Genomic DNA, 288,358 nt, shown 5'->3' with positions numbered 1-288,358 from the left:
ATTTTTTTTAAATACTCCACTTGACTGGCAAGAAACATTTCGACTAACATAAAATTGCTGTAAGATACATGCACAAAAGAAAAATGTTAGCCTACATAATGATTTTTATTAATAATAAAATACAATTCATTTTCCTTTGTTATTTATTTAAAATAGGAACAAGCTTGTTTTACATGTCAATCCCAGTTCCCTCTCCCTCCTCTCCTCCTCTCCTCCTCTGCACCTCAACAGCCCCCTATCCCATCTGTTTTCTGCTCCCCAGGGAGGGTGAGGCCTTCCCTGGGGGATCTCAAAAGTCTGTCATATCACTTGGAGCAGAGCCTAGGACCTCGCCCATGTGCCTAGGCTGAGAGAGTATCCCTCTATGTGCAATGGGCTCCCAGAGTCAATTCATATACTAGGATTAAATACTGATTCAATACTAGAGGCCCCACAGATTATCAAGGCCTCCTAAATTACACCCACCTTCAGGGGGTCTGGGTTGGTCCTATGTTGACATCCCAGCTATCAGTATGGGGTCTGTGAGCTCCCCCTTGTTCAGGTCAGCTGTTTCTGTGCATTTCTCCAGCCTGGTCTTGACCCCTTTGTTCACCACTCCTCCATCTCTGCAACTGGACTCCAGGAGTTTGGCTAAGTGTTTAGCTGTGGGTGTCTCCTTCTGGTTCCATTAGCTACTGGTTGAAGGATCTGGGATACAAGGTAGTCATCAGTCTCATTATAGGAGAATGACAATAGGGGAGTGGCATTTAAAGTAGACTCTCCACTGTTGCATAGATTCTTAATTGGGGTCATCCTTGTGGGTCCCTGGGCATTTCTCTGGTTCCAGTTTTTTAAACCTATAATGTCTCCCTCCATTAAGGTATCTCTTTTCTTGATCTCCTGTATTCTTCCCCAGAGTCAGTCTTCATGATCTCTCATGTTCTCTGTCCCCCTCCACTTCTCCCTTTCTCTTTTGCCTACCTCCCTTCACCCTCTCCCATGCCCCCAATTTGCTCAGCAGCTCTTGTTCCATTCGCCTCCTCCGGGGAACCATGTACGTCTATCTTAGGGTCCTCCTTGTTTCCTAGTTTCTCTAGAGAGGTGGATAGTAGGTTGGTAATCCTTTGCTCTGTCTAAACTCCATATATGAGTGACCATATACCATGTTTGTCTTTTTATGACTGGGTTACCTCACTTAGGATGGTTTCTTCTAGTTCCATCAATTTGCCTGTGAATTTCAAGATTCCATTTTTTTTCTGCTGAGTAGTACTCCAATGAGTATATGTACCACATTTTCTTTATCCATTTTTCAGTTGAGGGACATCGAGGTTGCTTCCAGTTTCTGGATATGACAAATAATGCTACTATGAACATAGCCAAACAGATGTCCTTGTTGTATGAATATGCATCTTTTGGGTATAAACCTAAGAGTGGAATTGCTTTATTTTGTTGTAGACTGATTCACAATTTCCTGAGGAAATATCCTAGTGATTTTCAAAGTGGCTGTACAAGTTTGCACTCCCACAAGCAGTGGAGGAGTGTTCCCTTTCTCCATATCCTCTCCAGCATAAACTGTCCCTGGTCATTTTGAGTTTAGCCATTTTGACAAAAGCAGGATGGTATCTCAGAATTCTTTGATTTGCATTTTCCTGATGGCTAAAGATGTTAAGCACTTTCTTAAGTGTCTTCTGCCATTTACATTCTCCTATTGAGAATTCTTTATTTAGTTCTGTACCCCACCTTCTAATTGGATTATTTGGTGTTTCAGTGACAAGCTTTTTAAATTCTTTGTATATTTTGGAAATCAGCCCTCTGTCAATGTGAGGTTGGTGAATATCTTTTCCCAACATGTGGGCTATCGTTTAGTCTTGTTGACTGTGTGCTTTGCCTTACAGAAGCTTCTCAATTTCAGGATGTCCCATTTATTACTTGTTCTCAGTGACTATGCTTGGTGTTATGTTCAGGAAGCAGTCTCCTGTACCAATTCATTCAAGGGTACCTCCCAATTTCTCTTCTAAGAGGTTCAGTGTGGCTCAATTTATGTTGAAGTCTGAAAATTTTGGACCTAAGTTTTATACATGGTGATAATTATTTTTCATTTTTCTAACTGTCTATTTTTGTGCCAATACCAAGGTGTTTTCAGGAAGATAGCTCTATAATAGAACTTGCAGTCAAGGATGATGATGCCCTCAGAAGTTCCTTTATTGTCCAGGGTTCTTTTGGCTATCCTGTGTCTTTTGTTTATCCATATAAAGTTGAGTAATTTTCATTTAAGATCTTCAAATAATCGTCCTCAGATTTTTATTGGGATAACAGTGAATTTTTAGACTACTTTTGGCAAGATTGTCATTTTTACTACGTTGGGTCCCACTTATCTAAGAGTATGGGAGAGTTTTCCATTTTCTGGTATCTTCTTTTATTTCTTTCTTTAAAGACACAAAGTTCTTGTTATATAGGCCTTTCACTTGTTTGGTTTGTGTACCTCAAGATATTCTATGTTGGTTTTTTGTAGCTATTGTAAAGAGTGGTGTTTCTCTGATTTCTTTCTCAGCCCATTTATCATCTGTATATAGTATGGCTACTGATTTTGAGTTAATCTTGTATCCTTTCACTTTGCTGAAGGTGTTTATCAGCTGTAGGAGTTCCCCTGGAGAGTTTTTCAGGTGACTTATGTAAAGTATAATATCATCTGCAAACAGTGAAAGTTTGTATCCTCTTGATCTCTTTTGTTGTCTTATTGCTCAACCTAGAAATTCAAGTACAATGTTGAAGAGGGATGGAGAGAGTAGGTTGAGTTTCTCTCCATTTAGTTTGATGATGGTTGTTGAATGGCTGTATACTGCTTTTATTATGTTTAGGTGTGTTTCTGTTATCCATAATATCCCTGAGACCTTTATCATGAAAGGATGTTGGATTTTGTCAAAGGCTTTTTCAGCATGAAAATATGTTTGTTTTTCAGTTTGTTTATATGGTGGTTTACATTGATGGATTTTTGTTTATTAAATCATCCCTGTATCACTGGAATGACACCTACTTGATCATGGTGTATGATTTTTCTGATGTGTTCTTGGATTAGATTTGCCAGTATTTTGTTGATTATTTTTGCAGCAATATTCATGAGAGATATTGTTCTGGAATTCTTTTCATTAGTTGTGTCTTTGTGTACCTTGGGTACCGAAGTACTTGTAGCCACTTAAAAGGAGTTTGGCCATGACCCTTCTGCTTCTAATGAGTGGAACAATTTGAAGAATATTGGTGTTGATCTTTTTGAATTTCTGGTAGAATTTTATACTGAAACTCTCTGGCCTGAGCTCCTTTGAATGGGTGACTTTTGATGACTGCTTTTATTTCCTTAGGGGATATAGTTCTATTTAATTAAATAAAACCATAAATAAAATCATTTTGTCCTTCCTAAGAAAAAGAGATGAAATAAACAGCATGTTAACTATGAAAAAATGTTTATATTTTACTTATTTAATTTTATTACACGATATCTATCCAGAAAATTACCATTTCCTTTAATTTTTTTAATTTAGTGATGAGATTTTTTGCATTTTTTAATTTTAATTTCAAATAGCTTGTTTTACATGTCATTCCCAGTTCCCTCTCCTTCACCTCCTCCCGCACCTCCCCACCATCCCCCCATCCTCTCACCCTATTGCCTATTCCTTCCACATAGGGGATATCTAGAATCTGTCATTTCACTCAGGGTAGGGTCCAGGCACTCCCCTAAGCGTCCAGACTGAGAGAACATCCCTCTTTTTGTTATGGACACACGATGTCTGTTTGTATGCCAGGGATAAACACTGATCCACTGCTCAGGATCCCATAGATTTCCCAGGCCTCCTCACTGACTCTCACATTCAGGGGGTCTGGATCAGTCCCATGCTGCCCTCCCAGCTGTTGGTCTGGGGTCCAAGAGCTCTCCCCTCTTCAGATCAGCTGTCTCTGATGTTTTTGTCAGCCCATTCTTTGCCAATTTGCTCATTGTTCCTCTCACTCTGTTGCTGGGTTCCTTGGGTTCAGTTCAGTGTTTAACTGTGGGTATTTGCCTCTGCTTCCATCAGTCACTGAATGAAGGCTCCAGGATGGTTATAGACATCAAGTTCATTATCAGGAATGGACATTCGAGGTGGTCTCTCCACTATTGCTTAGCTTGCCAGTTGTTGTCATTCCTTTAGATCACTAGAGGTCACAATGGTGCCTGATCTGTCTTCTAACCTATGATTCCCTCTTCCCCCTATTCTCCCCCTCCCAGTCAACCTTCCTGTTCCCCCATGACCTACTCTCTCTTCCTCATCTCTCCCTCTTTATTTCCCAGCGTCCCCTCCCCCCAACCCCTCGCCATGTTCCCCATCCAATCAGAGGATCTTGCCTCATTTCTCTTCTCTTGGGTACCATGCATATCTTTTATGTTCTTTCCTGTTTCCAAGACTCTCTGTCATTGGAAGTCCAGACTGGCAGTATCCTGATCCATGTGTAAAATCCATATATGAGTGAGTACATACCATGTTTGTCTTTTTGTGACTGGGTTACCTCACTCAGGATGGTTTCTTCCAGTGCTATCCATTTACCTGCAGATTTCAACATTCCATTGTTTTTTTATGCTGAGTAATACGCCATTGTGTAAATGTACCACATTTTCTCTATCCACTGTTCAGGTGAGGGGCATCTAGGTTGCTTCCAGGTTCTGGCTATTACAAATAATCCTGCTATGAACATAGTGGAGCAGATGCCCTTGTTGTATGAATTTGCCTCATTTGGTTATATGCCTAAGAGTGGAATTGCTGGGTCTTGTGGTAGGTTGATTCCCATTTTCCTGAAGAATCTCCATACTGATTTCCAAAGTGGATGTACAAGTTGGCACTCCCACCAGCAATGAAGGAGTGTTCCCCTCTCTCCACATCCTCTCCAGCATAAATTGTCTTTGGTATTTATGATTTTAGCCATTCTGACAGGCGTAAGATGGTATCTCAAAGTTGTTTTGATTTGCATTTCCCTGATGGCTAAGGATGTTGAACACTTTCTTAAGTATCTCTTGGCCATTTTAGCTTCCTCTATTGAGAATTCTCTGTTTAGTTCTGTACCCCACCTTTTGATTGGATCCTTTGGTGTTTTGGAGACTTGCTTCTTGAGTTCTTTGTATATTTTGGAGATTAGCTCTCTGTCAGATGTGGGGTTAGTGGACTGCCTTTTTGTCTTGTTGACTGTGTCCTTTGCCTTACAGAAGCTTTTTAGTTTCATGAGGTCCCATTTGATTTTTTCTTTTTTTTAATATTTATTTTTAATTTTAAATAGCTTGTTTTACATGTCAATCCCAGTTCCCTGTCCCTCCCTTCCTCCAGCACTCCCCCACCATCATTCCCCATCCTCCCACACTATTGTCAATTCCTTCCACATAGGGGATATCTAGAGTCTATCATTTCATTCAGCATAGGTTCCAGGCACATCCCTAAGAGTCCAGGCAGAGAGAGCAACCCCCTTTGTATTATGGACACACAATGCCTGTTAGTATTCGAGGGATAAACACTGATCCACTGCTCAGGACCCCATAGATAGCCAAGGTCTCCTCATTGACTCTCACATTCAGGGGTTCTGGATCAGTCCCATGCTGGCCTCCCAGCTGTCTGTCTGGGGTCCAAGAGCTCTCCCCTGTTCGGATCAGCTGTCTCTGCTGATTTTGCCAGCCCATTCTTTGCCAATTTGCTCTTCGCTCCTCTATCTCTGTCGCTGGGTTCCTTGGGTTCTGTTCAGTATTTAATTGTGGGTGTTTGCCTCTGCTTCCATCAGTCACTGTGTGAAGGCTCCAGGATGGTTATAGACATCAAGGTCACTATCAGGAATAGGCATTCGAGGTGGCCTCTACACTATTGCTTAGCTTGCCAGTTGTTGTCATACTTTTAGATCACTAGAGGTCACAATGTTGCCTGATCTGTCTTCTAATCTATGATTCCCTCTTCCCCCTATCCTACCCCTCCAGTCGACCTTCCTGCTCTTCCACATCCTACTCTCTCTTCCACTTCTCCCCCTCTCTATTTCCCAGGTTCCCCCTTCCCCCCACCCCTCGCCGTGTTCCCCATCTGTTCAAAGGATCTTTCCTCATCTCTCTTCTCTTGGGTACCATGTATATCTTTTAGGTTCTTTCCTGTTTCCCAGACTCTCTGTAAGTGGAAGTGCGGACTGGCACTCTCTGATCCATGTGTATAATCCATATATGTGTGAGTACAGACCATGTTTGTCTTTTTGTGACTGGGTTACCTCACTCAGGATGGTTTCTTCTAGTGCCATCCATTTAACAGCGAATTTCAAGATTCCATTGTTTTTTTCTGCTGAGTAATACTCCATTGTTTACATGTACCACATTTTCTCTATCCAATGTTCAGTTGAGGGGCATCTAGGTTGCTTCCAGGTTCTGGCTATTGCAAATAATGCTGCTATGAACATAGGGGAGCAGATGCCCTTGTTGTATGAATTTGCCTCGTTTGGATATATGCCTAAGAGTGGAATCCTGGGTCTTGTGGTAGGTTGATTCCCATTTTCCTGAGGAATCTTCATACTGCTTTCCAAAGTGGCTGTACGAGTTGGCACTCCCGCCAGCAGTGGAGGAGTATTCCTCTCTCTCCACATCCTCTCCAGCATAAATTGTCTTTGGTATTTATGATTTTAGCCATTCTGACAGGAGTAAAATGGTATCTCAGAGTTCTTTTGATTTGCATTTCCCTGATGGCTAAGGATGTTGAGCACTTTCTTAAGTGTCTCTTGGCCATTTTAGCCTCCTCTATTGAGAATTCCCTGTTTAGTTCTGTATCCTACCTTTTGATTGGATCCTTTGGTGTTTTGGAGACTTAATTCTTGAGTTGTTTATAAATTTTGGAGATTAGCCGTCTGTCAGATGTGGGGTCAGTGAATATCTTTTCCCATTCTGTGGACTGCCTCAGTGTTTTCCAATTGGTAAACCTGCCTATTTTTGTTCCAATACCAAGCTGTTTTCAGGACTATAGCTCTATAATAGAGCTTGAAGTCAGCTATTGTGATGCCTCCTGAAGTTCCTTTATTGTATAGGGTTGTTTTGGCTATCCTGTGCCTTTTGTTTTTCCATATAAATTTGATTAATGTTTTTTCCAGGTCTGTGAAGAATTGTTCCAGAATTTTGATAGGGATTGCATTGAATCTGTAAACTTCTTTTGGCAAGATTGCCATTTTTATTATGTTGATCCTACCAATCCAAGAGCATTGGAAATCTTTCCATTTTCTGGTATCCTCTTTGATTTCTTTCTTTAAAGACTCAAAGTTCTTGATATACAGGTCTTTCACTTCCCTGGTTAACATTATCCCCAGATATTTGATGCTGTTTATGGCTATTGTAAAGGGCAAGTTTTCTCGGATTTCTTTATCAGTCACTTCATCGTCTGTATAGAACAGGGCCACTGATTTTTTTGAGTTTACCTTGTATCGTTCCATTTTGCTAAAGGTGTTTATCAGCTCTAGGAGTTCCCTTGCAGAGTTTTTTGGGTCACTTATGTAAACTATCATATCATCTGTAAATAGTGAAATCTTGACTTCTTTTCCTGTTTGTATCCCCTTGATGTCCTTTTGTTGTCTTATTGCTGTAGCTAGAAATTCAAGTGCAATATTGAAAAGATATGGACAGAGTGGACAGCCTTGTCTTGTTCCTGATTTTAGAGGAATTGTTTTGAGTTTCTCTCCATTTAGTTTGATGTTAGCTGTTGGTTTACTGCATATTGATTTTGTTATATTCAAGCATGTTCCTGTTATCCCTGTGACATTTATCATGAAGGGGTGCTGGATTTTGTCAAAGGCTTTTTCAGCATCTAGTGAGATGATCATGTGGTTTTTCTTTCACGGTTTGTTTATATGGTGGACTACATTGATTGATTTTCTAATGTTGAACCATCCCTGCTTTACTGGGATGAAGCCTACTTGATCATGGTGGATGGTTTTTCTGATGTGTTCTTGAATCCGGTTTGCGAGTACTTTATTGAGTATTTTTCATCGATGTTCATGAGGGAAATTGGTCTATAGTTCTCTTTCTTAGTTGTGTCTTTGTGTGGCTTGGGTATCAAGGTAATTGTAGCCTCGTAAAAAGAATTTGGCATTCAGCCTCCTGCTTCTATTTTGTGGAATACTTTGAGGAGTATTGGAATTATCTCTTCTTTGAATTTCTGGTAGAATTCTGCACTGAAGCCATCTGGGCCTGGGATTTTTTTATTTGGGAGATTTTGATGACTGCTTCTATTTCATTAAGGGTTATAGGTCTGTTTAGGTTGTTTATCTGCTCTTGATTTAGTTTTGGCAAGTGATATCTATCCAGGAAATTGTCCATTTCCTTTAAATTTTCAAATTTTGTGGAGTACAGATTTTCAAAGTACGCCCTGATGATTCTCTGGATTTCCTCAGAGTCCATTGTTATGTCCCCTTTTTCATTTCTGATTTTGTTAATTAGCATGCCCTCTCTCTGTCTTTTGGTTAGTTTGAAGAGAGTTTTGTCTATTTTGTTGATTTTCTCAAAGAATCAACTCTTTGTTTCATTGATTCTTCTCAATGTTTCCTGGTTTGTACTTGATTGATTTCAGCCCTCAATTTGATTTTTTCCTGGCATCTGCTCCTCCTGGGTGAGTTTGCTTCTTTTTGTTCTAGAACGTTCAGCTGTGCTATTAATTCTCTAGTATGACTGTTCTCCAGTTTCTTCATGTGGGCACTTAGTGGTATGAACTCTCTTCTCAGCACTGCTTTCAATGTGTCCCATAAATTTGCGTATGTTGTGTCTTCATTCTCATTGAATTCTAGGAAGTCTTTAATTTCTTTTTTTTATTTCTTCCTTTACCCAGGGATGGTGCAATTGTGCATTGTCCAATTTCCATGATTTTGTAGGGATTCTGCGATTTGTGTTATTGTTGAATTCTAATTTTAATGCATGGTGGTCTGATAAGATACAGGGAGTTATTCCAATTTTTTTTGTATCTGTGGAGATTTGCTATGTTTCCTATTATGTGGTCAATTTTAGAGAAGGTTCCATGTGGTACCAAGAAGAACATATATCCCTTTGTGTTTGGGTGAAATGTTCTATAGATATCTGTTAAACACAGTTGGGTCATAACTTCTATTAGTTTTGAAATATGACCTGATGATTCTCTAGATTTCCTCAGTGACTGTTGATAGGTTTGCCATTATATGTTACTTGGCCATTTTCCCTTTGCTTCTCTTAATATTCTTTCTTTATTCTGTATGTTTGGTGTTTTGAGTATTATGTAGTGAGGGAACTTTTTGTGGTTCATTCTATTTGGTGTTCTGTAAGCTACTTGTACTTTCATTGGCATGTCTTTCTTTAGGTGAAAAAGTTTTCTTCTAAGATTTTGTTGAATATGTTTTCTGTACCTTTCAGGTGGGCTTCTTCACCTTCTTCTACACCTAATATTCTTATATTTGGCCATTTCATGATGCCCTATATTTTCTGGATATTTTGTGTTAGGTATTTGTTGGACTTAGATTTTCTTTGCTTCATGAATCTATTTCTCCTAGTTGATCTTCAAAGCATGAGATTCTCTGTTCCATCTATTGTATTCTGTTGGGTATGCTTACATCTGTAGTTTCTGATCATTTAACAAGCATTTCTATTTCTACCATTCCCTCAGAGTGTGTTTTTTTATTGTCTCTATTTCTTCTTTCAAGCATTACACTGTTTGAATTGTTTCCTTAACCTGTTTGTTTTTTTTTTTACTTTTCTTGTTTCCTTTAAGAAATTTGTCTATTTCTTACAATTTTTGGTTTGCCTTTTCCTCCATTTCATGAATTTTTGTTTGATTGTTCTTCCCTTTCTTTGAGGGATTTTCTCATTACCTGTTTGAGGGTCTCTGTTTTCTTCACAATGGTGTTTACAGGGTCATTCTCATCTGCTTCATTTGTGTTTTGATGTTCAGGTCTTGCTCGTGTGGAGTCCCTAAACTCTGGTAACATCATACTGAACTTTCTGTTGCTGCATGTGTTCTTACACTGTCATTTTCCCATTCCTTGTTCGAATGGGTGCAGGTGGTGTCTCTCACTTTCTTGGTAGATATGGGTTCAAGGTTCTCTTCTGGTGGGTGCTAACGGGTCCAATACTCTGATGACTCTCCTCTTCCAGTGGGTGGAGGTGGGACTAACAACACAACTTTGACAGACTCTGGATGGGCTGTTCTGCTGGGACAAGTTCCCCTGTGTGCAGCACCCAGGCCTCAGGAGGCTCTAAATAGGGCACTGCAAGATGGACTGGAAGCATGCCCATGTTAACCTTCTCCTGTGAGTAGAGGTGGGACTAGGACACTGGCAGACTTTGGATAGCCTGGTTCACCAGGACGAGATCCCCCATGTGGTATTCCCAAGCCTCAGGAGGATCCAGTAAAATACTATTCTATTTCTCTCATTATTTTTATTACATTTTTAAGAAAAGAGATTGCTTTACATGTCAATCTTAGCTCCCTCTCCCTCCCCTCCTCCTGCAATCCCCTACCATCCCCCCAGCCCCACCCTATCCCCACTCCCTTCCACATAGGGGATATCCAGTGTCTTTTCCTTTTGTTCTCAGCAAGGTCCAGGCTCTCCCCCAAGAGTTCAGGCTGAGAGTGCATCCCTCTTTGTGTTATGAACACAGGAAGTCCATTTGTATGCAAGGGATAAATACTGATCTCCAAAATTTACAGAGAACTCAAGAAGCAAGTCTCCAAAACACCAAAGTATCCAATTAAAAATTTGGGTACAGAACTAAATAGAGAATTCTCAAAAGTGGAGTTTAAAATGGCTGAGAGACACTTGAGAAAGTGTTCATCATTCTTAGCCATCAGGGAAATGCAAATCAAAACAACACTGAGATACCAACCCACCCCTGTCAGAATGGCTAAAATCATTGCAATGTGGATATGGTTATGGTAACTGTTGTGTCTCCTTCTTTCCAGTTACAGACACTGCATCTGAATTTGACTGTTTCTAATTCCTATGTCAATTCATTCTTTCTATTCTGTGTGAAACAATCTAGGTCTTGCATTGTTGAAATACCCACAGTTTTTTTCTGAATTTCTAATTTTTGTGCATGTTTTAGAATTCTATAAATAAAAGTGTGAGTTTTCCATTTGTTTAAAATCAATACAGTATCTTTGTGTGTATGCTTGCAACTTCCATGTTATTGGATACTATTTAAGAATGGAGAATATTACCCCATCACTAGAATTAGCATGTTAATTTTCTTTTTGCCTTATTTAAATTGGAAACAATCTTATTTTATATATCAACCCTAGTTCCCTCTACCTCCCATTCTCCCATGCCCATCACCAGCCCTTTTACATCCCCCTTCTGCTCCATAGAAAGGGTGAGACCTTCTATGGAAGATTATCAAAGTCTGTCACATAATTTGGCACAGGGCATAGGCCCTCCTCCATGTGACTAGGCTGAGAGAATATCCCTCTATGGGGAATGGGCTCCCAATGTCCATTTGTAAACTAGGTATAAATTCTGTTCCATTCACTACCAGGGGCCCCATAGACTGCCCAGGCCTCCTAACTGTGACACCCACATGCAGGGGAACTGGTTCCTTCCTTTGCTGGTTTCCAAGCTGTCAGTCTGTGGTCCATGAGCTCCCCCTTGTTCTGGTCAGTTTTTTCTGTGGGTTTCACCAGTCCAGTCTTGACCACTTTGCTCATCACTCCTCCCTCTCTGCAACTGGATTCCAGGAGTTCAGTTCAGTGTTTACCTGTGTCTGCTTCTGCTTCCATCAGCTACTGATAAAGGCTCTAAGGTGGCATTTGATGTCGTCATCAATCTCATTATCAGAGAAGTTCACTTAAGGGATCTTCTCTCCTATTGCTTAGATTCTTAGTTGGGGTCATCCTTGTATATCTCTGGATATTACCCTAGTGCCATATTTCTCTTTAAACCTATAACAGCTCCCTCTATAAAGGTATCTCCTTTCTTGCTTTCCTCTCTTCTTCCCCCAACTCAATCTTCCTGGTCTCTCATGTCTTCCTCCATGCTCCTCTTTCTCCTAAAATCATAAACCCCAATGACAGTTTATGATGGAGAGGATGTAAAGAAATGTCAACACTCCTCCACTGCTGCTGGGAATGTGAACTTTTACAGCGACTTTGGAAATCAGTATGGTGGTTCCTCAGGAAATTGGGAATCAGTCTGCAATTCTACTCTTAGGCATATACACATAGTATGAACATTCATAGAACAAGGACATCTGTTCAAGTATGTTCATAGCAGCATTATTTGCAATAGCCAGAACCTGGAAGCAACCTAGATGCCCCTCAACTGAAGAATGGATAAAGAAAGTGTGGTACATTTACAATATGGAGTATTACTCAGTGGAAAAAAATAAATGGAATCTTGAAATTCACAGGTAAATGGATAGAACTAGAAACCGTTCTAAGTTAGGGGACCCAGTCACAAAAAGACAAACATGGTATGTTCTTACTCATATATGGATATTAGACATAGCACAAAGGATTACCAGTCTATAATCCAAACCTCCACAAAACCTAGAAAACAAAGAGTACCCTAAATGTGCATTTTGATTTTTTAAGTCCAGGGTTGGCTATATATTGGGACAGTATATTTAGAAAGCAAATGATAAATGATTTCAGAAATATGGAGTCTTAAAAGGACTGTTGTTCTTATAAAAATAAAACAGTTACTATGAGTGAGAATGCACAGGAGAAAGGCTATGTCAACACACTGAGGAAATGCATCCCTAAAATGTCTAGGCAGGGCTCTTATAAGATACAAACAGAAAACACCCTAATTTTCTAATTTTATTTCAACAACTTTGAAAAATAGAGATGCATTTCTGATAACAGTCATTTTCTATTAATTTCTGTGACAACTTTAAATGTCACCTGGCATCCCTTATGATGTTGATCAAAACAGGTCCTTGAAGGTATAGGCAGCATTACCTCATCATTACTTAGTGGCCTACCCAGAACTGGCCTCCTACTGAAGGGAGCCAGGATGCTAATTTTAGGAAAAATCAAACATTAACCATAGTTGGTGATGTTAGATCAACAGTGGTACTAAAGAGAACAAGACATGAATGCTTCCTAAGTGTTCCTTCCTCCAGGGGACTATGATTCTACATCATTAATTATGTGGCTTTCTGTAGAAAACATTCATTCAGAAAGTTGGTTGTACTTCTTTGTAGTTGTCCTTTTCAAATGCAGTTTCCATAATAAAATCATGAAGTGCAGCTGGCTTATATTTTCTGATCATCATCAGAGAATTTTTTATATACAAAACAACAAAAAGAAAAATAGAACACAGAGCCCCAGCCATAAAGTATGCAATAAAAAAGGAAAGGCATGAAGGAGATAGAAGGAGTTTTATGGCTCTTGAGTTTGATTCATTTGGATGGAGTAATGCTTTATCCATGGGGAAAAATAATCCCTGACTCTTCTCCAGGCAGAGATGAGATTTATGCATCAAGCCAACTCAATGGATGTCATTGGTCGTATTTTGACTTGCAGCTTGTGGTCATAGTAATTTGGCTTTTCTTGTAAGTAATTCCAGTTGAATTGGAAGAATGGTGTGGAGATAATTTACCAAAGTGAAGAACATTTGTCAGAGTGAATAAATATGAACCCCTTAATGCCTGCTGCCTTTTCCTGCTCATTCAGATTAATCTCAGAAAACTATTGATTTAATTTAGCCTCATTTGAAACCTCTCATTATCCTTGTCCTCAAAAATAAATAAGTATTTGTATAGTCTTGTTTGTATTTAAGAAAAATAGGACATATTATATTAATTATATGGAAAACGTGTGAGATGAAGGCCTGAAGACTGGACATACTTATCATAAAGAAATGAGATGGAAAGAAAATGACTGCCTCCAGATATTTTCTATACCCTCTTTAAACAGAGGTACCAGCTAGTTATTCTGTGTAGTTTCCATAGAAATACCCAGAAAGAAAAAAACAAGAAGCAGAGGATCTAGTAGAGTTGTACAGTGGGTAAGATGACTTGCTCTACAAGCATGTGGATAGAGTTCTGAACCCTAATACCATATAAAAGTGAGGCATTGCTATGTGGGTTGTAACCCCAGTGCTTGAGATATGTGTGGCAAGGTGGAGACAGGAGAATTTCTAGGGCTTGTTAGCCAGCCAACCTAGAATAGGGCGAGCTTCATTTCAGTGAGAAACCCTGTCTCAAGAGAATGTGGGCTGATAGCCATTTTCCCTGACATTGTTCTCTTTCCTTTTGACAGACTCGTTAATAGGGGGCCCACCTTCAAACACATGATCATGTATAAATGCACATATATGTGTATACCACACATATACAACAAATAAACAATGAAATAATAGTCTGCATTAGTGAGATATATTTCCAATTTAATTAATAATTCTCTTTCTAATAAACCGAAGTGTCAGTATTGATGAAAACTTGGTTGATTTATTTAAAAGATTAAGCCTTTAAACACTATAAAATCTTATAAAACACAAGAAGTTTCAGGAGCTGTTTTGAAGTTGGAGTATATTAAAAGCACATTAGATTCCAAATATTATTAAATTTCTTTCCCTGCCTTCATTATCATCCTCTATCTCTCAAGTTTTCATATTTAAAAGCAAATTTATTGATTTATTTGTGTTGTGATTCTGGAAAGGTAGCATTGAATTACACCTTTGGCCCCCAAGTTTCTTTCATACTTGGACTGACTCCCCCATATCCATGAAAACAGTAAAGTCATCCTTTTCAACCAAGACAATGGTTAGTAAGCTACAGTCTTTGGTCAAAGCCAACATACTTTTTCCTTTTTGTGATATGCTATCATGATTTTATACTTTTAAGTGGCTGTAATAGGATAAGAATATTTTGTGACATGCACAATGGTAGGAAAGTCAAATAATGATGTTCTTAAAACAAAAGATGACAGAAATACAAGGAAATTCATTTCTATGTTTTCAATGTATTTCTTTGTGTGTTTATTACTTTTTAGATATGGTCTTGTTTTTGAGACATGATCTTACTGTGTATCCTTGCCTTAATTAGAAATTGAAATGCAGAACAGGCTGGCCTCAGACTCATGGAGATTTCTTTGGCTCTGCCTCCCAGTGATGGGATCCAGTGATGGGATCAAAGGCATGTACCACCCTGAATGGCATCATTTGCATGGTTTCCATGGATGCTTTTCTGCTTGATTAAATTAACTACAGTTATAGTCAGAAAGATTTTCAGTAGTGACACAGGACTAACTGAGACCCGACCTACACTTAAGGAGAACAGGAAGGATAAAACAACAAATATTTTCTCTCATGACTGGAGTTTGCTACATCTGTAGCTGAATTGTGGAAATTCATATTTGGAATGTGTCCAATCTCCTCACAGCTCCTCACTTCAGATACTTTTATTTTAATATGATCCTGAGAACTAAATGAGGTAGTATATAGGCAATGCCTTAGTTTTCTAAAAAATAACTGGGAGTCAACAATAATGCAAATTAATATATAACCTCAGAAGAGGCATCCACAAAGATAAATATCTTGACAACCACAATAGGCATTTGGACATTAGATATTATTTGGATGCTTATTGCTTAAAAGAAAAGTTAAAGAAATGCTTGGTCATTACGTGATGAAAAAGGATAATGTTTTTTTATAAAAGAATTTCATGGAGAGCATTTATTGAAGCTACTATGAAGAGATTAAAAATTGGAGGACAGTAAGAAAGAACAGCAGAATAATGATGTGGAAGAGAAGGAGCATGCCTGTGGTGGAAGGAGGGGAGACCAGTGGAAATGTCAAGGAGGAAAGGCTCTGAGAAGACTGTGTCGGGTCTCAGATTTCAGGAAGATTTTAAGGATATCAAAAGCACAGTGAAGAGCAGATGTGAAAAAACATGTTTGGTAATGAGAAAGAGTTTGGAAATAGTTGTTCAGTGTAAAAGGATTATGCAGATATGCTTGCTTAATTGCTTAATGTCATTTTAGGGAAACTGTAGTTTCATAGTAGAGCCATCTGATTTCTATTTTTACAGGGGTACCTTTTAGGAAGAGAAGTATTGTTGAAAAGCTAGTTGAACATTTTTTGAAAACGTTTTAACGTGAGTAGTTTGAAGAACGGTGATTGTTTAAGGATGGTTTTTGGTTTCTTGTTTGTTCATTTTGTTTTTGTGTTTAGGTTTTTGTTTTAAATCTCTACTAACCTAGTAACTTTGTATCTAAATGTTTTTAAATTTTAAGTCGTTTTTTCCAACTGTTAGTTTTATTGCTGACGAAGTTATGAGGATCTGTATTATTGAAGGTCACATGCTTACATGTCATTGAGAGCAGGCTCACACCAAAAGCACATTCTATCTTCAAGAAGGCTCACTAAAAGCAACACCCTGATTCCTGGGAATGGCACAGCTGTCCTTCCTTTCACTCAGTATCAGATGTTTGGCCATCTTTGAGTATTTTCTCCTGTCTTCTATAATGACAGATTACCTTGTTCATGTAGTTAACAAATAGTTTTGAATAAAAAATTTAGATTACAATCATGTCCCCTTTTGTTATTTGATGTTAGAAACTGGGTGAATATTTTAACCTCTAAGAACCTCTACTTAAGTTATCTCTAACATGTAGACAGCTTTGTTATCTGTGATTACAGTTCAGTGATGATTAAGTAATACAATCTAGGAAAAGTGTTTAGCCTGAGACTGAATATATAATAAGGGCTCACTAAATGCTAGTTACTCTGTCAATATTAATGTCAACATAATATTATGATTATGAAGATGTTTGGATTCTTATTCTCCTTGGTACTTGATAATACCTTCAAAGGCTTTCATATTAACCTGATAGCATTAAGTCATTCCCTTTTGCCTTACCTTCCAATTGATATAATTTATACGTATGTTATAGACCAGGTAGCATAGTTTTACAGCTAATGTCAAACAACTTAAATATCTTTAATTCCTTTCAGATTATATGGAAAATTTTGAGGGTCATGTACTACTCTCTAAGCTTTTGATTTTTAATAGCTTTCTTTTTCATTCTTTATTTTTCCATTGGTACGAGAGATAGAAAAAGACTAATTGTTCCTTCCAAACTTGACAAGTCCATGCAATTGTTCAGTGAGGTTTCATCACTTGACAACCATGACTCATGCCCAGTATCATTTCCTGCAAGCATTGATTCTTCTCTCCCCAAGTCTCCCTGACTCTCTGTTGAAAGCAAAACTTCCTCTTAGGGAACACGTCTCATTTTCCCTGAAAGTCAACTGGCTTTTTCTGTTTTATGTTTGTGCAAGTCCCTTCCATACTAAATAAAATCTCTTCAGGGCACACCTGAATGCTCTCAGAACACCAAATATATCTACTGGATAGAAGCTTAATTTATAGAACCCTTTTAAAGTATTATTTATAAAATAGGCCTCTGCTAGCATGAAAACAATGGAATAAAATGATGCTAACTAGAAAATTGAGAATTGTGTAAGCAAAATATGCACCAAAGCTTTTACTTTTTAAAAAGATATATCTATGTAATATATTTTTATTTTTGAGGTGATAATATAGTTACTTTTTCCCCATTCCTTTTCTTCCTCTAGTCCTTGCACCCAAAAATATGTTTCCTTGCTCTCTTCATGCCTTAGTTTTTCATTAATTGTTTGTACATGTGTATATATGGTTAAATAAAACCTGGTCAGTCTGTTTAGTATTAATCATATAATGAGTTTTCAAAGTTAATAATTTAATAAGTAGATAACTAATTTTTGCGCTCTTTCCTGGAAAGGACTGCCTATTTTTATGTGAATGACATTTTACCTAGACATAGGTTACTTGAATGTGTTTGGCAAAGCCAGAAGGCGACTAGAAGCACCTAGAACTGGAGTTGCAAAGGTTTGGGAGACACCATGTGAGTGCTGTCACAAAATTCAAGCTGTAAATGCTCTTAAACTATGAGGCATCTCTCTCCAATTATCATTTTTAACAAATCATTTCAACATAAAATTTTCTTGCAGCTAAACTCAACAGAGATTTTAATTTATGTGTTGTAGGCAAGAACATATGGTATTTGTAAGATGGAGTTTTTTGTCCAACCCCTCACCTGGTTCTGCAGTCGTTTAGTCCCAAATAAACACATAGAGATTATATTAATTAGAACCTATTGGGCTGATGCCTCAGGGTTCTTCTTGGCTATTTCTATCTTAATTATTAACCTATTGCATTAATTTAATTATTTCCATGTGGTCTTGTCTTACAGGAGAATGCAAAGACCTGTTATTCCTTTGGTGGCTACATGGCATCTCTCCAGAAGCTCCTGTCTGCATGGTCTCCTCAGAAATTCTCCTTTATCTCAGTCCCATCAATACTTCCTGCCTGTCTACTGGTCAAGCAGTGTTTTATTTATCAACCAATAAGACAGACATTATATACAGAAGGATATTCCCCATCAGATATTGGTATTATGATTATGTTCTTTAGTACAATGTGTTTCTGAGGTATGTTTTGTAGCAAATGCTTTAAATAGACAGCAACTCCAACCAGGTCTTTCACCTTTCTGATATTTGCATGCTATTCTGTGTGAGCTGACCCAATAGAACTCTGTAAATAAGGGCATTGTATTCACCAATTCTTTCAAATTTTTTGGAGTTGATTGTTTTTGCTATTTGTTATGGGGACAGTCTTACCTTGACATGGTTCCTGAGCTATACTTCCTGAAAAGTTTATGGGCAGAAAGTTACAAAGGAGAAGAGAATAGGTTGCTAAGGGAATGTCAGTATTTATAAATCACACCAGCATAACTTGCAACTAAAGAGCATGCATGTGTGTAAAAAAAAACGTAAATTAGCATAAGGAACAACCTAAACATATACATTCCTACTCTACTGCTATTTACTTTTTCATTGCAAGAAAATATTAAAACAATGAAATAAAGTGTAATTTGTCATGGGACCAGATCTTTTTTCATGACCACTGGCACCGAATCTAGTCAGGGTGGGAGAAAAATAATGTGTGTAATAAGAAGTCCCTACCACACAGAACATATCTCTACCACTTTTATAATCCTCATTTTCTATGTTCCACTGTTATTAAGTGATATTTTTGTAAGTTGTCATTAACACTACAATGGTGCATTTAGTCTGAATCTGCATTCATCTTGCTCACTGCATGAACTTTCTCACAATACACTGAAGCAATGTAGCCATGTTATATGAAAAGGACAATGCTATATATTTTTATTTTTTCCCTACCAAAGTTACTTTCAAAAACAATTCTTGTCCTTTTCAGTAAACTGTATTAGGAAATTTTTGGAAAAAAACAATCATTTCAAGATAATTCATATTTTAATGGATCTACAATTTACCACAAAAGAGCTCATTTGAATTGATTTGCACATAACAAAACATACTTTTGGACTGATAACTATTTGATTGCCTGATGACATTGAGGAGTGTAAAACACACTCCTCAAGAGTTAATGATTCTTTCTCCTTGTAAATATTTATTTTCTTCTGAATAACACTAAATTTTTTTCCATATTGGATATGTTCTGTATAATAAATCTTAGATCACAAACAGATGAAATCGTGGTTTTAGGGGATCTGATGTTCTCTTCTGGTTCCCATAGGCACCGAGAAGAGAGGTGGCATGTGCATGTACACACACACACACACACACACACACACACACACACATACACACACACACAAACACGTACATATATGCAAGTAAAACATTCATATTCATAAAATGTAAATAATTTTAAAAAGAATATTAATCCAATGTTTTTTTTGCTATATGCATTTCTAAATCTGTATGTATATTTATGTTTCAGATATCTTATTACATTTGACTCAATTAATCAACCACTAAAACTTCAATAGGAAATATTATTCCTATGAACAATATGACACTGATGGCTTCTTTTAAAATACAGAAATATTTCAAATTTGTTTTTTGAAGTTTAAACTTGTAAAGCTTTTCAGTAAAAACAGTTTATTCTTGTGCCTTGATGAAAAGAAAGAAACTTTCTCTGGTGTGTCATTGATGCTTGCAATTTCTATCTAATCAGGAAAACAATTTTAATTAATTCAGACAGTCGCTTCTATGGTGTCTGTGCCCTTTAGGGACTCTTTCATTATGGATGCAAATGTGCTCCTAAAATAATGAGAATGTCATTATCCTGCTTTATTCATCAAGGTGGTCAGGAAGAGAACAAAAGAAATCATTTAGTGGTGAGGTAATTTTTTAATATACAGTAATGACATTAACTTTAGTATTTCTGAGCCTCATTTTTGTGGTCATGATTAGACAATGTTCTCATATGATCAGTTGTGAAGATGATGAGGGCAGATGTCAAGAAAAGATAAGCTCAGCTATCTTCCTTTTCACTGTCAGAACATAGATCAGGTCTTCATTTTTACATTTGATAAAGAATATATCCTATTAATCTAGAAATTTGAGCTAGATAATTTATAAAAGAAGAATACAAAAATCAGAAGGTATTTAATACAGCATTTTAATTTTAAATTTCATGTTGGTTTGTGAAGAAATTATGATGTTTCATTGTCCTCTGGCCATTATACTTGACAAAGAATATCTACAGTATATGTGAGTGGAGTCTATATCACTAACTTGGAAAAAGACTGAATCAAATGTTTACCACAAGTTAGTCATTATTATGGAAAATTCCTCCACTATACTGTTTTCTGTTTATTCACTTGCCTATTCACAAAAAATAGTATAGGTGTGTATTATGTACCAGAAAGGAAAAACATGGATAGAATTTACATTATCTCACTGATTTCAACAATAATTTTGGAGGAAGAAATTCATATATGTAGACATTACAAGAGAGTCTTCAGTGGCACAGAGACCAAGAAAATCATCTATTTTTGGGAATTGCCACTAGATTACTCAAGACTGACTGCCAAATGACAATGTTGCTGCTGAGTTAGAGAAACATCATAAAAGGTAGATGATAGGGATGATAAAAGTCAAGGGTATAGTATGGTCATGGAGATGGAGGTCATGGAAGATAGAGATCACGGGGGAAAGAAATCTTGGAGGATAAAGTCTTGGAGAAGAGTAATCATAGTCAATAGAGGTAATTGGGTTTAGAATTCATGGAGGATAAAGGTCTAGTAGGAGAGAAGTCATGAGGGATAGAGGTCATGTGAGATACATGTCATAGAGTATGTAGATTGTGGAGGCTCTATGTCATCGGGGGTCAAGTTCTTGTAGGATGGATAAAAATTCTATCGAAGTCATAAGGATACAGGTCATGGAGGACAGAGATCATGAGAATAGAGATGCTTTTTTTTTCTTTGGTTTTTACGAGACAGGGTGTCTCTGTATTGTTTTGGGGGCTATCGGTCCAGCCCGGCCTCAAACTCACAGAGATCAGCCTGCGTCTGCCTCCCGAGTGCTGGGATTAAAGGTGTGTGCCACCACCGCCCAGCAAGAATAGAGATGCTTGTTAGAAGTCATGGAGAATAGTGGTCTTGGGGGATACAGGTCATAATAGATGTAATGGGAGATAGATGTCATGGAGGCTAGAGTTCATGGATGATAGAGGTCTTGGTAGACAGAGGTCATGAGGAGTATAGGTCATGAAGGATAGAGTTCTTGGAGAATAGAGTTCTCACAGGATAGAGCTCATGGAATGTGTAAGCAATGGAGGATAGAGGTTATGAAGCATAGAGATCACAAAGGATAGAGGTCATAGAAGAAGAAAATGATGGACAGTAGGATTTAGTGGCCCTTGAAGGTGGAGCTTAATATTGTTTTTCAGCAGGAAAGATAATATGTACTTAATTAAAGTTTTTAAAATTAAGCTTGAAATGTTTACTGTGAAATTAGTTTAAACATAATAAGACATATTTCTCTAGTATACCCAATAAAGTAACTGAATTTTAACCAAGGTTCCAATTGAAATGAACTGAATAGTTCTAAGCAATGCTTTGGTCTCCAGCCCTATTTTGTATCTTCAATACCATATATGAATTTCTACATTAGGTCTTTTCATGGTCTCAAAGACCAATATTGAGAAAATCAAACTAAACTTCATGACACATAGAAGAACTGGGCTGTGATTTTAAGAATTTCTTTTACTGAATATGGTATCACAATAACCTAAACAAAGTTGAAGTGTTGTGTTTAATGTCCATTTACAACCAGTTGCTAGTAAATGTTTTTATGCCTTATCAGCCAGAATTCTGTTGATACTACTCTGTTCTTTACACCTTTGAAGTTTTTCTCTAACACTGTTTCATGAATATTCTTTGTTACCTTTCCCTTCATAACTCGACAATTCCATATATATCTATTCCAGTTTGAATTATTTCCACCTATCCAAAGTTTACACTCGTTTAAATAAAAAAGTCACTTGATTCAGATATTCTTTAAATTTGGAATAAAGATAAGGTCTCTACATAGAGGTCTCACTGTATTGGGATGTTTTTCAATGGTGTTAAAATATTACATTTCTCAATGAGATACAGGCTTCAGTCCTTACACTCTTTTCAGCTATTGGCTTACCTACATTTTGAATGAATATGAATCAAATGTAGCACTCATTAATTCAACAACAGCAATGACAAAATAACAGGAAATAACAATCATTAGTCATTAATATCTCTCAATATCAATGGACTCAATTACCCATTAAAATACATAGGTTAATAGAATGGATTAGAAAACAAAATCCATCCTTTTGCTGCATACGAAAAAAAAACCAAAAGAAAAAAAAAAAACACCTCAACACCAGAAACAGAACTTCCTCCTAAGTAAAGGTTTGGAAAAAGCATTTTCAATCAAAAGGAACTAGAAGCAAGCTGGTGTAAATATACTAATATCTAACAAAATAGACTTCAAAGTTAAATTAATCAAAAGAGATATAAAAGGAAATTTATCTAAATACAATCTGATCATCTATGCCTGAATACAAGGGCACCAACATTTGGAAAAGCAACAGGAATGAGAGGGTACCTTTGGGTAGCTGGTCTTCTGTCCTAAGTGGTCAAGGGTTGTGTTAACTGGTGAGTACTCAGGTAGAGCAGTGTGTCTCTCCTGGGGTTTATGGGTCTTGAGTTCCTAACATGAGTATGGTCTCTGGTGAAGTTGAAGTCTTATTGAGACCTTTGATCTGGCCTGGCTGCCAGCAAAGTCCAAGTCTTTTTCTGGGGTACCTTGGTCCAATCTGTAGAACTGCCCAAATTCACAAATATTGTCTATAAATTTTTATTTCAGTTAAATGGGGCTGCTTATAAATTGTAATGATCACAGTCAATCTCTTTCTAAAGGAAAAAAGGGAATATGACATAGAAATTAATACTTTGTTTTGGTATAGATTTTCATTTATTGATATAAATTTAAGGTCAGTTTTGTGATATGTATGTTTCTTATCTTGCTTAAGTGTTGTGTTTGTATAACTCATTTAAAAATTTAATGTATGATTAAATACAAAATATAGATAATTACCTATAATAGTCAGAATATATAGTTAGGTTCGTTAGGTTTTCTAGATATACAGAGATGTATTTGAGATGCATACATAGATACTCTTCAGACCTTTCAAAGACCTACAGAATATATGGCATTTAAATGGCTTTGGGTTTTTCAAGATATTGAGACACAACTACTCCTAGAAAACCAATTACATCTGAGAGGAAGACGGGCATCGAAGACACTCGTTATGGAGTTTGCTTTCAACATGACAAGATTAGCCATTTGGGCAAGAAAATACTCTTGTCTGGACTGTTTGACTGTTGATGCATAAACTGAACATGCAGAACCCATAGAAAATTGACTGCTAAACTTACAAAATAAGATGGACTGTCCTAAAGGGTTTGTCCTTCTTGGAAGCATCTGCAAGACATTCTATGGATACACAGAAATGCCTGACAAACTGCCAATGCAGATGAACAGTTTAAAATGTCCTGCTTTGCTGAGAATTCTGCCAGTCATACTGTGGCCTATGGGCTGAATATGGATGCTTCAACATTACAGAGGAACTTTGGGTGACTGTCCAGGTAGTGATATGTTTCTGTTAATTTTAGATTGTATATACTATCATTCTGAGGTTTTTGATGGAGCTGAAGACAGATATAGTTTTCCTCAGTTATGATAATAGATAAGTTACATATAAGACTTTAGACTCACAAAGATAGGATAGAAGATATTTTATTTAAATCTTGCTAAATGTTAATGGACTAAATATTGTATTTATAGTGCTTGCTTAATAACAGTTTTGTTATATATTTTACTATGTTAAAGTTAAAACCTTTCTTTTTATTCAGACAGAAAAGAGGAGATGATGGGAAAGTCCTTCTGTGTATATGTTGTCCTATTTGTTGATAAATAAAGCTCTGTTTTATAGGGAAGTGAGATAGATGGGATTAGGATTTGAGGAGGATTCTGGGAAATAGAAGAGTGTTGCCATGTGACACCAGGAGAAGAGGACACAAGTCTGGCACTCTTGGTAAGATAAGACCTTATAAAATATATATTAGTAATTATGGGTTAATAATTAAGTCACAGATACCTGTTAAGAAATCATAGCAAATGGTCAACAGTGTTATAATTAATATAGCATCCTGCATGTTCATTTGGGACTGATGTGGCTCTGGGACCAGGCTGGTGAAGAGAATATATGGTACAGAATGTGATTAACCAAAAACACTCACTTGAAATTGTTATCACCCGAAAGGCCTCTGCCAAAACCATCAAAATATTTCAACTAAGTAAAAGTAGAAAAGACAGAGAAACATAATTCAAACCTAGAACTACTTCAGTTTTATCTGCTGTAACCCATCTTTTCTGTGATTCTTAAAGCCTATTCTTAAGACATTTATCTGCATAATAATGGAGTCTTTCTGGCATGTGACTTTTTATAGTGGAGAAAGTTCTCAAACCCCTCACTCATATTCCTGTAAGTGACCACAATAAAACTCATTGGTTCACCACATTGCACTTTGATCTCTGGGAATTCAATGTCATCCTCAACTACAAAGTGAGTTCCAGTATAGTCAGGGCTATTATACAGAGAAACTATATCTTGAAAACCTAATAATAATAATAATGAAATAATAATAGCAAAATAAATAATAAAAATAGTTGTTTCATTATTCTGGTATATTTTGAATGAATCCAACACTAATCAATTGATAACCATATTGTGAAATAGATTTGGGTCATACATTCAACTATGTTCATAACAGCATTGTGTGAAGTAGCCAGGACATGGAAGCAACCTAGATAACTCTCAACTGAAGAATGGATATAGAAAATGTGGTACATTTACACAATGGAATATTACTCAGCAGAATAAAAACAAACAAAGAAATCTAGAATTCACAGGCAATTGGATAGAACTGTAAGAAACCATCCTGAGTGAGGTAACACAGTCACAGAAAGACAAGCATGATATGTACTCACCTATATATGGATAGTAGACATAGAACAAAGGACTACCAACCTCACCACCAGAGTAACTAGGAAACAAGGAGGACACTAAGAGAGACATACACGATACCCTGAAAAAGTGGAAAGGGACAAGAACTCCTGAGCAAACTGGGAGCATGGAGGGAAAGAAGGATGTAGGAAAAAGAGAAGGGAAGAAGAGTAGGGGGAGTAGAACAAGAGGGATCAGGAAGACTGAGACGGGGGGGTGATAGAGGAGAGCAAGAAAAGATATATCTTTTTTTCCTCTATTTTATTTTTAAATTTAAATTAGAAACAATATTGCTTCACATGTCAATTCCAGGTCCCTCTACCATTCCCTCCCTTCCTCCCACATCCTCCCACTAACCCCAGCAATATCCACTCATTTCTCGGGGAGAGGCTCTCCATGGGGATGTCCATAGTCTGTCATTTCATCCAGGACAGGGCCTAGACCATTCCATGAGAGTCCAGGGTGAGATTGTATCTCTCATTGTTGGATGAGCACCAAAAGTCCATTTGTATACTCAAGGCTCAATAGATTACCTAGGCCTCCTCACTGACACCCATATTCAGGGGCTCTTAGTCAGTCCCATGCTGGATTTCCAGGCATCAGTCTGGGATTCAAGAGCTAACCCTTGTCAGGTCAGCTGTTTCTGGGGGATAAAGCTGCCCAGTCTTAACCCCTTTGATCATTTGTCCTCCCTCTCTGTTACTGGATTCCTTGAGTTCAGCTCAGTGTTTAGCTGTGGGAGTCTGCCTCTGCTTCCATCAGCCATTGAATGAAGGTTCTTTTTCCCAGACTCTCTGGCCATGAGATTGTAGGCTGGCACTACCCAGATCTATGACTAAAATCCATATATTAGAGAGTACATGCCATGTTTCTCTTTTTGTGACTGGGTTACCTTGCTCAGGATAGTTTCTTCTAGTGCCATCCATTTGCCTGAAAATTTCAGGATTCCATTGTTTTTTTCTGCTGAATAGTACTCCATTAGGTAAATGTACCACATTTTCTCTATCCACTCTTTGGTTGAGGGACATCTAGGATGCTTCCAAGTTCTGGCTATTACAAATAATGCAGCTATGAACATAGTGGAACAGATATCCTTGTTGTATGAATGGACATCTTTTGGATATATGCCTAAGAGTGGAGTTGCTGGGTCTCATGGTAGGTTTATTCCCATTTTTCTGAGGAATCTCCATACTAATTTCCAAAGTGGCTATACAAGTTGGCACTCCCACCAGCAGTGGAAGAGTGTTCCCCTTTCACCACATCCTCTCCAGCATAAATTATCATTGGTGTTTTTGATTTTAGTCATTCTGACAGGAGTAAGTTGGCATCTCAGAGTTGTTTTGATTTGCATTTCCCAGATGGCTAAGGATTTTGAGCACTTTCTCAAGTGCCTCTCATCCATTTTAGACTCCTCTATTGAGAATTCTCTATTTAGTTCTGTAGCCCACTTTTTAATTGGATCCTTTGGTGTTTTGGAGACTTGCTTCTTGAGTTCTTTGTAAATTTTGGAGATTAGCCCTCTGTCAGATGTGCGGTTAGTGAATAAAGAGATATCGTAATAGAGGGAGTCAATATGTTTAAAGAGAAATCTGGCATTAGGGAAATGTTCAGAGAGCCACAAAGTTGACTCAACTAAGAATCTAGGCAGTAGTGGAGAAGATGTCTTCCATTTTCTTCCCCTATAATGAGATTGATGACTCCATTAATTACCATCCTAGCACCTTTATCCCATAGCTGATAGAAGCAGAAGCAGACACCCACAGCTAAATACTGTGTCATAACTCTGGAATCCAATTGTAGAGAGTGAAGAGGGATGAACAAAATAGTCAAGACTGTGCTGGAGAAACCTACAAAAACAGCTTACCTGAACTAGTGAGTGCACCAGGCCCCAGTTGTAAAGCTGAGGAAACAGCATTGGACTGAGCCAAGCCCTCTGAATGTGGGTGCCAGTTAGGAGATCTGGGCATTTTATAGGACCTGTAATAGTGGAAGCAATATTTATCCCTAGTGCACAAATGGACTTTGGGTGCCCATTCTCTATGGAGAAATACTATTTCAGCCCAGATGTGTGTATCCATGTGCATGCATGCGTATGCAGGGTTACAACCAAGTAAGCAAAAAAAAAAAGGCTATGGAAAAATCAAACTAAAATTGAAACAGATGTCCGTTCAAGAGTGGAAAGCATAAGAGAGTATTTTAGATTTTAATTTGTATGCATTAAGTACAAAAAGAGGAAAAAGTGAGAGGATTAATGCATTATTATCCAATTTTGTCTGTTTATCATGTTGTAGAAATATTTGTTACATTAAGAAGGATTAGTTTCTGAAGAAATAACATTGTTAAGGAGGGGCTGTAGACACTATATTATCTGTGTAAAATACTGCTGAAAAATAAAATAAAGCTGAGCTACAGGGGAAATACGTCTGTCCCCAAATACTTTGAGAGCTTACAGGTAAACAATAATTTACACTCACTTTTATGATACTTCAAAGGATGGAAGTGATCTTTTTGAGAGATATAAGAATTCAAGAAGAGTAAAGTAAATCTCAGCTGAGCTGCCACTCCATGTTAGCCTGAAGAAGATGTCAGCTGCTCATCTTTCAGGGATGTCACAAACAAGTGAAAATTTCTTTGGCAGATCTAATTAGATTCTGAAATGACAACTACATTATTATTTTATACAGAATAAAAATATCTATGCTCATTCATATAAAAAGTAAGAAAGTAAAACAAAGAGGAAACAATATTTCAGGTAATTCATTATGTGACATTAAATGAAGACTGAGCAGAGAATTAAAATGTATAAAGCCCTTCTAGGACCTTGTGGTCAAATTAAAAGGACAGTTACAAATAGGTAAATTTTATAGTATAATCATTATAAAGTTAGAATTATATAAAAATGCTATTCAAAAACAAACTGAAGGTTATGTAGGGATTTTATACTATGTAGTATTAATATTGGTTTTGAACAATACCATTTTTAAGAGAAAAATTAATACATGAAAATAAAACCTATAACAATTAGACTTTACCTTTGAGCATAACCTGTATATTAATATCCTCCCAAACTACCAAATATAAAAATAGACTTCTGTAGCATACCAATGCATTCAGATGAGAACATTACTAGTTAAGACATGCTTAAGAATCTGGAAAAATTAAGTCTTTGAATAAAGTGAAAAGCTTGAGTACAGGGTAATGACACAGGAGGCAATGATGCAACTACAACTTTTAGGGAGATAAATTATGCAAGTGATTTGAACAGCAGGGGGGTTATTTGTCCTGATGGGATGCTATTGTAAAACTCATGAATTTCAAATCACTAAATTAAGAACAAAGGATTTGCAGCTTAGCTAGAAACAAGTGAATGACAAATTTTGTAGATAGAGGTCAACATCATGGCTCACTCTTATAATAGGGACTGTTCAATGCTATATTCTTCTCACACTCTACTCTAAAGGAAAATACATTGATAGGACACATCTACAGATGTGGCTTGTATGTCCACATCAAAGTGACTGAATAAAATTTAAAGCCAGTTTTTTAGTATACCAAGAATATATGTCCCAGGTTTCCAAAGTCTCAGTTTGTTAGCTATTGCATAGACAATACACTTTAGAAAATATTCAGGATTAAATTATTCTAAGTATTTCTGGCAATCATGCAAATGCATATAATCACAGAACATTTAGTAAAATCCATATGCTGTTATGAAGACATATTTTCCTTTGGACTGAAGTAAAAGCCAAATACCTAGAACTGGGATTGCAGCAAATTCAGCAAACTTCCTGTAAGTATAGACTTCCTAGTGCAAAGTACAGAGGAACAATTGGTTTAATTGTGATCTAACAATTATTCTTCTACTTATAGTAAGTTTCTTATGACCCGATAAATATGTTCAAACTAAGTTGTTTCTCCTATGCAATTTAATTTCTTATTCTTCTCCCAAATCCTATCCCCTGGAAAAACATTCCGTTATTGCTTCCTATTACAAACTCTCAGAGGTCAAAGGAAACCTGGTGGTAGACTACCACAAACACAAATATGCCAGAACACAAAATTACAAAAGGGCTTTTTAAGTGATAATGAAACTCCATAAGTCACTTTATGTCTTAGTATGTTCTCACCAGAAACACCTTTGCTGTGTTTATTACAAGATCAGAATGTGTTGAATTTCCTGCGTTAAATGTGATTATCGGTTGTGAAACTAGAAAGGAGATAATGATGGGTGGGGGAGAGGTGCTTAGAAGCATGGGGAAAGGTGACAGACACCATGAAATGAAAGGACGCTGTGTGATACAGGAAAAAATGTACAAGGGGTTCCAGTGGGTGGGACAGAAGACACGCTAAGAGAATTAACCAAGAAAAATGTTTGAAAATGCCACGATTACGCCTAATACTATATAACATAATAAAATTTTACAAAATACATCATAATGAACACAAATACTTAGTGGCAGCAACAGCAGAATTCTCCCAGAAGTCACTCTTTCTTGTGCATACAGTAGTGTTCATGGTCAGAGGAGTTTCACGTCCCACCAACAGCTGCATAATTGCACTCATTGGATTAACGTGGATTTGCTGTAGAGTTTATTTGTATGTTTCCCTTCTGTGACCAGTAATGAAGTGAAACTCATTTTTATGGTCACATGAAATTTTAAAAGGTAGAAGATTTGAAGTGACACAAGACATAAGCTCATCTTAGACTATACCTCAAATGTGAGGGCACACTGCTAATGCAAGGAAAGGCATTCTGGAGTCAAGGTAGATAGATAGTTGTTCAGCTTCATACAAGTAAAAAAAAGAGGGACCGAGACCAATCTTCTCAACCTCCAAGGAACAATCCATAACCACTCATGGACTAGCAGTCACTCAGGCCAAGAATCCTTTCAAATGGTTGCAGCCAAGATCAGAATTGTTTTACATCCAAACAACTCAATTTTAAAAAGATGGATTAGTGTGCTCCATAAAATAGAAAAAGTGAATGGGAATGCAAAAACAGATGTCTAGGTTATTTCAAGATGAAAGATTCAGAGAAAGAAAATTAATAAATGAAACTAGATTCAGAGAAAGAAAATTAATAAATGAAAATATCTGGAAATTTAAACAAAATCAAAATTCTCTTTTGGTTCCTCTTAATTTTGGAAACTTTTTATGGGCTGAGATGTTTCAATTATCACAACCAGATGTCTGTTTTAAACAAAGCAAATTTTTGTATAGAAAGTTTCTGAATTTTACTAAAAAGCAGGATTTAATCCTTTTCCTAATAATAGAGTTTATGGCCATGGGCAAGCCATGTCACGCCCTTGACCTTAGCTCACACAGGGGCCCAGTGTAAGTTACTGTAACGTTAGACTGCCTGCACGGCATTTTTAAGGACATGGATCCATCAGGCTACTGAATGACAGCCACATTTTCTTTAAAAATAGAGACATTTTTTTTATTTTTACTAGCATTGTCATTTTTATATACCAACTATGGCTTAATATGTTTCTTTAAACACTTCAGACAGAGTAATTATTTGTTTACATTAACATATGTTATGTTAATGAAGAATATGACCATTTCGATCATCAAAAATCAAGGAACTAAATTATTTTAATCTACCTGATGTGAATTCCGCAAGGTGAACCAAGCTCGTTCATTTTGGTTGAATCTCATCAGACTTTTAAATACTTTCATCAGAAAGAATTAAAATTCAGTTGAAATATAATACCAACATAAATAAGAAAAATTAAAAACAAGGCATAATTAATATTCTTATTGAACATTTTATTTTCTATTCACATTTCTATGGTTATAATACCCATGTTTTTCTCATTATTGTTTACCTTCTGAAAGATAGGCATTTTACAATGCACTACATGCCTTATGATGTCTTTGATATTTATAAGACAGGGTAGGCTAAAATCCTTTTGTAATCTAAACTTCACCTAGTTTCCCATTGGAGAACAATATTGATATCCCAACTATGCAATCCCAACACTAAGGAGTCTGAATGAAATTTCTGACCCTCCATTTTTGAAGTTATGGTACCAATGCAATCATTTTGAAAATTGAGGAATGTTTACATTCATTTAATGAGTTTTAGCCCACTCTCTTCTGATCTTAGCATATTATAACAATTTTTCACATTGTCCATGTGCTGAACTAGACTTTTTCTCAAATCTTATTTCCAAAGCAAATTAGGAAACAGCCAAGGAAACAGGCATAGAACCCTTCCTTCTGCTGCATACAAGAAACACATCTCAACATCAAAGACAGACGTTATCTCAGAGTAAAGGGTTGGGAAAAGATCTTCCAATCAAATGGTCCCAAGAAACAAGCGGGTGTAGCAATCCTAATATCTAACAAATTAGACTTCAAATTAAAATCAATCAAAAGAGATGAAGAAGGACACTTCATATTCATCAAAGGAAAAATAAATCAAGACCAAATCTCAATTTTAAACATCTATGCCCCAAATACAAAGGCACATACATTCGTGAAAGAAACATTACTAAAGCTCAAAATGCACATAAAATCTCACACACTAATAGTAGGAGACTTCAACACTCCGCTCTCACCACTAGCAGGACCTCCAGACAGAAACTTAACAAAGAAACAAAAGAACTAATAGAAGTTATGACCCAACTGGGTTTAACAGACATCTATAGAACATTCCACCCAAATACATAGGGATATACCTTCTTCTCGGCACCACATGGAACCTTCTCTAAAATTGACCACATAATAGGAAACATAACAAATCTCCACAGATACAAAAAAATTGGAATAACCCCCTGCATCTTATCAGACCACCATGCATTAACATTAGAATTCAACAATAACACAAATCACAGAAACCCTACAAACTCATGGAGATTGAACAATGCACAATTGCACAATCCCTGGGTAAAGGAACAAATAAAAAAAGAAATTAAAGACTTCCTCGATTTCAATGAGAATGAAGACACAACATATACAAACTTATGGGACACTTTGAAAGCAGTGATGAGAGGAAAGTTTATAGCACTAAGTGCCCACATGAAAAAACTGGAGAACAGTCATACTAGAGAATTAATAGCACAGCTGAATGTTCTAGAACAAAAAGAAGCAATCTCCCCCAGGAGGAGCAGATGCCAGGAAATAATCAAATTGAGGGCTGAAATCAATCAAGTAGAAACCAGGAAAACACTGAGAAGAATCAATGAAACAAAGAGTTGGTTCTTTGAGAAAATCAACAAAATAGAAAAACCTCTGTCCAAACTAACCAAAAGACAGAGAGAGAGCATGCTAATTAACAAAATCAGGGATGAAAAAGGAGACATAACAACAGACTCTGAGGAAATCCAGAGAATCATCAGGGCATGCTTTGAAAATCTGTACTCCACAAAATTTGAAAATTTAAAGGAAATGGACAATTTCCTGGATAGATATCACTTGCCAAAACTAAATCAAGAGCAGATAAACAACCTAAACAGACCTATAACACCTAATGAAATAGAAGCAGTCATCAAAAGTCTCCCAAACAAAAAAAGGCCAGGCCCAGATGGCTTCAGTGCAGAATTCTACCAGAAATTCAAAGAAGAGCTAATTCCAATACTCCTCAAAGTATTCCACACAATAGAAGCAGGAGGCTCACTGCCAAACTCTTTCTATGAGGCTACAATTACCTTGATACCCAAGCCACACAAAGACACAACTAAGAAAGAGAACTATAGACCAATTTCCGTCATGAACATCGATGCAAAAATACTCAATAAAGTACTCGCAAACCGGATTCAAGAACACATCAGAAAAATCATACACCATGATCAAGTAGGCTTCATCCCAGGAATGCAGGGATGGTTCAACATTAGAAAAATCTGTCAATGTAATTCACCATATGAACAAACTGCGAAAGAAAAACCACATGATCATCTCACTAGATGCTGAAAAAGCCTTTGACAAAATCCAGCACCCCTTCATGATAAAGGTCCTAGAGAGATCAGGGATAACAGGAACGTACCTGAATATAATAAAAGCTATATACAGTAAACCAACAGCTAACATCAAACTAAATGGAGAGAAACTCAAAGCAATTCCGATAAAATCAGGAACAAGGCAAGGCTGTCCATTCTCTCCTTATCTCTTCAATATTATACTTGAAGTTCTAGCTACAGCAATAAGACAACAAAAGGAGATAAAGGGGATACAAATAGGAAAAGAAGAAGTCAAACTTTCACTATTTGCCGATGATATGATAGTTTACATAAGTGACACAAAAAACTCCGCAAGGCTACTCCTAGAGCTGATAAACACCTTCAGCAATGTGGCAGGATACAAGGTAAACTCAAAAAAATCCATGGCCCTATTATATACAGATGATGAAGTGACTGAGAAAGAAATCAGAGAAACATCACCCTTTACAATAGCCAAAAACAGCATCAAATATCTGGGGATAATGTTAACCAAGGAAGTGAAAGACCTGTATATCAAGAACTTGTGTCTTTAAAGAAAGAAATCAAAGAAGATACCAGAAAATGGAAAGATCTCCCATGCTCTTGGATTGGTAGGATCAGCATAATAAAAATGGCAATCTTGCCAAAAGCAGTCTACAGATTCAATGCAATCCCTATCAAAATACCATCACAATTCTTCAAGGACCTGGAAAGAACATTAATCAACTTTATATGGAAAAACAAAAGGCCCAGGATAGCCAAAACAACCCTATACTATAAAGGAACTTCAGGAGTCATCACCATACTTGACTTCAAGCTCTATTATAGAGCTATAGTCCTGAAAACAGCTTGGTATTGGCACAAAAATAGGCAGGTAGACCAATGGAACCGAATCGAAAGCCCTAATTTTAACCCACACACGTATGAACACTTGATTTTTGACAAAGAAGCTAAAACCGTACAATGGAAAAAAGAAAGCATCTTCAACAAATGGTGCTGGCATAACTGGGTACTGGTATGCAGAAGACTGCAGATAGATCCATGTTTATCACCTTGTACAAAACTTAAGTCCAAATGGATCAAAGATCTCAACATAAATCCAGCCACACTGAAACTTTTAGAAGAGAAAGTGGTAGATACTCTTCAACGAGTTGGTACAGGAGACCACTTCCTAAACATAACACCAGTGGCACAGGCACTGAGATCGACAATTAACAAATCGGACCTTCTGAAACTAAAAAGCTTCTGTAAGGCAAAGGACACAGTCAAAAAGACAAAAAGGCAGGCCACAGAATGGGAAAAGATATTCACTAACCCTACATCTGACAGAGGGCTCATCTCCAAAATTTACAAAGAAATCAAGAAGCAAGTCTCCAAAACACCAAAGGATCCAATTAAAAGGTGGGGTACAGAACTAAATAGAGAATTCTCAATAGAGGAGGCTAAAATGGCCAAAGGACACTTAAGAAAGTGCTCAACATCCTTAGACATCAGGGAAATGCAAATCAAAACAACTCTGAGATCCCATCTTACTCCTGTCAGAATGGCTAAAATCAAAAACACTGAAGACAATTTATGCTGGAGAGGATGTGGAGAGAGGGGAACACTCCTCCACTGCTGGTGGGAGTGCTGACTCATACAGCCTCTTTGGAAATCAGTATGGAGATTCCTCAGGAAAATGGGAATTAATCTACCACAAGACCCAGCAATTCCACTCTTAGGCATGTATCCAAATGAGGCAAATTCATACAACAAGGGCATCTGCTCCACTATGTTCATAGCAGCATTATTTGTAATAGCCAGAACCTGGAAGCAAACTAGATGCGCCTCAACTGAAGAGGGGATAGAGAAAGTGTGGTACATTTACACAATGGAGTATTACTCAGCAGAAAAAAAAAACAATGGAATCTTGAAATTCGCAGTTAAATGGATAGCACTGGAAGAAACCATCCTGAGTGAGGTAACCCAGTCGCAAAAAGACAAACATGGTATGTACTCACTCATATATTGATGTTAGACATGGATCAGGATAGTGCTAGTCTGCACTTCCACTGATAGAGAGTCTGGGAAACAGAAAAGAACCTAAAAGATATGCATATATGCATAGTACCCAAGAGAAGAGGATTGAGACAAGATCCTCTGAATGGATGGGGAACACGGAGAGGGGTGGAGGGAGTGGGAGCTGGGAAGAAGAGAGGGGGTGAAGAGGAAGAGTGTTGGTCATGGGGGAACAGGAAGTTGAATGGGTGGGGGTACAATAGGGGGAAGAGGGTATCATAGGATAGAAGACAGATCAGGCACCAGAATGACCTCGAGTGATCTAAAGGGATACCACCAATTGGCAAGCTAAGCAATAGTGGAGAGACCACCTCGAATGCCCATTCCTGATAATGAACTTGATGTCTATAACCATCTGTGAGCCTTCATTCTGTGACTGATGGAAGTAGAGGAAAACTCACAATTAATCATTGAACTGAACCCAAGGAACCCAGTGACAGACAGAGATGAGTGATGAGCAAATTGGCAAAGAATGGGCTGGCAAAACCAGCAGAGACAGCTGATCTGAACAGGGGAGAGCTCTTGGACCCCAGAGCGACAGTTGGGAGGCCAGCATGGGACTGATCTGGACCCCCCAAATGTGAGTTTCAGCGAGAAGGCCTGGGCAACCTATGGGGCCCTGAGCAGTGGATCAGTGTCTATCCCTGGAATACAAACAGTCATCGTCTGCCTATAGCACAAAGAGGGATGCTCTCTCATCCTGGACTCTTAGGGGAGCGCCTCACCCTACCCAGATTGAAATGACAGACTCTAGATATCCCCTATGTGGAAGGATTTGGCAATAGGGTGGGAGGGTGGGGGGAAGGGAAGTACGGGAGGAGGGGAGGGAGAGGGAACTGGGATTGACATGTAAAACAAGCTATTTAAAATTAAAATAAAAATGATAATAAAAAAATTTAGGGCACTAAGCTTTTTGCTCCTGCTCAATAAAACATACACCTTTCAAACATCAAAAAAAAAATGAAGCTTCAACAGAGATTATGAAGAAAGTATGATTTTTATGAATAGGGATGTTGACTGGTGTTTCTATTCAAAATCAACACAGGTAAATTGTATGTTAAGATTAAAATATCTAGTGGAATAAATAAAATTGAATGGTAACTGCATACAATGATTACCATGCTACAATGGATGATAGCCTTTTGAAAAGTTCATGGTTAGTACTGAGGACCATCAAAGGAATTGGAAGTTTATTTTATCGAACACAGTGTTTTAGGAACTTGTGTTCTAGAAAATTACCTAGTTACCAATTATGTAAATAGTAAAGAAACAAATCCAACAGTGAATTTCAAAAGGACAAATAAATACTAGAAAAATAAAATTGACTTCACAGGAAATGTTTCAGAGAGTATTTGGTAAAAGCTAAACTGTCCATATGTTCTAGCTTTAATAAAGAACACATAAATTTTAAAATATTTTATATGCATTTAAAATTTTAAATGTTTTTAAGTGAAATAGAATTACATCTCCTCCTCTTACCTTAGCTCTTCTCAGGTACCCTCCCTCAAAACACCTCAATATTCCATATTAACCTGACAGTCCCTTTCTCTTTGGTTATTGCTATACACACATGTGCATGTATATATCTCTATGTACAACTATATATAAACAAAACCATTTTGTTGCTGGTGTGTATGATTTCAAATTACCCACTCTGAATTGAGCAAGAAATAAATGGGTTCATCTCAGAAAGAGGTTAGTCCATTTTCTCCTGCCTACAGTTCTTTGTCTAGGCATTGACTCCATGAAATTTCCCCTTTCCACGTTAACATGTCCATGTTCATTGGCATTGTTTAAGCAGACATTTCCAATAAAGATATTTTACAGTAGTTTTCTTGCTACTCTGTATCTCGCAATTTTTCAGCTACCTTCTCTTACCCATAGTTTCATAAGATAGGATGTAGCATTAGGGTGTTGGATCCCCCACAATCTGTTGATCTTTGTATTGTGTCTAGTGCTGGTTTTCTGTTATGGTTTCCATTTGCTGTAAAGAGAGGCTTCTATGATGAGGGATGGTAGTTTTGTGTGGGAATAACGATATAATTTAAAATGTAGTAATGAATTATGCTGGTCTAGCAAAGTGGTGGTAGTAGACTGTCATAAGACCCATAACTCACCAGCCTTAGGAAGATGACTAGATTTTCAGTATCCAGCATGGTATTACCTCATGTTGAGCAGGTCTTCAGTCTAATTAGACATCTATTAGTCTGTTTGTCTGTCTGTCTTTCTCTCTCACTCTGTCTCTCTCAGTTTTCTCTCTCTCTCTCTCTCCCTCGTTTCCCCCCCTCTCTCTCTGTCTCGTGTGTGTGTGGGGGGGGGGGGTTTGTGCATGTGTCCTCTGATACCAGGGATGTTCAGCTCTCTAGAGCTGAAGTTTCAGGTGGAGTTACCCAACCTGTTTGGGTTCTGGAAACTGAACTGGGATCCATAGTCAGAACTGTGCGTGCTTTTCCATATTTGGCCTGCTCCTGCTATGAAAACAGATATTTTAATTTGTATGTATGCAACTGCAGACCATTTCTCCACAGGGAAAACACGAAAGCAATTCAACTGTTTTCAAATGTATTAGATATTTGTGAAAACAGATTAAATGAGTGGAAATCATTCTTCCTTCCTTCCCTAGACTCATTTATAGATTGCTGTCTTGGTCTCAGAATTAGATGCATCGATACAGAATCAAATTACTCAAAAAATACTATGCATCTTGTTAGGCAATATGGAAAGTTTTGGGTCACAAGTTAGAATTTTTCTTACCAAGAAAGGTCAGAGGGACATTAGAGTCATCAAGACTATTTTATTCTGTGTTGAACACTATTCTGTATTGTTCTGTATGCTAGTTTCATGTTAGGCCCTCATCTGCTACTTGACCAGCATGTAACAAACCCTCCGTCATGTGTTTTTGCCTTGAGGAGGGAAATACAGGCCAAAAGAGCCCCTTCCTTCACAAATAGCTCAATTGTCAATTATGACATCCTTGTGTCTTTGAACATGCCAGAAATCCTGAAACCCTAACTACTGCTTCAAGAGGTCTGACTTCAGTTGCAACCACTTCAGACAGACTGTGTCAGCTCTCACTGACTTCTCTTAGTTCTCAACAAACGTCCATAAGTTCGGGGTGAATCCATCTGTCCAGTATCTATTATTTCAGGAGAAGGAGATGCCCATCTTTTCACGGACTCAGCAATAAGTGAGGCCTGTGAGCAGCACACACAGTATCTGAGCAGAACATCTCATGAGCCACATTACCTTCCACCTGAGGAATTGGCTACTCTTCACTCTGAGACTAGATTTGGAGGCTTCTCTCCCTTGCGTCACATCAGTGGCCTCCCCTGCACACACAGATTCCACTTCTGGACAGGCTTTTACTTATGGGCTTTTTCACAGATAGAGGGCTGACTTGGTAACCCTGATATCAGATGAGACAACTGCAGGCTTATTTAAGAACTGGTAAAAGGTCAAGAAGAAGTAAGCTAAAACTACAGACGACAAGATAAGAGCTGAGGGAAAGAAATTTTCCCCTTGGTTATTAAGACAAAGAGTGCTAATGAAGATCAAGACTAGAGTGGCCAGACAATCAAGCTTGGTATTACAACTCCAGGTGCTGGATGCTGGGCCATTTGCACTGGGTGATGGGCACTGGGTGATGGGTTCTGGGCACTGGCACTCAAAATGTAATCAGCTTCTACTTCAGTGTCTGGGCCAGCACCAGGTATGAAAGCCTGAGGGCAAAGTTCTCAAGGATAAAGTCCCAGGTCTCTGATTTTGAAAGCTTAGAGCAATATGCTGCTAACTCTGAGGATCTGAAAGCATAGGCCTTCACTTCTCAGGTCAAGGTGAAGCCCCTGGGGATGTGTCCCACCAGGAAGTGAACTACAGATCAAAGCTCATGATTATAATATGAGAAGACTAAGCCTTTTCATAGTTTGTTCTTAATTTTTAAATTTCATTTTATTTATTATTGTCTGTACTACAACACTACCATATAGACAGTATTCACAATACTGTATCTTCTGTATCTTACTAAAATCTGATACTTCAAAAGGAAAAACAAAGCAGCTTACAAAGATATGTAATAGTGTAAGTTGCTCAACATCTTTAGTTGTCAAAGAAAGGGAAAGCAAAAGCACAATGAAATGTAAGCATGACTATGACCAAAATTAGAAAGACAACAACAAATGGTGACAAAAAACACAGAACATCTAAAATGCTCACAAACAAATGACAAGAAACTGCAAGTAGTACACACAGGTTATAAAGTATTTGAAGCTAATTATACAGTGAGACACATACAAGCCATCAATCTTGGTCCTAGATGTTAAACTAAGTGAACTAAGATTCATGAGCACAAAAAGTTTCCTCTGAAAATTCATAGCAACTGTATGCATAATTTGAAAACTGGAAAATAGTGAAGAAGGTTTCTTTCTTCTTTGTTGCTGGGAATACGGCAGAATACTTCTTCCCACTCTTTGAGTTCTACATTAACGTGTGAAGACAGTCCTTTTCCCAGTCCTTCCATCTTTCACAGGGGTCATCCATGCATTCAGATCTGACAGCAGTCCCTGTCTCCTCCCTGTCTGTCCTTCACAGCCATTCACTGGCGTCAGTTCTACATTAAGGTCTGAGGAAGTCCCCTTCCCTTCCATCTTTCACAGGCACTGCCTCGTCCCAGTTAACCTTGAGCTTGTAATTTCATTTTATAATCTGTAAATTTTCATTTCAATAAATTCTTTTGAGACCATTTTATATTATTCTGCTTAATTATGTACAAGCATTTATTATTTGGAAGCCTTGTGCTCTCTGCCTTCTCCACTAAGTTCTAGGCACTCAGAACTTGCTACTAAATATAAACTTTAAACCTGTATGTGGTAATGGAGTAATTGACCCATTGAAAATGCTCATTTGGACCAGACAAAATCTGGAAATAAGTGAGTCTTTCTCTTGGTTTTATGGCAGGTTTCACTTTGGTAACTGAAGAGAAAAAATGACTGTGCCAAAACTCTACTGCATCAATGCTTATATAATCAGTGAAAGCTCAGTTGAGGCTTACTAAGCAAAAACACAAACACAAAATTGAGACATAGATGTTTTGAGCATTTTCTCCAGTGCCTTCATCCTAATGATAACCTCAGAAAGTCTATGTGTTTTAGTAAAAAGATGCAGAAAGGTACATATACATGCATCTGTTCCTAACTACAGAAAGCACAGACATCTATGTTTGAACAATGTCTCTTGTGTGTATGTTTTCAAGGCTAGCCATTTGACATTGTAGAACCAATTGGTGTGGCCTTCCTTACACTCACCTCTTTCTCCAGCTCCATGCACTGTTAGGTTCCTGTATCCATTGGTGTAATGTTAAGGCCTCCTGAACTTTGTCTCATCCACATTGACATGTTCGTTTTATTTATCCTTGGTTAGCTCATTGACAGTTGTGTCGGTGAGACTTTATGGATGTATCTTCAGAAATTCCTAGGAAACACAATTCAGCAAGCTAGACATTTTTACATTCTCAACTAAGACCAGAAGCGCTAGGAAGGAGGGACCATGCACCTCTCGTAAGATGGAGCTACAACGTTAAATATGGATCTGGTGCTAGAAATCTTTATGTGATCTTTGAAGAAAACCTTAACTTTGCCAATTTTTTCCCTCTTGACATTGTGTATAATAGTGTGTATAGCACAGTCTTTCGCTTTATTTGGATTTTTCTTGTTTAGTTTCCACCTATGTTTTCTATCCTACTTTAAGATGTTATTTAATTAAACATTAATAAGTTAAAGAGAAGAATGATGAGCCACACATAATCAAACTAAAATCTCTTGGGTTTCTAGGCAGACTTCATTGCTTTGTTTGGTAGGTGTGACCACTATCCTCTAAATATTTATAGGGCTGTAGACAACACAGTGTTTGTCTGGGTAATTTATGAGAAGGAAACCTGTATGGAGAATTCTCCATTGAAGAGTATAAAATGGCTGAAAGACACTTAAGAAAGTGCTCAACATCCTTAGCCATCTGGGAAATGCAAACCAAAACAACTCTGAGATACCAATCTACTCCTGTAAGAATGGCTGCAATCAAAATCACCAATGACAGTTTATACTGGAGAGGATGTGGAGAAGGGGAACATTCCTCCACTGCTGGTGGTAGTGCTAACTTGTACATCCACTTTGGAAATCAGAATGGAGATTCCTCAGGAAAATGGGAATCAGTCTACCACAAGGACAGTATGGCTTGAGTGAATTGGGAGCATGGGGGGAGAGGGGAGGGAGCTGGGAAAAAGTGAGGGAGAGAAGAAAAGGAGAGAGGAGGATATGGAGGAGCAGGAAATCTGGGTAAGGGGAAGAATAGAGGAGAGCAGGACAAGAGATACCACAATGGAGGGAGGTATTATAGGTTTGAGGAGAGATCTGACATTAGTGAGATTCCCAGTGATGTACAAGGATGACACCAACTGGCAAATTAAGTAATAGTGGAGAGGCCCTTCCCTAATAATGAGATTGATAACTACCTTATATGCCATCTTAGAGCCTTCATCCAATGCCTGAGGGAAGCAGAGGCAGACATCCACAGCTAAACACTGAACTGAACTCCTGGAACCCAGGCGCAGAGAGGGATGAGTGATGAGCAAAGGGGTGAAACCCACAGAAACTGCTGACCTGAACAAGAATAGTTCATGGACCCCACACTGATGACTGGGAGGCCAGCATGGGCCTAATCCAGGCCCCCTAAATTTGGGTGTCAGTGAGGAGGCCTCGGCAATCTATGGGGACTTGGATAGTAGGTCAGTATTTATCCCTGGCATATGAATGGACTCTGGGAGACCATTCCACATAGATGGATGCTTTCTCATCCTGGACATATAGGAAATGGCATAGACCCTGCCCAGGTTGAAATGACAGACTCTGGAGATCCTCATGGATGGTCTCACTCTCCCTGGGATGTGGAGTGGGGATTGGGTGGGGGGCTGGGGTGTCTGTTGGTGTGGGGGGAGGAGAGGAGTGAGAAAGAGCTGGGTTTGCCTTATGAAGTAAGCTTGTTTATAATTTAAATTTAAAAAAAGATTAAAAATTTAAAATTAAAAAAGATGGAAACCTGTGTCTGAAAAATGGAGAATGTATTGTTATTAATGGGTGGTAATGAGGTGTTTTTTGGTGTGCCGATAATTAAGAATTACTGACTGTTTAGTATTTTCTCAAGTTTATATGGTACAGCTTACATGGCAATATTATATTAGGAATGACTATTGACAAATTGCTTCAAGAATTCAGAGCCAATGAATGGTGATAGTTTTACTTCATCAATTTAGTTTTGCTAGACAATAATGTACTTGGAATGCATAAGTTAAGGAGGAAGCACACACACAAATATATAGTTACTGCATTTTTCATAGTTTTGATGAAATGAAATGTTCTATGAACATAAATATGGAAAATAAATTTCTGAGGAAATAAATATCTACCTCCAGCTACTACTTTTCTTTTGCATGGCTTAGTTTAATGTGGTGTATTAGCAGATACACAATTTCGGTTTTCCAGAATTAATATGACTTTTGTACAATTTATATTTGATTCTAACAGTATCAATTTAAGAGATTTAATTGGCCTAATACTGAACCAAAATAAGTACTTTTTTATTAAAAAGACTACAAATTCCCTCTTTAAATTTTAACTTAATGAGCAGAAGACAAAGAAATACTGCTGATTTTTGAGCAAGTTATACACAATTGCTGTGTAAGCAATAGCTGAACAGTTGCTTAAATTTAGATGCAGGATAAAAGTCACCACGGTGGCAGTGTATAGTCAATTTAGTATGCAACTGTTTTACTTTCGGTGTAGATAGGAATTTTATGAAAATTTCATCACTTTAACATCTGATTTGTTTCATATAAACTAATACAAAATCTGATTTTATTCTGAAATTATATTTCCACAGGCTCCACCCACTCATGTTTACTCCAGAAAGCAAGACACGGTTGGGTATACATCATTTTTTCTTTTGTTGGAATACTAATTTAAGTCACTCTGCATGCTTGCGGAAGGGTCATAAATTTACATATTTTTTCTTTAAGAATCTAGCAGTCTGCTTAAGAAAACAGCAGCAGAGCTGTTGTGTACACACAATATTTACTATCAGCAAAAGATTCCACTGCCATGAAGGATTATTATTGGAATGACTGAAGTCATGTGTGTCATCAAGTCTTTATATCTCTGATATCTAGAAGTCTTGTGCTTGTGACACCCTGCTGGTCTGTATTCTCATTACATTCATAAGTCAGTCAACAAAATCTTTTCTTTTGGTTGCATAATAGTTTCTTTCTGTCCATTAAATTTTAAACTCAAACATCAACTTTTTATTGGTCTTTCCATTTTAAAAGAGACTCAAGTCAGTTTCTGACTGAAAGCATTTTACTTCCTCACAAATGAAGACTAGTCCAGTATGGAGGCAGGAGTTTGGTGAGCATACACTGAGAAGAGATACTCTTCCAAGTGCTGCTGATTGCTGGCCAATCCTAGACAATTTGATTAGGTATTGTGTGAAGGCTGACCTGCTGACCTCAGTTCTGCTGCATCTTGTATTGATTCTCATAGAATTGTATCTTTCCTTTACATTCAGTGCACCTACAAGGAATCCAATTCAGCATTATTGTAGTCATTTTTCAAATAGTCTACAGTGAAATCTATGCAGCTGTCTGTGAGCTAGATGCTTTGTCAGGTCATAATGATCCTTAAAATCAAACATAAGCACCCTTTCTGATACTGCATCTTACACACGCAGAACACACATAGCACTACACACACACACACACACACACACACACACACACACTCCATTCATGGTGTATCTAATACAGTATGCATTCTTACACTACTTCCCTGACCCGATTCACCATATATCTAGCACAGTATGCATTTGATTTATGTTGTTATTGTTCCTTTCTTCATGTAGATTATAAACTGTATGATGAACTCACATTTTTATTGTTGCTAAAATCTACAGCACTTCTTACAAGTTCTGGCTAATAATAGTCAGCACATATGCAATATATCACTGCATGTCATCCCTTCCCTTTCTGTTGCATTGTATTGACATAGAGGGCAGCACAAATTATGAACACAAAATAAAAGAAACATTTTTAAAAAGCTTTTAGTATTTTAAACAGAAGCATATTAGTTTCTGCACATTGTGTAACAACAGACCAAAATGGGATACTGTTTATGGCTTCTGGTCAGCTCATAGAAATGTTCTCTAGAAGGATGACATATCTTGATTTAGAAAACATAGTTTGTTAATATCTTACATTACATGACAATCAAACAGAAAATTAAGGTTTCAGATGGGATAAAGTGGCTGAAGGAATGGTTGTAAGCCACACATCCAAGAGTACATGGACATCACAAACTGGACATGAAAGGTTGAAAACAAAAGGACATAACATTGGGTGGGAAAGGGCCTGATGTGGGTAGATCTGGAAGTTGTGGTGAAAGGATGAATATTATGAAAATACAGTGCCCATGAGTCATAACAGATAAGAAAAATGAAAAATAAATAAATCTAGCAATATAGGAGTTTATGTTCTCATGGAGTGAGTGCCAAAATGTTGTGGTTAACACTACAGACTTTTAATAAGTTACCAGTTCCTGCTAAAAACGGAAAAGGAGATCATATGGGATAAAATCACTAAAATTATTAGAATTTGAGAGAGGAAGAAGAGGAGGAGGCAAGAGAGAGATGAGGCAAGAAGAGCTCAGCCTACTATTGCTGGCTTTGAAAATGGTGGTAGATGTGAGACATAAAAGAATTTAGGTAGATTACAAAGCCAGAAGACACAAGGAAACACTTGTCTTCCCAAGAAATTCAGCCATACCTTCATATTAGCCCAGAAGATGTCTGTTAGACTTCTCACTTTTATTTTTAATTTGTCTACTGTTAGTAACACTGTCTGTTGCACTCACTTAATCTTTAAAACTTGTTGAAGTATTTTGTTACTACCATTCAGTATTTTATCTTTCTAATTATTGAATGTTTACTTACATAAAATCTATTATCAAATAGCTCTGCAGGAGGACATCATCATAATTATTCTGTCTGTGGATTCTTAAGACCTAAAAATGCCTGGAAATGGTTTGGCCAACTCTTCTTCTACTGCGGGCATCTCTGAGCACTGTTGGTTTACTCCAGGAAAAAGACTGTTGTGTTTTGCCTTTAACAAATATTTCATAGCTGTTCTTTAAAACATGTTTCTCTTAATGATTCTAGGGACAGAATTCATCACCTTGCTCATGATAAACAAGTACTTCCTTTCAGAGGCATATATCCAGCCCATTTAAGCCCATGTGTGGGCCCTGGCAAGAAATGTAAAATCAGACATAGACTATTCTCTCTGGTGCAAAGGCAAGCTTTTCTGCAGGTTGTCTATTAACACTTTAATTCTTAGTGGTAATCCTTATCTGTGTTTTTCAACATTTTTATTTTTAAAGATTCATTTATTTTATATTATTATTATTATTATTATTATTATTATTATTATTATTATTATTGTGTGTGTGTGTGTGGTCCTGTGGAGGTCAGAAGAAGGTACAAATGTTCCCAATCTGGAGTGATTTGTGGTGGTGAGGCACCTGACACAGGTAGTTAGCCAACACTCATTGCTCAGCCATTTTCTACCACAGTTTGTTATGTCTAATTTACTAGTGTCAAATTCTAAATTCATAGGGGAATGTCATTTTGTAAATTATTAACTTTAATTAAAACCCAATAAAAATCCCTCTCCTTTTCCTCCTTTCCACCCTACTGATGCCTCCCACTCTCTCAAATTGATGGCCACATATATTATTATTATTGTTATTACATAAATATGTACATACAATATACATGCAAATTGTGTATATGGATATATACATAGATTTATCTATACATAAGGTTAAGTACATGTGGTATGAATCGTATGTTTTGAGGCTAGTCATTTTGTATCGTAGAGCAGATTAGGAAACTGAATAACTGGGACTAATTCTCCCTCTTTTAGATGTCATTACTTGTATAGGGGTGGGGTCACATGATATTTCCCCTTGTATGTTAGTATGTCTATTGATATTGTTTTTGCTCAGGTCTTATTTAGGCAGGAGCATTGTTCAAGCATCAGAATATAGCTTCCATGTCATTTCTAGGAGACACATCTCACAGCAGCCTGTTTCTGTACCTCTTAGAATCTTTTGGTCCTCTCTTTTTTATTATTTAAGTTAGAAACAAGCTTGTTTTACATGTCAATCCCAGTTTCCTCTCTCTCCCCTCCCTCCATACTCCCACCATACCCCTATCCCATTCCCTTTCTGCTCCCCAGGTAGGGTAAGGTTTTCCATGGAGGATCTTCAAAGTCTGTCATATCATTTGGAGTAGGACCTAGGCCCTCCCCCATGTGTCTAGGCTGAGAGAGTATCCCTCTATGTGGAATGGGCTACCAAACTCCATTTGGGTTTTTTTAAATTTTTATTTTTAAATTTAAATTTAAATTAGAAACAAGGTTACTTCACAGGTTCATCTCCATCCCCTCCCCTCCTGCAATGCCCCGCCACCAAGCCACCCACAATACCCACTCATTTCCCCAGGAAGGGTGAGCCTCTCCATGGGAAAGTCCATAGTCTGTCATTTCATCCAGGGCAGGGCCTAGATGTTCCCCCAAGACTCCATGGTGAGAGTGCATCTCTCATTGTTGGATGGACACCCAAAGTCCATTTATATGCAGGAATAAATACTGATCCACTACACAAGGCCCAATAGATTGCCTAGGCCTCCTCACTGACACCCACATTTAAGGGTTCTTGATCAGTTCCAAGCTGGATTCCCAGCCATCAGTCTGGAATTCAAGAACTAACCCTTGACAGATCAGCTGTTTCAGGGGTTAAACCAGCCCAATCTTAACCCCTTTGCTCATTAGACCTACCTATCTGTCACTTGGTTATTTTAGTTCAGCTCAGTGTTTACATGTGGCAGTCTGCCTCTGCTTCCATCAGTCACTGGATGAAGGTTCTGTTCCCTAGATTCTCTGGCCTTGGGATTGTAGTCTGGCACTCCCCAGATCTATTTATAAAATCCATATATATGAGATAGTACATACCATGTTTGTATTTTTGTGACTGGGTTACATCACTCAGGATGGTTTCTTCTAGTGCCATCCATTTGCCTGCAAATTTCAGGATTCCATTGTTTTTTTTCTGCTGAATAGTATGCTATTGGGTAAATGTGTCACATTTTCTCTATCCCCTCTTCAGTTGAGGGACATCTAGTCTGCTTCCAAGTTCTGGCTATTACAAACAATGCTGCTATGAACATAGTAGAACAGACATTCTTGTTGTATGAATGTGGAGTTGCTGGGTCTTATGGTAGGCTTAGTCCCATTTTTCTGAGGAATCTTCATACTGATTTCCAAAGTGGCTGAACAAGTTGACACTCCCACCAGCAGTGGAGGAGTGTTCCCCATCCCCACATCCTATCCAGCATAAATTGTCATTGGTGTTTTTGAATTTAGCCATTCTGACAGTAGTGAGAGGGTATCTCAGAGTTGTTTTGATTTTCATTTTCCTGATGGCTAGAGATATTGAACACCTTCTTAAGTGCCTCTCAGACATTTTAGGCTCCTCTATTGAGAATTCTCTATTTAGCCCTGTAGCCCAATTTTTAAATGGATCTTTTGGTGTTTTGGAGACTTGCTTCTTGAGTTCTTTGTAAATTTTGGAGATCAGCCCTCTGTCAGATGTGGGGTTAGTGAATATTTTTTCTCATTCTATGAGCTGCCTTTTTGTCTTGATGACTGTGTCCTTTGCCTTACAGAAGCTTCTCAATTTCAGGAGGTCCCATTTATTCAAAGTTGATCTCACTGTCTGTGGTACTGGTGTTATGTTCAGGAAGCTGTCTCCTGTACCACTTTGTTCAAGAGTACCACCTACTTTCACTTCTAAGAGGTTCAGTGTGGCTGGATTTTTGTTGAGGTCTTCGATCCATTTGGACTTAAGTTTTCTGCATGGCGATAGACACTGATCGATCCACATTCTTCTACGAGCCAGCATCCAGTTATGACAGCACCATTTGTTAAAGATGCTTTCTTTTTTCCATTGTATATTTTTAGCTTCTTTGTCAAAGATCAGATGTTCATACGTGTGTGGGTTAATATCAGGGTTTTCAATTCAATTCCATTGGTCTACCTGTATATTTTTGTGCCAATACTAAGCTGTTTTCAGGACTATAGCTCTATAATAGACCTTGAAGTCAGGGATGGTGATGCCTCCAGACATTGACTTTTTGAAGAGGGTTGTTTTGCATATCCTGGGTCTTTTGTTTTTCCATACACAATTGATTATTGTTCTTTCAAGGCCTGTGAAGAATTGTACTGGGATTTTCATGGGGATTGCATTGAATCTGTAGATTGCTTTTGGCAGGATTGCCATTTTTACTACATTGATCCTACCTTTCCAAGAGCATGGGAGATCTTTCCATTTTCTGAGGGCTTCTTGAGTTTCTTTCTTTAAAGATTCAAAGTTCTGGTGATACAGGTCTTTCACTTGTTTGGTTAACATTACTCCAAGGTCTTTTATGTTGTTTGTGGCTATTGTAAAGGGTGATGTTTCTCTGATTTCATTCTCAGCCCTTTTATCATCTGTATATATTAGGGCTACTGATTTTCTTGACTTGATCTTGCAGCCTGCCACATTTCTGAAGGTGTCACTCAGCTGTAAGTGTTCCCTGGTAGAGTTCTTTGGTTCATTTATGTAAACTATCATATCTTCTGCAAATAGTGAAAGTTTGACCTCCTCCGTGCCAATTTGTATCCCCTTGGTCTCCTTTTGTTGTCGTATGGCTCTGGCAAGTACCTCAAGTATAATATAGAAAAGGTATGGAGAATAGTGGATAGCCTTGTCTTGTTCCTGATTTTAGTGGAATTGTGTTTAGTTTCTGTCCGTTTAGTTTGATGTTGGCTGTTGGTTTGCTGTATATAGCTTTTATTATGTTTAGGTATGTTCCTGTTATCTCAGTCCTCTCCAAGTCCTTTATCATGAAGGGGTGTTGGATTTTGTCAAAGGCTTTTTCAGCATCTAGTGAGATGATCATGTGATTTTTGTTTTTCAGCTTGTTTATATGGTGAATTACATTGATGGATTTTTGTATGTTGAACCATCCCTGCATCCCTGTCATGAATCCTACTTGTTCATGGCAAATGATTGTTTTGATGTGTTCTTGGATCTGATTTGCCAGTATTTAATTGAGTATTTTTGCATCAATGTTCATGAGAGAAACTGGTCTGAAGTTCTCTTTCTTATTTATTCCTATGTGTGACTTTTGAATCAAGGTTATTGAAGCCTCATAAAAAGAGTTTGGCAAGAACCCTTCTGCTTCTATTGCATGGAATTCTTTGAGAAGAATTGGTGTAAGCTCTTCTTTGAATTTCTAGTGGAATTCTTCACTGAGGCTATCTGTACATGGGCATTTTTGGTCGGGAGGCTTTTGAAGACTGCTTCTATTTCCATAGGGGTTATAGGTCTGTTTAAAATGCTTATCTGTTCTTGATTTAATTTTGGCATGTGATAGCTATCCAGGAATTCATCCATTTCCTTTAAATTTTTGAATTTTGTGGAGTACAGGTTTTCAAAGTATGACTTGATGATTCTCTGAATTTCCTCAGAGTCTGTTGTTATGTCCCCCTTTTCATTTCTGATTTTGTTTATTTTCATGTTCACTCTCTGCTGTTTGGTAAGTTTGGACAAAGGTTTGTCTATCTTGTTGATTTTCTCAAAGAACCAACTGTTTGTTGCATTTATTCTTTGTATTGTTTTCCTGGTTTCTACTTTATTGATTTCAGTCCTCAATTTGATTATTTCCTAGCATCTACTCCTCCTGGGGAGTTTGCTTCTTTGTGTTCTAGAGCTTTCAGCTGTGCTGTTAATTCTCTAGTACAACTATTCTCCAGTTTCTTCATGCGGGTACTTAGTGCTATGAAGTTCTCCCGTAGCACTGCTTTCAAAGTGTCCCATAGGTTTGGGTATGTTGTGTCTTCATTCTCATTGAATTCTAGGAAGTCTTTAATTTCTCTTTTTATTTCTTTTTTGACCCAGGTGTGGTGCATTTGTGCATCATTCAATTTTCATGAGTTTGTAGGTTTTCTGCAATTTGTGTCGTTGTTGAATTCTTCTTTTATTGCATGGTGGTCTGATAAGACACATGGAGTTATTCCAATTTTTTTTGTAGCTGCTGAGGTTTGATATGTTGCCAAGTATGTGGTCTATTTTTGAGAAGGTTCCATGAGGTAGTGAGAAGAAGGTGTATTCTTTTTTATGTGGGTGAAATGTTCTATAGTTGTCTGTTAATCCCAGTTGGGTCAGTACTTCTATTAGATCCTTTGATTCCTTGTTGAGTTTCTGTCTGGTATTGCTGTCTAGTGGTGAGAGTGGTGTGTTGAAATCTTCCACTCTAAGTGTGTGGGGCTTTATATGTGATTTAAGTTTTAGTAATGTTTCTTTTACGTATGTGGATGCCTTTGTATTTGGGGCATAGATGTTCAGGATAGACACTTCATCTTGGTGGGTTTCACCTGTGATGAGTATGTAATGACCTCCTTCATCTCTTTTGATTGATTTTATTTTAAAGTCTAATTTGTTAGATATTAGGATTGCTACCCCTGCTTATTTCTTGGATCCATTTGATTGGAAAATCTTTCCCCAACCTTTAACTCTCAGGTAATGTCTGTCTTTGAGGGTGAGGAGTGTTTCTTGTATGCAGCAGAAGGATGGGTTCTGTCTTTGATTCCATTCTGTTTGCCTGTGTCTTCTTATGGGTGAGTTAAGGCCATTAATATTGAGGGATATTAATGACCATTGATTACACATTCTTCTTCAATTTGAAATTGTTTTTGTTGGTGGCATTATGTGTGGAATTCCACCCCTTTGTTCTTTTGGCTGTTGGTATAGTGGGATTATCTATTGCCTATGTTTTCCTGGTTGTAGTTAACTTTCTTGGTTGTAGTTTTCCTTACAGAACTTTCTATAGAGCTGGGTCAGTGAATTCGTATTGCTTGAATCTAGTTTTGTCATGGAATATCTTGTTTTCTCCATCTATATTGATTGAGAGCTTTGCCTGGCATAGTAGTTTGGGCTGGCATCCATGGTGTGTTCGCATTGGTAGAATATCTATCCAGGACCTTCTGGCTTTCAGAGTTTCCATGGAGAAATCAGGTGTAATTCTGATAGGTCTGCCTTTATATGTTACTTGGTCTTTTTCCTTAGCTGCTCTTAATATTCTTTCTTTATTCTGTATATTTGGGGTCTTGAGTATTATGTGGCAAAGGGACTGTTTTTGTGGTCTACTCTGTTTGGTGTTCTGTAAGCTTCTTGTACCTTCATTGGCATGTCTTTCTTTAGGTTGGGAACGTTTTCTTCTTTGTTGAATATGTTTTTTGCACCTTTGAGGTGGTTTTCTTCTCCTTCTTCTATATCTATTATTCTTAGGTTTGGTCTTTTCATGGTGTCTCATATTTCCTGGATATTTTGTGTTAAGGATTTTTTGGACTTAAGATTTTCTTTGGTTGATGAATCCATTTCTCCTAGTGTAGCTTCAACACCTGAGATTCTCTCTTCCATCTCTTGTATTCTGTTGATAATGCTCATATTGGTAATGCCTGACTATTTGTCCAGCATTGCTATTTCCAGCCTTTCTTCAGATTGTGTTTTTTTTATTGTCTCTACTTCAGTTTTCAACCCTTGCACTGTTCGAAATGAGTCTTGCAATTTTCGGTCTATATTTTCGACCATTTTTTGCATTTTATAAATTGTTTTGTTTTGTTCTTTCTTACATTTCTTGCATTTTTTGGTTTGTTGTTTTTCTTCCATTTCTTGCATTTTTTGGTTTGCTTTTTCTTCTAGTTCTTGTATTTTTTGTTTGTTTTTTCTTCCCATTTCTTGTATTCTTTGTTTGTTTTTTCTTCCATTTCCTGCCTTTTTCTTATTTGTTTTTTCTTCCATTTTGTACATTATTTGCTCTGTTTTTGCTTCCATTTCTTGCATTTTTTTCATTTGTTTTTCCATCCATTACTTTGAGGGATTTTCCTATATCCTCTTTTAGGGCCTCTATCTTTTTTATGATGTCATTTTTAAGGTCATTCTCTTCTGCTTCATTTGCATTGGAATGTGTGAGGCTTGATGATGTGGAGTCTCTAGAAGCTGGCAGTGTCATATTTGTTTTTCTTTTGCTAAGTGTGCTTTTGTATTGTCTCTTTCCCATCTCTTCTTCTAGTGGGTGCAGAAAGAGTCCCTTACTGGTCTGGTGTTTAGGGGACCAGAGTTCAAGTTGTTTGACAGAGGAATTCATTAGGCTCCCTTAAAAATATGCTGTTACTCTTACCTTTGCTTGCTTCTTAGTGATTGAAGACATCAATAATTTTCAACACAGGACTCTAAAACTGGACATAGATCTAACTTCAAATCCATTCTTCTGTGGTCTACCTTTGATTATACCAGAAGTTATTTATTGCCTAAGCTTCAAGAAAGGGAAACAAGCTGTGACACTTATGAACCATAACAGTGTCCAAGATATTGCTCAAGGTACTGTAGAGTCACTTAATTCTGATTATGACCAAAAGGCATCTAATTCGACTTGGGGCCTGCTTAATAGGACAAAAAATATGACTGGTACTATAAACATAACCAAATACCCAGGAATGATGATGTCATAGATCTTAGAAGAGAACCTATTACTGTTACTTTACTAAACCAGTAACTCCATTCTAAATGCTTGTCTTTATACAGAGAGATAAATGTAGCTAACATCTTATATCAAAGAAGCTTGTCTTGGCAGTAAAGGAAGACCATTATAGAGAATCACAACTGGCCATGATAAAGAGATCAGCTATTGGTGAGGAGCTCAGTGTCAAGGGTTCAAGCCTGATTTGTGTGGTTTCTAAGATCAATTTGTCTAGTTCTATGGCCTTTTTATGTTAAAATGTTGCCATGGCACCTGCTCAAATGACTCTTGGTGGACATGCAAGTGACTGAGTGAATTATACTTATCTTGGAATTTTTCATGTTGGGTAAGGCTGCCTAAATGCAATTCCTAGGCTCAGGAGATAGAGGCAGAGGATTTCTCGAGATAGCTGGATATCTAGACTAGCTATATCCAAAGCATTGAGTTCAACTGAGAGAGTCTGTCTCAATGAATAATGTGACAAGTAATCTAAGAAGACTCCTAACACCATAAGTCTTTCACAGGTGTAGTCTCATATGCACTTATACACATGTGAATCTACAATTGTGCAAAGAGCATGCATATACATATACATGTATATCATATACATATATAAATGCAAAACAGAAATCGGCTTAGTCCTCTATGTCTGGTAACTAAAGAAGTCAGAGTTTGCTTTAGCATGACACTTTCAAAGTAAAAATCTTAATAATAATTCAACAGAAGGATTTTCAGTACATATCTTTGCATCTTGTAGATTAAAATATTCTGAAACCTGCTTACATTTGCTTTGAATTCAACTTTCTTGGTAATCGATGAGTCTTGGAATTATTTATATGCTTGGTAGCAGTAGCCATTTTGATACCGTATTTTGTGAATTTATTTGTATAGTGTTTCAGTTATGGTAATAATTTTTACCTTCTTTATGGGCTTTTATAATCATATAAAGGAAATTCTGTGTGTTGTAGCCTATTGTCAGATATCAATACTATCTGCAGTTTATATGCTCTCAAAGACAACTTTTAAGTACTACTATACTCATATTATAATCTGACTGCTACATTTTTTACTTTGGTAAGTTATTTTAAGAGATATTTTCTTCTTTCCAGGGTATTAACATTTCATGATATTCATCTAAGTTGTAATTTGCTGCCACATTCAGACCAGCAGTGACATTGGAAACACTATTTGCTGTGTGAGTTAGGAGTTATGATTTGTTATTATTTTACTTGGGAGTTTATTTGATCCAGTATTACTTATTGAACTATTATATATTTTTCAGTACCTTACACTAGAATTTTTCATGATTCAGGTAATCTGAAATTTTGAGGTTTGTTGCTGGACTGGACATTCCTTTGGCCTCTATGGCAATCTTGCCAAAAGCAGTCTACAGATTCAATGCAATCCCTATCAAAATTCCATCACAATTCTTAAAGGACCTGGAAAGAACATTAATCAACTTAATATGGAGAAACAAAAGGCCCAGGATAGCCAAAACAACCCTATACAATAAAGGAACTTCAGGAGGCATCACCATACCTGACTTCAAGCTCTATTATAGAGCTATAGTCCTGAAAACAGCTTGGTATTGGCACAAATATAGGCAGGTAGACCAATGGAACCGAATCGAAAGCCCTAATTTTAACCCACACACGTATGAGCACTTGATTTTTGACAAAGAAGCTAAAACGGTACAATGGAAAAAAGAAAGCATCTTCAACAAATGGTGCTGGCATAACTGGGTACTGGTATGCAGAAGACTGCAGATAGATCCATGTTTATCACCTTGTACAAAACTTAAGTCCAAATGGATCAAAGATCTCAACATAAACCCAGCCACACTGAATCTTTTAGGAGAGAAAGTGGGAGATACTCTTCAACGAGTTGGTACCGGAGACCACTTCCTAAACATAACACCAGTGGCACAGGCACTGAGATCGACAATTAACAAATGGGACCTTCTGAAACTAAAAAGCTTCTGTAAGGCAAAGTACACAGTCAAAAAGACAAAAAGGCAGGCCACAGAATGGGAAAAGATATTCACAAACCCTACATCTGACAGAGGGCTAATCTCCAAAATTTACAAAGAACTAAAGATACAAGTCTCCAAAACACCAAAGGATCCAATTAAAAGGTGGGGTACAGAACTAAATAGAGAATTCTCAATAGAGGAGGCTATAATGGCCAAGAGACACTTAAGAAAGTGCTCAACATCCTTAGCCATCAGGGAAATGCAAATCAAAACAACTCTGAGACACCATCTTACTCCTGTCAGAATGGCTAAAATCAAAAACACCTAAGACAATTTATGCTGGAGAGGATGTGGAGAGAGGGGAACACTCCTCCACTGCTGGTGGGAGTGCCGACTCATACAGCCTCTTTGGAAATCAGTATGGAGATTCCTCAGGAAAATGGGAATTAATCTACCACTAGACCCAGCAATTCCACTCTTAGGCATGTATCCAAATGAGGCAAATTCATACAACAAGGGCATCTGCTCCACTATGTTCATAGCAGCATTATTTGTAATAGCCAGAACCTGGAAGCAAACTAGATGCCCCTCAACTGTAGAGTGGATAGAGAAAATGTAGTACATTTACACAATGGAGTATTACTCAGCAGAAAAAAACAATGGAATCTTGAAATTCGCAGGTAAATGAATAGCACTGGAAGAAACCATCCTGAGTGAGGTAACCCAGTCGCAAAAAGGCAAACATCGTATATACTCACTCATATATGGATTTTAGACATGGATCAGGATAGTGCCAGTCTGCACTTCCACTGATAGAGAGTCTGGAAAACAGGAAAGAACCTAAAAAATATGCATATATGCATAGTAGCCAAGAGAAGAAGATCCTCTGAATGGATGGGGAACATGGCGAGGGGTGGGGAGGAGTGGGAGCTGGTAAGAAGAGAGGGGGTGAAGAGGAAGAGAGTTGGTCATGGGGGATCAGGAAGTTGAGTGGGTGGGGATAAAATAGGGGGAAGAGGGAATCATAGGATAGAAGACAGATCAGGCACCAGAGTGACCTCGAGTGATCTAAAGGGATACCACCAATTGGCAAGCTAAGCAATAGTGGAGAGACCACCTCGAATGCCCATTCCTGATAATGAACTTGATGTCTATAACCATCCGTGAGCCTTCATCCTGTGACTGATGGAAGCAGAGGCAAGCACACAATTAATCACTGAACTGAACCCAAAGAACCCAGTGACAGAGAGAGAGGAGTGATGAGCAAATTGGCAAAGATTGGGCTGGCAAAACCAGCAGAGATAGCTGATCTGAACAGGAGAGAGCTCTTGGAACCCAGACCGACAGTGGGGAGGCCAGCATGGGACTGATCTGGACCCCCCAAATGTGAGTGTCAGCGAGAAGGCCTTGGCAACCTATGGGGCCCTGAGCAGTGGATCAGTGTCTATCCCTGGAATACAAACAGTCATCGTGTGCCTATAGCACAAAGAGGGATGCTTTCTCAGCCTGGACTCTTAGGGGAGTGCCTGGACCCTACCCAGAGTGAAGTGACAGACTCTAAATATCCCCTATGTGGAAGGATTTGGCAATAGGGTGGTAGGGTGGGGGGGGAAGGGGAGTGCAGGAAGAGGGGAGGGAGAGGGAACTGGGATTGACATGTAAAACAAGCTATTTAAAATTAAAATAAAAATGATAATAAAAAAACTACTTTAAGGGAAAAAAAAGAATCTGGGAACAGGGCACATGCTCCTTTAGCTTTCTTCCGAGGCTTACTCTCCTATGGTAAATGTACAACTTTGTCTTTTTTCTTCAAGACTGGTGTGGTGTTTCCATTTTCATATCTATTATCAAACTGACTTGCTTGCCTATTTCATTAATTTTCTGGAAATTGGATGGTACTTTTCTTTATCTATGCATCAATGCTGAAAACTGATTTCTAATAATATTCTTTCAATCAGAGAACACAATACAGACCTCTACATTCCTATCTTAGGTACTGTTTTAAAGTTTTTGAAGTTTGTTTTGAAATGTGTTTATATGAAATTTATTTGTATTGCTCTTATACCAAATGACTTATACCTATATGACATTAATTCTAATAATTCTAGTACTGTTCCTCATTATTTTCTTCATAGTCATTTCTCTAAACATTATCTGAATATAATGAGTTATATAACTTATTTGTTATAATCATTATCTTGTCCTCTTAACTTGCTATCTCACTAATATCTCTGTTTTCATGTTGAATTGAAGAGATAATAATGTCTTTATTCATTTATTTTAAGTATTACATTTTTATTTACTTGAGAATTTCACAGAAGTATATAATCTATTATTTTTTAAATTTTAGGGTGATGTCTTCAGTATTTGACCTTCCAGTGTGATTGTATTATTATCATTTCATTATATTGTTTTTGCTTTTGCCTTTTGGTAGAAACAGACTAAGAGGCAGCCCTTGGTAACAGAGGTGGGGGAAGCACTACTACCATAGTATGTTGAAGTGCAAATAATGATGCCAGGACACAGAATGCTGGAGAATTTTGTGTGTGTCCTGTTGTTTTATGATCTACCTTTCGGCCAGTGTTTCCTTACTAGGTATCTGTTCCCCACTTTTGTAATGGAAATGCTTACTATATGTCACTGCATGTTGAATGTATGCAATTTATTTTTCTTGACTTTTCAGTGACTCACAACTGAGAAGTAGCTTTTGGTCTTAGTAGATACTTTTGAAATTTGAATGATTCTGGTACTGTTAGTATAATGGAGGTTTTTCTGAAGTTTGAGTGAATGAACTCTGTGTCATAAGAGTGCAACTCTTGGTTTTCAATTTTACTACATCTGGAATTAATAAAACCTAAGTGGCAGAAACACCGGTGAGGGACTTTTTTCTTAATTAAATCATTTGAAGTGGGAAGACACACTTATAATTTGGATATTTGAGGTGGGAAGATACACCATTAATCTACTGTCTTTTGAGGTGGGAAGGTTCATACTTAATATGGGCTGTGCCTTTTCCTGGCAGCCTATAAAAAAGACATGCAACAAGGAAGCTTGCTGTCTTTGCCTGCTTAGTGTGACTGGCAAGACCATTCCTTCACTGGCACTAGAGCATCTTTTATGGGATTTCTGAATATATTCAAGATAAGCTGAGACATCCAGCTACATGGACTGAACAACTACTAGATTCATGCACCTTCCATTCTTAGGCAGTCATTGTTGGGTTAGCTCAACCACACCCTGTATGCCATGCTGACAAAAGGGTGTGGGGGTGAGAGAGAGCAATTTTATAAATTCTGTTGACTAATATAGAAAGGTTCATGTGTTTGAGCACTGGTTTCCAGTTATTATTATTTGCGAACATTTTCAAATTTTTTGGAGGAGGACACTAACTGGAAAAGTGTACCTCTGAAATATGGTCCCTGAGATTAGTAACATATCTCTACTTTCAGTCCTTCCTCTGTTTCTTTGTCTGTAATATTTGAACAAGCATCATCATAGTCCTACTGTCACAAACAAAGATTGTTTTTGCTGCAATGTCCTTCTACAACAAAATAAAATTAATTTTCCCCATTAAATTCTCCTAGACTGCCTTTATCAGATTAGGGAAGGTTGTTCATGTTCCAGTTGAATGCTTGTTGGATTTCTCTGTCTACTTGAGACAATTATTATATTTTTATTGAAAGGTAAAATGGTGAATTGTCTTGAATTTCAAATGCCAAATCCCTCTGTATATCATTAAATGTCACTAATTATGAGTTATCATCATCTTCAAATATTTACAGGTATCACTTGCTTGTATTCAGTTTATTCATGTTGTAGTGATACAAGAAAATTGTCATAAATTGATATTTACCTAAAATATTTACTAGGGTTGCTACTAGGTTTGATACTAGTCTTATAAGATTAATTGTAGTGTGTACATTAGCTTTTTTCCTTTTTTTCTAGAAAAATGCATTTTTATGTATTCTCTTTGCCTCCTGGCCCATGTCTATCTTCCACAAAGGGGTTGGGTATTATTTCTAATAATTAAGGATTTAATATCTTTGATAGACATAAGTCATATTTTCTACTTCTGTGTCAGATTTGATAAACTGTGGTTTGATGGATTTTATTTACTTTTATCTAACTTTAATTGCTTAATTTATTATTGTCCATTAGTTTTGCTGTGTTGGCTTATGCTATTACCCTGATAATTTTCCTTCTAAAACTTTATGCTTAATATAGGGCTAGATTTGAAGCCCCTTTATTGTTGCATTTTTCCTTTTCCAGTGCATGCAGTATTAAAAGCATGCTTTCTCATGAGCATCATTATTACAATGTGCTCTGTAGGAGAATTGTTCTGTATAGATAGTCCACACATTTAAACAAATCCACTGTTTTCTAATTTCATCGTGTAGTATTTCTTCCCCTTGTTCACAAGAAATATGTTGGAGTCCTCCAGTGTATGCTTGTGAAAATAGAAGTACCATACCCTATAATTCAGAGATCTTCCCTCCTTCATTATACACATTGTACATTGTGAGGAGCAATAGCAAACCACAGCATATAATTGTTTTTTCCTGACCTTACACCTTTTTACTTACAGGAAATCCCTCATGGCTTCTGTTTTAGACATGTCACAGTCACCTGACCAGCACTTTTTTTGGGGATGGGCAGGATCATCCCAAGGAATAAATGTTGTTTGTACATCTCCGTAAGACACAACAGTTGCTGTGATGACAGTTATAGGACTGATACAAAGTGGGTGGAGAACACTGTGTGAGAAAAAGGAATGTCCACATTAGACTATGAAGTGGCTCACAGCTTGACAAACTGGATTACAGCAGAGCTGGATATCACATTACTGACTGGACTTGTTAAGGATGATGTGGAAATGAAAATGAGGATTGTTTACTTTTGGAATTTTCCTCTCATATTTTATTCTTTAATTTTATTTGTTTAATTTAGAAACAATTTTATTTTACATATCAATCCCAGTTCCCTCTCCCTCCCATCCTCCCATGACTCCTACCAATCCTCCCATTCCACATCCCATTTACTTCCCAGGGAGGGTTGAGTCTTCCATGGGGGAATCATCATAGTCTGTCACATTATTTGGGGGAGGGCCTTGGCTCTCCTCCATGTTTCTGGGCTGAGAGAGTATCCCTTTATGGGGAATGGGCTCCCAAAATCTATTTGTGCACTAGGCATAAACACAGGTTCCCCTGTCAGCGGTCCCATAGACTGCCCAGGCCTCCTAACTGGCACCCACATTCAGCGGATTTGGTTTGCTCCAATGCTGGCTCCCCAGCTGTATGACTGGGTTCCATGTACTTTCACTTTGCTGACCTGACCAGAATGCTCTTGACCCCTTTGCTTTGCTCTCCTCCCTCTCTATAACTGGATACCAGGAGTCTGGCTCAGGGCTTAGATATGGGTCTCTGCTTCTGCTGTCATCCGCTACTGGATGAAGGCTCTAGGATGGCATATAAGGTAGTCATCAATGTCATTATAGGGGAAGAACATTTAAGGTAGCCTTTTCACTATTGCTTAGATTCTTAGTTGGTGTCGTCCTTGTGGATCTCTAGACATTTCTCTAGTGCCATATTTCTCTTTAAGCCTATAATGGCTCCCTCTATCAAAGTATCTCTTTTCTGCTTTCCTCTATTCTTCTCCTGACACAGTCTTCCTGATTCCTCATGTTCTACTCCCACCCTGTTCTTCTCCCCTCTCTTTTTCCTACCCTCTAATTTTCTCAGGAGCTTTTGTCTTTGAAAATCAGTATAGTGTTTTCTCAGGAATCAGTCTACTTCAAGATCCAGAATTTCCACTCTCAGGCATATACCCAAAGGATGCACTTTCATACAACAAGCAAATCTGTTCAACTATGTTCATATCAGCATTGATTGTAATAACCATAACCTGGAAGCAACCTAGATGCCTGTCAACTATAAAATGGACGGAACAAATGTGGTACATTTACACAGTAGAGTATTGCAATGGAATCTTGTAACTCACAGATAAATAGATCGAACTGGAAGAAACCATCTTGAGTGAGGTAACCCAACACAGAAAGACAACCATTGTATGTATACACTCTTACATCGATATTAGACATAGAACAAAGGACTACCAGCCTACAATCCATGCCTCTAGAGAAGCTAGGAAACAAGGAGTTATACAGGTTCCCCCAGAGAAGGGAAAAGAGACAAGAGCTCCTGACCATTCATACTTGTCAGTTTTGTGACTAAAACTTTTGGAAATCAAAGAACACATAAATATCTTACTACGTAAAGACAGTATTTACCAGTTATCCAAAATTTATTGCAGAGTTACAGATGCATGTGTGAGAATATTTTATAATATATTGTTTTACATGTTACAATGTATTATGTCATGTGTTGTAGTATCCTTATTTAATTAAATGTGTTAAAGTCTTATCTTTATTGGTTCATATTATGTACATTGGTATACTTAGTACAATTATTCATCCAAAGTTTCCATATTCATAGAAATTTAATGTGTAACTTTTTATTTTTCCAATTTCCCTCCACTTAGCATATTTTTGATCTTTGTCAAAATCATGAGCTATCTTCACAATACCTGTTCTTTTGTCTCTCCCTATTTCTGTCACACAGAAACACAAACACACACATGCATATACACTTAAAATAAATTCAATCTTTTTTAAAAAAGCAGTTCCCCATGCTTTTTGTTTGCTTGTTCATTTTAGTTTTTTAAGAGTTCATATGAGAACATAATTCATGGATATGTATTAATACACTTTTAGAGTTTTCAAATGTGGTGCTGGATTCCTAACATGCCTGTATTCCTTTTGAAAACTACACATTGAACTCGAAATATCTGCAGAGGGCAAGTCATTTAGTAAAACAGAAAAAAAATGTATGAATCCTGAGGGATCTCCTGACCCACTAACAGTGGGATGAAGACCTACATTGAATAGTAATTGAGAGCTATTACTAGGATAATTAGAAAATGGATCTGCAGCAGAGGGCTTAGACCTTAGCTTCTGAATTTATTAAGAGGCAGATTCTGATCTGTGAATAGGAAGAATTCAAAGTTCATTAATATCACAACCCCAACATCTGCCTGTCACAACAAAGATAATGATTTAGTGAAAATTAATCTCACGTCTTCAAGGTGGTAGGCTTTCTCAGACAATTACATCATTGGCATATATTTCCATACTGCATTACATACAATTTAAAAATAAATGTTCCTTGACATTTCTCGAAAAGTACTTAGAAAAAGACTATTTGGGGAAAGCTGTTTTCCTCTCATTTTTAAATTACAAAAGCATTTCTTGTGTGATCTCTTTTCCAATTTTTTAAAATTTATTCTCCTTCTAAAAGGGAAGAGTGATATTCTAAAAAAGCCAGTGTCCAACACCAAGGAATAAACAAGGAATAAAGAAATCCACTTTCAAATTAATATTCTCTATTCCAGGTTATCTCTTATTCTCCATTACATTGATAGGTCTCTTGAGGCCATCTTTTCTTTGTATTTCCAGTTATTTTCTCCCCAAACCTAACTTTGCTTCTTTAGGCGAGTTTTGCAAGAAGCATATAATTGCTTGGCATTGGCTAGCCTTGAAGAAAAGGGGGGACTAGTGAGAATAGGGTTTGGCTTCTCCCTTATGCCTATGTAAGCGTTTCTCTTTTATCCTCCCATTCAGAGTTGCACACATAGCAAACGTTGCTCTTCTGTTATCCTGCTGGCTACAAGTGACAACTGTAGGATGATGCTGAAGGACACGCCTGCTTCTTCTTCTGGAGCTTAATGTTGTCAGACCTGATGTATCAGTAATATTCCTAACTTACTTTAAAATATTGTGTGCATGCTGTTGATGTTCTTTTCACCTGCTTTTTAATTTTTTTCTGTTAATTTAGAGTTTAATGACTTTTAACATATACCATAAAATTAGGTCATGAAACAATAAGATAATAGTAATTCCTTGACAGCCTTTACAGCTCTTCCCTCAAATTCTGTGCTAAACATATAATGACAGAGTAGCTTTCTGTCACATTCTATCCTCCATTGTTACATATTTACGTATGTAGTTTCCAGGTTATTCTTTTCTTAACTAAATAATTTCATTGAACTAAATAATTTTTACATTCCTTCACACCATTGTATTTATCATTAGCTCTCCTTTTTTGTTACAGAGTAATAGTCTGTTGTGTTGGCTTTGCGTCCAATATTGCTGTACTCATTCGCAATAGATGAACTTTTGACTTGTTATGAACTCTTAGCCTTTTAAAACTAATTATACTGATTTTTATAAAAGTATATATTATCATTTTTTATTAATTAAATTGTGATGGCTTCATGTGGCTTCCATCGTTCATCAGGCTAAGAGGCAAAGGAAACCCTTATATTTGTGCCACATGAAAGGAATACTTGCTGTCTTCATGACTTTTAGAATTTTATTTTATTTTATTTTCCAGTTTAAATTTAGATAAGAAACAAGGTTGCTTCACAAGTCAGGTCCAGGTCCCTCTCCCTTTCCCTCCCCTCCTCCCGTGCCCTCCCCCATCCCCCCCCCCGTTATCCCCTCATTCCCCCAAGGAGGGTGAGGCCCTCCATGGGGGTGTCCATAGTCTGTCATTTCATATAGGGCAAGGCCTAGACCCTTCCCCGAGAGTTCAGGGTGAGAGTGCACCTCACATTGTTTTATGGGAGTCCAAAGTCCGTGTGTATACTTGGGATGGGTACTGATCTGCTGCCCAAGGCTCAATAGATTACCTAGGCCTCCTCACTGACACCCAGATTCAGGGGGTCTTGATCAGTCCCATGCTGGATTCCCAGGCTGATGCCTGGGATTCAAGAGTTAAACTTTGTCTGGTCAGCTGTTTCTGGGGGTTTAACCAGCCCAGTCTTAATCTCTTTGATCATCAGTCCCCCCTCTCTGTTACTGGCTTTCTTGAGTTCAGCTCAGTACTTAACCAAGGGAGTCTGCCTCTTCTTCGATCATGACACTAGAAGAAACCATCGTGAGTGAGGTAACCCAGTCACAAAAAGAGAAACATGGCGTGTACTCTCTCATATATGGATTTTAGACATAGATCTGGGGAGTGCCAGCCTACAATCCTATGGGAGACTTTTAGAATTTTAAATAATTTTAAACAGCTACATACTTTGGCAACAGCATTGCATAGGGATCTTAACTTCTATTTCCTTAATGACTACTGAAATATAATATACTTTCTTGTGCTTGATGAAATAATTATTCAAAATACTCATTCATTTGCCCTCATTTTTTTGTTTAAGACAGGGTGTAGCCCAGGTTGACCTGAAATTCACAGATTTGCCTGCTTTTACCTCCTGATTGCTGGTGTAAAGTTATGTGCCAACATGCCAGGTTTTTTGTTTATTTAAAGTATCTCGAGAGACATTTGCGTTATTAAAAAATATGTCCTACCAAATACGTGCTGGAAAGTGTTTCTTCACAGTCAATGGTTTCTTACAATATTCAAGATCAGAATCTTAATGTTGGTAAATTACAATTTGCACCACATTTCTAGGACTACAATTTTGATTTAGTTTCATAAAATACTTAAAACATTCCAAACCGTATCATTTTCTTCTTGAAGTTTGTAATTTTATGTTTTACATGTATTCCAACTTTTATTAGTTTGTGGACATTATAGAAATCTATTCTAGTTGATCAAGATGCAGTTTTTCAGCATCCATTGTAAAATGCCATCTTTGTTGTTGTATCATTTGGAGATTTCTATTAAAAACCAATGTACTTTAAGTACATGTGTATGAGCCAGTTTCTGGCCTCAGTTATTATTTCAGTTAAAATAATTTCTTTGTTTTGATGCCCTTGTATATTGCTCTGACTGTAGAGGTGTTAACTTTGTAAATTTAGTCTTCAATTTTTGTTATTTTTTAAGCATATGTTTTATAGCTGAGTGTTGGTGACGCAAGCACTAGGAAGGCAGGGGCAGGTGGGTCTCTATGAGTTTGAGGCCTGCCTGGTCTACAGATATGAGCATGAGACTGTTCTTAGATAGTTTTGATTCCAAGTGAATCAACTACTAGGTACTAAAAAGTTGTCACTTAATATGTATTTTCTTCATATAGGTTACAATTTATGTATATATTATGACATATGAATTATAATTTTCATTTGTAAAATTAATAACACTAACTATGCTCTATTGGAGTTATTTCCCCTATTAAAAGAAACTAAATGTGTAGTAAAGTGCAGCTTGCTATAGCAATCAACAGATAGGAGGGATGCTATGAAACATCTGAGATTCATTGTTTTTCCTTCTGTGTTCTGAGGCTATTCCTACTACTAAATCTTGTTAAGGTGTATTTTATATATTGATTTAGTTATAGTGGAGACAGGATTGGCTAGCCAGTAGATTACTCTCTAACAGCACTTTTACACATTTACTTTCAGAATTATATATATGTGATGCACACAGATATATGCACGTGTGAGGTGGGGAGGGACATTCAATGACTCATTATTGCTGTCTCCTTTATTCCTGTGGAGAAAAGTTACTGATCAGACTTGGGGATGCCAAGTTTCAGCTAGACTGGCCTTCTGGTAAGCCTAAAGGAGGCTATTGTTGCTACTCTTACCAAAGTAATGTCAGGTGAAGACACTCCTAGATATTTGCAGTTATGCTGAAGATCTGAATACAGGTCCTCAAGATTTTACAATAATTTCATCTGGTAAATGACTTATTATTCCAGTCCTTTCTCTTGGTACTTTTCTTATAAAAGCAACATGGTAGTGTTAAAAATGTGACTACTATTTATTTCTGACATTTTTCTTTGTATTATTTAAAGGTTTTTCAGTTAGTATTCATTTTTATTGAAAATGGATTCTATTCTCATACAATACTTCCCAAATACAGTTTTCCTTCCCTCCACTCCTAGGTCCCCACCACCTCTCTTTTCTCCCAAATCTACTCACCCTCTGTTTTCTTTTCAGAAAAGACAATGCTTCCCAAATGACAACAGTCAAACTGGACAAAACAAGAAAAAGAAGACAAGGAAAAAGCCCTCCTATTGAGGCTAGACTCAGTAGGGGGAAAAGTGTCCTTGGAGCAGGCAAATGAGTCAGAGATGCTCACACTCCCACTATTAGAAATCCCACAAGAACACCAAGCTATCATCCATAACATATACACATAGGACTTAGTGCAGACCCATGAAGGCCTCCTGTTTGCCACTTCAATCTCTGTGAGCTCTGCTTAGTTGATTTGGAGGATATTTCCTCCTAGTGTCTTCCATCCCCTCTTAATCCTACAATCTTTTCTCACCCTATTCAATGGGGTTTCCAAAGTTCCAAGAGGAAGGATCCAATGGAGACCTCCAATTCAGACTCTCTGTGTATAATGTCTGGCAGTGGGTCTACATACCTGCTTCCATTTGCTTCTGGAGGAAGCCTCTCAAATGATGAATGGATACTGGAACATGAATAAAGAATATAATTAGGAATCATTTTACTGATTTTTTGCAAGTTTTGTTTTGGTTTTCCCCTAAGACTTTGGACTATTCAATCTCTAGTTTCTGACCATCCAAGTAGAATAGGCCATGAATCCCTCTAGTTGCATGAGTCTCATGTTAAGTCAAAGATTGGATTGTCACTCCCCAAGTTCTGTACTACCATTGCTCCAATCTCCAGTACATTTTGCAGGCATGGCAGGTCATAGATGGAGGCTTTGAGGGCTCAGATGATGTCCAGGTTTCTATTTCAGTAGGCTGCAGAACACCTTCTCAAACCAAAGTGATCAGAACAGATGCGGACACCAGCTTGACCTTTCTACATTCAGTAACCTATGTGGAAGTTGCCCTTGGGAATGGGCCTCACTGCCAGTTTCTGTGACCTTCTGTCCTGGCATCAGCCTGGTTTGTGTAAGGGTCTCCATGATACCACATCAGGCTACACCTCCACAGAATGTAACCCTGTCCTAATACTGGAAGCCTTCCCAAGCCAAAATAAATGGCCAGTTGAGACTCTGTATTCTCCATTACAATGAGTCCTCTTTAGGTCACCTTCATAGATTCCAGGAAGTTTCCACTGAAATAAGTATTCATACCACCCACCAAATGCCTCCTCCCAATTCTGATTGTCTTTCCCAGGCCCTCTCCCTAAATCCCTCACCTCTGACCTCTTTCTCTCTAACCTACCCCTACCAGTCAACCTACAAAATCTATTCTACTTCCCCCTTTCAAGAAGATCCATGGTTATCCCTTAGAGTGCTACTCTTTACCTAACCTCTCAGGGTGTGTGTTTTATTGCTTGATTAACACCTAACAGTTTATATTTCCTTATAAGTGAACACATATCATATCTTTCTGGGTCTGGGTTGCCTCACTCATGATGTTTCTTTGTAGTTCCATTTTTATTTTACAAATTTCATTATGCCATTTTTCTTTTACAGATTAGAAGCACTCCATTTTCTTTATTCATTCTTCACTTGAGGAACATATAGGTCGTTTCCACTTTCTGGCTATTATGAATAAAACCACAATGAACACAGTTGAGTAAGCATCCTCATTGTTGGATGAAGCATCCATATACCCAGGAATAGTATAGCTTGGTTTGAGATAGATCAATTTACAATTTTCTGAGGAACCATGGTATTGATTTACATAGTGGCATCATATACCCAGGAATAGGATAGCTTGGTTTGAGATAGATCAATTGACAATTTTCTGAGGAAACAAGGTATTAATTTACATAGTGGCTGTACAAGTTTGCACATCAACTAGAAATGAAGGGGTGTTCCCCTTGCTCCACACCCTTGCCCATGTGAGCTGTCACTTGTGTCAATGACCTTAACCATTCAAATAGGATATATCTTAAAGTAGTTGTGATTTACATTTCCCCATTGTCTCAGGATGTTGAACATTTCTTCAAGCGTTTCTCAGCCATTTCAGATTCCTATACTGAGAATTCTGTTTAGAGCTGTACTCCATTTTTTTAAAATTAAATTATTTGGCTTATGTCTAGTTTCTTGGGTTCTTTATATAGACTGAATATTAGCCCTCTATAGGCCATGGAGTTGATGAAGACTTTTTTTGCATTCTATACACTGCCATTTTGTCCTCTTGATATTTTCTTTAATTTTCAGAAGCTTTTAAGTTTCATGATCTTTATGCCTGCATTATTGGTGTTCTGTTTAGGAAGTTGTCTCCTATGTCAATGCATAGGAGGCTGTAAGCAAATTTCTTCTCTATCATGTTCATTTGGTCTGGTTCTAAGTAGATACCTTTGCTTCACTTGAATTTTCTTCAGGGTGGTAAACATGGATCTATTTAAATTGTTCTATATGGAGATACAGAGTTTGGTCAGCCCAACTTGTTGAAGTTGTTTTCTTTCTTTCTTTCTTTTTTATCATTTTGTATTTCTGGCTTCTTTATAAAAAGACAGGTGTCCCTAGGAATGTGAATTTATGTCTGGGTCTTCAATTCAATTCAATTCAATTTATGAATGTGTTTCTTTTTATGCTAATACCTTGTTTTAAAAAAGTATATCTCTCTAGTACAGCTTGAAATCAGGGATGTTGATACCTATGGAAGTTATTTCATTGTTCTAGATAATTTTAGCTCTCCTGGACATTTTGCTTTTCTGTATAAAGTTGAGAATTCTCCTTTCAAGTATATGTAAAGAATTGTGTTGTAATTTTGATGGCTATTTCATTGAATTTGTAGTTTGCTTTGGGTAGGATGGCCATTTTTACTATGTTAATACTACTGATCAATGAGCTTAGGAAATCTTTCAATCTTCTCATATCTCCTTGTATTTCTTTCTTCAAAGACTTTAAATTTTTATCATATGCTTCTTTCACTTAGTTAAGCTAGAATTATCCAAGTTATTTTATATTATTTGAGGCTCTTGTGAAGAATGATCTTCAAAACAGAAGTGTGTTCTGTTTTCTTTCTCTATCCATTTATCATTAGTATACAGGAGGGCTACTGCTTTTTGTGAATTAATTTTACATCCAACTATTTAATGAATGTGTTTATTAGCTCTAGGATTTCCGAGGTAGAATTTTTAGGAACAGTTTTGAATACTATCATATTATCTGCAAATAATGACACTTTGGCTCTTATTTCATATTTGTAACCTCTTTGATCTCCCTCAAGTTGTCTTATTGTACAAGACAAGACTTCAAGTACTGTGTTGACTATATATGGAAAGTATAGCCATCCTTGTCTTGTGCCTAGTTTAGAGGATTGCTTTCAGTTTCTCCCAATATAACTTGATGTTAGAAATAGGCTTTTTGTAAATTGCCTTCATTATATTTAGGTGTGTCCCTAATCTCCTCAGTACTTTTATCATGAAGGAGTATTGGATTTTTATCAAATGCTTTTTTTGACTTGTAATGAGATTATCATGTGATTTTTTCCCTTTAAGCTTATTTACATAATGCATCTCATTTACTCTTTATAGTACATTGAACCACCTCTGTATATATGATGTTTGCATTAGAAATAATATCTTTCGATATTTATACTTTCTTCAGTATTGTACCCTATTATAAGATAAATGGACACTATGACATTTGTAGGGTATACCAGTATGCTTCTTTCAGTCTTGGAAATGGATCCTGGAACAGGGAGTTTTTTAGGTGATAAAGGGACCATAATGGTATAATAGGTGTTTGTTTCTATTTTACTACAAAGCTGAGTCACTCTGCATGTTCACCTGATACAGAAATAATTTGACTTCTGCTGATATTGCAATCCCCACTTACCAAAGAAGAAAACTGAATAAGTATTCTTATGTGCTTAGTGCTGACATCATTCAGGTGTTATATCAGAGACACAAGTGATATGTGATAATATGAAGGTTACTAGATGTACTGGCTGGTTCTTTGCCAACTTGACACCAGCTAGTCATCATAAATGAGGATACCTCTGTTAAAAAGATGCTGCCAAAATATGTGGCTAAGGGGCATTTTTTTAGTTATTGATCAATGGAGAATTTCTGATCTCCAAAATTTACAAAGAACTCAAGAAGCAAGTCTCCAAATCACCAAAGGATCCAATTAAAAAGTGGGCTGCAGAACTAAGTAGAAAATTTTCAATAGAGGAGTCTAAAATGGATGAGAGGCACTTGAGAAAGTGCTCAACATCCTTAGTCATCCAGGAAATGCAAATCAAGACAACTCTTAGATACCATCTCACTCCTGTCAGAATGGCTAAAATCAAAAACACCAATGACAATTTATGCGGGAGAGGATATGGTAATAGGGGAACACTCCTCCATTGCTGTTGGGAGTGCCAACTTGTTTAACCACTTTGGCAATCAGTGTGGAGATTCCTCAGAAAAATGGGAATAAACCTACCACAAGATCCAGCAACTCCACTCTTAGGCATCTATCCAAAAGATGCCCATTCATACAACAAGGAGGTCTGTTCCACTATGTTCATAGCAGCACTATTTGTAATAGCCAGAATTTTGAAGCAACCTAGATGCCCCTCAACTGAAGAGTGGATAGAGAAAATGTGGTATATTTACACAATGGAGTACTACTCAGCAGAAAAAAATAAGGGCATCCTGAGATTTGCAGGCAAATGTATGACACTAAAAGAAACCATCCTGAGTCCGAGGTAACCGAGTCACAAAAAGAGAAACATGGCCTGTATTCTCTCATATATGGATTTTAGACATAGATCTGGGGAGTGCCAGCCTACAGTCCCATCGCCAGAAAGTCAAGGAAACAGAACCTTCATTCAGTGGCTGATGGAGGCAGAGGCAGACTCCCACGGCTAAGCACTGAGCTGAGCTCAAGAAAGCCAGTAACAGAGAGGGAGGACTGATGACCAAAGGGATTAAGACTGGGCTGGTTTAACCCCCAGAAACAGCTGACCTGACAAGGGTTAACTCTTGAATCCCAGGCTGATGCCTGGGAATCCAGCATGGGGCTGATGAAGACCCCCTGAATGGGGGTGTCAGTGAGGAGGCCTAGGCAATCTATGGGGCTTTTGGTAGTTGACCAGTACTTATTCCTGGCATAAAAATGGACATTGGTTGTCCATCCCACAATGAGAGATGCACTCTCACCCTGGACTCTTGGGGGAGGTTCTAGGCCCTGTCCTGGATGAAATGACAGATTATGGTCACCCCCATGGAAGAACTCACCCTCCCTGAGGAAAGGAGGGAGTATTGGGTGGGTGGTGGTAGGGGGTGGGAGGAGGGGAGGGAAAGGGAGAGGAACATGAGATTGACATGTGAAGAAACCTTGTTTCTATTTTGAATTTAAATTTAAAAATAAAATTTTTAATATAAAAAAGATACTTCCAAAAGATGTGGCTATGGGGCATTTTTTTAGTTATTGATCAATGGAGGATGGACCAGCCCATTGTGGGTAGTGTCATACCTGAGCTAATGGTCCTGCGTTCTATAAGAAAGCAGGCAGAGCAAGACATGAAGAGCAAGACAGTAAGCAGCAACCCTCCATCATGTCTGTTTCAGCTCCTTCCTCCAGGATTTTATCCTCTTTGCGTCAGGTCTTAACTTCCTTTAGTGATGGACTATGAATGTGGAAAACTAAGTCAAATAAACCCTTTACTCTCCAAGTTGCTTTTTTTTATGGTGTTTCATTGTGTAAATAGTAACAATCTATGATGTTAGACATTTTCATAAGATAAATTATAATAGCTTAGTATTGAAGCCCTGAAATATTAATATTTTTGCTGACAATTCTCTAGCCTATATGAATTTTTAGAAGTTTAGTTTTAGTTTTCAGCACAACACTCTAGCAGAGTTGTATCCCCTATTATAAGTTGAAAAATGAGCTAGATATTTAAATAACTGGCCTGTGTCAATTACAGCCAGTGAAAATCTGCTTCAAGCCAAAGAAATCCATGTATTCTAAACCATCTCCATGAACAATAGGATAATGTTGATATTCTCAACCCATTTTACCCAGAGTCTGTTAATAGCTGTCATTTGAAAAAAATGAAAAGTTTTGGAGATGTGGAGAAGTGAATGATATGTGTCTTATTTTGTGTTCTTTGTTACCTTGGACTTTAATTACATATAAGGTATCATAAAAGACCATAATAAGAAAAAATAAGTATTAAATGTAAGACATTCAGAGTAGGTGTCATGAAATCCATAGTCTTTTAAGTGTGCTTTGCTGGCTTACTTCAGTTATTTTCTTCTGTGATGTTTGTAGTTGACATACCATAGGCCCCTGTATGTCCTGAGGGTCAGGACCAGACCTTGTGTGTATTGGTGACAACAAGTAAAGTCCCATAATCATGTCTCACAACAACATTCTTATGGCTGTGGGGCTGTTGAAGTGGCTCAGTGGGTTAAGGGACTTGCTTCTTTAGGGCTATGAAGAAACCAGCCCTGGGGGAGGGCTGCCCTAGACACTCAGTGCACATGTCTCCTAGGAGGGGATGCCATGCTCACAAAAAATGCTTAGCTTGTGTAAGATCAAAAGTTCTAGATTCTAGGTCTTGCTGCCAACACCTAAGAAGACAGAAACCACAGATATCATGCAGACCATTTGTCAAATGCCTGATTACCTTCTGTTGTCTCCTGAAATACCAAGTGAGATCTCTTAAGGAAACCAATGCTGTCTCCTCTCTCTTGCTGTTGATAGAAACTTTATTAATTTTGATAAACATGATATGGTTCTGGTCCATTCTCAACATACAAATATACATACCACAGCACAGAAGAAATAAAACATAATGGGAATGAAATATATGCTGCTACTGAAAAATCATTTTTGTCCATTTAAAGTCTATTTTATTCATTCAATCAAATGCTGTCAACATAATTGATACTCAGAATTAAGCACCTAAGATCAAGTATAAGGAATGATACAAGTATGGTTAGCATGTGACAGCAAGTGAAATACATTGTTTTCCAAAAGCTAGAGAGAGTTGTGGTTGCTGTAACACTGAGAGAATTCACATATGACAGTATGCAAAACCATATGGAGTCCTAGTAATCAAATTCAACCTGAGAAATGTAAATGGAGGACTGTGAGAACCAATTAGAAATGAGAGAGAAGGGGATGCTGAGTTTTAAATGATTTAGTAAGATTGTGGGTAGGGGAAAGGAAGAGAATGCAGGATAGTGTGTTTCTTAACCAAAATTAAGCATCTACAAAAAAAAGTCTCATGAAAATACATTAGTTTCTAAGCTAGTTTCAAAATTCAACTTGAAAACAGAGTTGAAATGAAATTATCCTGAATGGGAGACCAAGACGGTTCCCTGATGACATGGATTATTAAGTGAAAATAACAATAAAAGTTTATTGGTCATGGAGATTTCCAAATAATTACAAACTATTGCCATTGACTTTAGTTACCCACCATAGCTACATGATAAGACTTTATTGCTGAAAGCACTACAACTTTAGCTTCAGGACATAGATACATCAATCTCAAACAGACTGGGAAGCTTCTTTGTTTTTGTTTCATAGTGCTGGAAGTTGCCATGTAGAATTCTAGGAGAGAAAACCTATCAGTTTTCCCAGAGCAGGAACCTGCATATAGCAACAGTGAGTTGTCAAAAAGATGTTCCTACTATTGCAATAGTGCATAGATTTACAGTAACTAAGCACTTTCTGATTTAATTTGAGGCTGACTCTACAGCAGATTCCCATGCCTATATTGTTTTCCTAGTGAAAATCTTATGTCTGGGGAGCTCATTGACCTTTGAGTTAAAACTGTTATTGTTATTTTCCTAAATGGTCATCCTGTGAAATTGTAGTTTAAATACTTAAGTTTATATGCATAGACCTGGGTTGTTCTCAGCCTTGGTCAGACAAGCTTCTGTTTTCAGTGGACTGCAGTCAGTGGAGAGATGCAAGATTGGTCAGAGTGCTGAGACTATGAGACAAGAGCTCAGCTCTGAGCACAATATGTACATTAATTCCACCACGCTAAGCCTCAGGGAAAATCATGGAAAAGAAGACAAAGAAGGTAAGATCTATAGGATGAGAAAGAGTGCTGTGAATGCTGCTGCCTTCTGGCTATGGCACAGCAATTGCAGTCATGACCTTACCGCACCTGTGGCTACCTGGACAAAATTCCATGTCATAAAGAATCCCTGCCTACATGGGAGAGATAGTTTCCAGGCCTCATTCACCATTGATGAGTCTTGGCAGTACAGAGTTTCCAGGAGAGAAAGGATCATTATCCTTTTGATGACATGGCCACTGGTAGAATAGCTATGCTCACTGTACACACATGGGGTAACAATACTGGGATTTAGAGACATAAAAAATGACATGGGTTGGGAAGGAGATATATTGAGGAGAACAGAGGACTTAGATGAACTGAAGGGGTAAATATTTCATTGTATATGTGTGGTCATTTTCAAATGAAAAAGGAAAACTATGCCAATAACTTCATATTTCTGATTCTGCTCCTTACTTGGCTTTATATAAGTCACCATATTAAAATTTACATGATATCCTAAGACATTGTTAGGGATTTTTTCTAATCTAAGATGGAAGTAAAATGAGAAGATGTTTTTCAGTTCTGAAACAAATTAGTCAAAAACAAACATGAAAAGCACAGCTAGTCCAGTTGCATTATCATGCAGGAAGAAAGCATTCTAAGCCCCCTACCAGAGCTGATATGTTATGATTAACACACTATGAAAATTTCAACATTGAGAATTTAATTTCAGGTCATTGTCTGTGTATGTTGGTGACTGATTCCTTTTATAAAATATGATTGCACACTATTACAAATTCTTTTATTTTGTTACTATGTTTGGAGCAAATTTATTAATAACTGCATAATGCCATGCTATTGAAAAGATGAGGACTTTTTATTTGTATGAATTTAGTAGCAATAAACATTTGGCATAAAAACTGGACAAGTTGTTAATTATTTATAATTACTTTGTCAGTATAATTGTATTTTTCTCATATTTCAGTCAATTTCGCTTTTTATTTCTTAAGCGGTTTTTAAATTTAGAAGATAGAAAAAATTTTGATTGGCGTTTGAAAACACACCAACATTATTGAAGGTTTATTCTTGCTTATTGACTCTATACCCATGATATAGATATTTCTGTATATTCACTTAATATAAAGTATGAAATCTGCATTTGTTTGTTCCTATATTTCCAAATATTTGCATAAAACATCTGTACATTTTCATTTGAACTTGTGTATAATTTTCTGAGCCACATCCTATGAAAGTTGGCTTCTTGAAGGCTATAGGTGGAACCTCGTCATTTGAATGTCCTTCTAATGAGAGCAGTAGGGGAATTTGACCATCTCCCTTATTTGCAACAACTCATAAGCAAGAAACGAATTAGGTGAAACCTGCATACTGCAACCTAAGAGACTTCAGGATGCACATGAATGACCTGTAACAGAATTTTTCAGTTTAACTCTTGTGCTACTAGAATACAAGCATGACCATAAGATGAAGAGAAGAATGAATTTAAAAAAGTGAACTATGGGTTCTAACAAGTTAGGATGATTAAACTACCCATTTTCCAACATTAATATGGGGTGAAATCAGAGCACCTAATACAAACTATATTTTAACTCTGTATTTTGTTTGTTTGTCATCTGAAATCTATGGAGGATGATATTCTTTTGTAAGACACTCAACAATAGATGTCAATCAGTAAGAAACCACCTGAATGTCAGTGACTGGTCATCATACACTATGTTGGTATTGGCTTTCAATTTAGGTTATTGGTTTATTAGGAGGCAAAATTGGATGAGTCATAGTACACCTGTGAGAGTATAGATCAACACATAATACTTAATTAATTAATTAATATTGTATTTAAAAATGAGAACATGAAAGAAATATGTACATATTACACATGAACATGATTTAATAAGAAGTAAACATAGTTAAAGTGCAAATATCCCTATGTGCATTGAAGTGTACATATACATACACAGGGAGGTACAAATAAAGTATAAGTCAGTAGATATTGAAGGAAGATTTACTATTCATGCCGTTATTGCCATGTTTTCCCCCTTTTTTTTCATCTAATGTGTGACCTGACAAAATTTCAATGATTGACAATAGTGACCAGGCATGGTAAATAGTGGTAAAAGTTATGTCTTTGTTTCTAACCAATTTCAATTTCATATTTGCTGAAATATTAATTTCCTCTCTTCTGCCTCAAACTCAAAAATGGGAAAATGCAGTCAGATTCACAGACTACATAAGAGAGAAAAAACTGAATTTCTGTCAGCCATCTCCACCCAATATTTCCAAAATCACACACCCTGTAGTATCATTTATTATTTCTTGAAAATGAGGAAAACCTTTTGTAAGTCTGAAAAATTTATATAAAAGCAACCATGCTTGACTTAGACATTTGTGAAAGGCACCTCCAAACAAAAGTAACCAGCTAGACAAGTGAAAAATACTGAGGTATACAAAATAACATAGACAATGCACACATTCCCCTGCGTGCATGCACACACACACACACACACACACACACACACACCACAAATGACTTGTCAAACTTACATTTGCATGTATAAAAACTGTGAGCGTATTTCCCACCTTTCAGGTGTTTGGAGCCACATTGTGCCACCAATACTGATCTATCCACGAGCACTGATTGTACCATTTACTACCCTTCACTGGTGCAATAAAGACAGGACACTATCAGAAAAGTCTTTATCACTCTGAAACTTAACTTTGATTCAGCAATAAGAGGAGACTGTCCACTGTCATTTGATTTGTGCAATTTACAAGATTGAGTTTGGAAAGAATAGTGCTTTAAATGCCTGAAGAATTTTGTCCATCTATTGATGAACAGGATTGTAAAAGTTCACCTGCTGATATATGCCTGATGTTTCAATAATTGAATTCCAATACACATTTCCATAACTATAAGAAAAAATAATGGTTTTATTATTAAAAATTAATTCCAGTCAATGTAAAATTTGGTGATACATTCATATTGTTCTTCAAATAATCATGACAAAATAATAATATCCTACTAAGTCATTAACAAATTACTTGTAGCAATACTTAGCCAGTTTCTAATGTAGTTCCATCACCAGAAACTTAAATGCATTGGTCAATATTCTATCATATACATATGACATTTCAGTAGAATTTAAAAATTTAGCTACACTATATATGTAATATTTTGAATGTATTAAAATTTTATTAGACATAAATATGTGTAATATATATGTAAATGATAAAATTTGAAGAAACAAGCTTAAATTTTATCATATTAATAAAAACTACAAAAGGAGATTATTTTGTTCGTTTATAATATAACAGAAGTCTAGTTGCCGAGGTAATTTTATGTACTTTTCCACAGATGAAGACGTCTCACATTAATCTATGTTCTAAAACATGGTAGATGTCTCCAGACAAATATTCCATTTAACTGCAAAGCTGAAATTTCAGAGGTACCAGAGGATTTTGTAATTTAAATGTGAAAATGAATTCATAAATCATTTTGCATTTATAGCTGCAATGCCAGAGCTAATCAAAAATAGTCTTTCTTATGAAACTATCAGTGGGATCAAAAATATGATCTAATATTCTTAACACCAGAGGCAGATGTGAAATTTGAGATACATGCTTCGTCTTCTGATCACTGGGGATGTGGATTTTTTAAAGTAACTTTTTAAAAAGGATTTTCTCTTTTTATCACATGACTTCTCTAAAAAAGACATTTGTGCCATAAATTTTAGTACATTCCATTATTCATGAGAAAACATCAAGTTCAACGAGCAGAAAAGAAACTACCTAGCATAGTTTCATATTGCTTGTATCTCTCTATGACACTCATGGTAAAACTTAATATTTTGTTTGTGAACTTCACCAAAGGCATTGTTATTATACACAGCAATCTATATCTATATCATCTAATCTATATCTATATACATCTACATCTAAATCTATATCTATACATAGTGTGTATGTGCTTATGCGTGTGTGTGTGTGTGTGTGTGCACGTGTGCACATTGTTAACTGTCTTGATGTAAGATAGTTGTGCTGGAACAAATACAAATTTTATTTATTTATTTATTTATTTAAAAACAATTCCTTTATAGGAGAGAAAAAGACAGCCAATGAGTGAGCAGCCCAGTACTGGAAGAGAGAGAGGGGTGAGAGACAAAGAATCAGCATACCAGTGAGCATCCTACAAGCAAGGAGACAGAAAACATTTGTGGATAAGCATCAACAGCAGCAGCTTCCAGAATATATCTTAATAAGTGTGTCTGGGAGTTCCTTTCAGCATTTATCTGTGCGTGTCTGCCTCTGCTTCCTTCACCCACTGGATGAAGGTTCTAGGATGGCATACAAGGAAGTCATCAATCACATTATCTGGGAAGAGCATTTAAGGTAGCCTCTCCATTATTGGTTATATTGCCAGGTGGTGTTATCCATGTAGGTCTCTGGACATCTCACTAGTGCCAGAACTCTCTTCAAACCTATAATGACTCCTTCTATTATGGTATCTCTCATCCTGCTCTCCCCTATTCTTCCCCCTACTCAAACTTTCTGCTCCCCCATGTCCTCCTCTCCCCTTCTCTTCTCCCCCTCTCTTTCTCCCAGCTCCTTCTCCCATTCCCCCATGCTTCTAATCCACTCAGGAGATTCTGTCCCATTCCCCTTCTCTGGGGTACCATAGCTGCAGAGAAGGAGGAGTGATGAGCAAAGGAGTCAAGACTGGGCAGGTGAAACCCACAGAAACTGCTGACCTGAAGAAAGGCGAGCTCACAGACTCCATCCAGACTGATAGCTGAGAGGCCAACATGGGACTGATCCAGACTCCCTGAAGGTGAATGTCAGTAAGGAGGCTTCTGCAATCTTTGGCGGCTTGGGTAATAGATCAGCATTTATCCCTGGCATCCAGATGGACTTTGGGGGTCCATTCCACATGGTGGGATTCTGTCTCAGACTGGACACATCAGGGAGGGACTAAGCCCTGCCCTGGATCACATGACAGACTTTGGAGATCCCCTATGAATGGCCTCAGCCTCCCTGGAGAGTGGAGTGGGGCTTGGGTGGTGGATTGGGAGATTGAAGAGGTTGGGGAGGAGAGGAGGGAGAGGGAGCTAGGATTCACATGTAAAGCAAGCTTGCTTCTAATTTAGATAAATTTAAAAAATGAAAAAAAGAAGTGCTTCTGGGAAAGAGCACCCATGTTCAGGCCTCATCCTGTGGCATTCTCTGTATGAGAGACACAGCTGCATCAGTAACGACCTGAGACCAAGACCCACATGCACATGGAGGACTGACTGATCAGCAGACCTGTGACTCTGTGTACACCTGGAGGAGCAACCTATAGAACTGTGGCCTGCCTTAAACCTGGACCACCAAAGACTTTTCTCTGACTGTACCTGGAGAATAAATCAATGGGGCCACAATCCACAAATGCACCAATTGGAGGAAGAGAGATATCCTGAAGCATAGGATCCACCTGTACCAATTGGAGGAAGAGATAGCTAGAAAAAAGTATAAAAATACACTCACAAAGAGCAATAGGACTTCACCTGTTCTACAACAGACTCTGATATTATTCACAGACCTAAAAACACTTGATTTTTGACAAAGAAGCTAAAATTGTACAATGGAAAAAAATAAAATGCCCTCATGCAAATAGATTCATATCTATATCCCTTCTCAAAAATCAAGTCCTGTTGTTCAAAAACATCAGCATATACCCAACCCTACTGAACCTCATGAAAGAGAAATCAGGAAGTACTTTTGAATGAAATGGTACGGGAGAACACTTCCTAAACATAATACCTATAGTGCAGACACTGAGAGAAACAACTAATAAATGGTAGCTAATGAAACTGAGAAGCTTCTCTAATGCAAAGGACACAGTCAACAAAACAAATGGCAGTCCACAGACTGGGGCAGGACTGATCTCCAAAATAAACAAAGAACTCAAGAATGTAGACACCAAATTTCCAAATAAATCAATTGAAAAATCAGCAAGTGATTAAATATTTCAAGTTTTTAAAAAATGAACAAAATGTGATATGTATGATCCCATTAAAAATTTACAATACAACACTAGAAAATATAAAATAGATTTTTCCATCACCCAAATTTTAACTGTTATTTATATCCTCTAATTTATAGCTGAAAATAATAAGAAACTCATTAAAATTTAATTTGATCAAATTCATGTAGAAAGCTCATCTGATCCCAATAACATTTAAATTTACTTTCTTCAAACTCCACATATATTACTATACACTGTTAATGAGATAAAATATTTACAGTTCACCAATTATGATAACATCATTCTTTCATGTATTCATTCTATTTTCATAATTTCTTGTTAGACATTTATGCTTGTCCTGGTAGGATACCAGTACCGAAAAAAACATCAGAGAAAAGACCAGTTTTGTTTTCCCTGCTTCTCAAATGAATAAAAATAGGAAATTTCTATGTTATAATTACTGAAAATAAAATAAAACTGAAGAAAATAGAAGAAAAGCTATATTAGAGTGGTCTTTTGTCAATGGTTAATGGTTGGCTCTGGCATTTGAGCTAAGAGATAGATTCTAATGGAGTGTTCCCATCTCAGGAGGAGGAAGATAACAGCCCATCTACAAATTCATAGTCCACAATGGGTAAAGTGACCTCCTAAAAGGAAAGAGAAGTGCTTTGTTTTGTCTTCACAGGTAAACTCAGCAAGGAATACTGGACATATGGATTCCTGTAGAAGAATGAATAGCTACCCTGAGGACCATCAAACAAACAGTATCTCACTGTGTGGTATCAAAGTCTAAATCTAGACTTCAGTTTTGCTTAGTCTGTGTGCTGGAAATTTCAAGTGCCAGTCTTTTCAGTGGGGACAACTAACTTGTCCATGAACAAAATGTATCAAACATCTATTCTATCTAAACCTAAACTTATCTTAAAGAAACACCCAAATATGAACACCTCCTTCCAATCCCAACTCTAAAATAATTGAAAACTAACACTAACAGGTGTAATCTTATAATATCAATAGTAGGGAGAGGGGGCATGGAATTCTCAAAACTACTTCCTGCTGAGATGGGACGATGATAATCTCATGGGGACCTGTGAAAAGAAAATGTTAGTATAACAAAATCTGAGTAGATCAGACAGTCTCAGTATGGCAGGAGATGCTTGATTGAAGTTCCTGACTGGGGTTCTAGTGTTGATTGAAGCTCTTATCTTGAAGCTCTGGTCAGATTGTAGAAGATGTGCTATTTCCGTTCCTTGGTCTGGAGTTGTGTCGAGTGATGTAGTTTCAAGCCAGTTTCAGGATAGTGCTTGTCAGGTGGAGTCAATGATGTGGGGTAGTTCAGATGCCTCCAGTCGAATCAGGTGAAGTCAAGGAAGTGGATCCTCATTCTCTTTCGGAAGCAGTTCAAGATTGCTGTCAGGAAATCCCTTGTTCTCTGGAAAACTCAAACATTAATGTTAACAAAGAAATATTTTAACTTTCATATGTATGCATACAGAAGAGGTGACAATAGGGAAGATGGAAAACCTGGAGGAAATTAGACTGTTCAGAAAAAGAAATCCACAGATGGCAGTCCCTCATTTTATTTCTTCTGTCTTATATCAATGGCTCTTTGATATAATACAGAAATTCTGAATTGTATTCAAATAATATGCTTGGGTTTAGAGTAGGAGAGCCAATCCAACTCCAAAGCCAGCTTCAGTTAAATGAATGGGAACTGAGGTATGTAAAGAAATAAAGATAAAAGGATACTATGAAAACTTTCAGTTTCTAAGTGACTTTGGTGGTGGTTGTACTAGTGATATGATACATGGTTATATTGTAGGAGAAAGCATACACTGTATAATAAGAAAATGAAATAAAATTTAGTTATAATGGAATATTTGGCAAAGAGGAGTCCAGTTTTGGATCGATTAATTGTTGATATCCTTGCTTGGTGGATTGGAAGCATTGAAAATACAATTTATGGATAATGTGGGTATGAACATAGGTGGGCAAGTGTACTTGTGATATATCACAAGGGTGATAGAGTTAGGTCTTAAGGTAGGTCAATTCCCAAACTCCATATTGCTATCCATAGTGGCTGTACAAGTTTGCACTCTCACAAGCAGTGAAGGAGTGCTCCCCATGCTCCACATCGTCACCAGCATGAGATGTTACTTGTGTTTTTTATCTTAACCATTTTGACAGATATGTAATGGAAACTTATAATTTTGATTGCATTTCTCTAGTGGCTAAGGATATTGAACATTTCTTTAAGTGATCGTCAGACATTTGAGATTCCTTTGAGAAGAATTCTCTGTTTAGATATGTATCCCATTTTTAATTGAATTGTTTCGTTTTTTATATCTTGTTTCTTGAGTTCTTTATACATTTTTAAATATTAGCCCACTTTGGCCATGGCTTTGGTGAACATCTTTTCCCATACTGTATATTGACTTATTGTTATATTGATGGTGTCATTTGCCTTTTAGAAGCTTTTCAATTTCATGAGATACCATATATTAAATGTTGATTTTAGTGCCTGGGCTACTGGTGTTTTGTTTAGGGAGTTGTGTCCTGTGCCAATGCGTTCAGGGTTTTCCCCCACTTTTATCAGGATTATTGTATGTGGTTTTATGTAGAAGTCTTTGATCCACTTGAACTTGAGTTTTTTGCAGGGTGATGCATGTGGATCTACTTAAATTCTTCTACATGCAGACATCCAGTTTGACCACCAACATTTTTGAAGATGTATTCTTTTTCTCATTGTGTGTTTTGGGTTTCTTTATGAAAAATCTATTGGTCCTAGGCATATGACCTTATGCTGGTCTTCAATTAAATTCCATGGGTCAATATGTCTGTCTTTATTCCAAAACATGTGGTTTTATTAGCATGGCTTTTAGTACACGTTGAAATCAGGGGTAGTGACACCTCTTGAGTTTTCTTTATTGTTTAGGACTGTTTTGTATATCCTGGGAGTTTGGCTTTTCCATATGAAATTGCATATTATTCTTTCAAGTTCTGTAAAAACTTGTGCAAGAAATTGATGATGATTGGGTTGAATCTATTTATTGTTTTAAATAGGATGACAAATTTTACTATGTTAATCCTACTAATCCATGAGCATGGGAGATCTTTCCATCTACTGATATCTTCTTTAATGTATTTTTAAAAAGACAACAAGTTTTTGTTATCCAAGTCCTTCACTTGTTTGGCTAGGGCTACCTCTAGATATTTTATATTGTTTATGGCTTTATTGAAGGAAGTTATTTCCTTTATTTCTTTCTCAGTCCACTTGTCATTTTCATATAGGAAGTCTACTGTTTTTTGAGTTAATCTTGTATCCAGTCACTTCAATGAATGTGGATGGGTTCCGCTCTAGAATTTTAGGGGTCACTTAGGTATACTATCATCTACAAATAATTATAAGTTGACTTTTCCTTTCCCATTTGTGTCTCCTTTATCTTCTTAGGCTGTCTTACTGCTTAAAGATCTAAATTGAATACATATGGAGAGAGTAGACATGTTTCCTTGTCTTCTTTCTGATTTAAGCATTAATTGCTTTAAGATTCTCTCAATTTAATTGGATATTAATTTACAGATGTACATATACTATAAATTTTGTTTGGTTCTACCCTAGGTTTATGGATAATCTAGCTTCCAGTTGCTGTACATCCAGGCAATGTTGTTCGTGGTCTCTCTCTCTCTCCATGGGATGGGCCTCAAGTTAATCTCTTCAAGTCTTTTTACCATGAAAGTGTGTTGGATTTGTACTCATAATTTCCAGAAATCAGAAACAACCTAGATGTGTCTATACAAAGGAATGGATAAAGAAATGTGGTACATTTGCACAAAGGAGTTTTCCCTAGATGTTTAAAAATGACATTGTGAAAAATGTTGTAGGCAAAAGGATGGTATAAGACAGAAATGACTGATAGTGAGGCAACTCAGACCTAGAAAGATAAACATGGTATGTGCTCACTTATAAGTGGATATTGGTTGCTAAATAATGGATAATCATGTTGCAACCAATAGATCCAGAGAGATTATATAACATGAAGATCTCTAGAGTAGAAGCATGGATCTCCTTGGGAAGGGAAAGAAAGAATATGTTTTGTGAGTGGAATTTGGGGGCAAGTGAGGGTCAGGTGGCATACTGAGGAGCAGAAGGACTGAATACTTGAAGAGACAACTAATATGGGATAGCATTTTGGGGTGACCTGGATCCTAGTACAGTAGAAACCTCCTGAAACCAATGAGGGAGACCCTAGAGTGAGCTCCTAGTAATGGATGACACAGATCCTGTTCAAATAACCTTCTGTAATCTGGCAGGCTTCCAGTGCTGGAACTAGGACACCAACCAAGCCAGAAAATCATGAACCAACAAGCTCTCTTGGCTTCAATAGGAGCTGGTATAATAGTGGTTCATATTTTGGAAGTGGCCAATCAATTGAAGCCCATGCCAGGAGAAGGGAAATCCATGCATGCCATTCAGTGCCTATATGTCCAAGAACTGCAAGCTGGATGTCCCAGAGACCTAGGTTAGAACCAAACACAATGGCACAAAAAGCCAATGAAAGGATTCCTAAATTTATTCTACTAAAACTCATAGGGTGGTGCATACTGAAATTGTTACCACAGAGGCTTCCTCAAGAAGCTGGTGAGAGTAGATGCAAATACCCACAGACAAGTGGGGAACCTGGCAGAATATGTGGAAGAACTGTAGGAACCAGAGATTTTGTTTGTTTGTTTGCTTGTTTTTTTTTTTTTGAGAACAGGTTACTCTGTTTAACAGCCCTAGATCGCCTAGAACTTGCTTGTTAGACCAGGCTGACCATGAACTCACAGAGATCCACCTGCCTCTGCCTACCAAATGATGGGATTTAAAGGTGTGAGCCAACACCACCTGGCAGAATCGAGGATTTGAGTACACATGGAAAGCATAAGCCACAAAATAAACTTAGCAGGCCTTGTAGGGGCTCACAGATACAGAAGCTACAACCATGGAGTCTACGTTGTTCTAGGCTAGTTTCTCTGCATACGTGTTGTTGTCGTTTAGCTTGGAGTTTCTATGGGACTACTTACAGTGAGAGTAGGGATATCTCTGACTCTTTGGCCTGCTCTTTGAATCATTTTTCTTCTCCTTAATTGCCTCATCTATCCTTGATATGAGGATTCATTTGTAATCTTATTTCACTTTGTGAAGGTGTTTTTGGAAAATGGGTATCTCAGCTTCTAAGGCTGTCTTGAGAGAAAAGTTAGTAGAATTCTTAAAGAGAGAAGGTACCAGCATTGAACAAAACACAGCTAAAGATTTTATTTTAACTTTGGAAAAGACAAGTCCATGGTTTTTACATTCAGAAGGGCATAATATTCCTGACTGGGAACAAATTAAAAATGACCTCAAAAAGTCTATTTAGAAAGAGGGACCGGAAGGTTTTCCCTTTGGAGATTAGTGAAAGATGCCCTAGTGAGTGAGAATGCTGAGATGAAGGTACAAATGGTGGATCTTAAAAAAAAAACATTTAAAAATGCCCAGGAGTAACAGTTAGTAAATTACTGCCCATGTTTAGCCTTAAACTTTACTTCTAGTGACTGGTTATAATTGTGCCTACAAGGAATGTGTATGGCTGTAGCACCTTGAGTGCACCTCAGAACTTCTCGAATGGAGATATGAGGGGAGCACAGAACTTTTTACCACTCAAACAGTTATTATCACTGAACCACATGCTTTAAGAAATTCTGTTACTTGTAAGTCAGGAGATTGGACAGGACTGGGACATTTTCAGCTGGGGCCATTATGACTAACCCTGCATGCATTAAGCCTATTCCAATTACATGGAAGTCAGAGCAACCTGAGTGGGCAGACAAATGGCCACTATCTAAAATAAAATTGTAAGCTGCTCATCAGCTGGTGCAAGAGCAATTGGAGGCTGGGAATATTGAATAAAAATTAGGAAAATGACACCTGTTACAGGATTTGAGAGAGATCAATAAACGTGTGATAGTCATGGTTGCTGCACAACCAGGTTTGCCCACTCCTGTAGGAACTCAAAAATATTGATTCAAATCTTTGGCAAAGGACCTGATGTTGTTACATCTTGCAACTATGCTCACATTTCCTAGCTACAACAGAATGTTAATGATTAAAAATGGAAAGGTGGTGAAGGCCATGAGGGTCTTTTTCAACCTTTTGTTTTAATTCAAGGATTGGCTTGAGCTGATCTGTCACAAGAGATTTCAGTTAAGGAAGTTTCATTTCAACAAACTAAGCATTACCCATTGAAAAAGGATAGCTGAAAGATGTGTCTATGCTCTGTATGTATGGCATGGCCACACTAGTATGTGTGCGATTGTTAATTCATGAATGTGAACTACTTAAATTTCTTTGGATATGATTAGAAGATAAATAAATTGCCTCAGATATAGTTAAGAGGCTACCTAAATTTCCTTTGACATAGCCAAAAAGATCATCCAGCTAATCTGTGTCTTAACAGGAAAGGCTGGCAATTTGAGTCCTCAGAGCCAGTCAATGAAAAAATAACAAAAGCCTGTAATATGACCTAAGAGCACTGAACTCAAGGAACCCAGTGCCACAGAGGGAGGACTGATGAGCATAGGGGTCAAGACTGGGCTTGTTAAACCCACAGAAACAGATGACATGAACAAGGGTGAGCTCTTGGAGCCCAGACTGATGACTGGGAATCCAGCATGGAAAATGGATTTTGGGTGCCCATCCCTCAATGAGAGATGCTCTCTCAGCCTGGACTCTTGAGGGAGGGTCTAGGCTCTGCCCTGGATGAAATGGCAGACTATGGAAAATCTCCATGGAGGGCCTCACTCTCCCTGGGGAAAAGAGTGGGTATTGGGGCAGACGGTTTGGGGGTTTGGTGGGAGGGCATGGCAGGAGTGGAGGGAGAGGGAGAGGGATCTGGGATTGACATGTGAAGCAATCTTGTTTCTAATTTAAATTTAAAAATATCAAAATTAAAGATATCAATTCCTAAAAATAGAACTCTACAGTCTCATAACCTTCATCATAAAAACAGCAGAAATCTAAGAAGGCAATTTAGTTCAACTAGAGAGACTGCTTGTCAAAACTGTCAAACAATGAGGTGTGCCCACAATATTTATCTGTAACTAATTTAACAATGAACTCTCAAAGCCTACTTCTTAATCATTTATGGTAAATGGTTGTTACTCATGTTACAAAATTTGGCAAGTTAAAATGTGTACACATGACAGTTGATAGGTATTTAGGTTTCTTGATGACCACTGCACAAACTGGAAAAGCCACCAAAAGTGATGTGATAAGTGTGTTTCTCCAGAGAAACACAACTTGTCCTAATACAACAAAAAAGAGACATTGGCATCGCTGCTGGGGTGATTGTAGCTATTGTTGTTGCTGCTACAGCAATCTTTGCTTCTGGGACTGCCATCTGACAGTCTGTAACTACAAGCCCCACAGCGGATAAACCAACAGGGGAAGTAACAGAGGCTCTCAGTACTCAGAGATCCTTAAATAACTTACTCCAGCAGGGCGTTGATGATGCATGCCTTTAATCCCAGCACTCAGGAGGCAGAGGTAGGTGGATCTCTGTGAGTTTGAGGCCAGCCTGGTCTACAGAGCAAGTTCCAGGACAGCCTCCAAAACAATACACATAAATCCTGTGTTAAAAAAAAAAACCTTAGTCCAGGTAGGAATTTTAAATCCTTAAACCTGTTTGCCTACCCTGGCACACAATTGTGTTACTCTTGCCAAAGTTTATACTCATCAATTGGCCAATCAAATTATTAGGATAAGTGAGACCTAGTATCCTCCATCCTCTGGAGAGATCATCCTTAGAGGATCCCAGATGGCAGGCTATTTAATCAGAGAATGGGCCTGGTCCCCACCTCTGGGCCTGGTAGCCATAGGACTTATTATCATATACTTCATTTGGCTAAGGTGCCTTGGCGCTAGACAAGTCGAAGCTGATGTTGGCACTGGAGGAACACAGAGAATCCCTCAGCTCAACTATGGTTGAGCCTACAAAAAATTAGGCAGTCAATGACAGGTGAGACTAAGAAGATTCCAGCCAACTTAAGACAGGAGGGTCATGCATCCTGGGTGATTTCTCCATTGATGGGTAAGGTTGGCATTAATATCTTAGTCACATGAGACAGGCACTTATATATATATATATATATATATATATATATATATATATGAAGATGGGGGAGATGTTGGGTACTAGCCCCCATGGGGTCTTTGTGAGTCGCTGGTCAGTCAATGAATACATCCTGTTTTCCAGTCCAAGTGCATCCTGTTCTTTAATCCTGGCTTACTGCCCTAGCCTTGCCCCACTGACAACAACATCTAGCACTAGGAAAACATGATTCCATCGACCTGGTGTTTTTCACTGTGCTGTAAGCCAGTATATAAGACTGCTCCCTCTCTACAATAAAGAGAGACCTCCTAGCACTTCTGATAAAGGCATACACATGCATTCTCTTAGCACAAATAGCCGGACCTCTTGTCTTTCATTTCCTCGGACTTGCTCGTGGTGCAGGAGCCACATTTTAATATTCCAAGGGATTGCATGTAATGTTAAAAAAGAATCAGCCTGCTGAGAATGTGTCTATAAAATTGACTATAGAGGTTCAAAGCATACAAAAGACATTCAACAGTCATAATATTTTAACCAAATTGAAACTCTGATCTTCATAAATTATTTAGCATCAATGTGAGTGTCAAAAATTCAAAATGTTGTCAATGTATTATTCCAGCAAAAATATGCCTGAACTAGCTTTAGAACAAGCAGTTATTCCACTGGCAAAGCCATTGATAAAGTGCAGAATTAATCAATCTGAGTAGAGATCCCTTTAGAATTGGTTGAGGTTCTGCAGGTGCTATATTAATTCTTACAGAAACAAAATTCAGTGGCTTCCTCCTCTCTTGAAAATCCCTCCTTCACTCTTCAGAATTTCTCCCTTTTGTTTATTCTTATTTTTACCTAATGTCTCATTCATCTGTAATAACTCTATTAGAAACATGCTTCTTCTTTGCTTACTTCCACAAGTGTCTATGTCTTTAATTTTATTGTCATTTAAAAAGGAACTTTATCCACTGTTACAAATTGCTACTAGAATTAGTGATTTTCCAGTGTTTTAGGTCAATTGAAATGCTCATTTGAGCTGTTAAATGTTCCATCACTATGAATAACCCTTGTATCACTTAGAAAATGAATATCTTGAGAGATAAAATCTGAAAGAATATACTTGATCTAGTTGCTAAAGACGTATATGCCAGGAAAGACAGTCATAAGACTTGATGATATGTAGCAATAGAGGTACACTGTCACAGTTTTTAGGTTTCTGCAATGATTAAAACTATAGAAAGATGTTAAGGATGCATTGATATCAATAAAATTAGTATTGACAACAGTCAAGATAAAATTTTGGAAACCCTGGAGATTCAAAATCCTGAATATTCCAGTGAGGCTGTGATATTCACAACAGTTGAGGAAACATTTCAGAGCAAGATATATAAATGAGTGCATGGCTGTGGGATGGCTAAATAGTGTAGCAATTGCATAGTATGTGTGGGGCTATGAGTTCTTTCCTAGGGAGACAGGTAAAGGAAGAGGCAAGATATATCTAGAACTTGTTTGTGATATTAAAAATAAACTAAGCATAAAGGGCACTTCAGTATACGTGAGACAGAAATCATTATAATGAACATGTTGATAATGACATGATTTTTTTCTTGAGTATTAATAGGTAAAATATGAAAAGCATGTGATTGTATATAATTAAATTTTTTCCATAACTTTTATAAAGTTAGAAAGGGGATTCTGGTTAGATAAAAGCTGTCATACCTAACAAAATTGACAAAAAATACTTAATAACCTTTACTATCAGGTCTATAGTTAGAATTATATTTCTAATTGTGTTGGATTTTATAATACATATTCTAAGTACATAGCAAGTATTATCAACCATTGATTAGAAAAGAACTTTCTTCCTGTCAGGGTCACTCCTGAGAAAATTAACAATAATTTTTTTTAACAATGCCCATTCCCAAATTTTGTCCCCAGTCCTAAGAATACAAATATTATTGATTGATGTAAAAGGTGATGTTATTACCCTTTTAAATAGCCACAAAAATATAAAATGTCTTGGGATAATGCTAGACAGACAAATGAAAGACCTGAATAACAAGAACTTTGAGTCTTTAAAGAAAGAAATTAAAGAAGATAACAGAAAATGGAAAGAACCCCCATGCTCTTGGATAGGTAGGATCAACACAGTACAAATGGCAATCTTGCCAAAAGCAATCTACAGAATCAAAGCAATCCCCCTCAAAATACCCACACAATTCTTCACAGACCTTGAAAGAAAAAAGTCAACTATTGTTAAAAGAAGCTTTTTCTTTGCTAGCTGCTTTGGTTTATCCCCCGCCAGCCACCTCGGCTCTGCCGTATTGTAGTCCCCAAATAAACACACAGGACGCTGTATTAATTATGAAGGTGTTGGCCTTGCTTGTTTCTTCCTGGCTAGCTCTGACTTAAGTAATTACCCCATAATTGTTAATCTATGTATTTCTCTTACTGGAGACGTTTCCAGGCTTCCTACCCCATGGCGTTACTTCTCGACTCTCTGTTTCTCCTTCCCAGAGTCCTCCTGGACTCCTAGTCCCACCTATCTAGATTCCCTATTGGCCAGACAGTGCTTTATTGAAAAATGCACAGGACTTCCCCAATATCTCCTCTTTTCTGTTTAAACAAAAAGAAAGGTCTTAACTTTAACATAGTCAAATTGTATATAACAGAACAGTTATCAAATAAGAACATAGTTACAATATTTTAGGAAGATTTAAAGAAAATATCATCCATCCCATCCTTGTGAGTGCAAAGTTCTATATGTAACTTATCTTTTATCATAACTAAGGAAAACTATAATTATAACTATCTGTCTTCAACTCCATCAAAGTCCACAGAAGGATAATATGTAAACACTAGGATTGACAGAGACATCTTACTGCCTGGACAGTCACCCAAATTTCCTCTGTAATGTTGGGGCATCCATCTTCAGCCCATAGGCCACAATATGTTCAGAAGATTTCTCAGCAAAGCAGGAAATTTCAAAACTGACCATCTGCATTAGCAGTCAGTCAGTCAGTCATTTTTCTTTGCCCTGCAGAAAGTCTCCCCTAGAGAAGGAGAAAGGGACATGATCTCCTAACCTATAAGAGCATGGGGGAATGGGAGAGGGAGTAAGGAGAAAAACAGGGGGGAAGATAAGGGGAGAGGAGGACATGAGGGAGCCGGAATATTGAGTTGGGTAAAGAATAGGGAACAAGAAAAGTGATACCATAATAGAGGGAGCAATTATAGGTTACAAGAGAAATCTGGCACTAGGGAAATGTCAAGAGATCTATAATGATGACCCCAAATAAGAATCTAAGCAATAGTGGAGAGGCTACCTTACTGGCCCTTCCCCAATAATGAGATTGATGACTCCCTCATATTCCAGCCTAGAGCCTTCATCTAATAGCTGATGGAAACATAAGTAAATACCCATGAGTAAACACTGAGCTGAACTCCTAGAATCCAGTTTCAGAGAGGAAGGAGTGATCAGCAAACCGCAGAAACAACTGATCTGAACAAGGTGGAGCAAATGGATCCCAGACTGATAGCTGGGATAACAGCACAGGATCCACCCAGACCCCCTTAACTTGGGTGTCAGTTAGAAGGCCTAGGCACTCTATGGGACCTCTGGTAGTACACTGGTATTTTCCCTAGTACATGAATGGACTTTGGAAGCCCATTGCACACTGAGGGATACACTCTCAGGCTAGGCACATGGGGTAGGGCCTAGACCCTGTTTCAAATGATTTGACAGACTTTATAGATCCCCCATGGAAGGCCTCATCCTCCCTGGGGAGCAGAAAGGGAATGGGATAGGGGATTGGTGGGGGGCAGGGGAGGAGGTGAGGGAAAGGGATCTGGGATTAACATGTAAAACAAGCTTGTTTCTAATTTAAATTTAAAAAAGGAAGAAAAATAATGACTGATTACCTTTTCTTCCCTTCTAGGCAGAATTAGTTTGGAAACTTGGCACACATCTTTAATTGTACTCAGGAGGTGAAGACAGCCTGGTCCACAAAGTGCCTTCTGGTACAGCCAGAGCTGCACAGTGGAATCCTGTCTTAAAAACCAAAATAAATAGAAAAGTAAATTTAAAAACTAAGTAAAATTAAGTCATGATTTAATTATATCTATTTTGTTTCTTTTAGTCTTGTAGTGCCACACACCCAATTATCACAGAAGAGGTTTCTCTTCAATAAATCTATTTTGTAAGCACTATGTGATTTCATTCTGTTGTTCAAGTAAGCATCTAAACATAATGAGTATGTAGAAATTTGTTCTATGTCTCTCAAAATTTTTTGCTTTGTAGACTGTTCTCAGTTTTTCTACTCATTTTGTTATTGTTTTTAACATAGCCTGGCCACCTCTACTGAAAATAATTTTGCTGTGACATTGAGTGGTTTCTCATGGAGTTTACTCATCAATTCTATTTGCTCCTTAGTTCTCCATTTTCCACATGTCCCATAATTTGATAGTTATATCAAGTGGCTTAATGATGTTCAGCAACACTTTTATTTTTGGGCTTATCAGTGATTCTGATCATGAAGGGACTCCAATTTTTTCCTACTTGCTTTGAAAATAGCTTTTCTAAGGCTCCATCTTTCCTTTTTATTTTTTTAAACTAATGAAGGCACACAGAAAACATTTTATAATTTGTTTTAAGAGTGTATAAACTTTAAATGTCCTTTCAGTCACTTGCCTACTATTCTCCTTATGTTTTCCTGAATAATGCTTAAGAGGCACTCATGTAGTATCCTATTCTGTTTATGCCTCCATAATGTGTGCAAGTGTAAAATATGTCAGCTATTGGTCCACTGAGTAATATCTACTTAACTTTAAATGACCACTTAGAAGTTCTGTATGGTTTATATAGTCCATTTAAGCAATACTTTTCCTGTAAGTCCTAATGAGGAAGTTTCTAGTTTGGTTTTGATTTTAGTTTAAAACACACACACACACACACACACACACACACACACACACATATTAGATAAAGACAATTTATATACTAAATTAGTAGCAAGAATGTGTGGACAACTGGTTTTTATGGATGTAACAGAGCAATTTTTGCAAATGAGTTAACTCTTGTGCCCTGCTATCTTAAATACAATGAAAGGGCACACTATACATCCAATTGGATTCTCTGACTTCACATTTACAAATACAATTTCTCCTCTGGAATAAATGAATCCCAAAGAATCTGTTACATTCCTAGGAGAAGGAAAGAGACTTATAGAGATAATTAATCACTGTGGCTTTGTGCTATTAGATGTATGTGTGATTAAAATAAATATGTCGAGAAAGTTAACTCTGATCATATTTGCTGTCAGTATACACAGAACTAGGTTTGACATCAAGACTGTCTCTTGTGTATTAATCCTTAGAACTATATAATCATGCTGGGTGGTGGTGGCACATGCCTTTAATCCCAGCACTCGGAGGCAGAGGCAGGTGGATCTCTGTGAGTTCAAGGCCGGGCTGGACCGCTAGCCTCCAAAACAATACAGAGAAACCCTGTCTAGTAAAAACAAAACAAAACAAAAAAGAACTATATTATCATGATGAATAATATGTACTATATATAATATATAATATTTCATATAATGAAAAAGGAAGGAATAATGTAGTTGGAAGGCAGAGATGACAGACAAACTTTTTCATAGTCCTCAGCAGTTCCTCCAGGTCACTTTAAGCAAGCAGAAAAAAAGACAAGGAAATCCCAGAAAACCATCTTTATATTGAAGACTGGAAATTAAGGCATAATTCTGTAACCATTGAATGTACCCATCCAAAGTAAGATGGAACTGGGAGATAGGAGGCAGTATTTTGACTAGCATATTCATTCTTGCAAGGAAAAAAAAAAGAAAAAGAGGAGAAACTCCTTACTCTTTCTTGTATATATAAATAGATGAGAGAAAATTAGGAACAGGACTAAGGAAAGAAAACATTGTGTTTTTTGAACAGAAAAGCCATCTTTTGCCATATCAGGTTCATCATAAAATTGACTTACATGACCTGATATACAGAATCCAGGAATTTCAAAATATTGAAAACACAGGAGAAAAATATATGTCGTTCTGCCTGAGGTAGTCAAACTCTTGTCAATGAAATGTATGTTTTCACACATGTTGAAATATATTTTTTCACAAATCTTTGTGAATGAAAGTTTTTGATGAATTTCTAAGTCAAATCATGTCTACTTTCTTTGATATATGTATCTTTCACTGAAAAGAACCAAAGCCAACAGAGCTAAGCTGAGTATGATCAGAACAAATATTGGCCAGTGGTCCAGGGTTTAGTCACTCATAGCAAATGAGAAAAAATTGGCCCCATTTGCATGTGGTACCCACTGGTATATATTCATTTCAAGAGGGACCTTAATGACTGCCAGGCACACTAACACCTCACAAACAAGGGGTTGCCAAGAGCTGTGCACAACATGAGTCCCATGTCTTTGCCCTTTTGTCAACTCTACATAATTTTGTACCACTTCCTTTCTGTTGGGGGTAAACATCTTTTATCCAACTGCCATTCATTTTACTTAGGCCAAAGGTGGGGAATAATTTTTGGCAAATTCGTTGTTAAAATTTGTGTTCATTAGCCAGGCGGTGGTGGAGCATGCCTTTAATCCCAGTACTCGGGAGGCAGAGGCAGGCAGATCTCTGTGAGTTCAAGGCCAGGCTGGACCGACGGCCTCCAAAACAATACAGAGAAACCCTGTCTCATAAAACCAAAAAAAAATTGTGTTCATTTATCTTCTCACAAAGTCCAAGTATTCTAATTATGTCCTTCTCATCTGAGTACAGATCCTTAAGTCCAGTTGCCTGAAATTTCCTTTAAACTCTGTGTATATAAAATGAAATATTAAAGAACATTCCTGTCTTGCCAGTGTATTGAATGTAATGGATTGAATGACCATATTTATCTATAAGCACTCCTGAACTTACTTAGGTGTTAGCTTAAAGTTCTCAATAAATGTCTAAGAAGTTAGGAAATTGTATTTTCTTATTATGAAATGAAATTTCATAATTATAATGATATCTTCAGAAGAAGCCATACATTGTTTTAATTTTGCCTAGGAAGAAGGCATGGATGACTCTAGTGGATTTTTATCTTCAGTGTCAATGACATTTATTAAACATGAAATGAGATTTGCAACCCCCCAAAAACAAAATAAAAAAACCCAGAAGCAAAGGAACCCAGGATAACATCTGCATAACCCAGGATAACATGTGTAGCAGGGTGAATCTATGAAGGAGAAGTGTGGTAAACTTACAAATAATGTTTAAAGGTGAATCTCAGTACGAGTTCCCAAAATGTTAGCAGTAAAGGAAGGGAGCCATAGATGTATGGTGTCATCCTCAGTAGCCTGAGCAGTTTGCCTAAGCTTTTATAAACTTTAACTCAGGCCAAATCTGGAGTTGTGGATTTGCAACAGAAAATAATGTACCACTAGATAGTATAATAAAGATATATCCATATAGGTTTGATCATGAAGATGAAGAAGAGAGCTACTAAAAAATTAATAAGTAAAAATGAAACCAAACAGAGGTAAACGGAAAAGAAATATTTACTCCTTTGTTTCTTACCTCTCTTTTGCAATTCCCATTCTTTAGACACAGCTTCCACTCCAAGTATTGACAAGCTTACCTTCTCATATGCACTTTTATTTAGTTGAAAATTTGTTATTTTCCCCAGTTCTGTAGTGAAAGGAATTTTGTAGATCTCAATTAAATATGTGGCAGTCTGATAGTTTTCCTGTACATAAATATAAATCAGCTTAAATGACTTAATCCCTATCCTCTGGATAATCCTTAATAAATATTTCACCAATCAGTAAAATGTTTATACACTGGGTTCAATTGACTTCTCCATTGTTTATTTGAAATATTTATGAATTACTCTTCATGGGTTTTAATAAAAATAGCATGGGCTAGGATTTTTAAGTATAAAGAAACTTAGGAATTATGCCGAACAATTCAAAAGAGAGTATTCTTTTAGTTATTGGCATCAAAGATTAATGGAGAAGATGGTGAAGTAAATGAATTGTGTATTTCATCAGGAAAAATGAAACAATTGGAGGGAGGAAAGATGAAGACAATACAGGTGGATGTTGAAGAAATATGAGCAAGATTGTTAGATTCTGTTTCCTTTCAGGCTAGAGTTAAGCTACAGGGTTATTTTCCGTGGAAATATTAGGGGTATCTGAAGGAACCTCTAAAAGGAGGAGGTATGTAGTCACATATTCACCCTCAGCACCTGTTGCGTTTGGGCGTGGTTACAGGTGCAGACATGACCAGAAAAGGATTGAATTGAGGAGGTCGAAACCCTTTTCAGGTCACAGAGAGCATCAGGGTGGAAAGGCCTATATCCTTGGGACTGGAACCACGCAATAGTCACTTGTTTTCTGTCTAAGCTATTATCTCTTTATAAAATTCACTACATCTTTCTGGTCAAGCATCCTGATTTCTATGCCTATAGAGGTGTCCAAGCAACCAGAGGGTTTGACACTGGTCAGATGCTGTATAACCTTCCTTCAGCTTAAAGAGTTAAAGAGCAACTACTAGCATGAACAACTAACAGCAGAATTTAGGACACTAAGCTGAGGATCAAAACATTTCTAGAAAAAGTCCTATGTTATTTGCTTCATGTGTCTCCTTGCGATTTCTAACATTTAATGCTTCTTGTTTCTTAGAATTTCTCCCACCATTCAGATACGATTACATGATCAACTGTGACTTCTGCATCTCTCTTCCTTATTCTCCTCCGATATCTTGGTCTTATATCCTATTCCTGCAATCCTGATCATTGCCCCATATTCAACTTCTGCATTTGGTTCCTATACCTCATTCCTGAATTCTGCACCTTCATTCTTTACTTTCATTTTGCTCCTGCATCTTGCTATTGCATCCACTTCCTTATCCTTGCTGATCTTCTATTAATGCATCTTGTTCTGACGTCTTGCTCATGTATTCTATTCTTATATCCAACTCCTGTATCTTACTCCTGTATCATGCTCCTCTGTCTCACTTCTCCTTCTTACTCCTGCATCTAATTCCAGTATCATATATCTGAATTCTATATCAACAATAAAATTATTAGAGAGGTATTACATTTCCTCTAAATTTGTACATGAAAATAATGTCTTGGTGACTCTGACCCTAGATTTCATTTATGATCTTAGAACAAATCCACTGACTTCAAAAAGAGTATAGCACAAAAATGGATGCTTTACCCATTTGAGTATTCTCATTCTGGCTTATGAGCTGTATTGATGTTGCATTCTGACCCTGTTCTCAAGCCAGTAAGTATGTTTTTACTAAGGCTGGCATTAGCTGTCCCCTCTGTGTACAACCCTAGACACATTAAAATGGAAAATAAATGTAATTGATGATGTGGATTTGAGCTAAACTCCTGCAAGTTAGGATGCAATTAAGTTAGAGTGGTGATGGCTTTAATATAAAAGGAGTAACTATAGTCCAGTTGCCAAACTGCTAGTGTACCATTCCAAAGGCTTTGACCTATTAGGATTTTGAATTTGCCTCTACCATTGTTTCATTGGTGCACTATCTTTGTTATATGTTGTTCTATGGAAAGTTTGTATTTGATATATGTTAGGCTCCACTCTCAATCTTAGTGGCTCAACATAATTAAGTTCAAGTGATAGAAGGTCATACAATATGAACATATAAAGAGATAAATATGAAATTGTTGGATGACAAAAAACATTACAAAATATGGTATGAGATGAAAAAATTAGTGATATGTTCAAATTGTGGTTTTGACCAAGTAATTGCAGAGGTTTTGAAGACTGAATTATCAGATAGAGAGCTACAACATAATGCCTTCTGCTAATATGAGTTTTTATAATAAAATACGTTATAGTGAATGGTATAGTCTCCCAACTCCTATGTATTCAACAAATGGAGGAAAAGGAATCTTTTCAGTTAGGTGACAAAGATGATTATTATTTCACTCCCTCTCCACAATCCTTTCTTTGTCAGCACATAGAAGGTAGTATTTCAACATGAGCATAATGTGAGGATACACTTGTCCTTAAAAATAGCAGTGATCAGAGACATTTTCTTCTCTTTGAACAGTCTTTCACATCTATTTGCCCAAATACCTGGCCTTAAGAACTTAAAGAAAGAACAACTCATTTTGAATCAGAGTTTCAGAGAGTTTAGTCTATGGTTGCTTGGGCCCACATGTTTGTAAAAAAATCATGGTGGTAGTTGTATGTGGCAATACATGTGCATGTCATGGCATACAAGAGGCAGATAGAAAAATGGGACTGGGGACAAAATGTAACGTTTAAAGAGCATATATTCCATGACCTACTTCTTACAAACAAGTTTACGGTACTTTCTCAAAACAGGGACTTAAAGTTCCAACCCATGAACCTTTATGGGGACATTTAATATTCAAGTCGTTAAATAATTTCAAGCTGGGGTAAGAGTTAATGATCATTACTGTAGAGAGGAAAGCATATCTATCAGCCATGATTCAATTCTACAAATACCATTGACTATTACTGTGTACTACACCTGTTTCACAGCATTAAGAAATGACAGTGAATAGAATTAAGACCCTTTCCTTCAGGTTATTTTCACATTGCAAGCAGAGTTATATAAATGAGTAAAAAACATAATAAAGATATTATACTACAGGGTAAAGCCAAATAAGTAAAGGCTACAATATATAAGGCCGTCTTGAAGCACAAACAGGAGGATGTGCAGGACCATCCCAAATAGAGCAGTGAGGTAGGCTTCAATGAAAAACATTTTAGCAAACACATAAAAATGGTAAAGACATTTTGTATCAAATAAAATATAAGTGACTCATTCCTATTTCCCTTCACTCTGAGAAGCTGAGGTCTGAGAATCACTGAAAGTTTGAAACCAGACTTACCTGTACAGTGAAACTCTCTCCCATGCAAATCCAACAAAATCAAAAGTCAAATCAATGAAAGAGCTTGCCTGAAGAAAGAATTATCTCCAAGTAAGCAGAACCAGTTAGAAGAAACACAAAGGCAATGGGTGGGAGAAAGCTGCCAGTGATCCATTTGATCGATCTTTGCAGTACCATTACAATTAGGCTCATTTTAAGATGCATGGGACAAAGTGTGTGTGTGTGTGTGTGTGTGTGTGTGTGTGTGTGTGTTTCATGCAAACATTATGAGTGTGAATAAATCAGAGAACATCTGTCATTTACACCTTATTCCTTTGACACAAAAATGTCTTACTGATTCTGAGCCTTTAGCTAGATTATTAACCAGCACATTCCAACAATCATGTCTCCATTGCTAACAGGACAATTCCTAGAATTCCATGGGAGTGAATTCTGGGGAATTAAATTTTGGCCCTTATGCTTGTTCAGAAAGCACTCAGTTAGACTTTAATAACAAATCTATAAATTTTTACCTTTCTGCTCCCTATAACTCCTACTACATTTCAATTTATTGGATTTCAAATTCTAGGAACCATCAAAATTTCCAGACCAAATTTCAAAACTTTTTCCTGCCTCATGGAGGGAAATAGACAGACTCTCTGGCTTTACTAGTGGGAGCCAGGAGCTTGTTTTCTACTCATCTTTCCAAAATAAGAATAATCTTTAGATTTTAGATAGCAGGTGACAGACATTAGCGAAAATACTTTGTGCTTACAGCTCTGTGACTATAGTGGAAGCTATAAAGTTGAAATTGGAATGACTGATTTATATGTAAATTATGGTCTTAATTAAGACTGTAAGATTCATTCTAGTGCTTGATACATTTGCATATAGTAATATATACTATCTACTTTACAGTATATTTACATTATAAGAACTATTTTAAAGAACACTGCTTTTCATTTTCAGCACTAAAAAGTGACCACTGAAATATCTGACCTCCAAAAGCATAATGCAAGGAACAAAAAAAATCACAAAATATCCCAATGATTTTTCTGAGTTACTATCCAGTTCCCTTTGGTCTTAAGGTAATCATTAACCTCTTCAAGTCTATATTATTCTGCCTCCCGGTGGAGACTCTGAGGTTACAGCAATCAGAGCTCATTTTCAGCTCTTCTGTGATAACTTCTTGAAGAATGTATGAAAATCCATTTACATGCATTGCCAAGAGTTGCTTTAGGATTTTCAAGTGTAGGGAGAAACAGAGAACAACTTAACAAGGTTCCTCTGAGGTGTGTGTGCTACAGGTGTGGGTGCTACATTAGTAATCATAGACATGCAGCATGTAACCATTATGTCAAGGCAATGGAAGAAAAATATTGTTTTCTAAATTGTTGAAGACTAAGTCCTTTTATAGTAAATATATGACCATATTTTCTTCAATGATTTATGAATGTGTTTTTTCTTGATTCCCTTAGAGTCCTCCTTTTGGTTGATTCAGCAAATTTCAGTATTTTGAGCCATGCTTTTCTTTCTTTAAAGGCAATTATGGATACACAGGCAGATGACCTATTTGACGCTACAGTGCTCTAGGAGATATTATTCATGTACTCTCATAATCTTGTCTTCTTGTTTGCTTCTTTTGTTTTCCTAGTTGATTTTTTTCTACCTTGTTTAATATAAATTTGCAATGGATAGACTTAGCATGTATAGTACACCAAGGTCACCAGAAAAAAGAAAGAAAAGGCTTCATGATTTCTTTTATTAGCAGATCCTAACCTATAATGTATACTTGGAAACAAATGTCATATGGGTATAGATGTAGAAAAGACACCAAAATTGGCAATATCAGGAGTTACGGAAGGATAGAGACAGGCAAAGGACACATGAGTCGCTAAAGAGAATATAAAATTAATTGTAGTTCTAGGTTCAGCTTTGCCATAACTTAATTTTTTGTAGTGGATAGTACTTAAAAATATAATTGATAGTTAAGTGTAAAACCATAAGTGAAGATCATAACTTCAGAATTGTCATTCTAACTGTTTGGAAGTATACTAAGATGTGTAAAGTTTGGTCAAGCACTTAAGTGGCTACTTCAATATAGTTGTGGTATTTATATTGGGAGTTATTCACAATAAAGTGATTCCTCAATACCTTTTTCTCTTGGATAACAGGCAGAAGGTTTTCTGTAAAATTCTTGGTACCTTATTACTTCCAGATTTAACCACACAAATAGCCACTACAGCCATTTTCCTAGTTTTAGTTGAACATACCAATATCAGCTCAAGTGAATTCTCTGACAGTTATCCTAAGGACGGAGCACAATATCTAACAACCACATCTAAGAGAAAACATAAATTATCCATCTTTTGGGAAAATGAGGTGAAATTTCCTTTCCTACATATTGCAACTACATTTTCAATGGAAATTTTTATTACATGATCATTATTTTTAATGAGATCACAAATTGGTGTATTTGTGAGGTTCATTTTTCTATTTTATTTTGGCAAAATAATTATGCAGAACTATTGAATAATGAAAAAGATAAGATTTAGAAAATTATATATTTATGAACCTAAGAGTATGTAACATAAACAAAATGAAATTTTGTCAAAATATTGCTATAAAGTAAACATACAGAAATAACTATAGGGACTCCAGAATACTATTAGTGTTTTCTGAATATGGAGCTATAATGTTATCTTTTATTTGATCTGTTTTAAAAAACTACTTTCATAAATTTCATCTTATACATAGACTGGCTTTTCTTGTCATAACATTATCATATTCCCCCTCTCAGTTAAATAGAACTATATTTTACTCTTTCCATTCACATATTTGTTTCACGGATATTCCTCTAATGTCTGAAAAATGATAAACCAAATTTGGTGAATGGATGGAATATCTGAAAAAACTGAGATCTTTTCCTTGAATAACAGTCAATTTTGGAACATCTGATGTCAAAAGTTCAGAGACTTAAAGTAAAAGCAGCAATGCTTTCACACACATGATGAACATCTACTCTAGATTGGGTTCGAGTTGGCTCGAGTCACTGTCTATAGCTCATCTTACTCACATATCTTGAGGCAGGTAAGGGGCAGCTGTTGTAGACTGACATATTCCTTCACCATAATCCAAACATGGAAATCTCTTTGTGCTGAAGGTGTGATGAATGTAGGTGACAGAAATTATTTCCACTTATTAGCCATGAAAGGAAATTCAACATGGAATCACACCTGCTGAGCAAGTCATGAAATGAGCACACATACTAATCTGACAGCAATATCTGTTAATGTGTAGCTCTAGAGCTCTCCTGGAAGCACACAGAGAGTGGCAACATGAGCAAATAGAAAAAGAGAAAGACATTCAAGTAATTAGAAACTAGTTTTTGTATAAACTGCAAATATGTTTGAGTTTTCAACGTTCTATGTCAGTCGCTACTTTTCTAAGCTATTAGACAGACACTCATAATAATCTCTATAGAAAAATTACTTATTTTATATCATTACCTGTTAAAGCTACCTTAAAATGTATTTTGTACTTATATATTACTCTTAATCATTTTAATGCTAAAGGACAGACAATATCAACATTTTGCAGAGGACGTATTAAGACAGGAGTCTAATTTTTCCGAGTTCTAGAAAGCCAATAATGATAACAGAATTCAAACTACGAGAGTCTAATTTAAATACACATATTAGACTTCACTTATTTTATATTTAATAAGACTTCACTTATTTTATGTTTAATATAGTGACTGTGTCAATAATGGATGAATTAGTGAGAATAAAATAATTTCCAGGGCTATTTTATAATCATGGGAGTATTTGTCTTCACTTTATCTTTCAGGAAACTTCTACACTCTGTTGTTGAACTTTTATGCTTAATGTACAAATGTTATTGACAGCCTAATCTGAGAATGGTGTTGTTGGAAGAGTTGTGGCATTTTGTCTGTCTGAAATTGCACTGATTAAAAATAGTGTAAATTATATTTTATACAGTATAGTGGGGGAAGACTGAATCAATATCAACCACTGAACCCAATGTTCCCATGCTTCTTTGTCTGTTGTCTGCCTCACTGTCATATTAATCCCAAAGTCATTCTTTAGTTATTTGCCATCTCCCCTTAGCACTGGACTCCACATCTGCATGCTTACTCTGTGACCAGTTCTACAATCTCTGAGAAGACATCTTACGGGCATCTGTGGTACTTTGCTAAGTTCAAATGGGTTTAAGAAATACCATACCTAAAGAAACAACAAGACTGCATTTTCTTGTTTTTTAAAATAACAATGTAATGACCATTGTCACAATCCAGAATTTTGTCTTTAGAGTAGATTTAAGTTTAGACCACTAAAATAACAGAAATAAATGAAAGCCTCAAAGATTGATTTCTACCAGAGAGAAATTGTCTTCCTTCAAATGAGTTCAATTCACTTTCTCATCAATTCATGAGAAAGAATTATTATGGTTATTTATAAAAATGCAATATAAAATTTTAAATTCCTGTCTTTACTGATTGTTTTTTTAACTTTGAGATTTGCGAAGTGAATGAAGCAAGCAAATATTGGAACACAGACAGAGGAGAATTTGTTAAACTAACAAGTACATTGGGTAGCCATCCTCTCTTTAAAAGCAAACAAAGGGTTTTGCTTTTGTAGTCACTATTAACAAGACTTTCTGGGGACATGCCATAGTAATATCCTTTAGAAGTGAATTTCTTGGGTTTCAATGTGATCATTATTTATGAAACACTTACTCCACTTATTTATAACAAAATCATAGCAAGTTTCCCTGCTGCCAGATTTCAGTTAATATGACACAACTCCACATTTCTGCATTTTCCCTTTGTGATTGTATTGGTAAAACTTTGTGATCGTATTGGAAATATCCTATGTCACAACTAATCCCACAAGGCAACAATAGAGACAGGAATGAAAGAACTGCATGAAGAAAGGAAGGTTGCCTAATGAGAAATTATCATTCATCCATGGAAGCACCTGTCCACTGTGGAGTGAGATCAAAGTGTCAGGTCATTTTATCAAGATGTAATCATAATAATATAAAGTCTTACTCATAGCTGAATATAAATGGCTGTCTATCATATAGTTCAATAGTCTATAACAGCAACCATACTTTATTAATCATGATGTCCATCAAGTTTTCACTCTGAAATGTCCCCTCTTACCCCATCCTTACCCCACAAAAAAACCCTTGTGTAATTGTTGGGCCTTGATGAAAAGACAATATATAATTTTGAACAAAATTGCATTATTCATTTTACTCAATCTATATATTCAAAGGAAGTCTTGCAGTAAGAAGGGCATGGGAGGGTTAATCATATTCAAAACTCTGGGATAACTAATAAAATTAAATCAAAACTGGGTAGTTTACTAGCACCTTATAAATATGAATATTTTATATTTAAAATTATGTTTGTATATCAGATGCAAATTCATTTTGATTTGCATTTCAGCTAAGAAATATTGAGTAAAATCAAGATAGGCATGCATGCATAAGAGCAAAATCAGCAAAGTACAAATAGAGTCTAGACAGTAGCTAGAGAGTTTTGCTTTTCAGCCAGGGAAGTGGGCACGGAGAATCAGTTCCCCCTTGGGAAATCGTGATTTTTGATCCAGAGAAGGCTATGTGAGTAATTCATTTGCCACCAAGCCTGAAAACCTGTTTGGCCTGCAAATCAACATTGTGGATTGGGAGAACTGTCTCAATCAAAGTGTGCTCTGACTGCTGCCAAAGCACCCCGCCAAATAAATATATTTAAAATAAATGAATAAAAAGATATTGGGAACATAGCAATTCATTTTCAGTGTGTACCGTTTTATGTGCATGCATGTGTGTGAGTTTGTGCATGTGTTCATGAATGTATGGGGGAGCATGTGTACAATGCAGCACAGGTGCGGGTCAGAGGTCAACTCCAGGGAGTCATTTCTCTCCATCCTTGTTTTAAGGAAGATTTTCTCTTGCTTCAGTTGCCCTGTGTGGTATGGGGGAGGTTGCTCAAGAGCTTTTAGGTGATTCTCATATGCCTCTGTATCTAGATTTTCTACGGGGTGTTCAGATTCAAAATCAGGTTTTGAGGCATGTATGGCAAGTGCATTTACCCACTCACTAATCTCTCAAGCCTGGAAATGAAATACTCTTCATGTAGGTGATTCATATTAGCTAAATAAGCATAGATTCTCATTGATATATTGAAGTTGGTTTCATTTTAAGTGGATTTTCAAGTGATTTGAGCTGAATGAATGTGATTTCTGCAGTTTATGGTGTTGTGTGAGCATTGCTCCATCATTTGAAGTTGCTCTCAATTCAAGGAAGAGAGGATCATTAATTTATAATTGTTTTCACTTGAGGAAATTCAAATGTTAAAAGTAGTGTAGCAAATCTTAAAATAGCTGTGTAAACTAAAACCACAACACTGAACCTTAGTTTACTGGAAATGCAGAAAAACTGTCATCAGGGCAACAAGATCAAAAATTAATTGTGTTAAAAGTGAGAATGAACTGAATATAAAGGGAGTCTGGTCAAGAGTGACACTTCAGAGGGATGGCTACAATGTACAGTGTGATGACTGTACTGGCTGCTCTCATTGGTTTTCCTCTCTGACTCTGTTCTGTCTCCTGAAAGCTCAGGTCCGCATAGTGTTCTTCCTTCTGTGTTCATTGGTTTGTTCAAAAAATTATATTGCATTAGCTCAAGCAGAATTTCATGCTTTGTTCAAGAAATTTACTTTTGAATGTTTGTATTATGACATTTGCTTTTCTTTCTCAGTTACCATTTTGTATTCTATGAGATTTGATTAAGCAAAGTAGCTGACAGTGTTTTTCTTTCTATGACACAGATTAGGTAAGATCTTCATTTATCAGCATAGAAAAAGGAGAAGACGCCAGGATGATTTTTTGAAATATATTTTTCATTCTGACATGCTTCCCCTTTTCCACTCATCTCTTTCAATATTCTTCCCTCCATTCACCCCCAACCCAATGCCTCATGTTCCGATCCTCACCTGTCCTCAGTCCACCCAGTAGATCTCTTCAATTTCCCTTCCCAGGGAAATTTTTGTGTTCCTCCTAGGACTTCTTATTACCTATCTTCCCTGGGTCTGTGGATTGTGGTATGGTTATTCTTTACAGCTTATATTCTACTTATGACTGGGTACATACAATGTTTGTCTTTCTGGATCTGGGTTACCTAACTCAGGATGGTCTTTTTCTACTTTGTCTATTTGCCTCGAATGACATAATGCCATTTTTTTTAAAGCTGAGTAATACTCCATTGTGAAAACATGCCATCTTTTCAATATTCATTCTTCAGTTGAAGGGCATTTCTAGGTTCTGACTATTACAAATAAAGCTCCATGAACATAGTTGAGCAAGTGTCCTTGTGGAATGATTGAGTACTCTTTGGGTATATGACCAAGAGTAGCATTTCTGGGTATTTAGGTAGATTGATGCCCAATTTTCTGGGAAATTACCATGTTGATTTCCAAAGTGGCTCTAAAAGTTGGCTTAAACTCCCACCAGCAATGGAGAAGCATTCCCCTTTACTTCACATAATCTCGAGCATAAGCTGTCATTTCTGTTTTAGATATCCCATTCTATAGGCTGCTGTTTTGTATTACTATCTATGTTCCTTGCCTTATAGAAGCTTTTCAGTTTCATGGGTCCCATTCATTAGCTGTGGATCTCAGTGCCTGTGTTACTGGTGTTCTATTCATGAAATTGTATCCTGTGGCAATGGGTTAAAAGCTATTTCCCACTTTTTCTTCTATCACAGTAAGTGTCACTGTATTTATGTTGAGATCTTTCATCTGTTTGGACTTGAGTTTTGTACAGGCTAATACATTTGGATCTATTTGCATTTTCCTACATGCCTACAACCAGTTTATGCCAGCATTATTTGTTGAAGACACTTTATTTCATTGTATAATTTTGAAATCTTTGTCAAAAATCAATTGTCCATAGGTGTGTTGATTTATGTCTGGGTCTTCAATTCAATTCTATTCATCTGCCTGTCTGTTTTTAAGCCAACATCATGCTGTTTTTATTACTATACCTCTATAGTAGAGCTTGAGATCAGGGATGGTGATACCCCGGACAGCTCTTTTATTGTACAAAAATGTTTTATCTATCCTGGGATTTTTGTTTTTCCATATGAAATTGAGTATATTCTGGAATTCTTTTGGCATTTTGATGGGAATTGTGTTGAATCTGTATGCTGCTTTTGGTATTGAATTATAACTAGGTAAAGGTTGAAATAAAGAAAGAAATTAAAGAGTTCCTGAAATTAAATGAAATTAATGAACAACATACCTAAACTTGTGGTACACAATGAGAGCAGTATTAAGACAAAAGTTCATAGCACTAAGTACCTTCATAGAAAACTTGGAGGAATCTCATACTAGAACCTTAACAGGATACATGAAACCTCCAGAAAAAATGAAACAACACATACAAGAGTAGTAGATGGCAAGAAATAATCAAACTAAAGTCTTAAGTCAATAAAACAGAAATAAAAGAACAATAAACAGGCACAATGAAACAAAGAAAAATTTTTAAAAATCAACAAGATACACAAACCCTTGCCCAAAGTAACAAAAAAGCAGAGAGTGAGCAGCCAAATTAACAAATCATGAAATGAAAGTGGAAGCATATGAATAGACAATGAGGAAATCTAGACAATCATGAGATAATACTTCAAAGACATGTTCTTTATATAATTCAACAACCTAAAAGAAATGAATAAATTTCTTGATAGATACCACTCACAAAATTTAATCAAGATCAAATAAACAATTTAAATACCCATAAAGAAGTAGTAGCAGGGATTACAACTCCCCAACCCCAAAATCCGGGGCCAGGTATTTTAAGAACAGAATTCTACCAGATTTTGAAGAAAAGATAAGAATAGTACTCCTCAAATTATTCCACAAAATAGAAACAAGAGGAACATTGACAGAGTCTTTTTATGAGGTCACAGACAGTCTAATACTGAAACCACACAAAGATTCAACAAAGAAAGACAATTACAGACTAATTTTACTCATGAACTTTGATGTAAAAAACTCAATAGAAAACTTGCAAACCAATCCCAAGTACAATTCAAAAAGATCATCCATCATGATCAAGTGGACTTCATCCCAGAGAAAAAAGGATGGTTCAACAATAAAATATGTCCATGTAGCTGGGCATTGGTGGTGCGAACCTTTAATCCCAGCATTTGGGAGGGAGAGGCAGGAGGATCTCTGTGAGCTCAAGGCCAGCCTAGTCTACAGAGCGAGTTCCAGGACAGGTTCAAAACAATACAGAGAAACCCTGTCTCGAAAAACAAACAAAAATATGTCAATGTAATCCACCATATAAACCAAGTGAAAGCAAAAATATGGTCATGACATTGGATTCTGGAAGAACCCTTTTTCAAAATCTAACACCCCTTCATGGTAAAGGTTTTGAATACGTTAGGGAAACAAGGAAAATACCTAAATATAGTAAAGTAAACATACGGCAAACTGACAGCTAACATCAAATTAATTGAATCAGTTCCGGTAAAACAAGGAATAAGACAAACCTGCCCACTCTATGCATATCTGTTCAATATAGTACTTGAAGTTCTAGCTGCAGCAATATGACAACAGAATGAGACAAAAGGGTGACAAATTGATGGATACAAATTGAAAATGAAGATGTTAACATATCATTATTTGCAAATAACAAAATAGTATACATTAGTGACCCAAAAATTCTACTATGGAACTCCTCCAGCTGATAAGCACATTTATTGAACTGGTTACAAGATTAACTTTCAAAGAATAAGTAGCCCTCTTATATAAAAATGATAAAAGTACTGAGAAAGAAATAAGAGAAAGAACAGCCTTCACAAGAGCCACAAACACTATAAAATATCCTGGGTTAACACTAACAAAGGAAGTGAAAGAACTGAATGACAAGAACTTCAGGTCATTGAAAAAAGAAATTGGAGAAAATATCAGAAGTTAGAAAGATCTCCCAGGCTCATGGATTGGTAGAATTAACATAGTAAAAATGATTACATTATCAAGAGCAATCCATAGATTTAGCACATAATCACCATCAAAATATCACCACAATTCTTTCCAGGATGATTTTTTTAATGGACAGAATTGCACGTGAATGACATTTGAGTTCTCACTAGAGAAGTAATTACAGAATTACTTATATACAGAGCAACCATGAGATCTTATAAAAGAACCATAGGCTTACCACTTCACTGGACAGAATTGTTGGTGTCTGTTGTTTGTCTGGCATCATGGTGCATACATTTTCAGTCATTCTCAAGTCCTTTTTGACATACTCTAGAGGCTAGGAATCTTTGTCCAACCATCTGTTTCTCTCACTGGATCTCTAGGATTGCCAAAGCACTTCTTTTACTTCAATCTGCTTCTATATCTATTGTATCCTGGCTACAGAAATGGGCTAGCCTTGCTGTGTTGGTTTGCTTTCTTATGCCTTCCATGTTTCATATATGAAATGAAGTATTTTCCTGGAGAAATAGGGGCTATTGTTAGTTCTTGGAAGTTTTTAAGCAACTAAAGGAAGGATATATTCTATCACTCTATAATCATGAACTCTTTAATCCTTATAATCAATTACTTCATCAGTAAGCTATTTGGGATGGCATCATGAAATACTTATATCTAGTGTGAATCTTCTACTTGCATATTTTAATATATCAAGACTATAAATAAGATAAAACAGAAACTGTCTTTGTTAGGCTTCCTACTGCTGTAAAGACAGCAGGATTATGACAACTCTCATAAAGGAAAATATTTAACTGGCTTGGATTAAAGTTTCAGCGGTTTAGTCCATTGTCAACATGCCAACAAGTTTGGTGGCATGCACGCAGACATGGTGCTGGAGAAGCAGACTGGGAGATCTACATATTCTCAATAGCATAGGGAAACTGTGAGTCACACTGGGAATAAGCTGAGAATATACGACCTCAAATCCCTCCACAGTGACACATTTACTTCACCAAGGCCACACTACCTAATAATGCCACTCCCCATGGGTCATGCATTCAAACAAATGAGTCTATTGGGGCCATTACTATTAAAATCTTTCCAAACACTATGGAGAAATTTAGATAAAAATTATTGCTTTCCAAATGGAATAAAAAAATCATTTCCTTTAAAATATCTGAACCTTTAAAATATATAAAATTTCTCAGTACTCTATATTTGTGAAACTCAAATATAAAAAGAATATAGAGACATTTACTCTATAGTTTAGGCAATAAGATAAACTGAATACATGCTAATTATTGTCCTAGATGCGTTGGGTATTACTCCATTGGCTAGGCATTATAACTAAGTTAGGATCTCTAAGATTAAGTTTTCATAAGATTCAGTTGCCTGATAAAGACCCACTTTCTGAATCATAGATAACATCTCATTGCAGAATAGGCCCTCTGTGGTTGCAAGTCAGGCAGTTCTCTGGAGCCATTTGTAGAGATGTTGTCACCTCCTAGTCCACACCTCCCAGGAGCAAAATAGGAGTCATTAGACTTCAAACTATGTAGTATGAGAACATGGACATGTTCAGACCATAGGGACAAGTACATAAGAACATAGAATCTGTATAGGTGATCACACCAATATAACTTCATCCCATCTAGCTGTGGTATGATCAAAGGAAGGCAAATTTATACATAAATGAGAGTTAAATTTGGGGTAATTGATGCCTTTTAACTTTGAGGGGAAGCATGTTCAGCATTAGCAAATAGAACTTAATACAAATTTATGCTGAAGCAGTTAATGTGTGAGCCTCAATGTCAATATCTGTAAAAACGTGAAATGAAGCTGGGTTTGGTAGTACATGCCTTTAATACCAGTACTCAGGGAGCAGAAGCAGGTGGATCTCTGGGTACATGCTCAATTTAGTCTATAGAGTAAGTTCCAGGACATCCAAGACTACACAAAAGAAACCCTGCCACCCCCAAAAAACTGAAATGGAAACATGTAAAACACAAGTTTTCAGCAACCATTTTAATGGGCGACCTTTACCTATGCATTTGTATAACTTTTTGTGGATGAAAATCTAAGTTAATAAATACATTCTATTGGCATAACAAAACCTGAAAAACTGATCAGAATAAAATTTCATTTCATAGAAAAAAACAAACAAATGTGAAGAAAGTTTATTGACAAATTAAATTTCTTTCAAAAGTTTACCTTAGCAAAACATGCCGGAAATATGAATAGGAGAGAAATAGTACCTGTAAGTGAAGTCACACTGTTCTTCTGAAAACTTAAAATTAGCTACAGTCAGAACAATATTCCTCACATCATCATGAATTTCCTAATGAATTACTGGAAATTTCTAAAATAGGGTGTATTATTATATTCATGTATGCATCTGAAGATGTAAACAGATTCATAAATATATTCTTTTCAGTCCATATAATTTTATTTGATGTATGTGAAAAGATATGTGGACAGAGTTGGAGTGAGGAAAGGGAAGGGAGAAATGTTGCAATTATATTATAAATTCATTATCTTAAAAAAGAGTTAGTTACCCTACAACAGAGCAACTGTGCTCCTACTGGAAACTGGAGGTTGACAAATAAAAATCCCTGTGCCAAACTGGGCTACTGCTTCTGGAATTCTTTCTTAAAAGGTTTCGCGGATCTCCAATCATACAAACCTTGACAATTCTTTTGGTTATGCTCCAGAACTTGAGGTTAAGACCTTATTACTAAAGACATGACCCTTGACTCTGAAGCTGCTTGAGTAATAGAACGTAGAGAAACCCAGCTGGCACTGACCTAGAAGATTCATAGCTTTTACAGTGATGGAAGGTGCTGTGTATGCATGCGACTAGAAATGAAAAGTAAGCATCAATCTTACCCACATGCAAACCCTGATAGTTATATTTTTTACTGTCTTGGAAAGACATGCCCAATAGTAAAACAGTGGCACAAATATCCTGTGGTTATCATGTTCGTATTGAATTTACATCCTCATTCTACAAGGTGAAGCCCATATTTGGCACTATTGGCAAGTCAAAAATGTATGCTTAGATAAGAGAAATCACTGCCATTATTCTGATAAGAGGAAATAGTGTTAAACGTGGTCTTAGTTAATTGTCATTTTATTCATACATTAATACATCTCTAAACCTTCATCAGAGAGTCTTCCATTTGCAGTACATAATGATCAAAAGAGTGACCACAAATGTCTAGGTGACAGAAAGTAACAACCTAATAATCTCTGTTCTCAATGGAACATGTGTACTGCAGTCTTTCCTGCCAAGGCTCAGAGATAACTGTGGAAGAAAGATAGGAACAGTGTAAGAGATAGAGGTAGCAGTTAACTATGAAGACATGATAGGCAGCATGATAGTTCACATATGAATTCACACTGATTGTACAAAAGTCACAAAACTTTGTAAGTACAAGAAAGACCAAGCCAAACATGAAGAGTTGGGAACAAAATCTCACCCTTTAGATGTAGAGTAACAGGAGTTTAATGGCTGCTGGTAGAGGGAAAGTAAATTTTCTTTAAGTGTGTGGACGATGATAAGGTAAAAACACGCCACTGGATGGCCACATATCCAAGAATATTTGCTCAGAATTAATTGAACTTAATGGCTTAAAAAGAAAGTACATTAAGTTTTGTTGATAGGGAAAGGATGTTGAATCTAGGAACAGTTGTGGAACAAGGGAGTAATCAAAACACTGTACAAAAATTTTAAGGAACTAATAAAATATTTTAAAAAGATATCAACAAATACACATACAAATTCTAAGAATTTAAAAATAGGATTACAGTGTCTTTCAATACACTTATGAAAATGTGACACATTTAAATTATTGCTTTTTATAAACTGTGAACACAGTTAATAGAGTATTTTTCTTTTTTAATGTAAATTAGAAACAAGCTGTCTTTACATGTAAATTCCAGTTCCCTCTCCCTCCCCTCCTCCACTGTCCTCCACCAATACCCTATTCCATCCCCTTTCTGCTCCCAAGGGTTGGTAAGGCCTTCCATGGGGGAGTCTTCAAAGTCTGTCATATCATTTGGAGCAGACCCCAGACCATCCCCCATGTGTCTAGTCTGAGGGAGTATCCCTCCATGTGGAGTGGGCTCCCAAAAGTCATTCCTGTACTAGGGATAAATACTGATCCATCACTAACCAAACCTCCAAACTGACATACACATTCAGGGGGTCTGGAACAGTCATATCTTGATTTCCCAGGCATAAATCTAGGTTCTACGAGTTCCCCCTTGTTCAGGTCAGCTATTTCTGTGGGTTGCTCCAGCCTGGTCTTGGTAGGATCAAAGTAGTAAAAATGGAAATCTTGCCAAAAGTAATGTACAAATTCAATGCGGTCCCCATCAAAATCCTAGCATATTTCTCCCCAAATCCTGAAAGAATAATTTTCAACTTTATGTAGAAAAACAAGAGACCCAGGATATCCACAACAACCCTGTACAATAAAGGAACTTCCAGAGGCATCACGATCCCTGACTTCAAGCTCTATTTATAAAGCTATAGTCCTGAAAACAACTTGGTATTGGCACAAAAATAGAGAGACAGATCAATGGAATTTAACTGAAAACCCTGATATGGACCCACACACCTATGAACACCTGATTTTTGACAAAGAAACTAAAATTATACAATGGAAAAGAGAAAGCATCTTCAACAAACGGTACTGGCATAACTGGATGCTGGCATGCAGAAGACAGAAGATAGGTCCGTATCTATTGCTATACACAAACCTTTAGTCCAAATGGATCAAAGACCTCAACATAAATCCAATCACATTGAACCTCTTAGAAGAGAAAGTAGGTGGGACACTCAAAAGTTGGTTCAGGAGACTGCTTCCTGAACACATCACCAGTAAAACAGACACTGAGGTCAACAATAATACATGGGACCTCCTGAAACAGAGAAGCTTCTGTAAGGCAAAGGACTTAGTCAACAAGAAAAAATGGCAGTCCACAGAAAGGGAAAAGATATTCACCAACTCTGAATCTGACAGGAGGCTTATTTCCAAAATATACAATGAACTCAAAAAGATAACCACCAAAACACCAAACAATCGAATTAAAAAGTGGGGTACAAAATTAAATAGAGAATTTTCACTAGAGGAATTATAATAGCTGAAAGACACTTAATAAAGTGCTTAACATCCTTAACCATCAGGGAAATGCAACTCAAAACAACTTTGAGATAGAATCTTAGGCTGGCCATAATGGCTAAAATTAAAAACACCAATGACAGTATATGCTAGAGAGGACATGGAGAAAGAGCACTCCTCCATTGCTGGTGGGAGTGCAAACTTGTACAGCCACTTTGTCAAACAGTATAGTGGTTTCTCTGGAAAACGGGAATAAGTCTACCTCCACATCCAGCAATTCCAGTCTTGGGCATGTACCCAAATAATGCACATTCATGCAACAAGGACATATGTTCAACTATGTTCATGCCACTGTTATTGTAATAGCCAAAACCTAGATGCCTGTCAACTGGAGAATGGATGGAGAAAATGGGGTACTTTCACACACTGGAGTATTACACAGCAGAAAAAAAACAGTGGAATCTTCAAATTCACAGGCAAATTGGTGGAACTGGAATAAAACATCTTGAGTGAAGTAATCCAATCAGAGAAGGACAAGCAGAGTATTTACTCACTCAAACATGCATATTAGGCATAGGGCAAAGGACTACCCACCTACAATCCAAACCACCAGAGAAGGTAGGAAACAAGGAGGACTCCAAGAGAAGAACACATGGTCCCCTGAAGAAGGGGAGGAAGCCACAAAGCCCTGAGAAAATTGGGAGCATGGGGGCAGAGAGAGGAGGGAGGTGCAAAGGGAAGAGGAGGAGAAGGGGAGCAGGAGAAGAAAAGGAGGCATGAGGAGGACTGAGATAGGGGAGGAATAGAGGAGGGCAAGAAAGGAGATGCCTTGTTAGAGGGATCCAGTGTAGGTTTGGAGAGAGGTCTGACACTGGAGAAATATCGGGATCCACAGAGATGACCCCAATTAAGAATCTAGGTAGTGGTGGAGAGGGGGCCTTTGATGCCCTTCCCTATAATGAGATCGATGACTACCTTGGTTGCTATTCCTATAGCCTTCATCCAGTAGCTGATCAAAGCAGAACTAGTCACGCACAGCTAAACATTGAGCCATACTTCTGGAATCTAGTTATGGAGAAGGTGGGGGGGTATGAGCAAAGAAGCCAAGACTGCTGGAGAAGCCTGCAGAAACAGTTGACCTGACCTTGTGAGAGCATGGAGACCATAGTGCTAAAGCTGGGGAACCAGCATTGAACCAAACCAAGCCTTCTGAATGTGGGTGCCAGCTAGGAGGACAAGAAAGTCTATGGGACCTCTAATAGTGGAGCCAGTGTTTATCCCTAGTGCACAAATGGACATTGGGAGCCCAGTCCCTACGGAAGGATACTAATGCAATACAGATACAGGAAAGAGGGCCTAGGTCCTCCCCCAGATGATGAGAGGGACTTTGATGGTCCCACGTGGAGGGCCTCATTATCCTTGGGGTGTGGTTGGGGGTGGGTTGGGGGGGTCTGGGTGCATGGGAGAATGGGAGGGCGAGGTAATGGGGAGACTGATATATAAAATAAGAGTGCTTCCAAAATTAAAAAAAAACAAAATAAACAAGCAAAAAATATGAAAAAAAAACCTGTTTATCATCCTCCTCACAAATGGTGAATGGATGCCATATGAGACACTGGTTTCCTATATCTCACAATGTCACATACTTCCGTATAGCATGTATACAATCTCCTTCATTTGGCACTTTATTGAGGTTACTGGATATATTAAATGTGGTTCTCTTAGAGTGTTCATTTTAATATGAAAATTCAATGCTGAATTTTCCCCATTTAATTTATCAGTCTGAGTTTGAATATCTCTGTAATCTGTTTTAATAACTTTTTCACGGCCTGGAGTTTCACACGCATATCAACCATTTTTTTAGAGATAAACCAAGAATTATCAGAAGGACAACAAAGATTATCAAAATGATAATTAATAGTATGTCAATCCTGGCTATGTTGATTATCCCTTCATTTATTTTTTTCCATTTTCAAACCATGTAATCATATAAAGACATAATTTTCTCCACTTCAATAGTTTTCCATTTTTAATGTGGAAACACTCTATTTTTCAACTAATCCCTTTCTTTAAGAATTCTTAATAAACTTACCAAATGTGCTGACAATGTGAGGCACAGCTTCGCTGATTCAAGAATTATCTTGTGGCTGTGGGCTGATAGCACCTCCAAAGTAGAAGGACTCTAGGAAATGCCTGAAAGCCTCCCAAGTTTTGGTGTCAGCTGAACACTGATTAGTAAAGCTACAACTGAAAAGAACCCACACTTCCTCAAAGTTTTGCGGAGAAAACAAAAGAAAATCCTGTTGGTCAGGCAGGAGGGACACAGTCAGGAATCCTGGACTCAGGCCAGAGTTCTGTCTGCAGCGCAGGCTTATGCCAGGGCAGATGGTCTCAAACTGGCTTATTTGTTAATTCATACCTTAATGTTGGGTGCCCATTGTAGCACGATACAAAAACGACCCAGAGCCAGACATTTGGGTTTCAATTTCAAGCTGTATATCAGAAAAGCAATGTATCCAGCCACTAGCTCTTACCTCCACCCAGCTCAAACCAAATGGGCAATCCTAGAACTGTGCACAACTTCACTTCTCAGATTCACTCAGACTGCTGTGCTCTCCTTAAGTGGCAAGAGACTCCTGAGACTGACTATTGAAGACACGATTCCTATCTTTCATACCTCTCTTTTTCTGGGATTAATGGCTTGAGCTCTGTTAGTCTTTTAGACTGATTCAATGTCATGTAGCCCTGAGTGACATAGAACTCAGAGAGATCCATCTGACTTTGTCTCCTGATTCCTAGGATTAAAGCTGGCTACCACTACTGCCTGATCTCTATAGCTTGAGGCTGACTTTGCTTTCTGAATTTCAGACAATCTCTAATAAATCCTGAATAATATATCACCATACCTTACATTATAGGGACAGCATTTGCTGCACACAGGTGAATTCAGCCAATAAAACCTGTGCATATTGTTTTCACAGGCTAGCTGTCAGAAAGATCGTCAATAGGTTGTACTAACTTGATTTTAATCATTAGTGCAATTCAAACCTTAATTGATTTTGGAAAAATAAATCCTGACAATTTAAGCTTCCAAAACTACTAATGAATGCTAAATTAGAACAAAATACTAGAATTTATTGTGGCTTTATGGACCAGTTTTCAGCAGCTGGGAGATGAGGAGATCCAGGGAGTCATTGAATGAATCACTCAAATTGATTTTTCTATCTTCAAGAGTAAATCTTAACTCTGGGGCTGAAAAGGAAAGCAAAAGGGGGGCAAAACAAAAGGAAACACACACACACACACACACACACACACACACCTCTAACATTTCAAAATCTCACCTACGGTGCTGTTGAGTGGTAAGTCTTTGAGTCTTTGGCTGGTCATATAAACTAAAGAGGAACTACAGACCAGGTGAACTATCAGGCAGACAGACACACGAGGACTTTACTAAGGGTGAAATTTTAGTTTTTTGTTTTATTATTCTTACTGTTGCTTGTACTGCTTATTCTTTCTGTTCTCTTTTTGTACCTTGCTATATTTTGTTGCTTTCCTGATGACTTCCTTATACACTACTTCCTGTTGTCTTCTTTCTACATCTTTCCTTGGTCTTTTCCTATCTCTGTTTAAGTTCTTCCCTTCAACTTATGTACCTCAGCAGAAACTCTCAAGCAATATAAAAATCACAAGGTGGTTATATTCTATTTTAAGTGAATTATTAGAATGAATTCAAAAATTATTAAAGAAAACTACTGTTATTGGTTCAAATGATCAGGGAATTGTCCCTTAAACACTGAGTTAGTTGGCATTTGTGTGACACCCCTTTGCCTCCTACTCTTGCTTTTTGAGCTGTCATGTGGCATCCTTTCTCTTCACAATATGTATATTGAGGGATATTGATCAGTCAGTAAATATGGTAACCTGCAAAGATGAAATTGCATCTACTAATGCAACTGGAAATTTTCAATCTACTCAGAATCAGGAGTAGTTACATCTGTTGGTGGTTAGAGCTTCTTTGTAACCATTGCATGCTTTTTCTGTTACAAAATAAATTGTTATGTCTTTTGGATATTTTGAAACAGAGAAATTTCTTCTAAGTTGTTATTCATGGAAATGAGTAGTACATGCAAACTCTGATAAGAAAACATGTCTCAGTCTAAGTTAAGCAACTGAGTATGTATTATTGATTTAATTTAATTTTCACTACATGGAAAGCAAACCTGTCTTTATCTCTGGAGATAATATTTCTATTTTCATACTTGGGGAGCACAGCATCCTTTCATGCAGAGTAAGACATTATCTCCATCTCCTCATGCTGCTTGCTGTACAAATGCCTTGAAAAAATAGTTCTGAAATAGACAGCTATAGTTTCTTCTCAGTAAGCATGTGAAAATACTCTCTATTCTGCTGCTAATTACTATTGTAATCACAATATTTTGAAATTCATATATCCTTAGCTTCCCCAAACAGTTTAAACTTCATGAAAGTATAAAGAGCCTGCAGAATGTATTACATGATTCCTGAAACTTATTCTGTCTGGCAAATAGTTGCTTAATAAATACTTCCTGGAGGAAACTGAACTGAGCATCATTATCTCAATTAATACATGCCCCCATGAAATTTATGATGGTTTATTCTTAGCTGTCAAGTAGATTTCTGCTGGTTTCCATTTTCCTTATTTTGAAGAGAAATGATCATAATTTTAATTATTAAATTGTATGCCATATGTTGTGCTTTTCACATGATAAAAATAAATCTGGTAGAGCTGTTCCAGAAGCATGAAATAGACAAGAGTTTATTCACACTGGTTTCCAAAAGCAAATCAACTTAACCATTGTCATAGGCTCCTCTGAGCACATCACTGACTTTTAGGCACTAGCAGAAGGAACCCTGGAGACATTCTGTAATTCATGACATATTATGAAAACAGCAACATCAACTGAATTCATCATTTTCACTCTGTCTTTAAATGCTAAGCAGTATGAGAGTGGGTTTCTTTTGTAAAATGAAAAAAAAACTGAAGTCAAAATAAGAATAATGACACATGGCTGCTATGGCAGTGTATTGGAGACAGAGGCAAGAGGATAGGGAGTTCAAGGCCAGTCTCAGCTTGGTATCACTTTAAATGCCAGCCTGGATTGCATGAGACTACTTCAAAACAATTCATATTCATACCATTGGGTCATAAAACAAAACAGAATGCCATGAATTTAGGGAAGAGGGATGGGATGTGAGACTAATTAACATGTATTTATACAAGTATAATAAGGTCAGAAAGCAATTTAATTAGTAAAATCAGCAAAAATGATCAAACAAATAAAAGAAAAATACATTGAAATGTAAGTGAAAAATTTATTATCGATGGTAATTTTTAAAGGTACTTGTTGAAGATCTAGCTTTACAGAGATCCAACTTTTTTCCCTTTACCCAATTGTTTCATGTATTCTGTTCTTCAAATATCATTCCTTGTACTTTTATCTGATCTAATGAAAATTCACTGTAGAGTAAAATATACTGTTCTCTTGCCGAGAGTCAATCAAAAAGTTTAACCCAAATGTTCAGGAAGTGGTCTCCTATTACAATTCATTTGAGGATACCTCCTACCTTCTCTCTAAGAGGTTCAGAGTGCTGCATTTAAGTTGAAGTCTTTGATCCTTTTAGACTTAAGTTTTGTGATGGCAATAGATATTTATCTATCTGCAGTATTCTACATGCCAGCATGCTGTTATGCCATCACCATTTGTTGAATATACTTTCTTTTTTCCATGTATAATTATAGGTTGTCAAAAAACAGGTGTTCATAGGTATGTGGGTCCATATCAGAGTTTTCAATTCAATTCCATTGGTCTACCTGTCAATTTTTGTGACAATAACAAGCTGTTTTCAGAACTATAGCTCTATAATAGTGCATGGATGATGATACTTCAGGACTTTCCTTTATTGTACAGGGTTATTTTGGCTACCAACTGCAGCCCACAGAATGGGAAAAGATATTCACCAACCCCACATCTGACAGAGGGCTGATTTCCAAAATGTGCAAAGAACTCAACAAGCTAGTCACCAAAAACCAAATAATCCAATTAAAAGTGGTGTACAGAATTGACTAGAGAATTCTCAATAGAAGAATCTAAAGTAGCTGAGACACACATGAGAAAGTGCTGAACAACCTTAGTCATCAGGGAAATACAAACCAAAACAAATCTGAGATACCATTTTCCTCCTGTAAGAATGGCTAAAATAAAAAATACCAATGAGTGTTTGTGGTGGAGAGGATGTGGATAAAAGGGAACACTCTTCCACTGCTAGTAGGAGTACAAACTGGTACAGATGCTTTGGAAAATGGCAATCAGTAGTACACAGTGGAAATAAAAAAATAGAATCTTGAAATTCGCAGGCAAATGGATAGAACAAGGAAAACCATCCTGAGTGAGACAACCCAGTCACAAAAAGACAAAAATAGTATATACTCACTCATACAGGATTTTAGAAATAGAAGAAAGTAGTACAAGTATATAATTCACACCACCAGAGAAGCTAGGAAACAAGGAAGAACCTAAGAGAGCCAGACAGACATGGTCCCCAGGAGAAAGAGAAAGGGACAAGATCTCCTGAGGCGATTGGGAACATGTGGGAGGGGAGAGAGAGTTAGGAGAAAGAGAAGGGGAGAAGACAAGGGGAAAGGAAGGCAGGAGACAGCAGGAAGATCAAGTCAGGGAAGAATAGAGGAGAGCAAGAAAAGTGATATCATAATAGAGGAGGCCATTACAGTTTAAAGAGAAACTAGACACTAAGGAAATGTCCAGAGGTCTACAAGGCTGACTCCAACTTATAATCTAAGCAATAGTTGAGAAACAACCTTATGGCTTTCTCTGATAATGATATTGATGACTAATTTATATACCATGCTAGAGTCTTCATCTAGTAGCTGATGGAAGCAGAGGCAAACACCCAAAGCTAAACAATGAGCAGAACACTGGAATCCAGTTGCAGAGGAGAAGGAGTGTTGAGCAAAGGAGTCAAGACCAGGCTGGAGAAACCCACGGAAATAGCTAACCTGAACAAGGGGTTGCTAATGGACTTCAGACTGATAGCTGGGAAACCAGCATAGGACTGTTTCAGAAACCCTGAATGAGGATATCATTTTGGAGGTCTGGTTAATCAATGGTCCTCTGGAAGTGGACCAGTATTTATCCCTAGTACCTGAATGGTCTTTGAGAGCCCACTCCAAATGAGGGCATGCTCTTTCAGCCTAGACACATGAGAGAGGTTATAGACCCTTCTCCAAATGATATGATAGACTTTGAAGATTCCCCATGGAAGCCCTCACCCTCCCTGGAAAGCAGAAAAGCAGATGGGATACGGGGTCAGTGGGGATCAGGGGAGGAGGTGAGGTTTAGAGAACTGGGATTGACATGTAAACGAAGCTTGGTTTTTATTTATTTTTATTCCTTGAAATGATATTTTTTAAGTTAGAAACAAGCTTGCTTCACATGTAAATTCCAGTTCCCTCTCCCTCTTCTCCCCCACTCCCAACCTACTCCACCAACCCCCCATCCAATCCACCCTCAGCTGGCCACTGAGGGTGAGGCCCTCCATGGGGGATCTCCAAAGTGTTTCATATCATCTCAGACAGGGCTTAGACACACTCATGTGTTCAGGCTGAGAGAGCATTCCTTCATGTGGAATGGGCTCCCAAAGTCCATTTGGACACCAGGGATAAATAGTGATCTACTAACTATGGCCTCATAGTTTGCAGAGGCTTCCTATCTGACACCAAGTTCAGGGGCTCAGTATCAGTCCCATGCTGGCCTGTTAGCCATCAGGCTGGGGTCCATGTCTTCCCCTTGTACAGGTCAGTTGTTTCTGTGCATTTTACCTGCCCAGTCTCGACCCCTTTGCTCATCACACCTCCTTCTCTGCAACTGGGTTCCAGGATTTCAGCTTAGTGTTTGGCTGTGGATGTTTGCCTCTGCTTCCCTCAGCCACTGGATGAAGATTCTAGGATGGCATATAGGGTAGCCATCAATCTCATTATTGGGGGAGGACATTTAAAATAGCCTCTCTATTATTGCTTTGATTGCCAATTGGTGTCATCCTTGTAGATTTCTGAAAATCTCACCAGCTCCAGATCTCTCCTGAAATCTCTAATGGCTAGCTTTGTTATGGTTTCTCTCATCCTACTCTACTCTTCACTAACTCAGTCTTCGTGCCCCCCCATGACCTACTCTCTCCTTCTCTTCTCCTCCTGTCTTTCTCCCAGCTCCCTCTCTGCTCCTGCCATTCTCTCAATACCTTCAGGAGATTCTGTCACTTTCCCCTTTGCTAGGGTGCCATGCATACCTCTCTTAGGTTTTTCCCTGTTTCCCAGACTTTCTAGTATTGTGATTGTAGGCAGGCAATTTCTTGCTCCATGTCTAAAATCCATATATGAGTGAGTATATACCATTTTTGTCTTTTTGTGACTGGGTTACCTCACTCAGGATGGTTTCTTGTAGTGCCATTCAGTTGCCTGCAAATTTCAAGATTCCATTGTTATTTTTTCGGCTGAGTAGTACTCCATTGAGTAAATGTACCACATTCTCTCTATCCACTCTTCACCTGTGGGGCATCTAGGTTGCTTCCAGTTTCTGGATATTACAAATAATACTGATAAGAACATGGCTGAACATATGTCCTTGTATGAACGTGCTTCTTTTGTGTAAATGCTTAAGCGTGGAGTTGCAGGATCTTGTGGTAGACTGATTCCCATTTTCCTGAGGAATCTCCATACTGATCCAAAGTGGATGTACAAGTTGGCACTACCACCAGCAGTGGAGGAGTGTTACCCTTCTCCACATCCTCTTCAGCATAAACTGTCATTGGTATTTTTGATTTTAGCCATTCTGACAAGAATGAGATGGTATCTCAGAGTTGTTTTGGTTTGCATTTCCCTGATGGCAAAGGATACTGAGTACTTTCTTAAGTGTCTGTCAGCCATTTTAGACTCCTTCATTAAGAATTCTCTATTTGCTTCTGTACCCCATTTTTCAATTGGATTATTTAGTGTTTTGGAGACTCACTTCTTGAATCCTTTTTAATTTTTTGAGATCAGGCCTCTGTCAGATGTGGGGTTGGTGAATATCTTTTCCCATTCTGTGAGCTGTTGTTTTGTCTTGTTGACCATGTCCTTTGTCTTGCAGAAGCTTCTCAGTTTCAGCAGGTCCAATTTATGAATTGTGGATCTCAGTGTCTGTGCTACTGGTGTTATGTCCCAGGAGCAGTCTCCTATACCAATTCGTTTAAAGGTACTCCCCACTTTCTCTTCTAAGAGGTTCGGTGTGGCTGAATTTATGTTGAGGTCTTTGATCCATTTGGACTTAAATGTGCTGAGAAAGAAATCACAGAAGCATCGCCCTTTACAATAGCTGCAAACAACATAAAATATCTTGGGGTAACTCTAACCAAACAGGTGAAGGACCAATATTGCAAAAACTTTGAGTAATTAATGAAAGAAATTAAAGAAGATACCACAAAGTGGAAAGATCTTAAATGCTCTCGGATAGGTAGGATCAACATAGTAAAAATGGCTATCTTACCAAAAGCAATCTAGAGATTCATTGCAATATCTATCAAAATCCCAGCACAATTCTTAAAAGATCTTGAAAGGACAACTCTCAACTTTTTATGGAAAAACAAAAGACCCAGGATAGCCAAAACAATCCTATACAATAAAGGAACTTCAGGAAGCATCACCATCCCTGATTTCAAGCTCTACTATAGAGCTATAGTAATCAAAACAGATTGGTATTGGCACAAAAGTTGACTGGTAGGCCAATGGAATCAAATTGAAGACCCTGATATTAACTCATAAAACTATGAACACCTGATCTTTGGCAAAGAAGCATACAATGGAAAAAAGAAAGCATCTTCAATAACTGGTGCTGGCATAACTGGATGCTGGCATGTAGAAGACTGCAAATAGATCCCTATTTATTGCCATGCTTGTTTCTAATTTACATTTTAAAAAAGAGGGGAAAAGAAATGTTAAAACATTTTAATTTGTTATGTTTTAAGAATGTCACCAATTTGTTATAACTTTTTAAATTTTATTAACAATTTCACACACAGGGAAAAGGCATTTTGGTTACTGTAAATTCTCCCTCTCCACCTTTAAGCTCCTGTTGTCTCTATAATCCTTTTTCAGTCATGTTTCCTTCATTTACCTTTATGTATTATTTTTTTTTTGTTTTGTTCTATGACCTACTTAATTCAACCTGATTCACATGTGAGACGTGGGCTTAAAATTACCCATTAAAGCCTGGCGATTAATTTTTATTCAGCATTCACAATGTTCAAAAGTATAGCATGTTTTTGAGAGATTTTGTGACCATAGTAACACTACAAGATGGATGCTATTGTCTTTACTATGGTTAGTATTATTACTATTGCAATTGCTATGTTTATTATGTCAATATGATTTTTGTAAAAGAACAAGATGAATCTTTGAAGAATTAATTTGGTAGACCAAGGATATATAACTAGTTGTAGAAAAGCTGAGATGTTGTGAAGAGTAAAGACTTTCCCTGTACACTAATAGACTGGGTCTGGACATATACTTGAAAGACATTGCTATCTCTCTCACTGTAAAAATATGTTCCTTGTCTTCTCTAATAGTCATTTAAAGAATGTCTTATAGACAGCATCCTTTTGTGTAACTAAGTTGTAGTTTACTGTTTTCTTACTTTTTCCACACATAAAAATGACTAAGAACTGTTTTATATTATTATATGGTATTATTATCCATCATATTTCTACTAATAATGAAAGAGAATGATTTTATTTTTATGACATCTTGTGAAGTTCTTCTGGGCTACGTGCTTACACTTTTAAAAGTACTAGATTTTTTAAACTGTCCGGGAGTAGTAAATGTTTTGAGATTTTTGAAGCAGAGTTACCCAACCCACTCCAGAAATGCTGAGACTGTGTTTAAATGACACTGAAGAGGAAGGCTTCTGACTTTTGTGGATAGTAATCATTTGAAAAGAAAAATTCTACAGGTTGAGCAAAAATTACATTTGTTATGCTGAGTATTTTTGTTATTGTTGCTTCAGTCGTTTTAGTAGAAGAAATGTTCTGTGTCTCAGTTTTCACTATAACATTTGTTAGCGCATCTAGACACAAGAATGCTACAACTATGTATTAACAAGGGTCAACAGTCTGACACATGGTGCATAACATAATTATTTCTCACCTTATCTGTCTCATACATGGGTCAGCTGTACGCCATGTAACTCTTGTTATGAGAAGGGCTGGATAGGAAGCCCTTTTCCAATTTCAGAGAAATAGAACAGGTCATTGAAATACCTAGAAGTTTTACTTACAAATAACACACACACTTTGTCTGTACATTTCACTGGTCATAGAGAGAATACCAAATCCTAATGATTAGACCACCATGAAATATCTCACTTCCCAAAGGAAAAGAGTTCTATGAATCTATGGGCTACACATGAAGTCCCAGGATATTGGAAAGTTCTGCCCTTCTCAGGAGAGCTGGAATAGACATTAACAATTCTCATATCAACTATATTCTTCCACACTCTCATAAAATAATAAGAATCATACTTCTGTAGTAGTAATGTTTATTTGATCTGAAAACATGTTTGATCACTCATAGGGTTATACATTATGTGTAAATACATCATTTTTGGTAATCTCTCTACAAAGTTTTAGAGAAATTAATTTTTGAATGATTATTTAAATATTTCTGATATACATAACAGAGATTTTAGGAATGTTTTTTTCTGGATAATCTTTAATATTGAAAGATTACTGGCTCACATTTACTATCTAAGAATATTTTTTGAAGAGTGGTCTGAACAGACCTAGTAGTAGGATATTTTTCAGAAGGTAATTAACAACATTACTTTGTTCAAGAATTGATGTTACCAACAATCTGACTCCCATTACGTTATTCCCATTAAGGAATAAACCCTGAAAACAATCTCAAACTCAGAAATTAGGCATTTATACATCCAGAATCTAAAACACTACACATCTTTAAAGTAAGAAATGCATAATTTAGGTTTTGATCAGGCAGATTTGTTTCAATTTTAAGATAGCAGCATAGTATGTGGAATACAAGGGTCATCAGTTTTCAAGCAAAAAGGAGACTTCAAATGACTACTGACAAGAACAAACCTAAGGTGTCTGGCATAGCCATATACAACAAAGGTAACACTTCCAACATTGGGTTTTAAATTCAGGAAGCTCTTATCCTGAATTTGAATAAAAACTTACACATTTTTTGTATATTCTGCATGGTTAACATGCTGTTACTAGGCAAGGATTGCAGATCTGTGCAGCTTGATGAGAAAAAAATTTTAAAATGAGATTATTCCTTGGGGATATGATTGACTTTGGACATCTTATATTTTGTTATTGGACAAGATTATTAGTTTTATAGCATACTTTGCTTTCTTTAAATGAAATCACAATTCCTACCAATCTAAGTCCAAAAGTAAACATATCTTCATAAAAGATCACTTTTTCTGTATGTCTCTGTGTCAAAGTACAGTGTTGGGACTTACTTTCAGTTCACTGTTCTTGTGAGACAATGGATAGGCTTAATGGGCACAGTTCTTTCAGCTGGTGCTAAAATTGAATTTTCTGAAGGATTTGTTGATTTGTTTGCCATGTTCATCATATATCTACTTCTCTGAAATTTTCACTCATTTTAATATAAGTGACTAACTAATAAATATGGGAAAACCATTCCATTGAAATTAAAAGTATGCATAAAGAATGAATCAATTTTCAAAATAAGGCAAGACCTTATGCCTTGAACAAATTACCAGACAAGACCTCACTCTTTTATTCAAGATAATAAATAACCTAATGCCTTCATTAACCTTTATTCTTTTTTATTAGCAGTCTTGGTACCATGGCTCTCAGCCGAGAGCAGCAGGCTGCCCACAGAGTGACATTTCAAAGATTGGCAAAGCAATGCACTTTATGTCAGAATATACTATCTTGAGTTTTTGTCCTTCACCGCAGGAGGAGGCCTCTCTGAGTCCCTTTGTCCTTTTGAAAAGATATTGGAGCATATGTATATATATATAGACATATGACTATGTGAACTTTTCCTGCTCCTACAGAAAATAATTATTAACCTTTTTACTTAGACTGTTCAATGTCTGAATGTATTCAAAATGATCATGAAGAAGATTCAGCCAGAGAATGAACTTGCAATAAAAAATAATATCTAAACCTTTCGGGAATGGTGTCTTACATGAAGATATATCAGATGGTTTATTAGGACTTTTTATACAAATTTTTCTTTAAAAGTACAAATTATTAATTGCAGAAAGTAAACAAAGATGAGAGAGGACTAAAAATGTAAAAGAAATTAACTGCCTAATAATGTCACAGAGGTGAACACAGCAACATGTCTGGTAACAATACACAGCCACACAAGAAAGTGTAAAAGCACATGTAAGACAAGATATATAAGATAAAAACAATTCACTTATTGTATCAATACATCTGTTTTAAGGGGTTATAAAACATATTTGTACTCACTAAAACTATTGAAATTCACAGTAGTTTGGTAGAGCATAGCAGAAATAACAAGAAACAAAGGAAACTAGATGACAAAGAAGTGACATATGAATAGATAAGAGTTTGAATATAAATGAATGACACAGAGGAATTATATGACTAATTATATGATAAATAGAAGACAGGTTGAGTGATAGATTATAGAATTAAGAATGAAAGATAAAAGGATAAATAACAAATGGATATGTGATTGAAAGATATATAGAGACAGATTGATAGATTATGGAGATGGTGTAGCATATATGAACAAGCATAACCTGGAGACATTTCCTATGACATACTACATGCCAGGGCGAATTGAACCTTAGAACCTTAGTGATTCATACTTCCTTCTACTGTCTGTAAATAATGTATTAACCAATAATGAAGTGACTTCTAGTTAGTCTCATATACAGGTCAACAAGTAGTAAAATTTGAATTAAGAAAGCATTCTCCTCAAACATTTAATTATTTATTTGGCTTTAGAACCCAAACCACATTATATGAATGTGCATCCTGTGTGTTTATGTCTAACAGCAGAATTGTTGGATCTTGTGGTAGACTGATTTCCATTTGCCTGAGAAACAGCCATATTGGTTTCCAAAGTGGCTGTATGTGTTTGCACTTCAACCAGTAGTAGAGGAGTGTTCCATTTTCTCCTCATCCTCTCCAGCATAAACTGTGATTGGTGTTTTTTATTTAAGTCATTCTGATGGGTGTAATATCATATCTCAGAGTTGTTTTGATTTGCATTTCCCTGATGGCTAATGATGTTGAGCAATTTCTTAAGTACCTTTCAATTATTTTAGATTCCTCTATTGAGAATTCTCTCTTTAGTTCTGTACCCCACTTTTAATTGGACTATTTGACATTTTGATGGCTAGCTTCTAGATTTCTTTGTATATTTTGGAAGTTATTGCTCTGAAGGATGTGAGGTTGGTGAATAGCTTTTCCCATTCTTGGGCTGCCATTTTATCTTGGTGACTGTGTTCTTTATCTTACAGAAGTCTCTCAGTTTCTGGGGTCACATTTATTAATTGCCTATCTCAGTGTCTGTGCTACTGGCATTAAGATCAGGAAGTGGTCTCCTGTACCAATTTGTTCAAGGTTACCTCCCACTTTCCCTTCTAAGAGGTTCAGTGTGGATGGATTTATTTTGAGGTCATTGATCCATTTGGACTTAAGTTTTGTTCATGGTAATAGATGTGGATCTATCTACAATCTTCTACATGTAGACATCCAGTTATGCCAGTACCATTTGTTGAAGATGCTTTCTTTTTTCCATTGTAAAATTTTAGCCTCTTTGTCAAAATCTTGTGTCATAGGTATGTGGATTAATATCAGTGTTTTCAATTAATTTCCATTGGTTTACCTGTCTCTTTTTGTGCCAATACCAAGTTGTTTTCATTATTATAGCTCTAAAATAGAGCTTGTAGTCAGGAATGGTGATGTCTTCTTTACTGTGCATGGTTGTTCAACTGTATTCATAACAGCATTATTTGTAATAGCCAGAACCTGGAAGCAACTTAGATGACCCTCAACTGAATTATTTATACAGAAAATGTGGTACATTTACACAATGAAGTACTAATCAGTGGGAAAAAACAAGGAAATCTTGAAATTCACAGGCAAATGGATGGAACTAGAAGAAGCCATCTTTAGTGAGGTAACTCAGTCACAGAAAGACAAACATTGTATGGACTCACTCATATATATGGATATTAGACATAGAGAAAAGTATTACCAACCTACAATCAATACCTCCAGAGATGCTAGGAAAAAAGGAGGACCCTAAGAGGCATATACATGGTTCCCCAGAGAAGGGGAAAGAGACAAGAGTTCCTGAACAAACTGGGAGCCTGTGGGAAAGGAGGAGGGATGTAGGAGAAAGAGGAGGGGAGAAGAAGACTGGGTAGGAGAACAGAGGAATCAGGAAGATTAAGTTGTGGGATGAATAGAGGAGAACAAGAAAAGAGATACCTTCATAGAAGGAGCCATTATTGGTTTACAGAGAAATCTGACACTAGGGAAATGTCCAGAAATACATAAGGATAACCCCAGCTCAGTATCTAAGCAATAGTGGAGAGGCTACCTTAAGTGCCCTTTCCTTATTATGAGAATGATGACTACCTTAAATACTAACCTAGATCCCACATTCAGGAGCTGATTGAAGCAAAAGCAGAGATCCTAAATCCTGGAATCCAGGTCTATAGAGGAAGAAAGGATGAACAAGGGGGTCAAGACTAGGCTGTGGAAACACACAGAAACAAATGACCTGAACAAGTGGGAGTTCATGGACCCAAGTCTGATAACTGGGGAACCAACATAGGACTGAATCATGCCTGCTGAACATTGGTGTCAGTTAGGAAGCAGTATATAGAACCTCTGGCAGAGGAATCTGTACTTATCTCTGGTGCATGAATGGACCTGGGAGCCCATTCCCTATGGTGGGATACTCTCTTAACCTAGATATACAGAAGATGTCTGAGGCCCTTCCTCAAATGACTTGACAGTCTTTAATGATCCCTTAGGGAAGGCTTCACCATCCCTGGGGAGAGGATGAGGGACTCGATGAAGGGCAGTAGTGGGGGGCATGGGAGGATGGAAGGGAGAGAGGAATGGGATTGAAATGTAAAATAAGACTGTTTCTAATTTTTAAATATTTATTTTAAAAAGTTAAAAATATACCCGAACCACAAACCATGACAATTCAACATCATGCAGATGGTATCTATAACTTCTTAATTAAGCTCTTAAAAAGGCAATATTTAAAGAGAAAAAAAACCACACATGCCACACACCTATTACTCTGAACAACTGCATATTGTATACTTTGTTTGACACATGAATACATATTAAATAAGTATATTTAATATTTTAAAGGATCTAAAATCATAATATCTGTGTTTTCATTTCATTCCTTTAAGTACACCTACTGGAGGTTGTTTCTGTGTCAGCTGTTGTGGGACATTTGTATTCTGCTTCAAAATATATTGCCATTATTAGTGTAATAAAAACTACATGACAGTGTAACAAAAAGGTACATGGTCAATAGCTTGGCAGGAGTTATAGGTGGGACTTCTGGGCAGAAAGAGAACGAAGGAGGAGGAATATAGATGTGCGAGAAAGACACAAGGAGACAACGAGACAGCAGGATGCGGAGTAGGTGACAGAATGGTGATTAATAGAAATTGGTTAATTTAACTTATAAGTGCTACTTAGGAACAAGCCTAACCTAAGGCAAAGCTTTCATATTTAATAATAAGTCTCCATGTCATTATTTGGGTGCCTTACTGGCAGGACAGACAAAGATGTGATACAATCTTTGTTTGAGTTTTTCTAAGTATTAGGAATACTAAGTTAACACAGGAAAGTCCACATCTTCCTAGAGTTTATTTCTGCAGAAAAGACTAGCATTATGTAGCCAAATAAATCTATATTATTATGTAGTCATAATATCTATGTTACTTCAGATTTTATATGCATAGTTTTGTAGTGTCATTTCATGATCACCTTATCACTAGAGTAAAAGGACAAAGTTCTATATATGTTCTATCATATCCTATAATATTGAACCATAGTTCTCCAGTTCTAATTAACTCTTGTAGCCTGAGGAATTGAGTCACAATGAACTGTGAAAACTTTCTTCTTTATTAAATTTACACTTTGAGAAGAGGGAAATTTATGCCAAATCTTATATGGCTATTTCCTTTTAAAAATAGGATCCTGGGCTCAGTGAATAGACTTGTTCAACAATTGAGGAAATCAATAAAACTGGTAAAGTGTCAGAAAGGCATTACACAGATTTTCTTTTTTAAATTTTATTTTAATTTTAAATAGCTTGTTTTATATGTCAATCCCATTTCCCTCTCCCTCCCCTCCTCCTGCACCCCCCACCATCCCCCCCATCCTCCCACCCTATTCCCAATTCCTTCTGCATAGGGGCTATCTAGAGTCTATCTAATTACTGATTCCAGATTATGAAGTTAGGTATAGAAAATTAACAAAATATTGTTAGAGGGGTGGGTGCTCTGGCCAGAAGACATTTTGGATCACCAAAGGAAATGTGGGACCAGCTTACAGATTTAACACACACTAGAAGTTCTCTAGTAACTAAAGGGGATGAAATGTTTCATTCAGTGTTTGCACAGTTTATTGCACACTACCCCATATGACTCTAACTGAGTTAAGTGTTATTTGGCTCATTGTATGGAAGCCAGTGACAAGGGAATATGGTTGATCTGAATTTAGGCTTAATTTGGTGAATAAAATCCAATATCTAAAATTTTTACATGTGTTTGGGTCTGAATTATACTGTGCATTTTATAAATAGAAATCTAAAACTAATTGTGGGGTCCTTTTGAAACTAAAGTAAAACCCTCAAACAGGTTCTACAAACATCAAAGGAAGAAGACAGGAGATACAGGTAGACCTAATGAAGTTTCAACCAGGAAGAAAAATAATGATATGAATAACTTATAAATAATAAGAGTTTTTAGAAGGTTCAGGCTAACCGATATAATAGCATATTAACTAGTTGATGTCGAAATAGCTTAAGCTTTAATGAAGGATAAAGGACTTGATTCCAATTCCATTGTTTCATTCAATATAGATATTCATGCTAAAGTTTAAAGTCTAAAGTTAAAAAGTATACTGTGAGCACAAAATACAATATGAAGTAGAGGAAAAGCTAGTCAGGGATAATATGGGGAAATTGTTCACAAGAAAAAGTAAGTAGTAATAAACCAAATATGCTAGTGTATGTTTAGAATTTGAATTTTAAATGATTCAATACTTATGTATAAATGCTAACCATAATGAAAATCTTGGGAAAGCAAATGGCAAGAAATCTTGCTCATCAGCTCTGTTTGGGACATAGAGTCTCTATGGATGACTTGAGGCAAGAAGAAGGAGAAATAAGATGTTTGGAAGAATGCCAAGCAGCAAGCAGCCATGTAAGTGTACAAAGACAGATCCAGTTAGGATATATTCTGTTTGGGGGCTCATATGAAATGCCATGGGGTAGCATCTGATAAATTATTTTTATTAAAGAAAGATGTTCTGTACGGGATTACAATACTATGACATTTCCATTTCTTGAGAAGGTTAACTGCAATTAATTTCTGCTGACTTCCCCAACATAATACTTCCTGTTCCGTTCTTCCCATTTGAGAAGGGAAATGGTAGGAGGGGCTAGCGGAGACAATAAGGGGTGAAGCAGCTAATTTGAAATGCCTTTTAAAAGGGCAATCTAAAGCCTAAACTAAAGAAACTTTTGAGGATATGCATATAAAGAGAGTTTTACTGGTGATGCAGTACAATGGTGGATGACATTTCAACCAGGCACCACAGAATGTTAAGTAAAATCTTCATTATCAGCAATAGGTCATGACTTTGTGGGTTTGGGCCAATAACATTGTAAAACATTAATTCTCTTCAGAATCAAGATATAAATGAGGTTAGAGATATCTCATAAATGTGAAATTATTCATAATAAAAGTGAATAAATTGTAAACAATCATGCAAGTAAGAATAACTTCAGTTTTAATATATCCATCATATATTGGAATCCAAGTACTAACAAGGATTCTGTTTCATACCATGTTTATCTTATGCTTGTTTTGGGCTATGGATATTAGGTATCTGAAGTATTCTATGAATAATGTTAATTGAAAATTTTATCTGTTTTTGTGATTTTTCCTTGACACATTTATCTAACTAACAATCCATATTATTAAGTTTTAAATTTATTTTAAATGTAATTAATTACTTTTTTCCAGGGGTGGAAAGAGATTGCCAGTGTCAAATTCAAGCTAATCAAATGTTCAAAAATGGATACATACTCCTAAATCTTCTTTATATTTTAAATTATAAAATTATGTATATAGCTGGGCATTGGTAGAACATGCCTTTAATCCCAGCACTCGGGAGGCAGAGGCAGGTAGATCTCTATGAGTTTGAGACCAAGCCTGGTCTACTGAGCGAGTTCCAGGATAGGATACAAAACAATACAGAGAAACCATGTCTAGAAAAACAAAAAAAAACATGTATATAACAACACAATTAGGAAAATGTTATGAGCGAGAAATCTAACTGCTTTCTCGCTGGCCATTCGCATACCACTTTACGCACATGAGGATCCCAATAGAGTAAGCAATTAGTGAGTATTCCTGAGTAAATTAGCAAATGAATTAATGTTTAGTGACAGGAGTTTTAGGTGGGTTTATTAAATATTTATTGGTTCCAAGTTCTTGAGGTCCATAATTCCAGGTAGGAATCTGTCTTTTAACTCATAATATCATAAATCACAACACCATATTTAGAAGAAAAGACTCAAAGAATTGAAAAGTGCATTGTCAAAATGACACCAAGAAATAATCAGTAACCATAACTGGAAATAATGCATAAATAGATTTTCATATGCTAACTCTATAAATAAGAAAATGCATGCATTGGCATATCTATTTAAAGAGTATAATTAATTGTATTATTTAAGATCATCAACATCATATTCAATAGCTCAGTACATCTATGAGCTTTGTATTAAATGAAAATAAGTTTAATAAAAGTGAGTCTCTTCCATATGAGAATTAGTATCTTACCATATGCCTACCTCACCTTTTTTTCACAATATTGTTTCTCAAAAAGAAATAAGTAATGCTCAATTCCTCAGAACAACATGAGCAGTAATCTTGCCTCTAGTATTAATTAATTAATTTTTGACTTGTAAAGCTGAGAGGCACATTTTCATTCATTTAAACATTCTGTCTCAATTACATTAGGTGACAGATGAACTCTAAATTGCTTGGTTACAAGAACAAAAATGAAGATATACTTTAATTTACATATTAACATCTACCTGCTTGTTAGAGAAAAGATGAAACAATCCAAAGGACATACTATATTTGGAATTCATTTTTAATTCAGGAACTTGAAAAGTCTATTTCTCTTGTATCAACACTCAGAAATGTTTTCTTGGTAAATTTATTATTTTGTGAAAGTGATATACAGTTTTAAAATAATTGAATTTATTTTATGTTCATTTATTTTGTTAATCTGTTATAAATATGTGCTCTGTTCATTTACCCAATATGTAAAATTGTTTTATTAGGTTTATATGTATATCAAGTAACTTATGCTAATAAATATATCTAATATTTGTTTAGTGTTTACTATGGATCATGTCTTTTTAGTCTATTTTGTCCATTCTAGGGCTACAGTAAGTCATTTGATTTTAAAAGCAGCAACATATAATATTTTTTAAAAAATATTGTCTTCCTTTAACTTCTTGTTGTGATACTTTTTATGATGTAACAAGATCAGAGTTCAAAACTAGCCATAGTCATAGAGACCAGACAGTTGTTGTACAAACCTTTAATCCCAGCAGCCACACTAATTAGTCATAGAAGCCAGAAAGTGGTGGTGCACATCTTTAATGCCAGCATGTGGGAGACAGAGGCAAATGGATACCTGCTATTTCAAGGCTACCCTGAACTACACAAAATTGATCCAGTCTAAAAAACAGAATTCACACAAAGGTGATATCAGCACCTGAGAACCCATGCCTTTAATCCAGCATTAGAGAGGAATACACAGAAGGAAGAGAGGGAAGCTGGGTGAGTAAGGTTTCATGAATTGACCTTTTGGTCTAAGAATTGGTAGAGGTGAGAACTCTCTAGTGGCTGGCCATTTTGATTTTCTTATCTTTGGCTTTAACACCAATAACCGTCTCTGAATGTTTAGTATTAAGACCAACTAGAATTTGTGCTATATCTGACCTTCGACATGGGGGTATGAATTCACTAAAAAGCTAGTTGCCTGTGACTTTGCACCTGCCACCATATCCCTGTGCTACATAAAGCTGGAGAAACCACACCAAGCATTAGATTTTACTTCTCTCCTGGTGGGATTCTCCTGGATCACTTACTCAGGATGATGCCAAACTAGCTAGCTGCCTTGAAATAGGGTCAGGCTTACATTGTTCTATGCAGCAATAGTCAGACTCACCATCAGTGAGAAAATTGGAAGTTCTTAAGAGAATCAATTATTTAAAACAGAGTATTTTCCCTATGTTAAATAGTGGGAAACACAGTTACAATAGAGAAAGTTATGTGTTTTTAATGCATATTTTAAAATTGGAACAACTGAGTGAGGGAATAATCAACTTCAACAAAACTGACATAATGCTAATTATCATTGTGATAATCCTTTTGTTGGTTTGGTAATTCTTGGTTTATCTCTCAAAAAGTTGGTTGATATGAATTCCAAGATACAGGTCTCAAAACAAACCATAGAGATATTCAAACATAGACAGAGAAATTTAAAGGAGAATGAATTTAAGCATTTCATTATAAGGTTAAAGAGGAATAGCCTAAGGTTTTCAAACAACCAACCTTAATATATCCAGGAATCTTACAGGAATTGCCAATGATGGAAGCTCTATAAAAGTTGATTGTGTTTCTGTGGCAGTTAGATTTAAGGTGATTCAAGGAAGTGATATTTTCACATAACACACATTCATCATTTGTGAAACAGATGTTAAACTCGTGGTCATCTTGCAACAGAATTATCCCTAGACACAGGAGAAACATTATTAAAGCTGCTTTAGAGCTAGGTCCTTTATTTCAATGGAGTATCTGATTCAAAGAAGAGGTTAAGACCATTAAATAACTGAGTAGAGGTACTGAAATCTCCCAAGATCAACTTCTTTGAGAATTAGACTATGCTACTATAGAAAGACAATTTCTACATGATAGTATCATACTCTTTTATGCAGCACAGCAGCTTCTAATGCTTGGGAAAGAATTGGAGAAGTAGGAAAAATATTGAGTCATTTATGAAAGTTACACAGGGCCCAAAGGAAGCTATCATGAAATTTTTTTACAAAGATTAGCTTCAGCAATAAATACAATGATAACCAAGTTGAGACAAATAATAGAAATATAATAATAGAATTTCTGACTTTTGAAAATGCTAATTCAAGTTGTACAAGAACAGGACACTGCAGCTGTTGATCGTTCAAAGGCACCAAAATCTGTACCTTAAAAATTATTGACAGAAAAATACGTATTGGTTGTGTAATGGAATTTAAAAGCAGAAAAACTACAGGCTTTAAAACAGTTGAAGCAAATAAATGTTCAACATACTGAAGAATCCATCAGTCCCTGGAAATCTCCTGTATGTGTTGTTAAAAAGATCTGGAGAATGAACAGTGGTAACAGATCTAAGAGCTATAAATAAGGTGATTCAGACAATGTAATCTCTACAGTCTGTAACCACTTTGTGTTTTCTATTGCATTAAATATGGTCACCTACAGATACTTATTTAAAAGATTATTTCTAAACTATACCTTTACAAGAAAAGGACAGAAAAAATTGTCTTCACAGTGCCTACTTATAATAATTCTCAGCCTACTAAGAGATAACAATTGAAAGTTCTCCCATTAGGGAATGTTAAATAGCACCTCCCTGGGCCAATATTTTGCAAAGCAGCTCTTGTAATTGATGTGTAATTAATTTCCTCTATCTAGAGTTTACTGTTACATGGATGATATTTTACTATCTGATTCTAATGTAGTTTGGGAAGAATGTTGGAAGAAGTAAAGAGAATTTGTCTTGTTGGGGATTACAAATTTCTCCTGAAATAAATACAAACAGGAGACTCAATTAATTGTTCAAGCATACAATGGTTTACAAAAAATTATAGACCCAAAGGTGAACATTAAGAGATTTCAGTTGAAGAATCTTTCTTTATGACTTTCAAACCTTGCAAGGAGATGTTTGCTATCTACAGCCTGTTATTGTGATAGGTACTGATGAAATAAGTAACCTTAGTGGGAGACAAGGAATTGAATAGCCAAAATATTATCAGCTAATACTGAGAGAAAATTATCTATGGAGGAAGAGAAATGACAGATTGTACATATGGATCATATGGATTTGAAGCTTAAATGCATTCTGTTCATATTGCCATCTGAGCATTCCCCATGTGAATTTTAATGCAGATGGAAGATATTATCATAGAATGGAAATTTTTATCACATAAACTGAGTAAAAAATAAAACTTCTTTGGAAAAGATCTCTGAATTAATCTAAAAGGAAAATTGACACCTTTACAACTTGCATGAATAGACCCAGCAGAAATTATACTATAATTTGCTAATAATGAAATTTACAAATTACAAGCAGAACGTGAACCCTGTGAAAAGGTTGCAGCAATTTTTCATAGATATTTACAACAAATATCCCAAAAGCAAGAGATTTAAACTTATAATTGGAAGCATCTGGATTATTCCTTTCATTGTATAGGAAACACCAATTTCTGGAGCTCCTACACTCTATACAGGAAAGGCAGCATACAAATATGAAAATTTAAGTAAATTGGATCTACATGTATGAATCTGTCCAAGAGTCATACTTATATGCTATTCTCATGATATTAATGAAATTTATAGACCCTCTCAACATAGTAATGGGTTCACATTATGTGGAAAGATTTGTGTTGCATATGGGAAATCCTTCAATTTTTACCAGCTGGTAAATAATTGACATTATTATGTTTTTCCATTACAAGATATAATTAGGAATATTAATTATCATACATACATAACACACATCCAATCCTGTATGTGTTTTCCTCTAGTACAAGTTATGCAGAAATTGATCACTTACTGATTAGAAATATGCTGAAGGTGTCAGAATTTCATAAAATATCAAATCAATAGCAAATGTTCAAAATAAAAAAAGACTTTTTCAACACATGACAACAAGTCTAGGAAATTGTAAGCAAATGTCCTACTTGTTCTTTTTACAATCAAACTCCACTACAATTACAGTTTGTAGAATTTGGGAAATTAAAATATGTACACCACACTATTGATCTCTCTTCAAGTTTTCAATGGTCAACTGAGTTCAGAAAAGGCTGATTCAGTAATGACACATTTACTAGAAGTTATAGCTAACATTAAGTATACCTGGACAAATAGAGACAGACAATGCTAGAGCATATATCCCTAAGAAAATGAAACATATTTTGCTTATTTTATGATGAAGCATATTGCAGATATACCACAATCCTAAAGGCCAGGCAAATATAGAAATATCAAATAGAACTCTAAAGGATATGCTAAATAAACAGAAAGGAATAATAAGGACCCCAGAAACAGATTGCTTAATGCTTTGTTAACTTTGAATTTTCTAAATGTTAGAGAGAAAAGAATAACAACTACAGAGACACATTGGACAATTTTAGATGGATTTTTCTGTCCTGCCTGGTTCCAAAATACTTTAATCCCAAATAAAGACACAGAGGCTTATATTAATTATAAATTATTTGGCTTATTGCTCAGTCTTATTACTAACTAGCTCTTACAACCCAAATTAACCCATATTTCTTATCTATGTTTAGCAGCATGCCTTGGTACCTCATCTCAGGACAGTATTATGTTTCTTCCTCTGTGTCTGGCTGGAGATTTCATCTCTGCCTTTCCTCTTCCCAGAATTCTCTTACTCTGGTAGTCCACCTATACACACTGCCTAGCCACTGACCAATCAATGTTTTATTAAATCAATATGAATGACAAATCTTCACAGTGTACAAGAGCATTGTTGCACACTAGATAATAAAAAAAAAACTTGGAATTAAACCACCTAGTGTTCTTTAAAAATGAGTTGACCTCCAAATGGAAACCTGGACATGTGTTACGTAGGGAAAGGAGTTTTACATTTGTTTCCACAGGAGATTAAAAAGCTATGGATACAATTAAAATTGCTAAAGATTCTATTTTAACAGGAGAGACCACTTAATGAGAAGAGACAATAATTCATCAAGCAGCATGGCAGTACAATCTATACTAATGTATAAAACTAACAAATGCTTTTCACTTGATCAGATACAACTTGCCAAAAGAGAACCTCTCAAAAATTAGGGTTGAGCAAGTGTTTTGTTTCTGTCTTTTCAGGAGAATAAAGCCATCCAGCTAAGGAATCTAAAGACCACTGGACAAATAAAATATCTAAAGGAAAAGGGCAAATCATCCAGAAAAATTATTCCAACAAAATGAGTAAATTGGCCTTTTGATATATCACATTTACACCAGGATAAAATTTCATAAATCTTCCCAAATGTTTGTTTCTACTGTTTTCTGTGGACATATAATGCAAATGGTCTTTTTGTAGTTCCAGTCCAATTAAAGATTAAAGCTGGATTTGGAATTGGAGTGTGTCTCTCTCTTTTTCTAAACCCAAGAGTGCTCATTAAAATACAAAATCTCTGCTTCATGTGAAAAGATCAACCTAATGTGGCACAGAAGAAAAACAAATATTGCCACCAATCTCATCATTTGGTTTTATACTGACTCTTTTACAGCTTTTCACACACACACACACACACACGTGTGTGATTAAAATTAGAATCTTATTCTAAATATCAGTTCCAGTTCCCTCTCCATCCCATGCCACCTACCCACCCTACCCCATTCAATCACCCATCAACTCCTCATGGAGGGTGAGGCCTTCCATGAGAGATCATCAAAATCTATCAAGTCATTTGGGGCAGGGCTTAGGCCCTCGTCTGTGTATCAGGAGTTTGGCTCAGTGCTTACCTGTGGATCTCTGCTCCTGCTTCCATCAGTTACTAGATGAAGGCACTTGGATGGCATTTAAGGTACTCATAATTCTCATTGTAGGGGAAGGACATTTAAGGTAGTCTCTCTAATATGGGTTAGATTCATAGCTGGCCGTCATCCTTGCACATCTCAGGAAATTTCCCTAGTGCCTGCTTTCTCTTTAAACCTATAGTGGCTGCCTCTATTGATGTGTCTCTTTTCTTGCGCTACTCTATTCATCTCCTGACACAGCCTTTCTGATCCCTCATGTTCTTCTCTACCTTCATTTCTCCCCTCCACTTTCTTCTAACTTCCTCTCCCCTTCCCCCATGTTTCCAAATTGCTCAGGAGCTCTTGGCCCTTTCCCTTCTTATGGGGGATAATGTATGTCTCTCTTAGGGTCCTCTTTGTTTCCTACCTTCTCTAGACATGCTGAATGTAGACTGGTAATTCTTGGCTCCAAGTCTAATACCCATAAGTGAGTAAGTATATACTATGCTAGTTTTTCTGTGACTGGGTTACCTCACTTAGGATGCTTTCTTCTAGCTCCATCCACTGTTGGATTGTTCTTTCTTGGCTGTCCTTGCTTTCTTTAAGAGATTCCTTTATTTCTTACATTTTTGGTTTGTTTTTTCTTCCATTTCTTTAAGGGATTTTTTCATATCCTATTTGAGGGTTTGTATCATTTTCATGAATTTGTTTCTAAGGTTATTCTCTTCTGTTTCATCTGAGTTGGGATATTCATGTGTTGCTGGTGTAGAATACCTAGACTAAGGTGGTGTCATGTCTTTCTTTTGTTGAATGTGTTCTTATACTGTCCTCTTCCCATCCCTTCTTCCAGTGGGTACAGCTGGGGTCTCTCCCTCTCATGGTGGGTATGGGTTCAAGTCTTTTTCCAATCCTCTCTCCTGTACGTGCAGGAGCAAGACAAGAATGGTGACCAATGCTGGATTCTTTGTTCTGCCTCCAGGTCCCTCTGGGTGATTTGGTGGCAGGAAGTGTTTGGCAGCTGCAGGTCAGAGGACTTGAACAGGTAAAGGTAGACTTGAAGAGCTTCTGGTACTCCCCACTCTACTGGAGGGTGGAGGGACAAGACAGGAATGCTGGCTGATTATGGATGCTTTGTTCTGGCTACAGGCCCCTCTGGGTGATTTGGTGGCCGGAAGTGTCTGGTACCACAGGTCAGGGGACCCAAAGAAGGAAAACTTGGCTGGAGGAAGGAGGGGTAAGAACTTTACTGCTTTTCATAAGGCATAAATTTTATCTCAAAATTTGTAAGAGTAATATATATTTTAAAGTTTTGTCATGATATTAATCTTTCTATAGAGAACTAGGTAATTCTTGAAAAAGTTTTCATCTAATTTCCTGTACATTATTTCAGGTTTGAGTCTCTGTTTGCTTCAGTGAACCGTGAGCATGCCTAGCAGTGGTCTTTGAAGTCTCCAAAAGAAGTATTGTCATCTACAAAAAGAAATCATCAAGGACTATGGTAACACACTATGCTAAAAAGCATCAACCACATATCAGATTTGTACTACAAACTTCTAATGACAATTTCAAGGTGACTAGCTGAGGTGATACAGCCTTACAGAATACTCTAGCCAGAACTTGAGACAAGACACACAGTTTCCCATTATGTGGAGACTGGACATCAAATGATACAGTGACCTCTCCCACGACTTGACATTCAGTCTATGTTTTTCTTCTCAGGTACCTTAAAGATGCTGCTATACCCAGACTACAGGAAATAAATGTAACTAATGTCCCCATTCCCAAGAGGTGTGGTGAGTAGCTTTTGGTTGTTCATTGGGTTATAGATATTTGCCATTGTTTAGAGAGGTTGATTAGAAATTTTTAACTGTTAATGGTCAGGAAAGAAATCGAACAAAAGAGATAGCATTCGGGGTTTTTTTATCTGAAAAGATAAAGGGGGTAGAGATAAAAGGGTAGATTGTTGAATCTACTCTGAAAAGAGAAGGACGAGGATATAGATACGACATGATAAAAAAAGTGTATTCTTGAATGTACCTTTAAAAAGCAAATACTAGTTTTAAATATTTTACATCGGATTGCATTTGTCTTACTAAAACTTCTGACAATGTGATGAGCTGAGTGTCGCAGTATAAGGAGAGGGGCTTTAGGTAAAGTCTGCAACTCACATCTGTGGGGAGAGAGACAGAGAGAGAGAAAGAGAGAGAGAGAGAGAGAGAGAGAGAGAGAGAGAGACAGAGACAGACAGAGACAGAGAGATAGAGAGACAGAGAGAGAGACAGAGACAGACAGAGACAGAGAGACAGAGTGAGAGACAGAGAGAGAGAGAGAAGTTTATTTGAAAAACTGCACAAAGGCACAGGATTCTGGAAAATAACAGGTGTTGCAATCGTGACTTGGAAGCTGAGCCAGCCAGTATAGGGCAGATAAATCCTTTGGCAAACAGCTTTTTGTGACGTATCACCTCAAATGTTATGCATCAGATGTAGCAGGAATTCTAATTGTTCTTAATAAAAATCCAGAGGCAGATATTGTGGTTAAAGCTGAATAACAGAAAAACAAAGAGACCAGTAGCGAGAGAATTCTCATCTCTACCAACATTCAGACTGAATGGGTGATCCTGTCCTGGGATTGCATCTTCATACTGCATCTGTCTCCACTTCAGACTCCTCAGATTACAATGTGTTCCTGTACTCTCCTCCCATTATAGTCCTCTGTCAGCCCAGCCCTATCTCTCCTGTGTTCACTTCCCTAGTTGAGGATTAAAGGATTGTCATACCAAGTGCTGGGAACAAAGGTGTGAGCTACATTTCTCTTTTAAACTGATTCACTCTTGTGTAACACAGAATGAACTTGAACTAGGAGAGATCCATCTGACTCTGTCTCCTGAGTGCTTGGATTAAAGGTGTGTGCCACCACTGCCTGGCCTCTGTGGCTAACTTTGCATTCTGATCTTCAGGTAACCTTTATTATATCATAAACAAAATATTGCCACATGTAGTAGAATTTCTTTTAGAAAATTAGGGGCCCTTATGTTTTGGCTTAGATATAAAGATTTGAAATGTCCTCCAGGTGGATTTTTCCTCTGATAAGCATGTAGTTTCCATCTCTATTTTTTCTGATTAATTTTGGTTTGAAGCCTGTTTTATCAGATTAAAATGGCTATACCAGCTTGCTTTCTAGGTACATTTGTTTGGAATATTTTTTACCCCAAGGTGATGTCTAGTCTTGATGCTAATTTTTATTTCTTGGATGCAACAGAAAATGGATCCCGTTTTGTGCATCCAGTGTTAACCTGTGTCTTTTAATTGAGAAACTGAAACTGTTAATTTTAAGAGATAACAGTGAACAATGATTGTTGTTTCCTGATATTTTGTTGGTGGTTTTGGTAATGGTGATGGTGGTAGTGGTTGATTGTGTGAGGATTGAGTGTGTTTGTGTGGGTGTTTCTCTTCCTTTAACTCACTTGTCTGGGATTATTTATCCCCTTTGTATTCTTGGATGTATTTAACCTCTTTAGGTTGAGGTTTCCCTTCTAGGACCTTCTGTAGGGCTGGATTTATAGATAAATATTACTTAATCCTGGTTTTATCATGGAAAGTCTTATTTTTTCTATTCATGGTAACTGAATATTTTGCTGGGCATTTTGGTTGGCATTTTTAGTCTCTTAAAGCATACAGTACATCTGTCTAGGACTCTCTGGCTTTTATATTCTCCACTGAGACATCAATTGTACTTCTATGTTACTATTGTTTTTTATTTTTTTTTGCTTTTGAACCTTTTAATATTACTTCTTTGTTCTGTACATTTATTGTTTGACTATTATTCTGAAGGGACTTTCTTTTCTTTCTATTTACTGGCCTTGGTTGCCACATTTGAAGCAAGGGACACAAGAAAACTCTACTATTTTTGACAGCTAACTGGTCTAATGGCACCTTCCCCCAGGCCAGAGAGGATGTAAGTAATGAAATGGTCTCTTGACTGACGATCATGCCTATTATTTTAATTCTAGTAAAATCAATGTCAGTAACTGCTGCATATCTAGCAGGTGGATTTGATATGTTTGATATATCTGCTTTTCATGTTCCTAGGCTTTCTCCCAGACATGTCTATGTTCTTTGTGAGAGGTTATTAGAAAGAATCATATAGACATCATTGTGGAAGCTGAGGTCATAGTAATAGGTTAGGTATTGGAATTGTTTAATGAAGGTGGTGGTTTCTCTGGTAGAGAGACATAAACGTTTTTCAATCTGGGCAAGTTCACTAAGGTAAAAGGGGTCATAGACTCAAGTAGAGCCATCTGTACCCATTACTCCCTTAAGGGACAGGATTTGGGTAGGAGCTAAAGGAAGTTTCAGAAAGGTTCAAGGGTAGGCAGGACTGACGGGGGGATGGCATCAGATTCTGTGAAGGAGATTATGTAGGAAAGAGAGGCAAGGTCAGGGGGTGTAGAGGCCAACATCTCCTGTTCAGGTGATGTTCAGGCAGATAAAGGAAATGGGAGAGTGATAGATACAAGTGAATGAAGAGAAGGCATCTGGTGAGAGGGCAGAGGACAACAACAAGAATAGGGAGGGGATTCATCAGCATGATCAATGGTTTGGTCTTTCAGGTTCAAGTGCAGAAGAGTCAGGAAATAATGCAGAAGACTTAGTGGCAAAGAAGTAATGGGAAGGTGACCAAGAGACACATAATCATGGTTTCAAGCAAAGAGCAGAGGCATAAGAAATATCTTTACATTTTCTTACACATACACAAAAGTTAAGATTCCAAATATTAGGATTAGGAGAGCTGTTAGATGGCTACTTTGACTGTATTAGGGTGTGGTGAGGCCATACATGAGCACTACAATGAAGAGCATAGGAGGTCTATGGTCTGGAGTTAGTTGTAACCTTTTGTTAGAAAACATCCCAAGGCAAGTCAGTCAGGATGTAAGGAAGAGATCTCATCATTATTGTTTGCTGGTGAATCAAATTTGAGATCCAGGACATACCTTGGGCTTCAAATGACTGTTAAAGAGGGATCTGTGAGGGAAGGTTCATCAACCATGCTGCATAATCAAGAAGGGAATACAATGGTATGAGGAAAAAATCCTGAGACCTGCCAGAAGGATGGTTTTGGATGGTAAGGTGTTAGACAACTAAATGAAAACTATCAACAAAGCTTAACTTAACTGAATGTGCCTAACAGCTTTTCCAAAATCTACTGTAACCAGTGAAGGTATTTTGAGGTACAGTCTTCCTAATCTCACAGGATAGAACAGATATGCTGGACACTCAATGACCATCACTTGGTAACCAAGGGACTGTTGTTATGACAGCGAGGGTGGAAGAATTACTTACCTGTTTGACACTGTCGGATGAGAGGGTAAGGAATGAGGAAGACTTGCAAGTGTGGGGAAAGGGTTGGGGGCATTATTGGCCAATCTGTGTCACTGCACCTACATAAAGGGACAAACAAACTGTGGGGTGCTCTCCTCTGGATTTCAGATTAAGCATAGACCACACCCTAATACCAATTTCTTATCACAAACAAAACACAAAGAGATATTTCATTAAGCAAGACAATGAGACAAGTTTGCTTAATCTGAACCAGAAAGAGACATCAGGAAGTAGCTGTGCATGTGTTAATGTGCCAACTGGTTCAGCCACTTTGGAAATCAGTATGGAGATTCCTCAGAAAAATGGGAATAAACCTACCACAAAACCCAGCAACTCCACTCTTAGCCATATATCCAAAAGATGCCCATTCATACAACAAAGATGTCTGTTCCACTATGTTCATAGCTGCTTTATTTGTAATAGCCAGAACTTGGAAGCAACCTAGATGTCCCTCAACCAAAGAGTGGATAGAGAAAATGTGGTACATTTACACAATGGAGTACTATTCAGCAGAAAAAAACAATGGAATCCTGAGATTCGCAGGCAAATGGATGACACTAGAAGAAACCATCCTGAGTGAGGTAACCCAGTCACAAAAATAGAGACACGGCATGTACTCTCTCATATATGGATTTTAGACATAGATCTGGGGAGTGCCAGCCTACAATCCCATGGCCAGAGAGTCTGGGAAACAGAAACTTCATTTAGTGGCTGATCGAAGAAGAGGGAGACTCCCTCGGTTAAGTACTGAGCTGAACTCAAGAAAGCCAGTAACAGATAGGGAGGACTGATGACCAAAGGGATTAAGACTGGGCTGGTTTAACCCCCAGAAACAGCTGACCTGACAAAGGTTAACTCTTGAATCCCAGGCATCAGCCTGGGAATCCAGCATGGGACTGATCAAGACACCCTGAATGTGAGTGTCAGTGAGGAGGCCTAGGTAATCTATTGAGCCTTGGGCAGCAGATCAGTACCCATCCCGAGTATACACATGGACTTTGGACTCCCATCCAACAATGTGAGGTGCACTCTCACCCTGAACTCTTGGGGAAGGGTCTAGGCCCTGCCCTATATGAAATGACATACTATGGACACCCCCATGGAGGGCCTCACCCTCCCTGGGGAAATGAGTGGATAATGGGGGGGGGTTTGGGGGAGGGCACGGGAGGAGGGGAGGGAAAGGGAGAGAGGCCTGGAACTGACTTGTGAAGCAACCTTGTTTCTTATCTAAATTTAAACTGAAAATAAAAAAGAGGTAAAAGTTCTGTGGTCAAATGGACAAGGACATGCTGGTAAATTCTGATTGAGTGTTTTAATTAGAATAGTCAAAATAATGAATTTTGATTGTTGTACTGCAATGTTTCCACAGTTGCTACATGAGAAAATGGACCTTGGTAGCTAGCTTTAGGAATATAATCTAATGGTTTAGCTAGGAGAAGGGTAGAAGGCAAAGCCTGCTGGTGCCATATTTGCCATGTTTGTGTTTTGTTTACTTGGGTCTTCTATAGCCCTTCTTTGGGGATGACACTGGGGGGACTGGACTTGAAGGAAAGGAGAGAGAGAGGTAAAGATCTGCAGTTAGCCTACCTGTGTCCCAATCCAAGTAGAGTTGTCATTTCTAAGTGAGATAAGGCTAGACCTGCAATTAGAATTTTATCAAAACCATGGCAAGACACTTAGCTGATCTTGGAGCCCCACACCACAGCTAAGAAGATAGACTTGACATAAAATTTTTGGTACATAGACATTCATTCATCTATTTTCCCTTGCCATGTTTGCTTTATAATGGGAGAGTAACATAGTTGTAAACAAAGATCTTCTAGCCATAAAATCTGGTCCTTTGGCAGGGGTGAGGGTGGGCATTTTCTTTCTTAGCAAGTGGTATGTGGGTTAGAATGTTTTATTTATCTTTTAAAAACTAATACTATTTAAACTCTGGACTCCTTCTTTGTAGTTACTTCACAGTATTTCAGGAATAGTATCCAGATATAAGAATGGACTTTGCTGCTTGTAAAATCTTTCTGTACACATCTTTCATACAGGAATTCATTTCTTGGAACTTTGAACCATTAGTTACATTTCTTTAGAAAAATGTGTCTAATATTCCTCACTCAGCATTGTGGCCTAAAATCTTTCTCCAAGAAGAAAGCTAGACAATTTTTAGTGTCACCTCATCATTATCCACATTTTGGAACTACTGTCCTTTGACTATGGTACGTATTATGAGAGCCTTTTTATACATGTCTTTGGTCTTTTCAAGTGAGGGGTATCATTTAGCTCCAGGTACTAGAATTTTTTTCTGGAAAACAAAGTCTACTACTTTTTTTTCTCTTCAGAACTTCTTAAGAAAGCAGGTGATAATTTAGTGAAACAAGGTAACTATTGTATGCTGTAAGTTTTTCTAGGTTAACATAAGTGTCAGTATACTTCTCTTAGTTATTAGTGTTGATAAAATGTAGGCATGGTCTTTAATATGCAATTTTTGTATAAGAGTTGAATCACCTTTAAGTGCATCCAACCTGTAGCATTTGATATTGGTGTTGCTAAGCAACTGTTTGTGTTCATCAGAATAAAACAAGGCTTATCTTAATGTTTCAGAGATGACCTGCATTTTTTTCTAGATTATAATGATATAAGTATAACAAGGTGGAATGGAAACAGCCTTGTTGGTGCTCAGGTGATACCAAGGGCATCCTCCTTGCTCAGCAACATCTATTGGTACTCATGTGGCTGACTAATATCCTTCCTCAATTGTGCTATGTTCTCATTGGTTCCCATAGGTCAGATCCTGTATTGTTATTCCTCAATTGATATTTCCTCTTTCATCTCTATAACCTCAGGCAAATAAAGTACAATTTATGGAACTTTGACCACATTTTCAAAATTACATTATAATTGTGTGTGTGCATCTCTCTCTCTCTCTCTCTCTCTCTCTCTCTCTCTCTCTCTCTCTCTCTCTCCCTTGTGTGTGTGTGTGTGTGTGTGTGTGTGTGTGAATGTCACATTTATATAGCAATGTGCACAAATGGATGTCATCAGAGGATAATTTGCAGAAATTCGAGTCAATTTTTTTTCCTTTTACTGAAAATCTCAGGGATTGAATTCAGGACCTCAATTTCATCACAAAGCACCCTTACCTGCTAATCATCTTGATGGACATACTTATGTGTCCTAAGGTTTAATGTACCATAAGTGAAACTTTTGGGTAATGTAGATATAATTATGTCTAAATTTTTCCTAGTTTTTTACATTCTAGAGATGTGAATTTTTCTTTCAGATGGCAAAATATTAGAAATATTGATTAAAATGAAATTTTCATGGATATTTATTATTAGTTTATATTGTAAAATTATAGGTTAACATCATGCTGTCTTTGCCAGGGATACAATTTTCTGACCCTCTGAGAGCTGGTCAACAAAAATGTTGTCTTCCAATTCATTCATCATAGCAATTTTTATTATAAAGTTCTTATTTCAGTTCTTTGCATAACTTAGAAACTAGAGAAACTCTGTTTCATTTACTTTCAACAGGAAATATGGCACATTCTTATAGTTCTCTTCATTGTCCCTGATTAATTAATATCTGTACTTTGGTTTGTGAGCCTAGCCTTTAATGGCTGAACCATCTCCTACCCCTAATATCAGTACTTTTATGAAAACATTTTGGCATGTTTATACATGAAATTGTAAATAGGAAAAAGAGGCTTTAATTTCATAATGATTTTCCCAATTAAAAGTCCTGCTTTTTATCTTCCTACTCTTTGTGGTACATGTCACTGTTGGTAACTAACATTTTATCCATGATCCCTTAATATTTTGCTCCAGGTGTCTTGACAGTTATCAGGATTTGATTTCATCATGGATTTTTATGAATGTTAGAATTCTTGACAGTTGATTATGCAAGTTATCTCTTTCCAGAGACTTTGTTGTGCTATGATATGAAATAATTCTAACAGGCAACATATCTGTAGCTATGCCTTAGCCCGATGTGTATGATCCTCTAAATACAGCTTGCTCTGCTAAATCAGATCATGTTTCTTCATCCGTGTGTAAATTCCTATAAAGTCTCATTCCATGACTAGGGCAAACTTCAGCCTGACAGTCTCCAGAGAGAAAATTTTTCCAGGTTGACATATGGGCTTGCTTCCACTTTCTGCTCCAGGATAATTCTTGGGAGTATCTAAGACCCTGTATATCTAGATAAAATGACTTCTTTGTCTATTAGGTCACCAGTGATAGTCTGATTTAACATTTCCTTTAAAAATTAATTTTACAAAGTTAGCAAAAGAAATAGAAGCATCATGTAAAGTGATTTGATAATGAAAAATGTATAGTTATGTGTTTACAAATAAGTTGTGCAGGAATATATTGTCTAGCAAAGTACAAGGATTCTCAAGAATATCTGGGCAGGCTGCCCTCTATTCTAGAATGTGCAGTTCAGTATGGAGGCATTTATCTTTTGATATTTTTACCCCAGTTTTGCTCAACAGAATACTTGTCTTTTCAGAGAATAAGCAAAATAAAAACAGCTCACCAGAGAAATAGAGAGATAAGATGTGAAATACATAATAAGAAAAGCTAAGGAATGCCCTTCCAGGACCCAAACTCTGGTGAGCCCAGCTTTGCGAGAGCTTGGGTCTCCAGCGGGGAATCTCCCCATCCCCTGCCCAACACCCATCCCCTCAATCTTGCTGGGCAGCTCCTGGCATCCAGAAGACCCACCAACACAGTAAAGACATCAGCCTTTCCAGGCCCCAATCTCTCCTGAGCCCAGCTTCAGACCCCAAACTCCGGCGAGCCCAGCTTCAGGAAAGACATCAACCCATCCAGGCCCCAACCTCCGGCAACCCCAGCTTCAGCTTAAGCTTCAGTGTCAGGATCCCCAGCTTCAGCTTCAGGAAGGAAGGAGACCAGTGGAGACGGAAAGACCCCACCAGCACCCACTGGAAGAAGAGATGGGAAGAAGACAGAATAAGAGCTCACTCAGCAATAGAAAGACCAACATGACTCCACCAGAATCTAGGGAACCAACACCAGCAAGACCTGAAAAGCACTACATAGATGAAGCAGAGGAGACAGACATTAAAAATTATTTCATGAAGATGATAGAGACCCTCCAAGAAGAAATGAGGAAATCCCTTTAAGTAATAGAAGAAAAAAGCAAACAAAAAATCCATGAAAAGGGGAAAATTCAAGAAATAAACAATTATCTCAAAGAATCTAAAGAGCACCAAGAAAAAATAACCAAACACATGAAGGAAACAACTCAAACAGTTGAAGGATTGAAAGCTGAAGTAGAAACGATAAAGAAAACACAGAACGAGGGGATGCTGGAAATAGAAATTCTGGGTAAATGATCAGGAACTACAGACACAAGTATCATCAATAGAATACAAGATATAGAAGAGAGAATCTCAGGTGTTGAAGACTCACTAGAGGATATAGAGTGGCCAACCAAAGAATATCTCAAAACCAACAAATACCTAACACAAAATATCCAGGAAATATGGGACACCATGAAGAAGCCAAACATGAGAATAATAGGTATAGAAAAAGGCAAAGAAATACAACTCAAAGGTACAGAAAACATATTTAACAAAATCATAGAAGAAAACTTCCCTAACCTAAAGAAGTATATGCCTATGAAAATACAAGAATCTTACAGAACACCAAATACGCTGGACCAGAGAAAGAAGTCACCTCGCCATATAATAATCAAAACATCAACCCTAAAGAATAAGGAGAAAATATTAAGAGCAGATAAAGAAAAAGGCCAAGTAACATATAAAGGCAAACCTATCTGAATTACACCTGACTTTTCAGCGGAAACGATGAAAGCCAGTTGATCCTGGATAGATGTCCTACAAATGCTAAGGGAACAAGCCAGCCCAGACTACTATATCCAGCAAAGCTTTCAATTACCATACATGGAGAAAACAAAATATTACGTGACAAAGCCAGATTTCAAAAATGCGTATCCATGAATCCAGCTCTACAGAAAGTGCTAGAAGGAAAACCTAGATCTAAGGAAGATAACTACACTCACAAAGGCACAGCCAATATATAATCCCACTTTACAAAACACCAAAAGAAAAAGGGAGGAGAAACTACACAAAATAACTTCACTAACAATAAATCAAGCACAAACAAGAATCATCAATCAATGGTCATTAAAACCCCCCATGTCAAAGGCCTCAACTTGCCTATAACAAGACACAGACTAGCAGAATGGATACGAAGACAGAACACATCCTTCTGCTGCATATAAGAAACACATCTCAAAATCAAAGACAGACGTTATCTCAGAGTAAAGGGTTGGGAAAAGATCTTCCAATCAAATGGTCCCAAGAAACAAGCAAGTGTAGCAATCCTAATATTTAACAAACTAGACTTCAAATTAAAATCAATCAAAATAGATGAAGAAGGACACTTCATATTCAACAAAGGAAAAGTCCATCACCACTAGACAGGACCTCCAGACAGAACCTTAACAAAGAAACAAAAAAAACTAATAGAAGTTATGACTCAACTGGATTTAACAGACATCTACAGAACATTACACCCAAACACAAAGGGATATAACTTCTTCTCGGCACCACATGGAACCTTCTCTAAAATTGACCACATAACAGGAAACATAGCAAATCTCCACAAATACAAAGAAATTGGAATAACCCCCTGTATCCTATCAGACCACCATGCATTAAAATTAGAATTCAACAATAACACAAATTGCAGAAATCCCACAAACTCATGGAAATTGGACAATGCACAATTGCACCATCCCTGGGTAAAGGAAGAAATAAAAAAAGAAATTAAAGACTTCCTGGAATTCAATGAGAATGAAGACACAACATACACAAACTTATGGGGCACTTTGAAAGCAGTGCTGAGAGGAAAGTTCATAGCACTAAGTGCCCACATGAAGAAACTGGAGAAGAGTCATTCTAGAGATTTAATAGCACAGCTGAATGTTCTAGTACAAATATAAGCAAACTCACCCAGGAGGAGCAGACGCCAGGAAATAATCAAACTGAGGGCTGAAATCAATCACATAGAGACCAGGAAAACATTGAGAAGAATCAATGAAACAAAGAGTTGGTTCTTTGAGAAAATCAACAAAATAGACAAACCTCTGTCCAAACTAACCAAAAGACATAGAGAGAGAATTCTAATTAAATAAATCAGAAATGAAAAAGGGGACATAACAGCAGACTCTTAGGAAATCCAGAGAATCATCAGGGCATACTTTGAAAATCTGTACTCCACAAAATTCGAAAATTTAAAGGAAATGGACAATTTCCTGGATAGATATCACTTGCCAAAACTAAATCAAGAACAGATAAACAACCTAAACAGACCTATAACCCCTAATGAAATAGAAGCAGTCATCAAAAGTCTCCCAAAGAAAAAATGCCCAGGCTCAGATGGCTTCAGTGCAGAATTCTACCAGAAATTCAAAGAACTAATTCCAATACTCCTCAAAGTATTCCACACAATAGAAGCAGGAGGCTCACTGCCAAACTCTTTTTATGAGGCTACAATTACCTTGATACCCAAGCCACACAAAGACACAACTAAGAAAGAGAACTATAGACCAATTTCCCTCATGAACATCGATGCAAAAATACTCAATAAAGTACTCGCAAACAGAATTCAAGAACACATCAGAAAAATCATCCACCATGATCAAGTAGGCTTCATCCCAGGAATGCAGGGATGGTTCAATATTAGAAAATCTATTAATGTAATCCACCATATAAGCAATATACTAGCCAGGTGGTGGTGGCACATGCCTTTAATCCCAGCACTCGGGAGGCAGAGGCAGGCAGATCTCTGTGAGTTCGAGGCTGGGCTGGACCGATAGCCTCCAAAACAATACAGAGAAACCCTGTCTCGCAAAACAAAAGGAGATAAAGGGGATGCAAATAATAAAAGAGATCCTCTGAATGGATGGGGAACAGGGCGAGGGGGGGGGGTAGTGGGACCTGGGAAGAGTAGAGGGGGTAAAGAGGAAGGGAGTGGGTCATGGGGGAACAGGAAGTTGAGGGGTGGGGGTAAAATAGGGGGAAGAGGGAATCATAGGATCGAAGACAGATCAGGCACCAGAGTGACCTCGAGTGATCTAAAGGTATAACATCAATTGGCAAGCTAAGCAATAGTGGAAGGACCACCTCGAATGCCCATTCCTGATAATGAACTTGATGTCTATAACTATCCGGGAGCCTTCATCCTGGGACTGATGGAAGCAGAGGCAAACACACAACTAAGCACTGAACTGAACCCAAGGAACCCAGTGACAGAGAGAGAGGAGTGATGAGCAAATTGGCAAGGAATGGGCTGGCAAAACCAGCAGAGACGGCTGATCTGAACAGGGGAGTGCTCTTGGACCCCAGACCGACAGTGGGGAGGCCAGAATGGGACTGATCTGGTCCCCCAAATGTGAGTGTCAGTGAGAAGGCCTGGGCAACCTATGGGGCTCTGAGCTGTGGATCAGTGTCTATCCCTGGTATACAATCTGTCTTCATGTGCCTATGGCACAAGAGAGATGCTCTCTCAGCCTGGACTCTTAGGGGAGTGCCTTGACCCTACCAAGAGTGAAATGATAGACTCTAGACATCCCCTATGTGGAGGGATTTGGCAATAGGGTGGGAGGGAGGGTGGAAGGGGAGTGCGGGAGGAGGGGAGGGAGAGGGAACTGGGATTGACATGCGAAACAAGCTATTTAAAATTAAAATAAAAAATGATTAAAAAAAAAAAAAAAAAAAAAAAAAAGAAGTCAAACTTTCATTGTTTGCAGATGATATAATAGTTTACATAAGTGACCCAAGAAACTATGCAAAGGAACTCCTAGAGCTGATAAACACCTTCAGCAATGTGACAGGATACAAGGTAAACTCAAAAAAAAATCAGTGGCCCTATTATATACAGATGATGAAGTGACTGAGAAAGAAATTAGAGAACCATCACCCTTTACAATAGCCATAAACAGCATCAAATATCTGGGGAAAATGTTAACCAAGGAAGTGAAAGACCTGTATGTCAAGAACTTTGAGTCTTTAAAGAAAGAAATCAAAGAGGATACCAGAAAATGGAAAGATCTCCCATGCTCTTGGATTGGTAGGATCAACATAATAAAAATGGAAATCTTGCCAAAAGCAGTCTACAGATTCGATGCAATCTCTATCAAAATTCCATCACAAATCTTCAATGACCTGGAAAGAACAATAATCAACATTATATGGAAAAACAAAAGGCCCAGGATAGCCAAAACAACCCTATACAATAAAGGAACTTCAGGAGGCATCACCACACCTGATTTCACGCTCTATCATAGAGCTATAGTCCTGAAAACAGCTTGGTATTGGCACAAAAATAGGCAGGTAGACCAATGGATCCGAAGTGAAAACCCTAATTTTAACCCACACACTTATGAACACTTGATTTTTGACAAAGAAGCTAAAACTCTACAATCAAAAAAGAAATCATCTTCAATATGTGGTGCTGACATAACTGGGTACTGGTATGCAGCAGACTGAAGATAGATCCATGTTTATCACCTTGTACAAAACTTAAGTCCAAATGGATCAAAGATCTCAACATAAATCCAGCCACACTGAAACTTTTAGAAGAGAAAGTGGGAGATACTCTTCAACAAGTTGATACAGGAGAATACTCCCTGAACATAATACCATTAGCACAAACACTGAGATTGACAATTAACAAATGGGACCTCCTGAAACTAAAAATCTTCTGAAAGGCAAAGGACACAGTCAACAAGACAAAAAGGCAGTCCACAGAATGGGAAAATATATTCACTAACCCCACATCTGACAGAGGGCTAATCTCCAAAATTTACAAAGAACTCAAGAAACAAGCCTCCAAAACACCAAAGGAACCAATTAAAAGGTGGAGTACAGAACTAAATAGAGAATACTCAATAGAGGAGGCTAAAATGGCCAAGAGACACTTACGAAAGTGTTCAACATCCTTAGCCATCAGGGAAATGCAAATCAAATAACTTTGAGATACCATCTTACTCCTGTCAGAATGGCTAAAATCAAAAACACCAAAGACAATTTATGCTGGAGAGGATGTGGAGAGATGGGAACACTCCTCCACTGCTGGTCAGAGTGCCAACTCTTACAGCCACTTTGGAAATCAGTATGGAGATTCCTCAGGAAAATGGGAATCAATCTACCATAAGACTCAGCAATTCCACTCAGGCATATATCCAAAAGAGGCAAATTCATACAACAAAGGCATGTGCTCCACTATGTTCATAGCAGCATTATTTGTAATAGCCAGAACCTGGAAGCAACCTAGATGCCCCTCAACTGTACAGTGAATAGGGAAAATGTGGTACATTTACACAATGGAGTATTACTCACCAGAAAAAACAATGGAATCTTGAAATTCGCATGTAAATGGCACTGGAAGAAACTATCCTGAGTGAGGTAATCCAGTCACAAAAAGACAAACATGGTATGTATTCACTCATATATGGATTTTAGACATGGATCAGGATAGTGCCAGTCTGGACTTCCACTGATAGAGAGTATGGGAAACAGGAAAGAACCTAAAAGATATGCATAGTACCCAAGAGAAGAGGAATGAGGCAAGATCCTCTGAACAGATGGGGAACACGCGAGAGGTGTGTGGGGGGGGGGAGTAGGAGCTGGGAAGAAGAGAAGGGGAGAAGAGGAAGAGAGAGTAGTTCATGGGGGAACAGGAAGGTTGAGTGGGGGGGGGTAGAATAAGGGGAAGAGGGAATCATAGGTTAGAAGGCAGATGAGGCACCTGTGTGACCTCTAGTGCTCTAAAGGGATGACACCAATTGTCAAGCTAAGCAATAGTGGAGAGACCGATTCAAATGCCCATTCCTGATAATGAACTTTATGTCTATAACCATTTGGGAGCCTTCATCTAGTGACTGATGGAAGAAGAGATAAACACCCACAGTTAAACACTGAACTGAACCCAAGGAACCCAGTGACAGAGAGAGAGTAGGGATGAGCAAATTGGCAAAGAATGGGCTGGCACAACCAGCAGAGACAGCTGATATGAACAGAGGAGAGCTCTTGGACCCCAGACCAACAATGGGCTGGCCAGCATGGGACTGATCCCGACCCCGAATGTGAGTCTCAGTGGAGTCCTCGGCAACCTACGGGGCCCTGAGCAGTGGATCAGTGTTTATCCCTGGAATACAAACAGTCATCATGTGTCCATAGCACAAAGAGGGATGCTCTCTCACCCTGAACTCTTAGGAGAGTGCCTGAACCATACCCTGAGTGAAATGACAGACTCTAGATATCCCCTATGTGGAAGGAATTGGAAATAGGGTGGGAGGCTGGGGGGTATGGGGGTGTGGGAGGAGGGGAGGGAGAGGGAACATGTAAAACAAGCTATTTAAAATTAAAATAAAAAATAAAAAAAGAAGTAAAGCTAAGAAAAAAAGAAAAGCTAAGGAATCACCTAAAGAATATGACTGCAGTAGGCAATACCACTTCCACTAACTCATTTAGTATTTTACATATTTGAAGTATTTTCTGGAAAATCCAAAAATAAAAATAAAAGGAATCAAAAGCCTGTTTATATATACCCCCATAGAGGAAAAGCTGCATATTTAAACATGCTTAAATATAGATTACTTCACATGGTGAAAAACTGTCACTGTGATAAGGAGTGTGAAATAGATAGTAAGGAAAATAGTACTTTAGGAAGAAAGAAAAATCAGTAAATACACAGAATTCGAAGACATTGTGCTAAAAAAATGGATTTTTTTTTAGAAAATTGGACTAAAAAACAAGCAATACAGTTGGACAGGTTAAATTCTGGTGATATTTAGAGGATTTTCAAAGCACAGTTTCAATATTTGAAAACAAACCCACCCACACTCATGCACACAAAATAAACACATAAATATACACATTTATGCAAAATATGGAAAGTTGGTTATGTTCAATGACAATAATCTCGAGTAGAACAGTAACTGTGAGCATTACTGGTAAGAACATTGTCATCATAAACAGGTTGAGGATATCTCTCTGTTTCCACCTTTGAGTACCAAGAGGGATTCTGGAACACAACTGAGGAGACACATAGTCTGCAAAATTTTTAGAAAGAACCTAATCATCATCACAATTAAGATAAAAAGAAGGATTACATAGCATAACATCTGTTCGTGTACATAGATGCACTTTGAAATTATGAATAAATGAATTTTTCAAGGGAGAAGTGAAAGAAACTGAAGGGGTCTAAATTTACACTTCAGCACTCTGCCCCTTAATTTACAACTCTGTATATTTAAATACAATTAAGAACTATGATCTTCCTACTGTTCCTCATCAGTGTCAAACTGAAGGCAAAACTCGATTGAGAGTTTGAGGTTATGTACCATATCTCTGATATTTTCTAGGTTCCCATTCTTTGGATCTGTATTTATTGCCATTTTTATGAGCTTCAACACCTGGGAGATCCCCATGTTCAGGCTATCCTAGCAATTGGCTACAGGTGAAAACCCATCCTTTCTTAAGTGGATCTATATTGGTCATAGTCCATATAAGCTGAAGTCCTGCTGTAGGATATAGAGGCAGCACAGGAGGAAGCTGCTGCAGACATCTTCTATCTTTGCACTGAGAAGCCTACTCAGAGTATCCCCAAACCAAGAAAATATTCATTAAAGTGTGCGAAATTCTTCACATTTTTAAGAGAGTTTCAGGAAAAGAATTCAAATGAGTTTCCTTTCAATATGCAGATAATACCTTGGCTGAGGTTAGCCAGCTACTTATGATGGTAATACTAGCCAGCTACTTATGATGGTAATATGGAGTTATATGCTAAAATGTACTATCTCAATGACTCAGCGAGTAAGAGAAATTAAAAGATACTTCAAAAGTGTTATTACAAAGAGAAGAAATTTGCACATATGTATATATACATACACTGACAATTATAAAATTTATATTACTTGGTAAGTAATTCAATTGATATAAGGCACTTGAAAATACTTTTATTTGTAGAAACGTCTGTTCCCTTAAAAATAGAAGCATTTATTGTCAATGTTCTTAAGTAGTTTTACTATAGGTTTTAATTTATTTAATTGGTAGTAAATCAGCCAGGTAGCTCTATAATAGTTTTTCTTTGCAAGGGATATTTTTAATGTGTGTTAACTTAGAAATAAGCAAACAAGTGGCACTAGAGCATGGCTGTACAGGTAGAAAGGGTCGTCACTAATTTCCCCCAAAGGAACACTCTACAATGCTAGGAAATGCTAAATAATTAAAAGGAAAAGACAATACACACACCTGCTATAAATGATTTGCCAAGTGAGTTTTAGTATTAAATGCTATTTTTCCTAAATTTCTTAAACAGAAGTAGCTGATTTTGAAGATCTAACTATATGGTCAAATAACCAACATTAATAGCAATATAAAATGGCATATTCTCAGCAATATCACTTATGAATCAAGATGGCAACAAAATGGATTTTTCCTTTCCAAAAGTTGTATCCCCAAAGAAGGATGTAAATTTCTGAGAAAAAATAAAAGAATTTTTTAATTGTCTATCATTTTTCATATATGTATCTAACAACAAATCTCCATGTTATTTATACAATACATTCCTAGGGTACTGTTCACTCATTCAGGAGCATAAAACGCTGAAGAATTCCCAAGCCTCACTGTCCTCTGTTTCATTCTGCTGGCTCATTTGTAATGATGGGCTTTGCTAATAAGTTAAAAATCAGAAAGGACCCATTTCTCACTGACGTGTTTCTTTTTCCTGTGAAATAATATTTATAATCACACATATAACTGAATATCTGGATGTGCAATACATGGCTTAAACTGTATTGTTTTCTTTTTGTTTGAAAACTATCAGTGGTCAGATGATGCTCATTTTTTATTTCTGTTGTGGATTTATTTTTCAGCGTCACTGACACATTGGAATATTACTCAGCAGGAAAAAACAGTGGAATCTTGAATTCGCAGGTAAATGCATGGCACTAGAAGGAAACATCCTGAATGAGGTAACCCAGTCACAATATCATGGTTCTTATTTCTTGATTCCTCCTAGCTTATCAAAAATTCATTATCAACACAGTGCACTATCAGTGTTTTTAGAAAAATGAGATGCAAATAAGGCTGAATTTAGGAATTTAAAAAGAACTTCCGTAAGAGCTGGTACCAGGAAATAACTAGTTATTATGAAACAAATTAACACAAAATCTAATTAAATATTAAATATATAATAAAATGCATAAAGACATTTATGCCTTATTTTTAGAGTCACAGACTGTGTGGTCCATTTTATATCTTCACACAACATATATAATGTACACTCAGTGGCTATATATAACATTTCAGAAACTTATGCAAAGATGAATAATTAATTTTTAATAATTCTATTAAATATTAACTTTAATAGTTTTATATATTATTAAATAGTCATAAACAATTTAATTATTTTAGTATCAAGTGTTCAATTCAAAATTTGATTCTTAATGAATATTAAAATGACTGAGGGATGATAATTAGAATGAAAGTTAAAGGCCATAATGGAATGTAGCTTTGAAAGCTTCTCTCAATTCTATATGGTAACAGAGGAAAAGGTACCAGACTTGCCTTCATTTTATACTTTGATCTTTTATTAGCATGTATTCATTGCAAACAGTAAGGAGTAATTTTCAAGGAGTCAGGGATGCAGGGAGTATAACAGGTGGTCTACTTAAAATTTTTCTAAGGAGATTATTAAACACCCAGGAGAGCAGAGTCCCAAAGAGGAGGAAAACACACATGGTTTTAGTCTGGACAATCTCCCTGACTTCCCTGTGCTGAGGATTTGAGTTGGTAACATGTACAGGAGTATCCATTTGCATGTACAGGCAAAACTCATCTGTTAATTTATCACCTCTGTGATAGGAGCAGGAAGAAATAATAACATTGACAGGAAATTACAAAATAACTGTCTATATTGGCACTGTTCTCCTTAGAACCTTAAGGAGGCATCTAGTTACAGTTTCTACATCCCAGACACCATGTACTATACTACCTACATTAGTTACTACATTTAATAGATATGTCAAAAAAGAGCACAGCCAATTAAAAAATCTCATGTATCTGTTCAGAACCTAGTCTCATCCTAGGGTTTGACAATCTTAGTAAGTTCTGTTCAATCATGTATTTATTGAAAAACTCCTAGAAATTATAATAACACTTCCCCAAACAAGCAATTTTACACCTTTTGACCAGTGGTGCTTTGTTTATTTACTGCCCACATTCTTACATGAATACACTCTTGTTCCCTTTCGATTTTCATCTATGATTTTTGTGGTCATGAATATCTCCTAATACATTGTTTTTTTTTTCTCTCACAGAATGTTTGTCCCTCTACAAAATGGCTTTTTTTTTCTTTTTTCATTTTTATTTAAGTTAAAAACAAGCTTGCTTCCCATGTCAATTCCAGTTCCCCCACCCTCCTCACCAGGCCCCAGGTCCTCCACCCAATATCCACTTTGATCCCCAGGGAGGGTGAGGTCCAGCTAGAGGATCTCCAGGGTCTACCATTTCATCCAGGGCAGGGCCTAGACACCCCCCCCCAAGAGTCCAGGCTGAGAGAGCATCCCTTATTGTGGGATCATCAGTCAAAGTCCATTTGTATGCCAGGGATAAATACTGCCCAAGACCCTATAGATTACCTGGGCCCCCTCACTGACACCCACATTCAAGGGATCTAGATCAGTTCCATGCTATCCATCCAGACATCAATCTGGGGTCGAAGAACTCCCCCTTGTTCAGGTCAACTGTTTCTGTGGGTTAAACCAGTACAGTCTTAACCACTTTCCTCATCAATTATCCCTTTCTGTCACTGGATTCCAGGTGTTCAGTTCAGTTTTTAGCTGTGAGTGTCTGTCTCTGCTTCCATCAGTCCCACCAGTCACTGGATGATGGTTCTATTTCCCAGATTCTCTGGCAGTGAGATTATATGCTGGCACTTCCCTGATTCATGTCTAAAACACACATATGAGTGAGTACATACCATGTTTCTCTTTTTGTGACTGGGCTACCTGACTCAGGATAATGTCTTCTTGTGCTGTCCATTTGCCTGCAAATTTCAAGATCCCATTGTTTTTTTTCCGCTGAATAGTACTCCATTGTGTAAATGTATCACATTATCTCTACCCACTCTTCAGTAGAGGGGCATGTTGGTTGCTTCCAGGTTGTGGCTATTACAAATAATGCTGCTATGAACATAGTGGAACAGACATCCTTGTTGTATGAATGTGCATCTTTTGTGTATATGCCTAGGAGTGTACTTGCTGGATCTTGTGGTAGGCTGAATTCCATTTTTCTGAGGAAACTACATACTGTTTCCCTAAGTGGCTGTAAGAGTTGGCACTTCCACGAGCAGTGGAGGAGTGTTCTCAACTCTCCACATCCTCTCTACCATTAATGATCATTGGTGTTTTTAATTTTAGCTATTCTGAGAGGAGTGAGATGGTATCTCAGAGTTGTTTTGATTTGCATTTCCCAGATGGCTAGGGATGTTGAGCACTTTCTTAAATATCAGCCATTTCAGAATCCTCTACTGAGAATTATCTATTTAGTTCTGTACCCCATTTTTTGATTGGATGCTTTGGTGGTTTGGAGACTTGCTTCTTGAGTACTTTGTAAATTTTGGGATCAACATAGCAAAAATGGCAACCTTGCCAAAACCAATCTACAGATTCAATGTAATCCCCATGAAAATAATGGCACTATTCTTCACAGACTTTTAAATAACACTAATCAACTTTATATAGCAAAACAAAAGACCCAGAAGAGTACAAACAACCCAGTATAATAAAGGAAATTACATAGACATCTCCATCCCAGACTTCAAGCTCTATTATAGAACTATAGTCTTAAAAATAGCTTGGTATTGGTACAAAACTATACAGGTAGACCAGTGGAATTGAATTGAAAACCCTGATATTGACCCACATACTTGCAAACTCTTGACAAAGAAACTAAAATTATACAGTGGAAAAAAGAAAGAAGCATTAACAAATGTGCTCACATAACTGGATGCTAGCATATAGAATACTGCAGATGGATCCTTATCTATCACAAAACTTAAGTCCAAATGGATGAAAGACCTCAATATAAATCCATCCACACTGGATCTTTTGGAAGAAAAAGTGGGAGGTACCCTTAAACAACTTGGTACAGGAGACTGCTTCCTGAACATAACACCAGTAGTACAGACACTGCTATTGACAATTAATAAATGGGACCTCTAGAAACTGAGAAGCTTCTGTAAGACAAAGGACACAATCAACAAGACAAAAAGGCAGCCCACAGAATGGTAAAAGATAATCACTAACCCCACATCTGACAGAGGGCAAATCTCCAAAACTTATGAAGAACTCAAGAAGCGAGTCTCCAAAATAGCAAATTAAAATAAATTAAAAGGTGGCATACATAAGTAAATAAAGAATTCCCAATAGGTGAATACACATAGATGACAGACACTTAAGAAAATGCTTAACATCTTTAGCCATTAGAGAAATGCAAATCAAAACAACTCTGAGATACCATCTCACTGCTGTCAGAAGGGCTAAAATCAAAAACACCCATACCAGTCTATGCTGGAGAGGATGTAGAGAAAAAGGAACATTCCTACATTGCTTGTAGGAGTGCCAATGCATACAGCCACTTTGGAAATCAGTATGGAGACTCCTCAGGAAAATGGGAATCACTTGAGTTTGAGGTCTTTGACCATTTGGATTTAAGTTTTGTGCATGGCAAAAGACATGGATCTACCTGCAGTCCTCTACATATCAGGCTCCAGTTATGCCAGCACCATTTGTTGAAGATGCTTTCTTTTTTCCATTGTATAATTTTAGTTTCTTTGTCAAAGATGAGGTGTTCATACGTGTATGGGTTAATATCAGGGTGTTCAATTCAATTTCATTGGTCTATTTTTGTGCCAATACCAAGCTGTTTTCAGGACTGTATCTCTGTAATTCAGCTTGAAGTCAGGGATGGTGATACTTCTGCACGTTGCCTTGTTGAACAGCATTCTTTCGGCTATTCTGAGTCTTTTTCCATATAAAGTTGTGAATTGTTCTTTCAAGATCTGTGAAGAATTGTGCTGGGATTTTTATGTGGATTGCATTAAATTTGTATCTTACTTTCAGTAAGATTGTCATTTTAACTGGGTTGATCCTACCTATACAACAGCATTAGGGATATTGGTTTAAAGTTCTCTTTCTTAGTTGTTTCTTTGTGTGGCTTGGGTGTCAAAGTTATTGAAACCTCATAGAAAGAGTTTGGCAATTAATACTTATTATTTGGTGTTTAACAACGTAGTTTTGAAACTAGTCAGTAAGTTGATGTTTTAAATGGTCAGCTCTGTAACACAAAGATATAATTTTAGGTATTTTGTTACTCACTTGTAAGTCAGACAACCAGGAGCCTAGAGGCAGTACAACAGTCAGAAATACTTGCTGCAGCCAGGCAGTACTCCTACTTTGTATATATTAGTCTAGATATAGAAAATATAAAAGCAAAAATAGTAAATAACACAATATAAGATGTATCAATATAATGATTTCATTGCATTAAAATCTATTCTACATAGAAAATGAAAGAGTTTGGCAAAGACCCCTCTGTTTCTATTGCACGGAATACTTTGAGAAGAGTTGGTATATGCTGTTTTTTGAATTTCTGGTAGAATTCTGCACTGAGGCCATCTGGCCCTGGGCTTTTTTTTTTTTTTAGTTGGGAGACTTTGATGACTGCTTCTATTTCCTTAGGGGTTATAGGTCTATTTAAATTGCTTATGTGTTCTTGATTTAATTTTGGCAAGTGGTATCTATGCAGAAAATTGTCCATTTCCTTTAGATTTTCAAATTTTGTGGAGTACAGGTTTTCATAATATGACATGATAATTCTCAAGATTTCCTCAATATCCTCACATCTGGGTGAACTTGATTCTTAGTGTTTTAGATCTTTCAGTTATTCTGTTAATTCTCTTGTGTAACTATTCTCCAGTTTCTTCATGTGACACTTAGTGCTATGAACTTCCCTTGTAGCACTGCTTACCAAGTATCCCATAAATTTGGGTTTGTTGTGTCTTCATTCTCATTGAATTCTAGGAAGTTTTTTATTTGCTTTATATTTTTGTTTAGAGCCCGGCTTTCAGTGATCTGCACACAATAAGATCAGGGTAGAGTATTGCATACTGCAGCTCTCATCATGGCAGGAGCCAGCCGATGCAGAGACTGCCAGTGTCCAAGTTCATTCTCCACCCACAGGACAGGTTAGGGTCCAGCCTACCCAGGGATTGCCAAGGCTCTATGCAAGAGGAAAGCCACCAGGGTATTGGACCTGTTCCCACCTACTGGAAAGGAACGGTAGTCACGTACCCACGAGGAGAGGAAGAGACTCCTTCTGTACTCACAGGAAGAAATGATGAAAAGGAGACAATATAAAAACACACCCACCAACAGAAAAACCAATATGACACCACCAGAGGCTAGAGACTCTACCCCCTCAAGACAGCCCATTGCAGATGAAGCAGATGAAGCAGATGAGAAATACCTTAAAAACAACTTCTTGAGTATGATAGAGGCCCTCAAAGAGGATATGAGAAAATCCCTTAAAGAAATGGAAGAAAAAAGCAAACAAAAATGCAAAAATGCAAGAAATGGAAGAAAATTCAAGCCAAAAAATTCAACAAATGCAAGAAAGAGAGGAAAAGACACAGCAAAAAAAAAACCCAAGAAACGTTTCAAACAATGCAAGGGTTGAAAGCTGAAATAGAGACTCTCAAAACAAGGTATTGCTTCTGCCGTTGGTTGTCTCCTAGAGGTAGAAGGTGAGTCTTTGTTGATGAAGGTACCTTGCACTTCAGATATAGGGTTGAGAGACGCCAGAGCTGGTACTGATAATGAGGCCTCTTTACTGAGGACCTGATTTTAGGGTACTACAAGTAGAAATGCAAGTTTTCAATGGAGGAAATCAGCCAAGAATCCTATTTAACCATAACCTATATGAATCACACAATAATTTGCATGCACTAATGAGGGTTACTGATGTCATGAGGGTGGTAGCATCACTGTGGCAGTTCACCCTAATTGGTTATTACTTTTTAACTCATATTCATACGGCTACAGATAAGTGTAGCTCCCACATTTCTTCAGAGAAGATGAAGAGCTTTCTTTGCAAGGAGAGTCCATCACAGAAAGCCACAATGGAGCATAATGCAGATAGAAATAAATTATAGGAACTCAGCTTTAACACATATGTTTACATCATGGCTCTTGCATTTATGGCTCAGCATACATCAAGGAAGAGGGAGGAGAAAGATTATAACAGCACGTGTACCAGGAAGTCTGGTGTAAATCATTTTGCCTAGAAATGGTTACATAAAGAAAACTGAAACAATGGCAATATCAGTGTACATGTAAATGCAGAAGATGGGAAATTTCTTGAGGTCCCACACATAGATACAGAACTTTAAGCAATTATAATTGATGGGAGAAGAATTAGCATCTTCCAAGGATGATGGGAGGAGGGGGGAGTGAAGGGAGTGAGAGGAAAGGAGGGAGGGGTAATTGGGATTGGAATGTAAAAAGTAAATTAACTCTTGGGAAAGGGTCTAGGCCCTGCCCTATATGAAATGACACACTATGGACACCCCCATGGAGGGCCTCACCCTCCCTGGAGAAATGAGAGGATAACGGGGGGGAGGGGAGGGCACGGGAGGAAGGGAGGGAATGGGAGAGGGACCTGGAACTGACTTGTGAAGCAACCTTGATTCTTATCTAAATTTAAACTGGAAAATAAAATTTAAAAAAAAAAAGAGGACAGGTCTTGGTCCTGCCTCAAAAAAAAAATGTAAAAAAAGAATCTTCTTCTTTGTTGTGGTCAGTTTTGAATCCATATAGACACAAAAATCTCATTCACATTCATGTGTACATATGTAACAAACATAATCAAAGATAAAGAGTTTATCAAGTTGAGAGTCAGTTCCTGTTCCTCCATGCTTATATACTGTTTCCTCCCAGCTACCTCACTTCCTGTTTGTGTGTACAGACATTCAGGCCTCTATGATTATCAATGGGCAAGCTCCAGCCTCTGACATTCAGACTGTCTTTATTTGTACAAGCAGGATATCACCTCAAATACCAGTGAGGAAACACCTGCCACAAAGGTAAGTTTGTGGCATTTGAAATGTGAATATCAGGATGTACGTGACATTAAAAAGAAGGATGACTTCACCACACCTGCTGCATCCAAAAGTGTTATAGCAGTTTTAGAAAATAAAATTGTCATAAGAACACTCATATTTTAAAACAGGGTGTGAGAAATTGTAACTAAGTTATAGAAATAAACAAAATGAAAAAAACCTAACTTGCTTGTAACCTTAGTATTTGGCAGAGAGGTAAGAGAATATGAGAATATCTGGCTTTTGATGTAACACTTGGTATAGTCTCTAAAGAAAGCAATAGAAGAAGACCATAGAAATCTAAATTTATTATTTTATTTTGACATTATCTCTGCACTTGAAGTATTTGGATAGCTTTTGTACTGTGCAAATACTATATAAAATGAGGAACTCCTGACTATACATCTAACAAGTTCACATCCATTAATTTCAGTTTGAAATCATATTTAAAATATTTATTTCATTCTTATTTTTTCTGTGTGTGCAGGTGAATAGGTGGACATGGAGGACAGAAAAGGATATTGTAACCCCTGGAACTAGAGCTACAGTTATTTGTAAGTTGTGCTGGTCTTTTAAAAGACTATCTCTAGTTACTAGGCTATCTCTCCAGTTCTGTTAAAATGATCACAGATGAAATTAAAGTATATAAAATGTCAATTCTGTCCATTAAGAATTTACACTTATGTTTTAGGTGCTACTACTCTAGAAGTCTATTTATAAAATTGGAAATTACAGTGCACCATTATGTTCTTTTCCCTGGTTCAATAAACACATAACATGAATTCCATGTCATAAATTACAAACCCAATCTTCCTGTCTATTACACTGCTAACAACATATACAACTTAGAACAAATCTTCCCTCCACATAGCTTTAGCACATGTGATGGTTTATTTTAATTGTCACCTTGACATAATGTAAAATCACCAGGGAATGGAGACTATAGGTTTGATTGTATAGATAAAGGTAACTTATAGGTAAGTTTGTAGGAATTAACTTAAGTAATTAATTCATCTGGGAAGCCATGGCTTTAAATTTCTGTGTCTTTATTCTTTAGTTTGGGTTGCCTGGACTATATAAACAAGGAGAAAGTAAGCTAACTATATGCATGCTTACATTCCTTCTCTCTCTAATATTGGCCATATATGTGATTAGCCAGTTTCACATTCCTACTTGAATTTCCAACAGTGATAGCTTTATTATACCCTGAAAGTATAAACATAATAGAGCCTTTAATTCCTTACAACTATATTTGCTATGGTATTTATTCCAGCAGCAGGAAACAAAACCAAGAAAATATTCATTTAGTATTTTCTGGCATCATGCTTCAAAGTCCTGTCAGTGTACTGTAATCAGCTAAAGAACTTTAATTTTTTCACTGAATTTCCACCACCATTCATTTCTAGCAATGTGGAAAATGAAGTTTATATATTGCTCTGACCAAAGCAAACAAGAAACACAGAACTATATACATTCAGTGAAAATCCAACACAAATAACAATATACCAGTGGAAATGAAGAATGTAATATTTATAACAGGCTAGGAAATATGATGTGAAATCTTAAAGACCTTCCTAAAATTAGAACAATATTTGAAAATAAAATACCAATAATGAAAAATAAACGTTCTATCAAGAAATTCTTCAAATGAATTATAGCTAGGTGATAGAAGAATAAGTATCCGCAGATGTAATGAAAGGCAGGGTGTGATACCAGTTTAGACTCATTACCATTTCAGATTTGATTCTCCAAATCAATATCTCATCAAGTCTTTGTATCCAAACTGTTTTGTTGTAGTGTTACTTATTGTGTTACTTATTGCTATTTGGTTCTGAAATTTCTAAAGCACTCAGCATTCTGCATCTTGGGTCTTCTCTCATGCATCTCCCCATTTGAGGACATTCATCGATGTTTAGACTTGGGTCTAGCTTTAAGACATCACTTCTGAAAAGTATTACTGATCCTCTCCTGCTCATCTACTGCATATGAATTATGTTTGATACCCCCAATGCCAGCTCATGTTTGACAATTTGAATCAGATCATCTGCAATGAGAAATGACCTTTTATAATTTCAATATCACATGTATTTCCAAGGTGATACTAAGTGATCATCTGAGGCTAAGAAACTGTATGTACTTCTGAGCAGTGTAGGTACTGCTAGAGTTTCATTTCTTGCTAGGATGTATTTTGAGTCTTACACTCAGTAGGTGGTCCAGAAACTAGCCCAGAGGTCAGGCTTGAACAACAGTGGAAAGACCAGATTTGGCTTTTGTTGTGCCATCACCTTCTCCTTTAGCTGGAAATAATACCCCTGCACAGCAGTTGTTTGTTCCATTAGTGTCCACTGTTACCTCCCAAGGCTGTAGAGGAAAGAAGGGCAACCAGGTCAGAACTGGTTTTGGTACCTGTTTAATCAGATACTTATTACAGTCTTCTTTCCTTCTTTTCCCCACAGGGAATCTATTTTAAACCCTTGAAACTTTAAAAAGAAAATCTAATTTTGTCCCATTCCTCAGGACAGTAGTACCCTGACTTTCTAGGAAAAGCTACCTTGAGCCATTCTGAAGACTCCCCCATTTCATTTCTAAAAAAATAATAACTTCATGAGTTCTGTGGTGATATATTACTTATGATTTATAAAAACTATTGGAGATCAAAATTGCAAAGCAGCCAACTAGATATCCATTGAAGTTAGCCACACATATTTAAACCCATGACTCAGGTTTAAGATGTAGACAAATCTCTGACTCTAAGACCATGGGTTGTCCAAGAGTGAATCGGAACTCGCAACTTAGCTTCAAGGATATGATAGGTATAAACGGTAGGGGTATTCAGTATGAGATTAGTCTCTATAAACATTGATGAGAGCAACAGGGTCTTTGTGAATCTTAGGAGAATAGAAGACAGGAGAATAGAATCACCCCTTTGGTCTGAGCTGAGGTAGAGGATTCTTAGTTTTTCTCATCTTAAGCTTAAAGCTTGAAGTCCAATATCAGTGTCTGTGTCTTTCATTTGTCATACTTCATTTGGTGCCCAATGTAAAGGCACAAATTCACAAAAATGTGTCTTTGAAGCCACTGGCCCAGCTACACCTGCACTACAGGCAGGACTCCTGTGACAGTCCATTTTCCCTCATCCCCTGACCAACTAGATAGGTGTTCATTTATTTTCTCCTCAAATTTTTGAGCAAGTGTGGGAATGTTTTCATTTGTAGCTTTTCTAAACAGGCTTCACCTGGTACACAAACATAGGAGGCAAAAAGGCTTATCCTAGAGCCCCTCTCCTTGTGATGAAACTCTCAGCTCAGGGCCACAAGTTAGCTAGTTCTCTGATTCAGATTGTCATGCTTCACAGTTCACTGACTTGTTTAGTAGATTTGGTGAGTCAAATGAAAAAGGTTCACAAAGAGCTATTAAAAGCTTGTGACAATGTTAGACTTAGGGAAATTCAAGGAAGTTGTAGTCTCATATGGCATCCATTAACCATTTATGAATAAGATGATAAACATGTGGTCAGTTTGTAATAGGGTTATCCCTGTGATTGGATAGATTTGGCTAAAGCTGTCCTAGAACCTGGACCACGATTACCATAGATTTTCTGGTTCAGAGAAGAGGCTAAGAATGTTGTAGAAAAGTCTAAAGCTCTATAGAATATACATATCTCCTAAGATCAACTTTTCAGAGAAGGAATTATGTTACTTTAGAAATACAATGTCCATATGATGATCACCTTTTGGATTTATGCAGCAGCTTTGAATGTTTGGGACAGAATTAGAGAATCAGGAAATAAAATTGAATCATTTACATTTATACATGGCCTGAAGGAAATATTCACAGATTTTGAAAAAATACTCATCATTCTATTATTAAATAGAATGATATCATATACAAAAGCTAGAAAAATAATAATGAAAACAATGGTTTTTGAAAATGCTAGTGCCCAATGCAAAAGGATAACTAGGCCTTCAAAAAAAAAGATCAGCACCTTTGGAGGACTGGATCTGAGATACAATTAATATTGAAGCTGATGGCCAAAAAGATACTACATGGATAGGAGAGGTTATTTCAAGAGGTTTAAATAAAAATAAAAGTGTAAAATGTTTTAATTGTTGAAGACATGGTCAGCTGAAAAGGGATTGTAAATAAGACGTATCTAGAAATAATTCATTTTAAAATATATTCCTAACAGGTCACCCCCTCCACTGAGGATTATGTTGAAGGTTTGGCAAAGTCAAACATTGGACTAAGAAATGTAGGTTAAGAGATAATCAAGGTAATGATTTGCCATCTGGAAATGCCTTGAAGGGCCTCTCACAGGCCCTTATGCAAAATCATATACCAAATTCAGTTCATTTATTGGCTTTAACCATGTAAACCCATTCCTATAATAATTGAAGAGTCTAATACCTGTTGTAAGAAATCATACTTCTCTGAATGATAGAAGAAATATAAAAGAAAGAACAAGACAGTGAGAAAAATCACAAAACAATTATATTGGCAAACTTCTCTAAATGAGCAGAGACCAAAATTAAAGGTAGAAATAAATGGTGTTATCATTGAAAGTCTGGTAGACACAGGTAAGATATAACAATTATATCACAAGAATCATGGCATCTAAATTGAACTCTTCAAGTGGTAAATATTCAACTTTTAGGGATTGGAGCTTTCTCTCAAGTAAAATAGGGCATGAGATGGCTTGAAAATATAGGTCCAGGAGGACAGAGAGTAATATTAAAGTCATATGTTTCTAATATTACGATGAATTTGTGGGGGAAATGATTTATTACAGCAACAGAATACTCAAATAAACATTCCCCTAATCTTGGAATCAAAACAAATTTTAACATGTGGTCCGATAAGATAATTGATAAGAAGGTATTACAAAGGACAATCACTGATCATTCAGGTACTACAAGGACAGGACGCAACAGCTGCTAATCTTCCAAAGTCATCAACAGCCCTCCCTTTAAAATGGCTGACAGATAAAACTATATGGGTTGTGAAATGAGTTTTGACAACAGAGAAACTGCTGGAAATAGAGGATCTGGTAGAGGAGCAACCAATGCTTGGCACAAAGAGGGATCACAAAACCATTGGAATTCTCCTGTATTTGTTATTAAAAAGAAATTAGGAAAATAGAGCATAGTAACAGATTTAAGAGCCACTTATAAGGTGATACAGCAAATGGGTTCTTTGCAGTCTGCAATTCCTTTGCCTTCTCTATTGCCTAAAGGATGGACTATCATATTTATTGATTTTAAAAAATTACATTTTTAGTATACCATTACAAGAAAAAGACAGAGAAAAATTTGCCTTCACAATGCCTACATGTAGTTCTCAGCCTGCTAAAAGATATCAGAGTAAGGATCTCCCACAGAGAATGTTAACTAGACCTACCCTGTGTCAATATTGGAAATAACATGTAAGCAATTTCCTAAATCTATATTTTGTCATTACATTGATAATATTTTATTATATGAGACAAATGTAGAAACTTTATAAAGAAAGTTTGAAATAAAGACAATTTTGCATTGTTGTAAATTAAAAATTGCTCCTGAAAAAATATAAAGAGGAGATACTATAAATTATTTATGCTATAAACTAGGTCTACAAAAATTTAGATCCCAAAAAGTACAAATTAGGAGATATAAATTACACACTCTTATTTTTTCAAAGATTGCTAGAAGATATTTCCCATCTATTACTGTGATAGAATATATTTGTATTATAGTTCTACTTAAAGTATGTCTATATCATTGCAGAGAAAAATCAGATATTATATATTTAGAAATGCAGAATGCAATAAGTAATTTAGTTTTCTTTTTCTCTTTCTCTTCCATGAATCTTTCATGTGCAAATGCAAAATCATTTTATTACTAGAACACTCTATTTTAGATGATTAGTTATGTAGGAAAAAAGCCTTACTTAGTAAGTGCCATTAAGGAAACAAATTTTAATTTGATTTGTGATTTATTCCCCTGGGTTTGAGTAGTGTTTGTTTTTACTCTTTGTGAGACCCAACACCAAACTCCCAAAGAAATGCACAAAGAGGGTTATTCTTTTTTATGAATGCACCAACTTAGCTTGTCTTACTTCTAGCCAGCTTTTAAGAAATTATCCCATCTATCTTTTGCCTCTGAGCTTTATTCTTTCTTGCTTCTCTAATCTTATTTTTGCTGTTACTCTGTGATTGACTGTGTGGCTGGGTGACTGGCCCCTTCCTTTCTTGCTTCTTGATCTCTCAAGCTTTCTGATCCCTGTTTTTCTCCTTCAATTTATTTTTCTGCATGCCAGCCTCAACTATCCTTTCTCCTGTCTTGCTTTTGACAGTTTGGCTCTTTATTAGACAAATCAGGTGTTTTGGAGAGGCAAAGTAACACTGCTCCACAGAGTTGAATAAATGCAACAAAAAACAATGCAACACAACTTTGCATCATTTACACAAATGTTCCACAGCATAAACAAATCTACCGTATCTTAAAATATTATTCCAGACCAGAGTTGTTAAAAATGACTTTAAATACAACAGATATGATCACTACAGAAGGTCCTTAGAAAACTAGGCCTATTATCCAATGGAAGCAAAAGGAAGCTTCAGGAGGCCCATCCCCTGTTGGCAGAGATATAATCAGTTACAAGTTGCTTGCAAATAAATTATCCATGGTCCTGTATGTATACCCAACCCATGTTCCTGTAAGTAGCCTCATAAATGCATTGTTTTATCAAGTCTCACTTAAATGTAATCTTTTTTTGTCTTTTACTCTCCTTGGTTCTTTTGGTAAATAGAATCAGACTTTATACATTTAAGTTACACACCTACACTACAGGATTAGGTGAATTTGAAAAAAAGAGAGAGAAAACTGTATATATGACATGAATTTTCCTAAAAGTATATAGTAATACAAAAGTACTCTTCAAGACAAATTAGAAATAGTCTTACGTAATAAAGAATGTTTCATGAATTAGGAATGCTACATAAAAACTACATAGACATTGAATGGGTGGTGAGATGGCCTAGGAACTAAGTGTACTGGCTATTCTTCCAGAGGACCTGAATTTGTTTCATCACAGCCGCCCATCACAAAAATCTCACATCTGTTTCAGACTAGCTGGTAGCCTCTCTGTAGCACTGAACACATAGTTCACAGACATATATGCAGATATCACCATACACGAAAAACAAATAGTATAATATTTTTAAAAGAAAGCATAAAATTAAGTAGTCTCTCTAACAATGATAATCAAAGAGAGAGAATTATGCATGGGAAATACGAATGACTGACTCTGTTAAGTATTCTCAATTAAGTATCACAGCTAACCTGAACAACATAGTGGATTCCAGATTAATAAAATTTGAGTATTAACTCATCCAATAGACATTAAGAATTTCAGTAGTGGAAACTTTGCTAGATTTGATGTAGATAAGCTCTAGCAAAATTGTAATATTACAGGAACTAAAATATACTTATTGGTTTAAAAGAAATCATGTGATATCTGAATTGTCAAGTTAGAGATTACTTGTTTCTGGAAATGTCATAAAACTATGCAGTTTCTGCTTTGAGAGTAGAATAAATGTATAGCCTTTCCTGGGACTAATTCATCCATAATGGATAAAGATACTTTGATTATTTGTGTAAATGCAATCATATTTTCAGCAGTGAAGTTCATTTACAGTGCATCAGGTGAGGACAGCATTTGAACTAATGGTGCTGAGAGTACATAAGAAGGACTAATTGGAACATTACTGTACAGTTTGATTGAAAGTTACCTTACAAGAGACTGTATCAGGAAAGAAGATCCAGAGATAAATAGCTCCTAACACAAACAAGAAGACACATGAACTGTCACTGTATCCAAAGTTCTGTATTCTGAAACTATCAAGGTCAAAGCCAATGATAAGAGACCAGGCAATAACATATTCCAAGATACAATGGCTTTCAACTTGGAATGACTTCTGGAAGTCTAGGAAAAGATAACATCATGCAAGGACAGGTTTCCTATGTGTAATGCCACTACTTAGAAACACAAAACACTTAACAAAATGCGTAATGTAAAAATATACTGTTTCTTCCCATTAAATCAGTCTTTCACTTTTAATGTTGATTCTTTCTGGTTAATAACTTATTATCAGTTCTATGTTCAAGGAAACAATGTGAAATCCACAGTGGGAGGGTGACTCTTAGGAAGTCCAGAGAAAGGCCAAATACCCTTGTGGTGATACGCTATTATGAAAATGTCTCTTACATTATAAGTGACTGGAACTTTGTGCTAGGTCTCATAACCAGAATTAACAATACACCCTGAGGTCAACAAAGACTTTAAATTTTTATCCTAAGGTTCACTTAACCTGTTTGTATGAATTGCATTTAAGAGAAAAATGTAACATTCAACTTTACCTACCTTGGATTTTTCATGTAACTTTTATAGTTGACTTTTACAATATAAGTTAATACATAGCTATACTTTTACATTAGGTAATTTTCCATGGACTTGAATAACATTTCTCACTAATCATTACTGAAAGCAGCAAAAATAGAGATTGAAGCAATACTCTAAAATGACTATACAACTTAAATATGAAACACATCACTTGGATATTGGTTGATAAAAAATGTTTGCAGTTCCCCTTGTTCTCTGGTCAGTTCTGTTTTGGTAGAATCAGGGGCTTAATCTCTTGTAAACTCTTAGTGATGACTGTAAAAGATCCTTCATTTATGCTCCATGTTATTCTTCCTATGCTGTTCAATAAAGACCAGGCAAAGCTTTTAGTTGTGGACCGACACACAGAGACAGTTGCAGACAGTCACAGACACAAGCAGATTAAAATGTCAGACTTTAAGAAGACAAAAATTTAGACTCATACAACAGACAGGCAGAGTATGAAAGACTCAGAGAGCATGGATTAAAGAATTCAAATATGCACTGGCTCGTGGTGAAAGGATTTCAAGGAGAAGTCCTTTTAATTCCTTAATCCATTGTTGGGGACTTGCAGTTATTCATTAATAATTTTAATTCACTAACACAACTGTATTTATACAATTCTGAAATATTGTTTTGATTATTTCCATTTCAACACTGTCAAGAAAGACAAGGTTTTAAAATTCTGACTTTAGGACTTCTTATGAGTCAGAGAGAGAGAAAGAGACAGAGACAGACAGACAGAGACAGAGAGAGAAAGAAAAATCATCTTTTAAAAGACCATAACACTTCTCTCTACTTAGTAAAACAGCTGCTCCTTCTGAGGGCTTCAGTTTATGGTTGAATAAAAATTAAATACATGATACCCCAAAGAAAAATTTTCAATTACATATAATGAATAAACCATAAAGATCGAATGAACTGCCAGCATATACCACCAAATATGCACAAAATAATTGATATTATTATATTTTTCTCCATCTTCATTTGAAGACAGAGCTCAAATTTTTGCAATATAAAAGTGTGACATTTTTATATGCTAGTTTTTAATTATCTTACAAATGACCTAGTCATTTAAATACCACTGAAAAATTATCCGTAATATTGCCAGAATTTAATTGATTCTACTCATTTTATCTTTGTGCTTTTCTTTTTTATTTATATATTTGATTTATCATATAAAAAAGAAATTAGGCATTTTCACCTTAAATGTAGTAATATTTAATTGATATAAGTAAGAAACACTAAATAGTTATGTATTTTCTGTAATCATGAGGTTTTCTTTCAATTCTGCAGCTATAAATATTTTGCCCGTGACTATGGCCTGAATGAACTTAGATTGTTTTTTCCTAATTGGTTTATCCTCTTCATTATAATAACATTTTTATTCGCAAACATTTTAAAAAATCAACAAAACTGCTTTTTAAGGAGATAATGGTCACGTCACCCTTTATTTTGTCAGTATCAGAGTTTTCTCTGCCAGTTAGTACTTTTCTCTGTACTGTGCCTTATGCACCCAATATTTTCTCCAGTAGTGATCAGTGAGCAAAGAAGAATTCATAAGGTCTGTGAATAACTCTTGATTTTGATTTTATACACACAAACAAATGCCCACATGTACTATTAACCACTTTTGTTGTAACCACAATTACTGTTCTTAATACAGTGTGCTGTTAGAGTAGGCTTGTCTATTTCTTTCTGACACTAACACATGAGTTCTTTTAATGAGTTTGGCATGCCACATTAGGTTTTTTTGGGCAGTTTTCTGTTTCCTGTCACCAATCCATATGGACAACTCTTTTCTGATCATCATCTGTTAATGCATTCCTTCCATACCAACTGCTTATGATAGGTACCCATATGTGGCTAAGTAAAGTTGCAGGTATACAGATTCCTTCTTCAATATCCCTGGTGTTCCCTCTCATGTGAGCACAGGATCCAGGTTGACTTTATCTAGGAGTTGCAGTAGGAATGCTAACTCTAATGTTTTTTTCAAATTAATAAACTGTGTTTGGAAAATATTACAGTTTAAAAAGCATGGATAAAAAGTAACAAAAAGTTGTGATACTATTATTTTAAGGATTAACTAAAATTTTCAGGCAGAATATATTATATATCCAATATGATACTATAAGCATTATGAAAGCACTATGGAGGATTAATCACCAAGAGGAATCAGTTACATTGAACATAGTTGGGGCAATTACACTGTGGATCAGTGTATGAAAGCCCAGCTTTTCAACTTTGAGTGACAGCTATTCTTGTTTCTATTCTTATTGGACATCTGGGTGATTAGACTTGTAGTAATTATAAAGAAGTAAAAGTAAGAAAAAAGAAAATCATTTTGATGGCCGCACATACCCAGCTCATTCTCACTGAGAAACTTGAATTATAGTCTGTATTCCCATTATATATTATTATATGTTCTAATATAAATTATTGCTAAGATTTTCACAAATATATATTTTATATTATTTAAAAAGATGAAGTTAATATTTGTCCAGATTTCTTAACTACAAACCAAAGTCCACTCTGGATGCCTGGCACACTATCTTCAAGATTCTGATAATTAGTTGATATTTGAATTTATACTACACTTCAGCTTGACCTTTACTAGAGAAGCAGTTCAGATTTGGAGCAGTGCAGTTTGTTAAGTCCCATTTTTTGCACATTTAATATTTCAGAAGGATTTTGCTTCCTACAAATTGGAAATCTTATTTTTGAAAAGAAATGCAAAGGATTCAAGGTCACCTCAGGGCGTTAAAATATCTGATAATTTACTCTGAGCAATTTGAAATACCTTGGGTTCATACTGCTGGGTATATGACCTTTGCATCAGCTTAAATTCATGCAATTATTTTTCTAATTTCCTCACCTATAAATGGAATATATATAAGACACTATGGTAGATACATACAAAATTTATGGTAATTTGTTTTCAATAATTTAAGAATGAAAGAAAGGTATATATTTTAAATCTGATCTTGATGACCAATAGCATACTATTTGTCACAAGAGGTAACTGTAAATTTTGAAATACACTAAGCAAGTATCCTTGCAGCTACCATAAATATCATGCCCAAGGTGACTTGGGAGAGGAGTTCTGCCTTACATGTTACAGTTTATCATGGATGGAATTCAAGCACTGTAGGATTAACAAGGAGGCTGAAGAGGCTTACTAATCATGCAGCTTAGCTAGAAAATGGTGAGCTGCTGGCTTAGAAGGAGACTGTCTCAAGAGGAAGTAGTAGACCTCAACCTTTTCAACATTCAAACACTGCCCCCTCTCAGGCACACACACACACACACACACACACACACACACATACATTCATATAGACACAAGAACTTGACTATACATTTGTGTACTCACACTCAAATACATACACACACACATATACACAAACACACATACTAGAAAGAAAAAAGAAATGAATAGCTTTATGTGTGGGGTTTTTAAAATGTCAAGAGACAATCTGTTTTTGAATAAGCATTTTGCTCTTTTATTCATAAATTCATTCTACAAGTTAACTACTAAGCCTGGAAAAACATTCATAGCTTCCATCCTTTACTCTAGAAAAATAAGCTATCTTAGTATCTTCTTAAATATGCCTTCTATCTGCTGCATGCTGTTGACAGAAGGCATGCCAGTATCTGTGTCCTGTGTTGTTGCCTAAGGCCATGTTTCAGGAGTCCCTGCTGATGTCTGTGGCTGCCACCAGAGGCCATATTGTTTTCTGTGTTCTATACTGCTCTCTAAGACCATGTTAATATTCATGGTCTATTTTGCATCTGGGGAACAAACTGATGTCTGTGGCCTGGTCTGCCACCTGAAGCCATGTTGATATATATGATCCAGGTTGTCTCCAAGATGATGTCAATGTCCATGTTCCAAGTTCACCTTGAGGCTATGTTGAAGGCTATGGTCTTGTTTTATCTGGGGGCCATATTGATGTCCATGACCAATATTAGCACCAAACTCCATGTGGATGTCCATAGTTTGTACTGATATCCAAGCCCATGGTCCATGCTGGAGCCAAGAATTGTGTTGATATCTATGGTCTCTGCTGCCACTGGAGACCATGTGAATGTCTGTGGCCCATGTTGTCACCAGAGACCATATGGAAGTCTATGATATTTGTTGCTGATGATTGTAAAGAGAGCAAAGAAGTTTTTATGCTATGGTATCAATGACTGGAGACTCCAGTTGAGGATGACAAACATAGAAGGCTACTGTGTCAACGTCTCTCACCACTCATTCCTCCCAAAAAGAAACCATCTAGACAGGAGGCCATTAAAGAGAACTCTTAAAAATTGTGATAATGCTGCTGAAGTGTAGCTCTTCATAGTTGATGACTTCTGTAGGAGGTAGAGGTAGGGAAGGATGGTTTTCTTTAAGAGACTGACCACTAGCTTGATCATGCTTCTGTGAGTATACAGGCAATGCAAATTTTACTTAGTATAATGATTTTATTCTTTTTTGGGTGGTGGGAATCACAAAGGTGGTGGTTGACCTGTGAATGACTTTGAAATGAATATGATCAGGACATAGTATGTGAAATTTTCAAACAATCAATAAAAATATATTGAAATACAGATTTAAAACATGCTTACAAATCCTAAAGCATGGACAATCAAGTTTGACTATTCCTGTGGTTCAATATGTATATAACTCACAGTTATATCACAATTGGGTGCATTCAAAGAATTGTAGGTCTCAATTTAATTCCTAATATAGAATAAAATATGCTACTTTTTGCATAACTCTTAAAGGAATATTTCAGGCTTACTGAAGAGTTACCAGATAAAAAAGAAGACAAATGTTTTATTTTTTAAGTATGATGGTTTTCTCTTTTTTTCAAGTTTATGTGAATTGCATTCATTTTCTGTGTCAGAGGCCCAGCCTGCTCCCACATTGAACTTTAACATTTTACTTGCAGTATTTTATATTTTCCTTTAATCTTCCTGCTTGTTAAGGTAGGTCTCCTGTGCACTGTTAGGCACAAGACTCTCTTTCAGACTTTTTAAAAGCCAAGTATGGGTGCAATGGCATGAGTGGAGATGTGAGGACCTTCAAGGAAGGAGGAAAGGGAAGGCCATGTTAACAAGAAAAAGAAAGCACTACAGCATGAATGCTTACTGACAACTAACACATAGACCCTGCCTGGACAGATACTGCCCCTCTAGCCAAGGAATACAGAAAAGATTTATAAACTACATCTGAAGCATTTTTTTATGAACAAACTTCGTATGAAATCCCAGTTATTGAGAAATTCCATTTAAAGATTTGAACTCTGCTGTAAATGTAATGACTTTGACCCAATATTTTAAAAACAACATGAATGAGGAAAATGACCTCTAGAAAATGTGGCTGATGGGTGTACTTAGATAAATCTTTTGAATAAGTGCACGTCTCTAAAAAACTAGGATGGACGCATAACTAGATGTTAGTGTTCTGAATTAATGGGCATATTTATTTTTAGCTTCTTTTCCTGAATGTATATATAGTTATATTAATGAGTGGATTTAATACAGCCTTCTTATTTGTTTGTTCATTTAATTGAAGAGAACAGTATGCATTTTTAGATTTGCTTTGTTTGTGTAATCCAAACACTAACGTGACAGCCTTCCCTATTTTATTAATTTCTCGTTAGAAAGTCTGATTGTATCATCTCTCTGATTTCTTTTTCAGAAGGTGCTAATTTAATTATTAATTAAACATAAGGAATCTGATCCTTATTTCACCTTCATAATCAAGGTGCTCTGGGAGCTCTATCAGAATGAGTTTTCAGTGGGTTGATTAGGAAAATATTGAGACAGGAAATTTCAAATGCTATACTTAGAAGCAAGTTATAAGCCAAAGAGATACATTACCATATCACAACAAAAGAGGTTTAATCAAGAGTTGTTTACATATCTCTGTATAACTTAAGATCTTTATTAGCATTGAAATTATTGTTCCTTTTAACTGAATATCTGTGTTACAAACTTGACTGGAAGGCTGTGCAGAAATTGCCTTTGTAGAAATTGCCATCTTGTAACTCAATTAATTCATATAAACTATGGAGCCAGGAAAAAAGCCTTGAAATAAGAGAAGTGTCAATGTGACTAGAAAGTTGTCAAGTCTTGCAGATAACAGTTTTTTTTCCTTTGCAGTATTTTCTACTGGTGTTAAAGTGACTGATGATCTAAAAATTAATAAAACCATACCCCAGTTAAAATCGGCAATATTCAGAGCAGGTATTTCTAATAGGACGACACATAAATTGTCAGCAAGTGTATCAAATGGTTATGTGTACCACTTATCTTTAGCAAACCATAAGGAGACATCCTCACTCCTGGGTGTCAATGGCTTCTTTCAAAACTGAGAGGGCTCATATGAACATGGAGAAGAAGAAGCAGAGACCACTAGTTGACTGGAATACAACTTAGAACAGCCTTTTGTGCAGCATTGTGACAATTCCAAAATTTAAAATATTATTACCAAAAGATTCAGAAATCTCATTTGTTATATACAAAGTTCATTATATGACTATGTTGAAGAAATACCCACACACCCATTTTCATTGTAGTACTATTTTCAATATCCAAGAAATGGAAGTAACCCAAGGGTTCATCAACTGAATAGTATGTGTCAGTGTACAATGGAATATTATTCAGCCAGAAAAATGAATGAAATCTTGTCACCTGTAGCAATATAGATGAAACTGGAAATCACTGCAAAAGTGAGAAAACTCCAGCAAACAAATGAAGGGCTCAGTCAGGGGTGGAGTCTAGATTTTTCACCTCATAAAAGTAAAAAATAGAGTAGAGAGAACCAGATGCTAGGGAAACAAGGATAAGAAGAAATTCTGGTGGGGGGTTTATAAATTATAGATCAACAGGACTTTACTTTTCTTTGCTGAGTTTGTATTAACATGCCAAATGAAGCTATCCTGCGTGTTTGTAGGAATAAGTGCTCTCCATAACAGTGATTTCCTTGTATCTAAAATCAAAAGAAGCTGAAGGAAAAGCAATAGTTTCTTTCAGAAAAGAGATTGAAGAGAAATATTGATGGCTGAGTCATTAAAACTTCTTGCTCAGCCGTTTGCTTTGATGAGGTAGTTTTTCTGCATTCTACTTTGCACAACTCAAAAATAACTCAAGCAGGTTTATTTAAAATGACACATTTTTATCACTCAGGAAACTGCCTTTCAGGAATAATTGATGATTCACACATATCTGTCTACATTGTCAAAAAAATGGGGAAGGGATGACTGTGAGATGGCTCAGCAAGTAGGGGCTATTGCCTGAAGACCTGATTTTAAGTTCCAGATCTAACAAGATGGCAGCCGGAAAAAGCCAACTACAGAGAGCTTTCCTCTGATACCAGCATTACTACCAACAATGCAGTAATAAGTAAAGGAATTTTTAATGTCAAATGAGCAATTTTATGCACTTTTAGGTGATAATATTAATAATACTTTTTAAAGTATGTTTTCTGTTTAAATTAGAAACATGCATGCCTCAAATGTCAATCCTAGCTCCTGCCTTCTCTCTCCACCAGCCCCACCCCCACCACCCACCTCCAGCCCAATCCCCACATCATTCCCCAGGGAGGGTGAGACCCTCCTTGGGGGGGATCTCCAGAGTATGTCTTTTCATCCAGGGCAAGAACTAGGTCATTCTCCATGTGTCCAGGCTGAGAGAGCATCCCTCCATGTTGAATGGGCTTCCAAAGCTCATTTGAATGCCATAGTGAAAACTAGTCTACTACCCAAGGCCCCAGAGATTTCTGACGCCTCCTCACTGACACTACATTCATGGAGTCTGGATCAGTCCTCTGTTGGCCTCTTAGTCATCAGCCTGGGGTGCAAGAGCTCCCCCTTGTCCAGTCAGCTGTCTTTGTGGGTTTTACCAGCACAGTCTTGACCACCTTGCTTATCACTCCTCCATCTCTGTCACTGGGTTGCAGGGGGGTCAGTTCAGAGTTTTGCTGTATCTGTCTCTGGTTCCATCAGTTACAGCATGAAGGTTCTAGGATGTCACATAAGGTAGTCATCAACCTTATCATCAGATAGGGGCTATTACGTAGTTTTCTAGTTGGTATTATCCTTCTACATCTCTGGAACTCTCCCTAGAGTCAGCTCTCTCCTCAAAGCTATAATGACTCCAGCTATTATGGTATCTATCATCCTGGTCTCATCTATTCTTACCCCAACTCAACCTTCTTGCTCCCCCATGTCTTCTTCTACCCTCCTCTTATCCGTGTCTCTTTTTTATGGTTCCCTCTCTTCTTCGCCCATGTTCCCAATCTGCTCAGGAGATCTTGCCTCTTTCCACTTCTCTGGAATATAATGCATATTTCTTGGGAACCTCCTTGTTTCCCCAACTCACTGGCCCTGGAATTGTAGGCTGACACTCCCTTGATCCATGTCTAAAATCCATATATGAGTGAGCACATAGCATGTTTGTCTTTTTGTGACTAGGTTACCTCACTCTGGATAGTTTCTTCTAGTGCCATCCATTTGCCTGCAAATTTCAAGATTCCGTTGTTTTTTCCACTGAGTAGTACTCCATTGTGTAAACGTATCACGTTTTCTCTATCCACTCTTCAGTTGTGGGGCATCTAGGTTGCTTCTAGCTATTACAAATAATGCTGCTATGAACATAGTGGAGCAGACATCCTTGTTGTATGAATGGGCATCTTTTGGGTACATGCCTAAAAGTGGAATTGCTGGGTCGTGTAGTAGAGTGATTCCCAATTTCCTGAGGAATCTCCATACTGATTTCCAAAGTGGCTGTAATATTAATAAGACTTTTAAAAAACAACATAAAAGCAAAAGGGAGAAAATTCATTCTTTACAACATTGGACAGAGTTGTGAGCTATACAGACTTGGACAGGCAGATACAATTAAGGTTGAGCAATAAACAAAAATCAAAGTCTTAAATGGGCATTTAATGGATGTTGCAATTACTTGATAACATACACATTAATAAATTAAACACATGGAACAAATTAAAAACATCTTATGTAAAAAATAGTATTAACTGATTTAGCTACTAGATGATTCAAACACCTGGAATGTTTGACCACAGTTGATTTCTGTGGCTACCATTAAATTTGTATTTTTAATTTGTCTTTTATACAACTATTAAATTACACTAATTTAAATGTAGACTGCAATGCTCCAAAGGAAATTTAAAGTACAACAGAATCTCTAAAAGCAACTGAAAATTATTCATGCATGTCTCAAAAATATAGTCATTGGAGATATTTATAGAATATATGTAAAAACAAAAAACAAGAACAACATTAAATAAAGAATGTATGAAAGAAAATTTTAGGTCTATATGAAACTGGTTTTCACATGGATTCAGTGCAAATTTTATCAGATGTTCCAAGACGATCTAATACCAATACTCCTAAAATTATTCCATACAATAGAACAGAAGGAACATGGCCAAACTCTTTTTATGAGGCTGTAGTTACCCTAATAACCAAACTATACAAAGATACAACTAAGTAAGAGAATTAGAGAAAAAAGTTCCCTCATGAACATAGATGCAAAATACTCAATAAAATACTGGAAAAATGGAATTCAGGGAGATGGAAAAGATGGCTTGCAGGTTAAGAGTGCTGACTGTTCTTCCAGAGTTCCTGATTTCAATTCCGAGCAACCACATGGTGTCTCACAACCATCTCTAATGAAATCTGGTGCCCTCTTTTGGCATGCATGCATATAGAGAACACTGTATACATAATAAATAAATAAATCTTTAAAACAAACTGAATTCAGGTACACATCAGAAAAAATCATCCACCATGACCAAGGAGGATTCACCTCAGAGATGCATGGATTGTTCAACAAATGAAAATCCATCAATATAACCCATCATATAAAGAACGTGAAAGAAAAAGCCATATGACCATCTCATTACATTTTGGAAAGAATAGGGATACTCTCCAAAAGAAACACTAATACTCCTAAGCATAATAAAGGCAATATAGCATAACCCAACAGCCCACATTAAACTAAATGGATAGAAACTCTCAACAGTCCCACTGAAATCAGGAACAAGACAAGTCTAGAAATCTCTCTATAACAATACCACATAGAACTCAAAGTTCTAGGTATGGCAATAAGCCAACAAAGGGAGATCAAAGGGATACAAATTGAAAAAAAAGTCAAACTCTTGCTATTTACTGATGTGACCCAAAAATATTATCAGAGAATTCATAGAACTGATAACCCCTTCAATAATGCAGCAGGATACAAGATTAACTCAAAAAATCAGTAGCCTTCCTATATAGAGATAACCATCAGGCTGAGAAGGTAATTAGAGAAACGTCATCTTTTAAAATAGCCACAAGTAACATAAATTGTCTTGGGGTAACACTAACCAAACAAGTGAAATAAATTTATGATAAGAACTTCAAATCTTTAAAGAAAGAAATTAAAGAAGATGACAGAAAATGGAAATAATTTTTACATAGTATTTAGGAATAGAAATAAAAGAAAATTCATAAGAACTGCATGTAAGAAACTTTATTCCCATTTTTTGTGCTGTAAAACATTAAAATATGGCTTTCCACAAAAATTTAGACAGACAAATAAAACATCTCTTTTGATTTTCCTCCAGACTAGTAGGAGAAAATGAACAATTATCTATAAATACACCAAGAAAATAAGCTTACCAAATAATTTCACTAATATAATTATGATCACACATGAAGAATTTGTATGTAAAGGGTGTGCTACTTTTTATGAGTTAATTATGTCAATTATAGGCAATTACTGCACCTGCATTATCACCATTGGAAATCCTTTATTATACTTATTGTCAACTAGAAAGTATGTTTGTTTGAAGTGGTAAGACAGTAACAAGCTACCCTAAAAAAATCTAGACTATAAATATCCCCTTGAATTAACAACTATGAAACTGTGATATGACATTCACAAGTAATTTTATATGTTATAGTGGTTTATATCTATTAAGAAGTGTTTTCTTAATGCCTTAAATACTCTTTACTTATATACTTTGAGGATGTTTCCTATAAAAGAATAACAGGTAAATAATGACAGCTCAGCAGGTAAAAGTATATTTTGCAACCCTCATGAACTGACTTGGATCCCTTTAATCAAAGATAAGTTAGAAGAGACTCATCTCACAATACTGTTCTCTGACCTTCACATCCATGCCTTGACAACTCTTTGCTTTCTGACTAGTAATAACTAATTATTTTTTAGTTTTTCGAGACAGGATTTCTCTGTGGCTTTGGAGGGTGTCCTGGAACTAGCTCCTGTAAACGAGGCTGATCTCTAACTCACAGAGATCTGCCTGCATCTGCCTCCCTAGTGTGGGATTAAAGGCATGCACCACTACTCCATGGCAAAGTATTATTATTTTGAGAGATTTGTTTTTTTTATAGAATAGGAAGCCAAGTGCAACTTGGCTGACAATGTAAACATTGGCACAGAGTCAACCACTAGAGTGTTGACCTATGAGAGGCCACACCTTTACAGAAAACTGAACACCCCTCCATGCCATTTCCAACTCCTCATTTGCATCTGGGTACTCATGGCTCCCTCCTAACCAGGAAAGAAGACTGACTGATTTGATCCTGTACAGGGCTTGCAGGCAAATACAGATGCTATGAGTTCTTAAGTGTGAGCTGTCAGTCACTGTTTTCCTTTTGACTAATCCACTGGTATTTACAGTCTTCCCAATCCCCTTCACATTAGTACCTGAGCTTTGAAGAAAGGGGTTTGATACAGATGTCTTGTCTGGGGCTGAGGACTTCACACACACTTGACCTCTGCACTTTTACTGGTAGTGGGTTTTTGCATTAAGCACCATCCATTGCACAGATATATACTTCTCTGATTAGGTTTTGGAGCTATACAAGTTTTTGGTTAAAATAATTTATTTATCAAAAACCAATAGCAGTAGTTTCACCCCTGGGCCCGTGAGCTCTCAATATTGGAGTTTAATTCAGAATTAAAGCACCAATTATTATGTTAGGTTAGTCCTTTGGTTTTGCTTTTTTTTATTTATGTATTTTATTTTAGAAGGGTCTTTATCCCAGGTTAAACTCAACTTGCTGTGTAGATAAGGATTGCCTAGAAATTCTGATTATCCTGCCTTTACCTACTGAGTTCTGGGCTTAATTGAGCCACATGCTTAGACTCTTTTTGGAGACATTTTGTAGTGAGTCACTGTGAGCTTCATATGCGCCTTCTGAATTTTCACATGCCGAAACAGATTCTGGTACATAGAAGGAAGTCAGTAATTGATGCCTATCATATATTTGTGTGTTCTGAGGCATCTCCTCTTACAGAGGAGTGTATCTGGTGAGGGAAGAAGTTTTAAATTGATAATAAGAATAAAATTGGAATGTCTTCTAGGTCAGTCTTCACATAATGTCATATCAAGACTAAATAAAAATGAGGCTAAGGAAATCATTCAGTGGGTTAAAATGTTTGTTGTGAAAGCATGAGGACATGAATTCAGATTTCCAGCACTGATACAAAAACATGCACTTTCATGATAATACATTTAGATAATACTCATCTCCCTCCCTCCAATTCCTTCCAGGCCCAACATCTCTCCTATCCACCAAACTTTGTACTGTCTTCTTTTTCTTTTAAATCCAATTATGCTGCATATCCTCTTCGATGTATGACCTCTTTACATTCTACTCTTCCTTTCCTATATTCAAGACTTTTGAAACTATGAATATAATATTGTGGGTTTCTGTGAGTTAACCATGTATTTAGTTGAGTTTCATACATTTGCATAATTATATTTTCTCTTATTTTGAGGGATTTTTTCAGTCACTCTTCATTCATTATATACTAAAAAGAAAATAATCTTTGCAATTACATTTATCTAAGTGAAATTCAGTATAATTCCTCTTATTCTTTGTACTTTGAGATGTAATCTCCCAATAAACTATTTTCATGTCAAAGATAGAAATAAAATATTTCTTTTTATTTCTGTTCTTGCACATGGGAATGTATGTCTGTGTATATGCTTCACATCTAAGGATACATGCTAAGGTTGGAAGAAGGCACCAGATCCCTTGCAGCTAGAGTTAAAGGATTTTAAGCCAACTAGCATAGGTGCTGGAAACATATATTGGGTTCTTTAGGAAGATCAATTAGCCCTCTTTACAACTGAGCCCTCTTCTCATTACCTAATAATTACAATCTCTCTCTCTCTCTCTCTCTCTCTCTCTCTCCTCTCTTTATCTGTCACACACATTTATAGATAAATATAGAGATGTAGAACAAACACATATATCAAAAAAATTGAAAATAAAAATGAAGCAAAAAATCAAGAAATCTAGTCCACCCTTTCTCTCATTTCCTTTTTTCCTTCCTAGTATGGAAATCAGTATACAAAGACAAACACAATGTGCTTCCTTCCTCCCGTGTTTCTATACCTTAAATATTAGCAAATATTCTTCATTAACTACATAATGTGGGAACAAGAGACCTTGGCCACAGGCCTACTTCCCCATCAGCCTGGGAGCAGGCAGCTGTAACCAGTGTCTGTGGCTGCAGAGAAAAACATGTTTACTAAAGCAATCCAGTGTCTATAATCACAAAGAAAATCATGTTTACTTGAGCAATAACTCATGCTCAAGTTTTCAGAAGGGCTTACCCACAGGAATACCCTGACCCTGATCTTTCTGATGACTAACCGCCTCTTCCTGACCCCCCCCCCTGCCTCTGGTGTCAGAGTATATAACCAGCCAGGGTAAAAATAAAGCAAGCCACCAAGAATTGGTGGTGCATGCCTTTAATCCCAGGACTCAGGAGGCAGAGGCAGATGGATCTCTGTGATTTTGGGGCCAACGTGGTCTACACAGTGTGTTCCAGGACAGGCTCCAAAACAAATACAGAGAAACCCTGTCTCAAAAAAACAATAAATAAATATAAATAAATAAATAAAGTGAGCCTTCTTTCACCATCAACTTGTCTGTGTGCCATCAATCCCAACACCCTCCACAGATTCTCAGCCCCAACCTGTGCAGGTGCGGCAATTGGAGGTCCCACCGAGATCTGAAAATGCGGTAAGTGGATGGAGTTGTTCCTTTTGCCAGTCAGGGATCGATTGGGGAAAATAAAAAAAAGAAACAATGGGAAATAGTCCTGGGAAGCTTGAATTACAGTATCAAGTAAAAATGTTACTTGAAGAACAGGGGACTACAGTCAAGGCTAAAACCCTGGAAGGCTTTCTAAAATCGATCAAATGAGCGAGTCCATGGTTCATTACTGGGGTAGGTTTTAATGTCCCAGATTGGGAGGAGATTTTCCCTGAGATCAAAATTGAATGGTCAAATTTCCAGGCTTTTGCCTCAGAGATCACCTTCTAAAATGAAGGTGTATTGAATTAATCTCCAACCTTTGCCCGATCCACTGAGGTTGGGAAAGTAGGTGGAAAACTTGAGAGGTCACTCTCAGTTGAAGGGTGTATTGAACTAATCTCCAGCCTTTCGCCTGATCCACTGAGTTCGGGAAAGTAAAGGTGAAATGAGAGAGCCTCCTCAATGGCTGGCCAGCAACTAAGGCTATGAGGATGTAATGGAAAGTGGTACCAAGTTAGGGCTACCAGGTTAAATTTCCAGGCCTTCGCCCAACACCAAGGTCAGGAAAGAAAGGGGAACCTGAGAGGTCACCCTCAGTTGGAGGGTGGATTGAGTAAATCTTCAGGCTTTTGCCTGAGGGATCATCCTCAGTTGGAGGATGGATTGAAAATGGGTGAATTGAAAATTGGTAATAGTTAGTAAATGAGGTGATTGTATTAAGTGAAGGAAAAGGAAAAGTTAAAAATATATGGAATAGAAAATACACAGACAGTCTGGATACTGTGTGCTGTTGTGTTGTCTTTAAATTCTTTAATTGCTAAGAAAGAAACAAAAACTGCTAAAAGACATTTGAATATCAATGCTGCTGAATTAATCCAATTTATACATTTTGAAAATGCTTTGATTTCAAATTTAAATATAATCCTTGGGAAAAGGATTTCTTCTTTTGTTTCCACAGAAAATAAAAAGCTGTGCGTTCCTTCCAGACTAGTATGGTTTGATGAAACAAGTAGCCCATGTGATCCAACATCCAAAACAGCTGAGATGATGTTGCCTTTTGCAAGGAACATCCCATTTTCCATTCTTTTCGTATTCCTCACAACCCCATGTGACAGGCCATTGTGGAGCACACCCATGCCATGCTCAAACAGTATTTTAAGAAAATAAAAAAGGGGGAGTATGTTACCACCATACTTTACAATAAATTTTTTTTGACCACAGACAGTAGTAATATGTCTGCTATGGAGAGACATTGGAACAAACCCTCCCAGTCTTTGGGGCTGGATCAGATGGAAGGACTTGATTTCAGGAAAATGGCAGCCACCCACTCCCCTATTAACTAGGATTCAAGGGGCTGTTTGTGTTTTCCCTCCAGGAAATGAGAAGCCCATTTGGGTCTCCGAATGGTGCATCAGGCATGTGGACCCTGATACTGTTCCCGATATGGGAAATGCTCACCATGATCAAGATGGTTCAAATATCATCGAACACTCAGGTAAGGGAAGTGTGGGCGCTGGTGAGGAACCCGCCATTTTGATGCCAGTTAGTCATTCCAGCTCCCTGTTCCCCGCCTTTTTTAGCACCAATAATACATTGGGAGTAGCTGCTGCCAATGAGAGATTAAAAAGTCAGAGATTAAACAATCTGAGTTTCCCCCTAAAGGGGAATCTCTGTTTTATTAAAATATTTAATATCTCCATGCCACCTAATTCCTCCTATAAGGGTTCTTGTTTAGTGATGAGTAATTCCTCTCTGGCAGATTTTTCCCTTAACGCCACCAACTGTTGGATGTTGGGCCTAATTTGATAAAACCACCAAAATCTGCACCTACTTGCTGAAGGACCAGGAGGGTTTTTTTCTCTTTATTTTCTCCTGCCCGTGGGGGATTGTCTCACAGCTGAACCAAGGAGATTAAAGGTGGATGGCTCTCTTTGATGGTATGGGCATAGGCTGCCTTTCAAAAACTCCTCTGATAATGGGGAAGAATTTCATTTCAGGAACCCCTCTCTAGCGGGTATCATGCCCACCTTTTCTGGAATGTACATCAGTGGGCCCCAGCCTGCTCAGATGCCCGCCCCTTAGTTCTGTAACAGGGGTTGGCCTTTGATGCTATGGTCTCCTGGAATGAGTCCTCTGTCTTCAAAACCTCACTCAAGGTTGAGATGGAGGTGGGAAAATTTTCTCTATTTTTAGCATGGCCTGCTTGCTCCCTCCTTTCCTTTCTGTTTCTTGGAATGGGATGGCAGAAGGGGGAAGTCTCTCAATTGATTTCCCAGCTCCTGTGTTCTGAGTAATTGCTGGCCAATTCTCATGCCCTGATCATCTGAGTTCCCTCCCTTGTTCAAATGGTGATGGGAGATCAACACTCAGGAGAGAGGATCATCCTGTATAACTCTAAGAGAGACTTTGGTATTACGGCTGTTGTTGTCGCAACCATTGCCATATCTGCCACTGCGGCTGCCATGGCCAGAATTGCCGTTGCCCAATCTTCCATCAAAGCAGAGACTGTTAACAGCCTTGCTGGTAGAGTTAGCAAAGCAATGTCCACCCAGAATGTGTTCAATTCGCATATTCAGCTAGGGCTGGTGACATTAAATCAACAAACTGCATCACTACAGGATGCTCTATGGATAGCGCAACAAGCCTCTTGTTGACATTTTTATCATGATGTATGTGTAACTTGCATCTAATGTATCCGTGCAAGTGTGCCTTCTAAATGCTCTCCTGAGTGGATCTTGGAATGTTATCTTTGTAAACTTTATCACTGTTTTGGCCCATCAAATTGTAACTGTAAATCATACTTGGGTTACACTTGTAACAGAGGAAAGCTGGTACAATGCCATGGCCCAGATTGGGGGATGGGTACAATGATGGGGAGGTGCTATGTCAATGGGGATCCTAGGAGTGGTAGCAGCGGCAGTAGGCATTCTGGCCTTATGCCAAGTTCAACGTGTCTTGTTCCATAGGCAACAGATTCATCACCAAGTATTGCTCAGCTTAGCCCATGGCAATCCTGGTAGCCATGAAGTCTTATTACAGATGATTCAAGGATGAGGTTCTCTAATGACGCACAACCTGTGGGGAAGAGACCTCCTGCCTAAGACGGGGGTCGCCAGGTTACCCAGAGAAAGGTAAGGGAAGGTGACCCTACTTGATCTAAGACAGGAATGCCTCATTAGAAAATAAAAAAGGGGGAATTGTGGGAAAAGAGACCATGGCTGGAGGCCCACTTCCTCATCAGCCTGGGAACAGGCAGCTGTAACCAGTGTCTGCGCCTGCAGAGAAAAACATTTTTACTAAAAACAATCCGGTGTCCATAATCACAAAGAAAAACATGTTTAGCAGAGCAATAACTTCCTGATTTTTTCAGAAGGGCTCACCAATGGGAATACCCTGACCCTGAACTTTCCAATGACTAACTGCCTCTTCCTGACCCCCCCCACCTCTGCCTCTGGTGTCAGAGTATATAACCAGCCGGGGTAAGAATAAAGCGAGCCTTCTTTCACCATCGACTGGTCTCTGTGTCATCAATCCCGACACCCTCAGCAGATTCTCTGCTGTGTGGGCGGGGCAACATAATATTCTCTTTAATTCACTTACGATGTTGGGGATTTGTTCATCATGTTCTCAGAGGAACTCATCAATATTTTACACTTTTGTATTTTCACCATTGTTTTTTCTACTTCCTTTGAAGATGTGACCTCTTAAATTTCATTGAGCAGGAAATATGATGTCTTCCTCTGGGGAAATAACTGTAAGCTGTCTGCTGTAGATGTGCATGCCTTTCCTCTGCCTACAATGTTACATCATGCTACACAGTTACACACCACAAAATTATAACTGTTGTATTTCCATTCATGGATTTTTAAAATCAGTTCTTCTTCAAGAAATCTCCAGGCTAAATCTATATTTCCCAGGATACTTTAATATATGCTAATAGACTTAAGTTAATGTCTTCTTTGATGCTTTTAAATAAAAATGAATAATTGTCTTATAACATTGAGTTCAATTTTCTGGCTTTGCATTTAACACTTGCAAGTTTTTATTGATACAGTAACTAATTATTCAAACACAGATACAACACTTGGTTACTTTGTGCAAAGCCCAGTTACATTCTCACAAGTCTTCTGTGACTTGCCACATATTAAATCCAGGGTTACTGTATTTATTATTGTGACAAATCCCCATAAAATACAAGTGTATTCATTAGTGTGCAGTAATATTTAATATAAGGATAGTCCTTGGTGAATAAGTCATAAAATTATTTGCTTTTGTCTTGCTGCTTAGTATGCTCCTTCCATTCACCTGTTGTCCACTCACTTACACTATGCGGCTGATAGTGATATCATGAGCACTTACTTGTACTTGTTAGGTGATGACATGGAAGACATATGTAAGAATTACTTGTAAATAATGAGAATGTCAGGGTACAACTGGGGTGCAAATTGGTATCTACATCTTCTTATGGTCTCTACAGAGCTTCACTCACTGCAGAATAGGTGGATTGGGTCTTAGTTTCATGAACAGAGGAAGCCTGATTGCAAGTAACTTGAGAACTACCACTAGACACTTTTTGGTCCAATGATTGCTATTTCTTTACATGTGTGCATAATCATGACAAAATTTCTCACCTGTAAATTTATGTTATGTATAGAACTGTTCAGAAGTACCAAATATATGATTAAGCACACATATACCCAAATCATTTCTGCTGTGCTTTGACTACTTTTCAATTCTACTTAATACAGGATAAAGCAAGCCTCGCAACCTAAACCTAAATTGGAGAAATGGATGGAAATGATAGGACTCTTTTTATAGGAAAAAATGTCCAAAATAACCCTAACAATGAATAGTTAAGTATCATGTCTTAGTTTTGTCAAGGAATGTAAACAGTGTCTGAATATGATCTTGGTTACTCTCTTCAACAGTAATTAATTCTGTGTTGATTCTCTGAACTACTTTTGAACAATGGGGACTTTGAAATGGAGAAGCACTTATATGCCAACTTGTTTGTTCAGCTGTGCTATAATTGTCTTAGATGTGAACTGACTGAAGGAAAACAATAGGAAACTATGTCCTCAATGCCAGACACTGAAAATGAGACTAGCCAAAACAAAATTGACATGGAGAAGGAAAATAGTACCCATTCCAGACTGGCTGTACAGACTGCATGTGCTTGGATTAGATATTATATCATAGAATATACCAAAGCCCCTTTGGCTGGCTTGAAATAAATGGACAGAGAATTTCAGCTAAGCATAATGTTCATGTCTTCAGTAATCTAGACTGTGTCAATAGTTAACTATATATTTTTAAAAATTTTCTTAGTAAAATTGAAAATGATCATCAAGTTTTAACCATGGCATTAAAATTCTAGAGCATTTAAAGTTACAGGCTTATAAACATGTGGTTCCTTTTCTGTTATGAGAAGCTTTTTCCTTGCTAGCCCCTTTGGTTTATCCCCCGGCAGCCGCCTAGGCTCTGCCTCATTGTAGTCCCCAAATAAACACACAAGACACTGTATTAATTATGAAGCTGTTGGCCTTGCTTGTTTCTTACTGGCTAGCTCTGACTTAAGTAATTACCCCATACTTGTTAATCTAAGTATTTCTCTTACCGGAGAATAGTTCCGGGCTTCCTACCCCATGGCGGTTACATCTCGAACTCTCCTGTGTTTCTCCTTCCCAGAGTCCTCCTGGACTCCTAGACCCTCCTATCTAGATTCCCTATTGGCCAGCTAGTGCTTTATTGGCATAAGACTTCCCCAAAACTTTTCTTTTGCCATTCAACTCAAATGACTGACCAACTCTTCCCTTCAATATTCCCTTCAGAATTAACTTCCTGAACTGGAGAAGTTCTTCACTCTGACTTCTTATGTGAATTAACTTGGGAACTAAAACTAAAACACAACTGAAAAAATGATATCACACACATACACAAAAATGAAATTATAAATATCAACTTGATGTTGTCATTACCAAAATGATACAGTCTTGCCATAGAGTTCTGGTGGGTAACCAGGAAAATTTGTGACCAATTCACTTGACAATCAATATTTATTGCTAGATCCTGGGTTTCTTATGTAATAACCTATAGTTTTTCCGATGAAACTCATACACGTACATACAAACATACATACATACATATGCTTATACTAATACATACATTTATAAATATGAAGATTATTATAGTTCATTTTAATATGGCTTTTTCAAAAAATCCTTCTTGTTACTTGTTCCTCCTCAACTGATCTTCTTCACTACCATTCCTTCTTTCTCTCTTAAACCTTGCTCTTCATTATCTCCCCTTCTCCATTTATATCACCAGTGTTCTCTTGGTTCATGATCTCTTTATACTTTCCTTAATGCTACAGGTTCTCCAGACTAAGCACACAAATCAAAAGACCAAATGCTAATATACACATGTGAGTAAGAACTCTTGCATTTATCTTTGGGTATTGAATTACCTGGTTCAGCATCATGTTTTCCATTTCTATCCATTTAGCTACAAATTGTATCTTTCTTTAAAATAGAACTAAAATTCCATTTCATATGAATACCATATTTTCTTCAACTATTCATACTCCAAGCACATTGACTGTTTCCATGTCATAACCATTGAGATTAGAATAGATATGAATATGAATGAACACATGTATAGATATATCTGTGTGGCCAATAGAATAATTAAGATATATGCCCAGATAGTATAGCCAGATTGTATGACTGAACTATATCTACATTTTTGAGAAAGTGCAACACAGTCTTTGATAGTGGTCTCAGTTTTGTAATTCCACCAACAGAATTCCCACTTCATCACCAGCATTTGTCGACTTTTCTTTTCTAAATCTTATTAATTTTGACTGGGATAATGTGGAAAAAGCCATGTTATAGTTCCTGACCAATACAATAACAATGTAAACAATTCAAACAGGCTGTAGTTATGGCAAGCCTGATCTAAAATTTGCTATTTGGGCGTGACTTTATTTCTTTCTAGGTATGATAGTGAGTGGACATACTTTCTTTTCTACTGCTTGATTCCTGGACCCATGGATCCTAGATTTTGAAGAAACTGTACCATACCATATATTGGATGCTTATTCAAAGTATATACCATCTTCTGGAAAACCCTACCTCAGTCTTCCAGGCTGCCACCAAATTGGCACTGTAACTGTGTCTCTAAACGGCAATTCCATATTTTTTTATCAGGTCATAAACTTCAGAATGGTGCAGAAAATGGTAAGACCAGCAGATTCCATGATCATGGGGCAACTGTCACACTTCTCTGTCTTTGTAGTGAGTTCCCTGGTCAGAAACAGTACTATGTTGAATACTATGACAGTGAACAAGGCATTCTGTGAGTTTACATGTGGTGGTTTTGGCAAAAGCATTATGCTCAGAAATGGCAAATCCATAGTCTCTATACCATTAAGGATAAACCATTGCCTTTTCCACAGAGATAGAGGTCCAATATACTCAAAACTTCCACTAGATCACTGGTAGGTCACTCAGGGTAATGTTACCATATTTATGGTTCAGTAATGATTTCTGCTGTTGGTATATCTAACACAGCACTCAGTATCAGTTGGAACAAGGTCAGTCTTGGGGAGTGTCAGTCCATGTTGTTGAGCCCATGTGTATCCTCAATATATGTGAACTTGACCACTTTGTCCATGGGCCCATTGGGCAAGAAAAAGAATGGATGGAGAATGAGGCTCAATGTCTAAAGAAGGGCTGATCTTCTCCTATGCTGAAGTCATTGTTTGACAAATATTTGCATGGGATAGAAGTATCTTTACTTCCTTGACCCTTTTTGAAAGGTCCTCTACATAACTGTTCCCAAAATGTCCTCACTAATTTTCCAATGTTGCTCTTTCTAAGTCCCTGACAATCCAGCCAATCCATTGGCTACAGTCTATGAATCAGTGAACAATTGACCATTTACTCTCTCAAACTGTAATGACATGTGTACCTTCAAAAGTTCAGCCCAATATGGAAAATGAAACTTTGTCAATTAGCAAGAATAGACCCAGCAGCAATTGTCATACTGTTTGCTAATGGTAAAACTAACTCAGTATAGGCAGAAAGTCAATACTGACGAATAACTTGTATTAGTTTCTTCAGAGATATTAGTAATGAACATCCCAAGAGCAAGATACTTAAGTTATCAAATCTAACAAATTTGATTCTGTCCCATGTGATAAAAGGCACATCCATTTCTAGGGCTCCTACATTTTACACTGATGGAAATAAATCAGGAATATCAGGTTATAAGTTATGAAAACTAATTAAATTGTCTCCAACCCCTTATGACTTAGTTCAGAAATGAAAATTATTCACTCTTAGATTTTTCAGAACCTCTTAATATAGGTACTGACTCTAAACAAGTAGAAAGTGTTGTTTTATATATTGAAACTGCTGAACTTATTCCAGATGATTCAGAATTAACTTTGCTACTTATTCAACTACAACAAGTAATCAGAAATAGAAATCATCCTTTGTGTTTAACACATAGCATTTCCCATACCGATTAACTAGGCTCTCTAACACAAGGAAATGATTGATTAGCTATTGGAAGGCAACATGTTAGAAGTTTCAGAATTTCATAAGAAACACTATGTTGACAGCAAAGATCTGAACAACAATTTTCCATCACTTGGCAAAAAGCCCCTAAAATTAAAAGAAAATATTCTATTTATCCTTTGTATAAACAAACCTGCAGGAAGTACTCCAAAAGGTACTTAAATAAATGAACAGATGTGTTTCATTTTGCAGAGTTGAAAAATTAAAATATGTGCATCATACCATATCAGGATTTCAATGGGCAATTGCTTTAAGTTCTGAAAAAGCTGACTCTGTAATTACACATTTATTGGTATTCATGGCTATTTTGGAGATACTTGTAAAATTACCACTGGCAATGCTCCTGCTCCAGTAAAAAGAAACAGATTATTGCATTTTACAATAAAAATATAATACAGGTATACTTCAAAGAAAGAACAAACAGTTATAAGAAGATCTTATTGTATTTCTAAAGTTATGCTTAATAAATAGAGAGGGATAATAAACAACCCTAGAGATAGATTACACAGTGCATTATTGAACTTAAATTTGTGTAAATGCTATTGAAAAAAGAACAAAGGTTGCAGAGAGATTGTATAATACAAAAATTAAATCAGTCTACATATATATCTTTTAGTTTTTTGAGACAGGGTTTCTTTGTATTGCATTGAAGACTGTCCTGGAACTCACTCTGTAGAACAGGCTGACCTTGGACTCACAGAAATCTGCCTGCCTCTGCCTTCCGAGTGCTGGGATTAAAGGTGTGTGCCACCAATGCCCAGGATCAGTCTACATATTTTAAAGATGTGTTGACCTTAGAGTTGAAATCCGGCGACTTTTTATGTCAGAGAAGGGTTTTGATTTTTGTGTCCACAGGAGAAGAAAAGCTATGGTTACTAACAAACTGATAAAGGTTAGATTCAAGCAGGACTGTCCTCTTTATTGGGAAAGCAAATAGTTCATTAATCAGCTTGGTCATTCAATCCAAGTAGAATTATAATACACAGAAGTGCACTTCATTTGGTCAAGCATGAAAAATATAAAATAATATTTTATTAAAAGAAAATATTTTTTCTGCTGCCAAAAAATTATTTTGCCTTAACAAAGATATAACCTGACAAAAAGGAATTCCCCAAAGTTAGGTTTATGGAATGATTTTGTTTCTGTCTTTCCAAAAGAATTAAAGCATCCCACTAAAGAATCTGAAGAACAATGGACAAATGTGATGTTGATAGAAGGACAAGTCATCCAGAGAAAATTGTCCCAAGGAAAAAAAAGAGTATAGTTAGCCTAATGGTATAGCAAATTTACAACAAAATACAATTTCATGAATCTTCCAAAGTATTTCTTTCTGCTGTTCTTTACAACCATAAAAGGCAATTTTTGTGGTCCCAATTCAATTTAAAATCAAAGCTGGCTTTGGAATTGAGATGTATCTCTCTTTCCCTTTCTAAACACAACCATGTTTGTTAATGGAAAATACAAAGTCTCTGTCTCATGTCAGAAGAGTCACTTGATACAGGACAGAAAGAAAACAACATTAAGGGACTGATCTCTTGTTACTGATATCATGGTGCTTGCTTTCATTTTGAGTCTTCAAAAGTATTCTTAACACATAAATATTATTTTTAAGTTTATAAGACTAATATGTATATATTTCTGTCATGATATTAATGGCCATATAGACTACTAACTAATGCTAGTAACAGCTTCATCTAGTTTTCTGTGTATGATTCTTGGCTTAAGTTTGAAACAGATAACTAGAATTTGCATTTTGCACCCTAGGTATACTAAATAGATTGTGGGCCTTTAACCTCTCTGAAATCTGCTGTATGTGACATTTAAAATGTTTAATTTTTCTGCATGTTTATTCTTAACAATGACCTTTGACATCTCCAAAAGGATGATAGGGCCCACCTGGACAGTGGTAACACCATTCAACTGATAAACACTACCTAAATATCAGCTTTGAAATACAAACTGCACAGGACAATTTCAAGGTGGTTAGCTGAGCTATTCTAGCCTCATAAACTCCTCAAGCTAAGACTTCAGATAAGCCCTGAATGTCCCCATGACATACAAAATGAAAAACCAACGTTAGAGCTAATTTTTTCAGGTATTGACTATTATCTTAAATTTCTCAAGGTACACTCAAGATGCCATTTCCCCTAGACAATAGTAAGTCATTTTAATAATATAACACCTACATTCCCAGGAGGTGTGAATAATGGTTTCTGGTCATTCATTGAGTTATAAATGTTTGTCATTGTTTAATGGGATTAGTTGCAAATTCTTACTGGTCATGGTAAGGGAAGAATCAAAGAAAGAGAGGTAGAATTCAAGGATCTCTTTGTGGACACAAAGGGGGGATATGTAATAGGATAAAAGGGTAGATGATTAAATCTACATTAAAATAAAAAAAAGTAACTTTTCAACTCAAATTTTTTACATTAGTATGGATTTTTGATACTGGTACAAGTTTAAGGTTATTTTTGTTTTTCTGTATATGTGTTTCTGTTCTTTTTTAACATACTGTACCCATGCAGCTCATTTTAAAATGTAATGTGTAATTACAAAATATAGGCTAGTAGTTAGTCACTATAATAAGCAAACTTGTAGCCATGTTAGGTATGTTTTCAAGTTTAAACAGGTATTTGCTACAGACAAATAGAAGATAGCCTTCAAACAGTTTAGAAACCTACAGAATGTGGCATTTAAATTTTTGTAATAACCTAAGGTTTTCATAACAGTGAGATGTGTCTCATCCTGGCAGCACTAGTTTATCTCACAAAAGGATGATGAGTGTTAAAGGACCTCTATGTGGAGTTTTTCTTTTTGTGACAAATTTAGCCACTCAGCAAGGCCAAGAAACTGCCGTTGCCTTGACTACTGACAGTATGCTGTCCAAATTAGATGAGCAGGACATAAAAGAAGGTGACTGTGGAACTTTGCTAAGAAAGCATAGGGCAGTCCTTCAAAATTCCTGCTTCACAAAAAAGTCTTTCAGGTATTCCATGCCTGTACACTGAATATTGATGCCTCAACACTACAGAGGAAACATGGTTGGATGTCCAGGCAGCCAGATTCTTCTGTCATTTCTATAGTTTTGGAAGTTGTTTGCTCTGTGCTTCACCCAAGTAAATAGGAGGTATAAGGCTGAGAGACAAAAAAGCTTAAATTGTTTATCAAAGAAGAATTTTTGAGGGTTAAAATGATAGTTTGTGGTTAGAAATACAAGTTAGCATAGAAAGTGAACTGGATACCAAACTTTGAACTAAGTAAGATAGGATAGCTAATACTGTAGTTTCTCTGAATTTGCAAAATGTCCTGGGGATTGTGAATATAATCCTTACTTGACAATTATTCTTGTTGTATATACTTTTGCTGTATTAGAGTTAAAGTCTTTCCTTTTTATTTAGACAAAGGGGAGGGATGTATGGAGATATTTGGTCACACTATGAATACTGAGTTTGCATTTGTGTTACTTAAATAAAATTAATCTTTGTTTAGGAGACTGGGCTACCAAATACTTGACAGAAAATAATAATGGAGCATCAGAGGGCATCTGGAAGAAATACAGAGAACCACCAGAAGTAGTAGGGAGGTATTTGGAGTCATGCAGTGCTTTTTGTTCAGCGAAGGGGAAACAAATTCTCTTTCAGACATGCCAGCAAGGAGAGTTCAACTGTGTGTTATTCAAGCTCTTTGAGGGAGCAGGTTTTCATTCCAACCTTTGAATGTCAAGTCTTATTTATAAATAGGATAGAAGATATTTAGTTAAAGCTACCTTTAGTGGCAGTGGCAGAGCCAGTGGCTACAGCAACAGAATCTCTACCAGGGTGCTGCAGCAAGAGCAGACACTCTACTGACAGAGAAGCAGGCTTATAACTATAGAATAACAATTGCTGGCTGAAATAATGATAGATTAAGGTGAAGTAACTGTGTAAAACAAACAAACTAAAAGTAGATAGAAGAATCTGTTTGTGGCTGAGCATTCCAAGATTGATGATACCCCCCCAAGCCACAACCTCAGCAGCCTATATAGGACTTTGTTGTATTATGAAAGTTAAACATCAGGGAAAACTATGTCTGAAAGAGGATTATTGCTAGCCTAGGATGCACAGAACTGAAAATTAAGAAGAAATCAAGGAAGCAAGAAATCAATCAATCAAACCTAAAACTAAGCACCAAGAAAACAACTCAGTTGGAAACTGGGCTATTGGATCAAACAGAGTCCTAAGTTTGAGGAATAAAAATAGCAAGGGAATACTTTAAGAGATATAACCATCAGTCTTAGACATCAGGAAAACAAAAATTTAAACTATCTTGAGTCTAGATTTTCCCTTTATGGGTGATTCTGTATCCATTCTAAATCAGAGACATTGGCTTTGTTCAGTCTCTGGAAAATGGATATATCTCACTTTTTTGGAGAAGTGTGCGCTTACTCTGTTCTCCTGTCTCTGCCAAGGTATTTCTCAGGATACCATGGGATGAAGGTATTTATTGATTTTTTTCCTAAATGGTTCCTAATCAAGATCACAAGTAACTATACTAGTTACCAACAACAATGTTGAAAATTACAGAGAGCTAATATACAGGTGTTTTAAAAATTCTTGTTCACGTTATTATAACCACACAATGCTGAATATGATAGTCTGGAATGATACCATAACTATAGGATCCCTAACAAACTCTTAGAGCTTTAAGTTCAGTATTACTGAGGCATCAGTTGAACACATGGCCCATAATGAGTATATCATTACATCTAATGGGTGAAGGAAAAGATCTACATTTTCTGAAAACTGAATAATAATATTTATAATTATATTTAATTATGAATTTCAGTCACAATGGAAGTTGAAATATGTACTTCTTATTCTCAGTATTATGTCTTCAATAAAACAAAGAGACATATTTGACAGGAACAGAGAGTCTGGGGTTTGGGAGTTGGCTTTGCTTCAGAGTATTCAGAAAAATAGCATGAAGATGGATTTGGAGCTCAGGTGAGCAAATGAGTTTAGGTTTGCTATCATAACAAACAAACTCTAGAATGTCTCCTGCATGACTGAATATAAACATGGATGTCATGATACACTACCTAACAGAAGCAAGGCAGTAGCAATTACTCTAGTTCATGAAAGTGACACAGGCTGTGTAGACTTGCACATAGTGATGACAATCATTAATAGAAAACAGTGTGCTTAGATGGTAGACAGAAGGATCCAATTAAAAGGTGGGGTACAGAACTAAACAGAGAATTCTCAATAGAGGAGGCTAAAATGGCCAAGAGACACTTAAGAAAGTGCTCAACATCCTTAGCCATCAGGGAAATACAAATCAAAACAACTTTGAGATACCATCTTACTCCTGTCAGAATGGCTAAAATCAAAAACACCTAAGACAATTTATGCTGGAGAGGATGTGGAGAGAGGGGAACACTCCTCCACTGCTGGTGGGAGTGCCAACTCATACAGCCACTTTGGAAATCAGTATGGAAATTCCTCAGGAAAATGGGAATCAATCTACAACAAGACCCAGCAATTCCACTCTTAGGCATATATCCAAAAGAGGCAAATTCATACAACAAGGGCATCTGCTCCACTATGTTCTTAGCAGCATTATTTGTAATAGCCAGAACCTGGAAGCAACCTAGATGCCCCTCAACTGAAGAGTGGATAGAGAAAATGTGGTACATTTACACAATGGAGTATTACTCAGCAGAAAAAAACAATGGAATCTTGAAATTCACAGGTAAATGGATATCACTGGAAGAAACCATCCTGAGTGAGGTAACCCAGTCATAAAAAGACAAACATGGTATATACTCACTCATATACGGATTGTAGATATGGATCAGGATAGTGACAGTCTGTACTTCCACTGACAGAGAGTCTGGGAAACAGGAAAGAACCTAAAAGATATGCATGGTACCCAAGAGAAGAGAAATGAGGCAAGATCCTCTGAACAGATGTGGAACACGGTGAGGGGTGGGGGGGAGTGGGAGCTGGGAAATAGAGAGGGGGAGAAGAGGAAGAGAAAGTAGGTCAGGGGGAACAGGAAGGTTGAGTGGGGGGATAGGATAGGGAGAAGAGGGAATCATAGGTTAGAAGATAGATCAGGCACCATTGTGACCTCTAGTGATCTAAAGGGATGACACCAACTGGCAAGCTAAGCAATAGTGGAGAGACCACCTAGAATGCCCATTCCTGATAATGAACTTGATGTCTATAACCATCCTTGAGCCTTCATCCAGTGACTGATGGAAGCAGAGGCAAACACCAACAGTTAAACAGTGAACTGAACCCAAGGAACCCAGTGACAGAGAGGAGCGATGAGCAAATTGGCAAAGAATGGGCTGGTAAAACCAGCAGAGACAGCTGATCTGAACAGGGGAGAGCTCTTGGACCCCAGACCGACAGCTGGGAGGCCAGCATGGGCTGATCCAGACCCCCTAAATGTGAGAGTCAGTGAGGAGGCCTGGGCAACCTATGGGGCCCTGGGCATTAGATCAGTGTTTATCCCTGGCATACACACAGACATTGTGTGTCCATAATACAAAGAGGGATGCTCTCTCAGCCTGGACTCTTAGAGAAGTGCCTGGATCCTACCCTGAGTGAAAAGACAGACTCTAGATATCCCCTATATTGGCAATAGGGTAGGAGGATGGGGGGATGGGGAGTGAGGGAGGAGGGGAGGGAGAGGGAATTGGGATTGACATGTAAAACAAGCTATTTAAAATTAAAATAATAAAAAAGAAGGTAGACAGACTGCCAGGAAGGCAATTGACCAATCATAATTCTGAAGGAAGACTCTCCTTAAATCAAAACACCTGTTCCTGTTTCTTGACTTTAAATATTCTGTGAGTCAGAATCTCATGGAGATGACTCTGTATTATCACAGTCATAATTTGATTAGATCACCTGAAATAGATCTAGGAATAAACCTAAGACAATTTATGTTGCAGACTTCTCTGTCCCTCTCTCTGTCTGTCCTCATCACTCTCTCTCTCTCTCATATATGTAATTATGAAGTATATAAGCAGTATGATTTAGCTAAAACAATCCCTGACCTGATTCCTTTACTTTTACTAGAATAGGAAAGAAGGAATGCAGATGGAGCACATGCAATAAAATGCATTTTTTTTACCAGACATGTGGTTCAGAAAGTATAATTCCTCTGATTTTATATATAACTGGTAGATACAGTTAATGGGTAGCTAAACTGCCCCATGTAGCTCTTTAGTCTACAATATTTTTCATTGTGTGGTAATCATAGGACACCATTAAAGCTGTCCTTTTCCTGGCTGAGATAGTGAAGAAGCAATATGAATTCCAGATAAAATAACCTAAAGATGCAAGGGGTTTGTCTCGAACACATTTCTGTTTGAACTATAATCTCATCCTACGAAGGAAGATGGAATGTAATAGAAGAAAAAGAGCTACTATAGACACAATCAAGTAATGCCCTAACTGAAAATACCACACCTAACCTGCAGAGTAGAACTCAAGTCTCAGCTACACAACCATCAGTTTGGGAATGCAACTTTGATTTTCCTCCCTTTTAAGATAATCACTAAAATCCACTTCACATTTGAGTATGATTCAAATAAATATAAATAAACACACACTACCAGAAATGCTAATTCTTCTGCCTTCTTTCTGCCTTTCTGTGAACTCTGAAAGGGCCTGGGCCAAATGGACATTTTTCAGAGGATGAAAGCAGTTCACTATTTTGATGACAATAAGTTAATTAAACTCAGTGAGCACAAGTTTTAAAGTATACTGGGGATCTCCACAATATAAATATAGCTCCAAATGAAGGAGAATACCTGTAAAGTTCCAGAGGATAAAAAGTTTTTTGGAACATAATGGTCTAGGATAAGGCAGAAATCAATCTTCAAAACAAAGGATAAATGACTGTACCTTCACTTCCAAACACTGATATGGGAGGAAGACATTTACAAGCCCCGTGACATGCTCTACAATTGGCAGCATGTGAATGTTGTTCTGATCTGCTGAAGTGGAGTGCATCCAAGGTTAACTTGAATTAAGAAAAGAAAGGATTTTTTTTCATTTTTAAAATTTAAATTAGAAATAAAGCTTCTTTTACATGTTAATCCTAGTTCCCTCTCCCTCCCCTCCTCCCCTGGCCCCCAATGGCCTCCTATCCCATCCCCTTTCTGCTCCCTAAGGAGGGTGAGGCCTTCCATTGTGAATCTTTAAAGTCTATCATATCATTTGGAGCAGAAGATAGACCCTCCTCCATGTGTCTAGGCTGAGAGAATACCCCTTTATGTAGAGTGGACTCCCACAGTTCTTTAGTGTACTAGCGATAAAACTGATCCACTACCAGAGGTCATATAGATTAACCAGACCTCCAAACTAACATTCTCATTCAGAGGGTATGGAACAGTCCTTTTCTGGTTTCCTAGATATCAGTCTGGGGTCCATGAGCAACCCCATGTTAATGTCAGCTGTTTCGATGGGTTTCTTCAGCCTTGTCTTGACCCATTTTCTCATCACTCCTCCTTCCTGGATTCCAAAATTCTGCTTGGTGTTTAGCTGTGGGTGTTTGCTTCTACTCCTGTCAGCTACTGGATGATGGCTCTAGGATGGCATTTAAGGTAGTCATCAATCTCATTATCGGAGAAGGGCATTTAAGGTAGACTTGCGACTATTGCTTAGATTATTAGTTAGGGTAAATCTTGTAGATCTCTGGACAATTACCTAGTGCCAGATTTCTCTTTAAACCTATAATGGCTCTCTCTAATATAGTATCTCTTTCCTTGCTCTCCTCTATTCTTCCCTGACTCGATCTTCCTGCTCCAGAGAAGGGGAAAGGGACAGGATACCCTGAGCTAATTGGGAGCATGGGGGAAGGGAAGAGGGAGTTAGAAGAAAGAAGAGAGGAAAGAGCAAGAAAAGAAAGGATTTTACAGCTGATCCATGATGAAGGAATAACGACTTCATGTGGCATGAATAACGGATATTTCCCAGTCTGGGTACCATTGACATTTAAGACCAGGGTTGGATAGGTTGTCCTTTGTTTCTTGTTTCATTGTTGGATGTTTAGGAATGGTCTTGACCTCTGTGCACTACATGCCAGAAGCACCCCTTTTTTGAATCCTAAGAATCACACATGTTCCTAACAAGGTCAAATGCAGGAGCTCTCAACCTTCCTAATGCTGCAATCCTTTAATCCCATTCTTTGTGTTGTGGTGACTTACAACCATAACATTTTTAGTTACTACTTCATAGCTGTAGTGTGTGTTTTAGTTAATTTTTATGGCCCCAGAAATAATTTCTTATTACCTGATGCAGAAAGAATTCACAGATTAGTTGGTTCACAAGGAGTGGGCTAAGGTAGAATAATGTATGCTTAATATTGTGATAAAATTGTATTTATTTTTCTAATTTATTTTTGGAATAATACCTAGTTTTAAATATGTCACCTATTCCTTCAAAACTCAACGTAAACCTTATTGTAATATAAGATTACATACTGTAAAATTTAGTGAGACGGTATACACGACTGCCTTTACTTAATTTCATAGTTACTCATATAAAATATAAAAGTTAGATTATTTGAATATTATGGAAATTGAAAGTTCTGCTGTTTAAAATATGTTTCAATAAGATAAATACAAGCTCTAGGATTATAAAATATTTAAGATAGGCATATAAAGCAAATATTGAATATCTTCAATATATGAAGAACAGCAACAGGCTTTTACACAACTATCATGGCAATAAAAGAGAGAAGTGGTGCAGGAAAGGTGGGTTAGAGTGTTGAAAAATATGTATATCTCTTGCAGAGAATTTGAGTTCAGTTCCAGCACTCATGCCAGTTTTATTCTGATTGTCTATAACTCTAGCTCCATGGGATCTGGCACCTCGGACCACTGAGGGTAACTTCACATGTGTCCACACATCTACACACAGATATACACACCCAATTTTAGAAAAATTGAACCAGAGTGATGCAAACAAATGTTTTATGAAAGATGATAGATATTCTAATGTCCAAGATCCCCCAAACCATGGTTATCATCTTTGTTTCTTCTACCAAGTAGGCAAACTGAGACAATTTAATATCAAAATAAAGGATCACAAGTAGAGTAAGAGCTGAAATCTGGTGGTAGTTTGAAAACATTGACTTCTGGTGAAAACGTGATACTTCATATAAGGCAGAAGGTGATGTAAATTGTGCAAATTGGTAACCATGCTTTTAAACATGGGGAAGAGCCCTCCTCTTCTTCCTTTTTCTCCTCCTCTTTCTCCTCTTCCTCCTCCACTTCCTCCTCCTCCTCTTCCACCTCCTCTTCTTCCTCCTTCCCACACAGGGTCTCTATGGTTGCCCTGGCTGTCCTGGAACTTGCTATGTATGTCAGGCTGGCCTCACACTCACATAGATCAAAGTGCCTCTTCCCCTTTTTGTGCTGAAACTAAATGCTTATGCTGCCACACCTTGTCAGTTTTTCATCCTCTAATTCTCTTCTATATTGTTAAACAATATAAACAAAAACATATATCATATAAATGCTTGTGAATGAATGTTGTAGCAGCCACAGCACGAACAACGTAAACATTTGTCAAAAAGTGGATATATGATGAAATCATAGCACAATGTTGTAATTAATTACTACCAACAATAAAAAATCAAAACTAGATACTTTTAGTTCCAGGAATGTGGTGACTATAAATACATGACATCTTACATTCCATTAACATATCCAGGACTGACAGGAATACAGAGATTTACTCATAAAAAATACCAGAGTAGACGAATATACTATACAGTGACAGAAAATAAGCCAGTGTCACTTTGGATCAGGAATGCAAGGGAATTATTGCTTCTAAATTGATATCAATGTGATTATTTTGAAGTGAGAAAAACTTGTATTTCTTATATGTAACTGGGATTACCTGGAAACCAGTTTATTTGTCTATTTATTTAGCATTTTTATTTATTCTTTGGGAATTTCATATTGTTTCTTAATTCCACTCAGCTCACTATCCCCATATCCTTCACTTCCCCCTGCAGCACCACCAAAAAAATAAATAAATAAAAATCAAAACTTAATTATGAAGCTTTTGACCTTGCTCGTTTCTTACTGGCTAGCTCTGACTTAAGTATTTACCCCATAATTGTTAATCTAAGTATTTCTCTTACTGGAGAAATTTCTGGGCTTAGTACCCCATGGTGGTTGCATCTCGACTTCCTGTGTTTCTCCTACCAGAGTCCTCCTCGACTCCTAGTCCCACCTATCTTGCTTCCCTATTGGCCAACATTGCTTTATTGACATATACACAGGACTTGCCCAACACAAAACAAACAATACAAAGCAAGTCAACAAATAAATAAAAACAAGAACAAAAAAATGAAAACTAAAAAAGCCTCTTCATTTCTCTATCTTTTCTCCCTCTCCAATACCTCTTCATTTCTTCTGGCATTGGAAGTGGTGTGTCATATAGTATACCCAGTTGTCAAATCGGTGTTCCTTGCAAATGTTCATTTCAATGAGTCACTTGTCTGTTTCAAGGCCTCTAGCTTGTGATACACAATCACCACTGAATCGACACCAGAAGTCCACTGGGATATCCTGAAACTGTCCTGAATCCTGGAGGTCCTGTGGTTATTGTTCCACGAGACAGGTCCCTTCACAAGCTCCAGCAGGTCCTAGATGGGGTAGATGTTAGGGTGGGCCAAGGCCAGGTCTGGCTGTGTGCTTGTGTAGTAACTAAGTTCATTAGTCCAGGCCACTGGGGCCACCCACCTCAGGTGAGGGAGTGGAGCCAATATCCCCAAACTCATACCCTCAGTTATTGCAAGGTGTGGCTTTATCTCTCCTGAGTGGAGGGGCCAGTTCTCTCATGAGGTACAGGTCCAACTTTTCTGCAGCAGTGTCCAGCAAAATCCAGATCCAGATATCCTAGGGCCAGAAAAAGGTGGGGCTGGCCCAGCATGGCCCTCTGACTTCATCATGCATGACTTCTATGGTTCCCTGAAGATACAGATGCCACAGATATCAACACAGTTCCCAGGTGCAGTGGGACCACAGACCAAGAAATGGCCCTTGGCTGTGGTTCATGCCTAGGCTGCCCTTGGGTGATTAGCTTCTGCCTGAGCATAATTGCATAATGAAAAGAGGGCAAGTTATACTACTTTAATATGCAAATAACTGCAGCAGTTATTTTTATGTAAATTATACATCAATGAAGTTATTTGTAAAACAACAGTGAGAAAAAATATAACTGACAAAATTCATAGGGAAATAGATGAAAATGAATTCAAGTAAACATGATAAACAATATAGACAAGAAGTCAACACACGTTTGTTTTGATTCTTAGAAAAGCTTTAAAATAAAAAAAATGTTTGTCAGAAATAAACAAAACAAAAATAATCAAAGAAAGTTAATATTAAAAGTGATAACTAAAGCTGATTACCAAAGTGCTGGAAAAACAAACTGTACTAAAACCAGCCAATAAGAAGCTGGACAATCTATGTTAATCAGGCAGAGAAAGACAGCCTCAAAGTAAAACATAGCATTCAGGAAAAGAGGGCCATGTCATGATATGGACACCAGTTATTTGAGCATAAAAATATTGGCATTGCAATGTTAATAGAGCTTCAAAATCGACTATGCAAAACAGAACTGAATGGAGTTGTAAAGACCAAAATTATAACAGAAAACTTCTCTTAATAGAATGGTGATCATAAGCTATCATCTTGAAATGAATAATTTATCCAAGAGGAAAATACAAGGACAATTATGATTGTAATGATAGTTCACAACAATTATTTAAATGAAAGATGCATAAGATTATTGATAATTTAACTTGTACATTAAGTAACAAGCACAGACTAAGTTCAATAAATAGGCAAAAGTTGTATAAAAAGTGAGCACAAAAGTGATACAAAAATAAGAACGAATCCAATCTAGTTCAGTTTTCAGATGGATAAATAAAAATAAGACCATTCGCTGCGCTAAACAAGAATAGGCAACATGTACCTTATTAATACCAAAATCAGCATTAAAATTTCTGTCGATATTAGAAAGAATGAAACAAAGACTATGAAAACTGTTGTGTCCCAATCACATGAGTTAGACAAATGAAACACATCTGTGAGATACAGATAGTAACTAAGAATATACATAATATATGGCTCAGGAAGTGATATTTATTAAAGAAATCTAGTACAAAACAAGAACTTTTTCTTCAATAAGACTTTCATATCCACTTTATTTATATTATGATTTCTGCCAAAATTTCTGGATGAGAAAAAGGGGGCATTTCTGCACAAACATCATAGAAAATAGGGCACACATACATATTCTTGATACTTACATGAAGCGAATATTATTTAACAACATAACTCAGACAAAGATATTATGTGGAAAAATATAAAAATTACAATTCCTAATAAACAGAACGTAAGAAACAGAATCCATAACAAAGCTTTAGCAAACCAAGCATTAGAAAGCACAAGAAATTACCATCAAGAGCGTTTTTACCAAGATGACAAGACTAGGTCAATTTACAAAAAGCAATCACTGAGCTTCACTGCAATAACTGAAAAAGAAAAAAAATAGACACCTCTAGGCATAAAAAAATAAACTATCTAAACTGGAAATTTTAATAAGCAAGGATTCTACAAATAGTGTAATATTTAAGAGTTAAGAAATGATTGCTTTATAGACCAGATAAGGATTTCCTTTCAACAGTCATATTCAAACTCATATTTGATATCTTGACATGTAACAAGGAAAAACTTCTTTTGAAAAACAAGGAAAAAATCTATTCTTAAAGGAAGTCTTATTTTCTCTACAGACAATCTAATGCTTTATAAGTCTTCTAATATTAATTTGACACATTTATAAGATGTGTCAAAAATTACACATCATCTGTCATGTAATAGTAATGATATATTTATATTTGAAAACTGAAGTCATACTTTCAGAGGAATGAAAACCCCAAATGCTTATGAAAATTTTACAATACTGATAAAGATATTAATGGGGGCTAAATAATAAACCACACAAACACCATTTATGAATCTTGTATCAATCCTAACTTGAAATGGGTCTTTAACCTAAAGTTAAAATGTAAGCTTTACTATTTTTATTACACACAATTTTCCCAAGTACTCTTTCTTTTTTTTTTTTTTTTTTTTTTTTAATCATTTTTTATTTTAATTTTAAATAGCTTGTTTCACATGTCAATCCCAGTTCCCTCTCCCTCCCCTCCTCCCGCACTCCCCTTCCACCCTCCCTCCCACCCTATTGCCAAATCCCTCCACATAGGGGATGTCTAAAGTCTATCATTTCACTCTTGGTAGGGTCAAGGCACTCTTTCTATAATTTCTTTCCTTTAATTTTCAATGTATTTGTTCTATGATGTTATGATCTGAGTTTCCCAGGGTTAAAAAAAGCTCTCTGTTTGCATTCTTCATTTCCTGTGGCCTGCTTTATATAATTTAATGCTAATACTTATGATCAATAAATTTTACTTATTTGATAGATAGAAGTGCCTTCAATAGAGTATAACTTTTCCAAAATATTATACCATACCATTCTAGAGATGTGATTTTTCCCAAATTTTTAAATTAGAAATTTTCTTCCACCATTTTAAAGTGTTAAGAGTTGAGCTCTTATGTTATTGCCACTTAACAAGAAAGCAGAAGTGAGAAGGGAGTTGTTAGTAAGCTATAATTGTAGCTCACAGAATGAGTGCTAATTGAATGTTGTTGCTAATTCTACAGCAATAGCAGTGTAGACATTTGCTAAGTGTAAAAACGAAGTGATCATGGAAGTCAAAACATTGAATTAAAACAGGAGGCTATGAAAGAGATTGTTAACATACTACAGTATTTTCAAGGAACTAAAATTAAGTATAAGTAGCTCATGACAGTGAGGAAAAATATTTTATGTTCAAATTAACTTCTTTAAGTTTTGTATTCAGAGGATTTTAGGGTTAAAGAATTATTTATGTTCCATTCCATATGTTTTTATTCTCTTCAAGGAAATGGCCAATCAAATCAAGCGTTCTGTAAATGCTCAGAGGTTTTTATTTATTTGTTTGTTTTTTATTGATAGCTCATATTTTCATATAATAAATTTAATTTCAAGGAACAGTGAGATGATTTGGTAGGTAATGGTGCTTAATTACAAGCTTGGCAACCTGGGTTTGTTCCCAAGGACACAAGAGTTATATGGATAGGAACATATCAAGTTGTCTTCTGAATTCCATACATGTCTGTGGCATATGTGTACACATACACACAGATATTAACTATAAATAGTTTTAATTTTTTTACCCCCATACTTTTGATAGAAAAAATATAGTACATGATTAGAAATAATAGAGTTGTGACTAAAATATAATTTTAGATTTGGAGAATTGTCAAAGGGTAAAATTAGAAAATACAGTGGATCTGAGATCCCACATCAATATTTTCTTCTCCTTTCCAGCCTTCCCAGACTCTAGTAATCACTATTAATCAAAAATATTTTACAGTTCAAGGAAATTGATATGATAACTAACCTAGGGTTGTTGTGTATGGACAACTTATTGCATTTACATGGTCAATGAAGCAGAAATATAGAAAATTATGTTGTGTATCAACTATATGTGATAATATTAATGTTTCTTTTTTTCTTTTTTGGTTTTTTGAGACAGGGTTTCTCTGTGACTTTGTAGGCTGTCCAGGAACTAGGTCTTGTAGACCACGCTGGTCTCAATGTCACAGAGATCCGCCTGCCTCTGCCTCCCAAGTGCTGGGATTAAAGGCGTGCGCCACCACTGCCCTGCTAATGTTTATTATTTATGTCTTCTCTGTTGTCCAATTTCTATTCATAATTAAGAATAAGTTCCTCTTTCTTATATCTGAAATAAATTTCAAAACATAATTTCAGCCTACACTTGTGACCCATTCCCTTTTATTGTATTTTTCTAACAATGTAAAACATCTCACTCTCAAAAAAAAATCTCACTCTCCCCTGTGAAGACATTATCTCTCCCATAAAAAATGGACCTCAAGAGACTGGCAAGGTCTGCTTACCACAATCACAACTCAGAGTGAGACAACTGGATGGCCATTACCAGCTGCACCTCAAAATACAGCTTGCATTAATTGGGCAATTATGGAATGGTATTTCTCTTTGCAATTCTCAGTTTTAAAATTTGGTGTTCCCCAGTGAGGTGGGACTATCCATACAAATTCTGGAGCCAGATCCTTGTACCAGATGTCCAAAAGGTTGAGCTGTACAAGGACATCCATAATTTGAGATGTTAATTCAAGCATCCAGGATATACCATCTATCCTTAGAAGGACACCCACGTTGAAAAAAAGGAGACAGTAGCATTTTAAGTTTTTTTCTTTATTCTTTTTATAATGGCCTACTTTAAGTAAGTCAAAGAAGCATTTTCAGTTTTCTATGACATCTGGTTGTGTTCTTGTTCCACAGGATCCCAATCTGGGAACAGTGACGGAGAGATTTGGCAAAATCTATGCACACTCATTCAGGTCAAAGCATGATATCTCTCAGGCCTCTGGTTATTACTGCTTAAGTGGGAGTTTAAACAGTCACTAGTTATTTCTGTCATCTGGCTTGAAATATAGAGGATGCCCTAATGAAAACTGGGAACTGGAAAACTGAGGAAAGTCTAACATCTGGCCATACATCAACAGCGTTTCAATGCCTGGCACAAAACTGAGTTGAAGAACTGTAAGGATACCCCACAACTGTTGGAGTTGTTTTGCTATATGAATATTGTGGTTGTTCCCTATGCCTTTCTTTTTTGAAGTAAAAAAGATACTCAAGTTTTGCTATAGCAGGAACACACACATCAGAGGTCTTAAAACTTTCAAGAGGAAATTTTGGAGTTTTAGAGGAAATTGAAATAAAAGAAAACTGTAATTTTTTTAAGGAACAGCTTTTAAAAGTATTCAAATGTATGAAGCTATGTGATATTTTAAGTTTATAAGATAATTTACATTATATTTATTAATATATAATCTGAATAAATAAGTCAATGGAAAAGAGTTAGTGCCACAGATTGACACCGAAAATTAGACACCAGAAACTGGAATATTTGTGACTTAATATTTAGCAAGACAATGACCTGAGCCATCTGACAAGAGCCTATAAAGAGTCCCTCCTTACCTAAGTCTATTCAAGGTAACAGTGGCTGATCTAAGAAGCTATGTCTAGCCTCTTTGTTTTTGCTACTTTGTTAAGCTTTATCTATTTTGATCAACTGAGTCATATAAAATCTGTGATATACTGAGATGGTGCACTATGTAAGGACAAGCAAAGTAAAGATGCCAGTCTCCCTATGGACTGAATTACGCTTTAGAGATTTTGTTAATACTTGTGATGTCTATTCTTCCTTGTCAAATTGGAATGAACTATGATCCAGAAACAAAGACGATACTTGTGATCCAGATATTAAGGCAGGAAGAAAACATGCCTCTGATTTAGCATTCGAAGTTAAATGACATATACCTTTAATCCAGACCTTGAGTCTTGAATCCACACATTTAGTCTAGGTCTAGGTCATACCCTCTGCTAGAAGGACAATGGAATTAAGAAGGGAATGTATTCATTCTTTTCCTGCTTGCCCTCCACTAGTCAGTAAATCCATTCCTTCACTCACGTTGGCAACCGGTAACTTTAGGATTCCAGTATATGAAGAAGACCAACTGAAATATCCCCTCCCTTAGGACTGAGCAACTCTACATTTTGGGTTTTCCATTTACTGTCATTGTTGTACTACAGGATATATGTAAGTATGTATGTATGTATGTATGTATGTATATATGTATGTATGTATGTATATGTATGTATATGTATGTGAGTGTAAGAGAGAGATAGAGAGAGTGAGAGAGAAAGAGAGAGAGGGAGAGAAAGAGCGACAGAGACAGAGAGAGAAAAATTCATTCCATAAATTCTGTGACTTTAGAGAACCCTAACTAAAAAATTTTGGCATCAGGAATGGGGTATTACTCTGATGAGCCTGCCTTGTTTTAGTTTGGAGGAATAATGGCTTTGATATTTTTGGTTAGGAAAGCAGTGTAATGCTTTTGGCCTGTTTGATGAGCCAGACTAGTAGGAGCATGGAAGACAATGGTGCTGATCATGACTTGAAATGTCCAGGGCTGGCTCAAGAGGTTTCAAAGGAGAAGAATGTTAGTAGTATGTTGTCAGGAATCATTCTTGTGATAACTTGGAGGCTGCCTTTTGCCCTTGTCTGAAGAATCTGCTTAAGGCTAAAGTTCAGAGTTTTGGATTAATTCCATTGGCAGAGGAAATCTGAAAAGAGCCCAGTATAGACTGTTGTATGGTCATTAGTTGTAACTCTAATGAAGATTTATAATGAAGAGAAGCAAACTGAAAATCCAAAATGTATAGATTGAAAAAAGAGACAGCAGGTAGTGTGATGGAGCTAAATCTTGTATTCAAGCAGATAAGAAATTGAATAAAGGAAGTGGTGACCTCAGGGCGAGATCCCACCCAGATAAGTTGCTAAATTTACAATTTAGGAAAAGGAATTAAAGAAAAGCTAAGAGCTGGGTGTTGTGGTATAGGTCTTTAATCCTAGACTCAGAAGGCAGAGGCTGTCTGATGTTCGAGTTTGAAGCCTTCCTGGTCCACAGAGTAAATTTAAGGACAGGCAAGCATAGGGAGTAGAAGACAGAAAGATGGTAAAATGTATTTGAACAAAGGGGTCATGATCCAGCTCCAATAAGTAGAGGAACTTGGCAACTTAGACTATGTGCTTATGGAGTGAAGGATAGAAGAAAGAGCCTATGGAATTTTCATCCTGAGGCTAAGTCAGGAAGTTAGGAATACATCAGGTGAGTTCCTGAATGGAGGCCTAGAGATGCCTTTGGGTGAAGCTTTGAATTTGAAGCCTCTGCTTCCATGGAGACCACAAGATGTTAGAGACACCAGTGTTGTGAGCCATTTGTCACAGAAAGCTGCTAACAGGAAATGGGAACACCTCTAGAGAAAGAAGTATGTTGTGATCAATAAAGCTGAAGGGAGTTGGAGATCTAAAGAGTGTTTTGACTTCAGACATGGAGATGCAGAGTTTGGAGTTTGCCCAGCTGGTTTTCAGTCTTTCTTTGTTCCAGTATTTCCTCTGTATTCTCCCTTCCCTATGTTTTGGAATAGTAATGTATATCCTGTAGCATTGTATGTTGAAAGTATGTGAGTTGCTTTTTGAGTTTGATTTTATAGGAGATTATAGTTAAGGGATTTCTTGAATCTTGGAAGAGACTTTTAACTTTAGACTTTTAGGAAGTTGGGATAGGGTGGGAGGCTGAGGGGATAGTTGGGGAGGTGTGGGAGGAGGGGAGGGAGAGGGAACTGGGATTGACATGTGAAGCAAGCTATTTAAAATTAAAGTTAAAAAGAAAAAAATTGGTTTGGCACTGTATAGACTATGGTGACTTCGGAAGTTAGATTGAATGACATTTTTTTTAAATTTAGATTTAAATTAGAAACAAGGTTTCTTCTCATGTCAATCCCGGGTGCCTCTCCCTTGCCCTCCCTACCTCCCACATCTTCCTTCCAACACCTCCCTACACCCCCTAGTTTCCCCAGGGAGGGTGAAGCCCTCCATGGCGGTGTCCACAGTCTGTCATTTCATCCTGGGCAGGACCTAGACCCTCCCCCCAAGAATCCAGGGTGAGTGCATCTCTTATTATGGGATGGGCAACCAAAGTCCATTTGTATGCCAGGGATAAATAGTGATCTACTACCCAAGGCCCAATAGATTGCCTAGGCCTTCTCACTGACACCCACATTCAGGGTGTCTTGATCAGTCCCATGCTGGATTCCCAGCCTTCAGTCTGGGATTCAAGAGCTACCCCTGACTCTTGTGTTATAATACTGTGAAAAACTTATGGAAACCAGGGAGTGTAATGTGTTAGTTTGAATGTAATTTGCTCCCATAAATCCCATAGGGCATGGCACTATTAGGATGTGTGAACTTGTTAAAATAAGTATAGTCTTGTTGGAGGAAGTATGTGATTGTGGAGGCAGGCTTTGAGACTTCATACATGCTCAAGCCATGCTCAGTGTCACAGCTGTCTTCCTTCTGTCTATAGATCATGATGTAGGAAGCTCATCTCCTTCTCTAGCACCATATCTGCCTGTATGCCACCATGTTTCCCACCATGATGATGACAAACTGAAACCCTGAAACCATAAGCCACCTCAATTCAATTAAATGTTTTCCTTGATAAGAGTTGCCCTGATCATGGTGTCTCTTCACAGCATTAGAAACCCTAAGACAATACTAAAATGAGATTCAATTAAAAATATTTTTAAGGCTCAAAGTTATAAAAGTCTATTTTATAAAAGATGCTATCTTAGTGTAAAGTTATAAAGATAACTGAGACCTCCAAGTTAATGGTCTGTTGCCTCATAAAGGATCAGCATCTTTAATGTGATCAAAACTATGCTTGTAATCATGCTATGTACTAATGTAATTCATTATACAAATAAATCTTATTTATTCTCCTATATATGTTTAGATTAAATGCAAAGCAAATAACTAAAGCCAAATAATGTTAGTTTAGCTCAGATGGATAATGCATACCAAATACTGGTCATCATAGTTTTCAGACACCTGCTGGATATGGCATTTAAAATGTTTCATGGGAAAAGCTTCATGATATGACGTGTAGACATTAGCTTTAGCCAAGATCCCAAGATCTCCAATGAAGATGAGGGGCACAGAAATTGTCTGGATAATGGTAATGTTATCCATCAGACATAACTGCTCCAATGCCTCACCTGCTGCCAGGTAAGGACCTGACAAAAATTGTTAGAAGCTACCCAAACTTTGGATGAGCAGGCCTTTGGAGAGTTGAATGTCCCATATCATCTAGACATAGTAGGGTCACTCTGCCAAGTTCCTCCTATACTGGATAATCTCTCAAATGCTGTCGTGGGACCTCTGCCCCTAATCAAAACCATTGAGACCACAGGAGCCTGAGGTGAAAATCTAGGGGTGAGTCTCTGTCATCTTAATTGGTACATAGACAATTTAGATTATAATTCCTTTTATAATTTATTCTTCTCAGATCTCTGATGACACTGACAGCTATGCTAACTGTAACTTTGTCAGTTTAAGAACAGCAGGCAACCACCTCCTTTTCCAAGGCTATAGTCACCTTGTTAGCTCATTTCATATGTAAAATCATGACTTGCTTTTCCTAAAGCTCCTAGGTCTCCTGCTAAGAAAGGTAGACAGTTTTGCCTTGCTAATCTGATTCCTACTGAAGATAAACAGGCTTCAGGTATAACATTTTACTCTTCTCTTATTTAAAAGAACTTTCTTTGCACTGCTGTTCTCAGTAATAACTAATTACGTTATTGATAAATGATTAGATAGAAAGACAAAGGTTTAAAGTCTATAAAAGTTCTCAGGGTCTATGAAACAGTTTTAAGGTATGTAAGGTTTGAGGGTATGAAAATTTAGATAAATTCTGAGGGTATAAGAAAAAGGTTTAATGTATATGAAAAATGGGAAATGCTGCAGATTTCTTTCCCACTTCTATGCTATTCATATACTGAGGTTTCTTACTGATACTTGTTAGCTGCTTTTTCTACAATGTGTATTTTAGTACCAATTGCAATCAAAGACAATGCTAATATATATAAAACTTTTATCTTTCTTTTAAGCCAAAAACTTCATGTAAGTGTCAGAGAATTGTAGGAGTCATAAGACTTGGAGGCACCTCTCAAAGTTCAAATTGATTCCAGATAAGTACAGCTTGTTTCCCCTCCTTATTATTCCTGACAATTGGATATCTGTGGTTTTAGGATATAACTTCTCATCTGGGTGTCATTAAGCCGATGGTTCTTCGGTCCCAATATATGCAGATCCCCACAAGAAAATCATGGATTTGAATAGGGATACAACTCAAGGAGGGAATGTGGGACCAAAGAATGAACTATACCTTCTAAGTGAATGGGAGACCAAAAGAGGAACAGGTTACTGTAGTGATGTATTATTTATGGTTTATTAGCGCTTAATGGAGGATTTGGAAAAGCAAAGTCAGTGGGAAGCCTTAGAAGCCAGGCACACCCATTTAATCCTGGCAGCCAGAAGCTAGGAGGTGATGATATACACCTATAAAAGTAAGACTCAGGATGAAGAGATAGACTCATTAATGTGAGTCCAAGGCCAACCAGCTCTAAACAAGGGTGAATAAGTGTAAAAGAGAATTATATCTCACACCTTTAATCCCAACATTAGGGAAGTATATAAGACAGAAGCAAGGTCTCAGGAGAAGCATTCATTCTCCAGTCACACTGAGGAAAGGCAGCAGTTTGAGACTTGGTGAAGAGCTCAAGCATGGATCAGCCCTTTCAGCCTGAGATAGCCACATGAGCTAGTGGCCTGCTCCTTTGCTTGTCTGATACTCAGCTTGAAGTATGAAGTATTAATAAAAGTCTCTGAGTCTTTTATTAATCTGTGTTACAATTTACCTTACAAGTTAGGGACTCTGTTTTCATTTAAGACATATAAGAGTAAGTTCCTGTGTGTCCTGTGATAAGTCCTTGCAAGTTACATTTCCTATTTGCAATTAAGAATACATTTCTGTTTCTCAGACCGATGTAAATTTCAAAACATGCTTTTCAACCTATACTAAACTTGTGACCCATTCATATGATGTATATCCTAGCCCTTTGTCCTTTCCTTTAAATGTATTTTTCTAACAATGTAAAACATCCCAGTATGTACCCTGTGAATACTCTTTCTATACTATAAAAAGGAGCTCAGGAACCTTTCAGGGGTTGCTCACTAAGATTCTCACTTAGGGAGAGGCAGCCAGGTAACCATTCCTGTGTGGTTTCTTTAAGTGGACAATTGTGGATTTAGTTTTTCTTCTTCAAAATTCTCACATTTAACAGAAGCCATCTTTCCTGTGTTACTCTGTGAATAACTAATATACATATCAACGAGAAAATGCATTATGGCATGAGGAACTGTTACTAAGAATATATTTCCACCAGGGAAAAAAATCCCTTGCTAGGTTGTAGTTAAGAACTGATTATTGCTAATCTTCCAGATTTTCTTGTGTGATCAGTATTACACTTAAAGAACTTCATACTTGCCTTTAACTTGAAATATTTATGTGTTTACCATAATCCTATCTGTATCTTAGGGGGTTGGCTTTTCTTAGTGGAGTGCAGTTCCTCCCCTTCCTTCCTGTTCCCTTCTTCTTCCCCTTCCTGTTCCTTCCTCTCTTTGTTGCTTCTGTCCTATTCTCCTTCCTTCCCTTCCCCTCTTATATTTTTAATAGTTTACAGACTGGTCCTAAACATTTTAAAAGTTATATAAACAATGATGCTCTATATTTGTTTGTTGTTCTTCTATGTCTGCTGTTCTTTCCCAATTATGAAATACATGAGCACCTGGTCCCTCATATATCTTAACAAACATTTTCATGATTGGAAAAGCTATTTATTTCAAAAGATTTGTTGCCAGTAAACAGAGTGAGACAGAAAGATATCCAGAAAGAAAACTAGGGTGGTCCATTTCATATACAGGCAGATGTCTGTAATACAGAAGAAAGGAAAAGTTCCCCCTTATTTCTGCATTAAATTGCAGTGCCTTACAGACTGCTATTGTAAAATTAAGACAGACACATGTTTCCCTTTTCATTAGGTTTACTTTGTTTTTACAAGTTATCATTGTTGAAACTCTGCCCTTATGCTGGCCCTGCCCCCTGACAACAGGCAGGGCACACACAGTGATGTGGCTATGTAGATACATCATCACTTCATCACTATGTTACTTGTCACAGGACTCAGTGATCATGTGTGGCTTCCCTTTTTTAAGCTCAGCCAACATCTCTCTTCTCTGTCCCGGTTGGTCCCTTCCCACCTTCCCTTATTTTTCTCTCTACCAATATACTCCATGTGGAACTGTTGACTCACAGTTCATGTCTCATTACCAGTAAACTTGAACAAAATAATCCCAATCATAATCCATTAACTTAATTAAAGTCGCAACAGTTCCAGTACCTTGTCCACATGAGAAAAAAACATTATGGAAAAGAGAAACATGTATAAACTTAGGTTGGATGTGACTTTTCTTTCTTCTAATTCACAGCATTGTAGTTAAAACTGAAACAAGGCATCTTTGTTTTTCTTGCTGCTCATGTAAAGAATATAACATATGAGTAAAATGAATGCTAAATGGCAAAAGTTATCCAAATTTCATTTTTTCTAAACCATTTTTGCAGTACATTATGTTTATTTTATAGTGTGTTTCAAGATTTTTGAACATGACATTCTTCTGTCTTTTCTTGGCCTTCAACACCAACCTTTATGCTTCAATATATGACTGATCTCCAATCTCCTCTTGCTGCTACTGTATCACAACCATACAGTTAAGAAAGTAATATTAGCAGAGTGGAGAGATGGCTCAGCCATTAAAAAAGGCTAGGCTCACAACCAAGAAAGTAATATTTGCTTTGGACTTTAATTTGAAATTTGGTGTATGTGTGTGTGTGTATGTGTGTGTGTGTGTGTTTCACTCAAAGATTCCTGGAAACCTTGGGATCTATACCTTTTATGTTATCTATTGCCTTATTATACATGATTGTGGTATGCATATGACAGTGAACATGTAAGTATTTATTTTCACTGCCAGAATATAGTAAATATCCTTTGTTTCATCCTTGATTATATGGTGGAAATCTGATGAAGATGATGATGATTTGTAACCCAAGTACCTTTACTAATAGCTTCAATTTCTGGTTTACTTGTCTGTTTAATTTTGAACAGTCTTATTATAAAGCCCATGATATTCCTGCACAACTTTTGCAAATGCCTCTCACATGTGGAGATAACAGTGTCAAAAAACCCAGTCAGAAAATCCATTGTAAGGTAAACCATCACCACATAGCACAGCATTTAGACAGGGATAGTGCATGGAAAATGGAAAGTTATGTCTGAGTAATCTATGTCTGTAAATCCATTATGGCCCGGATGCTTCAGCATGCATACAATACAGTTCCACAGTAATTTTATAAGAAAAAATAAAAAGATCACTGTTGTCTCCAGCAGTAACGACAGGGGCTAAGGATGCTCCACATTCAGTGAGAGACTATGAACAGCTAATATATGATGGGGATAATGTTCCCTTTTCTATTTGTTTGTTTGCTGGCTTGTTGTTCTCAAACAATATATTTTGATTTTCCCACCCCAAGTCTTTCCAGATCCTTCCTACCTTTTAATTCCCTACCCACTCAACCTCATTTTCACTTTTGTCTCTCTTCTCTTTTTCTTTCTCAAAAAATCAAAACAAAGAAAAAAACAAAAAAAAATCCCCAAACACACATAGTTCTTAAACAAAATACCCTCCCATGCACATACAAGCAAACAACCTAGAGTTTGTTTGGTATTTAGCAACTACTCCAAGACATGAAGCCTGCATTGGAGTCTGGTTCTCATGCTCAGTGATACTGCACAGAAGGGAAATTATTTTTCCTTTGCTTAAGTAGTATAATCACTGATATTTATTCCATTTTCCAGTTAATCAATGCATACCCACTCTTATATAAACCAGAGTTATAGTTTGAAGTTCCAGAAAATAATCCCATATCAAAGTAGAGACAGGTTGCTTGGAAGAAGGATTTCAATTTGGGGGAGGAAGTGAAATGAGAGAGGGTGATGTGATGATGTGATGATGTGTGAAATATATATGACAAAATAAGAAACAAACAAATGGGGGTGGGGAAAAACAAACAAACACAAAAAGCAAAGCAATCCATACAAATCTTTGGTTTTCCTTTTTGAAGCATGCCATAATGGATGAAAAGAACAAAACTCACACTTTTGAAGTCCTTTATTATAATTTACCACCATTCTTTTACTCCATAAACTGTCTGGAAAGTCTTATTCCTCAGGTGAAATATACTCTAGAACCAACTTTACTCTTCATTATCATAATCATATCCTCATCATCATCATGATCATCTTCTTCCTCTTCAACTTACTTATCTTCTTTCTGCAGACTTAAAAAATCCTCCTTTACTGCTCTAGGGTTTCCTTTTCTTTGAAGGAGGGAATGTGCTTTCATACTTCTCATTCAGTTCAGCAACCCACATTGTCCTAGGTTTCTGTCACCTGCAGTAATGTCCATTTCTAATAACCAATTGATAAACTGGATGCACTTCTTGATTTGGGGTGATGTGCAGAACTGAGTAAGAAAGCAGAATCAATCCTTTAGGCTGCATTTAACTCTTTGAGATTGGTGTTTGTTCCTTTTTAGGGGATCTTGTATGTATAGAGAAGGCTTTTCCTTGCCAGACGCTTTGGTTTTCCCCCACCAGTCGCCTGGGCTCTGCTGTGTTGTAGTCCTCAAATTACACACAAGATGCTGTATTAATTATGAAGCTGTTGGCCTTGCTTGTTTCTTACTGCTAGCTCTGACTTAAGTATTTACTCCATAATTGCCAATCTTAAGTATTTCTCTTACCGGAAAAAGGTCCGACTTCTTACCCCCATGGCCGCTACATGGTGACTCCCTGTGTTTCTCCTTCCCAGAGTACTCCCCGACTCCTCATCCCACCTATGTTGCTTCCCTATTGGCCAACAGTACTTTATTGACATATACATAGGACTTCCCTATCACATCCTCTCCTGCATATTCTGTCATTAGTGTTTTTGATTTTAGCCATTCTAACAAGAGTAAGATATCTCAGAGTTGTTTTGATTTGCATTTTGCTGAAGAATAAGGATGCTGGATACTTTCTTATGTGTCTTTCGGCCATTTTAGATTCCTCCATTGAGAATGCTTCTGCTTCTATTTTGTGAAACAATTGGAGGAGAATTGGTATAAGCTGTTCTTTGAAATCTGGTAGAATTCTGCACTGGAGCCATCTGGCCCTGGGCTTTTTTGAGTTAGTGGTCTTTTGATGACTGCTTCTAATTTAATAGTGGTTGTAGGACTATTTATATTGCTCATTTTTTCTTTATTAATTGGCAATTGATATCTATCCAGAAAATTGGTTTTCCTTTTATCTATTTTTTTATTATTTTAATTTTAAATAGTTTGTTTTACATGTCAATCCCAATTCCCTCTCCTCTCCCCTCCTTCCACACCCCGAACCATCTCCACCAGCCTCCCACCCTATGCCATTTCCTTTCACATAGGGTATATCTAGAGTCTGTCATTTCACTTGGGGCAGGGTACAGGCACTCCCCTAAGAGTCCAGGCTGAGAGAGCATCACTCTTTGTGTTATGGACACACAATGTCTGTTTGTATGCCAAGGATAAACACTGATAAACTGCCCAGGGCCCCATAGGTTGCCCAGGCCTCCTCATTGACTGTCACATTCAGGGAGTCTGGATCAGTCCCATGCTGGCCTCCCAGCTGTCGGTCTGGGGTCCAAGAGCTCCCCCTTGTTCAGACCAGCTGTCTCTGCTGGTTTTGCCAGCCCATTCTTTACCAATTTTCTCATTGCTCCTCTTTCTCTGTCACTGGGTTCCTTGGGTTCAGTTCAGTGTTAAACTGTTGGTGTTTTCCTCTGCTTCCATCAGTCACTGGATGAAGGCTCCAGGATGGTTATAGATATCAAGTTCATTATCAGGAATGGGCATTCTAGGTGGTCTCTCCACTATTGCATAGCTTGCCAGTTGGTGTCATCCCTTTAGATCACTAGAGATCACAATGGTGCCTGATCTGTCTTCTAACCTATGATTCCCTCTTCCCCATATTCTACCCCCCACTCAACCTTCCTGTTCCCCCATGACCTACTCTCTCTTCCTCTTCTCCCCCTCTCTTCTTGCCAGCTCCCACTCCCCCCCACCCCTTGTCATGTTCCCCATCTGTTCAGAGGATCTTGCCTCATTCCTCTTATCTAGGGTACCATGCATATCTCTTAGGATCTTTCCTGTTTCCCAGATTCTCTGTCAGTGGAAGTGCAGACTGGGGCTATCCTGATCCATGTCTAAAATCCATATATGAGTGAGTATATGCCATGTTTGTCTTTTTGTGACTGGATTACCTCACTCAGGATGGTTTCTTTAGTGCCATCCATTTACCTGCTAATGTCAAGATTCCATTGTTTTTTTTTTTCTGCTGAGTAATACTCCATTGTGTAAATATATCACATTCTCTCTATCCACTCTTCAGTTGAGGGGCATTACAAATAATGCTGCTAAGAACATAGTGGAGCAGATGCCCTTGTTGTATTAATTTGCCTCTTTTGGATATATGCCTAAGAGTGGAATTGCTGGGTCTTGTGGTAGATTGATTCCCATTTTCCTGAGGAATTTCCATACTGATTTCCAAAGTGGCTATATGAGTTGGCACTCCCACCAGCAGTGGAGGAGTGTTCCCCTTTCTCCACATCCTCTCCAGCATAAATTGTCTTCAGTGTTTTTGATTTAAGCCATTCTGACAGGAGTAAGATGGTATCTCAAAGTTGTTTTGATTTGCATTTCCCTGATGGCTAAGGATGTTGAGTACTTTCTTAAGTGTTTCTTGGCAATTTTAGCCTCCTCTATTGAGAATTCTCTATTTAGTTCTGTACCTCACCTTTTAATGGTACCTATTGTTGTTTTGGAGACTTGCTTCTTGAGTTATGACCTGATGCTTCTCTGGTTTTCCTTAGTGTCTTTTGTTATATCCATTTTTTCATTACAGATTTTGCTAATATTCAGGTTCACACTCTGTCCTTTGGTAAGTTTGGATGAAGGTTTGTCTATCTTATTGATTTTCTTGAAGAACCAACTCTTCATTACATAGATTCTTTTTATTGATTTCCTAGTTTCTACTTTATTGATTTCATCCCTCAATTTGATTATTTCCTGTGGTCTACTCCTCCGGGGTGAGATTGCTTCTTTTTGTTTTAGAGCTTTCAGTTGTGTTGTTAATTCTCTTGTATGAATATTCTCCTGTTTCTTCATGTGGGAACTTAGTGCTATGAATTTTCCTCTTAGCACTGCTTTCAAAGCATCTCATAATTTTTAGTATGTTGTGTTTTCATTCTCACTGAATTCTGGGATGTCATTAATTTATTCTTTCATTTCTTCCTTGTCCAAGGAATGGTGCAATTGTGCATCATTCAATTTCCATGTGTTTGTAGGTTTTCTGCAATTGGTGTTGTTGAAATCTAGCTTCAAACATGGTGGTCTGATAAGATACAGTGGGTTATTCCATTTTTTTTTGTATCTGTTGAGGTTTGTTATTTTGCTGAGTTTGTGTTTTATTTTAGAGAGCTTCCATGTAGTGCTGATAAGATGGTATATTCTTTGTGTTTTGATAGAATGTTCTAAAGATGTTTGTTAAACCCAGTTGGGTCATAACTTCTATTAGTTCATTTGTTTCTTTGTTAAGTTTCTGCCTGGTGGTCATGTGTAGTGGTAAGAGTGGGTTGTTGAAGTCTCCCTCTATAAATCTGTGAGGTTTTATGTGTGATTTGAGTTTTAGCAATGTTTGTTTTACAAAAGTGGATGACTTTGTATTTGGAGCATAGATGTCCAGAATTGAGACTTCATCTGATCGATTTCTCCTGTGATGTATATGAAATGACCTCCTTCATCTCTTAGATTGATTTTAAAGTCTAATTTGTTAAATATTAGAATTGATACACTCCCTTGTATCTAGGGGCCATTTGATTGGAAAATCTTTTCCCAATGCTTATTTCTGAGGTACTGTCTTTCTTTGAAGTTGAGGTGTATTTCTTGTATGCAGCAGAAGGAAGCATTCTGTCTTCATATCCATTTTACTAGCCTGTGTTGTTTTATAGGTGAGTTAAGACCATTGATATTGAGGGAAATTAATGACTCTTGATTGTTCATTTTTGCTTGTTTTGGATTTGTCAGTGGTGGTACAATTGTGTGATTGTGTGTGGATTTCCACACTGCTCTTTTTTTTTTTGGCTGTTTTTTTTTTTTTGGCTGTTGGTAAAATGGGATTATATAGTGCTTATATTTTTCTGGTTGTAGTTAACTTCCTTCAGTTTCAATTTTCCTTCCAGAACTTTCTGTAGGGCTGCATTAGTGTATTGTTTAAATCTGTTTTTGACATTGAATATCTTGCTTTCTCCATCTATTGTTATTGAAAGATTTTCTGGGTATAGTAGTCTGGGCTGGCATCCATGATCTCTTATTGTTGGTAGAATATCTATCCAGGAGCTTCTGGCTTTCAGAGTTTCCATGGAGAAGTCAGGTATGATTCTGTTTGGCTTGCCTTTATATGTAACTTGTCCTTTTTCCTTAATATTCTTTCTTTCTTCTGTATGTTTTTGGTTTTGATTTTTACGTAGTGAGGGGACTATTTTATGTGGTCCATTTTATTTGTTGTTCTGTAAGCTTCTTGTACTTTTATTGGCATGTCTTTCTGCAGTTTGGGAAAGTTTTCTTCTATGATTTGATTGAAAAAAATTTTTGCATCTTTGAGCTGCATTTCTTCAGCTTCTTCTATACCTATTATTCTTAAGTTTGTTCTTTTCACTGTGTGCCATATTTCCTGGATATTTTGTGTTGGGGATTTGTTGTACTTCAGATTTTCTTTGCTCATTGAATACACACTATTTCTCTTAGTGTGTCTTCAGTGCCTGAGATTCTCACTTCCATGTCTTGTATTCTGTTGGTTATGCTTCCATCTGTAGTTCCTGATTGTTTACACAGCTTTTCTATTTCCAGAATTCCCTCAATTTGTGTGTGTGTGTGTGTGTTTTATTGTTTCAGTTTTCAGGTCTTGAACTGTTTGAATTGTCCTTCATCTATTTGATTGATTTTACTTGGCTTTTGTTAGGAGATTTGTTGATTCCTTGTGCTTTTTTTGTTTTTTTCTTCTTCCATTTGTTTAAGGGATTTTCTCATATCCTCTTTGAGAGCCTCTATCATTTTCAGGTGGTTACTTTCTGCTTCATCTGTGTTTGGATGTTCAGGTCTTGCTTGTGAAGAGTCCCTTAATTCTGGTGGTGACATATTGGTTTTTCTGTTATTTAATGTTTTTATGTTGTCTCCTTCCCAAGCCTTTTTTCCTTTCATTTTGGGTATGGGTCCAAGGTTCCCTTAAGGTGGGTGCAAGGGGTCCCAATACTCAGATGTCTCTCCTCTTCTTGTGGGTGTAGGCCTGACTAATAACATGGCCTTTTCAGTCTCTGGGTAGGCTGGACCACTGGAATGAGATCCCCAGTTTAGAGTCCCCAGACCCGTGGAAGCTCTGAAAAGGGCATCAGAAGGCAGGCCAGAAACAGGCCCCAGCCTACGTTTTCCTTTGGGCAGATATACTGACTAGAATGCTAGCAGTCTCTGGGTGGGCTGGACCCCACTGTGATGGGATCCCCATAGAACAGTCCCCAAGCCTCAAGTGGCTCAGAGCCAGAGGCTTATTGTTATGAATGCTTAGTCTTAGCTTGGATTGTTTCTAGACAACTTTCCTTAAATTATCTCATTGTCTTTTGCCTCTGAGCTTTTATCCTTATATATTCTATGTTCCTTTCTTTACTTCTTACTCAGTGGCCTTCTCTGTAGCTAGGTGGCTGGCCCCTGTGTCCTCCTTTTCGTCTTTTGCTCTTGATACCTCTTCCAACTTTTCTCCTCTGATTTATTCTCTCTGCCTTCCAGGGCCATCTATCCTTTCTCCTATGTGACTATTGGCTATTCAGCTCTTTATTATACCAAACAGATGTTTTAGACAGGCAAAGTAACACAACTTACCAGTGTTAAACAAATGCAACATAAAAGAATGCAACACATCTTTTCATCACTAAACAAATGTTCCACATAAACAAATGTAATATATCTTCAACAAATATTCCACAACGGGACCTAGTCTTTCATTTCTTCTTCATGATGAACCTTGTATGTCTTTACCGCATTTTCATATTTTCTACCTGGCTTGTCTTTCTCTGATCATTTACACAACTCTGAGGAGCTATGTGAAGATTGTGGAATCTTCTTGTGTTTATCACAGCTTATTTGCACAATAAATGCATATTACAACACTATCTGTGTTTAGTTGCATGGTTCTATTTTGTTCCTCAGCAAGGCAAAGCCCTACCTCTCTGTTTAGCATTATATACTTTAATCAGCTTGAAATTCTATAACATTTGTATTTCAAACTTATATATATTAATTGTATGACTATGCTGTAACTTCTCTAAATAGCTGATGATATGTGTACTTCTAGAATTAACTCTGAAATGAACCTTTGGTTCAAACCCAAGGCAATACACAACTGCTTAATCAAACTCTCCAGAATTCTACAAAGAAGCAATTGTGAAAAGAGAACATAGTCTATAAGATGATACTTTTAGTTAACCCTCATTTCAAGTTTCCCACATAGAAGAAAAACATGTCACTGTTATCTGGTGAGAGCTAGAGAAGTTTGCTACATTTTGTTTCTTTCTCTCTTTTCAAATTAAATTTGAGGTTCAGCTTGATATTATTTTTCAATGTTTGTTTCTGTGATCAACAAAATTCTGAGCTCATCAGAAGACATTTTAAGCTCAGAGTAATCATCCAATTGCTTCATAAATCTAATGTTGGCAGTACTTTCTTTTATTGTAATTTTATTCAGTATTTTGCAATCCAGATACATTAAAATGCATTTTAAACAAATAAAATTGAAATAGTCAGTGAAAATAGGCTAAATTTTATGAATTTTAAAGAAGATGTTGACTGCAGTCTTCAATTTATTCATTCAATAAGAAAATAATTGACAGCTAAAGAGAGCAATTACATTTTTTAATCAGACTCTAAACTGGTATTTAGCCATGGACAAAGGTATTAAATGGCCAGCAACACTACTTGTTTATGTGAGCCACTTGCAAAAGTATCTTTAAAAGTTGCAAGTATTAACACTCCTTTCAATCTTGCAATCATGGCACAATTTTCTTTTCTGTTAAGGAAACTAAGCAAAAGAGAAATTAACGTATTGTACACATTGACTTAGCAAGAAGGTCAAGATGAGACTTGCACCATGATTTACTCACCTATCTGTCTCAGCCCTTTCCTGTAAATAGTGAAAATACTGTTAGGAGAATGCAGACCTTAGAGAAATGAGAACCTGGTAACCAAGAATCATACTGATGCTGCTAATAACACTGAACTGTTAGCAATAGTATTCAGAAGGAAATGTCATCACTATTAGAGAAGGAAGTTGTAGATTAAATTGGGATTCTTTTCCTCCTCGGCTGACATGTCCGATCTTCTATTTGAAAGTTTTTGCTTTATCTTATATTTTATTTTGTCATCTTTGATTGCTATCTCTTAGGAACATGTTCTTTTCTAATGAAAGACAGAAAATGAATCGATTTGTATGGGAGGGATGTGAGAGGAAGCTGGAGAAACAGAATGAGGAGAAAGTATAGTCAAGATACACTGTATGAAAAAAGAATCAATTTTCAATAAAAGAAAAAGTGAGAAAACAACAACAAAAGTCTGTGCTATAAAAGTAATCAAATGACATTTGAAGTAAATCTTTTGTCCCTTTATTATTTTTAATCAGTATCTGTGTGTCTGTGTGGGTTTTCACACTTGAGTAGAGTGTTCACTGAGAGGTAGAAAAATAATTTCAGACTCTTGGAGCTAGAGCTACAGGGTGAGGGAACCATCTCATTGAGTGCTGGAAACTGAACTAAGTCTCTTTTCAGAACCAATAGGTCTTCTTAGCCATTCAACCATCTTCATAATCTAATAACTGTATTTTAAATTTATTTAACATATCAACCACAGTCCTCCTTCCACATTTCCTCCTATTCCCTCCACCTACATCTCTTCTACCCACCACATCCATTCCTCTTACATCTCTATTCAGAAGGGGTAAGGTCTACCATGAGAGTCAAAAAAGCATAGCATACCAAGTTGAGGCAGGACCAAACTCCCCCACCCATATGAAGGTTTGGTAAGAAATGCAACCATAGGGAATAGGTTCCAAAGAGACACTTCATGCATCAAGGATAGGTCCTGGTTCCAGATTTTCTGGATGTTTTGTGTTAACAATTTATTGGATTTAACATTTTCTTTGACTGATGAATCTATTTCCTCTATCATGTCTTCAACACCTGAGATTCTACCTTCAACTCCTTGTATTTTGTTGGTGATGCTTGCATCTGTATCTGTAGTTCATATTCACTTCCCCAGATTTTCCATTTTCAGAATTCCCTCAGTTTGTATTTTCTTTATTGTTTCTATTTCAGCTTTCAAGTCTTGAACCATTGCCTTCACCTGTTGGATTATATTTTTCTTGGCTTTCTTTAAGGGATTTACTGATTTCTTCCTATTTTTCTTTCTCTTTTACCTCAACTTCTTTAAGGAAACTTTTTATTTCCTCTTTAAGAGCCTCTATCTTCTTGAAGAAGCAATTTTATGTTAGTTTTCATGTGTTTCAGCTGCTTCAGTATGTTCAGCTCTTGCTGTTGTAGGATCAATGGATTCTGGTGATGCCAGATTGCTTTCAGGTACTGAATATATTCTTATGCTGACATTTACTCAACTTTTCCTCCAACTGATGTGGCCTATCCATCTACTTGTTTTTTCAACTATTGTGGTTTATATCTGTGCATATGTTATATGCTATTTCCAACTGGTGTGGATTTGCTGGTGCCTATGTAGTCTGGTGGAGTTGCTGGCCATGGAGAGGATGTTCACATGCTTGGTGTTGGGTAACAGAGTCGGTGTTGGCATTTTGGGCAGATAGGGATGGGTCAGATATTCTGGCTCTTGGGAGTCACAGAATATTTAGTGTTACACATCTCAGGTGGAAAAATATTCTGGAGCTTGGGAGCCGCAGAATACTGAGTGTTACACTGCTCAGACGGAAAGGTATCTCGGAGCTCGGGAGCCAAGGACCACCACAGGTTGTAGTAAGTTTAGCAGCTTACAGCCCTGCCTCAGGGAAAGGATTCTCCAGTGTATAGGCTCAGCTCTGGCAGGACAGGGTCTTCCAGGTGGGGATGTTTGCCTAGTGTAGGAGTTTTGCTTGGCAGGAGGTTCTCAGGCAAAGTTGCTACAAATCTGCTCTGCTCCCAGAGAGTGGAGAGCAGAGAGCAGAGAGACTAGTCTAACAAGAGCGGAAGGTTTCCCTGGCAAAAGTGTTACAGCCCTGCTCACTCTGCTCTGTCTGCCTGCTCTGCTCTGCCCATGGTCACCTCTGCTCTACCACCACGGCAAAGGAAGATCTTCTCCCAAAGCTCATTGAAGGGGTTTATTGGGAGGGAAGAGTCCAGGAGAGTGGCTGCCCTCTGCCAAAGTGGCAGAGGACATCCTGGTAGTGGGTACAGACACAAGCTGTACAGACACAGCTGTCCTCCTGAATGGATTCTGTTTTGGCCATAAGAGCCATAGAAATGGAGCCAATTTTGTCTTGTAAGTGGTTATTTTAAAGCTCCAAGTTATTTACTTTGTTAAACATTTCCCCTGTCAAGATTTTGAATTTTTAACTCTAATTTTTCAATCATTTGAACAATTTCCTTGCTTTCTTCCCTGCTATTAGGGCATGTCTTCCATGCTATTATATGTATTATGAAGATAATTTTTTGCATCAAATATGTTTGTAGCATGTCATAATTATCTCCAAGGATTTCATTCATGAAATATGAATGAGATCTGTAACATTCTGTATTGTTAGATTATCTGCCATCATATAGATTAGTCAATCTTACAGTAATAGAATGAAAGGCTTACCTCCAATTATCTAGGGTTGAGGTCTGGATTTTTATGTGCCCTGACTATGCTTGGCCAGCAGGTGGCACATGTATATGCCAAACACAGCTCCTTATTTCCCAAATAATATCTGAAAAGATTCTAAGCAGCTTGTACAGAAAATTAATGAGCTGGATTTTGTTAAAAGGGGGAGAAAGAGCCTATACAGATTCCACAGTGGTGGAAGTGGCAAGCAGCGATGGCAGCGGGAAAGAGAGGCGGTCGAGCAAGGGCCTGCAAGTGGGTAGGTGGCCAGGGGAGGGAGGGATGTGAGCTGCAGGAATGGTACTGGTCCCACAGCCTTTTTTGGGGATAGCACCAAGGTGTGTGGGGGAGAGTTGTGATACCTATGATACTTTATTAGAGAGAGAGGAGTCACTTAAATGAGAAGCCAAGAACTGAGGTCAGCACTCTGCTTGTTTCTGACCTTAATTGCCACCCCAAGAGAGAGTCAACACCCCTTCCTTATTCCCTTTATCTCCCCTACCCCCACGTACCTGTGACCATGACCAAATAGGTGTGGTCAGTGTTGCAGGTATGTGAGAACTCTCCCTACACAAAGGTTTGACTTCTTCCTTTTCAATTTGTATTCCGTTGATCTATTTTTGTTGTCTTATTGCTGTAGCTAAAACTTTGTGTACTATATTAAATAGATTAGGAGAGAGTGCACAGCCTTATCTTTTTCTTGATTTTAGTGGAATCACTTTGAGTTCCAATTCACGTATGAAAAGACAAAGACTAACACAACAGATATGTAAACAGGATCCATCCTTTTGCTGCATACAAGAAACAAACTTCAACATCAAAGACAGGCATTATGCCGGAGTAACGGGTTGGGAAAAGGTTTTCCCATCAAATGGACCTATGAAACAAGCAGGTATAGCTATTATAATACCTAATAAAATAGACTTCAAACTATAACTTCAAACTATAATAACTCAAAAATGATGGAAAAGGTCACTTCATTTCAAAGTCATTACAGGGAAAATCCATCAAGAAGTCTCAATTCTGCACATCTATTCCCCAAATACAAGAACACCTACATATGTAAAAGAAACATTACTAAATCTTAAATTGCATATCAAACACCATAGACCAACAGTAGGAGACTTCAACACCTCATTTTCACCAATGAACTAGTCTGCCAGACATAAACTTAGAATAGACATAAGATACCTAATATTTTATGACTCAAATGGACTTAACAGATATCTATAGAACTTTCCACACACAAACAAAACCTATACCTTCTTCTCAGCACTTCATGGAACCTTCTCTAAAATTGGCCACATATTCAGTAACAAAGCATACCTTAACAGATATAAAAAAATTGGAAAACCCCCATATCTTATCTGATCACCATGATTTAACTTGGAATTCAACAACAACACTAATTGCACAAAGCCTAGAAACTCATGGAAATTGAACAATGCTTAATTGAATCACCCATGGGTAAAGGAAGAAACATAGAAAGAAACTAAAAACTTCCTGGAATTCAATGAAAATGATAATACAGCATACCTAAACCTATGGAACGTTATGATATCAGTGCTAACAGGAAAGTTCATAACACAAAGTACAGAAATTTCACACTAGTGACTTAACAGCATACTTAAAATCTCTAGCACAAAAAGAAGCAGACTCACCCAAGAAGAGTACATGCCAGGAAATAATCAAGGGCTGAAATCAATAAAATATAATAAAAGAAAACAGCACAAAGAGTCAGCAAAACAAAGAGCTAGTTCTTTAGAAAATAATCAAGATAAGCAAACTCTTATCCAAAGTAATCAAAAGATGCAGAGAGAATATTCTAATCAACAAAATCAGAAATGAGCAGGGGGGGTGATAACCACAGGCACTAAGGAAATCCAAAGAATCATCAGGTCATACTCCCAAAACATATACCCCACAAAAGTGGAAAATCTAAAAAAAATGAACAATTTTCTGGATAGGTACCACATACAAAAATTAAATCAAGACCAGATAAGCAAATTAAACAGACTTATTAATCCTAAGGAAATGGAAGCAGTCATCAAAAGCAGCCCCCCCCAAAAAAAGTCTGTGGCTAGATTGTTTTGGTGCAGAATTTTACCAGAACTTTCTCAGGTATAAATAAAGGAGTATTCAAAATATATGTAGTGAGACTCCAGGAATGAATTTCTACTGACTTTATGCACTTGTCAGGTATAAAAACATTTGATCATTTATGAATTTTTTACAAAAATATGTAAGTTTAATGAGATGAAGTTTTTGGTTTTGTTAGTCATATACGGTAAAATGTTAACTATAACATATCTATCGGTTTTCTCCTATCATTCAGTATGTTTCAGTGTTTTTCTTGTGTGCTGAGTTTGACAACTTCCTACTCTTGCTTCATGTTCCTACCAAACATCTTTTATTTTCTAACATTTCCTTGATCATATCACTTGTGTTAGAAACTTCTAATTTCAGGGGTTTGTTTTCATTAAAATGGCACAGAAATAGAATTTGAGAAGCAAGCAATTTACCTCCACATTTTCCACAATTTGGTGATTCAGTGTGAGAATAGGATGATTGAAAATGCATTTAGAACAGCAACCACCTATCTTAATTTCTGAACTCCCAAACACATAGAGTTAATGCCATATAAGTGGACAAAGATTTTATTGTTTTGAAGACAATAATTAAACTTTGTATATATGTTGGCTTTAATGGACGCTGTAACGATACGCGACACACAATTACTGACAGTAAAGCTAAGTATTTAATGTAGAAATTACTCACAAGATACCAAACCCAGAGGAGACAAGGAGTTTTCGTCTGCCGAACTGGAAGCCTAACTCCAGGAAAAGAGACCGAGACTTCCTGTGTGCTGTCTTTTATGCCTTCCCCCTTAACGCCCGTAGCCATGCCCAAAAGTGGGCCTGGCTAGTGACGTAGTTCCGCCTATGTACGTATATGTCTTTATGTCCAGCCGTATACGTCTTTAGTCCTGCCTAAAGTGGGTGTGGTTAGCGGTGTGGTAAACCGCCCTTTTATTACCTCATCTGTATGCGCCTCTAATAAGTCACATGTTTAATGGCGGCATCAGACTTCCTCCTACATATATAGGCTGAAATGTGTTAGTTTTAATGTGATTACTTCACAATTTTATATCACAAGTTTCTGTCCTTGGAGGTGAGATTGCCATTCTCCTCTCAGTAAGACAGCTCTTCTTATGAGCAACAGAAAGATCTCTAAGAGAATTTCTTGTTCTTAAAATTTTTCAAACTACTTCTCCATCAAAATAGTCATTTAAAGTGACATATTTTGGGGTTATGTGTTCTAAGTCTTTTGAAACAAGCACGTTGTCTCTTAGAAAGAATCATTCATTAATCATTATAACAGTATAATAGTAGCGTATGTGACAGAAAAACACAACATGAATAGGGGGATATAGATGTCTATACTTTTTATTATTAAAAGGCAAATATAAGAGCTGCTCAATATCTAATAATAGCAGAAAACATTTCCCCTTGCTACTTTGCATGTGCAGAACAAGGAAATATAATCATTGTTCGACCGTGAATGCTTGTATTGTGGCTGAATTTTTAGTTCCTCCAATACTTGTTAGCACTGAATTTGAGTTTTATCTTTATTAATCATCCAGGTAATGTTAATAAACCCATCTGATTAATAAAGACATAAAAGAACCTTTTAATACATTGAATTATATGACATCTAGATATCTCAAAGAACTCACAAAAATTTATAATGGATCAATTTAAAATGTATCTTAGTTAGGTTTCAATTGCTGTTATAAATCACCATGACAAAAAGCAACTTGAGAAGGAAAGGGTTTATTTGTCTTACACATCTCAATCCTCCTTTAGGGAAGTCAGGGCAGGAACTCAAGGCAGGAATATGGAGGCAGAAATTGACACAGTATACAGAGTGATTTTGCTCAGTAGCTTTCTCCTCCTAGCTTGCCTTTTTTACAGTTCAGGACCGTTTTCTCAGGACTAGCATTGCCCACAGTGATCTGGCATTCCATGTCAATTATCACTCAAGCAAAAGCGCAACAGCATCTGGTGGAAGCATTTTCTCAATTAACGATTCCTCTTCCAATATAACTCACGTTGTGCCAATATGATGAAAAAAAATCTAAGCAGAACAGTGTGTATTTCCAAAACTGGAATATTTCTGTAGACTGACACTGATTGATGTAAAAAGGAAACTGAAGCAATTTTGTTAGAAATTACACAAAAATAATATATTACACAGAAACAAACTCAGCAAAGATATAAAAGGCTGATACAAAAAAAGGCATTACCTAAGATCTGGTTAAAATGATATACTATGTGTCTTGGTTAGGGTTGTTCTTCCTGTGAATAGACAACATGACCAAGGCAACTATTATAAATGAGAACACCTAATTGGGGTGGCTTACAGTTAAGAAATTTAGTTCATTATTGTTATGGTGGGGCATGATAATATGCAGGCAGTACTGGTGATAAAGTAGCTGAGAATTATGCATTTTGATCAAAAGGCAAGAGGAAGTGAACTAGGTATAGCTTGAGTGTAGGAAACCTCAAAACCTGCCCCCACAGTGACATTCTTCCTCCAACAAGTCCATGCCTACAACAAGAATGTCAAAAATCCTAATAGTTCTACTCCCTAAGCACTTAATCCATTCAACATTACACTCCTTGGCTCCCATAAGCTTGTAACAATATCATAATGCAAAATGAATTCAGTCTAACTTAAAAAGACACCACAGTCTATCACAGGCTTAACAATGTTAGAATTTCAAAGTTCAAAATCTTTTCTGATATTCCTAAATCTTCTTAACTGTATTCCTGTATAAAATCAAACAAAAACAACAGATCACATATTTCCAACATATAAGGACATATATTACCATTCAAATTGGAAGAAAGAGGAGGGAAGGGAGCATAGTGAGTAACTACTGGATGAAAACAAGATTGAAAACCATGTGGGCAAGTTCCAAACTCTGTATCTCTTCATCTGAGGTCCAAATACTCTTCAGATATTCAGCTCCTTTCACCTCTATTGACTGCTACACACATTTTAACTTGGGCTGGTTCCACTCCCAGTTGACAGGTTTCCTCACCAGGTATCCCAAGGGTCTGGAATCTCCAACATATTGGAATATCCAAAGCAATTCAGGCTTCACCTTCACAGATTCACTCAATTACCTCTCTATGCCTCCATTCAGTGTCACCACTGACATACATCTGGCCACAGCAGCTGTCCTTAGTCACTCCTTGCCTCTAAAGTCAAAACCACATGGCAAAAACTGCCAAATTCTGTTGCTTACTGGGGCTGGAACATGGTCCACTTGTGCAATTAAATCTTGCCAAACTTTCTGTTTTCCTTCACCGCCTGTAGGAGGAAAACAGAACTCTGCCATTAGCCATGTGACTTATTAGAGGCGCATACAGATGAGGTAATAAAACAGCGGTTTACCACACCACTAAACACACCCACTTTAGGAAGGACTAAAGATGTATAGGGATGTAGGCAGTGAACTACGTTAAAAGTAGCCAGGCCCACTTTTGGGCATGTCTGGGGGTGTTACAGAGGAAGGTATAAAAAACTGAACAGCGGAAGTCTAGCTCTCTTTTTCTGGCTTTCTGGCTTCCAGTTCGGCGGCGGAAAACTACTTGGCTCATCTGGGTTACTTGTTTAGTCTCTTGTGAGTAATTTCTACAATAAATACTTATTTTTACTTTCAGTAAGTGTGCCGTTTATCATTTCAGCATCAACTGCCTAACCCTGCTGTTCTGGAATTTTCTTTGTAGAGCAGGCAGACCTCAAACTCAGAGATACATCAGGTTTTGACTTCTGAGTGCTTGGACTGAAGACATGGACCCCCATACACATCTTCAAACTTTTCTTCAATTCTTTTTCATATGTTGGAAATACAGCTGGGTTGGTTTTTGTCCTGTGGTAACTGCTATCTTTATTCCATTTCTTAATATGTTAATCTCCTTGAATTTAGCTGCATTCCAATTTCTGCTGCTAGTTTTCTCCTTGTATTGTACATTTTGTATTTTCATACTTACTCAGTATTTTTTTTCTTTTCATTATAAATATCCACTATATGTAACAAGAATAGTCACATGAAAGAGTCTATCCTAGGCAATGGAATTAATTAAAACATCTTCAATTTGACCTCAGAGATTTTTTGGACAAGGGCAAAAGTAGCCACATTCTTCACCACAATATCACAAGAATAATCTGTGGACAACATACTAAAATCCTTCTCCTCTGAAGCATGTTAAATTAGGTCGCTGAAGTTCATAAAATCACACTCAATATGACTGTCTTCTATACTCCTACTAGTATGGCCCATTAAGCAGCACTTAAAGTGTTTAACTGCTTTCCTCTCTACAGTCCTCCAAACAAAAGCATGGTTAATGCTATAACAGCAATATGCCAGTCCCTAGTAACAACTTAGTAGGGTTCTCTAGAGTACAGAAGTTATGGAATGAATCCTTATCTCTTAGATTTGCTGGAATGACTTATAGTCTGCAGTCCAACAATACCTATCTCTGAATGGAATGTTCAAGAATCTGATACCACAAAGCTGGATGTCTCAGCTAGTCTTTGTATATGCTGTAAGCTTGAAGGAAGTAATGTTATGACAAGGCAAGAGCAAAGAGCTGAAGATCAAATAATTATTTTTTTCCATTGTGTTTATGTAGATTTTCAGCAGGTATGTGCTAGATTAAAATTATGTGTCTCCACCTCAATATCTGGATTAAAGCCATGTTGTTTTCTGATCACAAGATCTGGATCGTAAGTGTTTTTCAATTTCTGGATTGTGGTTCATTTCAGATATAGTCAAGTAAACAACCAAGAATAGACATCACACTATGTAGATCAGAAGATTTGATTCTGTTAAAAAGAAAATTGTTTCTTCTTTTTTCTTTTTTCTTTAAATAAGAAACAAGCTTATTTTACATGTCAATCACAGTTCCCTCACCTTCCCCTCCTCCCATGACCCCCACTGACCTTCCATCCTTTCTGCTCCTCAGTGAGGGTGATACCTACCATGGGGGATCTTCAAAGTCTGTCACAACATTTGGAGCAGGGCCTATAGGCTCTCCCATGTGGCTAGGATGAGGGAGTATGCCTCTATGTGGAGTGGGCTACCAAAGTCCATTAATGAATGAGGGATAATACTGATCCACTACCAGAGGCTTCATAGATTAAACAGACCTCCACACTGACATCCACATTCAGAGCATCTGAAACAGTCCTATGCTAGTTTCCCAGCTATCAGTCTGGGATCCATGAGCTCCATCTTGTTCAGGTCAGCTGTTTTAGTGGGTTTCTCCAGCCTGGTTTTGACCCCTTTGCCCATCACTCCTCCCTTAATGCAACTGTATTTCAGGAGCTCAGCAAATTGTTTAGCTGTGGGTGTCTTCTTCTGCTTCCATCAGCTACTGGATGAAGGCTCTAGGAAGCCACATAAGGTATTTATAATTCTCATTGTTGGAGAAGGGCATTTACTTTACCTCTCGCCTATTGCTTACATTGTTAGTTGGGGTCAATTTTGCAGATCTCTGGACATTTCCCTAGTGCCAGATTTCTCTATAAACCTATAATGGATCCCTCACTTATGGTATTTCTTTTCTTGCTATACTCTATTCTTCCTCTGACTTGATCTCCCTACTCCCTCATGGAGTTTTCATGAGGTATTTTGTTCTGTAATACATTTCTCTTTTGAGTCTTTGTGTGGTTTTTGGTATCAGTGTGGCTGTAGCCTCATGAAATGATTTGACAATATTCCTTGGGTTTCTGTTTTAGGGATAATTTTAAGAATGTTAGTAGAGGTCTGCTTTGAAGGTCTAGTAGATTCTGTGCTCAAACTGTCTGGCCTTGGGCCTATTTTGGTTGGTAGACTTTTAATGACTGTTACTATTTCTTTGGGGGCTAATGGTCTATTTAAATAGCTTATCTTAACTTTGGTAAGTGATATTTACCAAATTTCCCTTTCTCTTAGATTTTCCAATTTTTGTAGTACAGATTTTGAAATATGACCTAATGATTATTTGGATTTCCTTTGTGTCTGTTCTTATTCCCCCTTTTGTATTTCTTATTTTATTAGTTAGGATATGCTCTCTTTAATATTTAGTTAGTTTGAACAAGTGTTTGTTTATGTTGTTGATTTTGTCAAAGAATCAAGTCTATTTCAATGATTCTTTGTATTGTATTTCTTTCTATTGTTTGATTTCAGCCCTCAGTTTGTTTATCTCCTGCAATCTACTCCTCTTGGGTGCGTATGCTTCATTTTATTATATAGCTTTCAGGTGTGCCCTTAAGTTACTAGGATTAGATCCCTCCAATTTCTTTATGAAGGCAGTTAGTGCTCTTTGCACTGCTTTCATAGTGTGTAATAAGTGTGGGTATTTTTTGCTTCCATTTTCACTGAATTTTAGGTCATATTTGTATGATAGGGTATAGGGGAATTTCAATTTTCTTGTGCATGTTGAGACGTTCTTTTGTATGTGGGTGTAATGTTCTTGTATCATAATGTCTGCTATATCTCTGATTAGTTTTTGTTTGGATGATTTGACCATTTGTGAAAGAGGCTGTTGATATTTCCCAATATTAACATATGGGATTGAACATATGATTTAAGCTTTAGTAATTTTTTTTTTACAAATGTTAGTATCTTGCATTTGGGACAGAGATGTTCCAAATTTAGACTTCATCTTGTTGAATTTTTCCTTTGATTAATTTTTGTTGGAAATCTATTTTGTTACATCTTTAAAAGCTTACACCAGTTGTTTCTTGGGCCCATTTGCTTGCAAAGTATTTTTCCAACCCTTAACTCTGAGTTAATGAATATCTTGATGTTGAGGTGAAAACCACATATTGTTTTTCAAACACTTATCACAGACCATAAAATCTAGCCCCCACACATGAAATGGTAAGTGGTCTCTCAAGATAGTCAAAATATTCTTAATTCATTAACTTGTTAGCACCATACCATTGAAACAGTTTTAGAATTACATTCTGAAATGGTTGATTACATAAGAACACATTAATTCTAAGTCATGGTCATTATGAGATACCTGTACAAATTGAGACTGACAATTCTCCTTCATATGCCTGTAGTAAAATGAAAGGTTTTTTTCTGTATTACAACATAAATCACAGTACAGTTATACCATAGAGTCCTACACGACAAGCAGTTATACATTAATCTAAGCACACTTTTAAAACATGGGTGACAGTTAGGAGGCCTGGGCAGTCTATGGGGCCTCTGACAGTGGAACTAATATTTACCACTAGTGCACAAATGAATTTTGGGAGCCCCTTCCCCTACGGAGGGATACTTTCTCAACCTAGACCCTGCCCCAAATGATGTGACCTACTTCTCCCATGGAAATTCTCACTTTCCCTGGGGTGTGGATGGGAGGTTGGACAGGGGGACAGTGGAGGGCATGGGTGGTTGGGAGGAAGAGGGAACAGGGAATGATATGTAAATTAAGATTGTTTCTAATTTAAATACAAAATATTTTAAAAATAAGATCAATAAACAGAAAGGCTAACAAAGAATCATAGAGACAGATTTCATAGTACTTCATTGACTTTAAAATTTTTAAATGCTAATGAAAAAGGAACAAGGGCCATGGGGAGACACTGGATAAAACAACAACAACAAAGAACTTGGTGAATTAAGTCAGTCCATATATTTTAAAGATGTGTTGAACTCAGAAAAGTAAACGGGATATGTGTTATGTTTAGAAAGAGGTTTTTTTTTGTTTCTACAGGGGAAGAAATGCTATAGATACCATCATGATTGAAAAGAAGAAATCCAAACAGAAGAGAGCACTTAATTAGGAGACATGATAGTTCATCAGATGGTTGGATTATTCAATCCAAATAAATGTATAACATTGAAAAATGCCTTTCATTTGATGAGGCATAAAAATGTTAAAATATCATAGTTTTTCTGTTGCCCCAAATCATTTTGTCTTAACAAAGACATAAGCTGATAAAAATATTGACTCACCAGAGCAAAATTTAAGACAGGGTTTTGTTTCTGTCTTTCCAAGAGAATAAAAGCATCCAACTAAAAAATCTGAAGACCACTGGACAAATGAGACTTCTGAAGAATAAGGGTGAGTCATGCAGAATAAGATGTCACAAGATAAAGAATAAAATTGGACTAATGTTCTAGCACATTTCCAACAAGATAGAATTTCATAAATATTCCAAAGTATTTGTTTCTGCTATCTACAAACTTTGCAAAACACAAGGTAGGACAGTCTTTCTAAATTCTTACTTCACAAACAAAGTCTGTCTGATATTCTAGGCCTGTAGGCATACGATGGATGACCCAATGTTGTAGAGAAAACTTGGGTGACTGTTTAGACCTCCAATTACTTCTGTCATTTCTAGTTTTAGAAGTTGTTTACTCCTTTCTTTCTGTTTACTTAGGTAATATCATACTCTTATGAAGTCTCTGATATTATAGAAGATGAGAAAGTTATAGTTACAGTGTCCTTATTACCACATTCAGAAAAGAAACTCACAAAAATATATAAAGTATAAAAGGTTGAGGGACATATAATTTTAAATTATTTATCTGATAAAATGTTTTGAGGTCTAAGGAGATAATTTGAGGTTGTTAATAAAATTTAGAATAGAATGTGAATTAGGTATCAAACTTTGATGCACCAAGATAGGATAGATAACAGAGTAAATTTGCCAAATAAAAATGGACTGAGCATTACGAATATAACCATTACTTGATAATTGCCCTTATTGTATATACTTTTTCTGTGTTAGAGTTAAAATTTTTTCTTTATATTTAGACAAAAAGGAAGGAATGTTGGGAGATATCCAATAAAACTATAAATCCTGAGTTTGCATTTGCATTAATTAAATAAAATTAACCTTGTGTCAGGAAGCTGAGTTAGCACCTAGTTGACAGAAAATAGTCATAGAATATCACAGAACATCTGGAAGAGACAGAGAGACAAACCAGATGTACTAGGGAGGTATTTGGTCTGACAAGATTTTTCTTATACTTATTTAAATTAGAAAATAGCTTCCTTCACATGTCAATCCCAGCTCCCTCCCTTCCCCTCATCAGCTCCCCAACCCCCATCCAATCCCCACTCTACTCTCCAGTGAGGGTGAGGCCCTTCGAGGGGGATCTCCAAAGTCTGTCATATCATCTTGAGCAGGGCCTAGGCCCTCCCCCATCCAAATATTCTCAAACTGTGAAAACATCCAAAATTTGAAACACTCCTGGTTCCAACCACTCCAGATAAGGGATTTTTAAGCTGTAAATGGAAATTGAATATTACCCCCAAAGACAAAAATTAACTTTACAGCATTATCTCACAGATCTGAAGGTACATTTTCGATAATCCATAAGGTAGGTTCTTTATTATCATGAATTTCTCAATAAATGAAATATTCATTAAGTTCTGGACCAGTCTGTTTTCCAAACTTAGGCATAAAGTAGATAGAATCTCAGTTCCTTTCCTTTGGAAGAATATTTCATTTCCCCCAAGCCTCATTCCTTTCTTTTTCAGCACAGTAGATTATAAGAGGAGCAATCTTGTCCATGAACATTTTTATCTCCTAGTTTTTACTTTTACTAGATTACAACTGAGTATGAGCAGAGCTGCAATGTGCTACTCTTTATAAAGGTCCTTCAGTCACTGGGTGGTTTTGTATTTTTTTCTTCCAAATAGCTTGTCTACAGCAGAACACTTCCACTCTGTGACCTTATGGGCAGAAGTAAAAATCCCATAAGCCACCAGCTGACACTATTTCTTCTCTTGAGATTAAGGTTTTAGTGGGACAGATGTCCTCCACTTGTTTATGTATGACCACAGCTGTTCTGTTTTTACTCTGAAGTAGCCGAATTGTCACCATTGACACAAACAGGTCAGAATTAGATCTTTCTCTTTCATTTTTTAGTAGAATTATAAGATGAAAGATATATTTTCCTAATTACTTCTTTTAACATATTTTTAAAATACTTTACTCCAATAAATGTTGTCTAGAAGATGCCTTCAATTCTCTTAATAGTTGTACGAACATCCTTTGAACACAATTGTATACCTTCTTGTTAACCATGTTGTTTTGCTGTAGATAGTTATATTACATAGCAGTTTCCAGTAAGACAAGAATCTCCTTTTTTTCCTAAAAAAGGACTTATTACCTTACCTCACTTTAATTGCCAGAAAATAATTAGATTTTCAGGGTTTGCTTTCAAATACTCATTTACCCTTATGAAAAACGATGATCACAACAAGAATCAAGAAACCTGACACAATTATTTCTTTTGTTGTTAATTGTGTTGTGTGCTTTTGTATTTTGATATTTGTAAAAAAGAAAATTAAAAAAGACACATGTTCACCCAAAGCAGAAATCTCTCATTCTTAATCCTCTCTTTTCATTTGGATATTATTTTTTTCTCGTTTGATTAATGTCTAAATATTTCCTTGTTTAAAACCATACTGTGGACAAAGCACTGTAGAAATAGCATGCCAAAACCTGCTAAAGCTAAATTCTTTAGGTGTGACCTCACACAGAGAATTTATTCTTTCTCATGATTGATGATCAAGCAGTGGGTATTGTATTTCAAAACCGAGTATGTTCTTTCCTGTATGGATTTTATTGGATAATCTTGAATGATCTAAAACATTTCAAAACATCAACACTAAATGATGCTTCTTTAGCATTTCTATTATTTCCCTAAAGTATCATCAATGCTTAATTTTTGTAATAACTACTAATTATTATTTTTTAAATTATTATTAGTAATTGTGCATGTGTGTTCTCACACAGCTTTATAAATGACCTTTATGAGGGATGAACTCAAATCATTTGCCTTATGCAACAAACCTACCTCTTAAAGCATCTCCATAGTCATAAATATTTTTGTGATTATTTTCCTTTGTTTTTAGTGTATACTAACCACACAAAAGTGGTATTATTACAAATTTGTTAATAAATACAAATAATTTTAATATGTTCCTTCACCTATTTCCCACATATAATTTCTACATCCATTCTTTCTGGTCTACTTCCTATTCGCTTCATAAAATTAAGTCAGATTTATGTCTGGTAACACCATTTATCCTGCTCATAGCTGTGTTTCACTATAGGAACATATCACTGTTTACTTGTTCTATCCTTGAATGGCAATTAAGTTTCTGAATTTTCAAGAGTGGTACCTCAGTGTATATTCTTTGCTTTGTTTTGTTTTTAGATCATCTATCTATCTATCTATCTATCTCTCCACATATCATCTATCTATTCATCTATCTGAGAACCTGTATTTGTTACCACTCCTGCCTCTCCTCCAAGTCCTAACCCCCATCACCCCTGTGAGCTCTCATCCACTCCTCCACCATTTCTATTCAAAGTATGGCAGGCCTCCCATGGGTATCAACCAAACAGGGCATATCAAGTTGAAGGCTGGATAAAGCAGCCCAGTATGTGGATAAAGGTACTAAAATCAGGTAACAGAGCCGGAGACAGACCCTAATTCCACTATTAGGAATTCCATGAGAAGATCAAGTTACATAACTGTAGCATCTATAAAGAGGGCATATGTCAATCCTATGCATTTTCCCTGGTTGTCCATTTAGCCTCTATGAGCCCAAATGAGTTGATTCTCTGGGTTTCCTTATGGTGTCCTTGAGCCCTCTGGCTTCATCTATCGTGGCCCACCTTCTTCCACAGAATTCGTTAAGTTCCACTTCATGTTTGGCAGTGGATCACTGCATCTGTTTCCATCATTAATGGGATGAACTCCTGGTATTGATCATGTCAGGCCCTAGTCTATGAGTATAGTCAAATATTAAGACTCATCTCTCTCTCTCTCTCTCTCTCTCTCTCTCTCTCTCTCTCTCTCTCTCTCTCTCTGTGTGTGTGTGTGTGTGTGTGTGTGTCTCTCTCTCATGTGTCTTTGTCTATGTGCATATGTGTAAGTGTGTGTTTCTTTCTCTCAGCTAGGTGTGTTTGGTTCTAACCTACATTTTTGGGCCATCTGGACTCTGGTTTCTGGTACTCTATACAATGTCAGGTATAGGCTTCCTCTTGTTCAGGCATGTCAAGCTGTACTAATCATTGATTCACTGAAAACTTCAACAATTTCTGTACAGCCTATACCCCAGCATCATGGATATAGTACAAATTTTATGGTGAAGTTTATGTGGCTGGATTGATGTTCTCACCCCTCTGTTGGATGCCTTGCCTGCATATAAGGATTTGGCCAATTCAGCCTGCTTAAGCCCCATTTCTAGAAGTTATAGCTAGGGTCATTTTAATAGACTCCTGGGAATTTCCATTTCACTAGGTTTCTAGCTCATAATGCTTCCCTGACTCAGATTTCTCTCCCAGGATTCTCTTAATCCATAATCCCTCAAGTTGATTCCTCTCATTAATGTCCCCCCACTCCCTCCTTCACCTGAGATATGTTTCATTTCTCCTTCCCAGACGGATTAATCTGTTCCCCCTTGAACTTTCCTTTCTCTGCAACTGGATTCCAGGATTGAACTCTTATTATATAGCTTCTCTGGGTCTGTGGATTGAAATATGATTGTCTTTTATTTTACAGCTAATATCCACTTGTAAGTAAGTACACACCAAGTTTGTTTTTCTGGACCTGGATTACCTCACTTGATATAATTTTTTTCTAGTTCCTTCTATTTGCTTGCGAATATCATGATGCTGTCTTTTTAAATAGCTGAATAATCCACAATAATGTAAATTTACCACAATTTCTTTACCTATTCTTCTGTTGAGGGACATCTAGGCTGTTTCTGTTTCTAGTTTTTATGAATAAAGATGCTATGAACATAGTTGAGCAAGTGTCCCTATGGTGGGATGGAGGATCCTTTTAGTATATGCTCAGGAGTGCTATTGTGGAGTCTTGAGGTAGATTGATTTCAAATTTTCTGAATAACACTATATTGACTTCCAAAGTGGCTGAACAAGTTTGTTTACACTCCTACCAGCAACTGAGGATAGTTCCTTGTTCCACATCTTCACCAGCATGAGTTTTTGCTTCTGTTTTAATCTTAGCATACTTAAAAAGTGTAAAATAGAAACCCAGAGTTGTTTTAATTTTCATATCTCTGGTTGTTAAGGATGTTGAACATTTCTTCAATTGTTTCTCTGTCATTTAAGATTCCTCTTTTTGGAATTTTGTTTATGACTTTACCCCATTTTTTAATTAGAATTTTGTGTTTGTTGCTATCTAGTTTCTTGAGCTTTTTAGACTTTGAAATTACTCCTATTTCAGATGTGGGGCTGATGAAAATCTTTTTCCATTCTCCAGGATGCCATTTTTTTCCTATTGAAGGTATCTTTTACTTTAAAGAATCTTTTCTGCCTCATGAGTTCCCATTTATTAATTGTTCATCTTAGTGCCCACACTATTGGTGTTCTCTTCAGTAAGTTTCCTTATGTGCCAAAGTGTTCACGGTAGGTCTCCAATTTTTCTTCTATCAGGTTCAGTATATCTTGTCTTATGCTGAGTCTTTGATGCACTGTGTTTTGCAGGCTAATAGATGTGGATCAATTTGCATTCTTCTACATTTGAATATCCAGTTATATCAGTACCATGTTTGAAGGTGTTTTCTTTTTTCTAATGAATAACTTTTGATTCCTTGTAAAAAACAGGTGGCAATACTTATGTGGACTTACTTCTGGTCTTAGATTTGATCCATTGATCCATGTTTTGGTTTTTTGCCAATGCCATGCAATCTTATTCCATAGCTCTGTAGTAGAGCTTGAAATCAGATATAGTGACAACTCCAGAAGTCCTTTTATTGCAGAGGATTATTTTAGCTATGTTGGGTTTGATTTTTTCATATGAAATTGAATATTGTTCTTTCAAGGTCTATAAAGAATTGTGTTGAAATATTCATAGGGATTATGTTGAATCTGTCTATTGCTTTTGGCAAGACAGCAATTTTTGCTATGTTAATCCTACTGATCCATGAGCCTAGGAGTTCTTTCCATCTTTTGATATCTTTCTTATTTCTTTCTTCAAAAATTGAAGTTCTTGTCATATAAGTCTATCACTTGCTTGGGTAAAGTTACTCCAAGATATTCTATATTGTTTGTGGCTCTTGCAATGGTGTTCTTTCCCTGATTTCTCTATGAGTTCTTTTATTTTGTGTATATAAGGGAGCTAGTAATTATTTTTAGTTCATCTTGTACGGAACCAATTCACTAAAGATGTTTATCTGCTGAAAAGGTTCCCTAGTAGAATATTTGAGGTTGCTTATATATACTATTGTCACTTGCATAAGAATGTGTTGACTTCTTCTCTTATGATTTTTATCCCCTGGATCTCTTTTAACTGTCTTATTGCTTTAGTTAGAAATTCAAGAACTATATTGAACAGATATGTGAAGAGTAAACAGCCTTGTCTGGTTCTTAATTTTACTGGAATTTCTTCCAGTTTCTCTCTATTTGATATTAACTTGGCTATAGGCTTGCTATATGTTGCCTTTATTATGTTTAAGTAATTCCCTTGGATTCCTGATCTCTCAAAGACTATTGTCATGAAGGGATAGTGACCTTGGCAAAAGTTTTAAAAGTACCTAATGAGATGATCAAATGTTGTTTTCCTTTCATTTTGTTTATATGGTGGATTACATTGACAGATTGTTGTTAGGTTGATGGTACTGGGGAATGTCCTTCTTTAATATGTGAATATGTACTTATATTATTGCTTGTTGAATAAAACTGATTTGACCAATGGAAAGGCAGGATGTAGCCAGGGATAAAGTTAGTAGGCAGAGCCATGGAGATACCGTGTAGCTACCTGAAAGGTAGTATGCCCACTCATTCTCTATTAATTCAAGACCATGGCAATACATAGATTGATAGAAATTGCTTAATGTTTAAGAGAGAGTTAGCCAATATGAAGGCTGAGGGATCAGCCAGACAGTTTATAATTAATTTAAGGCCCTGTGTGTTTATTAGGGACCAAATGGCTGTGGGAACAGGTGAGAAAAACTTCCATCGACAGAAAAAGCCATGCACCTTAGGGATGAAGCTGACTTAATCACAGTGGATGATCTTTCTTATGTGTTCTTGGATTCAGTTTGACAGGATTTTTTTTTAGAATCAGGAGGGCACTCCAGTGAATACTGGGGGAAAAGCCCCAAGTTTATTACACTCAGTCTTTATATACCCCAATCAAAAGTGGGGGAAGGCAAAGAGACTTCTTTACCAAGATACAAAGAACAAGCAAGCACAATTACCTTCTCAATACCCAAAACATCAAGTAACCACACCCTAAACCAAGTATCCGGTCGTCAAGACAAGGTAGACAATAGCCACACCTTTGGCTGTGGTTAAAGTAAGACATCTATTAGTTACTTCTCAGGCCAATTATCCCATAGTTTAACCTTGAGCAAGCAAATAGTGGGTCTCAACTCTGACCTTAAGTCAAGATAAAGTGGAGCCATCTGTATGGGCCTGACGGTGCCTGACCCATGGATATACCCTTGGTTCCCTGTGCAGACACTCTTGACTACTCTGAGTCTAGCACCATTGTAGTTACCCAGCAGATGTAATAAAGATGAGCCACCTATGCTCTTGCAGTGTGGACAAGGAGAAAAGACCCTCTACTAGGCTAGTATCATTTTGAAGTTCTGTAAAAGCTGAACGCAACATAGATAGGAATAGTGGGTGGAGTGCTGCAGGATTGTGGCATCTGCAGGTGTGGTGGGAAGGTAGGATATAATCCATCAGAGGAGGGAGGGCATTCCACAACAAGGAGCCAAGTTAGGGCAGAAGCAGAAGGTCTCGCTGGTACTGACAGGTGTTGAGGGGGATGAGGACAGAAACTGAAGCCAGGTAAGGGAGGCTTACAGCTCTGGTGATCGTGATGTTGCTTCCTTCATTTCCTTGTATGTACCTGTGTCTGTGTGTCTGTGGATGCCCACCATAGCCAGAAAAAAAGAACTGGAGTTCTAGGCAGTTGTGACTGCCTGGTGCAGGTGCCGGGAACTGAACTCAAGTACTCTGGAAGGAGCAGTAAATGCTCTGAACCACTGAGCCACCATCTCTCTAAGCCAAGTGTTGTTTGCTTGATAAGTGCAGTAATTAATCAGTCAGTCCTCCTGAGTCATGGGGACCTGAAAGAGAAGCTATGTTGCTTTTCAGCTTCAGCAGTACCTCACTGGAAAAAAATGAGTGAGTGAATGGAGAAAGGTTCCTTCACGACCCTTTGCATCCTGTCCAGTGTTGTCTGCTTGCAGCGTCTGAGCTGCCCTCGCCAGTGGAGCTAAATTGCTTACTGCTGAGGAGGGGTGCATGTCAGAGATGGTACTTCCAGACTTAACCAGTGTAAGGTTATGTCTGAATAAAGATAGGAGTTTTTCCATCATTGTTGTTTTTATTAATAATCATGTAATTATTGTTGTTATTTTTATTATTGTTGTTGTTTTATTATTATTGACAGGGTCTCATGGAGCTTAGGCTGGCCTAGGATGCCTACCTCTGTCTCCGAATGCTGGCAATATAGGGCAGAGAGCTCCATTTTGTAGTTATCCTAGTTTCATTTTTTTTTGCTGTGATATAATGCCCTGATGGAAAGCAACTTAGGGGGGGAAACAGTTTATTTCATCTTATAATTCCAGATTACGGTTCAACGTTGTAAAGAGGTCAAGGCAGGGACTTCAAACACCTAGTCACATCATATCCACAGCTAGGAGCAGGGGAAATCAGTGCATGCATCCCCCTTGATCTTCGGGGCGGCTCCCGGAATCCAGAAGACCCACCCACACAGGAAAGACATCAGTCCCTCCAAGACCCCAACCCCAGCGAGTCCAGCTTCAGGAAAGACATCAGTCTCTCCAAGACCCCAACCCCAGCGAGTCCAGCTTCAGGAAAGACATCAGCCCTTTCCAAGACCCCAACCCCAGTGAGTCCAGCTTCAGGAAAGACATCAGCCCTTCCAAGACCCCAACCCCAGTGAGTCCAGCTTCAGGAAAGACATCAGCCCTTCCAAGACCCCAACACCAGCGAGCACAGCTTCAGGAGACCTGCCCACACAGCAAAGAAGTCAACAATTCCAAGACCCCAACCCCAGTGAGACCAGCTTCAGGAAAGACATCAGCCCTACCAGGACCCAAACTCCGTGTCAGCATCCCCAGCTTCAGCTGCAGGAAGGAAGGAGACCAGTGGAGACTGAAAGACCCCACCAGCACCCACTGAAAGAAGAGATGGGAAGAAGACAGAATAAGAGATCACTCAGCAATAGAAACACCAACATGACCCCACCAGAATCCAGGGATCCAACACCAGCAAGAACCAAAAAGCACTACATAGACGAAGAAGAGGAGACAGACCTTAAAAAGTATTTCATGAAGATGATGGAGACCCTCAAAGAAGAAACGAGGAAATCCCTTAAAGAAATAGAAGAAAAAACAAACAAAAAAATCCATGAAATGGGGGAAAAATTCAAGAAATAAACAAATCTCTCAAAGAATCTAAAGAGCACCAAGAAAGAACCAAAAAAATTAAGGAAACAACTCAAACAGTTGAAGGATTGAAAGCTGAAAGAGAAATGATAAAGAAAACACAAAATGAAGGGATGCTGGAAATAGAAAAGCTGGGTAAATGATCAGGAACTACAGATGCAAGTATCACCAATAGAATACAAGAGATAGAAGAGAGAATCTCAGGTGTTGAAGACTCACTAGAGGATATAAGTCGTCAACCAAAGAAAATCTCAAAACCAACAAATCCTTAACACAAAATATCCAGGAAATATGGGACACCGTGAAGAAGCCAAACCTGAGAATAATAGGTATAGAAGAAGGTGAAGAAATTCAACTTAAAGGTACAGAAAACATATTCAACAAAATCATAGAAGAAAACTTCCCTAAACTAAAGAAAGATATGCCTATGAAAGTACAAGAATCTTACAGAACACCAAACAGGCTAGACCAGAAAAAGAAGTCACCTCGCCATATAATAATCAAAACATCAAACCTACAGAGTAAAGAGAAAATATTAAGAGCAGCTAAAGAAAAAGGCCAAGTAACATACAAAGGCAGACCTATCCGAATTACACCTGACTTCCCAATGGAAATGATGAAAGCCAGAAGATCCTGGACAGATGTCCTACAAACGCTAAGGGAACAAGGATGCCAGCCCAGACTACTATATCCAGCAAAGCTCTCAATTACCATAGATGGAGAAAACAAAATATTCCATGACAAAGCCAGATTTAAACAATACGTATCCATGAATCCAGCTCTACAGAAAATGCTAGAAGGAAAACCTAGAGCCAAGGAAGATAACTACATTCACAAAGACACAGGCAATATATAATCACACTTTACAAAACACCAAAAGAAAAAGGGAGGAGAAACTACACAAAATAACTTCACTAACAAAAAATCAAGCACAAACAAGGATCACCAATCAATGGTCATTAATATCCCTCAATGGCAACGGCCTCAACTTGCCTATAAAAACACACAGACTAGCAGATTGGATACGAAGACAGAACCCTTCCTTCTGCTGCATACAAGAAGCACATCTCAACATCAAAGACAGACGTTATCTCAGAGTAAAGGGTTGGGAAAAGATCCTCCAATCAAACGGTCCCAAGAAACAAGCGGGTGTAGCAATCCTAATATCTAACAAATTAGACTTCAAATTGAAATCAATCAAAAGAGATGAAGAAGGACACTTCATATTCATCAAAGGAAAAATACATCAAGACGAAGTCTCAATTTTAAACATCTATGCCTCAAATACAAAGGCACCTACATTCCAGGAAGAAACATTACTAAAGCTCAAAATGCACCTAAAATCTCACACACTAATAGTAGGAGACTTCAACACTCTGCTCTCACCGCTAGACAGGACCTCCAGACAGAAACTTAACAAAGAAACAAAAGAACTAATAGAAGTTATGACCCAACTGGGTTTAACAGACATCTATAGAACATTCCACCCAAATACAAAGGGATATACCTTCTTCTCGGCACCACATGGAACCTTCTCTAAAATTGACCACATCATAGGAAACATAGCAAATCTCCACAGATACAAAAAAATTGGAATAACCCCCGGCATCTTATCAGACTACCATGCATTAACATTAGAATTCAACAATAACACAAATCGCAGAAACCCTACAAACTCATGGAGATTGAACACTGCAAAATTGCACCATCCCTGGGTAAAGGAGGAAATAAAAAAAAAATTAAAGACTTCCTCGATTTCAATGAGAATGAAGACACAACATACACAAACTTATGGGACACTTTGAAAGCAGTGCTGAAAGGAAAGTTTATAGCACTAAGTGCCCACATGAAAAAACTGGAGAACAGTCATACTAGAGAATTAATAGCACAGCTGAATGTTTTAGAACAAAAAGAAGCAAACTCCCCCAGGAGGAGCAGACGCCAGGAAATAATCAAATTGAGGGCTGAAATCAATCAAGTAGAAACCAGTAAAACACTGAGAAGAATCAATGAAACAAAGAGTTGGTTCTTTGAGAAAATCAACAAAATAGATAAACCTCTGTCCAAACTAACCAAAAGGCAGAGGGAGAGCATGCTAATTAACAAAATCAGGGATGAAAAAGGGGACATAACAACAGACTCTGAGGAAATCCAGAGAATCATCAGGGCATACTTTGAAAATCTGTACTCCACAAAATTTGAAAATTTAAAGGAAATGGACAATTTCCTGGATAGATATCACTTGCCAAAACTAAATCAAGAACAGATAAACAATCTAAACAGACCTATAACCCCTAATGAAATAGAAGCAGTCATCAAAAGTCTCCCAAACAAAAAAAGGCCAGGCCCAGATGGCTTCAGTGCAGAATTCTACCAGAAATTCAAAGAAGAGCTAATTCCAATACTCCTCAAAGTATTCCACACAATAGAAGCAGGAGGCTCACTGCCAAACTCTTTCTACGAGGCTACAATTACCTTGATACCCAAGCCACACAAAGACACAACTAAGAAAGAGAACTATAGACCAATTTCCCTCATGAACATTGATGCAAAAATACTCAATAAAATACTCGCAAACCGGATTCAAGAACACATCAGAAAAATCATCCACCATGATCAAGTAGGCTTCATCCCAGGAATGCAGGGATGGTTCAACATTAGAAAATCTATCAATGTAATCCACCATATTAACAATCTGCGAAAGAAAAACCACATGTTCATCTCACTAGATGCTGAAAAAGCCTTTGACAAAATCCAGCACCCCTTCATGATAAAGGTCCTAGAGAGATCAGGGATAACAGGAATGTACCTGAATATAATAAGAGCAATATACAGTAAACCAACAGCTAACATCAAACTAAATGGAGAGAAACTCAAAGCAATTCCTCTAAAATCAGGAACAAGACAAGGCTGTCCACTCTCTCCATATCTCTTCAATAGTGTACTTGAAGTTCTAGCTACAGCAATAAGACAACAAAAGGAGATAAAGGGGATACAAATAGGAAAAGAAGAAGTCAAACTTTCACTATTTGCAGGTGATATGATAGTTTACATAAGTGACCCAAAAAACTCCACAAGGTTACTCCTAGAGCTGATAAACACCTTCAGCAATGTGGCAGGATACAAGGTAAACTCAAAAAAATCAGTGGCCCTATTATATACAGATGATGAAGTGACTGAGAAAGAAATCAGAGAAACATCACCCTTTACAATAGCCAAAAGCAGCATCAAATATCTGGGGATCATGTTAACCAAGGAAGCGAAAGACCTGTATATCAAGAACTTTGTGTCCTTAAAGAAAGAAATCAAAGAAGATACCAGAAAATGGAAAGATCTCCCATGCTCTTCGATTGGAAGGATCAACATAATAAAAAATGGCAATCTTGCCAAAAGCAGTCTACAGATTCAATACAATCCCTATCAAAATTCCATCACAATTCTTCAAGGACCTGGAAAGAACATTAATCAACTTTATATGGAAAAACAAAAGGCCCAGGATAGCTAAAACATGCCTATACAATAAAGGAACTTCAGGAGGCATCACCATACCTGACTTCAAGCTCTATTATAGAGGTATAGTCCTGAAAACAGCTTGGTATTGGCACAAAAATAGGCAGGTAGACCAATGGAACCAAATTGAAAGCCCTAATTTTAACCCACACACCTAAGAACACTTGATTTTTGACAAAGAAGCTAAAACTGTACAATGTTAAAAAGAAAGCATCTTCAACAAATGGTGCTGGCATAACTGGGTACTGGTATGCAGAAAACTGCAGATAGATCCATGTTTATCGCATTGTACAAAATTTAGTTCCAAATGGATCAAAGATCTCAACATAAATCCAGCCACACTGAAACTTTTAGAAGAGAAACTGGGAGATACTCTTCAACGAGTTGGTACAGGAGACCACTTCCTAAACATAACACCAGTGGCACAGGCACTGAGATCGACAATTAACAAATGGGACCTTCTGAAACTAAAAAGCTTCTGTAAGGCAAAGGACACAGTCAAAAAGACAAAAAGGCAGGCCACAGAATGGGAAAAGATATTCACTAACCCTACATCTGACAGAGGGCTAATCTCCAAAATTTACAAAGAACTCAAGAAACAAGTCTCCAAAATGCCAAAGGATCCAATTAAAAGGTGGGGTACAGAGCTAAATAGAGAATTCTTAGTAGAGGAGGCTAAAATGGCCAAGAGACACTTAAGAAAGTGCTCAACATCCTTAGCCATCAAGGAAATGCAAATCAAAACAACTCTGAGATACCATCTTACTCCTGTCAGAATGGCTAAAATGAAAAACACCGAAGACAATTTATGCTGGAGAGGATGTGGAGAGAGGGGAACACTCCTCCACTGCTGGTGGGAGTGCCGACTCATACAGCCTCTTTGGAAATCAGTATGGAGATTCCTCAGGAAAATGGGAATTAATCTACCACTAGACCCAGCATTTCCACTCTTAGGCATATATCCAAATGAGGCAAGTTCATACAACAAGGGCATCTGCTCCACTATGTTCATAGCAGCATTATTTGTAATAGCCAGAACCTGGAAGCAACCTAGATGCCCCTCAACTGAAGAGTGGATAGAGAAAATGTGGTACATTTACACAATGGAGTATTACTCAGCAGAAAAAAACAATGGAATCTTGAAATTCGCAGGGAAATGGATAGCACTGGAAGAAACCATCCTGAGTGAGGTAACCCAGTCGCAAAAAGACAAACATGGTATGTACTCACTCATATATGGATTTTAGACATGGATCAGGATAGTGCCAGTTTGCACTTCCACTGATAGAGAGTCTGGGAAACAGGAAAGAACCTAAAAGATATGCATATATGCATAGTACCCAAGAGAAGAGGATGGAGACAAGATCCCCTGAATGGATGGGGAACACGGCGAGGGGTGGGGGGGAGTCGGACCTGGGAAGAAGAGAGGGGGTGAAGAGGAAGAGAGTTGGTCATGGGGTAAAAGGAATTTGAGGGGGTGGGGGTAGAATAGGGGGAAGAGGGAATCATAGGATCGAATACAGATCAGGCACCAGAGCGACCTCGAGTGATCTAAAGGGATAACACCAATTGGCAAGCTAAGCAACAGTAGAGAGACCACCTCGAATGCCCATTCCTGATAATGAACTTGATGTCTATAACCATCCGGGAGCCTTCATCCTGTGACTGATGGAAGCAGAGGCAAACACACAATCACTGAACTGAACCCAAGGAACCCAGTGACAGAGAGAGAGGAGTGATGAGCAAATTGGCAAAGAATGGGCTGGCAAAACCAGCAGAGACAGCTGATCTGAACAGGGGAGAGCTCTTGGACCGCAGACTGACAGTGGGGAGGCCAGCATGTGACTGATCTGGACCCGCCTAATGTGAGTGTCAGCAAGAAGGCCTGGGCAACCTATGGGGCCCTGAGCTGTGGATCAGTGTCTATCCCTGATATACAAACAGTCTTCGTGTGCCTATAGCACAAAGAGGGATGCTCTCTCAGCCTGGACTCTTAGGGGAGTGCCTGGACCCTACCCAGAGTAAAATGACAGACTCTGATACCCCCTATGTGGAAGGATTTGGCAATAGGGTGGGAGGGTGGGGAGGAAGGGGAGTGCGGGAGGAGGGGAGGGAGAGGGAACTGGGATTGACATTTAAAACAAGCTATTTAAAATTTTAAAAGATGATAAAAAAAGAATTAGATTATGAATAACTGAACTGTGCACAAGAAAACTGAAAAGGTAGGGGGGCGGGGCTACCAGTATGGTGGACATGTCAGGTACTAGGGAGGCTGAGGCAGGAGGACTGCCGTAAGTTTGACAACAGCATGGATGATGTATGACATAGCAAATGTTGGACCAGTCAGGGTGCAGACTAAACTGAGAGAGAGAGAGACAGAGACAGAGACAGAGACAGAGACAGAGACACAGAGAGACAGAGAGACAGAGAGAGAGACACAGAGAGACACACAGAGAGAGACAGAGACAGAGACAGAGAGACACACAGAGACACACAGAGAGAGACAGAGACAGAGAGAGACAGACAGAGAGAGAGAGAGAGAGAATACGTATTATCAAGAAGACTGATTGGGTTTCCAATTAGACACTTACCCAAGACAGGATCTAAGGTGTGTTTTGATCCCTCTCTGACATCCTCTCCTACTCGAGATGCCTCTGGGAGGCCAGTGCTGACAGAGTCTGCCTCCAAGGCTGTTGGGACTGGGGCTGCAGCACTAGCTTGCTCTGGGATGGATTTTGCAATGGCAAGAAACAGCTGAACATCGTTATAGGAGAGTCTGATATCCAGGGCTTGTAACTGAATCTGATGGAATGTAAAAGGTAGCAAAAGTTTTAAAGTTGCTTTTGGCTTTGTACCCACATTATCACTCAAACATAATTCCTATTTTATGTCCTAGAAGTCCAGACATCATCACAACTTCTCATTTAAAAGATTGCAAAGAGTTTAAAGTTAAGCAAATGATGATGAGGTAATGTCTCAGCTCAGGTAATAGTCACAACACTGAATGAAAGTTAAAAAAAACTAAATTAGGATAATTACTAGAGCAATTAGTACCTCACAAGATAAGAATATGGGTGGGGTGAGGACCACCTAATGGTAATATTCTGTTAATAAATTTTGCATAGACCCATTATATTTTTTTTAATCTCTGAAGTAAATTGATCAACTGTGATGGGTAGCTTTGTCAACTTGACACCACGTGTAGCTACCTGGGAGGAGAGTCTCAGTGAGAGACTGACTGTACTGGGTTGGCCTCTGGGCACGTCTCAGAGGGCATGTCTTAACTGAGTACTGTGGGCAGCACCATTCCCTAGGCAGGAGGTGCTGAAGTGTGTGAGAGCAGAGAGATCAAGCGAAGCATAAGCAGTTTGACAGGATTTTTCATCAACTTTTCATCCCTTTCATCCACAGTGATACTGCTATGTAATTCTTCTTTGTTGACTTGTTGTATGGTTTGTGTATCAGAGTGACTGCAGCCTCATAAAATGAGTTTGGAGACATTCCTTTTGTGGAATAATTTGATAAGTATTGGTATTATGTCTCCTTTGGAAGTATGGTAGAATTCTGCGCTCCAACTGTATGGCTCATCGCCTTTTTTTTTGTGAAGGGGGTTGGTGTAGGGGTGAGCCCACAATGCTGGCATGGACTGGTGTATGGGGACAAATGAGGATAAAAGGAAAGGAAAGGTAAAAACTTGCTCTCTTGGAAGCCGGCCATGCTTCTTATCTTCCGAGCCTGTGTAAGTGCTTTCTCCTGTAAATACATACTTGTTTCCCCATTGCACTGGTTCTTCGTCAGGGAGGAGTCTTTTACTAACTGCTTGTATTTCCTTATGGGTAAATTATCTGTTTATTTAAGTTATTTATTTTACATTGACTTAACTTAGGAATTGGTAAGGAATTTGTCCATTTCTTTTAGATTTTTCCAGTTTCATGGAGTACAGGTTTTTGAAGTACGACCTAATGATTCTTTGGATTCCCGTGGTATCTTTTGTTACTTCTCTGATTTATGCTTCTGATTTTCGTAATTTAGATATTGTCTCTATGTTTTTTAGTTTGTCTATCTTTTTGTGAGTATTTCTAACCATTTTATACATATTTAGAAATAACACATTTTGTTTTAGAACAGAGAAAATTTTCAGCAAATCATGTGAATTAATTTGACTTCCTCTTTGCTAAACATCATAGTATCTCTTTTATTTAATTTTTATTTTTTAAATTCAAAACAAGTTTGTTCTACATATCAATCCCAGTTCCCTCCCCCCTCCTCCTCTCCCCTAACCCCCTGCAGTTCCCCTATCCCATTCCCTTTCTTCTTCTAAGGGAGGGTGATGGCATCCATGGGGGGATCGTCAAAGTCTGTCATATCATTTGGAGTAGGGCCTAGACCATTCCTTGTGTGTCTAGGCTGAGAGAGTATCCCTCTACATGGAATAGGCTCCCAAAGTCCATTCATCTACTAGGGATAAATACTGATCCACTACTATAGACCTCATAGATTAACCAAACCTCCAAATTGGCATCCATATTCAGGGGGTCTGGAACAGTACTGTGCTGGTTTACCAACTATCAGTCTGGGGTCCATGAGCTCCCCCCTTTTCAGGTCATTTTTTTCTGTGGGTTTCTGCAACCTGGTCTTGACTCCTTTGCTCATCACTCTGCCTTCACTTTAACTGGATTCCAGAGTTCAGCTCAGTGTTTAGTTGTGGCTGTGTGCTTCTCCTTCCATCAGCTACTAGATGAAGTCTCGTGGATGCCATATAAAGTAGTCATCAACTAATTATCGGAGAAGGGCATTTGAGGTAGTCTCTTCACTTTTGCTCAGATTGTTAGTTGGGGGTCAAACCTGTAGGTCTCTGGGACTTTCCCTAGTGCCAGATTTCTCTTTAAACCTATAATGGTTCCCACTATTATGGTATCTCTTTTTTTGCTCTCCTCTATTCTTCCCTGACTCAATCTTCTGCTCTCTGATGTCCTCCCCTACTCTCCTCTTTTCTCCTATCTCCCTCTCCCCTCTTACCATGCTCCCAATTAGCTCAGGAGTTCTTTTGCCCTTCTCCTTCACCGGAGGACCATGAATGTTTATCTGAGGGTGCTCCTGGTTTCCTAGCTTTTCTGGTATTGTGGATTGTAGGCTGGTAATCATTATCTCTATGTCTAATGTTCATATATGAGTGAATCCATACCATGTTTGTCTTTTTGTGACTGGGGCACCTCCCTCAGAATGGTTTCTTCTATTTCCATCCATTTACCTGCAAATTTCAAGATTCCACTTTTTTGTTTGTTTGTTTGTTTTTCCGGCTGAGGAGTACTCACATTGTGTAAATGTACCACATTTTCTCCATCAATTCTTCAGTTTAGGGGCATCTAGGTTGCTTCCAGGTTCTGACTATTACAAATGATGTTGCTATACACATGGTTGAACAAATGTCTTTGTATGAATGTGCATCTTTTGGGTATATGCCTCAGAGTGGCATTGCTGGAACTTGTATCCTAATTACCATTTTCTTGAGGAACCACCAAATTGATTTCCTAAGTGGCTGCATGTGTTTGCACTCCCACCAGCAGTGGAGGAGTGTTTTCCTTTCTGCAATCCTCTCCAGGATAAACTGTCATTGATGTTTTTTTTTTTATTTTAGCTATTCTGACAAGAGTAAAATGGTATCTCAGAGTTGTTTTGATTTGCATCTATCTGATGGTTCAGGATGTTAAGCACTTTCTTATGTGTCTTTAAGCTATTTTGTATTCCTCTATGAGAATTCTCTATTTAGTTCTGTACCCCAGTTTTTAATTGGATTATTTGGTGTTTTGGTCTTTGTTTCATTGATTCTTTGTATTTTTGCTTGTTTCTATTTTGTGGATTTCAGCCCTCAGCTTAATTTTTTCTTATAATCTATTCCTCCTGTGTGTGCTTGCTTCATTTTGTTCTAGAGTTTTCAGGTGTGCTCTTAGGTTTTTCCTATGAGATCTTTCTGATTTCATTATGAAGGCACTTAGTGCTTTGAATTTTCCTCTTGTGACTGTTTGCACAGTATATCATAAGTGTGGTTATGTTGTTCTGTTGTTTCCATTTCAACTGTAAGAAAACTTTAATTGCTTTATTTCTGACTTGACCTAGTCATTCAGTAAAGTTGTTCATCTTTCATGTGTGTGTAGGCTTTTTATTGTGTATGTTCTTGAATCCATCTTCAATCCATAGTAGTCTGATAGGATATACACGTTACTTTAATTTTCTTGTACCTGTTAAGACTTGCTTGGTGACTGAGTATGTGTTCAGTTTTGGAGAAAGTACAATGAGTTGCTGAAAAAGAAGAAATATAGTTTTTTATGTTTGAGTAAAATGTTCAGTAGATATTTGTTAGATGCATTTGAGTCATAATATCTGTTAGTTCCATTATTTCTCTGTTTAATTTCTGTCTGGATAACCTGTTTACTGTTGAAATTGACGTGATGAAGTCTCCCACTATTAATTTGTGGTTCCATGTTTGCGTTAAGCTAAAGTAATGTTTCTGTTACAAATGTGAGCATCCTGTCATTTGCATCATAGATGTGCATGCTCAGAATGAAAGATACATCTTGTGGACTTTTTCCTTTGATGTGTATGAAGTATCCTTCTCTATCTCTGTTGATTAATTTTGGTTGGAAGTTTTGTTTTAGGCTTGCTTCTTGTGTCCCATTGCTTGAAAAATCTTTTTCTAACCCTTTACTATGTGGTAATGTCTGCCTTTGATGTTCAAATGTGTTTCTTCTTTGCCTCAGAATGATAGATTCTATTTTTCTATCCAGTATGAGAGCCATGTCTTTTTATTGAGTCTATTGATATCGAAGGATATTAATGATAAGCAAATGCTAATTCTTGTTATTCTGTTGTTGGTATTATTATTATTATTATTACTAGTAGTAGTAGTAGTAGTAGTAGTGTGTCTCTTCTTCTGAATTTACTTGTGAGATTAATTATTTCCTGTGTTTTGATGGATATATTTGAAAATCTATATTGGACTTTTTCTTCTAACAACTTCTGAAGTGCTGAATTCATAGATAGTATTAAAATTTGACTTTGTCATGGAATATTTTTATTTTCTCCATTGTGATTGAGAGTTATGTTTAATATAGCAGTCTGGACTGACATCTCTTGTCTCTTATAGTCTGCAAGACATCTGAGGCCTTTCTGGCTTTTAGAGTCTCCATTGAGAAATCAGGTATAATTCCAATTGGTTTGTCTCTACATATTATTTGTTATTTTCTCTTTGCATCTCTTAATATTCTTTCTTTGTTCTATACATTTAGGATTTTGATTATTATGTGGCAAGGGGAATTGCTTTTCTGTCCAGAATATTTGGTATTCTGTAAGCTTGTTGTATCTTTATAGACATCTCCTTCTTTAGATTAGGGTACTTTTCTTCTAATGTTTTTTAAGATATTTTCTAGGCCTTTGATCTAGAAATTGTCTCCTATTTTCAATATTCTTAGGTTTGTTATTTTCGTATTGTCTTAGATTCTTGAATAATTTGTGTCAGTAAATTGTAGATTTAACATTTTCTTTCACTGGTATATCAGTTTCTTGTGTCTTATTGTCAGCACCTGAGATTGTGTTCTGTAGTTGATGCTTGAATCTGTAGTTTTTGTGTGCCTACCTATAGTTTTCATTGCCGAAATGCCCTCAGTTTTTGTTTCCTTTATTGTTCCTCTTTCAATTTTCAACTCTTGAACAGTTTTACTTTTTTACTTCAAATTTTCTTACACATTTCTTCCAGTTGTTTGTTTGTATTTTTGAATATCTTTAAGAGATTTATTCACTTCCTCCTTAAGGACCTCAAACATCTTCATAAACTTGGCTTTAACATCTTTTTCTTGTGCTTCTGTTGTATTGGAATATTCAAAGCTTATTGTGTCTGGATAGATGTGTTCCAGTGGTGACATATTGTCTTTCCTTTTGTTTCTTTTGTTATTATTCAAATCTCTAGATCTCTGGGTTTTGTATAAATGTACTTATTTCTGAGATTTTTCATTGTTGGTTAGATGTTTAGTTCCTTGTTTTCTGTTTCATCTCTGATCTTTTGATCTGTGTGGCTGGGTGTCTCCCATTCTTTGTGGTCTGTGGTAGCTTGGGGAATGTCAGTCCTATTTGGTGCCTGGGTTTTTGGTGGATGTTGATCTCTGGTAGAGCAAGGGAGACTCTGCCCAGTTGGAGATTGGGATGTGGTGTCTATGATGATGGAAGTTAAGACTTCTCCTTATCTGCAAGGTATCTAGTAGAGAAAGCAGTCTCCACCCCAAGGTGATGTCTGATATATCAGGGAGTCTCAGAGAATTTGGGTTTTGAAGTATGGTGACTAGGAGGGCGTGGGGCTGGATTTCCCCAGTTTGCAAGATTTCCAGTAGAGTGAGTATATAATCGTCAACACCATTTTTTTTGTTGGTTATGTGGATAGAAATTCTTTAGGCACTGCTCATGGGAGTGCAAAATTGACCCATTTGGCATGCTTCAGTACAAACATTTCCATGGCTTAATGGCATACTACAGTCATGAATGTTCCATTTATTCACAATTATATTTCTGCTGACTCCATGTGCTATTTTTAATTTTACTGTTAGGAAATGTGTAAATATCCTTATGTTCATTGACATGTACATGCCATCTTTTATGAAGTCCCCTTTAGAAATCTCTCTATAGTTTTATTGTGTCATAATTTTACTAGTGGTCTTTATATGCTCAAATACAATATCTATCCATAGCACATGTTTCCGTGTATCCTCATTCAGTGGTGCTCTCAGATGTTAAAGATGGACTTTGATAAATCAATGGTTTTAATTTTAATGTTATTACAGGCAAATAAATGTGCTCCACAGTTTCATTTTTCTAAGCATAATTTTGAATGGGCCTTTGCTAAATTTGTGATTAAAAATTCATTAATGAAATTTTATATATAAAATGCTTGATTATACATATTCACTGCCCTCAATATTCTCAGTAAAGCATAAGATACAATTTTTTCTTTCCTTTTTACACATGTTATATGCATCTGTGTGTACTTGTATGTCGCATGCATGTGAGTGTTCAATACATAGCACATGGAGGGCAGAAGTCAGAAGATAATGTTGGGTAATTTCTTCTACCTTATGTTTGTGAGACAAGATCTCTTGTTGAACCTCCAGTATCAGCCTGTCTCTGCCCAACTATGCCAGAGTTACAGATGCATATCACATATCGCTTTTTTTTTGTGGGTGCTTGGTATTTTAACTAAGGTCCTCATGCCTACATGGCAAGCACTTGACCAACCCAGAAATCTGTGTATACCCAAAAATTATACTTTCAAAAATCCAATTACCATTACTAAAGCCATGGACAAGGAGGAACATATACTTATTGACTTTAAATGTAGGGTATGTTTTATGCTCGAGAAAACAGCACTGATTAAACTTTTTATCAGCAAAGGGATTTTGTCATTTTAATTAGAATTGTATTAGAGCTAATGCTTAAACGTCACCCTGCATTGTAGCAGAAATTACAGTGTATACATTCTGAGAAGGCAAATGAGCAATAGTCATTTTCTTTAAATTTTCTTCCATATTTTAATTTTTACATGATAGTTTATTTCTGATCTGTAGCTGTTTTGAACATTTATATGGGTAAACTATGTTTGAAAATGCATCTCTCTTGGCATGCTGATTTTCTAGGAGCTACTTGCAAAGGCATATCATCATAAGTTCCCAGAAACTAGTTGACAAGGGTCAAGCCATGCTGAGAAGGGAGCGTCTCTGCTTCCAGAGTATTCAGTCATCTTTGAAATGTAAATTGATTTTGCACTTATGCTAAAAAATTATAAGTTGTTGCCGAAACACATCTACAAAGATTGCAGTGGAGAAAGAATTCTAACATATCCCTTCAGTTTAGAACATTGTGAAACAGGGTAAAAAGAATTCACTGCATGGATGAGGATTTAAAAGGCTTAATGTTTATGTGTTCCTCTTTGGACTAATGAGCCATGGTGTTTTACCTTCTAAAAAAAATCATTGTTACTCAAAAATTGTTTCAACATTAGTCTTGTTTAATGTTTTCTAAGTTATTTTCCCAAATCTGGTTAATATAGACTTAAGTATAATATAAAATAATGTATCACTTTCTTAATACAGGGTTACATTTAATTAATTAATTAATTAATTAAAATGTACTATTATTGAATCACTCATCCACTTATGAAGTTTATAAATTATAATTATTTTATTTTATTTATTTATTTTATTTATTTAGGTTTGAAACAATCTTGTTTCACATGTCAATCCCAGGTCCCTCTCCCTCCCCTCCTCCCCTGTCCTCTCCACCGGGTCCCCCAGTCCAACACCTAATATCCACTCCGATCACCATGGAGGGTGAGGCCCTCCATGGTGGAACTCTAGTAACTGTCATTTCATCCAGTGAAGGCCCCAGGCCCTACCACAAGAGTCTGACTGAGAGAGCCTCTCATATTGTGGAATGGGCACTCAAAGTCTAATTGTACGCCAGGAGTAAATACTACCCAAGGCCCCATAGATTACATAGGCCTTCTCAGTGACACCAACTTTCAGGGGCTCTGGGTCAGTCCCATGCTTTCCACACAGCCATCAATCTGGAGTCCAAGAGCTCCCTCTTTTTCAGGTCAACTGTTTCTGTGGGTTGAAACAGCCCACTCTTAACTTCTTTGCCCATCAGTTCTTCCTTTCTGACACTGGATTCTAGTTCAGTTCAGTGTTTGTCTGTGGGTATCTGCCTCTGCTTCCATCAGTCGCTGGATAAAGGTTCGGTTTCCTTGACTCTCTGGCAGTGGGATTGTATGCTGGCACTCCCCTGACTCATGTCTGAAATCCGTAAATCAGTGAGTATATCCCATGTTTCTCTTTTTGTGACTGGGTTACCTCACTCATTATGGTTTCCTCTAGTGCCATCCATTTCCCTGCAAATTTCAAGATTTCATTGTTTTTTTCCGCTGACTTGTACTGCATTGTGTAAATGTACCACATTTTCTCTATCCACTATTCAGTTGTGGGGCATCTAGGTTGCTTTCAGATTCTGGCTATTGCAAATAATGCTGCTATGAACACAGTGAGACAGATGCCCTTGCTGTATGAATGTGCATCTTTTGGGTATATGCCTAAGAGTGGAATTGCTGAGTCTTGGGGTAGACTAATTCCCATTTTCCTGAGGAACTGTCATACTGATTCCCAAAGTGGCTGTACAGGTTAGCACTCCCACCAGTAGTGTAGGAGTGTTCCCCGTTCTCCATATCCTCTCTAGCATAAACTATCATTGGTGTTTTTTGTTTTAGCCATTCTGTCAGGAGTGAGATGCTATCTCAGAGTTCTTTTGATTTGCATTTCCAGGATGGCTAGGGATGTTGAGATCTTTCTCAAGAGACTCTCAGCCATTTTAGTCTCCTCTATTAAGAATTCTCTATTTAGTTATGTACCCCATTTTTTGGTTGGATCCTTTGGTGTTTGGAAGACTTGCTTCTTGAGTGATTTGTAAATTTGGAGATCAGCCCTCTGTCAGATGAGGGGATAGTGAATATCTTTTCCCAATATATGGGGTGCCTTTTTGTCTTGCTGACTCTGTCCTTTGCCTTACAGAAGCTTCTCAGTTTCAGGAGGTCCCATTTATTAATTTTTGATCTCAGTTTCTGTGCTACTGAATTTATGTTAAGGAAGCTGTCTCATGTACCAATTCGTTCAAGGGTGTCTCCCACTTTCTCTTCTAACAGGTTCAGTGTGGCTGTATTTATGTTGAGGTCTTTGATCCATTGAGACTTTTGTATATGGCGATAAACATGGATCTATGTGCATTTTTCTACATGCCAGCATCCAGATATGCCAGCAACATTTGTTGAAGATGCTTTCTTTTTTTCCATTGGGTATTTTTAGATTCTTTGTTAAAAATCAGATGTTCATACATGTATGGGTTAATATCTGTGAGTTCAATTCAATTCCATTGGTCTGCCTGTCTTTTTTTTGTGCCAATACCAAACTGCTTTTAAGGACTACAGCTCCATAATAGAGCTTGAAGTCAGGGATGGAGATGCTTCCAGATGTTGCTTTGTTGAATAAGGCTGTTTTGGCTATCCTGGGTCTTTTGTTTTTCAAAAAAAAAAGTTGATTATTGTTCTTTCAAGGTCTGTGAAGAATTGTGCTGGGATTTTAATGGGGATTGCATTGAATCTGTTTATTACTTTCAGTAAGATTACCATTTTTACTATGTTTATCCTACCTGTCGAAGAGCATGGGAAATCTTCTGGTGTCTTCTTTAATTTCTTTCTTTATTGACTCAAAGTTTTTGCTATACAGGTCTTTCACTTGTTTGGTTAGTGTTACCCCAAAGTATTTTATGTTGTTTGTGGCTATTGTAAAGGGTGATGTTTCTCTGATTTCTTTCCCATATGTATATAGTAGGGCTACTGATTTTCTTGAGTTGATCTTGTATCCTGCCACTTTACTGAAAGTTTTATTAGCTGCAGGAGTTCTCTGGTGGAGTTTTTGGAGTCCCTTATGTAAACTGTCATATCATCTGCAAATAGTGAAAGTTTGACCTCTTCCTTTCCAATTTGTATCCCCTTGATATCCATTTGTTGTCGTGTTGCTCTAGCTAGAAATTCAAGTACAGTATTGAAGAGGTATGGAGAGATTTGCATTTCCCTAATGGATAAGGATGTTGAGCAATTTCTTAAGTGTCTTTCAGCCATTTTAGATTCTCCTATTGGGAATTCTCTGTTTAGTTCTGTACCCCAATATTTACTAGAGTTATTCTACCCTAAATACCCTTCCCCTATAATGAGAATAATGACTACCTTAAATACTATCCTACAGCCTTCATCCTGTAGCTGATGGAAGCAGAACCAGACAACAGTCAAGCACTAAGACAAACTCCTGGAATCCAGTTTCACTGTTCCACTATGTTCATAGCAGCATTGTTTGTAATGGCCAGAACCTGGAAGCAACCTAGATGCCCCTCAACTGAAACGTGGATGGAGAAAATGTGGTGCATCTATATATACTACTCAGCAGAAAAAAATGGAATCTTGAAATTTACATGCAAATGGATGGCACTAGAAGAAACCATCTTGAGTGAGGTAATCCAGTCACAAAAATACAAACATGGTATGTACTCACTGATATATGGATTTTAGACATGGAGCAGGGGATTCACAGACTACAATCCCACTGCCAGAGAGTCTGGGAAGCAGGGAGCTCCCTAAGAGAGATATGCATGGTAACCTAGAGAAGGGTTATGGGAGATCTCCTAATTGGATTAGGAGCAGGGGGAAGGGGAGGAGAGAGGGAGGTAGGATGAAGAAAAGGGAAGAAGAGGGGAGAAGTAGATGACATGGGGGAGCAGGAAGGTTGACCTATGGCAAGAATAGAGGAGAGAAGGATGAGAGATACCATAATAGAGGGAGCCATTATAAGTTGGAAGAAAGATCTGGCACTAGTGAGATCTTCACATATCTACAAAGATGATACCAACTGGCATTAAGGCTGCCTTAAATGGCCTCCCCTGATAAAGAGATTTATAACTACCTTATATGCCATCCTAGAACCCTCATCCAGTGGTTGACAGAAGCAGAGGCAGACACCCACAGCTAAACACTGAAGTGAACCCCTGGAACCCAGTTGCAAAGAGAAGTGATGAACAAAGAAATCAAGACCAGGCTGTCAAAAACCACAGAGGCAGCTGATGTAAACAAGGGGGAACACATGGACTCCAGTCTGAAGACTGAGAGACCAGCATGGGACTGATCCTGACACAACTGACCGCTACCCCCTCCACACCCCAAATACGGGTGTCAGAGAAGATGTCTCAGCAATCTATGGGACCTTGGAGAGTAGATCAGTATTTATTCCTGGCATACAAATGGGCTCTGGGAGCCCATTCCACATGGAGGGATGCTCTCTCAGCCTGGACACATTGCCTGGGATGATATGACAGACTCTGAAAATTCCTCATAGAAGGCCTTATCCTCCCTGGGTAGAAGAGGGGAGATGGAGTGGGGTGGGGATTGAGAGGAATGGGAGGGGGCGGGAGGAACTGAGAGTAATATGTATAAAAAGTGGAATACAAATTTATTAAATATATATATATAAGGACCAATCTTGTTTTTAATTCAAAGAAAAAAGAAAGACATCAATTACCATTGGCTAATTTTGTTTTGAGTATTTTTTCATGAAAAGTCAAAGGAATGACTGAAGTTCAGAAAAATAGCATACCTTTAGTTACACAATGTCATAACCTCAAGAATATTTGGGATTAACAAGTTTACAGAAGATCAGATATCCAAATGTAAGTCTTACTTTGCTATCCTGTATCTTTGAAGATATCAGATTTTACATGGTTACTTCTCCTTAATTTCAAATGTGTAAGCAGAATTTAATCAAAGTAATAATGCTGTATAATTAATGTCAATACCAGAATCCAAGATATATTTTTGAGTGATAAAATAGTAATACTTCATATTCTGTTAAATGATATCATGGTGACAAACCATAGGTCAGAATGGTCTACTGTACTTGGTAAAATCCATAAATGTCCACTCTAGAGTTCAGCATCTGTAGTTTGTGATCACCCCTTTGAAGTTTATTAAGCTTGCCATTAGGGTAGAAACAGATGCAAAGCTTTTGTTTGTATACCCAGCTTTCACATTTTCAGTATTTTATATCTACTCAATTTTATCAACATGGTTTTTATATTGCATTATTATTTTAATTTTTTAGTTTGTATTGAGAAAGAGAAAGAGAGAGAGTTTATGCCTTTTTTGCACAGGGACCCATAGAAGTTAGAACAAACAGGATATTGGATGTCCTGGAGCTAAAGTTGCAGGAGGTTGTGAGTCACCCAACATGGATACAAGGAGAACCCTTAGAGTTATTTGAAATGGCAACAAGACCTCTTAGCCTCTGGACCACTCCTACAGCCCCTATTTAAGTAACTTATTTTCCAAAAATGTAGAGTAGGACTGACTGAGGCCTAGTGGTTGATATCTTTATAATTATACAGCAATGTACTTGCTAATTAATAAGTGCTCATTTAATATTTTCTAGATGACTATATACACTAGTTAACCAGAGACTAATCACTACAAAACATCCCAATGCTCTTTTGAAGCATGTTTTATGCAGCGAATCATTAGACTGTAGTCATCTCTCATGTCATCTTTTACATTACACAATCATTGGAAATCCCTTTTAAAAACCCCTGCAAACTTTGTGTCCCATCTTGGGAGGAGACAGTGGGTGTCTACAAATGCAGATATGTTTGCTTCTGGAGTTGGTCAGGTATTTTCAGGAGATATTGCATGAAAACATGCAAAGATCCTTAACAGGTCCACTTACTTTTACTATTGAGCATTAACCTAAAGCCATCTTTTATAGTAGAGAATTTGATTTATAGAACTGTAGTTTTGTTTTTATATGAGATAAGAACTGAAATGACCATATCTGTTGGTATATTTAAAAATGGCCAACGATCACGTCTAATACTTGTTTCTGGCTTTCTACCTCTAAGTCTACAGGGCAACCTCACTATACCCACTTGCTTTCTTGGATATTTTGAGTACCTTAAATTAGGATTGTAAATAACAATATCCTTGCAGATTTTATTAATCATTGAGGTATGTAGCTTTGTAGGTTTTCTTTTTCATGATGAGGACTGAAGCCAATGCATACATTCCCTAGATGAGACGGCAGTAATAGGCAGCCTTGTACAGTGACTTTGCCTCATCTATATTCAGGTGTCTCTGCCCTTTCACATGAAGTGTCTTCTGAACACTATTCTGCTACTAATAGATTATGTTTAAAGTATACTAAATAGGAGCTACCACCACTTTCAGTTATGCATATAAAAACAGATCTCTGTATCTACCCCCAAACCATGACCCTAACTCTATCTTCCCACGACTTCCTTTAAAGAGACCATCTGATGAGATCTTTATGTTAAGGAATTGTAGGATTATTTGGCCTATTTTGAAAGGTTTCCAATACAATAACCATGTGTAACTGAATTGAACCCAAAGCGACACATTTAAGCATAATAGGGCTTTCATTGAAGTGTATAGCTTCAATCAACACATTGACTGAAACCTTATGTAAGGACCTATCTTGATTTGGGGAGGCCATGCCAGACTCTTGACCCATATAAACTGGGAAGTATTAAGTTTTTGTTATTTCAAATGGTTAAGTTTTACTTTAAATTTTCATACAGAAATAAATAACCAACTCAATCACATATATCATGTTGGATGTCAAATTATAAGTGGAAATAGACCTAATCCGAGTTCCATAGTCACATTATGTCCTGTGACCAAAATTATATTATGCTAAACTTACATGTCCTTCTAATCATAAAACTATTATTGCTTCCTCCTGCCTGCAAGTCATTTCACTGTAGGAGTGTTGGTATTGAAGATATATATTTCTGCTTTCTCTGGGTGCTAGGTATCTCTCCCTGGGTCTTCACATTCTCCAGTGAGCAAATTATGAACTGAGCCATCTCTCCAGTTTAAATGTGTATTCTCTTATTTGATAAAATATGGTCATTTTTATACATTATAGTATATGTTCATTCACTGCAACGATAAACGGCACACTTACTGAAAGTAAAAATAAGTATTTATTGTAGAAATTACTCACAAGAGACCAAACAAGTAACCCAGATGAGCCAAGTAGTTTTCCGCCGCCGAACTGGAAGCCGAAAGCCAGAAAAAGAGACTGAGACTTCCCTTCTGTTGTTCAGTCATTTATACCTTCCCCCAGTAACTCCCCTAGCCATGCCTAAAAGTGGGCCTGGCTAGTGATGTAGTTCACCACCTACGTCCGTATATGTCTTTAGTCATGCCTAAAGTGGGTGTGGTTAGAGGTGTGGTAAACTGCTCTTTTATTACCTCATCTGTATGTGCCTCTAGTAAGTCACATGGTTAATGGCGGCATTGTTTTCCTCCTACATTCACAATTGTTACAAAACAAAATTTTCATATTTAGCAGGGGAATTAACTTTTTAAATCATCTAAGCCTGTTATTTACTTCATATTTTTTCTCCTACTGGCACTTATGACAGAACTGCTACTCCCATTGTAACAAATTAACTGTTGGTGATTCTTAGAAGAGGGTTTTTAGCTGCCAATATGAAACATTTCTTTCCATTTCCTGCAGTGACTATGGAGACACATTACAGAGTTAGCCTCCAATGCCCACTCTCTTGGAGGGACTGCAGTAGGTGTGGCCTCAACTCACACTGGATATTTACAAGGGTTATATATAAAATGACTTTAAATAAAATACTGATGTTTGTTTTCACTGCAGTATGATGAGGTTTGACTTAAGAGTTCAATGTAACACTTTGTAAGTCCCAAGAGTCCAAGAAAGGAAGCCCTTTATCCAAAGCATTTCTGCTCTTTGGTTGCGGTTTTTAATTCAGAGGGTAGGAAAAATTAATAGCTAGTTGGTCTTTCTTAGTTATTTAACTTAAAGTTTCTTTCCCAAACTCACAGGGAACCAAGTTCCCTGAAATTTTTCATCGCTTCTACGTTCAATGTTATTTTGTTTTTTCCATTATCCGCTAAATATTACTCATATTTTGGTTGAAATTTGGACAATTATGATAAGTAATAAAATATAATTATAAACTATTATACAGATAACAATTATATTGAATATACATCATGGCAATTTCATTCTCACAGAAAAGACATCTCTGTATAGGGCATGCTGTTCCAGCACTTTATCTTTCGTGAATGGCATCTGTGTAAGTCTCTACAGATCTTTACCCTTGGATGCCTGTAACCCAGTTACATCTCACATCCTCTCACGTGCAAAGTCTCCTGCCATCCCACCTGCAACTGTGGGTCTGGCCTCTTTATCGTCTTTATAATGAAATTTTCTACTGTCCCATTTTTCTTTTGGACTGAAAATTCATTTTTGTACATTCTGTGTGTTCTCAGCTTTTCTACTGGTAACAACCTCATTTGGTTCCCTGACATGGAAGCTGCATCACTTCATACCATTCTTACTTATTATTTAAACATTTATATAATTTGTATTTATGTGTGTTTGTGCATGTATACAGATATACATGCAGTTGTCTATGGATATAGGAAGAGGATGCAAGATGCCCTGCAGCTGGAGTTATAGAAAGATGTGAGGGGCTTCATGTGGGTGCTAGAAAATGAACGTGAGTTCTCTGAAAGACAAAAAGCAGTCTTAATCCCTGAGCAATCTCCCAACATCATTTATTATTCTTTGACATTTTCATACATATATATGTATAAAATATGATTTATGATTCATACATATTTTCATGAGTAAATATGTAATAAGTTTTAGTCATTTTCACAACTTTCATCTCCCTTATTTTTGTACATGAAATCTTTAGTGCCACCTAGGTCTGCTAGTATATTGTTTCACGTTCACGTACATGTGCACATGAAATTGTTTGGGAAGTTATTTAAGGGAGCATGGGTGACTTTTCAATTGGCTATATCACTAAAGAAAATGGTATTTCTTCCACCAGCAACCATTAACTGTAAGTAGGCCTTCATGAAGAGTTATGGCATTATAGGACCCTTCCCCATTCATGACAAAATACCGACTGCTCCAGTCTTCTGTAGATCTTGAGCAGGTAAACAAAGCTTCAGGACTATCATGAGCACAGTTATCATATCACATCAAGAAGACAACATTTTGAATCAGAGCTTTCTATCTTCTGGCTCTGGTAGCCTTTCTGTCTCTTCTTCTGTGATATTGGCTGAATCTTGGAGGGCTATACAGGTGTTCCTCACCCACTGCACTGAGAAGCTAAGGAGTGCTGAGAACAGCACTAATCTTTGGGCTTAATATTCAGAAGGCAGTTATGTTATGCCATTCATGATTGGTTTATTTTCCACACATCCCATACTCAATCTGTCAGTCAATTTTGTTCATTCTAACTTTGAAGTTCATATAAGATTCAGTCTCTTTAGTATCATTTCCTCTGTTTGATGGCTGGAACTGTCTTTATATCCTGTTGAAAGTCTGATTGCAGCTTCTTAACTATCATCCCTCAATCTACTGGACTTCCTACAAGGTGTCCTCAATTAAACAGAGTTTGCTTGTTGAAAATGAGTCAGTATATGTATATATATATCCTGAAAGTCCACTTCTGCCTATGTGATTCACAATGAAGGAGTAAGTAAAGAGTGATATTTAAGATTATAATAGACACCTTTGCACATACCATAACATGTCTTGGACCTTTGGCTGCTTACTCCCTTCTTTATTTTTTAATCTCAGTGGCCTCGTTTCTGCTTTAAAAAGTTATCAGATAAACCCTCGCTTTAGATTTCTGGTATTTTTTTCTTTATTTTTGCTGAACTATTCTTCCTTTATGTCTATATATCAATGTGTGTGTGTGTGTGTGTGTGTGTGTGTGTGTGTGTGTGGTGTGTAGGTGTAGCAAGTATTTCTCTGTCCCATAGAGACTTCTTGTTAATTATGAAAGCACAGCCTAATACCCTATAAATTATGTTTGCTCCCAACTAGCTTTTATAACTTAACCAATTTGCATAAATCTATATTCTATCACATGGCATTTCCTCTCTCTCTCATCTTTCACCTCCTGTTTCCTCTCCATGTCACCTAGCATCTCCTCCTGTCTAGAATCTTCCTCCTCTTCCTATCTTTCCCTGGAGATCCCACATGTACCTTCTGTCTAGCTATTGGCCATTTAGTTTTTTATTATACCAATCACGCGATATAGTTTCACACAGTGTATTAATATCACACAACATATATATTCATATATTTATTAGAACCTTCTCACAGACATTTATTTAAATATTTACTTTCAAATCTATATTGACAATTTCTGCTTTTCTTCCCCAGTTTTTTCTGTTCCTTGACATTTATCATTTCAGAATTCTTGTGTGCTTTTTTATTCCCTGCTTTGTTTTTTTTCCCCACCAGTTGCCTGGGCTCTGCAGCGTTGTAGTCCCCAAATAATACACAAGACAGTGTATTAATTATGAAGCTGTGGCCTTTCTTGTTTCTTACTGGCTAGCTCTGACTTAAGTATTCATCCCATAATTGATAATCTAAGTATTTCTCTTACAGGAGAAAAGTTCCAGACATCTTACTACTCTGGCGGGCTACATCGTGACTCTCTGTGTTTCTCCTACCCAGAGTCTTCCTGGACTCCTAGTCCCACCTATCTTGCTTTCCTATTGGCCAGAAGTATTTTATTGACATATACACAGGACTTTCCCATCATCTCTTTTCTGTCTAAACAAAAAGACAGGTCTTAACTTTAACATAGTCAAATTATATATAACAGAACAGTTATCAAGTAAGAACATAGTTACAATATTTTGTCCATCAACATTTAGCAAGATTTAAAGAAAGTATCATCCATTCCATCCTTGTGAGTCCAAAGTTCTATATGCAGCTTATCTTTTATCGTAACTAAGGAAAACTATAATTATAACTATCTGTCTTCAACTCCATCAAAGACCACAGAAAGATAATATATAAGCACTGGGATTGACAGAGACATCTCGCTACCTGGAGAGTCACCCCGAGTTCATCTGTAATGTTGGAGCATCCATCTTCAGCCCATAGGCACAGTGTGTCTTGAAGACTTTTCAGGAAAGCAGTAAATTTCAAACTTTCCATCTGTATCAGCAGTCTGTCAGTCATTTTTCTGTGTCTTGCAGAAAGTCTCGTAGACTCTTCCATGAATCAGGAACCCTGTAAGACTGAGTTCAGCAGTCACTTTCCTGTGGGTCCTGCATGTCCAGATTATACAAAAACAGTCAAGCAGTCCAGGCAAGAACAGTTTCTTGCACAAATGGCTAATCTTGCCATGTTGAAAGCAAACTCCATAATGAGTTTCGTGGATGCCCATCTTCCTCTCAGACGTAATTGGTGTTGCCAGGAGCAGACATTTCTCATTGTCAAGAAAAACCCTAAACCATTTTAAATGCCATTTTCTGAAGGTCTTGGAAAGGTTTGAAGACTGTCTATCTCAAATATATCTCTGTATATCTAGAAAACCTAACTTACCTAACTATAAGTTCTGACTACTATAAGTAACTATTTATAATCTATATTTAATTATGCAATATGCTTTAAAAGATTAGTATAAACACAATACTTAATCAAGAGAAGAAATATGCATATCACAAAATTGACCTTGAATTTGTATCAATAAATGAAAAACCATATCAATACAAAGTACTCATTTCCATACCATAATCCCCTTTTTCCTTTAAAAAGAGATCGGTTGTGATAATTAACCAATTATAAACAACCCCATTCAAATGAAAACAAAGATTTATAAACTATATGGGGATTTGGACATAACTCTTTCCAAACTGCTTCGTGCTGGAAGGGGGCGCTGTTCATATCATGGGGATCATGACAAAACTCAGAAACCTGTATAAGTCCTTATTTTCGGGGTCTGTAAGACTACATAATCTTAACTGTTTTAGGTGTTGAATCACGTGGGCCATTGCTTTCGGGGGTCTTGGTTAATCAAACTACAGAAGCCTGGAAGGAATCCTCAGCTTTTCATTTTCTGTAGAAACATAAACAAAAGCCCTTTTCCAAAGTAACATATCCTTATACTTAAATTTTGAAGTCAAGGCATTTTCAAAAGATATAAGTTGAATTAATTTAGCAGCATTTATAATCAAGTATGCTTTAGCAGTTGTTCCTTCCTTAGCAATGAAAAAACTGAAAAACACAATAGCATACAGTATCCAGACTTTCTGTGTATTTTCCATCTTTACATAGCTTATTTATCTATTATTATTACTCTTATTTTTTTTTACTTTTATGTATTTTTCTCTGAGACAGGGTTTCTCTTTGGAAATCTGCCTGCCTCTGCAGCAAATCCTACTGACTTATTCCACCACAGCAGGCTTCTCTACTTATTTACTACTATGTTGTTTCTTTTTCTCTCAAACTTACATGTATTTTCAAACACACTGTAAACCTTTAGAGGTTTTGCTTCATCCAAGTCTGACTTTACTGTAAATCTTTATGTTTTTCTGGCCACGTGTCTTATCTGTTAAAACCGTGGCTGTTTAAATGGCAGTTTTTCCAAGATGGCGGGCGTAAGCGTGATTCAAGCTCATTGTCTCAGTCTATGCTGACATCCAGCAAAAGCTGCCGGCTTAGAGATGTGGTCACTGCCACTTCCAGATGCACGTACATACCCTTCAATTGTTAGCAGAGCCTCTTAAATAACTTTGCTGGGTTTTTTTGTTTATTTGTTTTGTTTTGTTTATGCTGAGTCAGGAACCCTCCCTTAAGTGAGCCGCGTGAGTCTCTGTTTGTCTCTAGCAAAACAGAGCCCACCTGAGAAAAATACTGCTACCAAAAACCCATGCTTTTCTCTGTTCTTTTGTTTCTAAAATTCCTTTAAAGCTTTTGTCATTCTACATGGAAATTCATGATCCTACTCCTGACACCCGATAATGAAGATGCTATAGGGGATACTGTATATTTATTTACCAGAGAGAAAGAGAGTTACACAAGCTACAAGTTAGACATGTGGCTGGCTTCCAAAAAGGAGGTCCTTTTTCCTTTCGCTTCCTTTTATCTCTACCTGTGCTAATTTACTTGTCCCTGCCCTCATGGGCAGGTAGCTTTGTGGGGTTCACTCCTACAGCCTCCATTTTTGTTATTGCTAAATTTCCATTGTCCGGGGCTATGGGAATAATGCTGAATAATTTAATGAAGGGTTTGAGAGTGACTTTCAAGTGATGGAGCTGGTGATACCTCTAAGGAAACTGTTTCATTTGTTTTTGTCCTCTTTCTCGATAGAGTGAGTAAGTTAAGTTCATCTTCCAAAGGGACTGCTGATGAACATAAAAAATGGAGTTTAGCCATTAACATGTATTGCCCTATAAGGGAGCAGTGTGGTTTTCCCTTTGCATACGCAATTGCTTGCAATTTAAGGAATTGTGTTGAATGAAGAATACCATAAATCTTTTTTATTATGTATGATTTGTATTTCCTCAAAACCACAGTTGATAGACAACCATATTTTCACTGCATAATTTTATTATTTACTGTTACTGATAAGTTATAACATTGATTAAAATTTTAATGCTAGTAGTATATCTGTAATATGTTGATAGTTTATATTAGATTCCCCTCTTCATTTATTTATCACTACATATCTGTTCCCAATCTCTTTTCCTATCTCTGATTTTTCCTACAAAGTGTTATGTTTTGGGTAGCTTCAGAATGTGAGGTGATATTCTAGGTTCTAGGACAATAAAGAAGAATATGATTGAGGGTCTTCTATGATGATCAATCATGACAAAACAAATGCATATGACTGTATTCTTGGTAAAATAGTAAAATCTGTATGCAATTGGGCCATGTAAGGTATGGAGAATGGCTGAGTAATTTACAGGTATCTGAGGATAGAACCATCCTCCATGGATATTAAACTACATATAAATTTTTTCATAATTGAGTTGGTCGTTCAGGCTTACATTAGCTATCACAGGGACTTACACACACAATTTTTTCATTTCCCATTGGATCAATGGTGGGCTTCTTGTTTGGTTGGTTGATTTTTTTGGGGGGTTTGGGAGATACAGAGATCCATGCATGCTAGACAAGCACTTTATCTCTTAGCTATAGCTATCTATTATCAATATTATTTTATACATATTTATTTTGTAATAATTTTATCTAGGTTTTTCTGGGTTCCAGATAAAACCATGCTAATACTTTCCCTAAAGTTTAGCTGTCCTCAACAAGGTAATCACTTGTATGGAATCATATTGCTACAAAAAGAGTATGTCATTTATGTCCTCACTCATCAGTGAGGAGTTTGAGTAGTATGTAACTATTAAAAAACATAATTTTAGGGTTCCTTGTAGGATAGTACCCTAAAAATTGTGATTTTATATGTTGCCAAAACTGACTGTTTATTGTAGCAATGTCCAATTGACAAATGTTTAGGCGTAGATTTTTTATACCAAATTGAGATACTAACCTCAGTGTGCATATGACACACTTACAATTTCAGAGGGCATCTACACAAAAGAATGTGTGCATTCTCAACAGAAAAAAGTGCCAAGAAAAGTCAGATATCTACTCACAAAACATAGTAAGAACAAGGATGGACAAAATGAAGAACATGGTAATTACAGAATTGCTTTATTTAACAAATTTACAAATTGAAACTGACTGTTATCTGATCTCAGATAATTAGTATTAGCATTGTGTTGGTTTTTAAGCTTATTCATCAGTATTAGGATATTTAATAGAGAAATCAGGGCCTGTTATTAATCTACTTTTTGCTTTCATTTCCTTTTTGAAAACTGATCAGAATGTCAGTTGTACCCAATTAAAGTTCTGCCAAGAGTGTTAACACTAAGGCATAAATGAAAATACATTTATAACAGTCAGAAATACCAAGTTATAGAATCTTCATTGATTATGAATAATTTCAACCTCAAGTTCCTTCTTTTTCTCTTTTGATTCTGTGCTATAAATTCTATCCTGAATCTCTCACACCATAATTCATATGTTTATTATCCATTCAAAGTGTCTTCTAATTTTATAGCCATTGAGAGCAATCAAATTACACTTGCCACTCTTCTGATTTCCTAGGCTGTTTGTCATCAGTTTTGCCCTTAGAATCAGAATTTTCTGTTCATTCTAAACTATAACTTTTTTGAAACAACAGTATCCTTGTTATTATAAATTCCCTTGTGTTGGATTTCTTAAAGCACCTGTTTGACAGAATACAGAGCCTTTCATTTATACTTTTCATATGCATCACAGTGAGTTTTAAGCTGTACTAAGAAAATATGTGAAAATCTATTCTTCAATGATCCCTAAGCTTTTCTTGCATTCTTCATAGTGTTTATTGACTAACATATGTTCTCTGTCTCTATGAGTCTACAGGACAGTAAATTTGAATTATCAGTAAACTAGACCAGACATTAATGGCAAAATTATTTTGACTCTGATTATTATTCTCACATACCTCTGATCTGCTATCATCATAAAACTCATTTATGAGGATTATAAAAGTGACTTTCTTGATGAATTATGGAGTGCTCCACTTATCAGTCACAGAAAAAAGCCATTTATATGCATTTTACTCACTGCCCTCAATGGAAAATATTTTTTCAAATCATACAGGAATTTAGTGGAAATGTAGTTGGTACACATGCTGCACATTTTGAAGTTTCTATATTGCCCTTAGCCCCTTAAGACCTGAACCTTACTACATAATTTTTAAACATTCTTTAACTTTCTTTCAAAAGCCACACACCTTTGAAAGCTGGGATTTTTGTGGTGAGTATGTGTGTGTGTGTGTGTGTGTGTGTGTGTGTGTGTGTGTGTGTGTGCACGTGCACACACATGCATGGGTTCACAAACTTGCGTGTAGTTTTTCCATACCCTATTATCAATTACTTTAAGTAGAGTGGCTCAATGACATAGGGACATTATTGGATTGCAGCATTAACTCAAGAAAAGTCCTCCAGAGCACACTCCTTTTATATTATATGCAGTTGTTTTATTGACAAATAGCCACCATAGACATGATACTGTAGTCACAAAATTCAGTATGAATTTTCTGTTGTCCTGGTCATAACTAAAGATGGGTCTAACATGATCCCACCGTTAACAGGACTGAAGCCATGTTTTCATCCTTCTAGGTAGAAAGAGGCTTGTCATTATATTTTAATATGAGGTTCAATACACAGAGCCGGTTTTGTCATGTCACAGAAATTGTAGCCAAAGCAGTGTTTCTATAGAAACCTTTAGAAAGTATTTTGGCACTTAGTGTGAACCTTATATTTGTTGCAATGTTGGAAAGAATGTTTTTCTTTCATGTATCAAAGAGGATGCACTCTTGTAAACCATGAAATGAATTTCTCATAATTGAAAACTAACGAAAATTAGTCAGGAGTTTAAATAAGCAGTTAAATAATGATTGATGTTAACATGCACAATGCATTTATAGTAACTGGGACTAAACAAAACTGTTTTGTCTGCTGCAATTAGGTAATTTAATTTATATCACCTTGTCCTTACCAGGGATTTTATTAAGTTATTGGATAAAGGTTAAATGAACAAAAGAAACACACAACAAAAAGTTTGCAAAGTTTAAATATGTGGCCAAAGCAACAACAAAAATAAGATAGCAAGTTCAATACCTGGCTGAGTAACCTAAGACACTTTCTAAAGGATGAAAATAAAGTGATATTTTCTGGAAGGAACATAAGACATCCAGCATCATAAGCCAAACATTATGTAAAATACTTTGCTATTTCCACTCTTAGATAAACAGTAATGGATGCTACAATGCTGAGAATTTTCAAAGGTTTCCTTTATGAATTCATTTGAATTATATTAGCTGTTTATATGTGAAGAAATTACCCAAAACCAGAGAAAGAAGCAACTGAAAAGATGAGATTAGTGTCCAGGTATATGATGCCAAGAACATCTCCTGTTTCAATCTATCACACAAAACAAGTAAGTAAAAACCCCAAACAACAACCATCGTATTTCTCTGGACTGGAGTAAAACTCCCTAGCATTTCTTGTCTTAGTACTGGGTGAAATTTCCTCAAATTGAACACTACTTCTATGCTGATAACATAAACCATGAGGAAGATCCAGAGCATTTAACTAGATGCCACCTACAAATTAAAAATTAGGATGCAGGGAAGATTCACTAAAACAGGAAAGCCACAAGTACTCTATCCATGGAAGTACAGGAAGTACAGAGGCTAACTGTATATCTTTTCCTTTTCCTTGAATACCCCAAAACAAACCCCCAATCTTATCCTTAGTTCTGTAGCAGACAAGCGGCTGCAGCCTCCCTCTCACCACTTTCTCCAATGCATCATGCAGATCCTCACTTTCAATTTTTCTTCCTATAACTCATTGCCTTCTCCTAACTCCCAACTCTAACACGAATTCCCTGGAAACCAGCAGGTCACTCCATTCCAGGAGCAGGTGTACTAATTGGATATCTTCTGTCTCCTTTCTTTCCTCAAAATCCAATCCCCTAGTCTCATCCCCAGCTCTATAGCACTATATTTTCTGTGGCCTCTCCTCATTCTCTTTCCCCATTCCCAGGGAACTATGCAAATCTTGATGGAAGGTGTCAACTTTCCATACCTAGAAACACATTTTAATTAGAACCCCAGTGGACATATCTATTAGGTTTCCAGAAGAGTTTCCTACTGGGAACAAAAATCCCTTCACACTCTGCTAATGTCCAGAAAACAGAGCAACATAAACCTATCTAAAAACTACCCACCCAACAAAGACAAGACCAGACATCAGCATCTAGAATTACAATTTTTCCAAATTCAGATGCTTACATGTCAGAGTAAAAACACAATCAGTAACAGCCAGGACAATACATATCCATTAGAATTCAACAACCCTACTACAATGCTGAGTATTACTACACAGTTGAAGCACCAGAAAAAATTTTAAAATAGCCTTTATGAATGAATGTTAATAAATCCCTTAAAGAAAACTATGAAAATAAAAAAGAATTAGGAAGGAAATTAATACAGTCTTTCCAGACTAAAAGTGGAAACATATTAATAAAGAAACCTAAATTGAGGGAAATTTGGAAATGAAAGATTTAAAAATTTGAACAGTAACCTCAGAAGCAAACTGAACCAACAGAATACAAAGGATGAAAGAGAGTATCTTGGGCATTGAAAACACAATAGAAGAAATGAATGCCTTGGTCAAATATGTTAAATCTGAAAAGTTCTGGTGTAAAACATCCAGAAAATTTGGAACACTGTGAGGACAACCCTAAAAATAGTAGAAATACAGGGAGAAGAAACCTAGGTCAAAAGCCCAGCAAATATTTTCAACACAGTCATAGAAGAAAATTATTTTAACCAAAAGAAGGAGGTGTCTATCAAGATACAAGAAGCATACAGAATACTTTGTAGACTGGAGAAGAAAGGAAAGTCCCCTCTGCACATCATAACAAATAACAGTAAGTGTATAGAACGCAGAATGAATAAAAAACTGAAAGGGAAAAAGGCAAACTAACATATTAAAGGCAGACCTACTAGAATAACACCTGACTTCTCAGTGGAGGTTGTAAAAGTCAGAATAGCCTAAGGAGACGTGCTGGAGAATCTATGAGTCCACAGATGTCAGCACATACTATTGTACCCCATTAAAAATCAATCACAAGAGAGGGAGAAAATGAGATATTCTATGATAAAACTAAATTTAAGTAATATCTCTATAAATCCAGCTCTCCAAAAGGTGCTAGAAGGAAAATTCCAACCTAAAAGGTTAGCCACACCCAAGAAAACACAAGGAATTAATAATCCAGATCCCAGACATACAAACAAAAGAGGAAAAAGAGATATTCATATATGCACACCAAGACAATACAATAGCAGAGGTCAAGAAACAATTTTCGCCGGGCGTGGTGGCTCATGCCTTTAATCACAGCTCTCAGGAGACAGAGGCAATTCCATCACTGTGAGATCAAGATGGTCTATAAGAGCTAATTCCAGGACAGCCTCCAAAGTCACAGAGAAACCCTGTCGCACCCCCCCCACAAGGAAATATTTTTCATTGATATTTTTCAAATGAGGATTATAAAAGTGACTTTCTTGATGAATTATGCAGTACTCCACTTATCAGTCACAGAAAAAAGCCATTTATATGCATTTTACTCACTGCTCTCAATGGAAAATATTTTATCAAATCATACAGGAATTGAGTGAAAATGTAGCTGGTACACATGCATGCACATTTTGAAGTTCCTATATTACCCTTAGCCCCTCAAAACCTGAACGGTACTAGATAATTTCTAAATGTTCTTTAACTTTCTTTCAAAAGCCATACACCTTTGAAAGCTGGGTTTTTGTGGTGTGTGTGTGTGTGTGTGTGTGTGTGTGTGTGTGTGTGTGTATTTCAAAACAGGATCTATCCTTCTACTGTGTCCAAGAAATATACATTAAACTCAAGGCTAAACATCACCTTGGGGTAACAGGATGAAAAAATGTATTCAAGCAAGACATAAGAAAAAAGTTAATGTTGTCATTTTCACTTCTGACAAAATAGATTTCAACCCAAAATTTATCAGGAGAGATAGGGAAGGATGCTACATACTCATCAAAGGAAAAAAAAACAATAAAACATTGGAATCTGAATGAAATACCAAAACAATGGGAGAGGCAGAGCCCCTACGGGTCATGTCTTATCACAAAAGGTAACTTCTAGTACCAGGATTAGGTTACATCTAATTTTGGTTTTGTCCAAAGATGTCCTGGGAGAATCCTCAAATAACCTAAGCTACTATCAAGATTATAGACCCCCTGAACATTGGTATCAGAGAGGAGGCCTCGATAATCTGTGGGACCTCAGATAGATGAGTATTTATCCCTGGCATACAAATGGACTTTGGGAGTCCATTCCACATGTAGGATGATCTCTCAGCCTGGACACATGGGGGAGGGCTTAGGCCCTGGCCAGAATGATGTGATAGACTTTGAAAATCACCCTTGGAAGGCTTTATCCTACCTGGGGAGGGGAGGAAGAATAGAGTGGGGTTTGGGGGCTTAGTGGGGGGCAGGAGAGGAGGGGAGGGAGAGGGAGCTGGGAGTAACATGTTTAAAATATTTTTAAAATATAAAAAATTTTAAAAAGAATTTACACTTAATTATATAAACAATGACCTCCAAGCATGTTGAAGTCTTTGATGTTATACTTATATTTAATACTTGTTTGTTCAGAAAACATTTATAAGTAACATATACAGACATTCTTCTCATATTTACATGTTTATACTTGTCAATTTAAATATTTACAAATATGTGAAAAAATAACTCATTGGACATGGAGATGCTAAGCTGATACATATACAGAGACTTCATTCCTATATTCTTCGGTACAGAAAGGTACTCTGAACACTGCAAAGAAAATCATAATCACCAACCCAGCCACAAATGTTGTGATCCATAATGGTGTCGTACATGTAAGATATGCCAGGGCACGAAACTGTGGGAGTAAGTAACTAATGTCTGATGTGAATGACATTGTGAAGGCTTGCTCCATGAGATGGAACCCACATCTAGTACTAGTTGAGTGATCAAGAAGCTGAGACCAGACAGCCCATGAACTGAGAGTAAAACCAAATAATAATTATCTAGCAAACAAAAGAACATATGGTGACAAAATTTATGAATGAGTGGGTCTCTAATTCTTGTGACATTTTATGGCTCTTTTCCTTTTTTTCTGGTTGTGTTGTGTTAAAATTTTTATTATATGATTTTATCTCATTATATTTTTTATCCCTTACAAGCCTGCTTTTTTAATTGATGAAAGAGAGACAGAAAGGAAGGGAATCCAGATAGAAGAGGAGGTGGCCAGGAACTGGTAAAAGTAAAGAGAGGGGAAGCTATAATCAGGATATATTATGTAAGAAAAACATGTATTTTCTATTAACGGAGAGAAAATAAAAAAAAATTGAAACACCATTGAAGGGGGAAGTTATTATGTTTTAGTTGGTAATGTACACAGATTGAGGTGAGAGTAAGGAGAGAAGAAAATTATGGTAACAGTTAGAAATGCATTTCATATGCCTCAAAGGTTGAGTAATGGACACAATATGCAAAAGTCCCAATCTGAAGCTATAGAAATTAAAATGCTATTTAAAACATCTTCACTGCTGACATTAACTGAAGAGTAGGAAGAGTAGTAAGGAAAATCAATAAACCTGAAGATTTAGGAACAGAATTAGACAAAATGTGAAACACGGGAATAAAGAAAAGAACATTAATTGTCAAAAAATCCCATCAGTTTTACACATCTGAAATTTGGATATTGGCCATAAACACTTTAAAAATATTAAAATTTGTCAAATTTTATGGCAAGCTACATATCCAAAAACTTGACAAATTCTACCAAGGCAATACTTCCTCTCACTGTACCCAACCAGGCTAGACAGGTCATCTCCAGCACAGCCAGTATCTAGGCCTACTGGAGCAGGAGAATGCTGCCAGTTACTGGGAGGTTAAGGCAGGTGGATTGCAAATTCAAGTTTTGCCTGGATGACTTATTCAAATCCTGTCTCAAAATTCAAAATGTAAGAAACGTTAATTGGAAATAAGGATAAGTGGCACAATGTTAGCTTAGTATTTTCAATGCCCTGTTTTTAATCTCTACTATCACAAAAGGAGAGAGAGAGAGAGAGAGAGAGAGAGAGAGAGAGAGAGAGAGAGAGATACAGACACACAGACAGAGATGATGAAAGAAAGGGTGATAGGAAGGATGGAAAGATTGAGGAAATAAAGGTAGAGAAAAATAACATTGTCACAAATTGATATTAACAGTAAAAGTATGAATTTCTGTGATTTGAAAGATTATTTCTGTAAAAAAACCAATTTTAGTGATTCTTTGGGAATTTCACATCATTCACCCCAATCTCACTCATTTTCCAGTCCCTCAGTATCCACCATAGAAATGGAAAAATGTAAAAGAAATAATACAAACAAAATATGAATATTAATTTTAAAAAGCAGCCCACAAAACAAAAACAGAAAAGAAAGAAAAATCCCCACTAACACAAAATGGATAACAAACAAACAAACAAACAAAAAAAAACCAAGCAAACAAAAAGAACAACTTTGATCCTCTAGTTTCCCTGCCTCTCCATCACCTTCTCATTCATCTTAGTGCCATTGGAA

The sequence above is a fragment of the Mesocricetus auratus genome, unplaced genomic scaffold (genome assembly GCF_017639785.1).
Source record: "Mesocricetus auratus isolate SY011 unplaced genomic scaffold, BCM_Maur_2.0 Super-Scaffold_100011, whole genome shotgun sequence".
NCBI lineage: Eukaryota > Metazoa > Chordata > Mammalia > Rodentia > Cricetidae > Mesocricetus > Mesocricetus auratus.
The sequence above is the reverse complement of the archived record's forward strand: the minus strand, read 5'-3'. Positions refer to the sequence as shown.